The 288358-nt window shown below is 45.3% G+C and overlaps 5 protein-coding genes and 1 long non-coding RNA gene across 7 annotated transcripts; all 6 read right to left on the bottom strand.

Moving 5' to 3' along the window:
• Window positions 1–18583: 18583 nt before the first annotated feature.
• LOC136628213 (uncharacterized) lies at window positions 18584–25706 on the bottom strand. Its single transcript, XR_010792860.1, has 5 exons — window positions 25604–25706; window positions 22412–22672; window positions 21034–21090; window positions 20252–20368; window positions 18584–19131 (listed from the first exon to the last, which is right to left on the bottom strand). It is a non-coding gene; the product is annotated as an uncharacterized lncRNA (long non-coding RNA).
• A 34484-nt stretch (window positions 25707–60190) lies between these two features.
• On the bottom strand, window positions 60191–207872 carry LOC136628212 (immunoglobulin gamma-1 heavy chain-like). Of its 2 annotated transcripts, none has more exons than XM_066603940.1 (7): window positions 207791–207872; window positions 176039–176348; window positions 75373–75437; window positions 73990–74238; window positions 71892–71960; window positions 61665–61781; window positions 60191–60422 (listed from the first exon to the last, which is right to left on the bottom strand). In XM_066603940.1, the coding sequence occupies exons 1-6, from the start codon at window positions 207828–207830 to the stop codon at window positions 61666–61668; spliced, it is 849 nt and encodes a 282-aa protein (XP_066460037.1). In that variant the 5' UTR covers window positions 207831–207872; the 3' UTR covers window positions 60191–60422; window position 61665. The 2 variants fall into 2 exon arrangements, with proteins under 2 accessions (XP_066460037.1, XP_066460036.1); XM_066603939.1 differs by lacking the exon at window positions 207791–207872 and adding an exon at window positions 176441–176575.
• LOC136628211 (uncharacterized) lies at window positions 90661–91949 on the bottom strand. The gene is made up of 2 exons (XM_066603938.1): window positions 90924–91949; window positions 90661–90866 (listed from the first exon to the last, which is right to left on the bottom strand). The coding sequence occupies exon 1, from the start codon at window positions 91909–91911 to the stop codon at window positions 90952–90954; it is 960 nt and encodes a 319-aa protein (XP_066460035.1). The 5' UTR covers window positions 91912–91949; the 3' UTR covers window positions 90661–90866; window positions 90924–90951.
• An 8115-nt stretch (window positions 207873–215987) lies between the features above and the next one.
• On the bottom strand, window positions 215988–224215 carry LOC136627027 (olfactory receptor 10G4-like; the record flags this gene model as incomplete). Its single annotated transcript, XM_066601982.1, has 2 exons — window positions 223312–224215; window positions 215988–216010 (listed from the first exon to the last, which is right to left on the bottom strand). Coding segments are annotated over exons 1-2 (927 nt in total), but the record flags the coding sequence as incomplete, so codon positions are not given.
• Window positions 224216–243018: 18803 nt separating this feature from the next.
• On the bottom strand, window positions 243019–243951 carry LOC136628892 (olfactory receptor 10G7-like). Its single transcript, XM_066604984.1, has one exon. The coding sequence runs from the start codon at window positions 243949–243951 to the stop codon at window positions 243019–243021; it is 933 nt and encodes a 310-aa protein (XP_066461081.1).
• A 32243-nt stretch (window positions 243952–276194) lies between these two features.
• On the bottom strand, window positions 276195–277112 carry LOC136627028 (olfactory receptor 4E2-like). Its single transcript, XM_066601983.1, has one exon. The coding sequence runs from the start codon at window positions 277110–277112 to the stop codon at window positions 276195–276197; it is 918 nt and encodes a 305-aa protein (XP_066458080.1).
• Between the last annotated feature and the right edge of the window lie 11246 nt (window positions 277113–288358).

Consider the following 288358-nt stretch of genomic DNA (forward strand, 5'->3'; position numbering starts at 1 on the left):
GGCCTTATGGGCCCCCTAAGGCTCTTGGGCCTGGGTGCAACCGCATCCCCTGCATCCTCTATAGTTACGCCTCTGCCTGGACTGTATCAACCCAGAGGTGTCCCTGGAAGGCAAGATCACCAGACAGAGACAGACTTTGAACAAGTGATGGGGGCGAATTTGCTGGAAAAAGAGATGCTACTTGGAATGGTCAGCGGTGAAAGGAAACAGGGAAGACAAAAGACATGTTGGCCAGACACCATCAAGAAGGACATGGGAATGGACATCAGGAAACTGAAAGCTTCCATAGAGAATAGAGAAGCATGGAGAGGACTGGCCTACAGAGTATCCAAGAGACGGACACGACTGAGCAAATAGAATTATTGGAATACAGTACAATATAATTTCCTGTATATATATATATATATACACACACACAGAAAAGTACAGTAGAATGTGTAGAGACGTGCGTGATAGCCCCCGATAACGGTCCCTTCACAGTGCATATACATCATGCTATCATGAGCATATCTACACCTACGCTTGTCTGCAGAAGCCCTAACAGTACAGAATGGAACGAATGTATGAAACTGTCTAAGGCTGGCTCCACACGGACAAGAAAATCACGTGATTTTCGCCTGCTGCGATAGTAAAAAAGCAGAACATGAAACCATTAATTTACAATGGTTTCCTTCCCATCTGCAATGTTTTCACTGATGTGATGTTGAGAAGATAAAAAAATCTTGGCTTGCCCTATCTGCGATTTTTTATTTATTTTTTTAAAATCTTCCATGTATTCGCATGTAAGTGTATTTTTTATCGCATTACAACACTACACACACGCGTTGCAATGCGATGCGATTTTAACATCTCCAAGTCCTATCGACTTTTGGGATTAAAAATCGCACAATTTTATCGTGGGCTGCAGCAATGCTGTGCGAGATTATTCTCACAAATCGCAGTGAATAAAGATGTGATTTTTGCCATGATTTATTCATGGCAAAATCGCAATCGCCCGTGTAGAATTAGCCTAAGAGACCTTTCAGACGAGACAGAATTACACTGCAGAGCTCAGCCAAATCCAGGTCTTACTGCGGATTTTGATGCAGAATTCCAGGCAGGTTTTAAGCCATTGTCAATTCCGCATCAAAATCCGCAGGTAGTCTGTGTTTTGTTACGGAATTTACTGCAGCTTGCGGTGCGTCATGGGGCCTATTCCGTCACGTATGAAAGGTCCCTGAGGGTCCTTTTACATGAGATTGAATAAATCTGCACAGACATTTCTGCATCCCAATATTATCCCTATGGGGCAGCAAAATCCACACTAGTTGACCAAATCTGCATCCGTGCTGTTTCCTGCGGACCAATTCCATCTTGCGTGAAAGGTCCCTGAGGGTATATTTACATATAGTGGAATTAGTGCTGATTTTCTGCAGTGGAAAATCCACACCAAAGCCACAAAAAATAAAGGGTCATAGGCATTGGTGCAGATTATGACATGGATTTTGACTCTCATCTTCAGCAGACCTCGCTCCTTCAATTGAAAGGGTGAAATTTGTTGCGGATCTGCGGTAAAATCCACTATAGGAACAGACTCTAAAAGAAATCTCTCAATGTAGCAGGCTAGAAAACATCGCTCATATGAAAGAACCCATTGGAAAGCATGGACTTCACAGACATGCAATTTGTAGCAATGTCCCATTGCAAGAAAATCGTGCTATTTTGCGTGAAACCGGCCTGAAACCCATGCTTTCCAGTGGGTTCCTTTGCATTAGCTATGTTTTGTCTGATGCTATGTTGCTAAAAAAAAGTGACATACTCAATACAGCTGCTATTTGCAATGTTTTGTAGCCTATGTTTCCCTATGGAGCCTCCTTGTTTCTCGCATCGCATAGCACGCACTTGCGATTTTCATGCTATGCAATACATTTTTAACATTAGAAACTCCTTTAAACCTTCCAGGATAAAATTGCACGATTTTATCATGCGAGAGGATTGCGGGTGACAGCGACGCAATGCGAGATTTTTCACAAGAAAAAGCATCAATGACGCTACAAAATCGCGTCTACAAAGCTGCAATATCACAATTTTGTAGCGCCAATATCGCTATTGCCTGTGTGAAAGAGCCTTAAAGCACAGCAAACCTTGCTGGGGCCTGGATTGGTGAGTAATGCACTGCTGGACACCAGATATATCACAGGTCACCCTTCATATTTTCCAGAAGAGTAAAAATACTCCTTCCAACATTTCTGAGTCGTACTTCTAGCCAAGGGGAAGTAGAAAATTTGCAACAATTCAAATCAGCAACACATAAGCATATGTAGTGTTAAAGACTTCCTATTTCTGCAACTTCTAACAATGTATTCTTGTAAAAATAAAAAAATTTACATACAGAATAGGGTGTAACATTGCACATTCTATTGAATAGAAATCACATAGGTGACTGTGGCATTTATACAAATGCATAGAGAAGCAGTTGCCATAGTTAGTTGGGCATTGCCACCAATCAGATAGCAACTTTCACTAAGTAATCTGCATTAGAAAAATGCACACAGTAATAATGCCCCCTGTACTGCCTCCACACAGTAATAATGCCCCCTGTACTGCCTCCACACAGTAATAATGCCCCCTGTACTGCCTCCACACAGTAATAATGCCCCCTGTACTGCCTCCACACAGTAATAATGCCCCCTGTACTGCCTCCACACAGTAATAATGACGCTTTTCCGGCCCCATCAGTAATAATGCCTTCTTATGCCCAATTAGTATAAATTCCCCTTTAAGAGCTTCTACCCACTAGCGTTTTTTAACGCTGCGATATCGCTGTGATTTTTTCAATAGGACTTTCTAATGTTAAAATAGCATTGCACAAAAATCGCAAGTTTGTGCGATGCAATTTTAACATAATAAAGTGCTATTGACAGTTGCATTAAAAAAACGCTGCAATATCGCAGTGTTAAAAAAACGCTAGTGGGTAAAAGCCCTAACACTGTAAAAAAACAATATACTCACCTCTTTCACTCACACTGGTGCAACAATCCTTCGTTCCCTTTGGGTAGCCTGGTCAAGACACAGGACCACTGTGGCCTCAGACACGGAGTTCAGGGATTAGCCGCAGCGATCACGTGTCATTTAGCATGTGATCACACTAACCAGAAGGAGGAAGGACCAGAGAGGAGCATCAGAGGGAGTGAAAGAGACCAGTATATAGTTTGTTTTTTTATAGTCTTCTCCCACCTAGTAACCCCATTCTCCGGTGAGCCTGGAACTCAGGCCTCAACTGAGACATAGGCCTATGGCTATGACTGCTACGACGGTAGTTACACCCCTGCTGCATTCAGTTTCATGCATAGAAATATGAGTGAGGCTTTTATTAAGTCTAAATTGCCTGTAGAGGTGTCAATGACACTTATACTGATGTTTCTCAACCTCAGTCCTAAATGGCCCCTACAGGTTATGGTTTGGGAGAACACCTGTGACCATTTTGAAAGGCATTGAAAATAATTGCATCACCTGAGCAATACTGAAGAGATGCTAGAAGCATGACCTGTTGGAGGTACTTGATCACTTATGGTGGGCTAATTAGTGGCTAATTACGATTGTTTATCTTTTTTTTGGTTTTTTTGTTCGAGACGCCAGGGCCCTTGGGCATGATTTGTAGTTGTGAGGTGCTGAATAACACACGGAGCCAGATATTCTGCTTAACTTGTAGTAAACACGGTGTTATTATTAAGTCAGACAGGGAGAGGAGCTAGTACTCTTCAACACACAGTGAGTAACAAATGATATCTCCAGCGAGTTACCAGTGAATTATATACAATGTGCAACAATGAAGATACTTGTGTATAACACGTTTATATACTGGGAGCTTACTCTGAATTTCTTTTCTCCATTTCTCTTTATATCAGCATCTCTTTATCTCCCTCTCTTTATCTCTCCTGTTCTCTGCATCTCAGCATCTCCTCACTGCGACAGCTCACTCTCCCTGTGACAGCGGACTCCCCTCTACTCACTGTCACAGCTAACTCTCCTCCTCTGCTTCTCCGCTTCTCTCCTTTCATCTTCCCTTTCTTCTCCCTTTTGCAACCTTTTGTGTCCCCCTACCTATTGCCTCAGTCACCTGACCAGTCTGGCTGCAGCCAATCACAACCTATTTGGTTGCTAGGCTACCTGCATCATCTGAGTGTCTATGCATTTTCTCTATCCTGTGCAACTGAATAAAGACTACCTAACTGGTTGCTAGGTTACCTGCATCACCTGTGCAAAATGACTCTGACTAAACCCCTAAGGCTGGTTATTATATTATGGCTCCCCACAGCTAAACAGCGCTACATACTGATGTTAACCAAAAAACTAGGCACAATTGCTAAACAATGCAAAAATACTCTACTGTATTACTATGGAAACACAAAATGGATCCACACATAGAGCTTAGAATAATTAAAATGGGTAGACTTTTTTACAAAACAAGATAGTAGTTAAAACATATCCTTGCCAACTAAAATAATCAATTCTTAAAACATTTACAACCATGACTAGGGTATTACGGAGTGGCTGGCGACTGTGACCTACCCCCACCTCTCACCTTACCACAATAACTTAAAAAACAACGCAACGCCAATATTGGATTAATTTATGGCCACAGCAGCCACATTTATTTAACACAAAACATAAACATAAATAACCATTTTAACCGCAGATAACCTGGGAAGGGATCCCGTGGAGCCCTACCACCTGACTGTCGCCTCACCAGAAGAACCGGGAAATAGTTGTGCCTGTCACCCGTCGCATTATGGACTCGGGCAACACTATTTCCCTACCAGTGCCCCCGCCGCAAGTTGACAGACACAGGGGCCCGCCACTCACCACCTCGCCTCAGGTCGCCTCATTCGGACCCCGAGGACGGCTAGCCATAACCTGGCTAACCACTCCCACAACCACTGCAAGGCACCGCCCTGCGACTCCCAGAGGCGTCAGTCCTAACCAACCATTTACAGAGGGGAAAGGAAGCTATCCAGCTCCCTGCTACCCCCTCCTACCCCCACTTTGCTGACTCCACGGGACCCCTCCACCCCCCTGCTGCCATGACAATTCGCACCCCCCCACCAACCCCTCTTTTCCAGGGCGGGCGGGGGGGACACTTCCACGTCTCAGCTCCAACTGCTATTCTTTGAATTATAACTCCTCCCCTTCCTCTTTCTTGCCGCTCTTTTCTTTTCCCCCACTAACCCCCTCCTTCTCTTACCCAGAGCTCTGCTTTACTTAACCCCTTCGCTCCCCGTTAACCCTGTCATGCCTGCCTCCCGCCTACAACCTGCATTTTCCGGCTCCGGAAGTTCCTTTTTTCCAAAACTTTTGTGTTGACGTAGTGAACATCTGGTCAATCTAGTATGATAAACACATGATGCTCATATGCTGAACATGTGTCACTCACACACTGGACATGTGCTACATACACTCCACTCACACTTAGGATATATACTGCACATACACCACTCACATACTGGACACATGTGCTACATACTCTCCACTCACACTTAGGATATATTCTGCACATACACCACTCACATACTGGACACGTGTACTACATACGCTCCACTCACCCATCAAATACATGCTGCACATACACCACTCACACACTGGACATGTGCTACATACACTCCACTCACACTTAGGATATATTCTGCACATACACCACTCACATACTGGACACATGTGCTACATACACTCCACTCATCCTTAGGATACATGCTGCACATACACCACTCACATACTGGACACATGTGCTACATACACTCCACTAACACATAGGATACATGCTGCACATACACTACTCACACACTGGACATGTGCTACATACACTCCACTCACACTTAGGATATATTCTCCACATACACCACTCACATACTGGACACATGTGCTACACACACTCCACTCACCCATAGGATACATGCTGCACATACACTACTCCCACACTGGACATGTGCTACATACACTCCACTCACACTTAGGATATATTCTCCACATACACCACTCAAATTATGGACACATGTGCTACACACACTCCACTCACCCATAGGATACATGCTGCACATACACCACTCACATACTGGACACATGTGCTACATACACTCCACTCATCCTTAGGATACATGCTGCACATACGCCACTCACATACTGGACACGTGTGCTACATACACTCCACTCACACTTAGGATATATTCTGCACATACACCACTCACATACTGGACACATGTGCTACATACACTCCACTCACACATAGGATATATTCTGCACATACGCTACTCACATACTGGACACGTGTGCTACATATGCTCCACTCACCCTTAGGATACATGCTGCTCATACACCACTCACATACTGGACACATGTGCTACATACACTCCACTCACACATAGGATACATGCTGCACATACGCTACTCACATACTGGACACGTGTGCTACATACGCTCCACTCACCCTTAGGATACATGCTGCTCATACACCACTCACATACTGGACACATGTGCTACATACACTCCACTCACACTTAGGATATATTCTGCACATACACCACTCACATACTGGACACATGTGCTACATACTCTCCACTCACACATAGGATACATGCTGCACATACACTACTCACACACTGGACATGTGCTACATACACTCCACTCACATTTAGGATATATTCTGCACATACACCACTCACATACTGGACACATTTGCTACATACACTCCACTCATCCTTAGGATACATGCTGCACATACACCACTCACATACTGGACACGTGTGCTACATACACTCCACTGACACTTTGGATATATTCTGCACATACACCACTCACATACTGGACACATGTGCTACATACACTCCACTCACACATAGGATACATGCTGCACATACACTACTCATACACTGGACATGTGCTACATACACTCCACTCACACTTAGGATATATTCTCCACATACACCACTCACATACTGGACACATGTGCTAAATACACTCCACTCACACATAGGATATATTCTGCACATACACCACTCACATACTGGACACGTGTGCTACATACACTCCACTCACACTTTGGATATATTCTGCACATACACCACTCACATACTGGACACGTGCTACATACACTCCACTCACACATAGGATACATGCTGCACATACACTACTCATACACTGGACATGTGCTACATACACTCCACTCACACTTAGGATATATTCTCCACATACACCACTCACATATTGGACACGTGTGCTACATACGCTCCACTCACCCTTAGGATACATGCTGCACGTACACCACTAACATACTGGACACATGTGCTACATACACTCCACTCACACATAGGATAAATGCTGCACATACACCACTCACATACTGGACACATGTGCTGCATACACTCCACTCACACATAGGATACATGTTGCACATACACCACTCACATACTGGACACAAGTGCTACATACACTCCACTCACACATAGGATGCATGCTGCACATACACTACTCACATACTGGACACATGTGCTACATACACTCCACTCACACATAGGATACATGCTGCACATACATTACTCACACACTGGACATGTGCTACATACACTCCACTCACACTTAGGATACATTCTCCACATACACCACTCACATACTGGACACATGTGCTACACACACTCCACTCACCCATAGGATACATGCTGCACATACACCACTCACATACTGGACACATGTGCTACATGCACTCCACTCATCCTTAGGATACATGCTGCACATACGCCACTCACATACTGGACACGTGTGCTACATACACTCCACTCACACTTAGGATATATTCTGCACATACACCACTCACATACTGGACAAATGTGCTACATACACTCCACTCACACATAGGATATATTCTGCCCATACACCACTCACATACTGGACACATGTGCTACATACACTCCACTCACACATAGGATACATGCTGCACATACACTACTCACATACTGGACACATGTGCTACATACGCTCCACTCACCCATCAAATACATGCTGCACATACACCACTCACACACTGGACATGTGCTACATACACTCCACTCACACTTAGGATATATTCTGCACATACACCCCTCACATACTGGACACATGTGCTACATACACTCCACTCACACATAGGATATATTCTGCACATACACCACTCACATACTGGACACGTGTACTACATACACTCCACTCACCCATCAAATACATGCTGCACATACACCACTCACATACTGGACACATGTGCTGCATACACTCCACTCACACATAGGATAAATGCTGCACATACACCACTCACATACTGGACACATGTGCTGCATACACTCCACTCACACATAGGATACATGCTGCACATACACCACTCCCATACTGGACACGTGCTACATACACTCCACTCACACATAGGATACATGCTGCACATACGCTACTCACATACTGGACACGTGTGCTGCATACACTCCACTCACACATAGGATACATGCTGCACATACACCACTCACACACTGGACATGTGCTACATACACTCCACTCACACTTAGGATATATTCTGCACATACACCACTCACATACTGGACACATGTGCTACATACACTCCACTCATCCTTAGGATACATGCTGCACATACACCACTCACATACTGGACACGTGTGCTACATACACTCCACTCACACATAGGATATATTCTGCACATACACCACTCACATACTGGACACATGTGCTACATACACTCCACTCACACATAGGATACATGCTGCACATACACTACTCACACACTGGACATGTGCTACATACACTCCACTCACACTTAGGATATATTCTCCACATACACCACTCACATACTGGACACATGTGCTACATACACTGCACTCATCCTTAGGATACATGCTGCACATACGCCACTCACATACTGGACACGTGTGCTACATACACTTCACTTACACTTAGGATATATTCTGCACATACACCACTCACATACTGGACACATGTGCTACATACACTCCACTCACACATAGGATATATTCTGCACATACACCACTCACATACTGGACACGTGTGCTACATACACTCCACTCACACATAGGATACATGCTGCACATACGCTACTCACATACTGGACACGTGTGCTACATACGCTCCACTCACCCTTAGGATACATGCTGCTCATACACCACTCACATACTGGACACATGTGCTACATACACTCCACTCACACTTAGGATATATTCTGCACATACACCACTCACATACTGGACACATGTGCTACATGCACTCCACTCATCCTTAGGATACATGCTGCACATACACCACTCACATACTGGACACGTGTGCTACATACACTCCACTCACACTTAGGATATATTCTGCACATACACCACTCACATACTGGACACATGTGCTACATACACTCCACTCACGCATAGGATACGTGCTGCACATACACTACTCATACACTGGACATGTGCTACATACACTCCACTCACACTTAGGATATATTCTCCACATACACCACTCACATACTGGACACATGTGCTACATACACTCCACTCACACTTAGGATATATTCTCCACATACACCACTCACATACTGGACACATGTGCTACATACACTTCACTCATCCTTAGGATACATGCTGCACATACGCCACTCACATATTGGACACGTGTGCTACATGCACTCCACTCACACTTAGGATATATTCTGCACATACACCACTCACATACTGGACACATGTGCTACATACACTCCACTCACACATAGGATATATTCTGCACATACACCACTCACATACTGGATACGTGTGCTACATACACTCCACTCACACATAGGATACATGCTGCACATACGCTACTCACATACTGGACACGTGTGCTACATACGCTCCACTCACCCTTAGGATACATGCTGCACATACATCACTCACATACTGGACACATGTGCTACATACACTCCACTCACACATAGGATAAATGCTGCACATACACCACTCACATACTGGACACATGTGCTGCATACACTCCACTCACACATAGGATACATGCTGCACATACACCACTCACATACTGGACACATGTGCTACATACACTCCACTCACACATAGGATGCATGCTGCACATACACTACTCACATACTGGACACATGTGCTACATACACTCCACTCACACATAGGATACATGCTGCACATACACTACTCACACACTGGACATGTGCTACATACACTCCACTCACACTTAGGATATATTCTCCACATACACCACTCACATACTGGACACATGTGCTACACACACTCCACTCACCTATAGGATACATGCTGCACATACACCACTCACATACTGGACACATGTGCTACATACACTCCACTCATCCGTAGGATACATGCTGCACATACGCCACTCACATACTGGACACGTGTGCTACATACACTCCACTCACACTTAGGATATATTCTGCACATACACAACTCACATACTGGACACATGTGCTACATACACTCCACTCACACATAGGATACATGCTGCACATACACCACTCACATACTGGACACGTGTGCTACATACACTCCACTCACACATAGGATACATGCTGCACATACACTACTCACATACTGGACACATGTGCTACATACGCTCCACTCACCCTTAGGATACATGCTGCACATACACCACTCACATACTGGACACATGTGCTACATACACTCCACTCACACTTAGGATATATTCTGCACATACACCACTCACATACTGGACACATGTGCTACATACACTCCACTCACACATAGGATATATTCTGCACATACACCACTCACATACTGGACACGTGTACTACATACACTTCACTCACCCATCAAATGCATGCTGCACATACACCACTCACATACTGGACACGTGTGCTGCATACACTCCACTCACACATAGGATAAATGCTGCACATACACCACTCACATACTGGACACATGTGCTGCATACACTCCACTCACACATAGGATACATGCTGCACATACACCACTTCCATACTGGACACGTGCTACATACACTCCACTCACACATAGGATTCATGCTGCACATACACTACTCACATACTGGACACATGTGCTACATACACTCCACTCACACATAGGATACATGCTGCACATAGACCACTCACATACTGGAGACTTGTGCTACATCCACTCACACATAGGATACATGCTGCACATACACCACTCACATACTGGACACATGTGCTACATACACTCCACTCACACATAGGATACATGCTGCACATACACCACTCACACACTGGACATGATGAACACACATGACTTACGTGCTAGGCACATATACTCATATGCTGAACAATTGTTCCACATGTGCCACGCACAGTTCATGCTGTCCCTCACACACTGGACACATACTGTGTGCACAAGACACACACACATGAGACTCTGCTGCACATGCTTCATTCACATGTAAAACACATGATGAACAAGTGTCACTCACACATAGGACATCATCTTTCAGAATGTCGCCACTACTAGAAGATCACTTTTAATGCAATTTTGGGTGGTTTTATAGAGGTTTCGCTGTACATAAGAGATTCCTTTAGGACACCTTCAAATGAGCATAAGTGCAGAAACACTAGTGATAACGTGAGTTTTTGCGCTGTGAAGGTATCGTGAGTGTATCTGCGGTTTTTACTGTACATTCTGCACTGACAGGGACCATTTACATTGGCGCAGGACACACCCACACCATGATTTAAAAGGCTGTGCAGCCTAATTAGTCCCCAGTTTTATTCATTTCCTGCAAAATTGCGCAGTTCATTGCGCACCAAAATAGAGCACGTCGCTTTTTTTTCGCATGTGACCAAAAGTGAAAGTGAGAATGAACACATTAAAAACGATGGAGAAATGCTAACCAGACACCAGCTCTTCTGCAGACGCTCCCATGCAGGGACTGGCTGGAAACCACAACCAGTGCACAGAAAAACGGAGAATGTCCAGCGTTGGGTTAAAAGCTTTCAGTCTTAAGTAAATGATCCAGACAGACATGGAGGAACAAAGGACATGTGCCGTCTTACATGTTTCAGGCAAGCATGTTGTGCTTAGTCATGGCCTATGATTAAGGGTGGTTTCACACGGGTGAAAAAACTGTGCGATTTTCACGTGATGCGATAGTCAGTTAAAAAGTGGAATATGAAACCAATGATTTACAATGGCTTCCTTCCCATCTGCCATGTTTTCACTGATGTGATGTTGAGAGAACAAAAAATCGCGGCATGCTCTATATTTCTGCGATGTGTGATTTTTTTTTTTTTATCTTCCATGTTCCCCTATAGAGCCTCCTTTTTATCGAATCACAACACTACAAATGCTATTGACTTTTGGGATAAAAAATAGCGTGATTTTTGTTGCGGTGCAGTGATGTGATGTGAGATTATTCTAAAAAAAAAAGCCTCGCTGATGCCCGAGAATCATGAGAACAAAGACGCAATGCTGCGGCGATGTTCTTGCGGCAAAATCGCGATCGTCTGTGTGAAACTAGCTTAAGGGCAACATGCTTGCCTGAAACATGTAAGACGGCACATGTCCTTTATTCCTCGATGTCTGCCTGGATCATTTAATAAAGACTGAAAGCTTTTAACCCAACGCTGGAGTTTCTCCATTTTCCTGTGCATTGAAAACAATGGGTTCTATTCTCTGCGCAATGCACTCGTGTGAGTAAGCCCTTAAAATTATCTTCTTTTTACAGCTGCACCATGACAAGCCAGCAGGTGGTGCTGTAATACAAAAAATAAATATATGGCACCATGAGAAAATGTTTATTTATTTAACTTCCATTTGATCTGTCTTTTCAAATAGTAGATCCCACCACCTGGAATATACTGATGTCTTATGTATTCCCCTATATTAGGGCGACATCAGACAAGAGTGTGTGCAAATACACTTGCCTCAGCCAACATATTTGCACAGTGAACGAGGTTTGTTTTCACGCGTGCCTGCATGTTCGCATGGGAAGGGGACACCTTGAATGGTTATAGAGCCTAATGGGGTCCAGATGTGTTCTTCTTCTCCTTGAATTGCGCAGTGTATTGCACATTTGCGCTTGTATTGAGTGCGCATTTACCCACCTCCCATAGATTTCTATGGGCCATTTGACATGCAAATATGCATGAAAATAGAGCATGTTTTATTTTTTTGCATGTGAACAAATTACTCGTGAGAAATTTGTAAACGTGAATGACCCCATTGACATCTATTCTCTGCATATTTTGCGGACAAAAACACACGCAAATATGCCTTTTGAAATCGCCAACCCCTCAGTGCATTTCTGGCGGGATTTTTTTCTGATGACGTTCATTGTAAATAATAGGTAAATAATGCATTATTTTGATAGATTGGACGCGGCGATACCAAATATGTATTTTTGTTATTATTTTATTATAAATATGGCAAAGGGGGTGATTTCCACTTTCTAACTTTTTTTTGTACAATTAGTAAAATTTTATTGATCTTATTTTTACTTTTTTTTTTAGTCCCCCTAGGGGACAACAACTTGCGAAGCTTTGATTACTCCTGCAGTATGATGTAATGCCATAGCATTACATCATACCGCGATCTGACCGGCAGTCTATGAAGCCACCCCACGGGGATGGCTTGACATGCATTCTGCCATGACAGCCCTGGGACATTTCAGAAGGCCCCGACTACCATGACACCCGCACGGCTCTTTGCGATCTCATCATGGGGGGCCGTACGGGACCCCAGAACATTGTTCGGGGCATTTAAAGGGTTAACAGCACCGATAAGCCACGCAGCTCATCGCAGCTGTAGCTGCCGGGTGTCGGCTGTAAGAAACATCACCTTGCGATCTCCCTTCATAGATGTCCTGCATCTGCAGGATGTAAAAGCACTCTAGGGCGCTCACTAAGGAGTTAAGTATGGATTCACATGAGTGTACGCACAAAAACACTCGCCACAGTGCAGCATATTTGTGCATAAACGAGGTTTGTAGAGGTACATAATTTGTGTGTTACGTGTGTGTCTGCGCAGAGTACTGTAACTTTTGCTCATGCAATGCCAGTTCACATACGGTGACACACGCTTTCCTTGGGTTTCTAGGCTAATTAACCCCTTAATGATGCAGCCCCTTTTTTTTCCATTTCCATTTTTCCTCCCCCTTTAAAAAAATCGTAACTCCTTTATTTATCCATCGACGTCGCTGTGTGAAGGCTTGTTTTTTTAGTGGGACGAGTTGTATTTTTCAATGGTGCTATTTAATGTACCATATAATGTACTGAAAAACTTAAAATATTCAAAGTGAAGAAAAAGGAAAAAAAAATGACATTCTGCCATTTTTCAGTGCGTTTTGTTTCTACAGTGCAACAAAAATGACCTGATACCTTTATTCTATGGGTCAATACGATTACTACGATGCCAAACTTGTATAGTTTTTTTACTATACTACTCTTTTTCTTTTTTTCAAAGACATTTAATTTTTTTAAATTATTTCCTGCCGCCATCTTCTGTGCGCAATAACATTTTTATTTTTCCGTCAACGTAGCTGTACAAAGACTCATTTTTTGCAGGATGCCCTGTAGTTTATGTTAGTACTAATTCGGAATACATGCGACTTTTTGATCACTTTTTATTGCATTTTTTTCTGGGAGACAGAGTAACTAAAAAAGTGCATTTCTGGCATGCTTTTTTTTTTCAGCCGACGTTCACTGTGCGGTAAATAATGCACTACTGTGATAGATCAGGCTTTTACGGATGAGGCAATACCAAATATGTATTTTTCTTTTAGGATTTAGATTTTTTATTATAGATATGCCAAAAGGGGGGTGATTTAAACTTTTATTACTTTTTTTTAACAATTAATAAAACTTTATTAATCTTATTTTTACTTTTCTTTTAAGTCCCCCTGGGGGACTACAACATATGATGCTTTGATCGCTCCTGCAGTAAAAGGTAATGCTATAGTGTCATACTGCATTCTGACAGGCAGTCAATCAAGCCACCCCACGGGGTTGGCTTGATAGGAAGTCTCCTAAGGCAGCCCTAGGGCCTTTCAGAAGGTCTGCGGCTTACATGACACGAGCACGGCTCCCCCGATCTCACTGCGGGGGGACCTTACGGGACCCCTGAACATTTTTCGGGGGATTTAAATGCTGCTGTCAGAATTTTCCCTGCGTTTTGCAGTGTCACAACCCTTCCCCTTGTGTCTTTTCCCACCTCCCATAGACTTCTATGGGACTTTTGCTGTGCAAAACACAGAAAACTAAAGCCAGTCCTACTTCTTTACATGCACGGGAAATGCGCTACTGAGAACGAACCCATCAAAATCAATGGGTCCTACTCTCTGTGTTTAGCGCGTGCAGACTTTTTGTGTGCAAATACCTTGCAAAAACGATCCTGTGAAGAAGGACTTTTACAGATGAGTGTGTTTTTGCTTTGGGAAAATACCACCCACAAAATGTGAAGAATTGAACCCACTGATTTCATTGGGTTTATTCACACTTCTTTTTTTGTAAAAACATCGGGAACTAATTAGGCTGCACAGCTCCGGTGTGTCCCGTGTCAATGTGAACGGTCCCTGGCAGTGCAGAAATTACAGTAAAAGCCGCAGATACGCACGTGATAGAGTGATGATCAAAACGCAAAGAGTTGCGCAGTTGTGAGTGTTTCTGAGCTTACACTCTTCTGAAAGAGCCATAAGGTCAGACTCACAAGGGCGTGTTTGCACACCAAATGCCCCATAAAATCTATGGGAGGTGTGCAAATGCGCATTCAAAAAACGCGCGATTGCACAATAGGCTGCACAATTTTGCTGAGAAAAGAACACATCTGGAACTGAATAATCTTTTAAATCGGGGCACAACTATATCCTGTGCTCATGTGAAATGGCCTGCAAGCGCAAAAATGCACGTAAAAGCACGTTGTTCATGGCAAAAATGCGCTGTGCTACCGCTTGTGGTTTTGCTCATACCGTGTAGGTCTGACCTAAACAAAATTAGTAAAAATCTTGTTCACACATATCTTTTATTTTACTACAATCTGTGGCTTTTTAGGATGGTTTCACAGAGATGTATTTGTGTACATTTTGCGAATGCAAAAATTGCATGTGGAATACGTAGTGAATAGAACCCATTAATATCAATGAGTTTTCTCTATATTTTGCTATGTATTTGCACACCAATGGCTGTGACTGGTTCATCAAGCGCTGATTGGCTGAGCCGGCGCTCAAGAACTAATCAGAGGCTCCAGGCACTTGTCAGAGGATCTTTTGCTAGTGACGGTATTTAAAGACCCCACCTCCAGCAAGAGATTGCTCTGATTGGCTGATCCAGCACCAATCACAGCCAACCACAACGAATGAATAGCTTGTGGCTCAGCCAATCAGAGCAATCTCTTACTGGAGGCATGGTCTTGAAGCCCCGTTACCAGCAAGAGATGCTCTGCAGGCACAGGCAAGTGCCTGGAAGCCTGCAGGGACGGCAGATGGCACCTACTAGGGGAGTATTTGATTTTTTTTTTCTGCTTCCATGGCTGCGTTATCAGCTGTGCTGAAAGCTCAGCCAAAACACTGGCATAACGCATGCCAGCACTGCTGAAATCGCAGTAAATGCAGTGTTGAAAAACTCAGCGTTTCTACAAATGTGTGTGTGAGGGAGGCCTAAGAGACTCCAACTCCTGTATAACAAGACCAACATGATATTAAAAGGGTTTCAAAGTCCGTCATGTTTGTGACAACGACTCACAACTTACAGACTGCAGCCTTGGCTTTGTAGCACTTCGCAGTCCATAGAATATAATGTTCTGGTGTTTTGTGGTTTGCTGTAATGTAAAACCCTTAAATAACCAGTTACCCACAAGTTGTTCTAGACAAGTATTTCCTGTATTCTCACAGTGCTGCTCGACCGCAGCTCGATATGTTAGCAGCGGAAAGCATGTAATAACGTCTCTTATACGTGACAGCTTTACATTTAGTTTGGATGGTGATTCCACTGCTTACAACCAGCTGGTTTCCTCTTACAAAGCCTCACTCAGTCACCTCAGATGCTCTTTTTACCCATGAGAATAACTCTGTATTTACTAACATTGTAACAGTTTGGAAGCTAATAATGTTATTATATATCCTAAATGATAGAACATTAGGCAATGTTCACATATTGTCTATATTGTCAGGATTCAGGCGTGGATTCTACTCACATGCTCTGCAAAAAGTCACTTGAAGATTGCATACGTTTAGGGCTCAGAAAGACGGGCGGTTTCTTTTGCGCAAAACACGTGCACAAAAATTTGCGTGACCGAAGCCAGCGTCATGCAAAAAAAAAGCACTTGGCTGTGTTCGAAATTCGCACATAAAGTGCGCTGCCAGCTGTCACAGCCGCAGCAGGGGATTCCTTGGATGGGAAACCCCTGGATGCTATCACCTCCAGGGGTTTCACATGTGGTCATTGGGACGGTTGGCAGCAGTGCCGACCCCATTGAAAACATACAGAGAAACTGCGACAGCTGTGGCAGGGGAATTCTTCATCACCGCTGGGAGTCCCTTGTCACTGGACACTGTGAGAATGCTGACAATTTAGACCATTGTTTCCTATGAATTTTCTTGACTTTATTTTACCAGAAGTTTTGCTTGGTAAAGCATGAATGCGAGCTTCTTGGAACCCTCAAACAGCTGATTGGCTGAATTGAGAGTTGGACCCCTACATTTAATATTGACAGCCTATTCTACGCATAGTCTACCAATTTAAAAGTGTTCGATAACCCAATTATTTTGTCCACCCTCTAATGATAATGAGAAGACTGCTCGCCCCATGTGTAACCTTGGGTAGTGCTTGATGGAAACATAACTTCACAGCAAAAATTGGCAGTTATTGTCAAATCCTAATTTTTAACTTGAAGACCTATCAAAATGTATACATGCTTTTGTTTCTCCATGGCAGGGCTACTGCATCAATCTGATTGTACTAAAAGGGCGGTCGGCAAATTACCTGTAATCAAAGCAGTGCAAAATTCTGCATCTGCTAAAAAATAGACTGACCACAAAGCCTAATATTAGACTGATACTTCCTGATTTATAGAGAAAGCTGTGCAGCACTCATCTCACCAACATCACAGGCAGAATTACACAGACAGGTAACACCTATATGTAGATAACCTAGAATACATCATTCACCATTGGTGATCAGCTGTGACTTTCTAATTTCCTCCCTGCAGAATGACTCTTGAACGGGTCACAGACCATGTCTAGAACGGTCTCCCATACAAAGTCAATGAATCGCCTGCACAGTTCTAAACTCTGTTAAATACAGCTCATGCAAGATGGCCACCCTATAGTGATGTATAGAGAACAGAATAAATAATGCAATAGGCAGAAAATAAAAACAGAATAGAAAAATGTAATGTGTTTCATTATCTGATTTCAATTAATAAATAATATTTGGTTATATAGTCCCTTTAATGAGCAAATTGTCACCTGTGTGTTTGGGGGCATCACAACACACTCACATATTGCTTAATCAGTGCTATCAGCATCCCACTCTGTAGGAACATACCCATTTGTCAAGTTCAGTGGCAACACCTAGTTGTCAATTTATTCAGAAATGTCTAAGAGGAACAACAGAGGAATGGCACAACAAATATTTATAAGAAAAGATGTTGCAGGATTGTTATTTTATTTATTAAAACAGACATATTTAAAAAAAAAAGTTTCTTAAAATTACACAACCTTTTTTAAGGATAAACAGCAGTGCGTGTTAAAAGTCATTTCTACTATTATATATTAAGCAAGCTGGATGATATATTGGGAATCAGGTTAAAGGATTTTCCAGGATTAGAAGAACATGAATCCCTTCTTTCAGAATAAGCACCTATCTATTGATTTTGCATCTTAACTCCATTGATGTGAATAGGGCTGCAGACCGGCATGACACTATCTATGGAAAAAAAGCAGCCAGGTTGTTCGAGTCCAGGAAAACCCTTTCAGTACATTCCTGGATATATTCTATATATTTGATAAAAGGCCAGAAGAGTCCAGAAGAAGCTGCTGATCTGGTTCATAAGATACATATGCGAAGGTTGATAAAGCCTGGGTACGTTAAATCTTCAGTTGTCCACGCATTGGTGTCTGCAAAAAAAAAAAAAAAAGAAACCAGCAGTGATCAAACAGGAGGGGCAGTTTGTGTGAGAGAATAGGGGAAAATTAGGGAACAGTCTGATGGAGAGGCAAAGGGACATGTTGGTAACAGCAGGATTAGGTGAGGTTATGAATATGGTAGATATGTGCTGGGAAGACTTGGGGCAAAAGATGTCTGTGGTTCAAATTCTACAGAGACAAGACATAGCTGGAAGAAGTTGTCATGGCAGCCAGGACCAGATAGAGAAGATAAGAAAACAATATTCCGCAGCATTTACAGTACAATTCAAGTGAATGAGATTTTACTAACCTGCTTTACACGTCGCAGATTTCTTCTGCTACAGAAAAGCACAAATTTGGAAAATGCTGCGGTTTACCAATCTGCAGCATGTTTATTTATGTTATGGAAATTGCGTTTATCTGCAGTAGATTTTTTCCATAAAGACCAATAGGTAACTTAAAAACTGCACTATAATCCGCAAATAGAGTATTGTTGCTTTTATTGCAGCTTTTCTACTGTGGAAATGCACTGAATCAGCTGGAAAATCCTTGTTTGTTAACAATAAAGATTGCCAGAAGCAGGAACTTCCACTACCATATCACAAAAACGGAAGACATTCCAGAGTGGAAAATCCGCACATAAAAACACAATTACATATGCAAATTCCACACAGCTCATTACTGTGCCATCTACAGAAATACAACAGAAATTCTGTGGATTTTCTGCAGTTAAATTGTTCTACTTGAAGGAACTCTTAAGGTGTCCATACCCATTAAATGAAACTCCACCAAATCTGCCGAAGGGGAAGTCCCAATTCTATCCTGATGGCCGACATCGGGAAAGAAGAATTGAACTTATTGAACTTCAACATGCTTGATCCTTTGTTACCACAGAAGATAAGCCACTATCCAAGAAGTCTGTCAGTGTCTTATTCTTCTCTCACCATTGAAATAAACAGGTATGACTGTGGGAGTCAAGTACAGCGACCTTTACTCTTGTCTGACCAGACCGGCATTAAGGCCATATGCATGATCCATCTATTTACTAGGTTTATCTGTACTGCCACTTTTCTATGGACTTTTTATACCTTTGTTAAATGTGTGTTCATACCTCACATTATGAAGATTTTGGCACTCAAGAGCAGATTGAAGGCTAGGGTTTTCGCAAATAATGCCCTCATTCCGAGAACAGTGAAGGAGAGCATATTGATTTGTTCTGTGCTCTGAACTGGAAGATAGCAACGATTTGAAGGAATGTAAAAACAAAATTTATTAAGTTAGTGGATTTAAGGAAAACAGGTAAAACAATGAGAATTTCCTGAACAATCATGAAATATGTCTTCTAAGTATATTAGTCTGTCATCACATGCCACCGTTTCTTGGATAGCATCTATACTGAAGTTGAAAACTGGGGCACCCTGTCAACCAAAAGAATTCTAATCTTATAATTATACACCTTGTGAAGTGGGAGAAACCACTAACTAAATATAGCCCGAATGTCATTCATTTCTAAAACAAGGTGGCTTCGGCTTCTCTCAGCTGTTATTGCCAGGAGAAGTTTCGTCTGGGCATACCTAATTGGAAATGTAGCATGACATAGCAGTCATTGAAAATAATGGCTGTCTATGTAATGTATTAACATGTTGGGTCTACCAGAGTAGGATCCTTCTTTGTAATGTCCATATACTAAAATAGAGCATATGGATGGGTGTTATCTTCCTAAAACACTGAGACAACAGCTTTAACAACCTACAGGGCACTTCCTAAAATCTCACAAAATATCAATATTGAGAGAAACAACACCAAAGCAGTTTAGTAGATACTCACTGTTGGTGTAGAGTAGATAAACAGGACATTATTATCATACGGTACAGTTTAGAATGTATCACTTACGAGATGTTTCTTCTCTACATGTGTTGTTTTTCTCCTCCTCCAATGGATAATCAATCTCTGCATGGACAGGAAGCAGTTTAGTAATTGGCTATTCTAGTGTTTCAATGACTATTGTGGTCTACTTGTAACAATACTGCACATCACACATTTACTGTATATAGTGGTGAGAATTCTAAAATTATTTACAAAGTCTCAATTTTTCAGTCTTTGAATAACTGTATGGAATCTGTTCATGCTTAAAGTAACTCTCCAGTCCCAGACAAACCAAGATAGCTGTACAGCTTCTCTGACTACTTGATATGCAAAAAGGAGATGTTACAATGCCTTAGCAGTGCCATTTATTGGAAGGTAGCTCTTCTCCAAGTCAGTGTCCAATGTTTTAACAGATCTTATTACTCAACTGTACATGGTGTGGTACTGCCGTAGCAAGAATGACCTGTAGGGGATTTCAGAGCGCAGTTACTGTGTTTGCTTAGTTAACCTGCACCTGGCAGGGTGCGGTCACACAGGTTAAAGTTCCCCTCCCTCATGAGCTCAGTGTCTGGTGGAAGTGATAGCTCAGTGGAGCAGAATGGCTGCTAGCCAGAGGTCCAGTGTGGACCAGTGAGAGGCAGTGAAGGAGCCATGTCAGGGACTCGGAGCCTGGGACCCAGGGCGAACTAGCTTGGGCCAATCACCTGTGTGACAAAGGAGGATGCCCGCTGGATGGTGGGGTTGGTGGCTAGGACCATGTGGGCTGTAAACCCTGGACTGTGTACATGAACTGTGATATGCTGTATTGCAGTGACATGAAATAAATAATGGCAGATGGCAGTTTTAAAGAAATCCTGTCTCTGGAGCATCGATCTACATATGTGGTGTCCATTTCCTGTCCGAGAAGTCGGATATCCTCAGGCGAGGAACCCTACATGCCACAATGGTTATCTTCTCTTTCTGATGAAGACTCTGGTTTTTGCATATTTTGCCAGTCATGTTATAAGGCCTGTTAAAAGGCTGGACATTAACTTGAAGGAAAGTTACCTTCCAATCGGTGGTGTCGCCAAGGCATTATAATGTCTGACTACCTGATGTACACTGGATTTACAATGCTTAGTATGTTTTACATTAGTCTAACCTTTCACACTAGTGTGTTGCCTGCACTGAGCCTTTCAATCTCTTTGTTCGATTTTGGAACAGAAAAATGGAATTAGAACTAAAATAAACGTTTAATTTTGATTTCAATTGTTTGTTTAAAAAAAACAACAAAAAAAACCTGTTTTTCTTTTTTACAGTCATATAAAACAGTCATATAAATAGAGCCGGAAAAAAGCAAATAATTAATAATGATTCTAATTACTCTGAGAAACACGCCAGATAAAGCAAGTAAACAAATTTTCACCTTTTGACTTGACAGTCGTGTTTGGCACCAACATTTGAGGTTGTAGAACTTTACATATCAAGTTATTCGACTTTACATTCTGAACACTGACTGCGCTGTAGAATCCCTCATTGGATAATTTTGTACTAATATATTCTTGTTTGATGTCATTAACGAAAATTTCAATATCCTTAGGGTAGAAATCTTTTGCCATACAGGCGGTGGAAGCTTGCTGTTTCGCTTCTAATTGGAACACTTGAGGAGCTTTGGTAGGCTGCTCTTCTGGAATAACAGGAAAATCAAAAATTGGACTGTGGTAATTTTAATAGAATACAAAACAACACAGGCATGACTCTAAGGCCTCATGTCCACTGGACAATTAGAATTAGCAAATCTGCGCGGGTGTCCTGCACGCATGATCCGCGCCCATAGGGATGCATTGGACACCCGTAAGTAAATACCTACGGATGTCAATTTTCCCTGCTGCGTGGATCGCACGTGCAGGAAAACACCCGCAGCATGGTCCATTTTCTGAGGGTTCCCCGCAGGCTTCCCTAGAAGCCTATGGAAGCTGTCCGTATCCGCGGTACACCCACAACTGGATTTCTGGTCTCCGGCGCGGGAGCGCGGGAGAGCAGGAGTTAAAAAAAAAAAAAAAAGAGTGCACGGCGCATGCACATCCGCTGGGCAGAGGGAAAAAAGATCCGACCACGACGGACGGGAACCCGCAGCGTCCAGACAGGTGAGTTAAATCATTTTTCAGGTCTCATGTCTGCGGGAAAGGAGGGACCCGCTGTGGAATTTTGCATGGAGAATCCGCGCGGGCCCGAATTTCCTAGTGGACATGAGACCTAAATCTTGCATAAAAAATCAAAACAATAAGAAATAAGTATAATTGGTATTGCTGTGTCCAGAAAAGTGCATATCATATTATTTATCCTAAATAAAAATTAGCTGCAGCACCAATGGGTTAAAGTAGATTTAGGTTTTAAGCTATAGTCGTTTTAATATAGGATTCTAATAGTTGAGGTTGTTATGGTTTGGGTTGGCAAGAATATTTTGATTATTTGTTTTATAGTATTCATTAAATATCATGTTTTATTACATTTTGGGAAGGGGATGTGGAAACATGATTTTTTTAAAGGCTGCTTACCATACAGTTTAAATTTTTTTTGAACTTCATTCTGTAAGGTCGTTACAATTACTGTGATACCAAATACATGCAACTTTTTATGTTGTAGTACTTTACACAATAAAAGCATGTTTTATGGGAAAAAAAATAAATAATTTTTGGGCTGACACATTTCTAGAGGCATATTTGTAATTTTCCCATTGATGTAGCTTTATGAGGTCTTGTTTTATATAGGATGAGTTTTCATTCGAGCCATTTTGAAGTGCATATAATTCCTTCACTAGGTCTTGTTATTCTTTGTGGGGATGGTAAAATCAACATATTTTGTTGTTCAATTATTTATCCTTTTACTTCTTAGAACAGTACTATGATTTTTAATTAAAAGAAAAGTTTTATTAATTTAAGGTCTGTTAAGCTTTATTTTTTACACTTTTTGTCCCATTAAGAGACTTGATGCTTTGTAGCACTTGCTTGTAGCACTAAAGCATTATTGCCTGTCAGTATATAGTCTCATAGGTATAGCACCAGCCAGAGATGGATATATCATTGATCGTTAAGGGGTTACACTAGATTACATTTCAGATGAATATCACATGAAAATGTATAAATATAGCTATATACCCATCCTTTGTAAATGTATCAGGGAATTATATTTTACAAGCAACATGATAAATCTGTTTTGGGACCATAATATGACCTCTGCGTTCTCCTATTCAAAACTCAGAAACAATGTTTGCCTCAAGTACCCAGCAAACAATAAAACATAAACTTTTTTCTTCTGTTCTGCTACATGATAATAGACTTTATCATGACTTTAACTACACATACGCTTAGTTACTGATATAGTTATGATATACATGTATTATATAGTTACTGATATACATGTAGCATTGATTATAACTATAAAATAGTAAGAATATTAAATATCAGAAACCTAAGCTTGTAACTAATACAAAATATAGTTGATACAATTTAAATATACATGTAAAAATGTATTATTTATAAACTAAAGACATTGGATGCAAAGTAGACAAATTTAATGTAGAAAAGATATGAAAAAATATTGAATAAATGCAAATGATTTTGATTTAATAATAAAGTATGAGATAATGGTCATAGGAAAATATTGCATATGAAATGTCCTAATTAAAAGTTGTTCTTCAATATCCTTAGGAAACAGCCTGTTGGAGTATGTTTCCAAGGGGTGTAAATGCTGCAAATTTACACTGAAGAACTGCAGCATTAACAGTATCAGTGTGATGGATGAGAGTTGAACACATTTCATTAACATATTGTGCAAAAAATCCGTATAAAATCTGCATGGAATTTGACATACGGTACATATTTTAAATCTGTAGCACATCACATATTTTAAATCTGTAGCACATCCCATATTTGCTGCAGATTTTCATTGTGGATTTCACTCTGTGGCAAATCCAAAGCATTTCCACATAGAAATCCATAACATTCATGTAGTTGCAGATTCCAAGCTGAATCATGGAATATTTTTAACTATGTGACCTACACAGCGAGCCTGTCCCATGGAAACATATCATAAAAGTGAGTTAAGACAGTTAGGCTAAAATACTTCATATTAGTTACTGTATAGTGAGCTATGAAAGATTGTACTGTAACCAGATTCATATTTCATTATATTAAATGCCCTAAATTGGAGCTGAACATTTCTTGTGTACTTTTACTGTTTTTCAAGTCAAGTTATAAAAATCAGACATTTATACTATGCCTTGAATATTACTAATACATTTGATTTGTTTTAATTTAAATGTATTTCAGTATGTTTCTAGATCGTATTATATATAGTTAAGATTATTCTAGAATTCTGTACAATAAATAATTTCTTACAAAAGCTGTAAAATTAATAAGGTCTAATAAAGTCTAATAATTTTTAGAACCCTCTCAAGATGATATAGATTTAAACCTTACTTATTACCGGTAATTGCTATTTAACTACTGCCAAACTTTCTGAAGTAAATCAAATCTCCTCAGCTTTTCCAAAAATGTCCTACAAATGTTAGATATAGATATAAATTGAGCTACATTAAGGAGTTTTAGTCACTTACTTGGCCGGACATCAAGCCTTGTTCCAGTTCCAAAAATGAGAGCTTCTGTATCAGACACTGTGTTAGCTCACTGTCACAAAACTTACATTACTTTCAGTTAAAATTATGAAATTAGCTCTTAGAGAATGACGTTTCTCTCTGGCAGAAATGTCTACAATGAGCATGAAGAGAAATGAAAGAGTTAGTTATGACTATTGTAAATATAAAATAGTAAAGAGTAATATTAGTCCCTGAAAATGTAAACTTTACTATGATGTATAGGATATTCTTTATTTTGCTTATTTTTGGCAATACTTATTTCTTTATGAGAGCCACGATATAAATAAGTAATCTTACCAGTTGTCCGTTTTGGGTTTAATCACATTTTACTTCATCTTCAGTCTTTTTGGAGTTCAGGCTTTGTGTACTGGTGAAAGCTGTGTTTAATCACTGTGGTAGCCCAGTACACTGTGAAATAAGCTAATTCAAAATCCTCTTCCTACAGAGCTCATATATATAGCAACTAGCTGATATACCCAGCTTCGCCCGAGTTAATTTGGTACTGGTGTTTATCTGGTGTTCTCATGGAAAATCTTATGAAGTCGTGGTTACTTTAGAGCAGAGGTCCCCAACTCCAGTCCTCAGGGACCACCAACAGGTCATGTTTTCAGGATTTCCTTAGTGTTGCACGGGTGATGTAATTATTGTCAGTGCCTCAGACATTGCCACAGGTGTTCTCTCTATAGGATATCCTGAAAACATGACCTGTTGGTGGTCCCTGAGGACTGGAGTTGGGGACCTCTGCTTTAGAGATACCGGGAAAAAAAATATGTTCACCATTTTGCATGGTTCTTTGTGTTGCCCAGGAAAGACCACATGGAGGTAATCATGCAACGTTTTTTTTATATAAAATGACATCAGGAAGTGAGAGAATTAGATTCCGTACGTAAAATTTGGATGCTAATTCTTTTGCACTTAGAATTGAATAATTCAGTTGGGACCCATTAATTTTTCCTATTTATGACATAATCAATGCCCGTGCCAAATTTCAAATTTCTATGACATCGGGAAGTGAGAGAATTAGATTCCGTACCTAAAATTTGGACGCTAATTCTTTTGCGCTTAGAATTGAATAATCGAGTTGGGACCCATAAGCTTTTCCTATTTATGACATAATCAATGCTTGTGCAAAATTTCAAAATTCTATGACATCAGGAAGTGAGAGAATTAGATTACATACGTAAAATTTGGACGCTAATTCTTTTGCACTTAGAATTGAATAATCGAGTTGGGGCCCATAAGCTTTTCCTATTTATGACATAATCAATGCTTGTGCCAAATTTGTATGTTTCTATGACATCGGGAAGTGAGAGAATTAGATTACATACGTAAAATTTGGACGCTAGTTCTTTTGCACTAGAATTTAATAATCGAGTTGGGACCTCTTTACTTTTCCTATTTTGGACATAATCTATGCTCATGCCAAATTTCTTGTTTCTACGATATCGGGAAGGGAGAGAATTAGATTCCGTACGTAAAACTTGGACGCTAATTATTTTGTGCTAGAATTGAATAATCGAGTTGGGACCCATAAGCTTTTCCTATTTATGACATAATCAATGCTTGTGCCAAATTTTTATGTTTCTATGACATCGGGAAGTTAGAGAATTAGATTACATATTTAAAATTTGGACGCTAGTTCTTTTGCACTAGAATTTAATAATCGAGTTGGGACCTCTTTACTTTTCCTATTTTGGACATAATCTATGCTCTTACCAAATTTCATGTTTCTACGACATCGGGAAGTTGGAGAATTAGTGGCGAGTCAGTGAGTGAGTCAGTGAGGGCTTTCATCTTTATATATATAGATTTGATGTGATCTTTAGTCTTCAGTTTAACCTTTAGATTTATTTTAATGAGAAAGTGAAATGAATTAACTAGAGATGAGCGAGCATACTCGCTAAGGGCAATTGCTCGATCGAGCATTGCCCTTAGCGAGTACCTGCCTGCTCGGGAGCAAAGATTTGGCTGCCGGCGGTGGGTGGGGAGTGGCGGGGGAGAGTGGGGAGGAACGGAGAGGAGATCTCTCTCTCCCTCTCCCTCCTGCTCATGGCCGCAACTCACCTGTCACCCGTGCCGGCAGCCAAACCTTTTCTTCCGAGCGGGGAGATACTCGCTAAGGACAATGCTCGATCGAGCAATTGTCCCTAGTGTGTATGCTCGCTCATCACTAGAATTTACTTAATTGATACTACATATTACATTTTAATATAATATAACACTCATAAAAGTATGAAGGGGTGCATAAAAAGTTAGAACTATTTCACTTTCAGACTAGCGTATTGCCACACTTCCATAATACAGATCTGTAATGCGGATGTGTTACAGATGATGTTTCAACCGTATGCCATCAGTATGTGATCTGTATTCGCTGTCATTGGTTTTATTTTCTAAGCGGCAAATACAGTAAATAATACCAATGAACGCAAATGCGAAGTGAAAAACTGACAAAAATAGGCCATGCTGCATGTAAAGATAGATTTTTATTAGTTCTGTATTATGGTTCACAAAAATGGACCAATTACTGAGTTAAAATATGCTCATCTGAAAGCGTCCATAGCACGTAAATGACTTGGACCCAGCTTCACTATAATATCACCTGCTTATAGCCACAATAAATTAATCTCTGGATTTTCTGTCCATTATGATAGCTGCACTATATTGCCCCTACAGTACATATCCTTAATTGGCATAAAAAGAATAGTTGTTTTGAAACATTGTTACACAACTAATTAGTTACTACCAATATACCACCATGATGAAAGCAAATAATTCAGAGTATAAATATCTTACTTGCAGCAGTGATCCAGCATCTTCTTGAAGTGTATTTCATGCTTCCTTGCAAGCAAATGAATAATTATATAGGTTGTTTGAAACAACGTACACATTAAGTAATATAAAAAAACAGTCCTGCTGCATTAACCATTAAAGGGAATTCTCAGTAAAATCCAGATTCTCACATGTGAATTCTCACAAGTAATCATGATGTGTGATGTCAAAACTGTTGTTATAGCCACATTGTGGCCAGAGTGTGAAAGATTTAGTCTACATAGAATAATTTAGTGCCAGTTTCTTTTCATATAATAATAATATTTATTTATATAGCGCCAACATATTCCACAGAGCTTACAAGACAGGGAAACAGAAAACAAAGCCACTACAAAGGAAGATGACCAAACACTTGATGCCCCTAGGAGTCCACGCACCTAGGCTAAGATGCATACACATGGACAACTGGACAAGATAAGAAGACACACAGAGCCAAAATCATACCATACAGGAGCCAATAATACTAGTAGCAGATGTTAATGCTATAAATGCCAGGTATTTGTTGACATTTTGGCCAAAATATGGAAGCTAGTGTGCCATGTCACGGCTCCCAGCAATATCGCTAGTCCCTACACTAACCAGGTGTCCAGTGACATAACCAAATAAAACCACAAGACACAAACCTTTTTGCAGCCAGCACATGGAACCTGCTCACACAACACAGAGAGAGAAATGAGAACAGAGAAAGCTGACCACACCCGCACCTGGGAAGACAGCTTTATGTGTACTGTACTAGACTGATTGGCTGACTGGAGACACAAACACACCCAGCCAGCACAATTCCTTACAGCTGAGCGGCACAATTCCCTACAGCTGAGCAGGAAAGCTGCAGGAACCTGTAGTACAACAGATCTCAGGAGACAGATGTGACAGTAATCAATTGATGGAAACAGTAGAGGTGGGGGGCCTGCTCCAAAGAGCTTACATACTACAAATAATAGGGTGATACAGAAGGTAAAGGGGCTTTAGATGTGCAAGGTATGGGGAGGTGGAGAGTGTAGGATGCTATACACATAGACAGTGGTCAAATTGAGCCATCTAGTGGCTGAATTGGTATGACTGCAGGGGAAAGTTGATTGCAGCTAGCAGAGATTGCAGTCAGTAGGACAGGGAGCATGTTATCAAGTGGAGTAAAGAAGGGTTTGTTTTAGGAGATATGGTATGCCTCCCTAAAGAGGTGCATTTTTAGAGCACGCTTGAAGTTTTGTGTGTCAGGGATTGCACAGATAGTTTTGGGTAGCGCATTCGAGAGGACTGGTGCTGCTCTGGAGAAGTCTTGGAGGCAGGAATGAGAGTTTCAACTTAAAGGGGCACATTATCTGATTTTGTTAGCAGAATGATAGGGCCCAGAAAGTACAATACTTTGCTCAAATAGGTTACCTCTCTCTGTCTCATTGGCAGGGTTTCACTGGTGACTGCAGCTCTCTTGCCTTCAGCCACCACATATCCATTCTAGCTCCAGCAATATCAGCTTGCTTAAGGCCAGGGGTCTGCTCCCAGCCAGTTTATTCTCAGTCCTTTAATTTGTCACTTGGTTCAAGTTGCTCAACCCTTTGTTTTAACCTCTGTCCCACATACACGGTCTATGTATTTATGTCACTGCCTATTCTTAATATTACATGTTACAATCAAGTATATATCTGTTTTAGGCCACTTTCAGATGAGTGAATTTTAATTTGTATTTGAGCCATGTTTTTTAGTCCATGATATGGAGCTAATTGAAATCTATGAATCTATTACATGGGCAGGTTATTCATGGCCATGTTCTAAAACACAGCATGGGCTACTTTTATCCATTTTTTGATAAAAAATATAGACTGATTATAGTTTATTAAAAGTGATTGAAATACTGATGTACCTCTATATGCATTTGCATCCATAGGTGTAGCTTTCTACATCCATATTTGCCCATTAGAAAATAAAACCAATGAAAGCAAATATGGAAGGACAAACGGGTCAAATAGTGATGCATTTTCCATGAGTGGTGTGAAATTGGGCAAACAGATAGAGAATAATTTATCATATCGTACAATATTTTCCAAGTCAGTTTCGCTGATTCATAAATGGCTCTAAATCCTAAGTAACAAGCCACACCTACTTTTCAATCCACTTTTAAAAACTGATGTTCATGGTGCAGATTGCTCTAATATCTAGAGCAAATGGATAATAAATGTGTCCCACAGCAGATGAGACATTATTTTGGAGTAAAATACACCAGTAAAAAACCCATATACATTGATAAATGTGTGCCAAAGTTTCTAACCTTATTAAAAAGGTTTAAATATGGTAGGAAGTCATAAGAATGTTTCCCAGAAACCTAAAAAAAACATCAACTTTACTTTTCTCTATTGTTAATGAGCAAGTAATGTCCTCTTATCCTGTATTTCAGGAGTGGTTGAAAAAGGATGAAGACCAACCAGAGGAAAATAGTGATCCTAATGCTATGCTTAAAATTATACAGAAGCGTGATTCTAAAAGCTCTTCAGATTGGGACAGTCCATTTAAAGTACATCTGGTGGTTGTTGAAACTGTCAAAGACTTACTGCTTCTGCAGTCGATCCCTAGCAACACTCCTCCTCACCACTCAGTGACCGGACCAAATATGCAACGTCTGTCAGGAACGTGAACCCGCTCGTAGATAGAGTCCGAATGAAAGAATAATGCGGCAGTACACAGGTTGAAAAAAGTAACTTAGGAAACTTTATTATTCCATAACATGAAAACAGCGATGCTTCGACCAGATGGTCTTTTTCAAAATGTCATACAAATACAAATACCCCTTTAAATAGTCCCCACACCTCTTGGGTCCTTAATTGAGAAATCTTGAAAAATATCAGTGAGAACAAAGAGGTATCATTCCTTCAATCCTTTAAAAAAACAGACTCCAGAACTTTTAGGGGAAGATCCAGGAGATATCCTGGATTTCAAGGAAATTTAATTCCTCTACCTGACAGAAAACATTCAGAACAAAGCAGGACTCCAACTGTGGTAAGAAAAAAAAACTAGAATCAGAAAAACTCCTAACTATGACACTAGGCTTTTTAATATTTTGGTTGGCGGTAGACTGACGAATTTCACTTGTTTCTGGTTGCGGTCTCCACAATCCAACCCTGATAGCTCTGGAAAGTTGCTCCATCTGCTATGCTATGAAAGAGTTTGGCCTATTTACATCATTCACTGAAGCCATTCAATTGTCCAAAGCTCAAGTATGTCTCGTCCAAACCAACTTTCTTTCATTGGTTGACCCCTGCTTGTCTGTTCCAGATCAAGTCTCTGGTTTCAGCTTAAATGAAGATATGCTCTGGGTTCAGAAGAAGAGGTCCAAGGAAGACCAAGCTTTCATCCAACTTAAAAGATCTCAATGCCATCATATTGGCTTTTTTCTATTTCCAGCCAATCTCCTAAAGCATCATATTCAAGTCAAGTCAGACAATGTCTCTGCCATTTACTATTTAAACAAAGAAGACTGAACCAGAAGTCCTTCTTTACAAAAAGAATGTTGCCTAATTATGCATTGGTCAGAAATCAACTTGAGTTTCATCCCAGCTGTGCATATTTAGAGGGCTCTGAATTCAAGGATAGATTGGCTGACTCTGGATACTATGCCCACTAGGTTCAGCTCGCTCGCAAAGTCAGACCTATCCTTTGCCATAAATGGCTTTTCAGTGGGCTTAAAAGTGGTATAAGTGTTCCTACTCATTCCATAGTGTAGAAGCCTCAATGATACTTTTTCATTTGACCAGAAGGGCCCTTTTGTCCTCTCCTGTACAATCTTTCAAGAGGAGATTGTGGAGAATATCAACCTCCTCCTAGAGTCCTCTGTTTTACTTCCACATATGTTACATCTGACAACATTAAGATTGAGCTGTGCAGCTTTAAGAACAAGGCACTGTCTACTGTGAAGCTATATATCTTTGGAGAATCTTGTCCTCATTTTGTTTTAACACCCACATACTACATATAGATATTTACACAACCCTACAGGTCCTTCAAGTAAGATACCAAAAAAGCCTCAAGTCTAAGTTTTTTTAGAGCATTGAACTGCCATCAATACACAAATCTTGAAATCAAATGTTTCCAGTTTCCCTATGATTTTCAGATTTTTCAGGACAATTAAGAAATAAAAGCATTTTTTAATGCTCCTGTACCTACAATTGCTTTTCCATTATCTTGAAACACCTTTCTTCATCTCTACTTGAACCACTATTTAAAAGCCCTGCCCTACAAGACCTTGTTCATAGTAGAAATAATTTCTAACAGAAGAAATGTGGAGTCGCAGTCTTTGTCATGTCAAGAGCTATAATTGAGAATTTCTCTAAGTGCAGTGGTTCTAAGGACTATGCCGGGGTTCTTAACAAAAGTTTCTTTTAACTTAAATCAGATCCAAGACATTGTGCTGACTGTTCTTTCTTAGGATTCTATCTCTGATTTCTCTTATTGCACCTACTGGACATTAAGTAGGTCCCTTCTTGCTTTTCTCAGAAGAACCCAGCCATTCAAGTCCTGAAAAACACCTTTCCATCCAGTTTTCTAGCCATAATAGAGGCAAGAAGAACAGTATGGCCAAATTAGCCCAATAGGCCAAAGAGAGTATTACAGTCTGTTGATCTCTAGAAGGACTTGAATACCCATTATCCCTGTGGGCATGCAGCCTCCTGGGCAGAAAAGTGTCAGGTACTGTAGGAGCAGATCTGCACAGAAGCTAATTGGTTGTCATCTTCAACCTACAGTAAATGTTACAAACTCAGCTTAATGCCCACTGAGAGTTCAGTTTTTCTCAAAAAAGTACTGGAAGGTGCATCCAAATCTTAATCTGTTTCTTGCACCTCTGTTTAAGTCCCATTTGTGTGCTGTCTTAGGCCTTAGTCACACGGGCGTTTTTTCCCGCGATTTGCGGATCGCATGATGGATGCGCATCCGCAAATCGCGTGACCGGGGCCGCAAAATCGCCCGAAAAAACTGCTCCTAGCCGCGTTTCAATAGAAACAGTCCGGAGCTGTCCAGCGCATTGAATTCAATGGAGCCGACAATACAGCTGAATGACAGCTGAGAGCTGCCCCTGATTGGTCCCTGCGCTGAGCCAATCAGAGGCAGCACTCACTCACCCATTCATGAATTCATGAATGGGTAAGTGAGAGCTGCCTCTGATTGGTGAGGCTGTGACCAATCAGAGGCAGCTCATTCAGCAGGCGGGGATTTTAAATCCCCAGCTACTGAATACTACTCAGAGCAGTTCAGGAGAACTGCCGGCCGGCCGCGCTGAACTCCGTCTGCCGGGACCAGGTGAGTATATATATTTTTTTTGTTTTTACACATTTCCGGATGAATTTCCGGGAAGGGCTTATATTTTTAAGCCCTTCCCGAAAATTCATCGTGCGATCGCCGGCAGCCCATTGCTTTCAATGGAGCCAGCTGTATTGCCGGCTCCATTGAATTCAAGGGGCAAACATCATTCTTCTCTGCCACAGCTGTTACAGCTGTGGAGAGGAGAATGATTTGTCTAGTATATGTTCTCAATGGGGTCGGCGCTGCTGCCGCCGGCCCCATTGAGCGCATATAGAGAAGAGAACAGGAATTGCAGATCGCAGATAGGTGCGATCTGCGATTTCTGTTCTATAATTTATCGGACGAGCGCATGATAAGCGCTCATGTGTCCGATACCATTGCAAAGCAATGGTTTTATAAAACGCCGGACGCATGCGCATGCGCAAATCGCGCGAAAAAACGCCCGTCTGACTGAGCCCTTAGAACCATCAGGCAGTGGCAAATTTTGCTTACCTGGAATTTTCATTTCCTGGAGTCCATAGACAGCACAATAACCCTAACCTATTACATTTTTTTTCACTGCTAAATGCTATACACATGAAATTCATTCCTTCAGCAAAGGGACTGGCACATGTACACAGAGGCTACAATGCCGGTGGGGCCTGGGGAGACATTCCCCCCCCCCCCCCCTTGCTGGCTCACTTCCCCTTTCCTCCACTCTGGCTGTTTGCAATGGTAGGGGGTGGGATCAGGGTGGAGCTAAGCTTCCTCCCCTCATCCGCAGCCAGCAATAGGAGGGGCGGGGCGGGCAAGGGGGGAAGAAAAGAAGGGAGGGGGGTATAGTAGTCACGCTGCTAAACTCCCTCCCACCTCCTGTCTCGGGCTGCTAACATAGGCTTCCATAGGAATCTATGCAGCTGTTGGCGGCAGCGTGAAAGCACCCGGTCTGGCACTTTCACGCTGTGGAAATACGCCCCTGTGCACTGATGCATTGTAAGCCAATGCATCAGAAGGGCAGCGTATATTAGCTGGGCATGAAAACCCGGCCGATATACGCCTGTGTGAATAAGCCCTAAGGCGGTGTTAGCATATGTTCCAAAGCATTTAGATAGGGGGTGTATCTAGTAATCCTCTTGCTGGGGCCAGTGAAGAACAGATATCTGTTTGATCTTCAAACTGACTGCATCCAAGAGTTCTGCTACCATTCTGAACTAACCTCAACAGGTGATTGTCAAGGCCCCTGAAATTAGCCCCAAGACTTCTGGCCGTACATGAGATGTTTCTCTCTATTTTGTGAAACTGCTGAACAGTCCAGAAGCATTGGCAACTATGGGTGAACATAAATCCCTAGATTGGTTCATGTGAATGATATATGTATTATTTATTATCTGATGACACAGTATACTATTATCTATTGATAGAAAATAAGAGGCAAGACATTTTCATTCCTGTAGTAAGAGTCAATTTTTACCACAGCATAGTAAAATAACTAATGTATTTCTCATTTATTTATTTAATACATCTGGCAGGATTTTTACAGGAAGTCGGTAGAAGTTTACCAATGTGGGCCCAACTGTATACCACAGTGATACATCATACAGCAAAAACTGAATGTTATAAACACATTCTTAGAGGAATCTTAATCACAAACGTAGGCAGAAGCATTAAGATAGCTTATATGAATGTCTACACATACTTTCACCAAAAAGAAACGTGGTTTAATAACAGTATATACAGAATAACAGTAATTTCTGTTCAAAATATTTTTATTCAAGATTTTCAAGCATTACAATTAGCACATGAACTCAGTTAAATTGCAAGAAAAATATACTTAGTTTCCATGAGCTCATGGAATATCTCCATCGGCTATACCGAAAACCATTCACCAAAAGACAAAAAGACGTAGACTAATAATAAAGCAAATACACCTTTAGACAAAGACAAAGGACATTACTAGGGGACACAGTAACACAAGGAGGACAATTTGTGGGAGGCAGGGGTAGTCAGGGTTATTAGGCAACCCATTCCAATGGTTCTTGTGTGACTCTGAGTCAAAACTTACAGCCGACCAGACTCCACCCAGGTCCTAAATTTCTCCATAGACTGGAAAGCAATCCAGGTCTGCTATGTATTGTATATCTCCTCATGAGCGCCACTCTCTCCTACCCTCAGCTTATCAAAACACATAAGGTTGTTTAGTTCCTCCACCCACAGCGCTCTAGATGGAGGAGCAGAGGACTTCTAGAGTGTGGGGGTGATTCTTCTGACAGCAAGAATGAAAAATCTCAGGAGCCCCCTTTTCACTTTTTTGATCGAATCCGGGAGAACTAAGAGTAGGGCCATCTTCATCATCAGTTTCACTTGTGTCCTGCCGATATAATTATAAACTTCCACCGTCTCCCTCCACAATGAAGCTACTGCAGGGCAGCTCTACCAAATGTTGGACATATTCCCTCTGTCTCTGTTACATCTCCAACAGACTGGGGAGGTCTGAGGAAAAATTTTATGTAATTGATCTGGTGTCTTATACCACCGGGATAGGATTTTGAAGTTTAGATCCTGAGCCTTGCAAGCAGGGGAAATTTTATGGCAAAGGATCCAGGCTCTCTCCCAGTCCTCCCGAGGAAGGTTGCGCCCAAGTTCCCCCTCCCAAGCGTTCACGTATGATGGTATCTGGATCTTTATCTCCCGATTCAGCAGCAATCTGTAGAGAATGGACGTGGGCATACAAATTTGCTCAAATAGTGTGAGGGAACTAGAGAGATTCACCTGAGGGGCCAGGGACCCCACAAAACCTTTAAGTTGGAAATATTGTAACCATGAGCCAGGTCTATGTCCCGTGATCTCCACTAGGGACCTTAAGCCAGAGCTTGACACCTCGTCCCGTATACGAGGCAATGGGGAAGGCGACAGCTCCAGAATGGGAGGACCTTGCTTGGAGGCCTCAAATTGAGGATTAGAGACCAGGGGAGTGAGGGGCCCAGACACAGACACCAGACCACTGACCAGCACAAACTCTGACCAGGTTTTAAGTAGTTGACCCAGGAATGGGATCCGGCTTATGCGCCTAGGTGGTATCCAGGCTGCACCCCGCAAGGACCCCCAGGACCAGGGTATGCTCTGCTTCTACCCACAGTTTGGAGCTCTCTCTTTTGAGTAGGTCTAGTATATAGTTGGCAATATTGGCTTTGTAGTAAAGTGCAAAATTGGGCAGCCCCAAGCCTCCCTCTCCTTCCTTCTAGTGAGAAGTGAAAAATGCATGCGCGGCTTCTTCCCTCTCCAGACAAATGTTGTGATAAGGGACTGCAAACGTTTTAGGTATGAACTTGGGAGCTTTAGTGGGACCGTCTGACATAGATATAGGAACTTGGGTAGGGAATCCATTTTGGTTACGTTGACCCTCCCACTCCAAGCGAGTCTGCCAGAAATGGTAGATAATTTAGTTTAAACACCTGAGAGATATCTGCTGGGAATTGTGATCTCTAACTGAGACACCTTGGCCTGTGGCAACAACATGTTTAGCACTTCTGACTTGAATATTGACTTTGTAATTGGTTACTCTACCAAAGCATTGGAACTCCTGTAAGATCACCGGTAGTCCAATGTGTGGGCTGGAAAGATAGTAGGAGATCGTCTGCGAAAAGCGCCATTTTGTGCTCCGTCACCCCTATGCGGAGACCTGTGATAATGTCATTGCGACAAATTGCATTCGCCCCTGCCTCCATTGTTAGGATACATAGGAACGGGGATTAAGGACACCCCTGCCTAGAGCCATTCCTTATTTGAAAGACGTCCAACAGGGTCCAGTTGATTCTAATTCTGATGGAGGGGCTATGATATAAGGACAGGATCCACTCCTTCATTCTTGGGCCAACCGCTATTTTTTCCAGGGTGGCAGAGAGAAAATTCCAACTGACCCTGTCGAATGCCTTTTCAGTGTCTACTGCAAGGAGACAGAGGGAACTATTTGCAAACTTGGCTCTAGCAATCAGTGACAGGGACCTAATAGTGTTGTCCCTAGCTTCTCTGCCTAGGACGAAAGGCCAGGATCAGGTGCGGGATTGTGTCCTGGAGACGTGTGGCGATCAGTTTTGTAAATAGCTTTATGTCTATGTTGAGGAGGGAGATTGGTCTATAGTTGCCCCATACCAAGGCGTCCTTACCCAGTTTGGGGATAACCGTGATGTGTGCCAGCAGGGCCTGAGCCGGGAAGGGGGAACCCCGCCCCACTGCATTAAACACCCTGAGGGCCAGTGGTGAAATCTCTTCCCGGAACACCTTATAGAACCTGGCTGAGAAGCCATCTGGCCCTGGGCTCTTACCCACTTTCAGGTTTTTAATCAGCTCTGAGAGCTCCAGGGAATAGAAGCCCTCCACCTCCTCAGAAGTCATTCTTTTCGGTGTGTTAAGGGCGAGATCGGCCTCTGTCTCCTCCGCTGAGCTCTGAGAGCCTGACTGCGTGGACCCTTCAATATTGTAGAGTTTGGAATAGTATCTCCTGAATTCTTCTAAAGTGCCCGGGGTGGAATGGACCGGGCCCTGCCGACTCAAGTGAATTTTTGGAATATGGGAGAGGGTCTTTCTTGGATGCAACGCCCTAGCTAGCCAGCTCCCACATTTGTCTCCGTACTCAAAGGCACCTCTGCGCAAACTGTCTCTGCACCTTCTCTGCACCTCTGTGTTAAAAATGGGGTTACCACTAAGGACGCCAGTGTCCGGTTGGTGCGGGATGCTTGCCCTAATGCTGGAAGGGCCTGGGCTGGTGGCTCTGTCCGGGGTTCCCCAACTCTGGTGGTTGGTCATGGTGGCTGGCCGTTGGTCGGCCGCGCGGCGCTCGTGCCAGTTCGCGCCGCCGGAGGGAGACGGCTTTATGATTCCCTGCGGTCATCATGTGACTTCACCCTGCTCCTCTGGGCGGGGAGTTCTGCATATATACCTTGCTGAGCCTTACTCTGGTTGCCAGTGTTTGGTTTTGACTTGTCTACCTACACCCGCAATATTTGACCTGACGTTCTGTGTGTTTGACTTGGGCCTTTCGTTTTGACTCTGCCTCTATTTTGCCCTCCTGTACTTCACACGTGTCTTTCAGTTTGACCCTGCTTTTCATGACTACTCTCTGCTCTGCTCACTTTCTGCTTTCAGTCAGCTACGCAATGCTGGTCTCCCTGTCCCTCCTTCTTTGGGGTCACTGTCACTAGTGTAGCACAGGGACCGTTGCCCAGTTGTCGCCCTAGGGCCTAGCCCAGGGGGGGCAAGTAGGTAAGGACATGGGAGAGGGCTGGCGTAGGGATCCCCTGTCCATCTGCCCCCGCCAGTCTTAACAAAAACATTGGCCGATATTGCTGCTGGGTAACTGTTCCGACCTTCCCGCTTTACCCTTCATATGAAGGCTGTGGATGCTCTTGCCAATCTAGTGCAAGTCTTGACAGGTATGGTGCAAGACCTGTCCACCTGGCTCCAGCAACAAGAGCAGACTGCTACCAGTACTTCTGTCACAACTGTTGTAGCCCCGGGGTCAGGGGTCGAACCCAAGATCTCTCTACCTGACTTTTTTTCTGGTGACCGTAGGACATTTTTCTATTTCCGGGAAGCCTGTAGATTGTATTTCGAATTGCGTCCCCACTCGAGGGGTTCTGAATATCAGAGGGTGGGCATTGTTATTTTATGTTTGAGGGGCGACCCTCAAAATTGGGCATTCTCGCTACCTCCCAACTTGCGGTCTCGCCAATTGGTAGATGCCTTTTTACGGCCCTTGGGCAGATTTATGAGGAGCCATATAGGGCAGGGTATGCTGTGAGTAAGCTATTGAGTCTTCAATAGGGAAGACGTCCCGCGGAAGAATTCTGTTCCTAATTTCGTCAGTTTTGTGTAGAATCAAGATGGAATGACCGCGCTCTGAAAGATTTGTTCTTAATTGGGTTGCCTGAGTCCGTAAAAGATCTGTTGTTGTCACACCCAGAACCCGAGATGTTAGAGCAGGCCTTGACTGTCGCGGTAAAGGCCGACCGTTTTCTTAGGGCCCGACGTAAGATGCAGACTGAACTGCCCGTGACCCGGTTCGAGAATCCGATCATGACCTCGACTACCAATGAAGTGGAGTCAATGGAAGTGGGCTCTATGTCCCCACAGGAACGCAAGGAATTCCAGCTCAGGAATTAATTATGCCTTTATTGCGGAGGTCCAGGTCATTGGCTCGCCAACTGCCTCAAGAAACAGCCTCCGGAAAACATCCGCTCCTAGTCAATGTCCAGAGGGATCACCTAGGAGCTCAGGTACTTCCGGAATGTTCCAAATTATTTGTGCCGTTCTCTATTTCCTATAATGCTCATTATCTCAACAGTCTGGCCTTTATTGATTCGGGGGCTGCCGCGAACTTCATTCATTTTGAATTTGTCAAATCTATGTCTGCCTATCATTTACCGTTGAATCCTCTGATCCGGGTCTCTGGGTATTGATTCCACTTTGTTGTCGGCGGGGTTAATCAGTATGAGGACTCCTGAACTAGTTTTTTTCTTTAGAGGCGCTACATTCTGAGGTGTGTTCCTTCCTTGTGATGGAGAGCCTTTCAGCTGATTTAGTCCTTGGGTTACCCTGGCTCCGGCTTCATAATCCCCAGATTGATTGGTCCACCTCTGAACTAGTGCAATAGGGGCAGGACTGCAGGGAGAATTTGGTCTCAGTGCAGGTGGAGTGTAATGAAGGGGGTTACCTCCGTATATTGAGGATTTTTCTGACGTTTTTTCGAAAGAACTTTCGGAGACGTTACCTCCGCACCGTGAATGGGATTGCAAGATCGATCTTATTCCCGGGAGCAAGATCCCCAAGGGGGGAATATATAATGTTACGGTCCCTGAACGGAAGGCAATGAAGGAGTATATTACGGAGAGTCTCGCTAAGGGACAGATACGTCCTTCCGAATCACCCGCAGGAGCAGGGTTATTTTTTGTGGAGAAGAAGGATGTTGACCTTTGGCCCTGTATTGATTTTAGAACCTTGAACAGGATAACCATCAAGAATCAGTACTCTTTACCCCTGATTCCTGACCATCTCAACCAGGTTGTAGGAGCCCTTTGGTTTTCCACGCTTGATCTTTGGGGAGCCTATAATCTCATCCGTATCAGAGAGGGGGATGAATGGAAAACGGCATTTAATACTCCTTTTTGGCATTTTGAATGTCTGGTCATGCCATTCGGGTTATGTAACGCGCCAGCTATTTTTCAAGGTTTTATGAACACCTTTTTCCATGACATCCTGGGCACATTCATGGTTATATAGTTGGATGACATTCTGATATTCTTTTCTGATTGGGAGAGCCATGTCAAGCATTTATGGACAGTTCTTGCCTTCGAGCTCATCATCCGTATGCTAAATGGAGAAATGCCTTTTCGGGGTACAGGAGATTGCTTTTCTTGGATATGTCATTTCTCCATCCGCCATCTGGATGGACTCAGACAAGGTCAAGGCCATCACCGAATGGGTGCAACCCACCAACTTAAAAGCATTACAACGCTTTTTGGAGTTTGCAAACTTTTATCGGAAATGTATTAAGAACTTTTCGGTGGTGGCCAAGCCCTTGACTGACCTGACCAATAAGGAGGCTAGAGTTGATTCCAGGTCACAGGAGGCTGTGAAGGCCTTTAAACTTCTCAAGAGAGCTTTCTCCACAGCACTGGTTTTGGCTCAGCCGGATCTAGATTGCCCGTTCATCATTGAAGTGGATGCCTCTGAGCATGGTGTGGGGGCAGTCCTCTCACAGGAATCTCCCGGCCAACCTGGTCTCCAACCCTGTGCGTTCTTTTCCAGGAACTATAATCAGGCAGAACACAACTATGATATTTGCAACAGGGAATTATTAACCATAAAATGGGCATTTGATGAATGGAGACATTTCTTAGAGGGCCTTGTCATACTATTACGGTCTTCATGTACCATAAGAATTTGGTTTACCAAACACTTGAAGGCTCGGCAGGCAAGGTGGGCATTTTTTTTCTCGCGCTTCAATTTTTTAGTCACATATGTGCCTGGGTCTAAGAATGTCAAAGCTGATGCTTTGTCATGCAGCTTCGGGGTACCCGAGGTAGAGGAGCCTCAGCCGGAGAGTATCCTGGGCCCGGGAGTGGTGGTAGCCTCCCTTATGTCCGACACCTCTGCTTTACTCCTGGCGGCTCAACAGTCCATTCCCAATTGTTATTCGTTCCCTGTGCCTTGCGGCTCCTCATATAGGAGGAAATTCATTTGTCGGTCTTAGCTGGTCATCCAGGAGTCCGAAACCCCCTGGAGCTGTGTGGCCGTATGTATTGGTGGCCACAAATGTCTCGGGCCGTCAGGGAATTTGTCAAGTCCTGCCCTATCTTCGCCCAAGGGAAGAGTGTACAGAGATGGCCTGAAAGTCCGCTTTGTCCTCTTCCCTTTCTGGAGAGACCATGGACTCATCTGTCGATGGATTTTATTACCGACTTGCCCAAGTCCTAGGGGTGCTTGATCATCTGGGTGGTCGTCGACAGATTTTCCAAGATGGTGCATTTTACTGCTCTTAAGAAGCTTCCGTCTGCTCCTGAGTTAGCCACCATATTTATCAAGGAGGTTGTGCGCCTAAATGGGGTCCTTAAGGATATTGTTTCCGAAACGGGAGTCCAATTTGTTGCCCGGTTTTGGAGGGCTTTTTGTAAGAGTATCAGTATTGGGTTGTCGTTTTCCTCTGCCTTCCATCCGGAGTCTAATGGGCAGATGAAACATATGAACCAGAAACTGGTTCAGTACCTCAGAATGTACGTGAGTGATTGTCAGAGTCTCTGGGTCAATTATTTGGCGTTTGCTGAATTTGCTATCAATAACCATACACATTCGGCGTCTGGCGTGTCTCCATTCTTCTGTAATTTTGGTTTTAATCCCAGTTTTGCGGTGTCTTTCCCCTCTTCCTCTAACAATCCTTCTGCAGACACTCAGGTTCAGGATCTGGGGGAGGTGTGGGAGAAGGTGCGGGGCAACTTGGAGCAGTCCAGGGGTGCGGTGCTGAGGAGGAGTAGAGGTACACGTACTATTTCTGAACCTTTTTCTATGGGCCAGTTGTTATGTTAAGTGCTTTCTTTGAAGCTGGCTCCCCAATTTGTGGGCCCTTTTCCAGTCACCAGAGTGATTAATCCTGTGGCATACGAGCTGACACTGCCGGACATGTGAAGATTCCATAGAGTTTTCCACAAGCCGCTCCTTAGGAGGCACGTCCCTCCAGTGGTGCCCACCTCCGAGATAGAATAGGAGATGGATAAAGTTCTGGATTCTAGGAGAGTACAGGGTTCTCTCCAGTACCTTATTTCGTGGAAGAGATTTAGTCCGGAGGAGCGGTCGTGGGTCCCGGCTAGAGATGTGTTCGCCCCACGTTTGGTCCGCTACTTCCACAGGACTCATCCTCTTAAGCCCACTCCGGTTCTATGGGGTCTGGAGCCCCCCATAAGAGGGAGGGGTACTGTTAGAAATGGGGTTACCACTAGGGGCACCGGGGTCCGGTTGGTGCTGGATGCTTGCCCTAGTGCTGCGGGGGCGCGGGCTGGTGACTCTGTCCGGGGTTCCCCACTCTGGTGGTTGGTCGCAGCAGTTGGCGGCACATCCTGCGTCGTGTGCGAGTGCACCTGTCCATTGGTCGGCCGCGCAGAGCTCGGGCCGGTGTGCGCCACCAGGGGGAGGCAGCTTTATGATTCCCTATGGTCATCATGTGACTTCGTCAAGGCCCACTGGGTGGGGAGTTCTGCATATATACCTTGTTGAGCCTGACTCTGGTGCCAGTGTTTGGTTTTGTCTTGTCTGCCTACACCCGCAATATTTGACCTAACGTTTTGTGTGTTTGACTTCGGCCTTTCGATTTGACTCTGGCTCTGTTTTGCCCTCCTGTACTCTGCATGTGTCTTTCAGTTTGACCCTGCTTTTTACGACTTCTCTCTGGTCTGCTCACTTTCTGCTTCCAGTCAGCTACGCGGTGCTCACTTGCTTGTCTCCCTGTCCCTAGTTCTTTGGGGTTACTGTCACTAGTGCAGCACAGGGACCGTCGCCCAGTTGTTGCCCTGGGGCCTAGCCCAGGGGGGCAAGTAGGTAGGGACACGGGAGAAGGCTGGCGTAGGGATCCCCTGTCCTTCTGCCCCCGCCAGTCTTAACACTCTGCCTCTGATCTAGGATTGCTAAGATCTGCTGATGCTGGTTCCAGATCTCTGCCTTGAGCGTGTCTTTTTGGAATCTTTTGTTAGAAGCCTCTTTAGTCTGCAAGTTTAGGATAAGCTTGCACAGCCTCGCAGCATTTTCCTTTTTATTTCTAGCTCCATGTAAAATTAGGATGCCCCTGATAATGCATTTTAGTGCTTCCCACTCGGTGAAAGCTCCCCTAGCATCAGATTATTGGACTTCCATGAAGTCCTCGATTGCATTTTTGATGTCTGTTACGCATATGGGGTCTCTGAGCAAGTTATCATTGAGTCTCTAGGAGAAGCCCCTCGGATGGCCACTCCACTTGGCAAACTCGCCAAAAACTGGTGCTCGGTCAGACCAAATAAAGTCACCCAGGGAGCACCTTGGGCAGCACTCAAGTAGGCTCTGTGAGACCAGGAACAGATCTATTCTGGTATATGAGTTGTGTACAGAGGAATGGAATGTGCAGTCCCTGACCCCCGGGTGAAGGATCCTTCATAAGTCTACTAGGTGCAGGGCATTTAAGATTTTTTTGAGTGAGTGTAGTGCCGATTGGGAAAGGGAGGTCCTACCTGAAGACGCGTCGAGCTCCAGATTTAGCACCAGGTTCAGGTCCCCACCCAGGATAATTTCAGAGCCGTCTGCGAACTCAGCCAATGCCATCAGTATCCCGGAGGCACATGGAACCTGTTCCTGGTTAGGGAGATAAACATTAGCCAGAGTTAAGGAGAAGGCATGGGATTTCGCTTGCTTGGATCGTGGTGTACACCCTGAGGGAAGGGGGGATTTGGGAGGGGGAGGGGGGAACACACTGGAAGGACAAAACACAGACTGGAACATATAACAAATAAAACATAAAATGACTATCACCAAAAGATAGGCTGCAAAGACTAATGATGCCTTCGCTTCTGACCTGGACACTGTAATCCAACTAACACACGAACCACCGCTCCCGCAATCTATTTTCTTTTTGCTTGAACTTTAAACAAATGTTAACCCCAAACAAGTGTGGGACCCCTCTTGGACACAGTCAGACTCCAACCATGGCGTAAGCAAGGGAAAAACAGTACAGTCTTGGTTGGTTCGGTGAGGACACTGGGGTCCCCAGGTTCTTCTGACGTTTAGTGGTAAATTGCATTTTTTGTGCATTGCAATTTTAACATTAGAAAGTTCCATAGACATGTAAAAAAAAAACACTGCGAAATTGCAGCAGGAAAAAAATGGTAGTGAGTAGTCACTCTTAGGCCTAATTCTCATTGGCGGATTTCTGCCGCGTGTGACGCGATAGAAATCCTTGGTGTTGCCTTGCAGCTATTAGGTTCTATTAAACCTAATAGTGCAATGCTCATGGTGTGGAATTCCACCGTTGAATTCCGCCCCGTGAAACCACCCGTAATCACCCGTGGCATGTTCTGTTTGCCACAGGCGTACACTCGGACGACTTCCATTGCAGTCAATGAAAGCCGTCCGTAGCACAGCGGTAGATGCGTCATGTGATGCGGTGGGCGTGTCATATGACGCTGCCAGCACGTCACGTGACACTGCTGTACTGCGCATGCACGCTGGCACGGGATGCGGGATGTCTGCCAGCGGATCCAGAAATAAGTATGGGGTCTTTGGGGGGGCGCCGTGACGGACTCTTCTGCGGAATTCCACTTGCGGAGCCCGTCACGGCCGTGGGCACTAGGCCTAAGTTTGTAGAAGTCCTCTCTGCACTCAATGTCCCTAGGTCTGTTTGAGTCAGAGGATTTGTGACCCAGAAAGTGGTGGATTCTATCAATTTCGATCTCAGAGTTCGGTGGTTTTAGTAGAAGCTGACTCAGTGCTCTAAGCCTGAAAGCCGGTAGCTGTAACCCCCGGAATCTGTCCTGTGGCTGCCATCTCATCTGCTAGCTTCCTCCCGTCCGGTTCTACCTCCACGCGGTCTCTTTCATTCAGCGGCGGTGCCATCTTGGCAGGTAAGTCTGTTCTCCAGCCTCTCCTGTGTTGCGGAGGAAAGCCACAAGGCTCCCTCCTTGGCTGGATGTTGCCTTCTTAGGACCCTCCTGGGTCTTTCTGCGTCCCATCTGGCTGTTTGCTGGGGTTTCCTTCCTGTCCAGGCTCTTTAATACAGCGTCGGGGTCGGGAGCGGTGCAGGGATGTGACTTACTGACTCATCGGCTGGCCACGCCCCTCCAGAATAACAGTAATTTCAAGTTTACAACAATATATGTTGACGTCAACAACTGTAAAGGCGCGGTAACATCAAATACAACTATTATTCGACCTTTTAGAAATTAAGCACAAGGCAATTTACAGACACATAATGCGGATGACCCTTTTATTTTTTTCCATTGTTACATCAATCATGTTGATAAACAAGCAATACAAGTGCTAACGACATTATGAAAAATAGAAAATCCCTTGTGGATTTTAAGGGCTCAACACAGGGAAGAAGTAAGCAATTAAAGCAAACAAAGAAAGGATTCCAAACATTACTTACGAGGCCACAACCACGAAGCATCAGTTGTCGCATATGCATGTACGATTAGAGATGAGCGAGCACCAAAATGCTCGGGTGCTCGTTACTCGAGACGAACTTTTCGCGATGCTCGAGGGTTCGTTTCGAGTAACGAACCCCATTGAAGTCAATGGGCGACCAGAGCATTTTTGTATATCGCCGATGCTCGCTAAGGTTTTCATTTGTGAAAATGTGGGAAATTCAAGAAAGTGATGGGAACGACACAGAAACGGATAGGGCAGGCGAGGGGCTACATGTTGGGCTACATCTCAAGTTCCCAGGTCCCACTATTAAGCCACAATAGCGGCAAGAGTGGGCCCCCCCCCTCCCAACCATTTTTACTTCTGAAAAACCCTCATTAGCAAGGCATACCTTAGCTAAGCACCACACTACCTCCAACAAAGCACAATCACTGCCTGCATGACACTCCGCTGCCACTTCTCCTGGGTTACATGCTGCCCAACCCCCCCCCCCCCCCCCGCACGACCCAGTGTCCACAGCGCACACCAAAGTGTCCCTGCGCAGCCTTCAGCTGCACTCATGCCACACGCTGGCCTCATAGCCACACCACCCTCATGTCTATTTATAAGTGCGTCTGCCATGAGGAGGAACCGCAGGCACACACTGCAGAGGGTTGGCATGGCCAGGCAGCGGCCCTCTTTAAAAGGGGTGGGGCGATAGCCCACAATGCTGTACAGAAGCAATGAGAAATCCAATCCTGTGCCACCTCCATCAGGAGCTGCACACGTGGGCAGAGCAATGGGGAACCCATGTGCCACACACTATTCATTCTGTCAAGGTGTCTGCATGCCCCAGTCAGACCGGGGTTTTTCATAAATAGTCACAGGCAGGTACAACTCCGCAATGGGAATTCCGTGTGCACCCACAGCATGGGTGGTTCTGTGGAACCCACCGGCTGTACATAAATGTATCCCATTGCAGTGCCCTGGACAGCAGAGCTAACATCAGATTAAATGCAAGTGGGCTTCGGCCCACACTGCATGCCCCAGTCACACTTGGGTTTTTTATAAGTAGACACAGGCAGGTACAACTCCTTATTGTGAAGTCCCTGTGGACCGACAGCATGGGTGGCTCCCTGGAACCCACCGGCGGTACATAAATAAATCCCATTGCAGTGCCCAGCACAGCTGAGGTAAAGTCAGGTTTAATGCAGGTGGGCTTCGTCTCACACTGCATGCCCCAGTCAGACTGGGGTTCTTTATAAGTAGACACATGCAGTTACAACTCCGTGTGGACCCACAGCATGGGTAGGTCGCAGGAAGCCACCGGCGGTACATAAATATATACCATTGCACTGCCCATCACAGCTGAGGTAACGTCTGATTAAATGCAGGTGGTCTTCGGCCCACACTGCATGCCCCAGTCTGACCGGGGTTTTTAATAGATAGACACTGGCAGGTACAAATCCCTAATGTGAAGTCCCTGTGGACCCACAGCATGGGTGGGTCCCAGGAAGCCACCGGCGGTACATAAATATATCCCATTGCATTGCCCATCACAGCTGACGTAAAGTCCGATTAAATGCAGGTGGTCTTTGGCCCACACTGCATGCCCCAGTCTGACCGGGGTTTTTAATACATAGACATTGGCAGGTACAAATCCCTAATGTGAAGTCCCTGTGGACCCACAGCATGGGTGGGTCCCAGGAAGCCACCGGCGGTACATAAATATATCCCATTGCATTGCCCATCACAACTGAGGTAACGTCCGATTAAATGCAGGTGGTCTTCGGCCCACACTGTATGCCCCAGTCTGACTGGGGTTTTTAATACATAGACACTAGCAGGTACAAATCCCTAATGTGAAGTCCCTGTGGACCCACAGCATGGGTGGCTCCCTGGAACCCATCGGCGGTACATAAATGTATCCCATTGCAGTGCCCTGCTCAGCAGAGCTAACGTCACATACAATACAGGTGTGCTTCGGCCCACAGTGCATGCCCCAGTCAGAGTGGTAATATGTACCTTAACAGTAATCGCGTTGGTGGGAATGTGGTGGCGACTGCAGACCTAGTAGCGCGGTTTTATTTATTTGGTTTTCGGAATGTGGGCCGTGGCAGGGGGATGGTGGGGGGACTCTCTTGTTGTGTCAGTAAAGGTGAAATTCTTGGACTGCCACCAGACGGACCAATGCATAGGTATTTGTCAAGAATGTTTTCATTGTTGGAGGAGTAGGGGGATGTTTTTGAGGCACTACGTGTCCTCACCACGTATCCGTGGTTATATGCACCTTAACAGTAACCGCGTTGGTGGGAAATGGCCTCGCCACCATCATGTCTTTGGGAAGCCTCCATTTCAACACCCCAGTTACATAGCATTAGCAGCGGTATAGGTAGAGCCCAGAATTAGTAACATTTCAGCGGTAGCATTAGGGACAGGCCCCAGTAACATATCACTAGCAGCATTATAGGGGGAGCACAGTATTAGTTCCATTTCAGTAGTAGTAGCAGTCCAGACAGGCCCCAGTAACAATTCCGAAGCAGCAGTATAGGGGGAGCACAGTATTAGTTCCATTTCAGTAGTAGTAGCAGTCAAGACAGGCCACAGTAACATTCCCGTTGCAGCAGTTTAGGGAGATAACAGTCTCTTTCACATTTCAGTAGTTGCAGTATAGACAAGGCCCCAGTTAAATGTATGTTTATGTAGCAAAAGTGTAGGCCAACCCCACACACCTTGCTGTACCATGAGTGCAGGCGAAGCCCATAAAATTTACTAGGATTACACTGTAGGCGAGGGCTCAAAAAATTGGTGTACCAACAGTACTAATGTACCTCAGAAAAATTGCCCATGCCCAACCAAGAGGGCAGGTGAAACCCATTAATCGCTTTGGTTAATGTGGCTTAATTGGTAACTAGGCCTGTAGGCAGCCCAGTTAAAATAAAAATTGGTTCAGGTGCAAGTTTCAACGCTTTAATGAGAATTGAAACGTATAAACATTGTTTACTAAAGTAATATGACTGAGCCTTGTGGGCCTAAGAAAAATTGCCCGTTCGGCGTGATTACGTGAGGTTTCAGGAGGAGGAGCAGGAGGAGGAGGATGAATATAATACACAGATTGATGAAGCTAAAAGGTCCCTGTTTTTGATGGTGATAGAGAACGATGCTTCCATCCGCGGGTGCAGCCTACGTATTGTTTAGGTATCGCTGCTGTCCGCTGGTGGAGAAGAGAAGTCTGGGGAAATCCAGGCTTTGTTCATCTTTATGAGTGTAAGCCTGTCGGCACTGTTGGTTGACAGGCGGGTACGCTTATCCGTGATGATTCCCCCAGCCGCACTAAACACCCTCTCTGACAAGACTCTAGCCGCAGGACAAGCAAGCACCTCCAGGGCATACAGCGCGAGTTCAGGCCACATGTCCAGCTTCGACACCCAGTAGTTGCAGGGGGAAGAGGTGTCACGGAGGACGGTCGTGCGATCGGCTACGTACTCCCTCACCATCCTTTTACAGTGCTCCCGCCGACTCAACCTTGACTGGGGAGCGGTGACACAGTCTTGCTGGGGAGCCATAAAGCTGTCAAAGGCCTTAGAGAGTGTTCCCCTGCCTGCACTGTACATGCTGCCTGATCTCCGCGCCTCCCCTGCTACCTGGCCCTCGGAACTGCGCCTTCTGCCACTAGCACTGTCGGATGGGAATTTTACCATCAGTTTGTCCGCCAGGGTCCTGTGGTATAGCATCACTCTCGAACCCCTTTCCTCTTCGGGTATGAGAGTGGAAAGGTTCTCCTTATACCGTGGGTCGAGCAGTGTGTACACCCAGTAATCCGTAGTGGCCAGAATGCGTGTAACGCGAGGGTCACGAGAAAGGCATCCTAACATGAAGTCCGCCATGTGTGCCAGGGTACCTGTACGCAACACATGGCTGTCCTCACTAGGAAGATCACTTTCAGGATCCTCCTCCTCCTCAGGCCATACACGCTGAAAGGATGACAGGCAAGCAGCATGGGTACCCTCAGCAGTGGGCCAAGCTGTCTCTTCCCCCTCCTCCTCATGCTCCTCCCCCTCCTCTTCCTCCTCCTCAACGCGCTGAGATATAGACATGAGGGTGCTCTGACTATCCAGCTACATACTGTCTTCCCCGCCTCTGTTTCTGAGCGCAAAGCGCCTGCCTTTATGCTTTGCAGGGAACTTCTCAAGAGGCATAGCAGAGGAATGGTGACGCTAATGATTGCAGTATCCCCGCTCACCATCTGGTTAGACTCCTCAAAGTTTAAGGACCTGGCAGATGTCTGCCAACCAGGCCCACTCTACTGTAAAGAATTGAGGAGGCTGACTCCCACTACGCCGCCCATGCTAGAGTTGGTATTCCACTATAGCTCTATGCTGCTCATAGAGCCTGGCCAACATGTGGAGCGTAGAGTTCCACCGTGTGGGCACGTCGCACAGCAGTCGGTGCACTGGCAGATTAAACCGATGTTGCAGGGTCCGCAGGGTGGCAGCGTCTGTCTTGGACTTGCGGAAATATGCGCTGAGCCGGCACACCTTTCCGAGCAGGTCTGACAAGCGTGGGTAGCTTTTCAGAAAGCGCTGAACCACCAAATTAAAGATGTGGGCCAGGCATGGCACGTGCGTGAGGCTGCCGAGCTGCAGAGCCGCCACCAGGTTACGGCCGTTGTTACACATGACCATGCCCGGTTGGAGGCTGAGCGGCGAAAGCCAGCAGTCGGTCTGCACTGTCAGACCCTGCAGCAGTTCGTGGGCCGTGTGCCTCTTCTCTCCTAAGCTGAGTAGTTTCAGCACGGCCTGCTGACGCTTGCCCACCGCTGTGCTGCCACGCCTCGCGGCACCGACTGCTGGCGACGTGCTGCTGCTGACACATCTTGATTGCGAGACAGAGGTTGCGTAGGAGGAGGAGTAGGAGGAGGGTGGTTTAGTGGAGGAAGCATACACCGCCGAAGATACCAGCACCGAGCTGGAGCCCGCAATTCTGGGGGTGGGTAGGACGTGAGCGGTCCCAGGCTCTGACTTGGTCCCAGCCTCCACTAAATTCACCCAATGTGCCATCAGGGAGATATAGTGGCCCTGCCCGCCTGTGCTTGTCCATGTGTCCATTGTTAAATGGATCTTGGCAGTAACCGCGTTGGTGAGGGCGCGTACAATGTTGCGGGAGACGTGGTCGTGCAGGGCTGGGACGGCACATCGGGAAAAGTAGTGGCGACTGGGAACCGAGCAGCGCGGGGCCGCCGCCGCCATCGTGTTTTTAAAAGCCTCCGTTTCCACAAGCCTATACGGCAGCATCTCCAGGCTGATCAATTTGGCTATGTGCACGTTTAACGCTTGAGCGTGCGGGTGCGTGGCGGCGTACTTGCGCTTGCGCTCAAAGAGTTGCGCTAGCGACGGCTGGATGCTGCGCTGAGAGGCATTGCTGGATGGGGCCGAGGACCACGGAGGTGAGGGTGTGGGTGCAGGCCGGGAGACGGTAGTGCTTGTGTCCTGAGAGGGGGGTTGGATCTCAGTGGCAGGTTGGGGCACAGCGGGAGAGGCAGTGGTGCAAACCGGAGGCGGTGAATGGCCTTCATCCCACCTTGTGGGTTGCTTGGCCATCATATGTCTGCACATGCTGGTGGTGGTGGCTCCACGGCTGATCTTGGCTCGACAAACCTTGCACACCACAGTTCGTCGGTCGTCTGCACTCTCAGTGAAAAACTGCCACACCTTTGAGCACCTTGGCCTCCGCAGGGTGGCATGGTGCGAGGGGGCGCTTTGGGAAACAGTTGGTGGATTATTCGGTCTGGCCCTGCCTCTACCCCTGGCCACTGCACTGCCTCTTCCAACCTGCCCTGCTGCTGCATTTGCCTCCCCCTCTGAAGACCTGTCCTCAGTAGGCTTAGCAAACCAGGTGGGGTCAGTCACCTCATCGTCCAGCTGCTCTTTCTCCGAATCCTGTGTGCGCTCCTCCCTCGGACTTACTGAAATTACTACTTCCTCACTGATAGACAACTGTGTCTCATCGTCATCGTCCTCCTCACCCACTGAAAGCTCTTGAGACAGTTGCCGGAAGTCCCCAGCCTCATCCCCTGGACCCCGGGAACTTTCCAAAGGTTGGGCATCGGTCACGACAAACTCCTCCGGTGGGAGAGGAACCATTGCTGCCCATTCTGGGCAGGAGCCCGAGAACAGTTTCTGGGAGTCTGCCTGCTCCTCAGAATGTGTCATTGTAATGGAGTGAGGAGGCTGGGAGGAAGGAGGAGCAGCAGCCAGAGGATTCAGAGTTGCAGCAGTGGACGGCGTAGAAGTCTGGATGGTCGATAGATTGCTGGATGCACTTTCTGCCATCCACGACAGGACCTGCTCACATTGCTCATTTTCTAATAAAGGTCTACCGCGTGGACCCATTAATTGTGAGATGAATCTGGGGACACCAGAAACGTGCCTCTCTCCTAATCCCACAGCAGTCGGCTGCGATACACCTGGATCAGGAGCTCGGCCTGTGCCCACATGCTGACTTAGGCCTCCGCGTCCTCGCCCGCGTCAACGTCCTCTAGGCCTACCCCTACACCTCAGCATGGTGTATTACGAGTAGAGTAGAAACAGAAGGCTGTAATTAAATGTGTCGCTTATTGGCCTGTGGTTGGAGGTTGACTTCGCTTACGGAACGCACAGCAGAGCCAGGAAACAATGTTGCGCACGCCTGTAGTGAGACGTAGGTGCGTATGACTGAGCTAGTGGAATTCACAGCGCAGAAGCAGTCAAGTGGCCAAAGGGCAGTGGTAGGCCTTAAGTATTTTGCTTCAATTTTTTAAAATGGTGAGCTGAAACACCAGACAGACCCTGTATGCAGCGTATATTATGTATACTGTGTCCCTCTGGCGCTATGACGGCGGTGATGTAACGGGCACAGCAGAGCCAGGAAACAATTTTGCGCACGCCTGTAGTGAGATGTAGGTGCGTATGACTGAGCTAGTGGAATTCACAGCGCAGAAGCAGTCAAGTGGCCAAAGGGCAGTGGTAGGCCTTAAGTATTTTGCTTCAATTTTTTAAAATGGTGAGCTGAAACACCAGACAGATACTGTATGCAGCGTATATATTGTATACTGTTTCCCTCTGGCGCTATGACGGCGGTGATGTAACGGAGACAGCAGAGCCAGGAAACCATTTTGCGCAAGCCTGCTGTAACGCTTAACTGCGTATTAATTAGGACTACTACCCCCAGCAGACACGCAGTACACTGAAGACGGTCAAAGGTAGCCCAAATATAGTATTTTTCCCCAATTTTTTTGAAAAAGCCCACTGCCTATATAGACAGTATATCTCTTTCACCTTTCCCACTGTCCCTGCCTCACCAGTACTGCCCCTATACTCTGTACAATGACTGCAGACTGAGGATGCAATGGTCTGCACGCCCGATATACAAAAAAAAAATAATTGTGCAACACTGCTAAAAGCAGCCTCAACAGTACTGCACACGGTCAGATGTGGCCCTAAGAAGGACCGTTGGGGTTCTTCAAGACGAATATAACACCTAACGCTCTCCCTATAGCAGCTAAAGCAAGACAGCACTTTCCCTGATCTCTGTCAGAATGCATCTGTGGCGAGCCGCGGGCGGGGCAGATTTAAATACTTGGGTGTCACCTGATCTCCCCAGCCACTCACTGCAGGGGGGTGGTATAGGGCTGGAACGTCACAGGAGGAAGTTGTAATGCCTTCTCTGTCTTTCTATTGGCCAGAAAAGCGCGCAAATGTCTCAGAGATGAAAGTGAAAGTAACTCGAACATCGCGTGGTGCTCGTCTCGAGTAACGAGCATCTCGAACACCCTAATACTCGAACGAGCATCAAGCTCGGACGAGTACGCTCGCTCATCTCTATGTACTATCTTTTGGTCTTTTCACCTGCTCCACTTCTTGGTTGTGCCCTGTATTCCCTGCAAAACTCATCATGGGCGCTTCTCCAGATTTGTTAACATTATCCATTGCAATAGAAAAGCAAAAAGCAATGTTTAAATTCAGAGTTTAAAAAAAGAAAATAAAAAAGGGGCAAAACACTTATGCCTTTTGTGAGGTTACAATAAATTGTAACCACAAAGGAACATTAAGACTTGAAAAGGTTATTGCAGAGCAGCGTTCGTTGGGATAAGTATAAAAAAACTGCATGAAATCTGCATAAATTCTTGTGCAAAAGACACCCACATACTGACATGTAATGTTCAGGGTCCAAAGGATCGCACAGCAAACTTCCAGATTGTCTTTGTGCTTTGTGTTGTATTTTGCACCTGAAAAACGCAATGTAAAACTGCTCTCAACAATCAAATATTAATAAGGGACTTCTAAACACTCAGCGAAGTTAAGTAGACTCACAAAAAGGTTTCTGCACATCATTCTCCCACCTCTCCTCAAAACCTGCACTGGCCACCTATTTCCAATATGTGTCCTTCTGAAATCTGTCCTTGTAGGCATCACATGATGTGTGGCACAATGCAGGCCTCTGCTCCACTGTTACAATCAGCATCTCCATACCGACTGCTCATTGCGTCCTCTCAAACTACTCAGCAGAAATGCTTGCTAGGCCACACTTGCTATTTCCATTTTTTTTTCAAAATTGCCTAGCAACATTCAAAAAAAATGCAACATATATGCATGTTTACATGCTCGGTGGCAGGTTGGGCAGAGGGCAATGTGCCCACTGGCCTGGGCCACCAGCATATGTTTGGGGCCACCTGACTTTTCTCTACTGACAGTCGGCATCTGCTATGCTGCAAACAACTTCTGTTGTAGCCACTTTCCTCTAAGAGAAAAGCTGCCGCAGCGCAAGGCAGCAGATGGGAGAGGGACTGGGATTGGGACTTCCAGCATCTCAACGCAGGTGGCGTGGTAAGATCATTCCATCACACTGACTGCATCGGTTCAGTAGAGGACTCTGTGCCCGTCATGCCTAGGTATATATGTATTTTTTTTTTCTTAAAGGGGTTGTCCCGCAACAGCAAGTGCAGTTATACACTTCTGTATGGCCATATTAATGCACTTTGTAATATACATCGTGCATTAAATATTGGCCATACAGAAGTTATATACTTACCCACTCCGTTGCTGGCGTCCCCGTCTACATGGCGACGAACAAACTTCTTCTCTGGTCGAAGGAACAGTCGCGCTTGCTCACAGAGGATTTTTCTCCTAGATGGCACGGGCTCACGAGCTGCGTCCTGGCTCCTCCCCCTTTTCAGCGTCATTGCGTAGCCCCGCCCCCATCACATGGTGCCGATCAGCCAATGAGGTGGCTGGAATCGGCAGTGGAGCGCAGACAGCAGAAGAACATCCACGGTGCACCATGGGAGAAGACCCGCGGTGCACTATGGGAGAAGACCAGCGGCAGCCATCTTGGACAGAAGGTTTTTTAAAGTTGCTGAACGGGGATTCAGGTAAGGGAATTTTTTTTTTTAAATAACACATGTCAGTGGTTTTCCTTTGCAGGTACTGGGGGACTGGGCAAAAAAAAAAAATTATCTTTCGGCGTGGGACAACTCTTTTAAGGGGAAACATGATAGCCCTATTGCTATTCAAGGGCCACTTGAGGTACTCTTACAATTAAACGGCCATATGAGGGAACTATTACTCCGAAAGGGACACTTGGGGGAGCTATTAGTATTCAGGGGCTACAGGGGGACACTGTTGCTATTAATGAGCATTTGGGGGCACAATTACTATTCAGGGGCCACCTGGGGCATTAATAGTACTAAGGGCACCCTGGGAGCAGCACTACTATTCAGAGGCCACTTGAAGATGCTACTACTATTATTAAGGAGACACTTGTGAACACCATTACTATTCAAGTGACACTTGGGGCACTATAACTACTAAGGGGGCTTGTTTACCCTCAAGGGGCACTTTGAGATAATTTTACTATTAAGAAGACACTAGTACTATTCAGAGGCCACTTGGGGATGCTGTTACTATTAATAGGCACTTGGTGGGCTCTATTACTATTCAAAGGACACCTCAGGGCACTATTACTGCTAAGGGTTCAATTAAGGGTACTATTAATATTCAGGGGCCACTTGGGGCACTAACTCTAAGGTGACACTTGGGGGCACCACTACTCTTCAGGGGCCACTTGGAGACTATACTATTATTAAGGGGACACTTGCAGGTATTATTACTATTCAGGAGACACTTAGGGTATGTTTACTATTTAGGAAGGACTTTCAGATAATTTTACTATTAAGGAAACACTTAGGGGTACTATTACTATTGAGAGGCCATTTGGGAACATGGATACTATTAATGGGCACTTGAGGGCAATATTACTATACAGGGGCCACTTGGGGTACTATTAATGTTCAGGATCCCCTTGATGGCACTATTACTACTAAGGGGGCCCTTGGGAACAGTATTACTATTCAGGGTCACTAAGGGATACTATTAATATTCAGGGGCAACTTGTGACACTATTACTACTAGGGGACCCTGAAGGCACCAGTACTATTCAGGGGTCACTTGGAGACACTACTATTATGAGGGGACATCTGCGGGCACTATTACTGTTCAGGGGCCACTTTATGGTACTAGTACTATTAAGGGGGCATGTTTACTCTTAAAGGGGTTGTCTCGAGGAAGCAGTGAAATTTTTTTTTTGCCCAGTCCCCCTTATTAAGCATACATTACTAAGCTCCCCCTGTAAATGACTTTTCTAGCCGGTTTCTACTTACAGTTCCAGCGTTTCAGCAACTTATAAAAAGTTTCCCCAAGATGGCCGCCGGCTCTTTTCCCGTCGCTTGCTGTAGCCCGACGTGCGCGCTCCCGAGACGCTACCAGCTGTGTCTCCCTGACAACCAGACGCCCCGCAGCCACCGACCGGACCCACCGCAGCCGCCGACCAGACCCACCGCAGCCGCCGACCATGGCACACGCTCTTGGGCCACAGTCACCCACCGCCAGGCAGCAGGTAACCGGCGCTAAGCCCCGGCTCCCCCGCGCTAGCCCCCGCCTCCCCCGCGCTAGGCCCCGGCTCCACAGCGCTAGGCCCCGGCTCCCCAGCGCTAGGCCCCGGGGCCCAGCGGTAGGCCCCCGGGCCCAGCGGTAGGCTCCGGGGCACAGCGGTAGGCTCCGTGGCCACAGCGGTAGGCTCCGGGGCCCAGCGGTAGGCTCCGGGGCCACAGCAGTAGGCCCCGGGGCCCAGCGGTAGGCTCCGGGGCCACAGCGGTAAGCTCCGGGGCCACAGCGGTTGGCTCTGGGGCCACAGCGGCAGTCCGTCACTCGTCACCCCCGTCAGTCCGTCACCCATCACTTACCTGGGCGGCTTCTAGGCACTGCTGGGCGGCTTCGCGGCTGGGCTGCTGGGCTGGGCTTCTCGGCTGGGCGGCTCAAGTTTCTGCACCTTCCTCTAACAGAGGATGGTAGCAGAATGGCCGCTCCAGCGCGCTCCCGAGAAGATACAGCCCGTCTGCGCATGCGCAGAAGAGCTGTAGCGGCGAGCACACTGAAGCGGCTCGTGCTCAGAGCAGAAAACCGGACTGCGCAAGCGCGTCTAAAAAAGCAAGCCGCCAGCTAAATTAGACGGAACCATGGAGACGAGAACGCTAGCAACGGAGCAGGTAAGTGAATAACTTCTGTATGGCTCATATTTAATGCACGATGTATATTACAAAGTGCATTAATATGGCCATACAGAAGTGTATAACCCCACTTGATTTCGCGAGACAACCCCTTTAAGGGCTTTTACCCACTAGCATTTTTTTTAACACTGCGAAATCGCTGCGTTTTTTTAAATAGGACTTTCTAATGTTAAAATCGCATCGCACAGAAATCGCAAAAGCACAAACCTGCGATATTTGTACGATTCGATATTAACATTAGAAAGTCCCATTGAAAAAAGGCAGCGATATTGCAGCGTTAAAAAACGTTAGTGGGTGAAAGCCCTTAAGGGTGTAATTTGGGGTAATATTACTTATAAGGAGACACTTGGGGGCACTTTTGTTGGTAATCGGGCACTTGGGAGCACTATTACATTGTAAGAGGCACAATGGTGAGCATTAATAGTATATGGGGGCACAAAGGAGCTATTATTACTGTGTTGGGCTAGTAGCATAGTTTTTGTAGCGAAAAGGTTAGAGGAGTGCTCAAAAAGTGAGAGCTCAAAGATGTCTGTGTTGTAAACTTTACAGAAGCAAGTCATCGGTGGAAGAAATCTTCATGGCGGTCTAGGTCAGATGGAAAAGATGGGAAGATTGAATTCCAGAAAGGAAAGTCACTAAATATAACTTCACTGTAATCACTTATATGATCTGCAGAGCGCTTATGTAGAATTTTTATCTTCCACCATATGGTTACTGTATAGTTGTAATATTGTCTTTGTGTAACCACACTGATTAGGATGTGCTTCTATGATGAGTTCTGGTCAGTAGACTCACAATCGGGTTGGGACACTCGTCTGTTGTATAAGTGTAATAATGCATTTGTCTGAAATTCACCATACAGCAAAGAATTATAATTCTTGGTGCCATATTTATGGTATGAGTTTGGTCTTGTACAGTATTTATATAATGAGTTTGGTTCTGTTACCATATGTTATGAATTTTGTTCTGGTGCTGTATTTGTTATAAGCTTGGTCCTTGAGCTGTATTTGTATCATGAACTTGGTTCTGGTGCTGTATTTATAGTGTGAGCTTAGTTCTGATGCTGTATGTACATATTGAGGATAGTTCTGGTGCTGTATTTATGTTAAATAAATGAATAGGCTTAGGCTAAAAACACATAGTGTGCTGACTGTACACTGCCAAATTATGCCCACCCACAGTCGCTATTGGCTGCACAATAATGGCAATAGTTTGTGCAGCGATTAGTGGGTGGGTATAGTTTGGCTTTGTATGGCCATTGCACCATGTGTTTTCACTTTTAGGTTGGTCCTCTACTTATGGGCCAGTGCTGTGTGCTTGCCCCATCAAAATATGCACAAAAATAGGACATGCAGTGATCTTTTTCACATGACCAAAATATGCATGAAAAATATAATTTAAAAAAAAAAATACCATTAGGAGACTTGAACATACAAAAGCTTGATTTCTCAAATAATAAACTGCAATGCTTATGTATTGCAGTATATAATACTGTTTAACATTAGCCTGGCAGAACTTAAAGGAGTTGTCCAAAGTTGGAAAAACATGTCTGCTTTCTTCCAAACACAGCACTGACCTTGTTTATAGGGTTGTGTGTTATTGCAGCTCAGCTCCATCAAAGTAACAAGGGCAAAGCATATTATTGTTTTTCTGTCATGTTTATCATATGGCCTAACAATTGTTCCTCTTTCCCTGCAGCTCGTATGGAAAATTTAATCACTATTAGAGATGAGCGAACGTGCTCGGCCCCGCCCCTTTTTCGCCCGAATACCGCGATTTTCGAGTACTTCCGTACTCGGGCGAAAAAATTCGGGGGGCGCCGTGGCGGCGCGGGGGGTTGCAGCGGGGAGTGGGGGGAGAGGGAGAGAGAGGGCTCCCCCCTGTTCCCCGCTGCTACCCCCCGCACCGCCGTGCCTCTCCCCGCCCCCCGGCGCCCCCCGAATCTTTACGCGCGAGTACTGAAGTACTCGAAAATGGCGGTACTCGGGTGCGTAAGTACTCATTACGAGTACGTTCGCTCATCTCTAATCACTATCTGTCAAACCACTTTCATTCTGTATGGGTGTTTCCAAACTTTTGAGACACTCTGTATAAGGTTTCTTATAAAAGCCTGTACTATTGATTTATGCAATGTTTATTGAACGCTCCTAACCATTTATAGGATACATAACTGATCTTCATTTATCAAAACCATCATACAGAAATATGGAAATGCAGCATTTATTTTCCCAGAACAGCTTAAGAGATTAAAACGGAACACTGACTGCTTGCTAAGGGTAAGAAGACCAGATTCAATAACTGATTAGCAATGATACAAATATAGCATATAGTATAAGTTAATATTAAGTAGAGTCCAGATGAAGCAGAAGATTTTGTTGCTCCATATGTTGATGGTGTAAAGGTAAATAAAGCCCAAGTACGAAAAATCTTCACTTTGCCAAACACGGATACCTGTAAGAAGAAAGACTAATCAGTGATAAATTGGTTTGTTATAAAATGCCCTATGCCAGACATAGTATATGTAGCACATCCGTATGTCCGTATTAAAAGGACTGTATGAACTACAAGACCAGGCACAATATTTAGACAAGCATGACACTGTGTCTTTAAAAGAACCTTTTTTTTGTTTAGAATCATAAATCTCAATATTAAGGCCTCATGCCCACGGTTGTGACGGGCTCCGCAAGTGGAATACCGCAGCAGAGTCCGTCACGGCGCCCCCCCCCCCAAAGACCCCATACTCTCCTCCGGATCCGCTGCGTAGCACCCGCATGACACTGCCAACGCGCATGCGCAGTACAGCACATGACACGCTGGCAGTGCCATATGACGTGGCCGGCGGTGAGCCAGGCGTCTATTCACGCTATACTTCCGCTGTGCTACAGTGGAAGTATAGTGTGACGGGCGGCTTCCATTGACTACAATGGAAGCCGTCCGCGCTTATTCCTGCGGCAAATAGGGCATGCCACGGGTAATTTCATGCTGCGGAATTCCGCGGTGGAATTCCACAGCATGTACATTGAGCTATTAGGTTCAATAGAGCCTAATAGCTGCAGTGAAATGCCACAGATTTCCTGCCGTGGGCATCAGGCCTAATTACTGCAAGATTGTTTGTTCTAATCTATTTGGTAATTGTATCTATGGCAAACTACGCATGTAAGAATGTGGATTTTAATGCCGATTTGTCTGTGATTGAATCTTATGCCCTGCATGAAAGAACCATGTTAAATAGTTTTGTAATTCCCCATTAGAAATGTGCAGCTTAATGATTGGGTTTATGGTAGTAGTAAAAGTAGAGGTCGTTGTCCTAGAAGTTTCATATGACAACGCCTTTCTCTACAGAAAATGGCTTCATAATCGTTGGCAATCAGCTGTCTTTCCAGGGGAAACTCAGCATAGCCATACAAGAAAGATGTAGTATTTATTAACTGGTGGGCATTCGAAAGAATGACCATCCATGTAACACATAGATGGGGTGGGTCCTCCAGAGAGAAAGCCACTGCCTAGTAAGTCTTGAGCGAAGACCCTCTATATGACATCTGTATGACCTCAAAGGGCAGTGGATAGGAAAACTTACATTATCCCCACCCATCTTCAAAGTTCTTCCGGTTGCTATTTAACAACTCACTATGAACGGCTGTTTATTTATAAAGGCATTTTTTAAAAATTGACGTGCTTGTCACGAGTTCTTACCTTACATGATGAAGATCTTTGCACTCAAAAGCAGGTTGAAGGCCAGAGTTTTGGCAAACAATGTCCTCATCCCAAGAACAGTTAATGAGAGCATATTGAATGGCTCAGCACCGTGAACTGAAAGACACAAAGGTGTTCATTAGAGATGAGCGAGCACCAAAATGCTCGGGTGCTCGTTACTCGGGACGAACTTTTCGCGATGCTCGAGGGTTCGTTTCGAGTAACGAACCCCATTGAAGTCAATGGGCGACCCGAGCATTTTTGTATTTCACCGATGCTCGCTAAGGTTTCCTTGTGTGAAAATCTGGGCAATTCAAGAAAGTGATGGGAACGACACAGCAACGGATAGGGCAGGCGAGGGGCTACAAGTTGGGCTGCATCTCAAGTTCACAGGTCCCACTATTAAGCCACAATAGCGGCAAGAGTGGGCCCCCCCCCTCCCAAAAACTTTTACTTCTGAAAAGCCCTCATTAGCATGGCATGCCTTTGCTAAGCACCACACTACCTCCAACAAAGCACAATCACTGCCTGCATGACACTCCACTGCCACTTCTCCTGGGTTACATGCTGCCCAACCGCCCCCCCTCCCCCCCACAGTGCACACCAAAGTGTCCCTGCGCAGCCTTCAGCTGCCCTCATGCCACACCACCCTCATGTGTATTTAGAAGTGCATCTGCCATGAGGAGGAACCGCAGGCACACACTGCAGAGGGTTGGCATGGCTAGGCAGCGACCCTCTTTAAAAGGGCGGGGCGATAGCCCACAATGCTGTACAGAAGCAATGAGAAATAGAATCCTGTGCCACCGCCATCAGGAGCTGCACACGTGGGCATAGCAATGGGGAACCTATGTGCCACACACTATTCATTCTGTCAAGGTGTCTCTGCATGCCCCAGTCAGACCGGGCTTTTTAATTCATAGACACAGGCAGGTACAACTCCCTATTGTGAAGTCCCTGTCGACCGACAGCATGGGTGGCTCCCTGGAACCCACCGGCGATACACAAAAATATCCCATTGCATTGCCCATCACAGCTGAGGTAGTAATGTCGTGCTTAATGCAGGTGGGCTTCGGCCCACACTGCATGCCCCAGTCAGACTGGGGTTCTTTACAAGTGGAAACAGATGCATTTATAATTCCCTGTGGACCCACAGCATGGGTGGGTGCCAGGAAGCCACCGGCGGTACATAGAAATATCCCATTGCATTGCCCAACACAGCTGAGATAGTAATGTCGTGCTTAATGCAGGTGGGCTTCGGCCCACACTGCATGCCCCAGTCAGACTGGGGTTCTTTACAAGTGGACACATGTAGGTTAAACTCCGTGTGCACCTACAGCATGGGTGGCTCCCTGGAACCCACCGGCGATACACAAAAATATCCCATTGCATTGCCCAACACAGCTGAGGTAGTAATGTCGTGCTTAATGCAGGTGGGCTTCGGCCCACACTGCATGCCCCAGTCTGACTGGGGTTCTTTACAAGTGGAAACAGATGCATTTATAATTCCCTGTGGACCCACAGCATGGGTGGGTGCCAAGAAGCCACCGGCGGTACATAGAAATATCCCATTGCATTGCCCAACACAGCTGAGGTAGTAATGTCGTGCTTAACGCAGGTGGGCTTCGGCCCACACTGCATGCCCCAGTCAGACTGGGGTTCTTTACAAGTGGACACATGTAGGTTAAACTCCGTGTGCACCTACAGCATGGGTGGCTCCCTGGAACCCACCGGCGATACACAAAAATATCCCATTGCATTGCCCAACACAGCTGAGGTAGTAATGTTGTGCTTAATGCAGGTGGGCTTCGGCCCACACTGCATGCCCCAGTCTGACTGGGGTTCTTTACAAGTGGAAACAGATGCATTTATAATTCCCTGTGGACCCACAGCATGGGTGGGTGCCAGGAAGCCACCGGCGGTACATAGAAATATCCCATTGCATTGCCCAACACAGCTGAGGTAGTAATGTTGTGCTTAATGCAGGTGGGCTTCGGCCCACACTGCATGCCCCAGTCAGACTGGGGTTCTTTACAAGTGGACACATGTAGGTTAAACTCCGTGTGCACCTACAGCATGGGTGGCTCCCTGGAACCCACCGGCGATACACAAAAATATCCCATTGCATTGCCCAACACAGCTGAGGTAGTAATGTCGTGCTTAATGCAGGTGGGCTTCGGCCCACACTGCATGCCCCAGTCTGACTGGGGTTCTTTACAAGTGGAAACAGATGCATTTATAATTCCCTGTGGACCCACAGCATGGGTGGGTGCCAGGAAGCCACCGGCGGTACATAGAAATATCCCATTGCATTGCCCAACACAGCTGAGGTAGTAATGTCGTGCTTAATGCAGGTGGGCTCCGGCCAACACTGCATGCCCCAGTCAGACTGGTAATATGTACCTTAACAGTAACCGCGTTGGTGGTAATGTGGTGGTGACTGCGGACCTAGTAGCGCGGTTTTATTTTGTTGGTTTTCGGAATGTGGCCAGGATTAAGTGGGCCGTGGCGGGGGATGTTTTGGAGGCACTACGTGTCCTCTCCACGTGTCCGTGGTTATATGCACCTTAACAGTAACAGCGTTGGTGGGAAATGGCCTCGCCGCCATCATGTCTTTGGGAAGCAGCGGAATAGGCAGAGCCCAGAATTAGTAACATTTCAGCCGTAGCATTAGCGACAGGCCCCACTAACATATCACTAGCAGCATTATAGGAGGAGGACAGTCTTAGTTCCATTTCAGTAATAGTAGCAGCCTACACAGGCCCCAGTAACAATTCCGAAGCAGCAGTATAGTGGGAGCGCAGTCTTCGTTCCATTTCAGTAATAGTAGCAGCCTACACAGGCCCCAGGAACAATTCCGAAGCAGCAGTATAGGAGGAGCATAATCTTAGTTCCATTTAAGTCATTGTAGCAGCCTACACAGGCCCCAGGAACAATTCTGAAGCAGCAGTATAGTGGGAGCGCAGTCTTAGTTCCATTTCAGTAGCTGCAGTATAGCCAAGGCCCAAGTTACATTTATGTAGCTAAAGTGTAGGCCAACCCCACACACACTTCTGTACCATGAGTGCAGGCGAAGAACATACAAATTGCTATGATTACACTGTAGGTGAGGGCCCCAAAACATTGGTGTACCAACAGTACTAATGTACCTCAGTAAAAATTGGCCATGCCCAACCAAGATGGCAGGTGAAACCCATTAATCGCTTTGGTTAATGTGGCTTAAGTGGTAACTAGGCCTGGAGGCAGCCCAGTTTAACGAAAAATTGGTTCAAGTTAAAGTTCCAACGCTTTTAAGAGCATTGAAACATATAAAACATTTTTAGAAAAATTATATGAGTGAGCCTTGTGGCCCTAAGAAAAATTGCCCGTTCAGCGTGATTACGTGAGGTTTCAGGAGGAGGAGCAGGAGGAGGAGGAGGAATATTAGACACAGATTGATGAAGCAGAAATGTCCCTGTTTTGGATGGTGAGAGAGAACGTAGCTTCCATCCGCGGGTGCAGCCTACGTATTGCTTACGTATCGCTGCTGTCCGCTGGTGGAGAAGAGAAGTCTGGGGAAATCCAGGCTTTGTTCATCTTGATGAGTGTTAGCCTGTCGGCACTGTCGGTTGACAGGCGGGTACGCTTATCTGTGATGATTCCCCCAGCCGCACTAAACACCCTTTCCGACAAGACGCTAGCCGCAGGACAAGCAAGCACCTCCAGGGCATACAGCGCTAGTTCAGGCCACGTGTCCAGCTTCGACACCCAGTAGTTGTAGGTGGCAGAGGCGTCACGGAGGACGGTCGTGCGATCGGCTACATACTCCCTCACCATCCTTTTACAGTGCTCCCGCCGACTCAGCCTTGACTGGGGAGCGGTGACACAGTCTTGCTGGGGAGCCATAAAGCTGTCCAGGCCCTTAAAGACTGTTGCACTGCCTGGGCTGTACATGCTGCTCGATCTACGCACCTCCCCTGCTACCTGGCCCTCGGAACTGCGCCTTCTGCCACTAGCGCTGTCGGATGGGAATTTTACCATCAGCTTGTCCGCCAGGGTCCTGTGGTATAGCAACACTCTCGAACCCCTTTCCTCTTCGGGAATGAGAGTGTGAAGATTCTCCTTATAGCGTGGGTCGAGCAGTGTGTACACCCAGTAATCCGTAGAGGCCAGAATGCGTGTAACGCGAGGGTCACGAGAAAGGCATGGGTACCTGTACGCAACACATGGCTGTCCGCACTAGGAAGATCACTTTCAGGATCCTCCTCCTCCTCCTCCTCCTCCTCCTCAGGCCATACACGCTGAAATGATGACAGGCAAGCAGCATGGGTACCGTCAGCAGTGGGCCAAGCTGTCTCTTCCCCCTCCTCCTCATCTTCCTCATGCTCCTCCTCCTCCTCCTCAACGCGCTGAGATATAGACAGGAGGGTGCTCTGACTATCCAGCGACATACTGTCTTCCCCCGGCTCTGTTTCCGAGCGCAAAGCGTCTGCCTTTATGGTTTGCAGGGAACTTCTCAAGGTGCATAGCAGAGGAATGGTGACGCTAATGATTGCAGCATCGCCGCTCACCACCTGGGTAGACTGCTCAAAGTTTCGAAGGACCTGGCAGATGTCTGCCAACCAGGCCCACTCTTCTGAAAAGAATTGAGGAGGCTGACTCCCACTGCGCCGCCCATGTTGGAGTTGGTATTCCACTATAGCTCTACGCTGCTCATAGAGCCTAGCCAACATGTGGAGCATAGAGTTCCACCATGTGGGCACGTCGCACAGCAGTCGGTGCACTGGCAGATTAAACCGATGTTGCAGGGTGCGCAGGGTGGCAGCGTCCGTGTGGGACTTGCGGAAATGTGCGCAGAGCCGGCGCACCTTTACGAGCAGGTCTGACAAGCGTGGGTAGCTTTTCAGAAAGCGCTGAACCACCAAATTAAAGATGTGGGCCAGGCATGGCACGTGCGTGAGGCTGCCGAGCTGCAGAGCCGCCACCAGGTTACGGCCGTTGTCACACACGACCATGCCCGGTTGAAGGCTCAGCGGCACAAGCCAACGGTCGGTCTGCTCTGTCAGACCCTGCAGCAGTTCGTGGGCCGTGTGCCTCCTATCTCCTAAGCTGAGTAGTTTCAGCACGGCCTGCTGACGCTTGCCCACCGCTGTGCTGCCACGCCGCGCGACACCGACTGCTGGCGACGTCCTGCTGCTGCTGACACATCTAGATTGCGAGACAGAGGTTGAGGAGGAGGAGGAGGAGGAGGGTGCTTTAGTGGAAGAAGCATACACCGCCGAACATAACACCACCGAGCTGGGGCCCGCAATTCTGGGGGTGGGTAGGACGTGAGCGGTCCCAGGCTCTGACTTGGTCCCAGCCTCCACTAAATTCACCCAATGTGCCGTCAGGGAGATGTAGTGGCCCTGCCCGCCTGTGCTTGTCCACGTGTCTGTAGTTAAGTGGACCTTGCCACTAACCGCATTGGTGAGGGCACGTACAATGTTGCGGGAGACGTGGTCGTGCAGGACTGGGACGGCACATCGGGAAAAGTAGTGGCGACTGGGAACTGAGTAGCGCGGGGCCGCCGCCGCAATCATAGCTTTGAAAGCCTCCGTTTCCACAACCCTATACGGCAGCATCTCAAGGCTGATAAATTTGGCTATGTGGACGGTTAACGATTGAGCATGCGGGTGCGTGGCGGCGTACTTGCGCTTGCGCTCCAACACTTGCGCTAGCGAAGGCTGGACTGTGCGGTGCGATACATTGGTGGATGGGGCCGAGGACAGCGGAGGTGAGGGTGTGGGTGCAGGCCATGAGACGGTAGTGCCTGTGTCCTGAGAGGGGGGTTGGATCTCAGTGGCAGGTTGGAGCACAGGGGCAGAGGCAGCGGTGCAAACTGGAGGCGGTGAACGGCCTTCGTCCCACCTTGTGGGGTGCTTGGCCATCATATGTCTGCGCATGCTGGTGGTGGTGAGGCTGTTGGTGGTGGCTCCCCGGCTGATCTTGGCGCGACAAAGGTTGCACACCACTGTTCGTCGGTCGTCAGGCGTCTCTCAAAAACTGCCAGACCTTAGAGCACCTCGGCCTCTGCAGGGTGGCATGGCGCGAGGGTGCGCTTTGGGAAACAGTTGGTGGATTATTCGGTCTGGCCCTGCCTCTACCCCTGGCCACCGCACTGCCTCTTGCAACCTGCCCTGCTGCTGCCCTTGCCTGCCCCTCTGAAGACCTGTCCTAAGTAGGCGTTGCACACCAGGTGGGGTCAGTCACCTCATCGTCCTGCTGCTCTTCCTCTGAATCCTCTGTGCGCTCCTTCCTCGGACTTACTGCCCTTACTACTACCTCACTGCAAGACAACTGTGTCTCATCGTCATCGTCCTCCTCACCCACTGAAAGGTCTTGAGACAGTTGCCGGAAGTCCCCAGCCTCATCCCCCGGACCCCGGGAACTTTCCAATGGTTGTGCATTAGTGACGATAAACTCATCTGGTGGGAGAGGAACCACTGCTGCCCAATCTGAGCAGGGGCCCGAGAACAGTTCCTGGGAGTCTTCCCGCTCCTGAGCATGTGTCATTGTAGTGGAGTGAGGAGGCTGGGAGGAAGGAGGAGCAGCAGACAGAGGATTCGGATTTGCAGCACTGGACGGCGCAGAACTCTGGGTGGATGATAGCTTGCTCGAAGCACTTTCTGCCATCCACGACAGGACCTGCTCACACTGCTCATTTTCTAATAAAGGTCTCCCGCGTGGACCCATTAATTGGGCGATGAATGTGGGGACGCCAGAAACGTGCCTCTCTCCTAATCGCGCAGCAGTCGGCTGCGACACACCTGGATCAGGAGCTCGGCCTGTGCCCACACCCTCACTTGGGCCTACGCGTCCTCGGCCGCGTCCACGTCCTCTCGGCCTACCCCTACCCCTCAGCATGCTGTATTACCAGTGATTTCCAAGCCAGGAAAGAAATTGGCGCAAGCCTGCAGCCAAAATAGAATTTTTTCCCTTGTTTTTCAAAGGACAAGCCACACTGCGTGTATTCAATGAATACTACTAAGTTTAATAACTGTGTTGTGGCCCTGCAAATGTGTCAGAGAACTGCAGTGATGCAAAGTTATTCGCTACAGCAGATCAGGGATTTCCCATGCAGGAAAGAAATTGGCGCAAGCCTGCAGTAAAACGTAGCTGGCTGCGTCTGATTTTTTTTAACGTTCTGCACGCAGCACACACGTACCCAGAGCCCTGAGGACTGTCAGAGGCAGGCGAAATAGAATTTTTTCCCTTGTTTTTCAAAGGAAAAGCCACACTGCGTGTATTCAATGAATACTACTAAGTTTAATAACTGTGTTGTGGCCCTGCAAATGTGTCAGAGAACTGCAGTGATGCAAAGTTATTCGCTACAGCAGATCAGGGATTTCCCATGCAGGAAAGAAATTGGCGCAAGCCTGCAGTAAAACGTAGCTGGCTGCGTCTGATTTTTTTTAACGTTCTGCACGCAGCACACACGTACCCAGAGCCCTGAGGACTGTCAGAGGCAGGCGAAATAGAATTTTTTCCCTTGTTTTTCAAAGGAAAAGCCACACTGCGTCTATTCAATGAATAATGTATGTCTTCTGGCCCTGCCTACACAATTCTATCCCTGTAGTAGTAATGCCGGGTGCAATGGTCTGCACAGCCGGTTTTGAGAAAAAAAAAAAGATATGCAACACTGCTAACAGCAGCCTGGACAGTACTGCACACGGATAGATGTGGCCCTAGAAAGGACCGTTGGGGTTCTTGAAGCCTACACTCACTGCTAACACTCTCCCTGCCTAACCACCACTTCTGTCCCTATTGCAGGGCGCAATGCTCTGCAGATCCAATTTTGAAAAAGAAAATAAAAATACAGTGCTAACACAGTACTGCACACTATTAGATGTGGCCCTGAGAAGGACCGTTGGGGTTCTTGAAGCCTACACTAACTCCTAACGCTCTCCCTACAGCAGCTCCAGCACGATACCACTGTCCCTCAGCTAACTCACAAGGCATCTGAGCCGAGCCGCGGGAGGGGCCGATTTTTATACTCGGGTGACATCTGATCGCCCCAGCCACTCACAGCAGGGGGGTGGTATAGGGCTTGAACGTCACAGGGGGAAGTTGTAATGCCTTCCCTGTCTTTCAATTGGCCAGAAAAGCGCGCTAACGTCTCAGAGAGGAAACTGAAAGTAACCGGAACACCGCGTGGTACTCGTTACGAGTAACGAGCATCCCGAACACCCTAATATTCGCACGAATATCAAGCTCGGACGAGTACGTTCGCTCATCTCTAGTGTTCATTAAATATAAGAACCATTTCTCATGAACTACAATGTTAATATTAATCTAAAAAGACATACAAGACAACAGATCTCCTGTATGCTCTATTAAGGAGGACTTATATAAATCAGTTGGAACCAGAAACAATTTAATAATAATAGGATGGCTGAGAACACAATACATTTAATAAGCTATAATTAATAAATATCAGACAACTGAAAGAAGCAGTGCAAAACCGAAAAATATGGAGGGAGCTCGCATTTAGGGTCACTGAAGGTCATGAACAACTAAACGATTAATAACAGCAACAACAATTAGTAAATAACTGCAGATCTTATCAAAGACTTCACTAATATAGTTTTGCAGGCTATATGACTGTATGGAGTTACCTTGACTGTAAATACCTACTGCCACCTACAGGATGCCAAGATATCCAACACACAGTAAACAAACGTGATGTAACTCCGATGTCACTTTGTTATAAAGTGCTGGATGATACCTTTTTAGTTTAGATGTAAAATTCTTAAGTTTGGAATGATTCATAATCATTCATAGTCGCATAATCATTCTAATGAACTAAGGCTAATTTGCCTGTCTCTATTTGCTCTGTTTATGTTGTTATTAGAGATGAGCGAGTATACTCGCTAAACGCAATTGCTCGAGCGAGCATTGCCTTTAGCGAGTATCTCCCCGCTCGAGACAGAAGGTTCGGGTGCCGGCGCGGGGGAGCGGTGAGTAGCGGCAGTCAGCAGGAGGGAGCCGGGGGGAGAGAGAGAGAGATCTCCCCTCCGTTCCGCCCCACTCTCGCCCACAGCTCCCTGCCCGCTGCCGGCACCCGAACCTTCCGCCTCGAGCGGGGAGGTACTCGCTAAATGCAATGCTCGCTCGAGCAATTGCCTTTAGCGAGTATACTCGCTCATCTCTAGTTATACTTTTTGTCAAACTTTGTATAATGCATTTCTAATGTACTTGCTATAATAAACTAGAAAAACTGTAGAATTTCAGCATGTGTCACTGTGAGGTTTTCCATGCTGAAAATGTTTTTTAAAAGAATCTTGCAACCACTTCAATCTAATTTAACCAGTTTAAGTAAAGGGTGAAGTTATGAACTGCACAATAAAAGGCTTTATACACATGAGCGTATCTGTGGGTCCTGGCCCCGGCAGATTCACGGGTGAACAGGAGAAACCACAATCCTTGTTATCTGTGGGTCCTGGTCTCGGCAACACTCTCTCTTCTCTTACACGCTCTACCAGTCAACACTCACATTTGGAAAAAGGGTGTGCTGCATGGCGGCTCCTCATTCTCTCACTCTCTTAGCATTGAAGGGGTACTTTCACATCTTCTGCGTACAGCAAGCCCAGGGCAGACTGTGGACTCCTTTCGGGCTCTTCCATTCTGGGCCACACAGGCTGAAGGTGCCTGCATGGTCCTGTTGCAGAACTCATCAGAACAGAACTCCTCTCTCTTGCAAGCCCACAATGGAACTCAGAACTCTCAACCCCCTCTCATGCACCTTGGATCCACATATATATCACAAGGTCACATGACAAACAAACATACATTTTCCAGACAGTCAGCTCACATACCAGACAGTTAACTCTTTCAGTGCTGCAACTATTCAATACACATCATTCATTCAACACAGAAGACACTGACATTACATAGACACATGCATGCATACAGTTATGAAGGGGCCCTATTGTTCTGAGCCACTACACTAACCACAAATCTTCTGTGGGGGCCATATCATCACCTCCAGGACTGCTAGTATTTCTTTGCGCTGAAGATAGTTGATGACATTGGCTGTATGTTTGGTGTTCTCCTGCTGCAGAATACATTTGGAGTCACTCAAACATCTATTCTTGAAAAAAAATTCTTACTTTGCAGCATTTTTTTTCCACAAAGCTGTTACACAGTACTGTATAATGGAAAAGTATGACAAGTTTATTTACTCAGCTTAACGCATGTAATGTAACTGACCTCCAGAGCCATCTGTTCTCTGACACTTGTTGTCTGCTTCTTGTTCCTTTACATCCAATTTCTTAATGTCTGTTTAATAAATCAGAAAAACAGTTATAGAGACATTTGCCACCTACTTTTAGCCCTATCAGCTAAGCTTATGAGCTGAAATTATGTGACCCGCTAGGTCCGGTGACATACGTGTTATACTTACCTTCCCTGTTATTTACCCGGTGTGAGCACTGAAAGCCACTGCTGAATGTATTGAGCTGCACTGCTAAGTTGACCTCCCATTATAAAATTAGAAGAGAGGACTACTAAGTGGAACCATTCAATGCACTGAGCGGTGGCTTTCAGCACTCATACCAGGGGAGGTAAGTATAACACTTAAATCCCCAGAGTCAGCGAGTCACCTACTTTCAGATTATAAGCTTAACTTTTAGGGCTAAAAGTGTGTGACAGATTCCCTTTAAAACAGATACTGTATCGCAAGTCTCCATTTTTAACAAGCTTGTGTTTCCTTTGTTATTTCTTGACACGTAAATTGTAGTACAGTATTAAGGTAAAGGGACTTGTTATTTGTATAGCGCCAACTTATTCAGCAGCGCTTTCAAGTAATTAACTTATTACCCCCCCCCCCCCCTTCAGGTTGTGAGCGAGAGCTTAACACTCTGCGCCACATGAGGCCCCTTTAATTCTTTATAAGGCTGGTAACATTCTAAAATAAGTTAGAGTCACAGATTTTGCCTATTCCTATAACTCATATAAGCCTATCATGCTCAGTACAAGTAAACACAGTGCTGCATTCTCCTCTATATAATAGTTACTATATTTGGTTGAAAAGTATTTTGAATTTGAAATAATCCCCTTGGCATTGCAGTCATTTTTATATTTAATTTTTCCTCCATGCCTTCCAAGAGGCATAACTTTTTTATTTTTTCCATCAACGTAGGTGTATGAAGGCTTATTTTTTGCAGGATGAGTTGTATATTATAATTGTCCTATTTAAGGTGCCATATAATATATTGAAAAACTTCAAAACATTTTCGGGTGTGTGAAATGGAGGAAAAGCAATTGCACAATTGTTTTTTGGGTTTCATTTGTATGGCTTTCTTGGTGCAGTAAATATGACTTAGTAATATTCATAGTTGCCTACCTCGATTACGTTGGGGGTTTTGACAGGGTGATGGAAGGGCCCCGTCAGCTAACATCTTATATGCCGTGGTCAGCATTGATATATTCTGTAACAAGAAGATTCTGTTGTATCTTGGATGTTCACCTCTGTCTTATGGAACTGATGCTGAACTGAAAAGTTATATCAAGACCTACCTGTATGTATACTCTGCCCACTTAAAGTCATTTTGTAACCATTTAAAAGGAAGAAATTGAGCTTTGGGTGCAATTCGCATTGGACAGCGCAGACCCTGCACAATCCATGTCCTAATCTATAGGGCCTTGTGTGGCACAGAGTGTTAAACTCTTACTCACGATCTGAAGGTTCAATCCCCGCACAGCTCAAGCAGACTCAGCCTTCCATCCTTCCGAGGTCAGTAAAATGAGTACCCAGCTTGCTGGGGGGAAATAAATTACCTGAAAGAGCTGTGGAATAAGTTGGCTTTATACAAATAACAAGTCCCTTTCCCCCTTTCTCTAATCTTGTGTGTAAAAACAGACAAGATTAGAACCTGTATCTATTTTTCTCACATTGGTCCGTGTGCAAAAATCGCTCATGTCCTCATATAATGAGGACTTGTGCTGTCTGTGGAATACACGGATAGGTAAAAAAATAGCCCCATGTGAATTGACCTTAACTTGTAGTATATTCACTTATACAAGGTATCTCTGCGCTTCTTGGGCTTAGGGACTCAGCAGGCTGAACCTGATTGTCATCTGTTGCTGAGTGCTCTATCATACAGAGATAGCTGTCAATTACTGATAGGACCACCAACTGGACCTCTAAGCACAGAAGAGCAGAGAATTAAATTAATGTACTTTACGTTTGGCTAGTTTCACACAAGCTTATTACAGATGCATTTCTGTGTCCATAGTACTGATGTGTGTCCCGACGCAATTGTGGAGTTTAGTGACATGAACTGTCACTGTCATAGATTCCTTTCACCTTTAGAAGTTGTAATCTTGTTCTGGTCTTGCTTCACTTCACATGTAAAGTTATCTGCCTTCACATTCTGAACACTGACCGCGCTGTAAAATCCTTCCTTAGATAAACTTCTACTAATACTTTCTTGTTTGATATTATCAGCATAAATTTGAATATCCTTAGGGAAGAAGTCTTTTGCCAGGCAGGCGGTGACGTTTTCTTCTTTATTTTTCAACTCAAACACTTGAGGAGCTTCGGTAGTATTCATACCTGAAACGACACAAAGACCAAAGATTCGTGACCAACTCATGAATGAAAGTTCTACTTCATTGTTTGTAATCATTTGTAAATGCTTCTTAAAATGAATTTTAAGTTTACTTAAGTAACATTTAGTTTGGTTCAAGACACATAAATAATTGAGATGCAAACAACAGGCGATATCTACATTGAAACCAGCTCTTCTAGAAGTCTATCTCTTATCCAGATCAGATTTCCTCTAACAGCTTTTCATTTCCCCTATATATTATACATACTGGCCATCTTCTTTAAGACCTTCCCCGTAGAAGACTACTTTTCGATGCAATTTTGCATGTTCGTCAAAGAGGTTTCACTTATCTGGTTATAAAACAAAGTTGTTAGAGAATAGTTGCATAACCTAGAAAATAATGGGAAACCATATATTCAAAGGTTTAAAATCACTATTTTCAGATTACTGTTTCCTGAAGTCTAAATAACAACCTACTGAATACATAAATACATGAAGTAGTATAAATTTGACATTTGTTTTTCCAAGGAACTTTAAGGCTTTAAAAGTCCTGACCTGACTGTTGGTTTGGTGAGCTGAACTCCGGGCATCATAGATTCCTATAATAGTCCAGTTTCGGGTCAGCACACCCGCGGTCAGGCCAGGACACTCATCCAAATTAACGACGCATAAATGTAGTTGGAAAATGCTCATGTATCACTGGCGTTATATTGATATAAAGCTAAGAGTTCACTTATTTAATTAGTAACTTGATCATTCACACTATAAAAAAGGTAAAAACACAGTAACATATGGAGTAGTGATTTTAATAGAATTTATTTCTCTTTTCATATCAGACCAATTATCTGGATCTACTGTACGAAAATGTATATCCAGCTTTGTAATATGCATCTTACTGTAACTGCGTAAGCATCCATTCCTCTGCGGAATGTCAGTACACCAAAATGTCAGAATCTAAACAATTAAGGATGATTGGAATGCTGGAGGCAATGCCATAAAGTCTGTAAAAAAAACCTCTCTCTTTGGGCTTCACAGCTACATGATAAAAATGCCCAGCACAAACTGTAAATTGAACATGAATTTGAATACAAAAGGCATATTAAAAACAAAAATTGAATATTAAGATTTCAGTCACTTACTTGGCAGGACATAAAGTTGTGTTCCATTTCCAAATATTAGACCTTCAGTTTCTAGTTCATGGCGAGCACAGTGATACATACTGCAGCAAAAACTGAACTTTTTAACTCGTCACATTACTTAATGCCAGGTGTGGTTGTGGTTTATCACATGAAAGCCTCTAGCGTATCTGTGGGTGATGCTTACGTCTGATATATCTTTGTGGGTGGCTGCTTTTTAGTTCTATAGCATTTGGACACAATAGTAGATTTACTATTCAAACTATAACAGTTTTCTGGTGCAAATTGCACCAAAAAAATGATCCTAAATGCTTAGCGCCACATTTACTGTGTAGTTTTTTAACACTCTCAGACACTTTCTAAATCGCACAAATAGGCAATAAGTCTCTCTGTCTCCATCTTTGCTGCTTTTTTCTGACTTTTACATAATTTATTTTTTTCCTTATATGTTTTAGTGCTTCTTCGCTGTCTTCTTGTTTTAGTAGTTTAAATGCTTTCTTTTTGCTCTTTATTGCCCCCTTTACATCTTTATTGAACCACATTGGTTTTCTCCTATTCATAACCCTTTTATTCCTGTAAGATATGAACCTTTCACAGTAAGTATGCAAGATGATTTTAAACATTTCCCATTTATTGTTTGTACTCTTATTTTTGAGGACATTGTCCCATTCAATATTGTTTAGGGCATCTCTGAGCTGGTCAAACTTTGCCTTCCTAAAGTTCGTTACTTTTGTAGCTCCCCTACTAAACTCTTTCTTGAAAGACAAGTTGAAATTTATTATATTATGGTCATTATTTCCCAGGTTCCCCCAACCTGCACCCCTGTTACTATCAGGTCTCTTGGGTAATATACCTTTATGAGATCCGCAGGTTTCGGCTTCCCAGTTTACATCCTGATAGTTAAAGTTCCCCATAATAATTACCTCATTGAGATTTGCTACTTCATCTATTTGCTCCAGTAATGGACTTTCAGCAGCTTGTGCCATATTTGGTGGTCCATAGAAAAACCCTATGAGGATTTTATTGTTGTTTTCCCTCCATGTATCTCTACTCATAAAGACTCCATATGTTCATCTCCCTCATATATCCTCCCATAGTGTGGGCTTTAAACAGGATTTCACATAATGGCAAATGCCTCCCCCTTCTGTTAATTACGATCTCTTCTGAACAGACTGTAACCCTGTAAGTTTCCCGCCCAGTCACAGCTTTCATCCAACCAGGTTTTCATTATTCCGACTATGTCATAGTTTTCCTGATATTATTACTTCCAGCTCTTCTACTTTATTTGTCAGACTTCTAGCATTTGTCACCATACATTTTAGAAGGTTTTGGTTATTTTTTATTTTAAGTGTATCCCTTTAAACTATTCTGCCAGTTCTAACTGTACTAACCCCTCCCACCACTTCACCCCCATTTCTATTACATAGTCCAAGGACACTGTCTACACTGTCTTCCCCTCTATCTCTGGTTGCCCTTCTTCCCAGTCCCCAGATGAAACACTTCTCCAACCTATTATCCATATTCTGCCCCAGCATAGCTGCAATCTCCCAATTGAGATGCAGCCCATCCTTACAGTAGAACCTGTAGCCAACAGCAAAATCACCCCACTTTTTTGAGAACCCAAACCTGTCCATTCTACACCAACTCTTGAGCCACTTGTTTGCCCCAATCTCCCTTTGCTTTACTGGTACGGCACGTGGTACAGATAGTATTTCAGAAAATACTACTTTGCAGGTTCTTATCCTAAGCTTACATTCTACGGTAGTTCCCTGAAATCATTTTTAAGGACTTTCCATCTACCTCTAACTTTGTCATTGGTGCCAATGTGTACCATGACATATACAGTAGTATGTTAGGCTGAATGAAGCCTATTTCCACCCCCTAGTTGATCCCTAGGAAGGCAAAAACCCCAAGAGACAGAAGCCAATTAGCCCATTTGGGGGAAAATTCCTTCCCAACTCCATAATGGCAATCAGAATAATCCCTGGATCAGCCTTTGATAGTTCCTACTTGACTGTAAGACCCAGAACTACAAACCCGCTGGTCACCTAATGACCTCTAGATCCTCACCAGCCCCTCCCACTAATCTGTCAGCTTGATCCACAATGTTTCAAACTCGAGAGCCATTAAGACAACACAACGTTTGATGATCCCGGGCTTTGTGGCAGATATCCCTGTCTGTCCCCCTAATAATTGAGTCCCCCGCTACCAGTACTTGTCTAGCCTGCCCTGTGCTCCTATTTTCCTTCTTACTGGAGCAGATATTTCCCTGGCAGTCAGAAGCCATGTTGTGCTGCAGCAGTGATAATCCTATAATTGCATCACCCTCATCTGCCAACTTTGTAAACTTGTTGGGATATGCCACTTCAGAATTAACCTCCCTGGATATCTTCCCTCTACCCCTCCTTCTAATTGTCACTCAGCTAGCTGCCTGCTCATCCTGCGTTCCCAAACTACCATCCACCCCCATATCTATCCCAGCAAGTGCCAGTGAGCAGAAAACTCCTTACCCTGTTGTCAATGGATCTCAGAGTTGCAAGTTGCGCATTTAGATTCAGGATCTGGTTTTCCAAATGTGCAACGCACTCACATTTCATACAGTTGATTGGTATGTGTTACCATGTGGTAGTTGCTGGTCCTCCCGGGGCGGTGGTGTATGGGGTCCTGCGGTCAGGCGCGTCCCCCGGCTTGTTGTCCGGCTGCCGGAGGCGCGGGTGCCTGGCTGGCATGGGCTGCGTGCGGCTGGTGGTGCGCACCTGTGAGTGCAGCTGTCGTGCACGAGCTTCCTTTTATTATGCTCTGTTCGGAGTTGTCTGTCTCCCTCTCTCTGCCCCTGGGTGGAGGCTTTTGTTTAAAGGTCGGGCAGAAACTTGCAATCACTGCCAGTTATTGGTTTCCCTCAGTGTGCTAGCTAGTCTGCCTCTGTTGGTCTCCTGCCCTGTCATCTTGTCTAATATACTTTGTTATTGTGCGCCAGGTTTTTCCATCTGCCTCAGTTCTGCTTAGTATTGCTCGCGTTGGTTATTTACATCTGCCTTTTCTGTCAGTATTCTACCCTTTCCATCCAGGTATGCCAGCGTCCCTTTTCAGTCTCTAGCGAAAGTAGAGACCACCGCCCAGTTGCCCGCCTGGGGTTAGCCAGGAGTGGAGGCAAGCAGGCAGGGACAGGGGTTGTGGGTAAGATCTAAGGCACCTGGGCTGGTGTATCAAGGGTAGTATACCGTAACATAATAATTGGCCCTTAAAATTGCCCTCCAGTGGAGGCCATGAGTACCCTCGCAAGTCAGTTGCAGGATTAAGTGGTCGTGATTAGAGATGAGCGAGCACCAAAATGATCGGGTGCTCGTTGCTCGAATCGAGCTTTCCGCGATGCTCGAGGGTTCGTTTCGAGTAACGAAACACATTGAAGTCAATGGGCGACTTGAGCATTTTTGTATATCGCCGATGCTCTCTAAGGTTTTCATTTGTGCAAATCTTCAAAACCAACGAAAGTGATGGAAACGACTGCATCTCAGGTTCCCAGGTCTCCCTATTAAGCCACAATAGCGGCAAGAGTGCCCCCCCCCCCCCCCTAACAATTCTTACTCCGGACAAACCCTCATTAACAAGGCACACCGTAGCTAAGTACCACACTACCTCCAACCAAGCACCAGCACTGACTGCCGGACACACCGCTGCCTCTTCTCCTGGGTTACATGCTGCCCAACCCCCCCCCCCACACACACACACATGCACGACCCTGCGTCTGCAGCGCACACAAAAGTGTCCCTGCGCAGCTTTCAGCTGCCCTCATGCCACACGCTGGCTGCATAGCCACACCACCCTCCTGTCTATTGATAAGTGCGTCTGCCATGAGGAGGAACCGGAGGCACACACTGCAGAGGTTTGGCAGGGCCAGGTAGCGGCCCTCTTTAAAAGGGGCGGGGCGATAGCCCACAATGCTGTAGAGAATCAATGAGAAATTGACGTTCGATCTTCATGCCAATTCTGTGCCACCTCCGTCAGGAGCTGCAAACGTGGGCATAGCAATAGGGAATCCATGTGCCCACACAGTATTCATTCTGTCAAGGTGTCGCATAGCTCAATCAACACCGCAAGGGGAAAGCCATCTGCACTCTTCCCCCTACCCAAGTCAGTCAGTGTCTTTGTGCCAGACAGGTCAAACACCGCGATGGGAACTAAGTGGGCACCAACAGCATAGGTGGGTCCTAGGCAACCCAAGACATGAACAATTAATAAATCTGAGCGGCCAAACATGGCAGACTTGCACCGCGCCGATGACATAAGCCTCGGCCCACAGCTTTAGCAATCGTAGGCAGGAAGCGGACTTTCACTGCACCTAGGACATGCCTCTGCACAAACCCTCAGCAATCGTGGGCCTAGAGCGGACTCCAATGCTAGCGTAGCTGTGGACATCTCATTAGCGCTGTATTGCTCCTCTAGTTTGGCCCAATGCAGTGCCCCGGATAGTTGAGCTAACGTCAGATAAAATACAGGTGGGCTTTGGCCCACACTGCATGCCCCAGTCAGACTGGGGTATTTTATAAATAGTCACAGGCAGGTACAACTCCGCAATGGGAATTCCGTGTGCACCCACAGCATCGGTGGGTCCCTGGAACCCACCGGCGGTCCGTAAATAAATCCCATTGCAGTGCCCTGGACAGTAGAGCTAACGTCAGATAAAAGTATAGGTGGGCTTTGGCCCACTGCATGCCCCAATCAGACTGGTTTTTTTTATAAATAGACACAGGCAGGTACAACTCCGCAATGGGAATTCCGTGTGCACCTACAGCATGGGTGGGTCCCAGGAAGCCACCGGCGATACATAAATAAATCCCATTGCAGTGCCTTGCACAGCTGAGCTAACGTCAGATTAAATACAGATGGGCTTTGGCCCACACTGCATGCCCCAGTCACACTGGGTTTTTTATATAAATAGACACAGGCAGGTACAACTGCACAATGGGAATTCCGTGTGCACCCACAGCATGGGAGGCTCCCTGGAACCCACCGGCGGTACATAAATAATAGAGATGAGCGAGCACCAAAATGCTTGAGTGCTCGTTACTCGAGTCGAACTTTCAGTGATGCTCGAGAGTTCGTTTCGAGTAATGGACCCCATTGAAGTCAATGGGCGACTCGAGCATTTTTGTATATGACTGGTGCTCCGCTAAGGTTTTCATTTGTGAAAATCTTAGCAAATCACCAAAGTCATGTAAAAAACACAGAAATGGATAGGGCAGGCGAGGAGCAACATGCAGGGCTGCATTTCGGGCTCCGAGGTCTCACTATTAAGCCACAATAGTGGCAAGAGTGAGACCCCCCCCCCCCGCACTGTCAGCATAACGATCGTTCTCCTCTGCCACAGCTGTAACAGCTGTGGCAGAGCACAACGATGTTAACCCATTGAATTCAATGGGGCCGTCAATACAGCCGGCTCCATTAAAAGCAATGGGCTGCCGGCGAGCGTGGGAGGAATTTTCGGGAAGGGCTTAAAAATATAAGCCCTTACCTGAAAATCATACTAAAATGTGTAAAAAGTAAAAAAAAAAATATGTTCACCTTGTCTCGACAGGACGATGTTAGCCCATTGAATTCAATGGAGCCGGCAATACAGCCGGCTCCATTGAAAGCAATGGGCTGCCGGCGAGTGTGGGACGAATTTTTGGGAAGGGCTTAAAAATATAAGCCCTTACCTGAAAATCATCCTAAAATGTGTAAAAATAAAAAAAAAATGTATAGTCTGTGTGGGAAGCACATTATAGGCAGACCCCAGTAACATTTCAGTAGTAACACTAGGCAGAGACCCCAGTAACATTTCATTTGCAGCAGTATAGACAGACCCCAGAAACATTTCAGTAGTAACAGTAGGGAGAGACCCCAGTAACATTTCATTTGCAGCAGTATAGACAGACGCCAGTAACATTTCAGAAGTAGTAACAGTATAGACAGACCCCTTTAACATTTCTGTAGTAACACTAGGCAGAGACCCCAGTAACATTTCAGTTCCAGCAGTGCAGACAGACCCTACTAACATTTCAGTAGTAACAGTAGGGAGAGACCCCAGTAACATTGCATTTGCAGCAGTATAGACCGACCCCAGTAACATTTCAGTAGTAACACTAGGCAGAGACCCCAGTAACATTTTATTTGCAGCAGTATAGACAGACCCCAGTAACATTTCAGTAGTAACAGTAGGGAGAGACCCCTTTAGCATTTCATTTGCAGTAGTATAGACAGACCCCAGTAACATTTCAGTAGCAACAGTAGGCAGAGACCCCAGTAACATTTTATTTGCAGCAGTATAGACAGACCCCAGTAACATTTCAGTAGTAACAGTAGGGAGAGACCCCTTTAGCATTTCATTTGCAGCAGTATAGAAAGACCCCAGTAACATTTCAGAAGTAGTAACAGTATAGACAGACCCCTTTAACATTTCCATAGCCGCAGTATAGGCATAGCCCAGTATTAGTAACATTTCATTTGCAGCAGTATAGACAGACCCCAGTAACATTTCAGTAGCAACAGTAGAGACAGACCCCAGTAACATTTCATTTGCAGCAGTATAGACAGACCCCAGTAACATTTCAGTAGTAACAGTAGGGAGAGACCCCAGTAACATTTCATTTGCAGCAGTATAGACAGACCCCAGTAACATTTCAGTAGTAGTAACAGTATAGACAGACCCCTTTAACATTTCCGTAGCAGCAGTACAGGCATAGCCCAGTATTAGTAACATTTCATTTGCAGCAGTATAGACAGACCCCTGTAACATTTCAGTAGTAGTAACAGTATAGACAGACCTCTTTAACATTTCCGTAGTAACACTAGGCAGAGACCGCAGTAACATTTCAGTTCCGTCAGTTCAGACAGACCCCACTAACATTTCAGTAGTAACAGTAGGGAGAGACCCCTGTAACATTTCAGTAGTAGTAACAGTATAGACAGACCCCTTTAACATTTCCGTAGTAACACTAGGCAGAGACCGCAGTAACATTTCAGTTCCAGCAGTTCAGACAGACCCCACTAACATTTCAGTAGTAACAGTAGGGAGAGACCCCAGTAACATTGCATTTGCAGCAGTATAGACGGACCCCAGTAACATTTCAGTAGTAACACTAGGCAGAGACCCCAGTAACATTTCATTTGCAGCAGTATAGACAGACCCCAGTAACATTTCAGTAGTAACAGTAGGGAGAGACCCCTTTAGCATTTCATTTGCAGTAGTATAGACAGACCCCAGTAACATTTCAGTAGCAACAGTAGGCAGAGACCCCAGTAACATTTCATTTGCAGCAGTAAAGACAGACCCCAGTAACATTTCAGTAGTAACAGTACAGAGAGACCCCAGTAACAATGCATTTGCAGCAGTATAGAAAGACCCCAGTAACATTTCCGTAGTAGTAACAGTACAGACAGACCCCTTTAACATTTCCGTAGCAGCAGTATAGGCATAGCCCAGTATTAGTAACATTTCATTTGCAGCAGTATAGACAGACCCCAGTAACATTTCAGTAGCGACAGTAGGACAGACCCCAGTAACTTTTCATTTGCAGCAGCATAGACAGACCCCAGTAACATTTCAGTAGCAACAGTAGGGACAGACCCCAGTAACATTTCATTTGCAGCAGTATAGACAGACCCCAGTAACATTTCAGTAGTAACAGTAGGGAGAGACCCCTTTAACATTTCCGTGCAGTTTACAGCAGACACACAGCGGTGTAAAAAATGTTTGAATTCTTATTAGCGTGCAGTTGGAGTGAGACAGCGCTTATGTAATGCAAACTGTAGCCAGGAAAAAAATTATTCAGAAGACTGCAAGCACGCCTAGCTGTGCAATATGCAATACTGATACACCTGAGCCCACACCAGCCACGCAGTGAAATGCAGAGAGTCACAGCTAGCCGTAAGGATTTTCAGTTTTTTGGGGGTAATTTTTAATAATGCAGGCTATATTGCGCCAATGTGAGTTTCCCTGTATGGGGGTCTGTCACCGTGCGTGCAGTTTACAGCAGACACACAGCGGTGTAAAAAATGTTTGAATTCTTATTGGCCTGCAGTTAGAGTGAGACAGCGCTTATGTAACGCAAACTGCAGCCAGGAAAAAAAATTATTCGGAAGACTGCAAGCACGCCTAGCTGTGCAATAATGAGGTACTACAACTACCAGCAGCCACGGAATTAAATGCACACGGTCACAGATAGCCCTAAACTGGTGCTTTTTTGGGGTACTTGTTGACAGGATTCTACAGTAGCACTGTCCCTGCCTCACCAATACTGCCCCTATACTCTGTATAATTGGCTGCAGACTGAAAACGCAATAGTCTGCAGAGCCCAAGATGAAAGAAAAAATTTGGTGCAAAGCTGCTCCTAGCAGCAACAACGGTAATTCACACGGTAAGATGTGGCCCTAAGAAGGACCGGGGTTCTTCTAGACAGGATTCCACACTACCACTGTCCCTGCCTGACCAATACTGCCCTCATACTACGTAGTACAGACTGCAGCCTGAGAAGGCTATAGCCTGCACGTCCGATTTAAAAAAAAAAAAATTGTGCCAAACTACTCCCTGCAGCCACAACACTAATGCACACGGTGGCCCTAAGAAGGAGCGTTGGGGCTCTTGAAGATGCCAACACTCTAACTATAGCAGCAGCACCCTCTCTAATCTCTGCCAGCGTGTGTCTGAGGCGAGCAGCGGGCGGGAAAGATTTAAATACTCGGCGGTCACCTGATCTCGCCAGCCACTCACTGTAGTGATAGGGCTGGAACCTCACTGGAGGAAGTTGTAATGCCTTCCCTGCATGTCTATTGGCCAGAAAATGGTGCTAACATTTCAGGGAAGTAAATGTTATTGACTCGAGTAACGTGTGGTGCTCATCACGAGTAACGAGCATCTCGAACACCCTAATACTCGAACGAGCATCAAGCTTGGACGAGTATGCTCGCTCATCTCTAGTCGTGATTCAAGACCTGTCCGGTTGTATGGTGGCCCCGGAGCAGTGGGAGTTAGTGCATGTTTCTATTGCCTCTTCTATTCCTGAGCCCAAGTGTCCTCTTCCTGAGGTATTTTCAGGGAAGAGGAGCAAGTTTTTTGTGTTTCAGCAGGCATGCAGATTGTATTTACTGATGTGGCCCCACTCTTCCCGCTCAGAATCCCAGAAAGTTGGATTGATTATGTCCTTACTTCGGGGTACCCCCCAGACATGGGCCTACTCCTTGCCCGAGAGTTCGGCTTGCCTGCAGTCTGTTGCATTGTTTTTTCAGGAACTTGGAGGTATTTTTGATGAGCCGTACCGTGCGGGGTTGGCGGTATCTCATCTCATGTTTCTACGTCAGGGGCAGCAGTGGGTAGAGGACTATTGCTCTAAATTTAGACTGTATGCAGGTGAAACCTCTTGGAATGATAGCACCCTTAAAGATATGTTTTGTTGGGTCTTTCTGACGCTGTCAAGGATCTACTCATTTCTCATCCCGCTCCCGTGACACTCAATGATGCGATGGAATTGGCGGTCAAAGCTGACAGAAGGCTGAGATCTAGAAAAGAGGAACGTCAGGCCCATAAGGCTAGGGAATCCGGCAGACCCGCTCCCCCTTCTTCCATGCCAACTTCTGGTGCAGAGCCTATAGAAGTGGATCAGCTAAGTCCCTAGGAACAGCGACGGTTCCAGATGACACATCACCTCTGGCTCTATTGTGGGAAAGCCGGACATCGTGTAACGACCTGTCCTCAGAAGCGTCTGCAACATCAGTCTGAACCGGTGGAAAACTTCAGATCCTAGGCGATCTTTGGGAGGATCGCCTAGGATCATAGGTACTCCCTAAGTTGTTGGTGCCTTGTCAGATTGGCTTCCGGAATTTCACTCGGTCCGGTCAAGCTTTTATTGATTCGGGTGCTGCCGCCAATTTGATTAGTTTAAGTTTTGTCAGACCTCTGATGACTGAATTTTCAGCCTTAAAAATTCCCATACACTTCACTAGTATTGATTCTACCCCTCTGTCTGCATGGGTTGTTCAAATGGAGGACTCCCATGTTACAGTTCACTGTGGGTGTTCTCCATTCAGAGAATCTGTCGTTCTTGGTAATGGAAAGGATGTCTGTTGAAGTAGTGCTTGGTATGCCTTGGTTGGCACTGCACAATCCTCGATTTGATTGGTCCACTCGGGAATTGACACATTGAGGGTTCTCCTGCAGGGGCAGTTTTCTTCTTTGTAGAGAAGAAGGATGGGACGTTGGGGCCTTGTGTGGATTATCGGGCTTTGAATAATATTACAGTTAAGAACCAGTGCTCCTTGCCCCTGATCCTGATTTATTGAATCAGGTGGTAGGGGCCCACTGGATTTCCAAATTGGACTTAAGGGGGGTTTACAATTTAATTTGCATCCGAAAGGGAGATGAGTGAAAGACCACATTCAACACCTCATTCGGACATTTTGAATGTCTAGTCATGCCCTTTGGACTTTGTAATGCCCCTGCTGTGTTCCAGGAATTTATGAACGCAGTCTTCCACGACTTCCTAGGGGTAATTTTGGTCATATATCTCGATGACATTCTGGTGTACTCCCCAGACTGGGACTCACATGTGCGGCACCTGAGGCTGGTTCTGACCCATTTGCGTGAGTACCAACTTTTTGTTAAGTTAGAGAAATGCATTTTTGGTACTAAACAAGTGTCTTTCCTTGGTTATGTGATTTCACACACGGAGATTCAAATGGAGCCTAATGAAGTGGCAGCAATCTCCCAATGGGTCAGATCAGATAACCTGAAAGCTCTCCAGCGGTTTTTAGGTTTCGCAAATTTCTACCGTAGATTCATTAAGAATTAGGGCGCCCACCCACTGGCGTTTGCGTTTTCCGCGGGAAAAAAACGCAGCGTTTTCGCCGCGTTTGCCGCAATTTTTCCGCGCGCTTTTCGCGGCGCTTTTCGCGGCGTTTTCGCGGCTTTTCCATTAATTTCCATTGACTTTCATGGGTGCATTAGGAGAAAAATAAGGACACATATGCAACTGACAGTTCCTATGTTAAAAACGCAAACACAACGCAAAAAAAACGCCAGTGGACAGGAACACATGTTATCTCTATGCCTGTGCAGGAAAAACGCAAAACGCAAAACGCAGGTAAAAAAACGCCAGTGGGTGGGCGCCCTTATTCTGTTATTGCTCAACCCCTGACTGATCTTACCAAGAAGGGTGCCGACTTGGTAAGATGGTCGCCTCAGGCCCTGGAGGCTTTTAGTCGTCTCAAAAGGGCGTTTACTGCTGCCCCGGTGCTAGTATAGCCTGACGCGCGGCGACCGTTCTTCATTGAGGTTGATGCGTGTAAGGTGGGGGCTGGGGCTGTATTGTCTCAGGAAGTCAGCGGGAGATCTGGGTATAGTCCATGTGCATTCTTCTCGCGGAAGTTCAGTTCGGTGAAACGTAACTACGATGTGGGTAATCGTGAGTTATTGGCAATTAAGTGGTCTCTAGAAGAGTGGTGTCACCATTTTGTCTGTGCACGCGGTAAAAGTCAGTGTCATGGTCCGGAAGGGCCTATGAGACCGTTACCAGTGCCCTTTCATCCGTGGTCGCATTTATCAGTAGATTTAATCACCTATCTACCTGAGTCTCAGAAGTTCACCACTATCCTAGTTGTTGTAGACCGTTTCTCAAAGATGGCACATTTTGTGGCATTAAAGAAGCTACCTTCTGCGATAGAATTTTCCAAGAGTTTTGCAAAAGAAATCATTTGTCTACATGGGGTTCCCGAGAACATTGTATCTGATCGCGGTGTTCAGTTTGTTGCGCAATTTTCGCGAGCCTTTTGTAGAAACCTGGGAACGTCGCTTTTCTTCTCGTCAGCATTCCGCCGCAAACTAATGGTCAGACTGAGTGGAAGAACCAGGATTTAGTGCAATATTTACAGTTGTTTGCTAGCGAAAAGGCTCTTCAGTGGGCAGAATTCTTGCCGTTGGCAGAGTTTGCACTGAACAACCGTACATGTTCTTCCACTGGGGTATCTCCATTCCTTTGCGTATATGGTCCGCATCCTCGCTTCCTTACAGCTATTTCTACTCCGTCTGCCTGTCCTGCAGCTGATGTCGCCACAGACGCACTGGAGGGGATATGGAAAGATCCTGGAAGCAACGGCGGCTCGTATGCAGTTGCGTAGTAGGAGGAGTATGTCAGTATCAGAACCTTACGGGATGGGACAGAAGGTATATTTGTCTTCTAGAAAGCTCAAGTTGAAGGTCCCGTCTTTGAAACTGGCGCTGCGTTACGTAGGTCCCTTTGTCATCATGCGGGTAGTAAATCTGCTTGCTTATGAACTTGATTTACCAGCTACATGGAGGGTTCACAGGGTTTTTCATAAGTCATTATTGAAACCTTTTGTCCCTTCGGTGAGTTAAGGCTAGCAGGCAGAAACAGGGGTTGTGGATTGTTCAAGGACTGTATACATGGCACAAGATGTACACTGGATGGCATTGTTAATGAAGGGTTTCACAGTAGCAGGAAGAACACCTAGGTGTTATGTTAATTATCACAGAGAGGGTTTCGCTTTTGCCTCTAAAACGTAACTTTGCCCTTCACAGATATAGACTAAAAAATAATTATTTATTAAGATCCTTTAAAAAACATATATGGTCTATTTTAAACACACAGAACATAAAGACAAAGGGGTACCACAATATCCCTTCCGTACAACAAATCTCTGATTTTTATCACGAGATTCTTAGGAATCCAGATAGTGATGTATGACTGGATCACCGTATGATGTTTGTAAGTAGTGTATATAGTCACGAATAGATCAGTTGGTATGATCAAAGAGATACAAATAAGCTCATAGGCTCAGGCTCGTATGATGTTTGCAAGTAGTGCATATAGTCACGAATCAGTAGATCAATACACTATCTGTCTAGACCTAACTATCTTTTTTGGATCAGTTTGGAGCATTACGTGGATTTTGCTAGCTTCAGCACCTATTGTCTATATATCAGACAGGAGGCTGATATCTATCACTAGCAATTTGTCCTCTGCTCACAAATCTGATAACCATATAACCCGCGGGGAACACTACCATCTATTACATGACCCTCAGAGCGGGGCAACTCTCTGACCCACTTATTAGATACCACATACTGTCAAAATAATAGACAGATAGTGTATTGATCTACTGATAGTTGTAACAACTAAAAAAGTTGCTCCGGAAATAACCAACTTGGTCTGACGAAAGAGGAGATTTTTATTCTTTCACGCTCTATCTCAAATGAAAAACAAAATTAAGCGAATAATGGTGAACATATTACGCCTCACATGAGAGATCTATTTATCCTCAGTGGTTGATAAAACTTACCTGATCATTACCAAGTGATCTCTGTTTATCACGCAGTATAAAACTGTGTATACTAACACAAGTAGTCAGTTTAGTATATGTTGTGCTCCTGATGAACCACGTATTTGTGGGGAAACGCGTCGAGCCTGAGCCTATGAGCTTATCTGTATCTCTTTGATCATACCAACTGATCTATTCGTGACTATATGCACTACTTGCAAACATCATACGAGCCTGAGCCTATGAGCTTATTTGTATCTCTTTGATCATACCAACTGATCTATTCGTGACTATATACACTACTTACAAACATCATACGGTGATCCAGTCATACATCACTATCTGGATTCCTAAGAATCTCATGATAAAAATCAGAGATTTGTTGTACGGAAGGGATATTGTGGTACCCCTTTGTGTTTATGTTCTGTGTGTTTAAAATAGCCCATATATGTTTTTAAAAGGATCTTAATAAAGAATTATTTTTTAGTCTATATCTGTGAAGGGCATAATTGATGATATTATAGACTTTCCTGCTTCTGTGAACTAAAACGTTACTTTTATTCAAAGAAAAAACTAAAAAGGATTTTTTAGAACAAATCCTAAGGAGACACAGACGAACAAACAAACTATTTAGAACAGATCCCCAGTCCTAAATATGGAGATAACTATGAAAGAGAGGGAGATAGTCGATCCTATCACTAGGTTAGGCTATATCATATAGCCGCCAGCCTACCACAGAGGCTGGTGCTGCTGCTTTATTATTTTGTTCCTGCTATCCTTCTGGGGGGGAAACTGGGTTGGTTTATTTACTCTAGCCTAGTGATAGGATCGACTATCTCCCTCTCTCAGGTGGTTATCTCCATATTTAGGAGTTTATCAGATCAGAGTTTCAACTTGATCGACCTGATTATTATTTATTTCTGGTTCCTGATGAAGCTACTCTATCTGTAGCGGAAACGCGTTGAACCTGTGAACCTGTTTGAACTTGTTGAATTGAATTTCTCTTCTTGTTGACATTGTTCACAAGAAGTCTGCTGATCTTTAGTCACACCGTGATGGCAGTTCTGCTGCTCATTCGCTTGGCATTTACATCCTTACATGAGAAACTCGATCTCAGTTATTTGTACATCTTCACGGTTGGTGACGTACTAGACAGCGGTATCTACAGTGAGAACTGTGCACCGGAAATTAACTTAGGAGCATCTACCTGTCTCCTACTTATCTATTAGCTGTCTTCCTATATAGGAACTCTATGTAAGTGTAAGCCGCCGACCGGGGTGGGCTTTCCAGAATACAGCGAAGTCCTGAACAAAAGACGCGACTCAAAACCAATCCGTAGCAATGAGATTTTACTTAATTTGGCAGAACCCTTAACCAACCCGAACTCCCCCAGAAAGTTACATACACTCAGCGGGGAAGCTGAGACTCTTGTGCCATGCAGCGCTGTGCTCTATAATGTGCGCCTTCAATATCCTCCAAGCTTTTGCCTAGCCGCAGGCCGTCTCTAACCAGCCGCTATTACCTTCTATCACCCTGGAAGTAGGAACAATCAGTGAGGATGCTAGGGAAGCACAAGAGCTTACAATCTTATCAACACACCCGTATTCTCCCCTTACACAACACCACTCAACAGATATAACAATATATATAGCTCACAAGTCAAGGCAAAGTACAGTTGCGTAACGTGTGACTTGTAGATATCCTTAGACAGCTCTACGAGTATAGAGTTCTCTGTGTGTTAGGACTATGTTGGACAGCTCAGTCCCCAGCAGTGCGGCCGGCGGCCATCAGTATGCCTAACTAAACTAACTAACTGCCGGCCTTGTTATTAGTCTCAGTCAGATTGGCGGTGCGTGCACGGTTACACCAGAGGCCTTAGTTCTCTGGCTGACCCGGGTCTGGTGGGTACCTTTAGACTTTGTCCGGAACACAGGAATAGGATTTCATCCAAGAACCATATGAACTCACTGACGCCGCTACTTCTGAGCCCGGTCTGCAATGACCATCTTCTCCGTTAAGATGGTAGTCTGACAAACTCTGGAACAGTCTCTAATGCAGCTCCCCTCACGGAAGCTCCGGTCCTCGTTGGGGTCCTTTTTCCGGTGGATCGCAGTGTCTGTCTCGCTAGCTGCAGTCCTCACCAGCTCATCTCATCTCGCTCACACGCATCTAACCGCTTTCCTCTGCTCCTCTCTATGGTCATGATGCACATCTTTTTTCTCTGTCCCAGTCCAGAGCACAGTGACCTCTTGTGGTCAAAAAACAAAATGACAGTTACAACAGAAACGGACATTCCCAGCAGGAGGACTGTTTCACCATCTTACATGCCACCCCACTAGATGTTGCCGTCCCCGGCAACCTCCCCCACTCAAACTCATCCTGCGCGTAGCGCTGTGGGGGTACACCAGCGGTGGACCTGGCTGTCCTGCGCAGAGTCATAGGACCAGGGACAGTTGGCACACTCGGTGGATGTGGTTCTGCTGGCTGGGCATCTCTCTCCCTGGGTGGCGAGCTTGTCACGACCGGGGACTCCGACATGGCCGGGACAGGAACTACCCACCATTCATCATCTACCAGGGGTTCCCCAATACTAGGGGTAGGGATAAGCATCTCCTTATCAGCCGCAGGTTGCTGAAAGTGACAGTGTCTCAACATGTTACGGTGGAGGTTCCTTGAGGGTCCCCCATTCCCCTCGGGCTCAACCTCATACACGGGGATATCAGGATCTACCTTCTGCTTCACTATGTATGGAACCGCCTCCCACCGCCCATCCAATTTTCCGGTTGGCCTCTTGGCTCTGACTATCACACGATCACCTGGAGCATACTCGTCCATCTGCACTGGCCCCGGGTTGGGGTGCACCACTTGTCTCAGGCGCTCACCCACAACCTTATGTATTGCTCTCAGTCGGCGACGATGATCTTGCACCCAGGCGGTGGTGCTTCTCGGCGGAGGCTGTCTCGGATCCGGCATGTGAAGATCCTCGATCTCCTGGCCTGCTCTCCCAAACATAAGCATGTGTGGAGAGTAACCAGTGGTATTGTGAACCCTATTGTTGTAGGCCCACATCAGCTCAGGTAAGTACTCTGGCCACTGGGCTTTTTGACTTTCCTCTAGAGTCCGCAGCATCTGTATCAAGGTGCGGTTGAACCGCTCACACGCCCCATTCCCTTGTGGATGGTACGGAGTCGTGCGGGAACGTTCGATACCATAGAGCTGATACAGCTCCCTCATCAAAGCACCCTGGAAACATGCCCCCTGATCTGAATGAATTCTCCGCGGACACCCAAACACTTGTATAAAGTGTTTACAGACTGCCTCAGCAGCCGATTCAGCCGTCTGATCTCTGGTGGGTACGGCCACTGCATATTTTGTAAAGTGGTCCGTCATGACCAAACAGTAGGGGCGTCCTGAGGTAGAGTACCCGATCTGTACATAATCAATCAATAAGATTTCCAGGGGGGCGGAAGTGCGGATAGTTTGCACAGGGGCCCGTTGCTCGGGGCTTTTACTCAGCCCGCAGGACCGACATTTCAGACATGCCTCGGTCACCATTTCTCCCAAATCCGGGCAATATACGAAGCGCTGGAGCCATTGGTACGTCTTCGCGCTCCCAAAATGAGCCCCCCTCTCATGGGCTTCTTGAGCGGCAGCTGGTCCCAGTGACATAGGGATGACAACCTGTTGCCGGTGCTGCAGCTCTGACTGTACGTATATGGTCCGGCACAAGAGCCCCTGGTTAATACTCAGCTTATCCCATTGTCTCAGCAACTTCTGACCTTCCTGCGTCAGACTGGCCCGCTCGTCCGGGCGAGACCAAACCTTAGTTCGGACCCACTCTCTCACTTTCCATAGGTCCGAGCAGCTACTTTGGACTCGTTCCCAATCTCCCAACGTCTTCCCCAACACCATCGGCATCCCTGAAGCCACCCCACTTGAATGTGTCAGATTCTGGAATGGTGGTACTCTGCCGAGGTGTGGAATTTCAGTGTCTTCTAAATCCTCTTCTCCCCTCTTGGTCGGCGACCCCACTGGAACTCGGGAGAGGGCATCGGCGTTGCCGTTCTCCCTCCCTGACCGGAACTGGATGCGGTATCGATACTTGGAAAGGCGGGCCATCCATCGCTGCTCAAGGGCGCCTAGCTTAGCGTTCTCCAAGTGCGCTAGCGGGTTATTGTCCGTCATCACAGTCACTTCTGCACCCGTCACATACTCTGCAAACTTCTCAGTCATGGCCCAGACCAGCGCCAAAAGCTCCAACCTAAAGGAGCTATAGTTGTCAGGGTTGCGCTCCGACTCCCTTAACGACCTACTGCCATAGGCAATGACCCTCTCACGCCCGTCTTGAACTTGAGATAACACAGCTCCAAGACCATGTAAACTTCCATCCGTGTACAGCAAGAACGGGCTATCAAACTGTGCATAGGCCAGGATTGGGGCGCTGGTCAGAGTTCTTTTCAATGCCTCGAAGGCTTCTTGCTGTCGTGGCCCCCACTCAATGGGGCGATTCCTGGGCCCTCCAGTTGTGCCTCTCAGCAGCTCGTTTAGTGGACCGGCCAGATGAGAGAACTTGGGTATAAATCTTCTGTAATAACCGGCCAGGCCTAGAAACGCTTGTACTTCCCGTAGGGTTCTTGGCTGGGGCCACTTTTGCACGGCCTCCACCTTGCTAGGGGCCGGTTGTACCCCTTCTGGAGTGACCACATGTCCCAGGAACTCTATGCGCTGTTGAAGCAGTTGACACTTTTTGGGCTTGATTTTCAGACCATGATCTTGTAGTCGTCCCAGGACCTGCCGCAGTTTTTTAAGATGATCTTCGAATGAAGTCCCAGACACCACAATTTCATCCAGATATATCAATACTGATTCAAAGTTTAGGTCACCCAGACAGTGCTCCATCAACTGCTGAAACGTCCCTGGAGCGTTGGTCAGTCCGAACGGCATCCAATTGAACTCATATAGTCCCATGGGCAAGATAAAGGCTGTCTTTGCCTTGTCTTTTTCAGCTACTGGCACTTGCCAATATCCACTAGCCAGGTCGAGCGTGGAAAAGTACTTGGCTCGACCCAAGGAGGATAGTGACTCTTCGATCCGTGGTAGAGGATAAGCATCCCGGATGGTTCGGGCATTCAATTTCCGATAATCTACACAGAACCGAAGACTTCCGTCTTTCTTTCGCACCAGGACCACAGGAGCAGCCCACGGGCTTTTACTTTCCTGTATCACCTGGTTTTCCAGCATGCTGGCCACCATATTTTTCACCTCTTGATACATCTTGGGTGGGATTTGCCTGTACCGTTCTCGAACTGGCGCAGCGTCGCGGGTAGGGATTTCATGCTCGATAGCGGTGGCACACCCGAAGTCTTCATCATGCCTTGAGAACGCTTCCTGGTATTCCCATAGCGTGTCTTCCAGAAGCTTTTGTTGCCCCGGGGTGAGAGAGCGGGGGTCCACTCCCATCAGAGACATGATCACTCGACCGTTCCACTCAGCTGTTGGGGCCTGTTCTTGCTGGACCTTCACAGCAAAGGTCCAAGCTGACCTCCCATCTGGCTGTAGCGTGAAGCTCCTCCGGTGAATGACACCGCCCTCGGGCACATGAACTTCAGCCAGCAGGGTATTCCCAGGAACGATCGACTCACTGTCCCAGACATTGAGGCAGCGTATAGGCACGCACCCATCTTTCACGGTGACGAGTGCTCGGGCTACCAGTGGGCGGTTCTGCAGTTCTCCCCGTGCAGCAGGTTCGATCAGGACCTCCAGTCCATTCAGTGGCCGCCCAGCTCCCACTGGAAGCATCAAAATTTTCTCCTGGCGTGGTGGAATCTTCACTAGAGCTCTCAGCGGTACTCTCACATGCCCAATAGGACACCCTGACATGAGGCTCTTCTGTAAACTGCAGCTCCTCACCATCTGCTGTAGGACCTTTTGAGTTGGCCGGTGCGTGGTGGTCCGCTGCCAGTATTTAGGCCCTTCCTTGGCATAGAGGTGATGATCGAGGTCTCTCAGCACGTTCATGCCCAGCGTTACATCGAGTCCCTTTCGGGACGGATGATCTACCAGCACGATCCCCTTTTTGCCAATGTCCTGCCCAAACAGCCGGATTCGCATCCAGACGATCCCTTGTACATCCATTGCACCATTATTGGCAGCTGTCAACCGGATAACACTTCCATCTTCCGGTTCCATCATATGCCCGAAGTGTCTCTCGAAAAACTCCAACGGCATCAGGGTGCATTCCGATCCGGTATCCACTAGGCAGTGTACCTTTTGGCCCTCCAGCTCAGCTTCCATAATGGGACTGCTAGCATAGAGATCGCGTTCATTGCGTAGTGGGCTTAGCTCTGAGGGAACTGCCGCAGGATGCCCTGTTACTGCGGCAGTCGGAAGTTTAAAGCCAGCTCAGGTTCCGTCTGTTGGTGGCACTCTCGAGCGATATGGCCATACCGTCGGCAGCTCCAGCAAAGAGGTCCCCTTGATCCCCGCACCCCGGATGGGTCTGGATTAATGGATCCTCGCCCCCGGAACACTCTCTGTGGAGGTGGGCAGGACGATGGGGTCAATCCCGGGGCCCTGGATGAGTCCGCCTTCATCTGGGACACTTCCAGGCGGAGTTCTCTCATTTCTGCTCGTAGGGCCTGGACCACATCCTTCAAGGACTCGGAGTCTTCAAGACCTCCCCGGGCCCCTGTCACTTGGGTGCTACTCACTGCCTGCACACACTCACAGCCGTGGGCTCTTCTTCTCTCTCTACAGCAGCCCGGTAAACGTTATAAAATGTCAGGTCAGCATCTGCCCGGGTCATCTCTTGCAGTTTATCCTGTAAAAATCTATTGGATAGTCCTAGAATAAATTGGTCTCGTAGTAGCCGGTCCACTTCCTTGAAAGCTCCCATGGCCCCTGAATCCCGTCGTTGCACTTCATTCAACACTTCCTGTAGGGTGTTAGAGTATTGTATCAACGTTTCACCCTCTCGCTGGGACCGGTTGAAGAAGCTGCTGCGCAACTGCGCTACCCTGGTTCGCCCTCCCTGTGCCCCCTCCAGCAGGGAGAATATTTTCTCCAAAGTGTCTCTTTCTGACTCGGGCCGTACCATCACGGTCCGTCTAGCGTCGCCTTCCAGGGCTCCCAATGCTATCTCTGCACGCAGCGCAGGTATCAAATTACTCAATTTAACTATACTTTGTACCCTTTCGGTCCAGTCCTGCAACCCCATATTTTTACCGTTAAACTTTGGCAAGTGCTGCATTAGTGCTCCAGCCGATAAGTACCCTACTTGGGCTGGCGTGACAGGTACTGGGGCTAGGAAATCTTGTTGCGCCGGGGCACCCTGGGCCGCTGGCGCTAGGGGAATGTTTCCCGCCACGTCTCCGTCCATGACGATCGCTGTATCCTGCCGAACTACGCCAAGTGTAAGCCGCCGACCGGGGTGGGCTTTCCAGAATACAGCGAAGTCCTGAACAAAAGACGCGACTCAAAACCAATCCGTAGCAATGAGATTTTACTTAATTTGGCAGAACCCTTAACCAACCCGAACTCCCCCAGAAAGTTACATACACTCAGCGGGGAAGCTGAGACTCTTGTGCCATGCAGCGCTGTGCTCTATAATGTGCGCCTTCAATATCCTCCAAGCTTTTGCCTAGCCGCAGGCCGTCTCTAACCAGCCGCTATTACCTTCTATCACCCTGGAAGTAGGAACAATCAGTGAGGATGCTAGGGAAGCACCGGCGGCACAGCACAAGAGCTTACAATCTTATCAACACACCCGTATTCTCCCCTTACACAACACCACTCAACAGATATAACAATATATATAGCTCACAAGTCAAGGCAAAGTACAGTTGCGTAACGTGTGACTTGTAGATATCCTTAGACAGCTCTACGAGTATAGAGTTCTCTGTGTGTTAGGACTATGTCGGACAGCTCAGTCCCCAGCAGTGCGGCCGGCGGCCATCAGTATGCCTAACTAAACTAACTAACTGCCGGCCTTGTTATTAGTCTCAGTCAGATTGGCGGTGCGTGCACGGTTACACCAGAGGCCTTAGTTCTCTGGCTGACCCGGGTCTGGTGGGTACCTTTAGACTTTGTCCGGAACACAGGAATAGGATTTCATCCAAGAACCATATGAACTCACTGACGCCGCTACTTCTGAGCCCGGTCTGCAATGACCATCTTCTCCGTTAAGATGGTAGTCTGACAAACTCTGGAACAGTCTCTAATGCAGCTCCCCTCACGGAAGCTCCGGTCCTCGTTGGGGTCCTTTTTCCGGTGGATCGCAGTGTCTGTCTCGCTAGCTGCAGTCCTCACCAGCTCATCTCATCTCGCTCACACGCATCTAACCGCTTTCCTCTGCTCCTCTCTATGGTCATGATGCACTTCTTTTTTCTCTGTCCCAGTCCAGAGCACAGTGACCTCTTGTGGTCAAAAAACAAAATGACAGTTACAACAGAAACGGACATTCCCAGCAGGAGGACTGTTTCACCATCTTACATAAGCTAGGAACATCACTCCTATTGAGCTGACCCCTGTTTTGTCCCCAGTTTTTGACACAATACTGTTGGGCGTTGGGGAATAGGATTTTCTTACCTGATACTGTTGTTTTATGAACCTTGTCTCAGGACTGGTCCCTATTCAGCTCTACATTCCCCGATTTACGACTGGGTATCTGTTCTAAATAGTTTATGTTTGTTCATCTGTGTCTCCTTAGGATTTGTTCTAAAAAAATCCTTTTTAGTTTTTTCTTTGAATAAAAGTTACGTTTTAGAGGCAAAAGCTGAACCCGCATTGTTAATAAAGGAGCACATTCTAAATGGGGATAGATTAGATAGAAATATATATGCAAACATTTCAAATAAATAAGCAGTAATTAAATAAGTTACTCTTCCAAAGTCCCTGAATCCAAAGTCCCTAATACCAAATCACACACTTAAGACACAATACACTGTGAACACAGTACAGTTATGGCCCATTTACACGTAATGATTATCACTCAGAATTCGTTCAAACATGCAGTGTAAATGCAAAAAGATCGCTCACTATTTGTTCGCAAGTTGTTATCACTTTCAGTCAGCATAAAAACAATTGTTGGATCGCGGGCTTCTTGTCACATGTAAATACTTCCCGCACAGTGCTTCACATAGAAGGTGAAGCTCTGAATCAGAGGCCAGCAAGAACTCACAGATCCAGCGGCAAAGTCTTTCTGCCTAAACCTTTTACAACTTTTTCCCGTGTAAAAGAGCCATTAGAATACAGCTCGCACACTCACTCAGCTCACGTATGTTTTTATTTATATAGCACTGATCTGTAGTGCTTCTGTTCCTCCTCTATTTCGAAAGGAGACAGGAAGTTCAACAGATGCAATTTATCTCACCCTGATTGGGTAACCCCACCCCCAATTACTCACCTGTTCAAAACAATGGAAACTGAAACCCACAAGCAGACTATATGTATTTTTTAAATGTAACAATGTTTATCAATATAAGCCCCCAATATACCTCCTTTACACAATGTATTTAACCTCTAGGAAAAAGAAGATAATGTAGCACAATGTATTGTCCAAAAGATTACTGTGACTTGAATTGAAATACAAATAAACAATTGCAAATAACATAAAAAGAGATGCGTTCAGCAATTCCACTAATCCCAAGTCACACACTTAAGACACAATACACTTAGAAGACAGTAGAGTTAGAGTACAGCCACGCGCACTCACTCAGCTTCCACGCTCAATTAGCTTTTGATTTATATAGCTCTCATCTGTAACACTTCTATTTCTTCTCTGTTTGGAATACTGCCCCCTCAAGGAGATTAACCCTCCAAATAGTGTCCCTTCTGTGTCATCAAATTAATAATGACCCTTCAAGATAACTGGGTTACCAAAAAGTGGCTTCTCTGTGCCGCCAAAGTAATAATACAATTCTTAAAGGAATTTATCCCTGAAATCTGTGGATAGTTGGGTGGTTTGAGCATCCAGGGGGCCTCCATGGACCTCAGGCTCAGGATCGCAGAATGTTACTAAATCGTAATCCACTATTATATGTGACAGAGAATTATTGCTATATCTTATCAGGGAATACTCGTTAAAACCTTTTCTTTCACATTAAATATAATATTCATAAGATTACAATCACTTATTTATTTAGGGATTTATTTATTTATTTAATGCACATGGTAGGATTTTTACAGGAAGTCTGTAGATGTTTGTCACTGTGGCTTGTCTAAAACCGTGATGCATAGTGCAGTAAGAACTGAACTTTATAAACTGATCACAGTACTTAAAGTTAGGAGCAGTTGTGCTCTTAAATGAAAGCCTCTAGCCTATCTATAGGTGATGCATACGTCTGATATGTCTTCTTCAGTAGTGGCTGCTTGGATGCTTTTTAGTTCTGCTGCCTTTGGATATCAGTGCTTGTAGTTTAGCTGTATTGCCTAGAGTTCTGCATACTCTGGTAGCAGGGTTTTGGGCTTTACAAGATATGGCTAGTTTCACACAAGCGTTTTATTGTGTCTATTTAGCCACAATGAAACGCCGGCTGAAAATCGTGACCATCTGAAGCATTGGATTCCAATGCATTTATTCAGATGGGCAATATTCCGGTGAGTAAAATCACCCAGCCGGGAAAAATAGAGCATATGGTGTGTCTTCTGGCCAACCGCTTTTACGTGTGACTGGAAAAGATAGGACTTGTCCTATCTTTTGCGGGAATATACATGCCGTTCTCATAGACTCCAATAGGAACCAATGAGATCCATCAGAAAAGGGATGGGAGAGGGAGTTTAACAGTGGCTCGCGTTGCTAAAGTCCCTCCTCCTTCCCTTGCCAGCAGCTCCCATAGGCTGGGACGGAGAGGGAGAGGGAGTTTAGCTCAGTAACTCTGCTAATCTCCTGCCCCCTGCCTTTGTTAAACTCTCTTCCCCCAGTTGACGGTATTCCGGGCTGTGGTGTATATATGCTGCAGCCAGGCCATCTGAATGGGCGAGAAAACAGCAGATGCAGCTACCTCTTTTTCATGCGATTTTCAGCAACGATGCAGGCAACATAAAATCCCAGCGCCCATGTAAAAGAGCCCTAAGTTGGATACATTATGATTAAACATGAGCGAACACCAAAATGTTTGGGTTCGCGTTATTCGAAACAAACTTCCCGCGATGTTCGGGTGTTCGTTTCGAATAACGAACCCCATTGAAGTCAATGGGCGACCGGAACATTTTTGTATTTCGCCGATGCTCGCTAAGGTTTTCATGTGTGAAAATCTTGGCAATTCAAGAAAATGATGGGAACGACACAGCAAGTTCTCCTCTGCCACAGCTGTAACAGCTGTGGCAGAGAAGAACGATGTTAGCCCATTGAATTCAATGGAGCCGTCAATACAGCCGACTCCACTGAATGCAATGGGCTGCCGGCGATCGTGGGATGAATTGTCGGAAAGGGGTTAAATATATAAGCCCTTTCCTGCAATTCATCCAGAAATGTGTAAAAATAAAAAATATATATATACTCACCTGGTGCCGGCAGACGGAGTTCAGCGCGGCAGGCTGCAGTTCTCCTGAACTGCTCTGAACAGCTGTGAGTAGTATTCAGCAGCCGGGGATTTAAAATCCCCGCCTGCTGAATAAGATGCCTCTGAATGGTCACAGCCTGACCAATCAGAGGCCAGCCCTCACTCACACCCATTCATGAATTCTCCTGCCCCTGAGCCAATCAGAGGCAGCCCTCACTCACCCATTCATGAATTCATGAATGGGTGTGAGTGAGGGCTGGCCTCTGATTGGTCAGGCTGTGACCATTCAGAGGCATCTTATTCAGCAGGCGGGGATTTTAAATCCCCGGCTGCTGAATACTACTCACAGCTGTTCAGAGCAGTTCAGGAGAACTGCAGCCTGCCGCGCTGAACTCCGTCTGCCGGCACCAGGTGAGTATATATATATTTTTTATTTTTACACATTTCTGGATGAATTGCAGGAAAGGGCTTATATATTTAACCCCTTTCCGACAATTCATCCCGCGATCGCCGGCAGCCCATTGCATTCAGTGGAGTCGGCTGTATTGCCGGTTCCATTGAATTCAATGGGCAAACATCGTTCTTCTCTGTCACAGCTGTTACAGCTGTGGCAGAGAAGAAGGATTTGTCTTCTATATGTTCTCAATGGGGTTGGCGCTGCTGCCGCCGGCCCCATTGAGCGCATATAGAAAAGATTTCTCAGGGAAGAAAGTTAAAGTAACCCGAACATCCGAACATCGTGTGGTGTTCGTTACGAATAACGAACATCCCGAACACCCTAATATTCGCCTGAGCATCAAGCTCGGACGAGTACGTTCGCTCATCTCTAATTATGATTAAATCTGTTTTCATTTTCCACATTAACTTGTAATAGGTCTGATTGTTTAGATTTGTTTCAAGTGGAAAGGATATTGCAGAATGCTACACTATTCTGATGGAAAAGATCTAAAGGAAGTGTAAGCAGAGCCAACCAAAACTAAAGGAAATACTTTAAAAAAAAAAAATAAATAAAAAAAAATATATATATATATATATATATATATATTTTTTTTTTTTTGTCCCAATTTTATTTATTTATTTTGGAATATTGGAAAACATCTACATATGAGTAAGGAGGAGAAAGCATAAGATATGTAATCAAATCTAGAGAGACTGAAAGCAAAAGAATTAAAAACAAAAACATTAAAAAACATAGAAAACTCAACCTAATTAAAATTTGCACCTGCAAAAGGAATTTGAAGTTAATTACCTTATGAAAGCCAAAAGGTAAGGTAGTTTGTAACACAACAATCCATTCAGTCACTTTATATAAAAGTGCATTCTTAATGTTACCTCCCTTAAACCCAAGGCTCACGTGGTCTATACCATGGACTCTTAAAGCAGAGGGGTTCCTACCATGTCGTTCAAGCAAATGTCTAGGAATTGGTTTCAACGTCTCCACAATAGAAAATTGAGTTGCTGCTCGAATATCTCTAACATGTTCTAAAAATCAAAAACACAGCTCCTGGCTCTCTGTCACCTGCCCTAACAGCACTGTAAGTTAGTTTATGGTGCTTTAGGCAAGTGACAGGTTCCCTTTAAAAAATATGTGTTTTTGTAGCTAGAAAGAGGAAGACTAGCAAATGTTTTGGCTTCAAGTATGTTTAGGAGCATCGCTACAATAAATGCAATGTTTGCAAATATTCACAAAAGTTGCCAGTTTTTAGTGGAAGTGATAATATTGGAACCTACAGATTATGGATTATGCAAACTATGGAATGATTATGTTGGATAGACAGATAGATAGATTCAAATGAGCAGAAGTAAATTGTTGGTGTCCCGTGAAAAAAAGCCTTTATTGAATAAGTGCTTCACATAGAGTCTTAAACAGAGGAAGCATTTTGATTCAAGATTCATCCTTGAATCGAAACAGCAGTTATTTAACTATTATCACAGACAGGATTACACTGAAAGGTAATTCCTATATATAGATAACATAGGATCAACCATAATGACCTCTGCACAGGTCACAGAACATGTCTAGAAAAGTCTCCCATACAATTCAATGAATCCTCTCCTGCCCATTGTGGGCATGGCCCACGAGGCTGCAGTAAAGCATATTTTCTAAATGCTGTTAAATGTGGCTCATGCAAGATAGTCACCCCATAGTCATGTACAGACAACAGAATAAACAAATCTACAATCAGAAAATAAAAACAAATGAAAAAAATGTGATATGTTTCACTATCTAGTTCTAATTAATAGTTTTTTTTGGTGATATAGTCCCTTTAAAGTATGTCGGATGCAGAATATTTAAACTGAAATGTAGACTAGCAGAACACATTGCAGTCATTCTTACTGATCATATTGAGGTGTTTCGAGGGCTACCAAACATTTATTAAAGAGTTTTTCCAGGGCTTAAAAAAAGTTAAAAGGGCTTAAAATCAATAAAATTGCATACTCATCTATCCTAGCTGCTCCTTGTCCAGCTCTGCAACCCCCCTGCCTACTACACGGAATCCAGAAGAAGCAGTGGGCGGTCACATGCCATTCATTGTGCACCTGACCACTCAGCCCCTTTCACAACAGGTTTCAGCAACCATAGAATTATCACTGCTGAAGCCTGTGAGTGGTTGAGCAGTCATATGCACAATGCATGGCATGTGACTGCCCCGCTTTTTCTGTGTAGTTCTCCAATGCAACCGAGTTAAAGAACCAATAATTTTATTAAGAAACAGACATCCACCCAAATCAGCCAATGGCACCTGCCTGCAAATTAATAGTCTGCAGAACAACCTTAGAGAAGCAACTGTTTTTACTGGTTGCAGCACCAGAGGAAAGGTCTTGATACCAAGAATATCGATTATCCCTGCAGAGATTCCATTCCACTTTAAACAGTTGCAATATCCAGTAAAACTTTCTTTTGCAATCACCGTTAACAAAGTGCAGGGACAAATGGTGAAGTGGCAAGCGTGCATTTGCGCACTACGTGCCTGTTTGCACGATCAACTTTTTGTGGCATGATCATGGGTAAACTTTAGCTCCTCCCCCCAGATGGGAAAACAAAAAATTAATGTGGTATATAAAGAAACTCTATAACACAAGCAAAACTGTGAGCACAGCTTTCTATTAAGTTCAGTTTTAATGCAGGTGTAGAGCGGAGCCACGGGTATAATGTATATATATGGTATTCATACCACACAGTAAGATCTTGAAAGCAAGGGCGGTTATTAACCTCAAAATTATATTTGAGACACTGCTGACATCTATCTATTTTCCTCTGAATAGCTCCTAGGTAAATGGCCTTTGTAGCTGTAAAGTTGTCTAACTTAGGGCTCCTGCACACTTGCGTTTTTCTTGCGCGTTTTTCTCATGTGATATCGCTGCATTTTTTTCACGTGATTGTCAATTGGACTTTCGAATGTTAAAAAGTAAAAACACATCTCGAGTTTGTGCTTTGCACTTTTTGTGCGATGTGTTTTTAACATTAGAAAGTTCCATTGACAATCGCGTGAAAAAAACGTGCAAGAAAAACGCAAGTGTGCGGGAGCCCTAATAATGTGGTTTAATTCTAACCCTATATGTGGAAATTCTTCCTCCATGTACATATACTCTGCTACTTTCAGAGTAGTAATTCTCAGGTACTACTGTACTGCTACCGTTACCACTACTACTAGTAGTAACAAGCAAATTTGTCTTAAGAAACTTAAAGGTTATAATAACTTGCCAAAAAGTTGAGCTTTTTAACCCCTTAAAGGGGTTGTCCCGTGGCAGCAAGTGGGCTTAAGCACTTCTCTATGGCCATATTAATGCACTTTGTAATATACATCGTGCATTAAATATGAGCCATACAGAAGTTATTCACTTACCCACTCCGTTGCTGGCGTCCCCGTCTCCATGGCTCCGTCTAATTTCTGCGTCTTCTGGTTGCTTTAGACACGCTTGCGCTGTGCGGTCTTCTGCCTGGTGAATGGGGCCGCTCTGGCGCGCTCGCGCCGGAGAGCTGGTCTGCGCATCGTCATTGTAGCTCCGCCTCTGTCACGTGGTGCCGATCAGCCAATTAGGTGGCTGTATCGGCAGTGCAACGCAAGGAAGGAGAAGACAATCAATGGTGCACCATGGGAGAAGACCCACGGTGCACCATGGGAGAAAACTGCGGTGCATCATGGGGAAAGGACCGGCGGCCATCTTTAAAAGAAGATACTGCGCGAACTGGGAAGGAGGTAAGCGATTTTTTTTTTTAATTACAAACGGTATTGATTTTAATGGGGCAGAATGCGGGGGTAGGTTGAAAAAAAAAATTGCATTTCGCCGCGGGACAACCCCTTTAAAGACGTGGCACTTTTTAAAAAAAGTTTGGTTTTTTCCTACCCACATTCAAAAAATCATAACTCTTTTATTGATCCATCAACATGCCTGTCTGGGGCTTGTCTTTTCCAGAACAATTGTATTTCTCAATGTTGCTATTTAATGTACCATGAAATGACAGTACTGAAAAAGATTTTAAAAATTGAAAAGTGAAAAAAGTGAAATTGAAAGAAACCTACAATTCCACCATCTTTGGGGGGTTTTGTTTATACAGTGTTCACACAGCAGCAAAAATGACATGATAACTTTATTCTATGGGTCAATATGATTACAACGATACCAATGAAATTATTTTCTACGGCCATCTTTGGACAGCCATAACCTTTTTGTTTTTCTGTCGATATAGTTGCGTGAGGGCTTTTTTTTGCAGCATGTCCTATAGTTTCTCATAGTACCACTTTGGAGCACATACAACTTTTGTTTACATACCATTATATTATATTATAGTGAGATCTGACATGCAGTTTATCAAGCCACTCTATAGGCATGGCTTGATAGCCAATCTGCAACACTGTGGGTATTGAGAGCAAGTCCCCCCCCTGAACTCTGATTGGGGTATTTAAATGCTGCTGTTTCACTGCAAAATGACCTCTAAGCAGGTCACAGAGCATGCAAATAATGGTTTTGGAACAAGATCAGGGTCCAGTAATAAGCAGAGGTCAGGAAAAAGCCAAAGTCTGGTGCACACATATCAACAGTGGAGGAATTAGAAATGTACCAGTCAGAGTTTGGTACACAGGTAAACATAGTGTTAGAGTAATCACTAGAGATGAGCGAGCACCAAAATGCTCGGGTGCTCGTTACTCGGGACGAACTTTTCGCGATGCTCGAGGGTTCGTTTCGAGTAACGAACCCCATTGAAGTCAATGGGCGACCCGAGCATTTTTGTATATCGCCGATGCTCGCTAAGGTTTTCATTTGTGAAAATCTGGGCAATTCAAGAAAGTGATGGGAACGACACAGAAACGGATAGGGCAGGCGAGGGGCTACATGTTGGGCTGCATCTCAAGTTCCCAGGTCCCACTATTAAGCCACAATAGCGGCAAGAGTGGCCCTCCCCCCTCCCAACAACTTTTACTTCTGAAAAGCCCTCATTAGCAATGCATACCTTAGCTAAGCACCACACTACCTCCAACAAAGCACAATCACTGCCTGCATGACACTCCGCTGCCACTTCTCCTGGGTTACATGCTGCCCAACCCCCCCCCCCCCTGCACGACCCAGTGTCCACAGCGCACACCAAACTGTCCCTGTCCAGCCTTCAGCTGCCCTCATGCCACGCCACCCTCATGTCTATTTATAAGTGCGTCTGCCAGAGGAAAAGCAGGCACACACTGCAGAGGGTTGGCACGGCTAGGCAGCGACCCTCTTTAAAAGGGGCGGAGCGATAGTCCACAATGCTGTACAGAAGCAATGAGAAATCCAATCCTGTGCCACCTCCATCTGGATCTGCACACGTGGGCATAGCAATGGGGAACCTATGTGCCACACACTATTCATTCTGTCAAGGTGTCTGCATGCCCCAGTCAGACTGTGGTTTTTTATAAATAGTCACAGGCAGGTACAACTCCGCAATGGGAATTCCGTGTGCACCCACAGCATGGGTGGCTCCCTGGAACCCACCGGCTGTACATAAACGTATCCCATTGCAGTGCCCATCACAGCTGAGGTAACGTCCGATTAAATGCAGGTGGACTTCGGCCCACACTGCATGCCCCAACCTGACCAGGGTTTTTAATTCATAGACACAGGCAGGTACAACTCCCTATTGTGAAGTCCCTGTGGACCGACAGCATGGGTGGGTGCCAGGAAGCCACTGGCGGTACATAAATATATCCCATTGCATTGTCCATCACAGCTGAGGTAATGTCGTGCTTAATGCAGGTGGGCTTCGGCCCACACTGCATGCCCCAGTCAGACTGGGGTTCTTTAGAAGAGGACACATGCAGTTACAACTCCCTGTGGACCGACAGCATGGGTGGGTGCCAGGAAGCCACCGGCGGTACATAAATATATCCCATTGCATTGCCCATCACAGCTGAGGTAATGTTGTGCTTAATGCAGGTGGGCTTCGGCCCACACTGCATGCCCCAGTCAGACTGGGGTTCTTTAGAAGTGGACACATGCAGTTACAACTCCCTGTGGACCGACAGCATGGGTGGGTGCCAGGAAGCCACCGGCGGTACATAAATATATCCCATTGCATTGCCCATCACAGCTGAGGTAATGTCGTGCTTAATGCAGGTGGGCTTCGGCCCAGACTGCATGCCCCAGTCAGACTGGGTTCTTTAGAAGTGGACACATGCAGTTACAACTCCCTGTGGACCCACGGCATGGGTGGCTCCCTGGAACCCACCGGCGGTACATAAATATATCCCATTGCAGTGCCCAACACAGCTGATGTAACGTCAGCTGTAATGCAGGTGGGCTAAAAATTCATTTGATTACACTGTAGGCGAGGGCCCCCAAAAATTGGTGTACCAACAGTACTAATGTACCTGAGAAAAATTGCCCATGCCCAACCAAGAGGGCAGGTGAAATCCATTAATCGCTTTGGTTAATGTGGCTTAATTGGTAACTAGGCCTGGAGGCAGCCCAGTTAAAATAAAAATTGGTTGAGGTGAAAGTTTCAACGCTTTAATGAGCATTGAAACGTATAAAAATTGTTTAGAAAAATTATATAACTGAGCCTTGTGGGCCTAAGAAAAATTGCACGTTCGGCGTGATTATGTGAGGTTTCAGGAGGAGGAGCAGGAGGAGGAGGAGGAATATTATACACAGATTGATGAAGCAAAAAGGTCCCCGTTTTTGATGGTGATAGAGAACGATGCTTCCATCCGCGGGTGCAGCCTACGTATTGCTTAGGTATCGCTGCTGTCCGCTGGTGAAGAAGAGAAGTCTGGGGAAATCCAGGCTTTGTTCATCTTGATGAGTGTAAGCCTATCGGCACTGTCGGTTGACAGGTGGGTACGCTCATCTGTGATGATTCCCCCAGCCACACTAAACACACTCTCTGACAAGACGCTAGCCGCAGGACAAGCAAGCACCTCCAGGGCATACAGCGCGAGTTCAGGCCACGTGTCCAGCTTCGACACCCAGTAGTTGTAGGGGGCAGAGGCGTCACAGAGGACGGTCGTGCGATCGGCTACGTACTCCCTCACCATCCTTTTACAGTGCTCCCGCCAAGTCAGCCTTGACTGGGGAGCGGTAACACAGTCTTGCTGGGGAGCCAGAAAGCTGGCAAAGGCCTTGGAGAATGGTCCCCTGCCTGCGCTGTACATGCTGCCTGATCTCTGCGCCTCCCCTGCGACCTGGCCCTCAGAACTGCGCCTTCGGCCACTAGCGCTGTCGGATGGGAAGTTTACCATCAGTTTGTCCACCAGCGCCCTGTGGTATAGCATCATTCTGCAACCCCTTTCCTCTTCGCGAATGAGAGTGGAAAGGTTCTCCTTATACCGTGGGTCGAGCAGTGTGTACACCCAGTAATCCGTAGTGGCCAGAATGCGTGTAACGCGAGGGTCACGAGAAAGGCATCCTAACATGAAGTCAGCCATGTGTGCCGGGGTACCTATACGCAACACATGGCTGTCCTCATTAGGAAGATCACTTTCAGGATCCTCCTCCTCCTCCTCCTCCTCCTCTGGCCATACACGCTGAAAGGATGACAGGCAAGCAGCATGTGTACCCTCAGCAGTGGGCCAAGCTGTCTCTTCCCCCTCCTCCTCATGCTCCTCCCCCTCCTCCTCCTCTGGCCATACACGCTGAAAGGATGACAGGCAAGCAGCATGTGTACCCTCAGCAGTGGGCCAAGCTGTCTCTTCCCCCTCCTCCTCATGCTCCTCCCCCTCCTCCTCGTCCTCAACGCGCTGAGATATAGACATGAGGGTGCTCTGACTATCCAGCGACATACTGTCTTCCCCCGCCTCCGTTTCCGAGTGCAAAGCGTCTGCCTTTATGCTTTGCAGGGAACTTCTCAAGAGGCATAGCAGAGGAATGGTGACGCTAATGATTGCAGCATCCCCGCTCAGCATCTAGGTAGACTCCTCAAAGTTTCCAAGGACCTGGCAGATGTCTGCCAACCAGGCCCACTCTTCTGTAAATAATTGAGGAGGCTGACTCCCACTACGCCGCCCATGTTGGAGTTGGTATTCCGCAATAGCTCTACGCTGCTCAAAGAGTCTGGCCAACATGTGGAGCGTAGAGTTCCACTGTGTGGGCACGTCGCACAGCAATTGGTGCACTGGCAGATGAAACCGATGTTGCAGGGTCCGCAGGGTGGCAGCGTCCGTCTTGGAGTTGCGGAAATGTGTGCTGACCCGGCGCACCTTTCCGAGCAGGTATGACAAGTGCGGGTAGCTTTTCAGAAAGCGCTGAACCACCAAATTAAAGACATGGGCCAGGCATGGCACGTGCGTGAGGCTGCTGAGCTGCAGAGCCGCCACCAGGTTACGGACGTTGTCACACACGACCATGCCCGGTTGGAGGCTCAGCGGCGCAAGCCAGCGGTCGGTCTGCTCTGTCAGACCCTGCAGCAGTTCGTGTGCCGTCTGCCTCTTCTCTCCTAAGCTGAGTAGTTTCAGCACGGCCTGCTGACGCTTGCCCACCACTGTGCTGCCATGCCGCGCGACACCGACTGCTGGCGACATGCTGCTGCTGACACATCTTGATTGCGAGACAGAGGTTGCGTAGGAGGAGGAGGAGGGTGGTTTAGTGGAGGAAGTATACACCGCCGCAGATACCACCACCGAGCTGGGGCACGCAATTCGGGGGGTGGGTAGGACGTGAGCGGTCCCAGGCTCTGACTCTGTCCCAGCCTCCACTAAATTCACCCAATGTGCCGTCAGGGAGATATAGTGGCCCTGCCTGCCTGTGCTTGTCCACGTGTCCGTTGTTAAGTGGACCTTGGCAGTAACCGCGTTGGTGAGGGCGCTTACAATGTTGCGGGAGACGTGGTCGTGCAGGGCTGGGACGGCACATCGGGAAAAGTAGTGGCAACTGGGAACCGAGTAGCGCAGGGCCGCCGCCGCCATCATGCTTTTGAAAGCCTCCGTTTCCACAAGCCTATACGGCAGCATCTCCAGGCTGATCAATTTGGCAATGTGCACGTTTAACGCTTGAGCGTGCAGGTGCGTGGAGGCGTACTTGCGCTTGCGCTCAAACAGTGGCGCTAGCGACGTCTGGACGCTGCGCTGAGAGACATTGCTGGATGGGGCCGAGGACAGCGGAGGTGAGGGTGTGGGTGCAGGCCAGGAGACGGTAGTGCCTGTGTCCTCAGAGGGGGGTTGGATCTCAGTGGCAGGTTGGGGCACAGGAGGAGAGGCAGTGGTGCAAACCGGAGGCGGTGAACGGCCTTCGTCCCACCTTGTGGGGTGCTTGGCCATCATATGCCTGCGCATGCTGGTGGTGGTGGCTCCCCAGCTGATCTTGGCGCGACAAAGGTTGCACACCACTGTTCGTCGGTCGTCAGGCGTCTCTGTGAAAAACTGCCACACCGTTGCGCACCTTGACCTCTGCAGGTTGGCATGGCATGAGGGGGCGCTTTGGGAAACATTTGGTGGATTATTCGGTCTGGCCCTGCCTCTACCCCTGGCCACCGCACTGGCTCGGCCTGTGCCCACACCCTGACTTGGGCCTCCGCGTCCTCGCCCGCGTCCACGTCCTCTAGGCCTACCCCTACCCCTCAGCATGGTGTATTACCAGTAGTGCAGAAACAGAACGCTGTAATTAAATGTGCCGCTTATTGGCCTGTGGTTGGAGGCTGACTTCGCTTACGGAACGCCATGAAATAATTTGGAGGACTACTACACCCAGCTGAGTCCCAGAACACTGAGGACAGTCACAGGCAGCCCAAATAGATTTTTTTCCCCAAATGTTTTTGCAAAGGCCCACTGCCTATATTCAATCAATATGTCTTCTGTCCCTGCCTAACCACCACTTCTGGCCCTGGAGTATGTCAAAGAACTGCAGAGTGTTGCACTGTGGACTGCAATACAGCGGTGATTTAACAGCCCAGACAGAGCCAGGAAATAATTTTGCGCAAGCCTGCTGTAACACTTAGCTGGCTGCATATGAATTTGGAGGACTACTACACCCAGCAGAGACCCAGAACACTGAGGACAGTCACAGGCAGCCCAAATAGATTTTTTTCCCCAAATGTTTTTGCAAAGGCCCACTGCCTATATTCAACCAATATGTCTTCTGTCCCTGCCTAACCACCAGTTCTTGCCCTGGAGTATTACTGCAGGGCGCAATGCTCTGCACGGCCAATATTCCAAAAAAAAAAAAGTGCAACACTGCAAAAAGCAACCTCCACAGTACTGCACACAGTTAGATGTGGCCCTAAGAAGGACCGTTGGGGTTCTTGAAGCCTAAAATACTCCTAACACTCTCCCTATAGCAGCTCCGGCACCAACAGCACTTTCCCTCCTCTATGTCAGAACAAATCTGTGGCGAGCCGCGGGAGGGGCCGATTTTTATACTCAGGTGACACCTGATCTCGCCAGCCACTCACTGCAGGGGGGTGGTATAGGGCTTGAACGTCGCAGGGGGAAGTTGTAATGCCTTCCCTGTTTTTCTATTGGCCAGAAAAGCGCGCTAACGTCTCAGAGATGAAAGTGAAAGTAACCCGAACATCGCGTGGTACTCGTCACGAGTAACGAGCATCTCGAACACGCTAATACTCGAACGAGTATCAAGCTCGGACGAGTACGTTCACTCATCTCTAGTAATCACCTAATTTAGGGGATACTCAACGTGTATCGTAGACTTATCAATCAGGTATGCCTAATTATTATTATACGGCATTGTAGAAGGAATCACGTGACACAGTATGGTGTCTCAGGCCTCTCTTCTGAAGCAAGTTTATTGAATCATATTATAGTAAATATGACGTAGGCTGATCACATTCTCACCCCCTCAGCATCCAATCAAATTACAATAAGTATTTTATAGTGAATAATCGAAAGGTTATTGTGTATATTAATAAGTATTTCATAAATTTTTTTTACCAGTGTTGCAACAATTAAAGTTAGTAATGTAACTTTCAGAAAATATTGTTTTATTCAGTATGTACATACACCGTCTAGGAATAGTGGCAGTACATCTGGGGTGTATGTGTTGCTCTTTGTCTAAAGACAAAGAACAACTCATCCAACCTTGGGCCTATTTATAAGAAGGCACAAATGCAAGGACATCTAGACCCAAAGAATACTATTAGAAATGTACTCTAACTACTGCTGACCCATTTCTTTATTAAAAAGACATAATATGGCTAAGGGAATGAAAAAAGACTTCGGCAGCATCCAGGGTGCAAATTGATATCCAAAGTTTTATTCCCCCATCACAGAAAAACAGGCAACGTTTCGGCCATGTTGGCCTTTGTCAAGCTCGATTGATATCCAAAGTTTTATTCCCCCATCACAGAAAAACAGGCAACGTTTCGGCCATGTTGGCCTTTGTCAAGCTCGAGCTTGACAAAGGCCAACATGGCCGAAATGTTGCCTGTTTTTCTGTGATGGGGAAATAAAACTTTGGGTATCAATTTGCACCCTGGATGCTGCCGAAGTCTTTTTTCATTGCTGCATGTGATTTTGGTGATAAGGATCCATTCACCTGTTTCTTTGGCTACTGCATAATCTATGCCCAGCCCTTGGAGGGATATACAATTTGTGCTGCTGGCGACCTGCTTTCTCTAGATGGCTAAGGGAATGATGTGCTTTTAAACCATGAATTAATTACGTTAACATTTTCCCCTCTTTTGTTTCTATACACTTCATTACTTGACTAAGTATTTCTCTATACTCTATTCCTATAAAGTGGACTTTTTCTTCGCCTTAAAGGACTTTTTTTTACTCATTCCTTAGTCCAATAATGCTTAAAATTGTTGAAAGCTATTGCAAGTGTGGGTGCATGTGATTGGCCCATCATTTGACACATTCCATCCAACGCAGCTGTAAGGTAATCAAGTACTATTGTACAGTATGTTAGTTAGTGAGTACAATTATCTGGGACTGTACGATATTTATCTGGTTTACCAGTCTTAACACAGCAAATATCTGATCATCTACATAATCTGTTGTCACTATCAACTTGTATTCAGGACTATATATCTTCTAATTGTGATACATGAGGGCGCTGTTTTGCGAAGCATAGGCAGCCATAGAGAGGTTGCAGAAGGCTAAAGGCTTGGGGTATCTATTCTCTGCAATATTTCACTAATGCCAGGGAAGTGTGCAATACCCAGGGGGTTCTGGGAAATGCAATAGCTTGTACTGCCTGAATTTTGTCAGCAGTAATGTGTCTACTGCCCTGTGAAATGCAATGTCTTATAACTTGCTCTTTTCTCTCTTTCTCTGTCTTTCTGTTGCACATATTCAGATGTTATGATTGTTACTATCACAGAAATGCAAGGCTGTTTTCCAAGACCATTTACTGAGGTCTCATGAAAAACAGCCTTAATCTGCCTGAGAGAAGTTCTGCCTCTAAAGAGACGTCACTGCACTTGTTAAGTTTTTAATAACCAATGATAATAAATGAATTATAATAAATTATAATTATTAGCAAGTGAGGCGTCTTCTAGCCTTGTTTCAAATGTCTTTGTATAAATACCTCTTCTGTTTGGCTAAAAAATCAGAGGACTTTTTATCACATTCAATGCTGTGATGTTAATTTGTAAGCTTTCTTGAGCTTAAGCATTAACTCTTAATTTGGCCACCTGAAAACATACCAACTAGTGAGTATTTACGCTAACGATTTGGCACCCAGCGTGGGGCATGACCGGAATCTCACTCCAGATTCCAGCAAATAATTCAATGATTTTCTCTTCTCCTGGAAGGACAGACAGAGTGCTCTATAAACAAAAAGGTAAGAAATCTTATTTCTTACAAAATTATCTGTCCTTCCCTGAGGTTGTGATTGCCCCTCTTCGCTGGCCAGGGAGGGCACTACTGTTGTGCATTGAGATCCATGTCAAAGAATCCAGCAGACACTATGTTTTTGGGTAAGAAAGCTGTATGTAAATGGTGAACTACTGTCCAGACTGTGGGTAGTGGGATTCTGTAAAGAAAGAAAGTTTTTGAGTGTTATTGGCAGGACCCTGTAAATGTGCATATTCTTTAGGCTAACACAAAGGAGGAATACAATGGTGAATGGACTGTGCATGTTGCAGAAAGGCTATAGTAGCACTTGAATGAATCTGAGAGTTAGAGATGGAGGTGTTTGGTAAAAACAATTGTGTATATTGCTGTTTTTGAAATTTTGCTGTGTGACCAATAATGTTTATCATGGTTTAATGAGTACAAAATCTATATTATATGTTGCTGTACAAATAGTTTAAATTTTTTTTTGTTTTCTTTGCCCTACAAATGAGGGTGGAAACATCATCTCCCAGGTGGTGGTGGTGGGGTTGTTCTTTGTTCAACCAGGGAGAAAGTGACGTCTCTCTGATTCCCCATTTGACTTTCCTGAGGTGGGGGCCAATGAGTGCACTGAGTTCTGCTAATTTTCTGAAAAGGAATTAGCCATATAGGAGTTGTAGAACTACTCTTTTTTTTACATGAGATGTTGTGCAAATTGTGTGTGTCGCATGGTGATTGCTAGGGGGCTATATGGTTATGTTTATTGATCGAACAAAAAGTTTCCCCACCACACATTTCCCATATTGACTGTGTGTCCACATAAAAGATGCACACACATTTGTTGGCAAGAAATCATAGAATGGTAGAGTTGAAAGGGACCTCCAGGGTCATCTGGCCCACCCCCTGCTCAGTGCTGGATTCACTAAGTCATCCTAAACAGATATTTTTCCAACCTTTGTTTGAACACTTCCATTGAAGGAAAACTCACCACCTCCCGTGGTAATCTGCTCCACTCATTGATCACCCTCACTGTCTAATTTGATCTAATTGGTGTCTCCCCCCTTTCATCCCATTGTTTCTAGTCTTTCCTTGTGCAAATGAGAATAGGGCTGATCCCTCTGCATTGTGAAAGCCCATCAGATATTGTAGACTGCTATTAAGTCTCCTCTCAGCCTTCATTTTTTGCAAGCTAAACATTCCCAGATCCTTTAACAATTCCTTATATGACATAATTTGCAGACCGCTCACCATCTTGGTAACTCTTCTCTGAACTTGCTCCAGTTTAGCTATGTCTTCTTTTAAATTTGAGTGCCCAGAACTGGACACAGTATTCCAGATGACGTCTGACTAAGGAAGAGTAGAGAGGGATACTTACCTCATGTGAGCTAAACTCTATGCTTCTCTTAATACATCCCAGAATTGTGTTTGCCTTTTTGGCTGCTGCATCACATTGTCGACTCATAGTCAGTGTATAATCTATTAGTATACCCTAGTCTTTTTTACATGTGCTGCTGCTTAGCCCAATTCCTCCCATTCTTTATGTACTTTCTTCATTTTTCTTGCCCAGATGTAGGCAACCTTCTTGGACATTTCTGTCTTTAAGAACATCCAGCCACTGGATTCTTCTAACCCTCTTTCTGAGTTCATTAAAAATCTGCCTTTCTGAAATCCAACCTTGAGGTCTGAGTTTTTCCCAGATCTTCCTCCCCTTTTTATCAAAAATTCAATGATACCATGATCACTGCCTCCTAAGGTCCCAGCCAACCTTACTTCCTCAACCATTCTCTTCCTGTTGTTAAGAATTTGGTCCAAGATAGCAGATGCCCTTATTATCTCTTCTACCTTTTGGAAGATAAAGTTGTCAGCATTAGCGGCTAAGAATTTGTTGGATCCATTACTTTTACCTGAGAGATATTCCCAACAAATGTCTGGATAGTTAAAATCTCCCATAATCACTATGTCATGGTTTTTTGAGAACTTGGCCATCTGATGTAGAAAGAATTCATCAGTATCTTCTGCTTGTCCAGGTGGCCTATAGTCAATGCCTACAATAGTGTCCTTTTTGTTGTTCTCTCCTTGTATTCTTACCCAAGCAGTATCTACATAACTACTATTCTCTGAAGCTTGAATCTCTGTGGAGATGAATGTTTTCCTAATATACAATGCAACACTTCCTCTTTTTTAAGTCTGTTTCTTATTAATAAGTTGTATCCCTCAAGCCTTGTATTCCAATCATGTGTATCATTCCGCCAAGTTTCCGTGATGAGTATGACATCATATTTTTCTTTCTCTATTAGGAGCTCCAATTCTCCTTATTTGTTTCCCATGCTTTGTGTATTTTCTCTACTTTCTTTCTGAATTTTTTGTCTTTGTTCTTTCTTTCCACTTCTAATAGCAAGGTTCTCAATTGTATTAATTACCTGTATATTTTTGCCTGGCCTTTCACTTCCCTTCCCATAATCTTCTAGTTTAGATAAAGTGTTCTAGTTGTGGTAGCGTGTTGGCTTAAGAGCTTTTCGCCCCCTTACAGTATGCCAAATGGACTGCTAAATATCTCTTAACCACGACCGTGCCATAAGGGCAGGTCGTGAACTGCTCAAGGATAGTGAGATAAGGGAAACTAGCAGGAAAGCGGTGGCTGGGAAATGGTAATGCCCAAAAGATAACTAGACAAATCGTAACCCCCGTAGATGATGGGTATTGTTCTGACTATTACGGAATGAGATTGGAGCTGAAGATTGTACTGCTGATAACTAAAGTGTTGCTGTTTGTGGTTTTTGTGATCTGTGTAACTTGGAGAGTTATTGCTAGTTTGAGAAAAGGGCACTGAACCGCTCATTTCCTGAAATAAGTACACTGTCAAGGGTACAGTGTGTAAAGCTACCAAGGGTGTAGTGTTGAGGCTTTTTTGAATTGCAACCAGACAGGACTTTGAACCTGAGTCAAAGATAGTGAGATAAGCCTAGGTGAGTTACAATGGGGAACTCACAAAGAAATGGTGGTAAGGGCAGAGCCTGGAAGACTGCTAAGCAGCTGGTTAAGGGGAGAACAGTTAAAATTGCATTGCAAGAATGTCAAGCAATGTTAAAAAGAGCTGGTATGAGTCCAGATGGATGCTTGGACTGTTGTGCAAGTGGGAATTGGGCATGTGTTGTGTTGTCACCACCATCAGATGACCAATAGTGGGCAAACACTTAAAACCATGGTAATACCTTCCTTACCTGTGATTTTGTTTACTATCTGCAGTTTAGCTGATTCTGTTTTCTGATTATGAATTAATTAATCTTCTTGATGATTGTATGGTGTGGATTTGCAGTTTGTAAGGGGGGAGGAAGATTTCTTATATGAAAACTTGATTATAGAGGGTTAAGGGTTTCTTGCTTCTTAGAGACTAATATATAAGGTGAATTCTGAAGGGAGGGGCTGACAGCTTCAGAGAACTGTAGAAAATGGGCCACTGCTGCATAAAATTATGCACAATGAATTAGACGGAGAAATAAGCACGTTATATGGGTGGTTTGAGGAAATGAAACATTGGATAGCAGATCGTGATGGAAAAAAAAGAAATTAAGTGAATTAAAGTGTCTCAGCAAGTGTATGCAGAAGGTTACAAAGAAGTTGAGTTGAACTGAAATTATGTTTATGTACAGATTTAAAAGTTGTCTGAGACAAAGAGAATTTGTAAATTCTTGTGTGTGTGTGAGTGTCAAGGGCCCATGTATAAGTTACATTGTGTTATATATAAGGAGATGTGTACTGTCAGAGTACTTGATATGAAGTGTGAAAGATATGCTTAAACAGAAAGCCAGACTATAAAGGATGGAGGTAGATGATGTAAAAGGAAGGAAGAACAGTATAAAATGGTTTTGCCCCTCCAGTGCCCAATACAGGGCAGTCTAACAAAGAATGAAGTGTGTGATATGCATAACACAAGTACATGGTATATTCAAAATATTGGGTTCTACTTATTTCAATACTATTGATGTATGATGCTAAAATGAGTTAATTACATACTTGACAAACCTGATGAGTCCATTGCCAATAGAATCAAATTAAGAACAAAAGTTTACTTAAAAGTGTACCACATTTCCAATGTGGCTACATTTACGGTGTCAGAGACCTGTCCAGTCAACCTATTAGAGCAGACATACTTACAGTAATGCAAGCAGAAATTGAATATACCCCAAATGGTATTAGGGTTACTAGGCCTTAAACAAATCAGCAGTTAGCCACCATTTGTGCAGTTCTTATGGTTAAAGATTGTAAATTCTTCCCCTATATGCAGAAAGTTTTTGCACAGCTTCCAGAGGTGTTTTGTGCTCCTTACTATCATGGTCCCTTTTGCAGGCATAGAAATTCTGCATTGAGCATAAATTAAATATCCTTCAGTTACCAGATTCACTAAGTATGAGACCGTCCTGCTAACACCCTCGCATCACGATCAAAATAGTTTGAAATACAGCTTCATTCCTACTGCTGAACTTGAAAAGGGGGGAGCTAGAGGTGACAGGGGCAGACCATAACATTAAATTTAAAGCACATGATTGTCTGAAATTAATAGAAGTGAAACTATGGTTCTTGAAAATGTTGTTTAAGCTCCCATTCTTAATGCAGATATCGACTGGGGTCACAAAATTGTTTCCCCCATGCATACGATTCTAACATAATTTCTAGTCAGCAACATTGCAGCTGTAAATCTGTTTGGGGCAGATGTGCTACAAGCCTTGCAAGGCTCTATTCACTTCTCATCCGATGGTGCTGTTACCCTCAGCTCTGAGGTGGATAAACAGTTAATTTGCTTGTTAAAAGGTTTTTGTTTTCTTGGAAAAAGCTAACAGGATCAAGCCCCTTGCAGTTATAGGTCAGCTTACTCGGATACCACAGATGCTATGGGTGACTAGCAAGACAGATATTCCCACCTGTCTTGCTCAAGCTGAAAGAATGGGCTATGCTTCCCCACATGCCTCAGTATGCCTTGAGCTCCGCACCAGAGGCAACCATTGAAGTAACAATTCCTGCCTTACTATAGACCTGGGCCATAAAAGAAACTACGTTGAATTCTACTACATTACTTTCACTTGCATTCAAAGAGGAAGGGTGGGGGGGGTGGGGGGGATGGACACAGTAACCACTGGGCAGCCCGAAAATACTCTGTATTCAAAATCACTAGAGCCCTCAGAAGACCAAGATGTCCTGTGTCAATATGATTGCATTGCCCTTGTGGCGCAGGAAACTGGGATTTGAGTATGCTAAAAATGAACCAATTGCAGACTGAGTTTTTTGTAGATTGTTCCATAAATCATGAAGATGGACAAGCAGAACAGGTTATGCAGTGATAATCATTAGAGATAAGCGAGCACCGAAATGCTTGGGTGCTCGTTGCTCGAGTCAAACTTTTCGTAATGCTCGAGAGCTTGTTTCGAGTAACGAACCCCATTGAAGTCAATGGGCGACTCAAGCATTTTTGTATGGGACTGATGCTTCGCATAGGTCCTGACTTGTCAAACACCAGAAAACATCAGAAAGTGATGGGAACACCACAGAAACGGATAGGGAAGGGCATGGGGAGCAGGCATGGCTGCATCTGAGGCTCCCACGTCCCATTATTAAGCCAAAATGGGGGCAAGAGTCTGGCGTCACCCCCCTAACAATTTGCTTCGGACAAACCCTCAAGAGCAAGGCACACGCGCTTGCACATCTTAGCTAAGCACCACACTACCTGTAACCAAGGACAATTATTGCCTGCGGGTGACAATGCTGCCTCTTATCCTGGGTTACATGCTGGCATTGCTGTCCAACCTCCCCCCACACGACCCTGCGTCCACAGCGAACCCAAAATTTTCCCTGTGCAGTGTTCAGCTGGCCTCATGCCACATGCTCGCTTCATAGCCACACCACTCTCATGTCTATTTATAGGTGCGTAATGGATGAGGAGGAACCAGAGGCACACACTGCAGAGGGTTGGCAGGGCTAGGCAGCGACCCTCTTTGAAAGTGTGAGCTGTTGAGAATTGATGATAAATTGACGTACGATCATCATACCAATCCCGTGCCATCTCCATCACAAAATTGTCAGGAGCTGCAAACCTGGGCATAAAGGGGACTCAGGTGCCAGCACTTCTACACATCTTCACAATGCAGCAATACTCTGTGTGGGAAGCAGGTAAGCAGGCCCAGGGCCAGGCTCGGTCCCAGCCTCTACCTTGTGTGACCCAAGGTGCCCTGAGTTACATAGCAATGGGAAATCCATGTGTCCCCACACAATTCATTCTGTGTAGGTTTCAGATAGCTCAACACTGCTTTGAGTTCCTTGGGCTCACCTATGCTGTCGGTGCACAAAGATGGTATTGCACAGGAAGAAATCAGTGTGCCCAAACATGGCAGAGTTTCACCCCACCAAGGACCTCTGCCTCGGCCCACATTTCTGCCCTAGTCAGTCAGTGTATTTGTGCTAGACAGGTAAAACAACGCAATTGGAAGTCTTTGTGCACCCACAGCATAGGCGAGCCCCTGGAACCCAAGGAAAGTATTACATATAAGGAAATCAGAGCACCTCAACCTCAGCTCACACCCTCAGTAATCATGGGCATAAAGCGGACTCAGATGCTAGTGCAGCTGTGAGCGTCTCATTAATGCAGTAACACTCCTTTTGTTAAGCCCAAACCAGTGTTTCAGATAACTGTAGTAACGTGAGAGAAAATACATGTTGCCCAGTGCTGATCTCTAGACCCCAAGCAGGAGAAGGAGGTGCCGCAAGTTACATAGCAATGGTAAATCCATGTGTCCCCACACAATTCATTCTGAGTAGGTGTCAGATAGCTCAACACTGCAATGGGAAGTTTTTGATTTCCTTGGGCTTGCATATGCTGTCGGTGCACAAAGATGGTATTACACAAGAGGAAATCAGAGTGCCAAAACATGGCAGAGTTTCACCCTGCCAAGGACCTCAGCCTCGGCCCACATTTCTGCCCAAGTCAGATAGGAAAAACACAGTGATGAGAAGTATTTGTGCACCCACAGCATAGGCAGACCCTTGTAACATATCAGTAGCAAAAGTATAGGTGAACCCCTGTAACATTTCTGTAGCAAGAATATAGGCGAACCCCTCAGACCATTCAGTAGAAACTGTATAGGCGGACCCCAGTAACATTTATGTAGCAAGAGTATAGGCGAACCCCAGTAACATTTCTGTAGCAAGAGTATAGGCGAACCCCACAAACCATTCAGTAGAAAAGGTATAGGCAGACCCCAGTAACATTTCTGTAGCCAAAGTATAGGCGGACCCCAGTAACATTTCTGTAGCAAAAGTATAGGCAGACCCCAGAAACATTTCTGTAGCAAAAGTATTAGCAAACCCCTGAAACATTTCCGTAGCAAGAGTATAGGCGAACCCCTCAAACCATTCAGTAGAAAATGTATAGGCAGACCCCACTAACATTTCTGTAGCCAAAGTATGGGCGGACACCAGTAACATTTCTGTAGCAAAAGTATAGGCAGACCCAAGTAACATTTCTGTAGCCAAAGAATAGGCAGACCCTAGTAACATTTCTGTAGCAAAAGAATAGGCGAACCCCTGAAACATTTCCGTAGCAAAAGTGTAGGTGAACCCCTCAAACCATTCAGTAGAAAATGTATAGGCAGACCCCAGTAACATTTCTGTAGCCAAAGTATAGGCGGACCCCAGTAACATTTCTGTAGCAAATGTATAAGCAGGCCCAAGTAACATTTCTGTAGCCAAAGAATAAGCAGACCCCAGTAACATTTCTGTAGCAAAAGTATAGGTGAACCACTGTAACATTTCTGTAGCAAGAGTATAGGCAGACCCCAGTAACATTTCTGTAGCAAAAGTATAGGTGAACCCCTCAAAGCATTCAGTAGAGAAGGTATAGGCAGACCCCTGTAACATTTCTGTAGCCAAAGTATAGGCAGATGCCAGTAGCATTTCTGTAGCAAGAGTATAGGTGAACCCCAGTAACATTTCTGTAGCAATAGTATAGGCGAACCCCTGTAACATTTTATGTAGCAAAAGTATAGGCGAACCCCTCAAACCATTCAGTAGAAAAGGTATAGGCAGACCGCAGTAACATTTCTATAGCAAAAGTACAGGCGGACCCCAGTAACATTTCTGTAGCAAAGGTATTGGCAGACCCCAGTAACATTTCTGTAGCAAAAGTATAGGTGAACCCCAGTAACATTTCTGTAGCAAGAGTATAGGCGAACCCCTGAAACATTTCCGTAGCAAGAGTATAGGCGAACCCCTCAAACCATTCAGTAGAAAATGTATAGGCAGACCCCAGTAACATTTCTGTAGCCAAAGAATAGGCAGACCCCAGTAACATTTCTGTAGCAAAAGTATAAGCGAACCCCTGAAACATTTCCGTAGCAAAAGTGTAGGCGAACCCCTCAAACCATTCAGTAGAAAATGTATAGGCAGACCCCAGTAACATTTCTATAGCAAAAGTACAGGCGGACCCCAGTAACATTTCTGTAGCAAAGGTATTGGCAGACCCCAGTAACATTTCTGTAGCAAAAGTATAGGTGAACCCCAGTAACATTTCTGTAGCAAGAGTATAGGCGAACCCCTGAAACATTTCCGTAGCAAGAGTATAGGCGAACCCCTCAAACCATTCAGTAGAAAATGTATAGGCAGACCCCAGTAACATTTCTGTAGCCAAAGAATAGGCAGACCCCAGTAACATTTCTGTAGCAAAAGTATAAGCGAACCCCTGAAACATTTCCGTAGCAAAAGTGTAGGCGAACCCCTCAAACCATTCAGTAGAAAATGTATAGGCAGACCCCAGTAACATTTCTGTAGCCAAAGTATAGGCGGACCCCAGTAACATTTCTGTAGCAAATGTATAGGCAAGCACAAGTAACATTTATGTAGCCAAAGAATAAGCAGACCCCAGTAACATTTCTGTAGCAAAAGTATAGGCGAACCCCTGTAACGTTTCTGTAGCAAGAGTATAGGCGAACCCCTCAAACCATTCAGTAGAAAAGGTATAGGCAGACCCCAGTAACATTTCTGTAGCAAAAGTATAGGCAGACCCCAGTAACATTTCTGTAGCCACAGTTTAGGCAGACCCCAGTAACATTTCTGTAGCAAAAGTATAGGTGAATTACTCAAACCATTCAGTAGAAGAGGTATAGGCAGACCCCAGTATCATTTCTGTAGCCAAAGTATAGGTGGACCCCAGTAACATTTCTGTAGCAAAAGTTTAGGCGAACCCCAGTAACATTGGTATACCAAGAGTATGATTGAATACCTGTAAAAATTTGCTTATCAAGAGTATATAAGCGAACACCTGTAAAAATTTGCATATCAAGAGTATAGGCGAAGCCTAGAAAAATTACTTTGCTAACAGTATTGGCAATGGCCTGAAAAATTGGTCTACCAAGAGTACAAGTGTACCCCTGAAAAATTGCTCAACCGCAAGGGCAGGTGAAACCCACAAAGATTTTTTGAAGATACAGCTCGTTATTGGTTAATTTGTAACAGAGCCTGGAGGCAGCCCTGCGCAAAAATTAGTTAAAGTTTAACTTTTAAAACTTTAAAAACTGATAAAACTTTTAAAAGTTTTGAACAGAGCATTTTGGGCCACATAGAAATTGGCAGTTCAGTGTGATGATATGCTGTTTTAGGAGATGGAGGAGGAAGAGTAATAATATCCGAGAGGGATACACAAAGCTAATTCTCCCCTTTTTTGGGGTGATAGAGGATGCATTTTTCTCCTGTTGCAGCGAAAAGATTCTTTAGGATCAGCTGCTTTCCACCAGTGGAGAAGAGAAGTCTGGGGAAATCCAGCCTTTGTTCATCTTTATGAGGAAAAGCATGTCGGCCCTGTCAGTTGACAGGCGGGTACGCTTATCCGTGATGATTCCCCCAGCTGGACTAAACACCCTCTCTGACAAGACGCTAGCGGCAGGGCAGGCCAGCACCTCCAGGGTGTACAGCGCAAGTTCGTGCTTTGTGTCCAGCTTTGACACCCAATAGTTGTATGGAGCAAAGGCATCACGGAGGATGGTGGTATGATCAGCTACATACTCCCTCACCTTATTTTTGCAGTGCTCCCTCCGAGTCAGCCTTGATTGGGGAGTGGTGACATTGCCTTGCTGGGGAACCATAAAGCTGGCAAAGGTCTTGAAGAGTGTTCCCCTGCCTGTGCTGTACATGCTGCCTGATCCCCGTGCCTCCCCTGCTAGTTCGCCCTTGGAACTGCGTCTTCTGCCTCTAGTGCTTTCATATAGGAACTTTAGCATCACTTTTTCTACCAGGGCCCTGTGGTATTGCATCACTCTCGTACCCCTTTCCTCTTCAGGAATGAAAGTGGAAAGGTTCTCCTTATACCGTGGGTCTAGAAGTGTGTATATCCAGTAATCCATGTTGGCCAGAATGCGTCTAACGTGAGAGTCACAGGAAAGGCAGCCTAACATGAGGTCAGCCATGAGTGCCAGGGTCCCAGTACGCAACACATCGCTGTCTCTTCCCCCTCCTCCTCCTTCTCCTCCTAATCCAAAATGCGCTGAGATATAGACATGAGGGTGGTCTGGCTATCAAGCGACATACTATCATCCCCGTCTCCTGTTCCAAAGCGTTGGCCTTTATGCTTAGCAGCGAACTCAGCAGGCAAAGCAGCGGAATGGTAACGCTAATGATTGCCGCATTGCCGCTCACCATCTGGGTAGACTCCTCAAAGTTTCTGAGGACCTGGCAGATATCTGTCATCCATGCCCACTCCTCAGTAAAGATTTGCGGAGACTGACTACTACTCCGCCGCCAATGTTGCAGCTGGTATTCCACTATTGCTCTACGGTGCTCGCACAGCCTGGCCAACATGTGCAGCGTAGAATTCCAGTGCATGGGCATGTCACACAGCAGTCGGTACTCTGGCAGCTGAAACCGATGTTGCAGGGTCGTCAGGGTGGCAGCATCCATGGTGGACTTGTGGAAATGTGCGCAGATGCGGCGCACCTTGCCAAGCAGGTAAGACAAGTGGAGGTAGTTTTTCAGAAACCGCTGAACCACGAGATTGAAGACGTGGGCCGGGCATGGCACGTGTGAGGCTACCGAGCTGCAGAGCCACCACCAGGTTACAGCCGTTGTCACACACGACCTTGCCTGGTTGGAGGCTCAGCGGCGAAAGCCAGAGGTTGGTCTGCTCTGTCAGATCCTGCAGCAGCTATGGGGTCGTTGTGTGCCTTTTGTCACCTAAGCTGATTAGTTTCAGCACGGCTTGCTGGTGCTTGCCCACCACTGTGCTGCCGCGCTGCGCGATACTGACTGCTGGCGATGTGCTCACACTTCTTAATTGAGAGGTAGACGTGGCTGAGAGACATTGCGGGATGGAGTGGAGGACGGTGGAGGTGAGGGTGTGGGTGCAGGCTGGGAGGCGCTCATGCCTGTATCTTGGGAGGGGGATTGGATCTGTGTGCCAGGATGTGGCACAGGGGAAGAGGCAGGGGTGTGATCCGGAGGCGGTGAATGGCCTTCGTCTCACTTTGTGGGGTGCTTGGCCATCTTATGCCTGCGCATGCTGGTAGTGGTGGGGCTGGTAATGGTGGCTCCTCAGCTGATCTTGGTGCGACAAAGGTTGCACACCAGTGTTCGTCGGTCGTCCGCGCTCTCACTAAAAAACATCCACACCTTTGAACACCTAGCTCTCTGGACGGAGGCTTGCTGCGAGGGGGTGCTTTGGGAAACAGTTGGGGGATTCTTCGCTCTGGCCCTGCCTCTACCCCTGGCCAATCCACTGCCTCTTCCAACCTGTCCTGCTGCTGCACTTGCCTCCCCCTCTAAAGCCCAGTCCTCAGCAGAGATGCTCTGCACAGTGGCAGAGCTGAAATACTTTGCAGTGGCCCAGGAAATATTAGAGTACAGTTTCGTGGTAAGATCTTTGTCTAATGCACTGCAGACATAGAACGATATAACTGAAATAGTTTGCAGTGGCCCAGGAAATATTACAGTACTGTTTAGCGGTGAGACCTCTGTCTAATGCACTGCAGACACAGAACGGTATAACTGAACTACTTTGCAGTAGGCAAGGAAATGTTAGAGTGCAGTTTCATGGTGAGAGCTGGCTGTACAGCACTGCAGGCTGAGAACTTTATTACGGAAAGGCTGGGAAGAGGCCTAAATGCGTAATACAAAGGTTGGTGCACTACTGCTTCCAGCCAGCCACAACTGTAAAGCACACGGTCAGATGTAGCACTAAGAAGGAGCGTTGGGGTTCGAGTACGGAGCATCAGGACTGTATAACTTTCCTTATAGAAGCAGCTCTGTCCCTAAACTCTGCGTTATGCACTGCAGCGTGAGAACGCTATAACTGCAAGGCTGGGAACAGGCCTAGATGTGTAATACAAAAATTGATGCACTACTGCTCCCAGCCAGCCACAACTGTAAAGCACACGGTCAGATGTAGCCCTAAGAAGGACAGTTGGGGTTCTTGTACAGTGGATCAGGAGTCCTGTAAAACTTTCCCTATATAGGCAGCTCTGTGCCTAAACTCTGCGTAATACACTGCAGACTGTGAACGCTATAGATGAAATGGCCTGCACAGCCCAAGATGCTTAAAAAAACAATAATGGTGCACTACTGCTCCCAGCCAGCAACAACAGCAATGCACACGATGTGGAGTAGCCCTAAGAAGGACCGTTGGGGTTCTTGACGACAGGATCCTACTCTAACACTGTACCTATATCAGCAGCAGCACTTACCCCAAACCTCTGCCAGCATGCGTCTGAGGCGAGCCGCGGGCTGGACCAGGTTAAGTACTCGGTGGTCACCTGATCGGCCCAGCCACTCACTGCTGTTGGCGGGCAGAGGGCTGGCACGTCACAGCAGGAAGTTGTAATGCCTTCCATGCATGTTTATTGGCTAGAAAATGGCGCTAAACATGCGGGGAAGGAAATGCAATTGACTCAAGTACCGCGTGGTGTTCGTCTCGAGCAACGAGCATCTCGATTACCCTAATACTTGAACGAGTATCAAGCTCGGGCGAGTGTGCTCGCTCATCTCTAATAATCATCATTAGTAATTGTAAGAAAATAAATGACTCCCTTCGTGGGGCAGCTGTTCAGGAGGTCGGAGTTGATGGTGCTTGCTGCAATGTGTAAGCTGGCAGAAGGTAAGACTGTTAGTGTCTGCACCAACTCGAGGTTTTTCCTCTCCACTTTTTAAAAAATCATACATTTTAATTTATACATCAATGTAAATGTCTCTTTCTGGTCAGTAAAATGGAAGAATCTCTCCCGCATGTTACATAACAGATATCATGTAGGTGGGTAAACTTCTAGTAACCCCAAACCCATGAAAACGGCACTACATTGGTAAAACATGTTGTGGGGGGTTTCTATGTATCTTTTAGCTCAGACACACAGGCCTGGTGATATTATTTAGGCAGAGTCATTAGTCTGCAGCAGTGACCTGCTTGGTATGTTATATACTAGCTATTTAGGAGAGCTCTATAAAGCACAGTATACAGTATATTGCAGCAGCATTGAATGATATATTATAGGTGGCTTACCTCTGCCAGGTTTGCTAGGCGGGTGTTTGTATTTTTAATTCTAATGTCTCTTAGTATTTTACTTTAGTTTAATAAAAGTTAGCTTTTAATGAGGGTATTCAACCAAATCACAGTAAGATAACTGTAAGCTAAGAAGCACCACCCAGACATACTCGCCAGCGGGCGGTCACATGCCATTCATTATGTATGTGACCGCTGAGCCACTCACAGGCTTTAGCAGTGATTCTTCTATGGCCACAAGAGAACAAGAATTGGCCAGCCAGTATCAAGTATTCACAGAAGTTTCACATGATGTGAGAACAGGTCCTCTGTAGATTTGACTTTCTGTAGATTTGAAGCTCAGTAAAAAATATGAAAAAAAATGTGAAAAAAACGTCCCCGCGCTCCAAGGGTTAAATATTTTTTTTTAAGTCATAAAGGTTTTTTTTTCAGATTTTTAACAGGTTCCTACTAAGCCCTGGTTATCCAGTGGGTTTCACCTACTGGGTCGCCTCTCCAGACGACTGGATACAAAGGGGAAAAGAAGATGATGAGCTTCTTTGGACATTAGGTGCTGGTGGATCCCTGAACCAGGGTGATCCGCTGAGCACCAGGTGAGTGTGTATTCACTTACACCATCTGACAATTGTATATATTCTTTTGGATAAGGCACTGATAACTGTCAACCTTTTATTTTGTGTTGATTCAGTAATATATTGTAAATAGAGATGAGTGAACGTACTCGTCCAAGCTTGATGCTCGTTCAAGTATTAGCGTGTTCGAGATGCTCGTCACTCGAGGCGAGCACCACGCGATGTTCGAGTTACTTTCACTTTCATCTCTGAGACATTAGCGCGCTTTTCTGGCCAATAGAAAGACAGAGAAGGCATTACAACTTCCTCCTGTGATGTTCCAGCCCTATCCCACCCCCCTGCAGTGAGTGGCTGGAGAGATCAGGTGTCACCCAAGTATTTAAATCTGCCCCGCCCACGGCTCATCACAGATGCATTCTGACATAGATCAGGGAAAGTGCTACTGATGCTGCTGCTGCTATAGGGAGAGCGTTATGAGTTATCTTAGGCTTGAAGAACCCCAACGGTCCTTCTTAGGGCCACATCTGACCATGTGCAGTACTGTTGAGGCTGCTTTTAGCAGTGTTGCACATTTTTTTTTTTTGTATATCGGGCGTGCAGAGCATTGCGTCCTGAGTCTGCAGTCATTGTACATAGTATAGGGCCAGTACTGGTGAGGCAGGGACAGTGGGAAAGGTGAAAGAGATATACTGTCTATATAGGCAGTGGGCTTTTTCAAACAAATTTGGGAAAAAAAATATATTTGAGCTGCCTGTGACCATCCTCAGTGTACTGCGTGTCTGCTGGGGGTAGTAGTCCTAATTAATACGCAGCTAAGTGTTACAGCAGGCTTGCGCAAAAGTGTTTCCTGGCTCTGCATTGCCTGTTACATCACCGCCGTCATCCCGTCCAGAGGGAAACAGTCTGCAGTAATTTTACATAGTATAGGGCCAGTACTGGTGAGGCAGGGACAGTGGGAAAGGTGAAAGAGATATACTGTCTATATAGGCAGTGGGCTTTTTCAAACAAATTTGGGAAAAAAAATATATATTTGGGCTGCCTGTGACCGTCCTCAGTGTACTGCGGGTCTGCTGGGGGTAGTAGACCTAATTAATACGCAGCTAAGTGTTACAGCAGGCTTGCGCAAAACTGTTTCCTGGCTCTGCGTTGCCCGTGACATCACCGCCGTCATCCCGTCCACAGTGAAACAGTATACATATATACGCTGCCTACAGTATCTGTCTGCTGTCTCAGCTCAGCCTTTCAAAAAATAGAAGCAAAACACTTAAGGCCTACTAGTGGCGTTTGGCCACTTGACTGCTTGAGCGCTGTGAATTCTAATAGCTCAGTCATACGCACCTACGTCTCACTACAGGCGTGTGCTAAATTGTTTCCTGGCTCTGCGTTGCCCGTTACATCACCGCCGTCATCCCGTCCACAGTGAAACAGTATACATATATACGCTGCCTACAGTATCCGTCTGCTGTCTCAGCTCAGCCTTTCAAAAAATAGAAGCAAAACACTTAAGGCCTACTAGTGGAGTTTGGCCACTTGACTGCCTCAGCGCTGTGAATTCCACTAGCTGAGTCATACGCACCTACGTCTCACTACAGGCGTGCGCTAAATTGTGTCCTGGCTCTGCGTTGCCCGTTACATCACCGCCATCATCCCGTCCACAGTGAAACAGTATACATATATACGCTGCCTACAGTATCCGTCTGCTGTCTCAGCTCAGCCTTTCAAAAAATAGAAGCAAAACACTTAAGGCCTACTAGTGGCATTTGGCCACTTGACTGCTTCAGCGCTGTGAATTCCAGTAGCTGAGTCATACGCACCTACGTCTTACTACAGGCTTGCGCAAAATTCTTTCCTGGCTCTGCTGTGCGTTCCGTAAGCGAAGTCAGCCTCCAACCACAGGCCAATAAGCGGCACATTTAATTACAGCGTTCTGTTTCTGCTCTACTCGTAATACACCATGCCGAGGGGTAGGGATAGGCCTAGAGGACGTGGACACGGGCGAGGACGCGGAAGCCCAAGTCAGGGTGTGGGCACAGGCCGAGCTCCTGATCCAGGTGTATCGCAGCCGACTGCTGTGGGATTAGGAGAGAGGCACGTTTCTGGCGTCCCCACATTCATCTCACAATTAATGCGTCCACGCGGTAGACCTTTATTAGAAAATGAGCAGTGTGAGCAGGTCCTGTCGTGGATGGCAGAAAGTGCATCCAGCAATCTATCGAATACCCAGAGTTCTGCGCCGTCCACTGCTGCAACTCTAAATCCTCTCGCTGCTGCTCCTCCTTCCTCCCAGCCTCCTCACTCCATTACAATGACACATTCTGAGGAGCAGGCAGACTCCCAGGAACTGTTCCCGGGCCCCTGCCCAGAATGGGCAGCAAGGGTTCCGAATCCTCTCCCACTGGAGGAGTTTGTCGTGACCGATGCACAACCTTTGGAAAGTTCCCGGGGTCCGGGGGATGAGGCTGGGGACTTCCGGCAACTGTCTCAAGACCTTTCAGTGGGTGAGGAGGACGATGACGATGAGACACAGTTGTCAATCAGTGAGGTAGTAGTAAGGGCAGTAAGTCTGAGGGAGGAGCGCGCAGAGGATTCGGAGGAAGAGCAGCTGGACGATGAGGTGACTGACCCCACCTGGTTTGCTATGCCTACTCAGGACAGGTCTTCAGAGGGGAAGGCAAGGGCAGCAGCAGGGCAGGTTGCAAGAGGCAGTGCGGTGTCCAGGGGTAGAGGCAGGACCAGACCGAATAATCCACCAACTGTTTCCCAAAGCGCCCCCTCGCGCCATGCCACCCTGGAGAGGCCGAGGTGCTCAAAGGTCTGGCAGTTTTTCACTGAGAGTGCAGACGACCGACGAACAGTGGTGTGCAAACTTTGTCGCGCCAAGATCAGCCGAGGAGCCACCACCACCAGCCTCACCACCACCAGCATGTGCAGACATATGATGGCCAAGCACCCCACAAGGTGGGACGAAGGCCGTTCACCGCCTCCGGTTTGCACCGCTGCCTCTCCCCCTGTGCCCCAACCTGCCACTGAGATCCAATCCCCCTCCCAAGATACAGGCATGAGCGCCTCCCAGCCTGCACCCACACCCTCACCTCCGCTGTCCTCGGCCCCATCCACCAATGTCTCTCAGCACACCGTCCAGCCGTCGCTAGCACAAGTGTTGGAGCGCAAGCGCAAGTACACCGCCACGCACCCGCACGCTCAAGCGTTAAACGTGCACATAGCCAAATTTATCAGCCTGAAGATGCTGCCGTATAGAGTTGTGGAAACGGAGGCTTTCAAAAGCATGATGGCGGCGGCGGCCCCGCGCTACTCAATTCCCAGTCGCCACTACTTTTCCCGATGTGCCGTCCCAGCCCTGCACAACCACGTTTCCCGCAACATTGTACGCGCCCTCACCAACGCGGTTACTGCCAAGGTCCACTTAACAACAGACACGTGGACAAGCACAGGCGGGCAGGGCCACTATATCTCCCTGACGGCACATTGGGTGAATTTAGTGGAGGCTGGGACAGAGTCAGAGCCTGGGACCACTCACGTCCTACCCACCCCCAGAATTGCGGGCCCCAGCTCGGTGATGGTATCTGCGGCGGTGTATGCTTCCTCCACTAAACCACCCTCCTCCTCCTCTGCAACCTCTGTCTCGCAATCAAGATGTGTTAGCAGCAGCACGTCGGCAGCAGTCGGTGTCGCGCGGCGTGGCAGCACAGCGGTGGGCAAGCGTCAGCAGGCCGTGCTGAAACTACTCAGCTTAGGAGATAAGAGGCACACGGCCCACGAACTGCTGCAGGGTCTGACAGAGCAGACCGACCGCTGGCTTGCGCCGCTGAGCCTCAACCGGGCATGGTCGTGTGTGACAACGGTCGTAACCTGGTGGCGGCTCTGCAGCTCAGCAGCCTCACGCACGTGCCATGCCTGGCCCACGTCTTTAATTTGGTGGTTCAGCGCTTTCTGAAAAGCTACCCACGCTTGTCAGACCTGCTCGGAAAGGTGCGCTGGCTCAGGGCACATTTCCGCAAGTCCCACACGGACGCTGCCACCCTGCGCACCCTGCAACGTCGGTTTCATCTGCCAGTGCACCGACTGCTGTGCGACGTGCCCACACGGTGGAACTCTACGCTCCACATGTTGGCCAGGCTCTATGAGCAGCGTAGAGCTATAGTGGAATACCAACTCCAACATGGGCGGCGCAGTGGGAGTCAGCCTCCTCAATTCTTTACAGAAGAGTGGGCCTGGTTGGCAGACATCTGCCAGGTCCTTGGAAACTTTGAGGAGTCTACCCAGATGTTGAGCGGCGATACTGCAATCAATAGCGTCACCATTCCTCTGCTATGCCTCTTGAGAAGTTCCCTGCAAAGCATAAAGGCAGACGCTTTGCGCTCGGAAACAGAGGCGGGGGAAGACAGTATGTCGCTGGATAGTCAGAGCACCCTCCTGTCTATATCTCAGCGCATTGAGGAGGAGGAGGAGCATGAGGAGGATGAGGAGGAGGGGGAAGAGACAGCTTGGCCCACTGCTGAGGGTACCCATGCTGCTTGCCTGTCATCCTTTCAGCGTGTATGGCCTGAGGAGGAGGAGGAGGAGGAGGATCCTGAAAGTGATCTTCTTAGTGAGGACAGCCATGTGTTGCGTACAGGTACCCTGGCACACATGGCTGACTTCATGTTAGGATGCCTTTCTCATGACCCTTGCGTTACACGCATTCTGGCCACTACGGATTACTGGGTGTACAAACTGCTCGACCCACGGTATAAGGAGACCCTTTCCACTCTCATACCCGAAGAGGAAAGGGGTTCGAGAGTGATGCTATACCACAGGACCCTGGCGGACAAACTGATGGTAAAATTCCCATCCGACAGCGCTAGTGGCCGAAGGCGCAGTTCCGAGGGCCAGGTAGCAGGGGAGACGCAGAGATCAGGCAGCATGTACAGAACAGGCAGGGGAACACTCTCTAAGGCCTTTGACAGCTTTATGGCTCCCCAGCAAGACTGTGTCACCGCTCCCCAGTCAAGGCTGAGTCGGCGGGAGCACTGTAAAAGGATGGTGAGGGAGTACGTAGCCGATCGCACGACAGTCCTCCGTGACGCCTCTGCCCCCTACAACTACTGGGTGTCGAAGCTGGACACGTGGCCTGAACTAGCACTGTATGCCCTGGAGGTGCTTGCTTGTCCTGCGGCTAGCGTCTTGTCAGAGAGGGTGTTTAGTGCGGCTGGGGGAATCATCACAGATAAGAGTACCCGCCTGTCAACCGACAGTGCCTATAGGCTTACACTCATCAAGATGAACAAAGCCTGGATTTCCCCAGACTTCTCTTCTCCACCAGCGGATAGCAGCGATACCTAAACAATACGTAGGCTGCACCCGCGGATGGAAGCATTGTTCTCTATCACCATCAAAAACGTGGACCTTTTAGCTTCATCAATCTGTGTATAATATTCATCCTCCTCCTCCTGCTCCTCCTCCTGAAACCTGACGTAATCATGCCGAACGGGCAATTTTTCTTAGGCCCACAAGGCTCAGTCATATAATTTTTGTAAACAATTTCTATACGTTTCAATGCTCATTAAAGCGTTGAAACTTTCACCTGAACCAATTTTTATTTTAACTGGGCTGCCTCCAGGCCTAGTTACAAATTAAGCCACATTAACCAAAGCGATAAATGGGTTTCACCTGCCCTCTTGGTTGGGCATGGGCAATTTTTCTGACGTACATTAGTACTGTTGGTACACCAATTTTTTGGGGCCCTCGCCTACAGTGTAATCCAATTAATTTTTTGCCCACCTGCATAAAAGCTGACGTTACATCAGCTGTGTTGGGCACTGCAATGGGATATATTTATGTACCGCCGGTGGGTTCCAGGGAGCCACCCATGCCGTGGGTCCAGACGGAATTCCCATTGCGGAGTTGTACCTGCCTGTGACTATTTATAAAAAAACGCGGTCTGACTGGGGCATGCAGACACCTTGACAGAATGAATAGTGTGTGGCACATAGGTTCCCCATTGCTATGCCCACGTGTGCAGCTCCTGATGGCGGTGGCACAGGATTATATTTCTCATTGCTTCTGTACAGCATTGTGGGCTATTGCCCCGCCCCTTTTAAAGAGGGTCGCTGGCTAGCCGTGCCAACCCTCTGCAGTGTGTGCCTGCGGTTCCTCCACCACCCAGGAGAAGTGGCAGCGGAGTGTCATTCAGGCAGTGATTGTGCTTTGTTGGAGGTAGTGTGGTGCTTAGCTAAGGTATGCATTGCTAATGAGGGCTTTTCAGAAGTAAAAATTGTTGGGAGGGGGGGCCCACTCTTGCCGGTATTGTGGCTAAATAGTGGGACCTGGGAACTTGAGATGCAGCCCAACATGTAGCCCCTCGCCTGCCCTATCCGTTGCTGTGTCGTTCTCATCACTTTCTTGAATTGCCCAGATTTTCACAAATGGAAACCTTAGCGAGCATCGGCGAAATGCAAAAATGCTCGAGTCACCCATTGACTTCAATGGGGTTCGTTACTCGAAACGAACCCTCGAGCATCGCGAAAATTTCGTCTCGAGTAACGAGCACCCGAGCATTTTGGTGCTCGCTCATCTCTAATCGTAAATGACTCCTGGAGGCAAAAAGTCTAATGCATAATTTTGAGGTACATGTGGTGGTGTCAGATGTTACTTGGATTTTAGTTGATGTCATATCTCTGCCTCACCAAAGCACAGGAATGTAAAAAAAATCAGTTAACAGAAGCATGTATATTGTTCACCCAGATGTTTCCTCTTTTTTTAAAATAAAATCTTGAAATGCGCAGTGACATACATTTTTAATAAAACTGAAATAACTTAAGTAGAGCCAACTACCGGTCATAAGCAATTGTCAACATAAGACAGTAAAGTCACAGAATAAGTCCAGTACTAGTGTGGGGAGGTAAAGCAGAATGTAGTGTACTATACTATGGGAAAGTATGAAGTTCTGTCCCCTGAATAAAAGAATGCCAGTATATGATGTTTGCAGTGATTAATTTATGTGATACATTACTAAAATTTACATTGTCACAGGTAAATGGCTCTATTTAAGTCATTTCTGAAGCAGACTCATGGAGGCAAAAACCTTGGCAAAACAGGTACAAATTTACAATAATATCACTATCATCAGCTTAAAATGTGATTTTCTGATTTAATCACCATTTACACGTTCTGATGATTAACCCAACACATTTTGGGGGCCTCAAATAGAAACCTTGACTCTTATGGTTCAAAAAAATGTTTTCTTGAAGCTATTACAGCAGGTGTGAAATATGAGATTTACGGTAAATAAGAAAAAGTAGAGGAATGCGTAATAACTCACATTATCCCTTCATTATTGTTTGATGCATAGCTTCATATTTAAATTGATAAAATGAATCTCAGACCAAACTGGAAAACAAACAGTCAACCCACATGCTAGGGAGGGGAAAGGGAAAAAGTGGGGAAGATGGAGGGACAAGGTGATGGAATCACCTGACAAGTACCTAGTGGAGTGTATTATGATGTGAAGCAAGCATAGCTTTGTGTGTAAGGGAGTGTGGCTTCTGACGCGCGGCCACATTAAAAATCCGAAAATTTAGATCAGTGAAAGAATAAAACAGTAGCCAAGGACACCAAGTAACATAAAAGGTATCATAACTATTGTAATTCTGTGCTTTAATTTCTTCCATATGCATTATGAAGTTCAAAGCCTCTGTCTACAATGACCTCAAAAAGCAGGTGGGTGACTTCCATAAACTGTAGCCATGAGTCAGCACAAAAGACATAATACAAATGTGTAATGAGTCAGGGCAAGAGGCTAGTATCATTATGGCTGATATGTCAAACTCCCACTTGGCTGCACTACAGTGAATGTTGGGGGACAGGATGGTATGTGCTAGTCTCTACTCCTCTGGATGATGTTACAGTGTAGCATGGTGCAGGTTCCCCAGTGGAAAGGAGCTCCAGGAGTCAGGAAGGGGTTATTAGCAAAACATACATTTATTGTAGCTTTAGGTGGCAAACAGGGTGATATTTTTTACAGTCAGTTTCCAACATTCAAGTTTAGAGGTGGTGACCGGAGATACTGTTGTCTACAACAAAATCCTGTACTGCTTACTGGTATCTAGATTTTAGACAATGGCCCTGGGAAGACTTAGGACATTGTATCTGGTGCCTTGCTCCTTTCTCAGACTCAGGAATAAGTCTGTAGATGATTTTCCCTTAACCAGCTATCTGCACTGTTTGCTACACCTCATGTTATCTCCTTTCTGAAGATTCTTGAACTGTATAGTTAATGTTCTTATCCTTTGGGTCCTCCCAGCAGCATAAAACCAAGGGGCTAGGAGGTGGGACAAATACAGTAAATAATGCTGAGTAACTGAAGCTGGGCTATCCTTCTATAATAAACTTTCTGATTCTCCAGTCACCACCTCCAATATATAGACATCAATTCAGCCCATTCAAAGAGGATACTAAAAGATATTAAACCATCATAACATGTAAAATGCTTAAGGGCTCAGTCAGACGAGTGGATATACACCCATTTTTCCGCGCGGAAAAAAACGCAATGTGTGTGCGGGAAAAATTCTGCATGACCACATCCATTGCCATCCATATATTCTATCTTTGGTAGGTGCGGATTTTCGCCCGCTCATGCGGTATTTTTTTTTTACACGCAGAAAAACGCTCGTATATCCGCTCATCTGACTGAGCCCTACCATATATTTCATTCTATCTTATTTTCCCATGAAAGGGAGATATGTCTCCAATGCTTTAGGTTAATTTTCCAGCGTGGCTATCACGGCCTTTTAATTCAACTCATATGTCTGAGCAGGGTCAGTGAGAAGAATACCAAAATATTTTCTCGATGTCTGACACCAAAAGGGGAATACCTTGCTAAGATGTTGTACCTCATTGGCAAGTAGGGTAATGTAAAGGATCTCAGATCTCTTAAAATTGACCCTAAACTTACCAACATGTTAACACTTCTCAAATTCATGCATTATTGCAGGAAGGCCCATTCTGGAGGAGGTCACATAGACTAGGTCGTCATTGGCAAAAAATGAACGTTTATGTTTCACTGTTCTAATCTTCATCTTCTGTAAAGCAGTATTACACCTGAGTGCATTGGATAGGGATTCCATGACCAAGATGTTTAAAGAAGGAGAGAGGGCAATCCTGTTGAACCCCTGACTCTTAGGCCCAATGTCCACGGGCGGATGTGATTTGTGGGTGACCCATGTGAAAGACCTGCAAATCAGGCCACCCATAGAGAAGCATAGGCGTCCACACATAAATTAAAACATGCAGATTTGTTTTGTGGACCTTTTGGTGTGGAAAAGAAATCACAGCATGCTCCATTTCAGTATGGTTATAATTATTCTATTCTAATGTTATATTGCCATGTTTCCCAGAAAATAGGTCCTACCCCGAAAGTAAGACCCTATCGGGTTTTAGGGGAAGCTTGAAATATAAGGCCTCCCCTAAAAATAGGACCTAGCTAAAGTGTCCCCCCCCCAAAAAAAACCCCCAATACTTATCTGGTCTGCGGCATCCTGATGGTCTTCGGCGGTGCTGCGGTAAACTGAATGGCTGTGATTGGCTCATCGAGCGCCGGCTGTGATTGGCTGCTGGCGCTCAATAAGCCAATCAAGGCACTCGCTTTGCTGGAGGCAGGGTATTCAAAGCCCTGTCATGAGCAGAAGCTCAGCTGTGAGACAAGGAAGACGCAGTTTACTGCAGTGTCACCAAAGACAATAGGGAGGCATCGGACGCCGCAGACCAGGTGAGCATAAGGCTTCCCCCCAAAATAAGACACTGTGCCCTTTTTGGGGCAAAAATGAATATAATACAGTGTCTTATTTTCAGAGAAACACGGTACAAAGCATCACTGAATAGTGAAAATTGAACTTATTGTACATAAAAATTATACTAAGTCATAATTGATACCAAAGGACAATGATTTCTGGAAACCAAACTGGGCATCATCCCTGGTAACTGCAAACAAAGTTCACGAGAAGTTGGGCAGCATCATCTGACATCTGCTCTGTATATTGTGCCCCATGCCAGCTGTCTGTACCCGTTTCTGTGGCAGTGATATTGTACAACGTGTACAGGATATTAGAGTATGAGATGATGATAACATGATCACTGTGGATCTCTCGAGCACAGTAATAAACAGCAGCATCTTCCAACCGAACGTTACGTATATCCAGGTAAGCCATGTTCATACTATTATCTCTTCTTAGATGAAATCTTCCTTGAAATGATGGTGTGAAAAATGTATTGATACCTCCAGAATTTATATAACCCATGTACACAGGTTGATGTCTTGGTACTTGTTTGAGCCAAGCAATCCCATAGTTAGTAAACTGATATCCAGAAGCATTACATGATAACTGGACTTCTCCCCCGTATTGTACAGACACTGATTGTGGCTGACGGAGCTGAACCTGAGCTCTGACGCCTGAAAAATACAGAGAAATAGAGAAGTAATGATTATATTGGTGACACAATTACCATCATATCTCCCCACATCACATGTTCTCCTACCCAAGTAAAGGAGCAGAAGAAAGCTGATGAGAGTAAGCTTCATCTATTCTGTTACAATATATCCTCTATATATATATATGGAACTCCTAGGGGTCGTACAGGGTCAGATCAGGACTGACTTTAAGTCACATGGCTCCCTGTGCAAAATTTTCTTTTGGTGCCCCCTTCCCCAATATTAGGCACTAAATTGTTATCATTAGGGCACTTCTATTCCAGATGAGTTAAAGAAATTTAAGCTGTGTTTACATTATTCCTGAAAACCTCTATGTTTTAGCCATTTGTAACAAGAATCTTAAAATATTTTCAAAATCAGATTTGGGAAGGGGCCAAAAAACTTTAGTCTGTTGTGTGGATGCTGGGTGCTTCCCAATAGCCGGAGAACCACAGGCTGAAGATGACGGGTCTACAGTCATGATGGATTTGATTTTATAGATTCCTAATGCTGGCTTTCCAATAGCTTCAATATCAATGAAAAAAACTATTTTTTTTTAAATTCCTATTGCAACAACTATTATACTGCATTTGTGATACCTCATCAGATCTCCTGTGAGGAGGATCCGTCATGTATGTATTTTATAACATCTTCTCTTCCTTATATTTCACATTTGATATAAAAGGAAGCTGAAGAACTTTCATTTGACCTCTTTAGTCCTATTTTTTCTTTTTGCTTTTTCATAATTAAATCTAGCATGTTATAAAGACCACAGACAGATCTGTAAAGTATTTGTATGACTCCACACTAGCACCATGAACACTGTGGTCCGACGAGCGCAGTAATACTCAGCTGCGTCTTCATACCGAACATTCGTTATTTTCATGTATCCCATGTTTTTTGTATTATTTGTTTGTAACTGGAATCTTAGACTAAATGAATCTGTGATGTGTGTGTAGTCATTAGATGGATTAATATGTCCTATATACACAAGTTCTCTCCCAGGAACATGTTTCAGCCAGGCCAACCAGTATCCAGTAAAGTCATACCCAGAGGCTTCACATGATATGACAACAGGTTCTCCATAGACCTGACTTTCAGAGCTGCTTTGATTCAGTAATACATTGTAAGTGACCCCTGGAGGCAAAAAGTTATATAATAGTGAGTTATAAGTGGTGATGGAAGAGTTTACCTGGATTTTACTTGATCTCATATTTATTTAAGTCTTACCAATGCAGAGGAATAGAAGAAAAGCAGTTGTCAGAAGCATGGTGTATATAACGATGATCCAGTATCTTCCTTACTACAAGTACATGAGGTCTTACTGTAGATACAGATATGAGCCGCATCATCCCTCCCACATGTTTCCTCTTTCACACAAAATCTGGAAATGACCAAATAGTGAAATATGTTTTATGCAAACCCAAATTAGATTAAACAGAGCCATCTACCGGTCATATGAATTATAAATATGAAGCATAAAGTAACAGGATGAGTACAGTAATAGTGTAGAGATGATGCTGGAGGTAGCATATTATATTACTAAAAACTACAAGATTGTCACCTAAATACAAGTAAACCTGTATATATTGTAGAAGTGATTCATTCATATTAAGTCACACAATCACATTACACTGCTTAAGAATAGAGTGGCTATCATTTCTGAGATAACTTGAGGACGTGAGAAGAGAATTAAAACATAAAATGTTCTCAATATGTTTGGTTAAGAAAAAAATGTGAATTTACCTTTGTATCATATGGACATAAACTGCCCACCGCTGAAATGAAAGTAAGGCTAAAGACCCTTTTACTTAGAATAATATTCAGGGATCAATGTTTGCCCAAACGTTCATTAACGCAATCATTGCCCCATTTGAAGGTGCCAGTGATCAGTTAGCAAACGAAAAATGCTTGCTTGTTGGGTGATATAATCTCTTATGCATGTAAACAGCCATGTGCTTATGACAGTAATGGAACTATATAGGGCTGAATGATCGCACTAACAATTGGTAGGGTACATCATACATTCCTGCTAATTGCTCCAAGCGGTTGGCTATGTATTAAAGTGCAAAATTTTCAATTTCTTAGTTATATATTTGAGAAATTATTTATTTTAGGGTCTTCTACCACCCCTTATTATTCCTTAAGATCCATTTAGACACAACAATTTTCTCTCAAAATTCGCTCAAAGCCATCTTTTGAGCGATAATCGTTGTGTCTAAAGCTGCCATCAGGCACTGTTCGTGCACTATTCATTCATCATTAATTTCTAGCAAGCTAAAAAACACTGATGACTGTTATTAGCGCCGCACGCTGATTTTCTAAGTGGGCAGCGCTGATAGCATTCTTTCAGCCGGTATCCTGCTGGGACTTCCCTGCGGGATACCAGCTGAAACCTTTGAGAACAAAGGAGCTGTCAGCGCTCCAGCTGTTTCTCAGAGCAAGCAGCTCAGCGGGACACCACTGATAACTGCGGGAACAAAACAGCTGTTTCCAAATTCAAAACAGCTGCTGTTCTCTGAATTATCAGGGGTACCCTCTCCGCCTGAAATATAAGCCCTTCCCTGAAAATCTATGCAAAAACGTGTAAAAAAAATATATATTCTCACCTTTCTGAAGCTACCAGGGCTGAGCCGCGTCCAGCTGGCTCTTCTCCTGCACTGCTCTGAGTAGTATTTAGCAGGCAGGGATTTGAAATCCCCGCCTGCTGAATGGGCTACCCCTGATTGGCTGTGCTCTTTGACCAATCAGAGGCAGCTCTTAGCTATTGAATGACAGCTGAGAGCTGCCTCTGATTGGTCCCTGCGCTTAGCCAATCAGAGGCAGCCCTCACCCATTCATGAATATGTATAAGATATTAGAGTATGATTTGATGAGTAATGTGATCACTGTGGACCTCGAGTACAGTAATAATTTGGAACAAGTTCCAAATCAACATTACTGATTTCAAGTTAAGTCATTCCCTCATTATTATCTGTCCTTATATTAAATCTTCCTTTAAATGATCCTGTGAAATAACTATCCCTATATGTATATAAACTCAACATAGAGTTCCATCTCAGGCAGATATGCAAACGATTAGAGTTGCGGCATGATTAGATGAACGATCTTGCCACCTGAGGCCCTAAAGTTGCAGAAATAGACATGTAGTATCAAATTAAAATCTGCAGTATTTCATTATAGCACCAGATTTTTAGTGTGGATTACATTTATTCAAATGGTGGAGTGAATTCAGCACCAAATTCCGGATCTGCTGAGAAATGTCCGCTACGGCCATTCTGCAGCAAATTCCACCCCGAGTGGACATACCCTAACAGTGATACCAAACAAATAGCTCTTGATGTGTTTTGCTACTTTTACAAACTAAAAAACGTAAAAAAAATTGCTTTGTGTCGTCATATTTTAAGACCCATAACGTTTTACATTTTTTGTAACAGGAGCTATCCGGGCTTGTTTTTCGAGGTGAAAGCTCAAGCTTTTATTAGTACCATTTTAGCATACATACAACCTTTGATCACTTTTTCTTCCATTTTTTTGAAAAGGCCAAGTGACCAAAAAACAGCCAATGGTGCCAGAGGATTAAGAGAGTCTCTCAGAACATTTCACTCCTCTAAACTGCACCTATACTATAGGGAATTCGTTTTCTAGACATATCCCTATGTGTATTCTCTGCTGCCGCATTATTTAGAAGAAAAGTTTGAACACAGTATGCACTGAATACAAATTACTACTGAAAAGTCATCATGGAAGTGTTACTGCTCACTTGGAGAATCACGAAGGATGATCCTGAAACCCACCCTTTATAGCTTAATTGACATCTCACATGCTGGGATAAAGAACGTCACAAGAATACAGCTCTGGTGGCATCCAGCTGATGTACAGCACAGCAAGGTGTAGTGTCCTTGGCTTTGTCTGCCTAGATGCCACTGGAGCTGGTTTATCATGACTTATCCAAGGAACCAGCTAGCATGACTCTTCAGGTGAGTCTACCTGTGCATGCTGCATTCAAACTTCTTTTTTAGCTAATATAGCACCAAAGAATAGATATGTGGACCTACTTCCCTTCAATATGTGACAGTGGTGGCAATTAGGGCTTATTTACAAGTGTGATTGGGCAATTATGTAGTCTACTCATGGCCCATGTAACCCCAGCTTATTATGTTCAATTTCTCAATGAACCAAATTACACTGTGTTCTGTGCAGGTCCAAATGATAAAAATGTAATTGAAGAATCTGATCCACAACAATATATGCTGGGTCCATTCCTCATGCCTCCAATCAAAGACAACTGTCCCATCAGGTACAGATTAGCATAAAAAACATCCTTTCTTTATATTTCTCATTTCTTTTGAATCCGCCTCTGGCTTTGGCTCAAAAAACTGCCACAAAAACTGCCATGTTAAAAAAATACACTGTAGAAACTACACTAAAGAATGCCATAGAAGTTTGTACTATGTTGATCTACAGAGTGATTAAGGCTCTATTCACATTTCTGTTTAAATGTTCCAATAGGAAACATAAGAGCAAAAAAAAAACAGCCGCAAATCTGCCAAAATGACTGAATCCGATGGTGCCTGACAGAACCCCTTAACCTCAATGGGTTCCATTTAGTATCGTCCAGCGGGTCTGTCGTTTTACTGGAGAAAATAGTGCAGTAAGTAGCGTTATTTCCTTTTAGCATATATGACAGAAACCCGAGATGGAACAAGTTGATGCAAATCTGAACATAGCCTAACTTCTATAATAAATTGCTAGAAATCACACTGTCGTATTGACACTCTGTTTGAAAATGCCTCTGGGAGTTCAGATTGTTATTAATTTATACTAATGTTTAAATCATCAAAAAATAGATCATTCCTATTACCTTAAGTTAGTTTTACTTTTTTTGTTTAATCCTCATTTATATTTCACAATCAACTACCACATTATTGAGGCCTTTGAATGTGAGATGCGTCTTTAAAATATATAGTCAAGACTGGATTCTATGTCTTGTGTCCTCTCTTCACAGCATTGAGTTGGCTGCACATACACAGTCACACTTCATTATAGACTTTGGAGGTATGAAAACAGACAAGTTAGTTTTCTCAGCAGTTTGAATATATCCACTTCATTATACTGGTGGGTCATTGTGTCAATTTAGTCATCATTCAGCTACAAATGCGGTGGTTGAGGACATCCCTCATGGGCCATACTGTAGTTTGATCCTTATGGCCACATAATGACCATTGACACCTTTCATAGAGTAGATCTTCCTAAGAACCAGGATGTAAGAACATATTTAGTATTTATATTGTTTTAGTTATCAATCAGGATTTTTCAGTGACACTCTATGGGATCATTTCTATTCTGGCCTTTCAAAGATGTAAATAAACATTCTAATATAAAGCAGAAACTTGGCTATAACGTGTACTGAGGTACATTCTGAGACAACAGTATTGGTACATTGCAGTTTTGGGACCCCTTTATAGATTTTACATTTGGGTCAAAGAGCTTAAAGTTACGTTTTTTGTTATAATGGTGTTAGTGAAATGAATATGACTCCATTTTCCCTTCACTCTTTTGGTATGCTCCTTCCATTTTATAAAAATTGGGATATTCCTTTTAAGCTGCAGCTCTTTAAGGTTTTGGATGAAGTAGAAGACATTGTTAAAGATCTTTTTGTAAAGTCTACCTGGCTTCAGGGTGCGGGCGGGGCACTGAGTACTCCGCCTAGCACCAGGTAAGTGGAAACTGGTTTTCTATTTACATCCGTTTATCATGTGTGAGGCGCTCTCCTTGATTTATTTTTTCTCTTCCATTTTATATGATATTGTCTGTGTCAATCTTTTGTACTTTTCCTTTAACAAGATTTGCTCAAATGTATAGAAGAATAAAAAGGGACCTCAATGATTAAAATATTCCAAGGTTCTAGATTGAATGTCTCAGATCCTTGTACCCTGTTCTCCTGTCTTTCTCTAAAGGGCCATTTAGACGCAACAATTATCACTCAAAATTCGTTTAAAGTGTTGAAAGCGAATGATAATCGTTACGTGTAAACGAGCGCCCATCGTGCACTTTTTGTCAGTAATTCATTCATCGTTGTCTTTCAGTCTGCTTAAAATCCATCGTTTGGCAGTTTGCTTTTTGTTAGGTTTCAATTTCATTCGTTTAGTCTAACAATTTTTTACCTCATTTTTTTACCTTCACTGATGCACATACCTTTCAAACAAACTGTCGTTCAATTATTGTTAAATATAAATGGTACATGATGATAAAAGAACAACTGAAATTCCCGGCCGCTTTGTCCATTTTCCAACGGTAATCGTTAAGTTTAAATGGTCGTCTTTAAAAGCAAAACCAAACCATTCCTCACTTTTAACTGCTTAAACGAATTTTGAGCGATAATCGTTGTGTCTAAATGGACCTTAAAGCCTCCTGCACACGGGCGGACTTGCATTGCAGAGTCTGCGGTGGGCATCTGCCTCTGGACTCTGCAGCAAATACCGCCCCATAGCATGCTATGGCAAATCGCGATTTCATATCCATGAGGGAAAACCGATTGCGATTTTCTGCTTGCAGAAAAGAAATTGCAGCATGCTGTGATTTTGTGCAGGGTACGCACAGACAGCTTTGAAGTCAATGGAAGCCGTCCATCCTGCAGCACTTCCGCAGTGAGCATTGCGGAAGTATCGTGCTATCCACGTCATTGTCTAGCACCAGCAGCTACTGCGCATGCATGACAGAACGCTGGCTGTCACATTCGCAGTGCTCACAGAAGACACCGAACTGGTATGCAGGGGTCACCAGCCAGTCACCGGGTCGAACTCCGCTGCGGGAGTCCCGCATGCGGGATCCGACCTGCCCGTGTGCAGAAGGCCTAAACAACTTATTGTTAAGAATTACTGTACTTTTGTGTTTGGAGAAGTTAATCATGTATGATTTTGCATATTCATATTGTGTATGTGTTTTATTGACCAATGGTAATAAATGAGTTATAATAGATTTGAATTATTGTAATCGAAGCATGTGCCCCTATGAAAACTGCTGCCTGTCAATCATTAAATAGATAACTTTGGATCACATCCATGCGTGTGTGGTTTGACATTATTTTTCTGAGCACGGCTTATCCTCAGACTGAATTTGGACCCCAGAAGCATATCGTATAGCAAATAGTTTTGTTTACACTAACAATGGTAACTCTGGATAGTGGAAAATGCATTTAATAGGTTTAGAATTCTAAGTTAGTTATAAATTTTACTAAAGGGCAACAGTATCGAGTAGCAAAACTCTGAACCGTCCCTGGTACCTGCGAAAAAGCTTATCGGTAGGTGGGCAGCAGCAGCTCACATCTGCTCTGTATATCATGCCCTATCCCAGGTGTCTGTACCCGTGGATGTGGCAGTGTTATAGTGCAATGTGTACAGGATATTAGAGTATGAGATGATGATATCATGATCACTGTGGATCTCGAGCACAGTAATAAACAGCAGCATCTTCCAGCTGAACACCACTTATATCCAGGTAAGCCATGCTCATACTACTATTTGTCCACATATTAAATCTTCCTTCAAATGATTTACCTCTACTGCCAGGATTTATATAACCCTTATACACAGGTTGATTTCTTGGTACTTGTTTGAGCCATGCTATTAAATAGTTAGTAAAATCATATCCAGAAGCATTACATGATAACTGGACTTCTCCCCCGTATTGTACCGATACTGACTGTGGCTGATGGAGATGAACCTGAGCTCTGATGCCTGAAAAATACAGAAAAATAGAGAAGTAATTACTATATTGATGACACAATTACCATTAAATCTCCCCCACATCACATGTTCTCCTACCCAAGTAAAGGAGCAGAAGAAAGCTGATGAGAGTAAGCTTCATCTCTTTTGTTACCACACAATAGTTCCTTTATATACTGTATGTGTATATATGTGTGTGTGTGTATATATATATATATCTATATATATATATATCTATATATATATATATATATATAGATATATATATATATATATGTATATATGTATATATATATATATATATATATATATATATAGATATATATATATTACACGTGACCTCTACAGGTTGTACCTGTACAGGGTCACATGAACATAATCAGCGTCTTCTGTACTTTTTAAGAGTGATCAATTTCACACAATGAATAGGAAGCTTTGTTACCATTATTCACTGTTTATGGAGAAAGCCACCAATGTTGAGCACTAAATTGTTATCATTATGGCACGTTCTTTTCAAGTGGGGTTAATGAAATTTAAGCTGTGTTTACATTATTCCTGAAAACCTCTATGTTTTAGCTATTTGTAACAAGGATCTTACAATATTTTCAAAATCAGATTTGGGAAGTGGCAAAACTTAGTATAGAGTAATGGTCACCAATCTGTCTCTCCAGTTGTTGTGGATGCTAGGTGCTGCCCAACAACCGGAGAACCGCAGGTTAAAGATGATGGGGCTACAGTCATAATGGATTTTCTTTTATATATTCCTAGTGCTGACTTTCCAATAGCTTCAATATGAATGAAACAAGAAAAAAGATTTTTTTTATTTTATATTCCTATTGCAACAACTATTATACTGCATTTGTGATACCTCACCAGATCTCTTGAGAGGAGGATCAGTCATGTAGGTATTTTATAACTTCTCTTCCTTGCGTTTCACATTTGTTATCAAAAGAAACCTGAAGAATTTTCATTTGACCTCTTTAGTCCTATTTTTTCTTTTTCATAATTAAATCTAGCATGTTATAAAGACCACAGACAGCTCTGGAAAGTATTTGTATGACTCCACACTAGCACCATGAACACTGTGCTCCAACGAGCACAGAAATACACCGCAGCGTCTTCATACTGAACATTCGTTATTTTCATGTATCCCGTGTTTTTTGTATTATTTGTTTGTAACTGGAATCTTACACTAAATGAATCTATGATTCTGGTGTAGCCATCAGATGGGTTAATACGTCCTATATACACAAGTTCTCTCCCAGGAACATGTTTCAGCCAGGCCAACCAGTATCTGGTATACTCATACCCAGAAGCTTCACATGATATGGAAACAGGTTCCCCATAGACCTGACTTTCAGAGCTGCTTTGACTCAGTAATACATTGTAAGTGACCCCTGGAGGCAAAAAGTTATATAATAGTGAGTTATAAGCGGTGATGGAAGAGTTAACCTGGATTTTACTTGATTTAAGTCTTACCAATGCAGAGGAATAGAAGAATAGCAGTTGTCATAAGCATGATGTATATAACGATGATCCAGTATCTCCCCTACTACAAGTACATGAGGTCTTACTGTAGATACAGATATGAGCCGCATCATCCCTCCCACTTGTTTCCTCTTCCACATAAAATCTGGCTAATGACCAAATAGTGAAATAAGTTTTATGCAAACCCAAATTAGATTAAACAGAGCCATCTACAGGTCATAAGCAGTTATCAGTATGAAGCATAAAGTAACAGGATTAGAGATGAGCGAGCACCAAAATGCTCGGGTGCTCGTTACTCGAGACGAACTTTTCGCGATGCTCGAGGGTTTGTTTCGAGTAACGAACCCCATTGAAGTCAATGGGCGACCCGAGCATTTTTGTATATCGCCGATGCTCGCTAAGGTTTTCGCTTGTGAAAATCTGGGCAATTCAAGAAAGTGATGGGAACGACACAGCAACGGATAGGGCAGGCGAGGGGCTACATATTGGGCTGCATCTCAAGTTCCCAGGTCCCACTATTAGGCCACAATAGCGGCAAGAGTGCCCCCCCCCAACACCTTTTACTTCTGAAAAGCCCTCATTAGCAATGCAAACCTTAGCTAAGCACCACACTACCTCCAACAAAGCACAATCACTGCCTGCATGACATTCCGCTGCCACTTCTCCTGGGTTACATGCTGCCCAACCCCCCACCCACGACCCAGTGTCCACAGCGCACACCAAACTGTCCCTGCCCAGCCTTCAGCTGCCCTCATGCCACGCCACCCTCATGTCTATTTATAAGTGCGTCTGCCATGAGGAGGAACCGCAGGCACACACTGCAGAGGGTTGGCACGGCTAGGCAGCGACCCTCTTTAAAAGGGGCGGGGCGATAGCCCACAATGTTGTACAGAAGCAATGAGAAATATAATCCTGTGCCACCGCCATCAGGAGCTGCACATGTGGGCATAGCAATGGGGAACCTATGTGCAACACACTATTCATTCTATCAAGGTGTCTGCATGCCCCAGTCAGACCGCGGTTTTTTATAAATAGTCACAGGCAGGTACAACTCTGCAATGGGAATTCCGTGTGCACCCACAGCATGGGTGGCTCCCTGGAACCCACCGGCTGTACATAAATGTATCCCATTGCAGTGCCCATCACAGCTGAGCTAACGTCAGATTAAATGCAGGTGGGCTTCGGCCCACACTGCATGCCCCAACCTGACTGGGGTTTTTAATTCATAGACACAGGCAGGTACAACTCCCTATTGTGAAGTCCCTGTGGACCGACAGCATGGGTGGGTGCCAGGAAGCCACTGGCGGTACATAAATATATCCCATTGCATTGCCCATCACAGCTGAGGTAATGTCATGTTTAATGCCGGTGGGCTTCGGCCCACACTGCATGCCCCAGTCAGACTGGGGTTCTTTAGAAGTGGACACATGTAGTTACAACTCCCTGTGGACCCACAGCATGGGTGGCTCCCTGGAACCCACCGGCGGTACATAAATATATCCCATTGCATTTTCCATCACAGCTGAGGTAATGTCATGTTTAATGCAGGTGGGCTTCGGCCCACACTGCATGCCCCAGTCAGACTGGGGTTCTTTAGAAGTGGACACATGTAGTTACAACTCCCTGTGGACCCACAGCATGGGTGGCTCCCTGGAACCCACCGGTGGTACATAAATATATCCCATTGCATTGCCCATCACAGCTGAGGTAATGTGATGTTTAATGCAGGTGGGCTTCGGCCCACACTGCATGCCCCAGTCAGACTGGGGTTCTTTAGAAGTGGACACATGTAGTTACAACTCCCTATGGACCTACAGCATGGGTGGGTGCCAGGAAGCCACTGGCGGTACATAAATATATCCCATTGCATTGCCCATCACAGCTGAGGTAATGTCATGTTTAATGCAGGTGGGCTTCGGCCCACACTGCATGCCCCAGTCAGACTGGGGTTCTTTAGAAGTGGACACATGTAGTTACAACTCCCTGTGGACCCACAGCATGGGTGGGTGCCAGGAAGCCACCGGCGGTACATAAATATATCCCATTGCATTGCCCATCACAGCTGAGGTAATGTCATGTTTAATGCAGGTGGGCTTCGGCCCACACTGCATGCCCCAGTCAGACTGGGGTTCTTTAGAAGTGGACACATGTAGTTACAACTCCCTGTGGACCCACAGCATGGGTGGCTCCCTGGAACCCACCGGCGGTACATAAATATATCCCATTGCAGTGCCCAACACAGCTGATGTAACGTCAGCTGTAATGCAGGTGGGCTAAAAATTAATTGGATTACACTGTAGGCGAGGGCCGCCAAAAATTGGTGTACCAACAGTACTAATGTACCTGAGAAAAATTGCCCATGCCCAACTAAGAGGGCAGGTGAAACCCATTAATCGCTTTGGTTAATGTGGCTTAATTGGTAACTAGGCCTGGAGGCAGCCCAGTAAAACTAAAAATTGGTTGAGGTGAAAATTTCAACGCTTTAATGAGCATTAAAACGTATAAAAATTGTTTAGAAAAATTATATGACTGAGCCTTGTGGGCCTAAGAAAAATTGCCCGTTCGGCGTGATTATGTGAGGTTTCAGGAGGAGGAGCAGGAGGAGGAGGAGGAATATTATACACAGATTGATGAAGCAAAAAGGTCCCCGTTTTGGATGGTGATAGAGAACGATGCTTCCATCTGCGGGTGCAGCCTACGTTTTGTTTAGGTATCGCTGCTGTCCGCTGGTGGAGAAGTCTGGGGAAATCCAGGCTTTGTTCAGCTTGATGAGTGTAAGCCTGTCGGCACTGTCGGTTGACAGGTGGGTACGCTTATCCGTGATGATTCCCCCAGCCACACTAAACACACTCTCTGACAAGACGCTAGCCGCAGGACAAGCAAGCACCTCCAGGGCATACAGTGCGAGTTCAGGCCACGTGTCCAGCTTCGACACCCAGTAGTTGTAGGGGGCAGAGGCGTCACCGAGGACGGTCGTGCGATTGGCTATGTACTCCCTCACCATCCTTCTACAGTGCTCCCGCCAACTCAGCCTTGACTGGGGACCGGTGACACAGTCTTGCTGGGGAGCCATAAAGCTGGCAAAGGCCTTGGATAATGGTCCCCTTCCTGCGCTGTACATGCTGCCTGATCTCTGCGCCTCCCCTGCTACCTGGGCCGTGGAAATGCGCCTTCGGCCACTAGCGCTGTCGGATGGGAAGTTTACCATCAGTTTGTCCACCAGCGCCCTGTGATATAGCATCATTCTCGAACCCCTTTCCTCTTCGGGAATGAGAGTGGAAAGGCTCTCCTTATACCGTGGGTCGAGCAGTGTGTACACCCAGTAATCCGTAGTGGCCAGAATGCGTGTAACGCGAGGGTCACGAGAAAGGCATCCTAACATGAAGTCAGCCATGTGTGCCAGGGTACCTGTACGCAACACATGGCTGTCCTCACTCGGAAGATCACTTTCAGGATCCTCCTCCTTCTCCTCAGGCCATACACGCTGAAAGGATGACAGGCAAGCAGCATCTGTACCCTCAGCAGTGGGCTAAGCTTTCTCTTCCCCCTCCTCCTCATGTTCCTCCCCCTCCTCCTCCTCCTCCTCCTCTGGCCATACACGCTGAAAGGATGACAGGCAAGCAGCATCTGTACCCTCAGCAGTGGGCCAAGCTGTCTCTTCCCCCTCCTCCTCATGCTCCTCCCCCTCCTCCTCCTCCTCAACGCGCTGAGATATAGACATGAGGGTGCTCTGGTTATCCAGCGACATACTGTCTTCCCCCGCCTCCGTTTCCGAGCGCAAAGCGTCTGCCTTTATGCTTTGCAGGGAACTTCTCAAGAGGCATAGCAGAGGAATGGTGACGCTAATGATTGGAGCATCCCCGCTCAGCATCTGGGTAGACTCCTCAAAGTTTCCAAGGACCTGGCAGATGGCTGCCAACCAGGCCCACTCTTCTGTAAAGAATTGAGGAGGCTCACTCCCACTACGCCGCCCATGTTGGAGTTGGTATTCCGCAATAGCTCTACGCTGCTCATAGAGCCTGGCCAACATGTGGAGCGTAGAGTTCCACTGTGTGGGCACGTCGTACAGCAATCGGTGCACTGGCAGATTAAACCGATGTTGCAGGGTCCGCAGGGTGGCAGCATCCGTCTTGGAGTTGCGGAAATGTGCGCTGACCCGGCGCACCTTTCCGAGTAGGCATGACAAGTGTGGGTAGCTTTTCAGAAAGCGCTGAACCACCAAATTAAAGACATGGGCCAGGCATGGCACGTGCGTGAGGCTGCCGAGCTGCAGAGCCGCCGCCAGGTTACGGCCGTTGTCACACACGACCATGCCCGGTTGGAGGCTCAGCGGCGCAAGCCAGCGGTCGGTCTGCTCTGTCAGACCCTGCAGCAGTTCGTGGGTCGTCTGACTCTTCACTCCTAAGCTGAGTAGTTTCAGCACGGCCTGCTGACGCTTGGCCACCGCTGTGCTGCCACGCCGCGCGACACCGACTGCTGGCGACGTGCTGCTGCTGACACATCTTGATTGCGAGACAGAGGTTGCGTAGGAGGAGGAGGGTGGTTTAGTGGAGGAAGCATACACCGCCGCAGATACCACCACCGAGCTGGGGCACGCAATTCGGGGGGTGGGTAGGACGTGAGCGGTCCCAGGCTCTGACTCTGTCCCAGCCTCCACTAAATTCACCCAATGTGCCGTCAGGGAGATATAGTGGCCCTGCCCGCCTCTGCTTGTCCACTTGTCTGTTGTTAAGTGGACCTTGGCAGTAACCGCGTTGGTGAGGGCGCGTACAATGTTGCGGGAGACGTGGTCGTGCAGGGCTGGGACGGCACATCGGGAAAAGTAGTGGCGACTGGGAACCGAGTAGCGCGGGGCCGCCGCCGCCGCCATAATGCTTTTGAAAGCCTCCGTTTCCACAAGCCTATACGGCAGCATCTCCAGGCTGATCAATTTGGCAATGTGCACGTTTAACGCTTGAGCGTGCGGGTGCGTGGCAGCGTACTTGCGCTTGCGCTCAAACAGTGGCGCTAGCGACGTCTGGACACTGCGCTGAGAGACATTGGTGGATGGGGCCGAGGACAGCAGAGGTGAGGGTGTGGGTGCAGGCCAGGAGACGGTAGTGCCTGTGTCCTCAGAGGGGGGTTGGATCTCAGTGGCAGGTTGGGGCACAGGGGGAGAGGCAGTGGTGCAAACCGGAGGCGGTGAACGGGCATCGTCCCACCTTGTGGGGTACTTGGCCATCATATGCCTGCGCATGCTGGTGGTGGTGCCTCCCCAGCTGATCTTGGCGCGACAAAGGTTGCACACCACTGTTCGTCGGTCGTCAGGCGTCTCTGTGAAAAACTGCCACACCGTAGAGCACCTTGACCTCTGCAGGGTGGCATTGCGCGAGGGGGCGCTTTGGGAAACAGTTGGTGGATTATTCGGTCTGGCCCTGCCTCTACCCCTGGCCACCGCACTGGCTCGGCCTGTGCCCACACCCTGACTTGGGCCTCCGCGTCCTCGCCCGCGTCCACGTCCTCTAGGCCTACCCCTACCCCTCAGCATGCTGTATTACCAGTAGTGCAGAAACAGAACGCTGTAATTAAATGTGCCGCTTATTGGCCCGTGGTTGGAGGCTGACTTCGCTTACGTAACGCCAGGAAATAATTTTGCGCAAGCCTGCTGTAACACTTAGCTAGCTGCGTATGAATTTGTAGAACTACTACACCCAGCACAGACCCAGAACACTGAGGACGGTCACAGGCAGCCCAAAAAGATTTTTTCCCACAAATTTTTTTGCAAAGGCCCACTGCCTACATTCAATCAATAATATGTCTTCTGTCCCTTCCTAAGCGCTTCTGGCCCTGGAGTATGTCACAGAACTGCAGAGTGTTGCACTGTGAACTGCAATACAGCGGTGATTTCAGAGCCCAGACAGAACCAGGAAATAATTTTGCGCAAGCCTGCTGTAACACTTAGCTAGCTGCGTATGAATTTGTAGAACTACTACACCCAGCACCGACCCAGTACACTGAGGACGGTCACAGGCAGCCCAAAAAGATTTTTTCCCACAAATTTTTTTGCAAAGGCCCACTGCCTATATTCAATCAATAATATGTCTTCTGTCCCTGCCTAAGCGCTTCTGGCCCTAGGGTATGTCACAGAACTGCAGAGTGTTGCACTGTGAACTGCAATACAGCGGTGATTTCAGAGCCCAGACAGAGCCAGGAAATAATTTTGCGCAAGCCTGCTGTAACACTTAGCTAGCTGCATATGAATTTGTAGAACTACTACACCCAGCACAGACCCAGTACACTGAGGACGGTCACAGGCAGCCCAAAAAGATTTTTTTCCACAAATTTTTTTGCAAAGGCCCACTGCCTATATTCAATCAATACTATGTCTTCTGTCCCTGCCTCACAATATATGTCTTCTGTCCCTGTCTCACAATATATGTCTTCTGTCCCTGCCTCACAATATATGTCTTCTGTCCCTGCCTCACCACTACTGGCCCTGCACTATGGCTAATTACTGCAGGGCGCAATGCTCTGCACGGCCGATATACCAAAAAAAAAAAAAGTGCAACACTGCAAAAAGCAGCCTCCACACTACTGCACACGGTCAGATGTGGCCCTAAGAAGGACCGTTGGGGTTCTTGAAGCCTACAATAACTCCTAACACTCTCCCTATAGCAGCTCCAACACGATAGCACTTTCCCTCAGCTATGTCAGAACGCATCTGTGGCGAGCCGCGGGAGGGGCCGATTTTTATACTCGGGTGACACTTGATCTCGCCAGCCACTCACTGCAGGGGGGTGGTATAGGGCTTGAACGTCGCAGGGGGAAGTTGTAATGCCTTCCCTGTCTTTCTATTGGCCAGAAAAGCGCGCTAACGTCTCAGAGATGAAAGTGAAAGTAACCCGAACATCGCGTGGTACTCGTTACGAGTAACGAGCATCTCGAGCACGCTAATACTCGAACGAGTATCAAGCTCGGACGAGTACGTTCGCTCATCTCTAAACAGGATGAGTACAGTAATAGTGTAGAGATGATACTGGAGGTAGCGTATTATATTACTAAAAACTACAACATTGTCACGTAATTACAAGTATACCTGTATATAATGCAGAAGTGATTCATTCATATGATAAAGTCACACAATCACATTACACTGCTTGAAAAAGAGTGCCTATTAGAGATGAGCGAGCACCAAAATGCTTGGGTGCTCGTTACTTGAGTCGAACTTTTCGCGATGCTCGAGGGTTCGTTTCGAGTAACGAACCCCATTGAAGTCAATGGGCGACTCGAGCATTTTTGTATATCGCCGATGCTCGCTAAGGTTTTCATTTGTGAAAATCTGGGAAATTCAAGAAAGTGATGGGAACGACACAAAAACGGATAGGGTAGGCGAGGGGCTACATGTTGGGCTGCATCTCAAGTTCACAGGTCCCACTATTAAGCCACAATAGCGGCAAGAGTGGGTCACCCCCCTCCCAACAATTTTTCCTTCTGAAAAACCCTCATTAGCAAGGCATACCTTAGCTAAGCACCACACTACCTCCAACAAAGCACAATCACTGCCTGCATGACACTCCGCTGCCACTTCTCCTGGGTTACATGCTGCCCAACCCCCCCCCCCTCGCACAACCCAGTGTCCACAGCGCACACCAAGGTGTCCCTGCGCAGCCTTCAGCTGCCCTCATGCCACACGCTGGCCTCATAGCCACACCACCCTCATGTCTATTTATAAGTGCGTCTGCCATGAGGAGGAACTGGAGGCACACACTGCAGAGGGTTGGCAGGGCCAGGCAGCGACCCTCTTTAAAAGGGGCGGGGCGATAGCCCACAATGCTGTACAGAAGCAATGAGAAATCCAATCCTGTGCCACCTCCATCAAGAGATGCACACATGGGCATAGCAATGAGGAACCCATGTGCAACACACTATTCATTCTGTCAAGGTGTCTGCATGCCCCAGTCAGACCGTGGTTTTTTATAAATAGTCACAGGCAGGTACAACTCTGCAATGGGAATTCCGTGTGCACCCACAGCATGGGTGGCTCCCTGGAACCCACCGGCTGTACATAAATGTATCCCATTGCAGTGCCCATCACAGCTGAGCTAACGTCAGATTAAATGCAGGTGGGCTTCGGCCCACACTGCATGTCCCAACCTGACCGGGGTTTTTAATTCATAGACACAGGCAGGTACAACTCCCTATTGTGAAGTCCCTGTGGACCGACAGCATGGGTGGGTGCCAGGAAGCCACTGGCGGTACATAAATATATCCCATTGCATTGCCCATCACAGCTGAGGAAATGTCATGTTTAATGCCGGTGGGCTTCGGCCCACACTGCATACCCCAGTCAGACTGGGATTCTTTAGAAGTGGACACATGTAGTTACAACTCCCTGTGGACCCACAGCATGGGTGGGTGCCAGGAAGCCACCGGCGGTACATAAATATATCCCATTGCATTGCCCATCACAGCTGAGGTAATGTCATGTTTAACCCTTTCCAATCCACTGTCTGACGTCTGAAGACATTCTGATTGAAGGCTGTACAGCTTCGATGTCGGAAGACGTCCGGCAGGGTATTCTTACTGTATATTACTGGCCGCTCTGTTGTCAGGGGCCTCTCCAGCATGTCCCATACTGCAGTACTGGCTCTAGCCAGCAGATGGCGCCATTGTAAAAATGGCAGAAAGAGAAAGCCCCCTAGGAAACCCTGAATCCAAAATTGGATTCCAGAGGGTTAATGCAGGTGGGCTTCAGCCCACACTGCATGCCCCAGTCAGACTGGGGTTCTTTAGAAGTGGACACATGTAGTTACAACTCCCTGTGGACCCACAGCATGGGTGGCTCCCTGGAACCCACCAGCGGTACATAAATATATCCCATTGCATTTTCCATCACAGCTGAGGTAATGTCATGTTTAATGCAGGTGGGCTTCAGCCCACACTGCATGCCCCAGTCAGACTGGGGTTCTTTAGAAGTGGACACATGTAGTTACAACTCCCTGTGGACCCACAGCATGGGTGGGTCCCAGGAAGCCACCGGCGGTACATAAATATATCCCATTGCATTTTCCATCACAGCTGAGGTAATGTCATGTTTAATGCAGGTGGGCTTCGGCCCACACTGCATGCCCCAGTCAGACTGGGGTTCTTTAGAAGTGGACACATGTAGTTACAACTCCCTGTGGACCCACAGCATGGGTGGGTGCCAGGAAGCCACCGGCGGTACATAAATATATCCCATTGCATTGCCCATCACAGCTGAGGTAATGTCATGTTTAATGCAGGTGGGCTTCGGCCCACACTGCATGCCCCAGTCAGACTGGGGTTCTTTAGAAGTGGACACATGTAGTTACAACTCCCTGTGGACCCACAGCATGGGTGGCTCCCTGGAACCCACCGGCGGTACATAAATATATCCCATTGCAGTGCCCAACACAGCTGATGTAACGTCAGCTGTAATGCAGGTGGGCTAAAAATTAATTGGATTACACTGTAGGCGAGGGCCGCCAAAAATTGGTGTACCAACAGTACTAATGTACCTGAGAAAAATTGCCCATGCCCAACCAAGAGGGCAGGTGAAACCCATTAATCGCTTTGGTTAATGTGGCTTAATTGGTAACTAGGCCTGGAGGCAGCCCAGTTAAAATAAAAATTGGTTGAGGTGAAAGTTTCAACGCTTTAATGAGCATTAAAACGTATAAAAATTGTTTAGAAAAATTATATGACTGAGCCTTGTGGGCCTAAGAAAAATTGCCCGTTCGGCGTGATTATGTGAAGTTGCAGGAGGAGGAGCAGGAGGAGGAGGAGGAATATTATACACAGATTGATGAAGCAAAAAGGTCCCCGTTTTGGATGGTGATAGAGAACGATGCTTCCATCTGCGGGTGCAGCCTGCGTATTGTTTAGGTATCGCTGCTGTCCGCTGGTGGAGAAGAGAAGTCTGGGGAAATCCAGGCTTTGTTCAGCTTGATGAGTGTAAGCCTGTCGGCACTGTCGGTTGACAGGTGGGTACGCTTATCCGTGATGATTCCCCCAGCCACACTAAACACACTCTCTGACAAGACGCTAGCCGCAGGACAAGCAAGCACCTCCAGGGCATACAGTGCGAGTTCAGGCCACGTGTCCAGCTTCGACACCCAGTAGTTGTAGGGGGCAGAGGCGTCACCGAGGACGGTCGTGCGATTGGCTACGTACTCCCTCACCATCCTTCTACAGTGCTCCCGCCAACTCAGCCTTGACTGGGGACCGGTGACACAGTCTTGCTGGGGAGCCATAAAGCTGGCAAAGGCCTTGGATAATGGTCCCCTTCCTGCGCTGTACATGCTGCCTGATCTCTGCGCCTCCCCTGCTACCTGGGCAGCGGAAATGCGCCTTCGGCCACTAGCGCTGTCGGATGGGAAGTTTACCATCAGTTTGTCCACCAGCGCCCTGTGGTATAGCATCATTCTCGAACCCCTTTCCTCTTCGGGAATGAGAGTGGAAAGGCTCTCCTTATACCGTGGGTCGAGCAGTGTGTACACCCAGTAATCCGTAGAGGCCAGAATGCGTGTAACGCGAGGGTCACGAGAAAGGCATCCTAACATGAAGTCAGCCATGTGTGCCAGGGTACCTGTACGCAACACATGGCTGTCCTCACTCGGAAGATCACTTTCAATCCACACTGCAAGAGGAAAGCCGTCTGCGCTCTGCCCCCTACCCAAGTCAGTCAGTGTCTTTGTGCCAGACAGGTCGAACACCGCGATGGGAGCTAAGTTTGCACCAACAGCATAGGTGGGTCCTAGGAAACCCAAGACATGAACCAAAAATTGATCTAACCGGCCAAACATGGCAGACTTGCACCGCGCCCACGACATAGGCCTCGGCCCACAGCTTCAGCAATCCTAGGCAGGAAGCGGACTTTCACTGCACCCAGGACATAGGCCTCTGCACAAACCCTCAGCAATTGCGGGCCTACAGCGGACTTCAATGCTAGCTTAGCTGTGCACGTCTCATTAGCGCTGTATTGTTCCTGTAGTTTGTCCCAATGCAGTGCCCCGGATAGTAGAGCTAACGTCAGATTAAATACAGGTGGGCTTCGGCCCACACTGCATGCCCCAGTCAGACCGGGGTTTTTTATAAATAGTCACAGGCAGGTACAACTCCGCAATGGGAATTCCGTGTGCACGCACAGCATGGGTGGCTCCCTGGAACCCACCGGCGGTACATAAACAAATCCCATTGCAGTGCCCAGCACAGCTGAGGTAACGTCAGATTAAATGCAGGTGGGCTTCGGCCCACACTGCATGCCCCAGTCAGACTGTGGTTCTTCATAAGTAGACACATGCAGTTACAACTCCGTGTGGACCGACAGCATAGGTGGGTCCCAGGAAGCCACCGGCGGTACATAAATAAATCCCATTGCACTGCCCAGCACAGCTGAGGTAACGTCAGATTAAATGCAGGTGGGCTTCGGCCCACACTGCATGCCCCAGACTGACCCGGGGTTTTTATAAATAGTCACAGGCAGGTACAACTCCGCAATGCGAATTCCGTGTGCACCCACAGCATGGGTGGCTCCCTGGAACCCACCGGCAGTGCATAAACAAATCCCATTGCAGTGTCCAGCACAGCTGAGGTAACGTCAGATTAAATGCAGGTGGGCTTCGGCCCACACTGCATGCCCCAGTCAGACTGGGGTTCTTTATAAGTAGACACATGCAGTTACAACTCCGTGTGGACTGACAGCATAGGTGGGTCCCAGGAAGCCACCGGCGGTACGTAAATAAATCCCATTGCATTGCCCAGCACAGCTGAGGTAACGTCAGATTAAATGCAGGTGGGCTTCGGCCCACACTGCATGCCCCAGTCTGACCGGGACTTTTAATGCATAGACACTGGCAGGTACAAATCCCTAATGAGAAGTCCCTGTGGACCCACAGCATGGGTGGCTCCCTGGAACCCATCGGCGGTACATAAATGTATCCCATTGCAGAGCCCTGCTCAGCAGAGCTAACATCCCATACAGTACAGGTGGGCTTCGGCCCACAGTGCATGCCCCAGTCAGACTGGCAATATGTACGTTAACAGTAACCGCGTTGGTGGGAAATGGCCTCGCCACCATCATGTCTTTGGGAAGCCTCCGTTTCCACACCACAGTGACATAGCATTAGCAGCGGTATAGTCAGAGTCCAGAATTAGTAACATTTCAGCGGTAGCATTAGGGACAGGCCCCAGTAAAATATCACTAGCAGCAGTATAGGGGGAGCACAGTATTAATTCCATTTGAGTAGTAGTTGCAGTCTAGACAGGCCCCAGTAACATATCACTAGCAGCAGTATAGGGGGAGCACAGTATTAGTTCCATTTCAGTAATAGTAGCAGTCAAGACAGGCCCCAGTAACAATTCTGAAGCAGCAGTATAGGGGAGCACAGTATTAGTACCATTTCAGTAGTAGTAGCAGTCAAGACAGGCCACAGTAACATTCCCGTTGCAGCAGTTTAGGGAGATAACAGTCTCTTTCACATTTCAGTAGTTGCAGTATAGACAAGGCCCCAGTTACATTTATGTAGCAAAAGTGTAGGCCAACCCCACACACCTTGCTGTAGTATGAGTGCAGGCGAAGCTCATAAAAATTACTAGGATTACACTGTAGGCGAGGGCCCCAAAAAATTGGTGTACCAACAATACTAATTTACCTCAGAAAAATTGCCCATGCCTAACCAAGAGGGCAGGTGAAACCCATTAATCGCTTTGGTTAATGTGGCTTAATTTGTAACTAGGCCTGTAGGCAGCCCAGTTAAAATAAAAATTGGTTCAGGTGCAAGTTTCAACGCTTTAATGAGCATTGAAACGTATAAAAATTGTTTACAAAAATTATATGACTGAGCCTTGTGGGCCTAAGAAAAATTGCCCGTTCGGCGAGATTACGTGAGGTTTCAGGAGGAGGAGCAGGAGGAGGAGGATGAATATTATACACAGATTGATGAAGCTAAAAGGTCCCCGTTTTTTTAATGGTGATAGAGAACGATGCTTCCATCCGCGGGTGCAGCCTACGTATTGTTTAGGTACCGCTGCTGTCCGCTGGTGGAGAAGAGAAGTCTGGGGAAATCCAGACTTTGTTCATCTTTATGAGTGTAAGCCTGTCGGCACTGTCAGTTGACAGGCGGGTACGCTTATCCGTGATGATTCCCCCAGCCGCACTAAACACCCTCTCTGACAAGACACTAGCCGCAGGACAAGCAAGCACCTCCAGGGCATACAGCACGAGTTCAGGCCACGTGTCCAGCTTCGACACCCAGTAGTTGTAGGGAGCAGAGGCATCACGGAGGACGGTCGTGCGATCGGCTACGTACTCCCTCACCATCCTTTTACAGTGCTCCCGCCGACTCAGCCTTGACTGGGGAGCGGTCACACAGTCTTGCTGGGGAGCCATAAAGCTGGCAAAGGCCTTGGAGAGTGTTCCCCCGCCTATGCTGTACATGCTGCCTGATCTCCGTACCTCCTCTGCTACCTGGCCCTCGGAACTGCGCCTTCTGCCACAAGCGCTGTCGGATGGGAATTTTACCATCAGTTTGTCCGCCAGGGTCCTGTGGTATAGCATCACTCTCGAACCCCTTTCCTCTTCGGGTATGAGAGTGGAAAGGTTCTCCTTATACCGTGGATCGAGCAGTGTGTACACCCAGTAATCCGTAGTGGCCAGAATGCGTGTAACGCGAGGGTCACGAGAAAGGCATCCTAACATGAAGTCAGCCATGTGTGCCAGGGTACCTGTACGCAACACATGGCTGTCCTCACTCGGAAGATCACTTTCAGGATCCTCCTCCTCCTCCTCAGGCCATACACGCTGAAAGGATGACAGGCAAGCAGCATCTGTACCCTCAGCAGTGGGCCAAGCTGTCTCTTCCCCCTCCTCCTCATGCTCCTCCCCCTCCTCCTCCTCCTCAACGCGCTGAGATATAGACATGAGGGTGCTCTGGTTATCCAGCAACATACTGTCTTCCCCCGCCTCCGTTTCCGAGTGCAAAGCGTCTGCCTTTATGCTTTGCAGGGAACTTCTCAAGAGGCATAGCAGAGGAATGGTGACGCTAATGATTGGAGCATCCCCGCTCACCATCTGGGTAGACTCCTCAAAGTTTCCAAGGACCTGGCAGATATCTGCCAACCAGGCCCACTCTTCTGTAAAGAATTGAGGAGGCTGACTCCCACTACGCTGCCCATGTTGGAGTTGGTATTCCACTATAGCTCTACGCTGCTCATAGAGCCTGGCCAACATGTGGAGCGTAGAGTTCCACCATGTGGGCACGTTGCACAGCAGTCGGTGCACTGGCAGATTAAACCGATGTTGCAGGGTCCGCAGGGTGGCAGCGTCCGTCTTGGACTTGCGGAAATGTGCGCTGACCCGGCGCACCTTTCCGAGCAGGTCTGACAAGCGTGGGTAGCTTTTAAGAAAGCGCTGAACCACCAAATTAAAGACGTGGGCTAGGCATGGCACGTGCGTGAGGCTGCCGAGCTGCAGAGCCGCCACCATGTTACAGCCGTTGTCACACATGACCATGCCCGGTTGGAGGCTCAGCGGCGCTTTTCTGACCAATAGAAAGACAGGGAAGGCATTACAACTTCCTCCTGTGACATTCCAGCCCTATACCACCCCCCTGCATTCATCCACGCAGTAGACCTTTATTAGAAAATGAGCAGTGTGAGCAGGTCCTGTCGTGGATGGCAGAAAGTGCATCCAGCAATCTATCGACCACCCAGACTTCTACGCCGTCCACTGCTGCAACTCTGAATCCTCTGGCTGCTGCTCCTCCTTCTTCCCAGCCTCCTCACTCCATTAAAATGACACATTCTGAGGAGCAGGCAGACTCCCAGGAACTGTTCTCGGGCCCCTGCCCAGATTGGGCAGCAATGGTTCCTCTCCCACCGGAGGTGTTTGTCGTGACCGATGCCCAACCTTTGGAAAGTTCCCGGGGTCCGGGGAATGAGGCTGGGGACTTCCGGCAACTGTCTCAAGAGCTTTCAGTGGGTGAGGAGGACGATGACGATGAGACACAGTTGTCTATCACTCAGGTAGTAGTAATTTCAGTAAGTCCGAGGGAGGAGCGCACAGAGGATTCGGAGGAAGAGCAGCTGGACGATGAGGTGACTGACCCAACCTGGTTTGCTAAGCGTACTGAGGACAGGTCTTCAGAGGGGGAGGCAAGTGCAGCAGCAGGGCAGGTTGGAAGAGGCAGTGCGGTGGCCAGGGGTAGAGGCAGGGCCAGACCGAATAATCCACCAACTGTTTCCCAAAGCGCCCCCTCGCGCCATGCCACCCTGCAGAGGCCGAGGTGCTCAAAGGTGTGGCAGTTTTTCACTGAGAGTGCAGACGACCGACGAACTGTGGTGTGCAAGGTTTGTCGCGCCAAGATCAGCCGGGGAGCCACCACCACCAGCCTCACTACCACCAGCATGCGCAGGCATATGATGGCCAAGCACCCCACAAGGTGGGACGAACGCCGTTCACCGCCTCCGGTTTGCATCACTGCCTCTCCCCCTGTACCCCAACCTGCCACTGAGATCCAACCCCCCTCTCAGGACACAGGCACGACCGTCTCCCGGCCTGCACCCACACCCTCACGTCCGCTGTCCTCGGCCCCATCCAGCAATGTCTCTCAGCGCAGCGTCCAGCCGTTGCTAGCGCAACTGTTTGAGCGCAAGCGCAAGTACGCCGCCACGCACCCGCACGCTCAAGCGTTAAACGTGCATATAGCCAAATTGATCAGCCTGGAGATTCTGCCATATAGGCTTGTGTAAACGGAGGCTTTCAAAAACATGATGGTGGCGGCCCCGCGCTACTCGGTTCCCAGTCGCCACTACTTTTCCCGATGTGCCGTTCCAGCCCTGCACGACCATGTCTCCAACAACATTGTATGCGCCCTCACCATTGCGGTTACTGCCAAGGTCCACTTAACAATGGACACGTGGACAAGCATAGGCGGGCAGGGCCACTATATCTCCCTGACGGCACATTGGGTGAATTTAGTGGAGGCTGGGACTGAGTCAGAGCCTGGGACCGCTCATGTACTACCCACCCCCAGAATTGCGGGCCCCAGATTGGTGCTGGTATCTGCGGCGGTGTATGCCACCTCCACTAAACCTTCCTCCTCTTCCAACACAGCCTCTACCTCGCAATCAAGATGTGTTAGCAGCAGCACGTCGCCAGCAGTCAGTGTCGCGCGGCGTGGCCGCACAGCGGTGGGCAAGCGTCAGCAGGCCGTGCTGAAACTACTCAGCTTAGGAGAGAAGAGGCACATGGCCCACGAACTGCTGCAGGGTCTGACAGAGCAGACCGACCGCTGGCTTTCGCCGCTGAGCCTCCAACCGGGAATGGTCATGTGTGACAAAGGCCGTAACCTGGTGGCGGCTCTGCAGCTCGGCAGCCTCACGCACGTGCCATGCCTGGCCCACGTCTTTAATTTGGTGGTTCAGCGCTTTCTGAAAAGCTACCCACGCTTGTCAGACCTGCTCGGAAAGGTGCGCCGGCTCAGCGCACCTTTCCGCAAGTCCAAGACGGACGCTGCCACCCTGCGGACCCTGCAACATCGGTTTAATCTGCCAGTGCACCGACTTCTGTGCGACGTGCCCACACGGTGGAACTCTACGCTCCACATGTTGGCCAGGCTCTATGAGCAGCGTAGAGCTATAGTGGAATACCAACTCCAACATGGGCGGTGTAGTGGGAGTCAGCCTCCTCAATTCTTTACAGAAGAGTGGGCCTGGTTGGCAGACATCTGCCAGGTCCTTTGAAACTTTGAGGAGTCTACCCAGATGGTGAGCAGGGATGCTGCAATCATTAGCGTCACCATTCCTCTGCTATGCCTCTTGAGAAGCTCCCTGCAAAGCATAAAGGCAGTCGCTTTGCACTCGGAAACAGAGGCGGGGGAAGACAGTATGTCGCTGGATAGTCAGAGCACCCTCATGTCTATATCTCAGCGCGTTGAGGAGGAAGAAGAGGAGGGGGAGGAGCATGAGGAGGAGGGGGAAGAGACAGCTTGGCCCACTGCTGAGGGTACCCATGCTGCTTGCCTGTCATCCTTTCAGCGTGTTTGGCCTGAGGAGGAGGAGGAGGATCCTGAAAGTGATCTTCCTAGTGAGGACAGCCATGTGTTGCGTACAGGTACCCTGGCACACATGGCTGACTTCATGTTAGGATGCCTTTCTCGTGACCCTCGTGTTACACGCATTCTGGCCACTACGGATTACTGGGTGTACACACTGCTCGACCCACGGTATAAGGAGAACCTTTCCACTCTCATTCCCGAAGAGGAAAGGGGTTCGAGAGTGATGCTATACCACAGGACCCTGGTAAAATTCCCATCCGACAGCGCTAGTGGCAGAAGGCGCAGATCCGAGGGCCAGGTAGCAGGGGAGGCGCAGAGATCAGGCAGCATGTACAGTGCAGGCAGGGGAGCACTCTCCAAGGCCTTTGCCAGCTGTATGGCTCCCCAGCAAGACTGTGTGACCGCTCCCCAGTCAAGGCTGAGTCTGCGGGAGCACTGTAAAAGGATGGTGAGGGAGTACGTAGCCGATCGCACGACCGTCCTCCGTGATGCCTCTGCTCCCTACAACTACTGGGTGTCGAAGCTGGACACGTGGCCTGAACTCGCGCTGTATGCCCTGGAGGTGCTTGCTTGTCCTGCGGCTAGCGTCTTGTCAGAGAGGGTGTTTAGTGCGGCTGGGGGAATCATCACGGATAAGCGTACCCGCCTGTCAACTGACAGTGCCGACAGGCTTACACTCATAAAGATGAACAAAGCCTGGATTTCCCTAGACTTCTCTTCTCCACCAGCGGACAGCAGCGGTACCTAAACAATACGTAGGCTGCACCCGCAGATGGAAGCATCGATCTCTATCACCATAAAAAACGGGGACCTTTTAGCTTCATCAATCTGTGTCTAATATTCATCCTCCTCCTCCTGATCCTCCTGAAACCTCAAGTAATCACGCCGAACGGGCAATTTTTCTTAGGCCCACAAGGCTCAGTCATATTACTTTTGTAAACAATGTTTATACGTTTCAATTCTCATTAAAGCGTTGAAACTTGCACCTGAACCAATTTTTATTTTAACTGGGCTGCCTCCAGGCCTAGTTACAAATTAAGCCACAGTAACCAAAGCGATTAATGGGTTTCACCTGCCCTCTTGGTTGGGCATGGGCAATTTTTCTGAGGTAAATTAGTACTGTTGGTACACCAATTTTTTGGGGCCCTCACCTACAGTGTAATCCTAGTAATTTTTATGAGCTTCGCCTGCACTCACACTACAGCAAGGTGTGTGGGGTTGGCCTACACTTTTGCTACATAAATGTAACTGGGGCCTTGTCTATACTGCCACTACTGAAATGTGAAAGAGACTGTTATCTCCCTAAACTGCTGCAACGGGAATGTTACTGGGGCCTGTCTTGATTGCTACTACTACTGAAATGGAACTAATACTGTGTTCCCCCTATACTGCTGCTAGTGATATGTTACTGGGGCCTGTCTAGACTGCAACTACTACTGAAATGGAACTAATACTGTGCTCCCCCTATACTGCTGCTAGTGATATTTTACTGGGGCCTGTGCCTAATCCTACCGCTGAAATGTTACTAATTCTGGGCTCTGACTATACCGCTGCTAATGCTATGTCACTGTGGTGTGTGGAAACGGAGGCTTCCCAAAGACATGATGGTGGCGAGGCCATTTCCCACCAACGCGGTTACTGTTAACATACATATTACCAGTCTGACTGGGGCATGCACTGTGGGCCGAAGCCCACCTGTACTGTATGGGACGTTAGCTCTGCTGAGCAGGGCTCTGCAATGGGATACATTTATGTACCGCCAATGGGTTCCAGGGAGCCACCCATGCTGTGGGTCCACAGGGACTTCTCATTAGGGATTTGTACCTGCCAGTGTCTATGTATTAAAAGTCCCGGTCAGACTGGGGCATGCAGTGTGGGCCGAAGCCCACCTGCATTTAATCTGACGTTATCTCAGCTGTGCTGGGCAGTGCAATGGGATTTATTTATGTACCGCCGGTGGCTTCCTGGGACCCACCTATGCTGTCGGTCCACACGGAGTTGTAACTGCATGTGTCTACTTATAAAGAACCCCAGTCTGACTGGGGCATGCAGTGTGGGCCGAAGCCCACCTGCATTTAATCTGACGTTACCTCAGCTGTGCTGGGCACTGCAATGGGATTTGTTTATGTACCGCCGGTGGGTTCCAGGGAGCCACCCATGCTGTGCGTGCACACGGAATTCCCATTGCGGAGTTGTACCTGCCTGTGACTATTTATAAAAAACCCCGGTCTGACTGGGGCATGCAGTGTGGGCCGAAGCCCACCTGTATTTAATCTGATGTTAGCTCTACTATCCGGGGCACTGCATTGGGACAAACTACAGGAGCAATACAGCGCTAATGAGATGTGCACAGCTACGCTAGCATAGGAGTCCGCTGTAGGCTTGCGATTGCTGAGGGTTTGTGCAGAGGCCTATGTCCTGGGTGCAGTGAAAGTCCGCTTCCTGCCTAGGATTGCTGAAGCTGTGGGCCGAGGCCTATGTCGTGGGCGAGGTGCAAGTCTGCCATGTTTGGCCGGTCAGATCAATTTTTGGTTCATGTCTTGGGTTTCCTAGGACCCACCTATGCTGTTGGTGCAAACTTAGCTCCCATCGCGGTGTTTGACCTGTCTGGCACAAAGACACTGACTGACTTGGGTAGGGGGCAGAGCGCAGATGGCTTTCCCCTTGCAGTGTGGATTGAGCTATGCGACACCTTGACAGAATGAATAGTGTGTGGCACATGGGTTCCCCATTGCTATGCCCACGCGTGCAGCTCCTGATGGAGGTGGCACAGGATTGGATTTCTCATTGCTTCTGTACAGCATTGTGGGCTATCACCCCGCCCCTGTTAAAGAGGGTCGCTGCCTGGCCCTGCCAACCCTCTGCAGTGTGTGCCTCCGGTTCCTCCTCATGGCAGACGCACTTATAAATAGACATGAGGGTGGTGTGGCTATGAGGCCAGCGTGTGGCATGAGGGCAGCTGAAGGCTGCGCAGGGACACTTTGGTGTGCACTGTGAACACTGGGTCGTGCGGGGGGGGGGGGGGGGGGGGTTGGGCAGCATGTAACCCAGGAGAAGTGACAGTGGAGTGTCATGCAGGCAGTGATTGTGCTTTGTTGGAGTTAGTGTGGTGCTTAGCTAAGGTATGCCTTGCTAATGAGGGTTTTTCAGAAGTAAAAATTTTTTGGGGGGGGCCCACTCTTGCCGCTATTGTGGCTTAATAGTGGGACCTGGGAACTTGAGATGCAGCCCAACATGTAGCCCCTCGCCTGCCCTATCCGTTTCTGTGTCGTTCCCATCACTTTCTTGAATTTCCCAGATTTTCACAAATGAAAACCTTAGCGAGCATCGGCGATATAGAAAAATGCTCGAGTCGCCCATTGAATTCAATGGGGTTCGTTACTCGAAACGAACCCTCGAGCATCGCGGAAATTTCGTCTCGAGTAACGAGCACCCGAGCATTTTGGTGCTCGCTCATCTCTAATCACTATGTTTCTCTCTAAGAGAATCTACATGAAGACATATGTGAAGAGTCACCTGATATTGGTCCAACCTTCTTTTATATAACTGTTTTTTAACATTTATAAAGTTGGCAACTCTGCGCATACTTTCCAAAGGTGTCCCTATGTTCCTCTCCTCCAGTGGATTAGTAATAAATATAAGGACCTACTCCTGTGATATATTGAATCCTATCACCAATTCTTGATAATAACCATATATGCTCTCTGACAGATAACCTCCTAGAATCACTTTATGGAGGCCTCAAGTACAAACCTCCACTTCACCTTTCTTTTCCAAACTTTGGCTTCTCCTCATAACTCTGTTATTTTTCAGTCAATGTAGATATCTGAAGGCTTTTTTCTTTTTGCAGGACAAGTAGCATTTTTGTCCTCTCCTGTTTTAATTTCTTTACATAGTTTTGTATCATATGCAAATATTGCTATTTTACTGTGCAATCATTCTACCAGGTCATTAATAAATATATTAAAAAAATACGGCCCAATACTGACCCTTGTGGTACTCCACTAGTAACGGTGGACCAATCAGAATATGTACCATTGATAACCACCCTCTGCCTTTTAGCACTGACCAATCCAGTGGAACAGACCCTGTCCCTATTGAGTCCTTAAAAAAAGAAACAACGGTCCGTCTATCACATTACTTAATTCCCTAATTGCCCAGGGGTGTGTGCCATCGGAACCTTTTTATTTGTCTATTTTAGTAACAAGTGCAGACAGCTGGTTAAGGAAATGTTATCTACAGCCTTATTCCTGAGTCTGAGAAAGGAGCAAGGTGGCAGTTACAATGTTGTAAAAGTCTTCCCAGGGCTCCAGTGTAAAACCTGGATAAGCAGTACAGCAGCTCCAGTCACCATCTCCTGAACTTGAATATTGGAAACTGACTGTAAGGAATATCCCACTGTACGCCACCTGAAGCTTCAATAAATGTAAGTTTTGCTATTAACCCTTTCCTGACTCCTGAAGCTCCTATCCACTGGCGAACCAGCACATACCATCTTGTCCCCCATCATTCACCATAGTGCAGCCGAGTGGTAGTTATAGATACTAACCACCGTAATACTTGCCTCCTGCTCTGGCTCATTGTACATGTGGGTTAAGTTTTTTTGTGCTAACTTAAGGGCTCTCTGTTTCTTGTAAATTACAGGTTATGGAAGTTACCTACCTTCCCTTTCTCCTTCCCTATCCTGACATGTGGGTTGACTCTTTGTTTCCCAATTTGGTCTGAGAATTGATTTACAATTTAAATATGAAGCTATGCATCAAACAGAAGAGATAATGTGAGTTATTACGCATTCCTCTATTTTTTCTTGTTTACTGTAAATCTCATATTTCACCCCTGCTGTAATAGCTTAAATAAAACATTTTTTGAACCATAGCAGTCAAGGTTTCTATTTGAGGCCCCCAAAATGTGTTGGGTTAATCATCAGAACGTGTAAATGGTGATTAAATCAGAAAATCACATTTTAAGATATTAATGTACATTTGTATCTGTCCTAGCAAAGTTTTTGCTCCCATGAGACTGTTTTAGAAAATACAATGTGACAATGTAATTTATAGTAATGTATCTCATGAATTAATCACTGCATACATTATATATTGGCATTCTCTAATTTAGGGGACAAAACTTCATACATTCCCATTGTAGACCTCCTGCATGGCCTCCCCACACTAGTACTGGACTTATCCTCTGATTTTACTGTTTTAGATTGACAAATGCTTATGACCGGTAGATGGCTCTATTTACGTTAATTCAGTTTAATAAAAAATTATGTCACTGTTCATTTCCAGATTTTAGAAAAAAAGAGGAAACATCTGGGGGAACAATGTACATGCTTGTGATAACTGATTTTTTTTATTCCTCTACTTGGGTAATGCCTAGATATGACATCAAGTAAAATCCAAGTAACATTTCACACCACCACATGCATTAAACGTTTTGCCTCCAGGAGTCACTTACGGAGTCAACACAGCTCTAAAGTTCAAGTCTACAGAGAACCTATTCTCGCATCATGTGACACCTCTGTGAATAAGTTTACTTGATACTGGTTGGCTTGACTAATATTTGTTCTCCTGTGGCCATAGATGAATCATAGTATTCTATTTTTCTTGATTTTAAGGTCGTATGACTAGTATTCCATGTCCCGGAAGACACCTTTAATTCTGGGACTCACTGTACAGCTATATGCAAATATTACCTGATCCCCTTTCACAAATTCTTGACTGTTGCATTTTCCATATACTGTAGTAGAAAAGTGGCTTCAATTTGTGTGCGGCCCTGTACCCATTTAGGTGTATAGAGCAGGAACTGGTAGACTACTGGTCAACTAATAGGTGCAGACTGGTTAGAAAGTTACATTGATTTGAAGGAATGCTGCCATCCAATAGGTAATGCTGTAGAGGTATTTTTCCATCCTCCTTATTTGCATAAATTACCCAGGGCAGCTAGCATGGCCTTATAAGTCTCCTCACTCACCTTCTAGGTGTCCCCACACCCCTCTTGGATGCTCTCCTTGGGTAAAGAATATACAATCCCCCGACCCACTCACCCCCTACATGTCTCCACACACTTTTTGGGTGCTCTTCTTAGGGAGGCATGACAGCCCTCCTGAACCAAGGAGAATAATGTGATGCTCCACATTTTCAGGATAAATTTGGTTCTACATGGTTTTATGATACAAATAAATACTGTTCCTCTTCAGAATCTGATGCACTTTGGATTTTGGAAGACCGTTGTGTCATGCTGCTGGACAAAAAAAATTACAGTCATCCTTTTTAAAAATGTCACAGAGGTTATTTCTCCTATGTAATATAGGCAGATATCTTTTAATTGTTTGCACCATTTGACTGTAACCCCTACTATAACTAGTGCTAAATGTGACACCGTGGAAAGTGTTTCTCTGTACTGTATTCGATTCTGAAAACAGTCATGACTCCCTAGATCTGTTACTAACAATAGTTCTAGCTTTAGTAAAAGAAGAAAGACTATAACCTCTACATGCCAACCTTCGGTTAACTCTGCAACATTCCTGTGCAAAAACTTTTGGATCACTGTAAATATGCTTAGCCCTGGAACTTTCCTCCACAGGTAGAGTTTTAACCCTTTCCAATCCAATTTGTATTCTTGTTTTCCTAGGGGGCTTACTCTTTTTCTACTGTTATAGAATGGCGCTATATGCTGGCTAAAGACAGTACTGCATGAGTTGCCACATTGAATAGGTTCTGACAGCAGAGAGGCTGGCAATATACAGTAAGAGAACCCCGCCGGACGTCTTCCAACACCGGAGCTGTACAGCCTTAAATCATAATGTCTTTAGATGTCAGACAGTGGATTGGAGAGGGTTAATATTATGATGAGGATGACAATTCTCAGCATATAGGAAAGTATTCCTGGACACAGACTTCAAATGTTAACTAGTAATAACTGAATGACTCACTAGTTTACCACATAGCTGAATATCTAAAAACAGAATAGAAAATCTTTGGTACTTAACGTGAAACAAATGAATAGCTAAGAGCTATGTGTGATTGGCTGAGCGCTCAGCCAATAGCTAAGCAGTAGCTGCTATTGGCTGAGCCCTCAGCCAATCTGCACAGCCCTTTCAGGAGGCGGGGATTTTTATATCCCTGACTGCTGAAAGAGCTTCATAGCAGTGCCGGGGAGCCAGCAGGAGGACGCGGCTCAGCGCAGGAGAGGTGAGTAATAAATGTTTTTATTTTTTCACCACTTATTGATGATTATCGGGGAAGGGCTTATATTTCAAGCCCTTCCCCGATAATCATTCTGCGGGGCTTGGCTGAAACCATTGATTTCAATGGGATTGGCAGCAGTGCCGATCCCATTAAAAGCAATAGAATAGAATGCCGCGGACTTCTGCCACAGCTGTGACAGTTGTGACAGCTGTGGCAGAGGATTCCTTAATCCCCGCGGTCCCCGCAGGGATGAAGGAAACTCCTGCCACAGCTTTCACAGCTGTCGCAGCTGTGGCAGAAGTCCACCGCATTCTCCCTATGCTTTCAATGGGGCTAGCGCTGCTGTCGCTGGCCCCATTGAAACCACTTGCGATATGCTGGTTCTATACCGGCCTCTTTCTTGTGCTGCGATGCGAGAGTTTTCTCGTGCTCTCGCGGCGCAAGAAAGAAAATATCGCCAGTGGGTGGGAGCCCTTAACCCCTTCCCGCTCCAGGACGTACCGGTACGTCCTGGGAGCCCGGTACTTCCCGCAACAGGACGCACCGGTACGTCCTGGGGATAGCGCGAGATCACATATGATCCCGCGCTATCCCGCAGCGGGAGCCGGCTGTCAGTTACAGCCGGCGTTCCGCTACAACAGCGGGGGGACATCGGAGATGCGTCCCGCGCTGTTAACCCCTTCCCTGCCGCGATCTAAGTAGATCGCGGCAGGGAAAGAGTTCACAGAGGGAGCGCGCTCCCTCTGTGTCTCCGGCCGGCTCTCGCGATGTCATCGCGAGAGCCCGGCCTGTCGCCATGGCAACAGAATGCCAGACACTGGCGTCCTGTATTGCCTATGCCTATGATCGCTGTATAAGCGATAAGGCATGGCAGAGCAGTAGCTCTGCCATACCTTATGACAACGATCATAGGCATAGTGCTGCAAGTCCCTCAGAGGGACTCAAATAGTGTAAAAATAAGAAAAGAAAAATGTAAAAAAAAAAAAAATGTAAAAAAACCCCTTTTTTATGCTTTTTCTAATATTAGCATAAAAAAAAAATTAAAACCCCACATATTGGGTATTGACGCGTCCGTAACGATGTGGACAAAAAGTTAAACACTCTTCTTATTTTGTACGGCAAAAATCGTAACAAAAAACGCTAAAAAACTGAGGCAAAATGCTAATTTTTAGCATTTTGCCTCCCAAAAAATGCAATAAAAGTGATCAAAAAAGCCATACATTCCCCCAAATGGTACGAATAAAAATTACAGCTTGTCTTGCAAAAAATAAGCCCTTATAGAGCTCCGTACATAGAAAAATAAAAAAGTTACAGGACTTTGAATGCAGCTATAGAGAAAAAGAAAAAGATTTCCAAAAAAAAGGGTTTTTATTGCAAAAAAAGTGTAAAAACCTAAAACAAAATAAGAATTTTGGTATCGTCGTAACCGTACCGACCCGCAGAAAAAATTTAGTGTGTCATTTATGCTGCTTGATTAACGCTGTAAAAAAAAAAAAATCTATGGCAGAATTGATGCGTTTTCTCTCCCTGTTATCATAAAAAAAATAATAAAAGTTTTACGATATAGCCTATGTACCCCAAAACTACAGCTCGCCACGCAAAAAACAAGCCCTTATACGGCTGCGTCGACGGAAAAATAAAAAAGTTATGGCTTTTGAAAAATGGAGATGGAAAAATACCAAAAATAGCTTGGTCCTCAACGCCAAAATAGGCCATGTCATTAAGGGGTTAAGCAGATATCTCAGTGACTTCTTCACTCAGGTAGCTGCACCAAATCCTCTACCTCTCTCTCCAGCGCACACCTCGCACAGATCTCAGGCTAACTCTCCACTTCCTGCTTAAATTCTGAATGTGAAGGAGAATTTGCACTGTGTTTCGAATATTGCCTTGTTTTTGCAGTTATCTCCTAATAAACGTAATTTTAACTGTTTTACTGTTATCCTCATCTTCTGGAGCTCATTCCCACTAGTAACACTCGCACTAAGCTACACTACACCACCCTCCAGGGACAGGTAATACAACCATTATCATCTTTATTTGTAGCATGACCAGATGGTAGTGCAACCAAAAAGCTGCCCCTCACTTCAGCCTGCTGCAGACTAGCATCATGAACTATAACCACTATTATCCACCATACAGTCACATGTAGCATAGAAGATGGGAGTCAGAGTATATAGGTACTGGTGTATCTTAACACCACTGGACACCAGTACCGAGTATATAGTCACTATACTTCTACTACTGCTCGCTACACTTCTTTGAAATGAGTTACCTCTAGAGATGAGCGAGCATGCTCAGTTAAGGCAGTTACTCGAGCAAGCATCGCTCTTCTCAAGTAACTGCATACTGGTACGAGCAGATTTGGGGGGCGGCGGGTGGGATGGGGAGTAGCAGGGGGCAGAGTGAGAGATCTCTCTCTCCCCCCAGCTACCACCCGCCGCCCCCCGAATCTGCTCGCACCAGTATGCAGTTACTTGAGAAGAGCGATGCTTGCTCGAGTAACTGCCTTAACCGAGCGAGCTCGCTCATCTCTAGTTACCTCCACTGCAAGGACTTAAGAGTATATAACCAATGTACACAGGTGATTTCTTGGTACTTGTTTCAGCCAAGCAATTCAATAGCTAGTAAACACATACCCAGAAGCATTACATGATAACTTGACTTCTCCCCCATATTGTACAGATACTGACTGTGGCTGATGGAGATGAACCTGAGCTCTGAAAAATACAGAGAAATAGAGAAGTAATGATTATATTGGTGACACAATTACAATCATATCTCCCTCACATAACGTTCTCCTACAAGTAAGGGCTCATTTACATGGGGCGTCAATATCGCACAGAAGATAGCCCCACAAAAAAATCACGGCTAAGTCACGTGAAAATCACGTGAATGATCAGCTTTTACGCACTGAAGTCCTGAGCTGTATTAGCGTTGAAACAATGCTGATGAGCAACGGGAAAATTGCACTGCTGTCCGCGGGATTGGGAACGAGACAGAGATCGTAGCAGCAGCCCCAAAGTCCCTCTGAACGCCAAGTTTTCCTTTTTTTAATGGTCTGCTGTAAGCTCCTGTTAGTTCCCAGCGGGGTAAAGAGATTTCCAGGCAGTGTTGAAGGGCACTCCTGCTAGAGACTTCCTTCATCCCTACTGGGGCTTCCCTTCTTCTCCCGGGAGTTCCCTTCATTGCAGGGATGAGGGAGTTAACTCCCTGCTGCTTCGCTTCATCTCCACATGGAGAGTCCCCTCCATCCCCCTTGCGGGAGAATTCCATCATCTCCCTTTGCCAGCCGGCTCACATAGTTTCCCATAGGAGTCTATGGACACTCCTGCGATTTGCGCAAAAAAGATAGGTCAGGATCCATATTTTAGCGCAGCAGGAAATTTCAGTCGCTGATACCCTATCTTTTTATTAGTGATTTTTTTAATGCAGCTAAAATCCCTTCATCTGAACATTTTCATAGGAAACCATTGGTTTTTTGCACGTGTAGGTTAGCTGCACAAATTTCCGCATGTAAATGAGCCCTAGAGGAGCAGAAGAAAGCTGCTGAGAATAAACTGCATCTCTTCCATTACCACACAGTATTTCCTCCATATACTATATATATATATATATATATATATATATATATATATATATATATATATATATATATATATATATATATATATATATATTCGACCTCTAGAGGTGATATCTGTACGATGTCACATGACCAGAATCAGCATCTTCTTTACTCTTCAGAGAGCAATGCATTTCACACAAAAAATAAGAAACTTTGGTACCTTTAATCACTTTTCCTGGACAAATCCTCTAATGCTGAGTAATACATTGTCCTATACTAGGGTAGTTTTATTCCAGTGAAGGGTTATTCCAATTGATTATCTCCTTTTGGCTCCATCCAGACAACGATATTTTGTTCAGTATTTTACATCATTATTATTTTTAAGCCAAAATTAGAAGTTATTCCAAAATATGGAAGAAGTGCAAACTCTTCATTATACTTTTTCTCTGGTTTTGTGGTTTTGCCGTACAAATACTGATGTGGTAAGGAGGAGGAAGTGTGCTACTCTTCTCATTCAATGTTTTTTTCATCTCTTAATTCATGTAATACCCACTATGAGTACAGATATTATAAACTTACTATAGCAGCAATCTCACAATACTTTCAAAATCAGATTTGGTCTAGAGCAATTGTCTCGATCCTTGATCTCTCCAGCTGTTGAACATGCAGAAAAAAAAAAATATATATAATCCGAGACTACAAATTACATATCAAAAGGTCCGAAACAAAATGACGATCCCATTCCTGTACTTTGTTATATCCTATTTATAAATGTGTTCCTATTTATAAAAAGACACAATATATTTATTTTATTCCTATTGCAGCAACTATTATACTGCATTTGTGATACCTCATCAGAGCTGCTGAGAGAAGGATCCGTCATGTAGATATTTTATAAAACTTTTTCTTCTTTATAATTCGCATTTTATCTAAAATTCTTAAGAATAACTTATATTTAAGCTTTGCAATCCTATTTTGTTTTCCTGCTTTTTAGTTATTAAACCTAAAATGAAGACCCCAAGCAGCTCTGTAAAGTATTTGTATGACCCACACTAGCATCATGAACACTGTGGTCCTTCTAGCACAGTAATACACAGCTGCGTCTTCATACTCAACATTCTTTATTTTCATGTATCCCGTGTTTTTTGTATTATTTGTTTGTAATTGGAATCTTACACTAAATGAATCTGGAATTCGTGTTTCACTATTAGTTGGGTCAATATCTCCTATATACACAAATTGTCTTCCAGGAACTTGTTTCAGCCAGGCCAGCAAGAATCCAGTAAACTCATACTCAGAGGCTTCACATGATATGATAACAGGTTCTCCATAGACCTGACTTTCAGGGCTACTTTGTCTCAGTAGTACATTGTAAGTGACCCCTAGAGGTAAAAAATTACATAATAGTGAGTTATAAGTGGTGATGGAAGAGTTTACCTGGATTTTAATTGATCTTCTATTTTCTAAGTCTTACCTATACAGAGGAATAGAAGAAAAGCAGTTGTCAGAAGCATGGTGTATATAACGATGATCCAGTATCTTCCTTACTACAAGTACATGAGGTCTAACTGCAGATACAGATATGAGCCGCATCATCCCTTCCACATGTTTCCTCTTTTACACAAAATCTGGAAATGACCAAATAGTGTTTTTTTGCAAAACCAAATTAAGTTACACAGAGCCATCTACTGGTCACAAGCAACTATCAATGGGAGTAGAGTAATAGTATAGAGATGATGCTGAGGTATTGTACTATACTACTAGAAACTACATTTTGTCACCTAGATACAAGACTACTTGTATATCATGTAGAAGTCTAATGATAAAGCACTAAAGTCACATTATTATAGTGACACTACTATAAAAATAATCTTTAGGCAGCTGGTGTCTCAAATTATGCTTTGACAGATCAACAGGTGGGTTTTGGCTTCCGTAGAGAAAGTCAAGGGATTTGATTCAACAGTACTACATATTCATGCTCCACACGGTTTAGTATTGGTGAATATTTTACCAAAATGATCTCTATCTCATAAACATCTGATGTCTTCTGTTCTTATGAACAGTATTGGCTCTTCATACTTTAGCCTGGGAAGGAGGACTGGTCATGTGTTCCTCCTTTCCCTACTGCTGTCCGGTATTTCCAGAGAGCTTTGACTATCGTACTGACAAGACCACATTTATGGGGCTATGTGGATTGAATATATAGAAGACATTCAGTTTATATGCAGATGATCTTATTCTGTTCGTGTCATCATATTGAGGACTTTTTACTCTTCTGGTCCACAAGTTAACAAGTCCAAGTAATTTCTAATGCCCTTTTGAATATGGAGTAGGTTACTCTATCGTATAGCCTTCTGGTGGTCACCAGTTCCAAATATACGGCAATCATTATTGTCAGAGGCTCTGCAGAACCTGACCGACCCAATGTATACACCTACTAAATTATTTTTAAAGTAAATTTAGTAAGGGGAGTAAGCTCCGATTACTGGTTGTGTGTGGGATCAGTTTGATCAGTTTAATTTAACCCCTTAATGACGGCCCCATTGCCTTTTTATGTCCTCACTAAGTGGGCTTTAATCCTAGAGCACGTAAACACATACATCCTCTTAGGATTAAAGCCCTCTTAGCTGAGGACATGACAGCTCCATGCTGTCGGCGCCCGCAGGTAGCCGACAGCATGGAGCTGTCATCCTGGGCAGCAGGCAGTCCCCCCCGGAAATGCGATCGGCAATGGATAGCGCCGATCGCAATAAAGTAAATAAAAAAGTGAAAAAAGTTAAAGATTCAGCTGCCCTGATGGATCGGATCCATCAGGGCAGCTGAAATTATTTACCTGGCTTGTCAGAGGTGTCCCGCGGTGAATAGGTCCTCCGGGACCCGGCGGAGCTGTTCTGCGCATGCGCGCCAGACATATGACGTCACGCGCATGCGCAGAAGGCCGGGAGCCCTGGCAAATTCAAAATCTCCTGGCTCCCGGCTGCCTTCAGGAGATGTCACCGGGGACCGCGGTAGGCGATTGCGAAAATGTTAGAAAAAGTTTTTAAAAAGTGCAGTTTCACCTCCCCTAATGGATCTGATCCATGAGGGGAGGTGAAAATACTAACCTCTGGTCCTCCGCGATGTCCTGGTCTCCCCGAACCCGAAGTCCTCTTCTGCACATGCACGCCCGATGTCAATCTTCGGGCGCGTGCACAAAGGGGCTTGAGCCCTGGGAAATTAAAAATCCCTCTGCTCATGGCTGCCATGTGTAGCCAGGAGCAGAGGGATGTCCAATGGATAACAGTGATCATTTAAAGGTGAAAAAAAAAGTTTTAAAAAGTAAAAAAAAAGTTAAAAAAGCTTAAGTTTCATCTCCCCCCATGGATCATATCCATGAGGGAGGATGAAATGACGTACCTAAGGCCCCCGGATTTATCCACGGCCAAAATGGCAGATGCATGCGCAAAAGCTGTGGATTGCCAGGGTAATTTAAAATCTCACTGCTCCTGGCTACAAAACTTAGCCAAGAGCCTGGAGATTTCACAGGGGGCTGCGGTGAGCGGTTCCTGATCACGTGTTCGCCGTTATCCAATGGATAATGGCGATCACATAAGAGTAAAAAAAAGGTGAAGCTTCATCTCCCCTCACCGATGTGATCGGTGAGAGGAGATGAAACTTTTTACTGGAAGCCTCCGTATTTGCACCCTGATGCGATCTTCCTCCGTGAACTTTCCCGGATTCTGCACATGCGACCGTTGGCAAAACATCGGACACATGCACAGGAGACGGGGAGCCCAGGAAATTTAAAATCTCCTTGCTCCCAGCAACGAATGGTCGCCAAGAGCCTGGAGCAGTGACCTTGTTGAGCAATTGCCGGTCACGTGATAAAAAGGTAGCGATCTACCTTTGGCCGGTCTCACATGACCAGATAGGAATTAAGGATTCCGCATGCGTCTGATCTGCGGTAATATGCAGATCAATCGCATTGGATTCCACTCACATTAGTGGGTCGGAATTGTGTAATCCACTCGCAGAAAAGAGAACGCAGCAGGTTCTATTTTACGGTGGATATCCGCAACATAGAGCCCATTGTGTTCCATGGTCGTGGATATACCCGCAGCCCATTCGCTACTACATTGTGTAAGGGCTGCGGGTACCCGCGTCATTGCTAAGCGACAGAGCGGGAAATACAAACAAAAAAAAAGTGTACTGTGAATGACCGCCTGTGTGAGTAGGCAGTTATGCGCAGTACATTACGCGGCCGTACGCAGGGCCACTGCCGAGCTCACAGCTGGGATCTGCTGTGGGCCTCCGCAAGCGGATTCCACATCCGGCCGTGTGAGCCCGCATTATTCAGATTTCTACCTGTAATACGTAATTTACAAGAAGCCCCGGGAACGCTTGCCTTCATGCAGTTCCAGGAGCAGCTTGTTGAGCGCCTTCTGTGTGAGACCGCTGCACCTCGGCAAGCTTACGAAGACTCACAGAGCGCCACTTTTTACACCCCATACCTGCCGCTGAGGTCACGAAATACCCCTCAAAAAGCATGAGAGGAGGGGGGAAACCCCGTTTTATTGCCCCATGTACCCATCTCAACCAGCCTCCGTAATTACCCTGTCTTCGGAAATACCACACAGTTCACATTATTACTTTTATCTAAGATTTGGGGAACGCCGAAAAGGGTGCAGAGTGGTGAAGGGGGGGTCAATTTTTATTCCGTACAAGTGAGCAATGAGGCCTGGAATTTATTCAGTTGTGTCCTGCAATCCAACGGGTGTTTCCTGTATTATAGGCCTTGCCATGTGTCCTATAAATAGATTAGGGCCCCAACGGTAATGTTTTTGAACACGGGACAAATGGGGGGATCCATTTTGCGGTGAATGTCTTTATTTCTATGTACACTGTACAAAAAAACAGTTTTTAAATTGACAAAATTGCCAAAAAATGAATATCGTAAGTTTTTCCTTCTGCTTTGCTTAGATTCATTCAAATACTGTGGGGTCAAAATATGAAGTACACCCCTAGATGAATTCATTAAGGGGTCTAGTTTTCAAAATGGGGTCATTTGTGGGGGTTCTTTATCGTTTTGGATGCTCAATGGCTCTACAAGTGGGCAATGGGGCCTGGAATTTATTCCATTGTACCCTGAAATCCAACGGGTGCTCCTTTCATTATAGGCCTAGCCATGTGTCCTTTAAGTAGATTAGGGCCACAAGGGGTATGTTTCTGAACACGGGACAAACAGGGGTATCCATTTTGGGGTGAAAGTCTTCATTCATTAGTGTGCTGTACAAAGAAAAACAGTTTTTAAATTGATACAACTGCCAAAAAAAATGAAAATTGTAATTTTTTCCTACTGCTTTGCTTAGATTCATTCAAAAATTGTAGGGTAAAAATACACAGTACACCCCTAGGTGAATTCGTTAAGGAGTCTAGTTTTCAAAATGGGATCATTTGTTGGGGTTATCTGTTGCTTTGGCTGCTCAACGGCTCTACAAGTGGGCAATGGGGCCTAAATCACCTTCATGCTAACTTTCTGTTCTGAAAGCCACCGATTACTCCTTACATTTTGAGCCCCGTTGTGCATCCAGACATAAGATTAGGGCCACAATGGGTATGTCTCTCAACACAGGACAAACAGGGGTATCCATTTGGGGGTGCAAGTCTTCATTCCTGTGTGTGTTGTACAAAAAAAGCTGTTTTTAAAATGACAGAATTGCCAAAAAAACAAAAATCACAATTTTTTCCTTTTGCTTTGCTTCAATTCATTCAAAACTGGGGGTGTCAAAATGGGCAGTACACCCCTAGATAAGTTCGATAAGGGGTCTAGTTTTCAAAATGGGGTCACTTGTGGGGGTTCTCTATAGTTTTGGACGCTCAAGAGCTCTACAAGTGTGCTATGGGGCCTAAAAGGCCTTCAAGCAAAATTTATGTTCTCAAAGACACTGTCTACTGCTTTCATTTTGGGCCCCGTTGTGCATCCAGACATAAGATTAGGGCCACAATGGGTATATTTCTGAACGCGGGAGAAACAGGGGTATCCATTTTGGAGTGTCAATCCTCATTTTCATGTGCACTATAGGAAAAAATAAGTCTTTAAAATGACATATTTGCAAAAATATGAAATTTTATTTTTTCTCCTCTAAATTGAATTAATTCCTGAAAAAAAACTGTGGGGTAAAAATACTCATGACACCCCTCAGTGGATACATTAAGGGGTGTAGTTTTATAATGGGGTCATTTGCTGTGGGGGTATCTATCATTCTGACACTCATGAGCCTTTGCAAACTTGGCTTGCTGTAAGAAAACAGTGTTCCCTTAAAATGCTGAAAAGTAATGTTAAATTTGTACGTCATCTAAATAGTTAAAAAAAAAACACAAACGTTTTTTAAATGTGCATCCAGAATAAAGTAAGCAGATGGAAATATATATCCTATCAAAAATTTGTACTGTATGTAGATATTACAGTTGAAAATATGAAAAAATGAAAATGTTTTCAAAATTTTTCCAATATTGGTACTTTTAATAAATCTATACAAATTATATCGGTCTATTTTTACAACCTAAATGAAGTACAACATGTGGTGAAAAAACAATGTCAGAATCACTTGGATATGCAAAACCTTTACGGAGTTATGCTACGTTGAACGACACGTCAGTTTTCCAAAATTTGGCTCCGTCACTAAGGCGCAAACAGGCTTTGTCACTAAGGGGTTAAAGGGGTGCAGTGGACCAAACGTCATCATCAGTTGTCAAAGTCAGAAGTGGAATAGATGGCTTCACTCTAACTGAAATCAATGGCAGCAATGCCTACTATTACATTTCCGTATCTGACCACAGTGAGGAGCCAGAAGTGTAATAGTCAGCATCTTTATAATTTATTTCAATGGGAGTGAAGTCGTCTCTTACACTTCTGGCCCTGATCACCGATGATGACATCCAGCCAGCTGCATTGACAGTGAGCTCAAAGACCAGCTTACCAGTGGGGATCCTGAGAAGCGGACCCCAGAAATCAACTATTGATGGCCTACACTGGTCATTAGTAGTAAAAGTCCCAGAATACCCACTTGACGTCATAAATTAAAAACAAGAAATGTATAGAGCTCCCTGTATCCAAACATTCTATTGAAATGATACACGCTGACAAGCACCTTAGTTTTTATCATGATCCCGTGATGGGGAGCTGATCAGCTAGCAGAGGAGCCTTATCCCTCTGTCTGACAACTTAGTGAATCGATAAAGAAAATTGATCGGGTGCTTGTAAAGTAAGCTGCAAATAAGTGTTGGGTAGAAAACACTTATGGTGTAGGAGGTCTCACTTCTGGAGCCCTTTCAGGGGATTCCTAAGAAGAGTACTTGTCTTAAAGGTTCAATAAAAATTTAATAGTCCAAAAGACAAGGTACAGAAATTGATAAGGTTTGCAACACGTTTCGGAGCTTTTTCTGCTCCTTTATCAAGCAATTCTTAAAGGTTTTCTGTTCACACGATAATCCGAGAAAGTGATAGTGAATAAAAACATTAGACTCTTTCTAAATATGTTTAACAAATATGGGCTTTGTTAGTTATGCAGTCATTCCCTCAGCTCCCTCACTTACCTTCCACTCCTTTGAAGTCCACACCCTGTGACTCTTCCGCCCACTGCCCCTGCGTGTCGCAGTTATTTACCAGCCCCCAGGTCCCACCTGCCTGTTCCTAGACCACTTCATTGCCTGGCTCCCCCACTCCGTATCCTGTGAAATCCCAACCCTCATCCTTCGTGATTTCAACATCCCTATTAACGACCCCAGCTCCTCATCTGCCTCCCGGCTTTTAATGCTTACCTCCTCTCTTGGCTTGTCACTAATCTCAGACTCCCCCACTCACAGAGATGGCAACACTCTATTTAGTTTTCCTCCATCTCTGCTCTGCCTCTCACTTTACTAACTACCCCCTTCCACTCTCAGATCACAACCTTCTCTCTTTCTCCATCAGGCACCCTAGCATCTCCCCTGACCCTCCTATCTATCACACCTCTAGGATCCTCCAGTCCGTTCGCACTAAACAGTTTGCTGAGACCATTCAGTCCTCCCTGTCCCCTATCTCTCTCCTCCCCTGCCCTAACCTGGCAGCCGAACACTACCACACCACCCTCAGCCATGCTCTGGATGAAGCGGCACCGCCCGTGACTCGGGTCGTTAAACGCAGACCACGGCAACCTTGGCTCACGTTCCAAACGCGCTTCATCTGGCGTTGCTCTAGGTGTGCCAAGTGGCTGTGGAGAAAGTCAAAGCTGCCAGCAAACTTCCTCCACTTCAAATTCATGCTTAAAACTTATAACCTAGCCCTTCACCATGCAAAACAAGTTTATTTCACCTCCCTTGTCTCCTCACTATCCCACAACCCCAAACAACTCTTTGAGACCTTCCACTCCCTCCTCAGCCCCAAAGAACAGGCCCCTGCGACAGACCTGACTGCTGGAGAACTAGCTGACTATTTCAAAGTAAAAATTGACAACATTTGAAAAGAAATCTCTGAAAACTGCATGGCTAATCCTGATTCCAGTTTCCTCAGCACTGCTTCCAGAACTTACTCACTTTCTACGTTAGAACCAACAAGGAAGAAGTCTTCAGGCTCCTTTCCGCTGCTTGCCCCACCACCTGTGCTAGCGACCCTCTCACCTCCTCTGGTCCCTTTCCTCAGCTCTCATTACGCACCTCACCACAATCTGAAACCTCTCCCTAACCTCTGGCACTTTCCACTCCTCATTTAAACACTCCATCATATCCCCTCTGCTTAAAAAATCAACCCTGGACCCCACTGATGCTGCCAACTACCGATCCGTCTCAAACCTCCCCTTCATCTCCAAATTACTAGAACGCCTGGTCTACTCCCACCTTACATGCTTTCTCTCTGACAACTCACTCCTCGCCCCCCTCCAGTCTTGTTTCTGCTCTCTCCACTCGACTGAAACTGCCCTCACAAAAGTAACAAATGACCTGATGACTGCAAATTCAAGAGGTGACTACTCCCTACTAATCCTCCTTGACCTGTCTGCTGCATTTAACACTGCCGAACATAACCTCCTTCTCACTATGCTCCTCTCTATTGGTCTAAATGACACTGCTCTCTCTTGTTTTTCTTCCTACCTCTCTGACCGCTCTTTCTGTGTCTCCTTTGTTGGTTCTATCTCCTCTCCATTTCCTCTCGCTGTTGGGGTACCCCAGGGTTGGTCTTTGGTCCCCTTCTCTTCTCTATCTATACTGCCCCAATTGGACAATCCATTCACAAATTCGGCCTCCAATACCATCTCTACGCTGACGACACTCAACTGTACACCTCCTCTTGTGAGATCTCTGAACCATTCCTCCAAAATATCACCGACTGTCTGTCCACTGTCTCTAACACTATGTCCTCCCTTTTTCTCAAACTAAACCTTTCTAAAATTGACCTCCTTGTCTTTTCACCTTCCAACCGACCTCCCCTTAACATCTCAAGTACAGTCTCTGGCACCATCATAACCCCCAGATGGCATGCCCGCTACCTTGGGGTCATACTAGACTCTGACCTCTCCTTTACCCCCCATATTTCATCTCTGGCCCAAACATGCCACATTCACCGCAGAAATATTGCTAAAATACAGCCTTTCATCACCACGGACACGCTAAAGACACTCGTGGTCACCCTCATCCACTCCCGGCTTGACTACTGCAACTCACTACTCATCGGCCTCCTCCGCACTAGACTCGCTCCACTCCAATCCATACTAAATGCGGCAGATAGGCTCATTTTTCTATCCAGCCATTACTCAGATGCCTCTGCACTATGCCCGTCGCTGCATTGGCTGCTCATCCACTGCAGAACTAAATTTAAACTTCTCTACCTCACCCACAAAACTCTGCATGGCGCCGCGCCAGCATACTTAGCCTTCCTCCTGTCAGTACACCACCAAACCCGCTCACTCCGATTCGCTAACACACTCAGACTAAACACCCCTGTAATACGAACCTCACATGCTCACCTACAGGACTTTACCAGAGCAGCACCCATCCTCTGGAATGCTCTACCCCAAGGCATCCGGACAATTCCCGATGCACTAAATTTTAGACGTGCCTTAAAAACGCACCTCTTCAGGGAAGCATACCAAATCTCCTGACCTCTCTATGGCGCCCCACCCTGTTTGCCTTCTAATAACTGATTTCCACATGAAATCCCCTATTGCCTGTGTTCCCCATGTCTTTCTCCTCCCCCACCCCTTGCACCTCCTGTACCACCCCCAACCTATTTGTTTCAAACCGAATGTACCTCACATTGTAATTGTTGTATTGTTTTGCATTTATCCATGCCTGAAAGCGTTGCGGAATATGTTGGTGCTATACAAATAAAGATTATTATTATTATTATTATATGGGGAGGCTGTATTACTACTGGGGCTACTGTGGAGGGTCACTATTATTACTGGGGTCGATATAAGAGACACTATTAGTAATAGTGTCCTCTATATCAGCCCCAGTAGCAATAGTATTACTACTGAGGCCACTGTAGAGGTCATGATAACTACTGGGTCTAATATAGGGGTCACTAATACTACTGGAGCTACTGAAGGGGGTCACTATTACTACAGGGGCTAACATAGGGGTCACTATTACTACTGAGGGCCATTGCAGGGGTTGCTATTACTACTGAGGGCCACTGTGGGGTCAGTATTTCTAGTGAGACCACTGTGAGGGTCACTATTACTACTGAGGCCACTCTGGGGGACACTGTTATTACTGAGGCCACTCTGGGGGACACTATTACTACTGAGGCCACTGTGGAGGACACTATTACTACTGAGGCCACTGTGGGGCTCTATTACTACTGGGGCCAATATAGGGGACACTATTACTACTGAGGCCACTGTGGGGTCAGTATTTCTAGTGAGACCACTGTGAGGGTCACTATTACTACTGAGGCCACTCTGGGGGACACTGTTATTACTGAGGCCACTCTGGGGGACACTATTACTACTGAGGCCACTGTGGAGGACACTATTACTACTGAGGCCACTGTGGGGCTCTATTACTACTGGGACCAATATAGGAGACACTATTACTACTGAGGCCACTGTAGGGGTCACTATTACTACTGAAGCCACTGTGGGGGTCACTATTACTACTGGGGCCAATATAGGGGGCACTATTACTACTAAAGCTGATATAGGAGTCACAATTACTACTGGGGCCACTGTGGGAGGGTCACTATTACTACTGAGGCCACTGTGGGGGTCACTATTACTACTCGGGCTGATGTAGAGGACACTGTTACTACTGAAGCCACTGTGGGGGTCACTATTACTACTAAAGACACTGTGGGGAGACACTATTACTACTAAAGACACTGTGGGGGGCACTATTACTACTGGGGCCACTCTAGTATGTTTACACATGGCAGAAATGCTGTGGAATGTCAGAAGCAGAAATTTCCGCTGCAAATTCCACAGCATATCCATATCCAAAAAAAAGTCAAAGTCTGTACCATTGGTGCAGATTTTGACTGGAAATCAGCCGCGCACATACATCTGATTTCATACTATGCAGTGCTCCCCTTTGTTCCTCTGAAGGCTTCCCGCTGTCAGTGCTCCTCAGCTTCTGGTTCCCAGCGGCCTGGTCAGGTGCGGCCACCACAGGCTGCTGTGAACTGTTAGCCAGGGAGTGCTGACAGCAGGAAGCCATCGGAGGAGATGAGGGGGAGCGATGCATAGTAGGAAATCAGCTACGGCTATGCGGCTCATTTCCAGTCAAAGTCTGCACCAATGGTACAGATTTTTTTTTTTGAAATCTAAGTTTTTTATTAAAGTTTTTCCAAGTTTTACATTACATATCATATCATGCAACATTAGATCTTGATAAGTGCACAATAGACAATGGATAATGCTTTTGTTTCATCCTTAAACTTAGCCATACAATTAACTATTTAACTTTAAACTAAGGTCTCTGCTTAGCGATTTAAGCATCTGTCCTCGCGTAATTACAGTCAATGTGAAGCAGGGACTTTCCAAGGTATACAAAACATCTTAATGAAAGAAAGAAAAAGGAGAAGGGGGGATTGGGGGTTGTATGGAAGGGTTGACGTACAGAAGGGGGAAGGGGCGGATAGGGGTTATGGGGAGAGAGGGGTGGGAAGAGGTATCTTACATATCTGACCTCATGCTTTAATGTCATTCTTACTCGTTCACTAACCGAGGCCCTACCACACCGACACTCACCAGGTAGTACATCGGCACCAGACTCCCCCCTCCCCGGACGACTCAGGCCATCCCCTCCAGGGGCTCCACATTTCCACAAATCCATCCCGAACGTTCTTGGCCCTGCTCACCAGTTCCTCTAAGTTGCAGATTGAGTCTACTTTTTACTTCCACTGATTCAAGGTGGGCGAGATTTTTTGGAGCCATAATAGAGGAATCAGCGCTTTTGCTGCATCTATCAATATTGCTATCAGTTTGTTTTTTAATGGGTGAAAGGTACTGGATGGCCTCCAGAGGAATATGATACCAACTGTTAGTGATAGATTCGGTGAAATGATTTGTAGAACTTTCTCTACTTCTTTCCAGTAGGGCGCTATGATCGGGCATTCCCACCAGATGTGCAGGAAGGAGCCCACCCCAGTCTCGCATCTCCAGCATTTATTATGAGGTGCTAATTTGTATGCGTGTAGCCATTGTGGGGTTCTGTACCACCTTACTAATAGCTTATAATGATTTTCCTGTATTAACACGCATGGGGAGAGCCCGAAGGCCATTTTCATAATCACCCTAACTTCCTCCGAGGTGAGAGTAATGTTCAATTCTTTTTCCCATGACAAAAGGAAGGCAGTTTTTGTGGGAGAGGCTGGAGCGACAAAGCGCTTCTTCAACTTAGCTAACTTCCTTTTTCCAGGTGTTATCTCCTCTAAGACACCCTCAAAGGCAGTCCCAGGTCTCGTGGATTTAAATGTTTTGTGAAATTTTTCAAAGGTTTTTGTGATGTGGGTTTTTTGTAGATCGGAGAAAGCATGCTGAGGGAGGAGGGCCTGCAATATTTTAGGTGGTTTTTTGTGTGCTTGGGTTTGGAGATCTCTCACCGTGACTCCCTTGAATTTCTTCCATATGTTAGAAGTCGATGAATCTGAGGGTATGTCTAATAATTTGCATATTATGCGTAGGGGCATTACGGGGGAGGGGGCTGGAGCCAGCGAATTCCGGAGTCCCTCCCAGATCTCGATGGGGCCTCGTAAGAGAGGCTCGCGTCTGCTTCTCTTGGATCTGAACCCAGGGGGGATCCAGAGATCTTCCATTAGGGAGTCCCCGTATGCTCCTTCTGCTAATAAGGAAAGAAATGGATCCTTTACGGGTTGGCTGAGTTCTATCCAGTATCCTAATTGTACTGCCTTGTAAAAATCTTCGATACAGGGAAGGTCCATTCCCCCCCTCATATCGCTTTTTTTATCATTAGGCTGTGGGCCAGACGTGGTCTTTTGTGCCTACAGACATAATCTGAAAAGGCTTTTTTAATGGCTTTAAAGAAGGATTTTGGAAGGGAGATTGGGAGCATGCGTATTTTGTAGAGAATTATTGGGAGTACGTAGGATTTAAGGATGTTTTTCCTGCCAAACCAGGAAATGAGGGGCAAGTTGTAAGAGTGGAGCATGTCGTTGGTTTTGGTAATTACGGGGAGGAAGTTATGGGTGTATAAATCTTCGGCTTTCCTAGTGAGTTTGATACCCAGATAGTCAATGTGGGAATTGGACCATTTGAAGGGTGAGCTGGACTGTAGGAGGCTATGCTGTTGCCTGGGAATAGAGATGTTTAGGATTGTGGATTTTGAGAAATTCACCTTAAAGTTTGATAGCGATCCGAACTCCTTTAGGAGAGAGACCAGCTTGGGTATCCCCTTCGCTGGCTCCGTGACAATGAACATGACATCGTCAGCGAAAGCAGCGGTGGATATGGAGTTGGTACCTATCTCCAAGCCTCTAATGGTCTTGTCCTGCCTCACTCTCTGGAGCAAAGGTTCCAATGCAAGGATGAAAAGGGAGGGTGAAAGCGGGCATCCTTGGCGGGTTCCGTTACGTATATCGAACGGAGGGGACAAAGTTTCATTAATTTTTAGCCTAGTGTACGGTTTAGAATAAAGCGAAAAGATTGAAGTGATGAAAGGGGGAGGTAAGTTGAAGTGTCTGAGTGTTGCCTCTAAGTAAGTCCAGCTCACCCTATCAAACGCCTTTTCAGCGTCGGTCCCCAGGAAGGCCAAGGGAATATTTCGGGATTGGGCATATCTTGCTACATGAAGCAATCGGTGGCAGTTGTCCTTTCCTTCTCTTCCCTTGACGAATCCTGCTTGTTCCTTGTTAATCAGTTTGGGGATAAAGTCTTCTAGTCGTTTGGCCAGCACCTTAGCCCATATCTTTACATCTACATTGATGAGCGAGATAGGTCTATAGCTGCCGCATAATTCAGTGTTTTTCCCCTCCTTATGTAACAACGTAATATGCGCTTCTAAAGATTGTTTGGGTAGGGATTTCCCCTGGAGCAGCGCATTGCATAGATTTTTAAGTCGGGGTATCAGTATTTCCTTAAAGGATTTATAATAGGCTAAGGATAGGCCGTCAGGGCCTGGACTCTTCCCCGATTCTATTTCTGCACTGGTGACTGGAATCGTTAAGGTGCTAGCTTCTGTATCGTTCAGTTTGGGTAGATTTAGGGTGTTCAAGAAACTGTCTATTTCATCTTTAGTTTTTTGTGGGATAGGTGTTTCCCCCCGACCATGTAAATCATACAGCTCAGAGTAATATTTCTGAAATTCTTTGGCTATATCCGGGGTGGTGGAGACTACCCTACCCGTTTGTGTCTGTATGGCAGATATGTGGTTTCTGGCTCGAGCTTTTTTAATTAGTGCTGTCATAAACCTACTGCCTTTATTGCCGTGTACATATACTGTGTGTTTGAAGAATAGATGTTGTCTGTTGAACCTAGCCTCTAGTTGGTTTTTTAATTCCCGTCGCAGTGTAATTAGTTCCTCTAGGTCTTTTTTGGCCTGGGAGATTTTTGCTTTTTGCTCCAAATTTGCTATTTGGTTAAGTTTGTTGTCAACGACTCTTTGTTGTTGCTTTTTCACTCTCGTCCCTAGTGCTATTAGGAGGCCTCTTGTATAAGCCTTGTGAGCTTCCCAAATTATTGGTATTTCTGCTTCGTCTTCCGTGTTTAATTAAAAAAATTCCTCTATTAATTCGGGCAGTCGTGTCCTTTCATCGTCTGAGTCTAATAGCGACTCGTTGAGTCGCCACCTCCACTCTCTTGGTTCTATTTTGCAGGGTCTGATGTCTATGTGTAGCGGGGCATGGTCTGAAATGGTCATCGCGTCTATATGGGCTTTTCCTACTTGTTGAATTAGGGAGTAAGATACGAATAAATAGTCAAGCCTCTGGAAAGAGGAGTGTACAGAGGAATAGTATGTGTAGTTCTTTGTAGATGGATGTAGGTATCTCCACGCATCTGTGACCTCTAATTTCTGGAGGGTTTGGTGCAAAGCCCCGAGTTTCCTTTTTGAGACCTGGGAGCGACCCGTTGACACGTCCAGCAATGGGTTCAAAGTTAAATTCCAATCCCCTCCCACAAAAATCTGGCCCACAGCAAATTGCTTGAGAATGTCTAATTGCTTCACTAACCATGGTACCTGGTCGGAATTGGGGGCATATAAGTTTGCGAAAGTTACTTTCATGTTATTTATTGTTCCTTTTACGAAAAGGGCTCTCCCTTCTCCATCTGGCATATTGGGCTTCGAATTTAAAAGGGATGGATCTGTGGAAAAGGATAGAGACCCCCTTCGAAGCTGATGTAGGGTGTGTGTTGTGGAACTCCTGTGAGAAAAATTTCCCCGGGAGAGACACATGCTTGTTGCCCTTAAAGTGAGTCTCGTGGAGGAAAAGAATCTTCGTGCCATACCTCCTTAGCAGGTGTGCAAGGTTGTGTCTTTTAAGCGGTGTATTCAGGCCCCGGGCATTGAACGTGGTGATACGGGTGGCTTCCATTCCCGGTCTTCGAGAACAAATGTAGAAGGGATCTTCAACTTTCTTACAGAACACTGAAAATAGAGATTAGAGTGAGAATTTGTTGTATTCCAGATATACTTTTGGTATACTTAGGAGGTACCTTCTGGTTTAGTGATCGGGGATGGGAGGGCAGGAGGGGGGAGATGGGGGGGGTTCAGGAGAACACAAATAGGAGAGTGAGATGAAGGGGGGGGAGTAGAGAGAGGGAGAAGAAGAAAAAAAAAAAAGTTAAATTGACAGTCAATCAGTCAGTACTATGAGCTACGACACTCTCTTTAGGTCTTTGTGCACGTAGGGTGTGTAGAAAATTTTCTTTCGGCTCCTCTAGGAGCTCATGAAAGTACGTAGTCGTACGTGAATGTGGGGAGGTAGAGAAAATACAGTAATCTGTACTATATGTTCTAAACGGGCTTAGCCTGATCGGTACAGGCACTGCGGGGGCCCAATTTAACTGTTCTTACTCCACTAGTGAGTAAGTTAACTATGATCAAGTGGAAAACTGACACAATACAAGTGTGGTCAAACTGTAATTCTAGCATAGAAAAAACATGTTAACTAACATGACCGCCTGTAAAACTTTAAAGGGTTAGTTACCACTTAACAAGTAACTGGTTATAGTGGTTATAGTGTTCAGATCAAATGGTCAAGTTTGGGTCAATAGGACCCTTGGTGGACAGGTTTCAGGTGTCACTCAGTGTTACTTCCTCTCTGCTCTTCTTCTTTTTGCATCTGGGGGACTTTTGGCTTCTGGCCAGCTGCCAAGTCTCCTGTGTGGAGAGGTGCGTGAAGGTTGGAAAGTCCGGCAAGGGCAGCCAGCCTGGTAAATCTATTGGCTCGATTCCTAAATGTTGCCAGCAGTTTTGCAGTTCGTCTGGTGAGCGAATGTTGAAGCGTCTGCCTTTGTGGCTGAAGCCTAATCCAAAAGGAAATAGCCACGCATATTTTATATTTTTCAGTCTCAGCGCTTCTAGCAAGGGGCGCAATGCCCGTCTTTTTATCAAGGTGGATGGAGCCAGAACTTGGTATATTTGAATAGGGACTCCTCCGTATTGTAGGTCTTGGTTATTTCTCGCTGCTCTAAGGACCGCCAGAGCGTCTGGAAAGGACAATAGTTTGCAGATTATGTCCCTGGGAGGTTCAGCACTGGTCGGGGTCGGTCTTAATGCTCTGTGAACTCGTTCCACAACAATAGTGGTCGCTCTTTCTGGACCCAGAAGGGAGGAGATGATTTCTGATGTGACTTTGTCCAGAGCCTCTGTAGCCCAAGTTTCTGGCAGGCCTTTTATGCACACATTATTGCGTCTGTTGCGATTCTCTAAGTCCTCTTGTAAGATAAGAACTTTATTCAGATGGTTATGTTGATCTTTTAATACTTGAGATAGTTCCAGTGAGTGAGCTGTAATGGAGGATGTGGAGGATTCAAGATCATCTATTCTCCTTCCCATGCTTTTAACTTCCTCCTTGATTTCATTAAGATCCGCCATTACAGGGCGAAGGGCTGATGATAATAGCTCTTTCATAAAGCCCTTAGAAATTCTTTCTCCATCCTCTCCTTCGGAAGAGTCCTCAGTTTCTCTATCTGTTACCCTCATTGCTGCAGTCTGTTGGGACGATGCTGTCTTGTTTATTGCGTGAGGGGAGCGAGAGGACCTGTCTTTCAGGAACTTTTGTAGGTCTGATTGCCCTCTGACTGGGCGAGGTGTTCCCTGGAGGTCTCCCCCTTTTTCTTTGGTTGTCTTGACCATTTTTTTTGCTCAGGATCGCTGCTGGTATGGGCACCGGATTGTGCCGTTGTAACGGAACTCTAAATTCAGAGCCATTACTCTCCGCAGTCAGGCACCCCCTCGGGGATAGACTTTCTTATGTGAGAGTCTTTATGTTATAAAATATTGTTAGTGTTCAGAACTTATTCTGCAAGTTCCATAAAAAATTGAGGGGAAAAAATTGAGGCAATGCACTTGTTTACTCTGTTAAGCAAGTTGAAAAATTTTTTAGTTTTCTGTTCGGGTGTTAGGAAGTGCTCCCCGTTTCTTGTTTCTTGTAAAAAATTGTTGTTTATTTATTGGAGCTGGATTTACCAGCTCCGAAAAAATTTGAGCAGAGCTCTTCTTCTATTATACATTGTGATAAGCCCCGACCCTGACCGCACCCTTTTGTCTTATTTTAAGGCCGCATCCACATGGGCAATTTTCTTGCACGATTTTGTAGCAATGTGACAGTATGTAGAGCCCATGCTTTCCTATGGGTTCTTCCATATGAGCAATGTTTTGTAGGCTGCTACATTGCGAGACTACAAAATCGTGACATGCACTATACAGCTGGGATTTTCTATGTTTTGTAGCCAATATTTTCCAATAGACCCTGCCTATTTACTGCATCGCATAGCACAAACCTGTGATTTTCATGCTATGTGATGCCATTTTAACATTAGAAAGTCCTATTAACCTTTTCGCTACAAAATTGTACGAGAAAATCACGTGTAGCAGCAACTCAATGCTACATTTTTTCCAAGAAAAAAGCATCACTGACGCTACAAAATCACGTGTACACAGCAGCGATATCACTGTCACTCATGTGGATGCAATGAAACCTGTTCTTTCGCTTCATTTATATCCTAAATAACTAAGCCCCTTGATAGCTTTCTTATTCCCCTGAAATCTCGTGCCGATATGATTTCACCCTTGTGAACCATTACAAATCTTCATATAAACCGTATCTCTCAAAATCAGATTTGCCCAACATCTATAAAAGTCTCCGCAATGTGGCGACACTACTCAGATGAATTGGGTTCATTTAGTTACCTTCATCCCGTCCCTACGGCCACTGTTGTATAAAGTGCTGGATGGATTATTCCATACAGGTCATCAATGTCTGAGGCCACCTGCAGACGGGCGGGTCAGATCCGGCGGCGAGGATTCTCGCCGCGGGACCCGACCCGAGCGCCTGCAGGGACCAGCGCATACTCATCCGCGCCCGCGGCTCCGGCTGTTTGATGTGCCGGCGCATGCGCAGACCGGAGCCGGCGGCGGGTGAGTGGCGTTTCTGTGCGGGGCTTTTCGCGCGGCCAAACCGCGGCTGTCTGCATAGGATTGCGTTTGTTAACGCAATCCTATGCAGGCTTCCAGCGGCGGAAATCGCGCCGCGGAATTTCCGCTCGTGTGCAGGCGCCCTGAAGGCAGTATAATAATCTTTATTGCTGTATCATTTCTGCTCAGCATGTGGTTGCATTATTATTATGTTAGGGATAATTCATTCTATACATAAATAAAGCTTTGTATATTATTACTTATACATTATGGTTTAGTTAGAATGGCTGACTCTGGAGTGCTATATATTCCTTAAAAGTTATATAATATTACCATTCGTGGCATGTATTATTAGCTCTTCCTGTGCATTGCAAAGCATAAGTGCAGAATTCTGGATTTTCCAACATGGCGGGTACTGGTATAACATGTGGTGTATGTTGATCACATGACATAATGTGGATCATGTGATCTATGATACTGTCAGGAGATATCAACAACATTTTTTTTTTTAGGAGGTGTCGACAGCCATTCTAATGAGTAACTCTTGATTGGAGGAGAGTGACAACCCCCCAGTGAATGTGGGCGGCGGCTTGGAGTATATATAGCTGCACTGGGCCAGTGTTACTCACTCTGCTTTCAGTCCACCATCAGGGCTGTATCTTATCTGATTAGCCTATAGACTGAGATAGTTTTCTTGCTGCTTTAGAAAGCTCCTGATGAAACATCTACCGTTATGATGTGAAAACACGTAGAGTATTACAGCAAGCAGAGATATTTACCTTTGCTGTAGCTTGCTCAGTATAGTATAACCAGTATTATCCAACCAACTTAGCTGAGCAACATGTTTATTATCATCTATGCTGCATAGTTTGGTTGTGGTTTTACAGCAAGCAGAGATACTGACCTTTACTACAGCTCGCTCAGTGTTGCCTAACCTGTATTATCTAGATAATCTAGCTGTGCGGCATGGCAGTATCATCTATGTGACTTAGCTAGGTTGGGGTATTACAGCAAGCAGAAATACTGACTTTCATTATAGCTAGCGCAGTACAATTTAGCCATGATTATTTAGTCAATGTGGTTTAATGTGGCCGAAGAAAGAAGATCCGGCCGCGACGGAGAGAAGGTGAAGCCGTGGTGAAGGCAAGATCCGGAGCGGGCGAGAGGTAAGTTAATTCTTATTTTCAGCGCTCATGTCTGCGGGGCAGGAGGGACCCGCTACGGATTCTCCATGGAGAATCCGGAGCGGGCCTGATTTTCCCCGTGGACATGAGGCCTAATCCAGAGACCACTCATTCTATGAGGTAGAGACTGTACTTACCCTTTAATCTTTCTATCCCTTCCTGTGAAGTTCAATCGCACTGGTTTTGAGAGAGAGAGAGAGGGGTACAGTGGGGGGAATTATTCTGTCTCGACTGACGATAGGTTCGTTCACAATGTTTGCTCTTCCTACTTCTAAAGTTTCTCGGTATGGCCATTTCTTTTGTACCCAGTGTTTTTTTAGAGCTCTGCTATCCCACATACATATGTAGCATGGATACTTGGTAAAACCTTTTTGCTGCCCAAGAAGAAAGTTAACCATTTTCAGATCCACACAAATGATCCAGTTGTGCTCATGATATTTCAGTATATCAATTACTCTCCTGACATCATTGTACTCTTCTCGCAAATTCACAGAGTGTCCAACTGGAAGTGAACCGTAGACGTTACCATTGTGCAAGAGAACACACTTTAAGTTACGCTTGGAGCTATCAAGAAACAATGGCCATTCTGTTGCACTGTACGGGTTTATCCCTAATTCATGGAGAAGGCCTGGAATATCGTGACAAAAAGCAAAATCCTTTTCCTCTGAAAAGAATCTAATAAAATCTTGCTCTCTCTTTCGGAAGTAAGAAACTGTTGCTGAGCGATGTAGCAAATGTTTCTCCTGGAGTCTTGAGGCTAACAGCTCTGACGATTGCTTAGAGAGGCCCAAATCACGCACTCAGTCACTCAGTTCAGTTCTTCTTTTTTCCTCACAAAAACTGATGACAGATTTGAAATCAGCATTGAAAATGCACCTAGAAACAGTTAAAAAATCTCATGCAACAGAAAATTCAAAAAAATTTGTTTGCCTGTGATCGTTACATGTAAAAACGGACATCGTGCCCTTTTCGTTTGAATGATGATTTTAATGTTAACTTCAAATCCATCATTCAGCCACTGAAAGATAAAGCAAACACATTTATCCTTCAATAGACTGCACGCTGTTCTCCTCACAGCATGTTTACAGTAGCCGGCGGGGAAGAGGGGGGGGGGGGGACAATGCAATTTGCTGGCAGCCACGAGAGAACAATGCAATGTGTCGGCAGCTGTTTGCATAGCTGGTCGTGCGTTTAAACAAATGCTGGGCTCTGCAAACAGCTTCCGGAAGACCTTTTACATGCAAATAAAGATGATAAAGTGTTAATGGCCATTAATGGCCATTAACACTTTATGCAAATAGATCGCTAAATCTTTCAATCCTTCAGTCATTTGAAAAATTATCTTTGCGTGCAAAAGGGCCTGTAGAGAGATCGAGGAAGTCAATAGTAGTGGCATGCATTTCCGAAGTGAAATGCATGTCATTGTCATTGTTGTTTATCATGGTAATAAATTCCAAAAATAGGGTACTACTACCATCCCATAGGATATGTATGTCATCTATAAAGCATCCACAGAAAAGAATGTGATTCGTGTATAAATTAAGAGTATCTAAGAAAACGATAGTAAATTTTGACCACCCAAGAAAAAGATTTGCATATGTCGGTGCACATGCCGTTCCCATGGCTACGCCACATATCTGATGAAAAAAGTGTCCTCGAACAAAACACTATTTTAAGGACAAAATCAAGACGGGAAAAAACAAAGTCATTGTGTATAGAGAATTGTTTACCTGGAGTGTTCAGGAAGTGTGTGACACCTTGTAAGCCCAAGAGGTGATAAATGTTACTATATATGCTTTCACCATCTATACTTGTTAAGAGGACACCAGGTAAAATGTGTATTTCATGGATTTTTGTAATAGTATCCCTAGCTTCATGAAGGTAGGATGGAAGAGATTCCACAAATGGTCAAAGTATATAGTCCAGATTAATACTTGCATTTTGTGTAAGATAGTTGTTACCAGATACTATGGGGTGGCCTGGTATTACCTTTTAATGTGTTTTCAGAAGAGCATAAAATGACGCAATCATAGAGTTAGGGTCAAATATAAATTTTAATTCGTCCAATCGTAAGACTAGATTATCAACAGCTTCCTGCAAGTTGGTATGTCATTCATCCAGATGTGCGGTCGGATTGCAAGTCAAGACCTTGTATACATCTCAGTCATCCAAAAGATATCTAGTCATAATTTCATAATCCAAACGATCTATATTCAGTATATTATTACCATTGCCTGAGGGTTTGATGATAGTTTTGTGGTTATGTTGTAGCTGTTTAAGGGCTTGCTTTTCATTTGATGTTAAATTAGAGTGTACATATATTTTGCTGGGTTTGATTTTAGCTATAGCCTTACATACCATTTTTGTAAATGTGTCAATGATTGTATACTGGGAAAGTGTGTGTGTGTGTGTGGGGGGGGGGGGGGGTTGTGGTTGAGGTTGATCTTGGTTTTAGTGTGGTAAATAGGGCTGTATCTTTAACCAGATGTAAATCTTCAATTTTTTAAAAAGTTATATATAAGAGAAATTACTTATGACTTATATTATAATCTTATATCACTTCCTAAGGATTCTTCAGAAGTGATAGGCTCTCTTTAATCTCTTCCTTCTCAGTTTAGGTTGGTATTTTATTATTTTCCATGTAAATAAGTCATGGAAAAATCCTCCACAGCATCACATATTGCAATGGTAGATAGCAAATGCATCAATATCCAGACTTTTTGTTTCAGACATTCTGATGTGGATATGCCAGTGTGCTTGGGTTCATTGTCCTATTGCATGACCTAGCTTCAGCAAAGCTTTAGCTTTTGGATAGATGGCCTCACATTTGACTTCGTCATACAGAGGAGTTCATGGTAGAATCAATGACTGGTAGAATCAATGACAGTCCTATGGCAGCAAAACAAGTCCAAATCATTAACCCTTCCCTACCGTGCTTGGCAGTTAGTATGAGGTGTTTGGGGTGATAAGCTATGTTTGGTTTTCGCCAAACTAAATTTGTCATATTAGTTTGTCATCTTTTTTAGACCTTGTAAGGATATATGCAGATCTTATTTTGCGCATGTCTCAGACTATGCATCATATTCAGAAATTGAGTCTTTTGGATTTGCAGATCAACTAGTCCAAGCCAAGGCTTTGGAATATGGAGTGGGTTACTTTTGTCTACAGCCTTCTGGTGATCATCAGTTCCAAATATCTGTAATTCATCAGGGACTGTGTATCCCACTGCTGGATTATTTTTAAGATAAACTTAGTTCATGGAGTTCATTCCCATTACCAGATATGTGCAGGATCAGTTTGACCAGCTTAATTTGAAAACATAAATTAATAGCCATTATTACACCCTAAACCCCTTTTTTTAAATTGCACAAGGCCACAACATAAAATGTAAAAAAAGTGAAAAGGGTCCGAATATCTTTCGCACCCGCTGTAAATGTATGACTTAGCTATTATGATATTTCTGAGTGACATGGATAATAAACATACTGATCATTATTTTTCTCTCCGTAAGACAATCCACAAAAATAGATGTGAAGACTCACCTGATGTTGGTTCAATACTCTTTTGTATAACTGTTTTATAATGTTGGTAATTGCACACATAATTTCCAGAGATGCCCTCGAACTTCTGCTCTCCATTAGACAAGCAATATGTGTAAGGACCTATATGTGGGGTATATTGAGTCCAACCACTAATTCTTGATCACCACTTATACTCTGATACTTATCCACTTAGTACCACGGTTTGGTGGACTCCTCTTGCACAAATCTCGTCTTCATCGTAAAGATGCATCTTATTTTCAATGTCCTGTGTCTGCTGTTTTTGCAACAGTTAGGTCGCTGTACATGGTCACACTTCATTATAGTGGTTTATGAGGGTTAAAATTCTAAGTACAGCACCAATCCGGCCCACCCCACTTGCCCCGTTGCCGGCCGTAAGAAGAGACACCACACACAGGAGTCTGGTCTAGCTCCTCACACGGGAGAAAAAACTGCGCACTTTATTACAGATTACATGAGATCTTATACCCTCTGCCCTCTCACCACTAAGGGGTGATGGGCTTATAACCATATATGGGCAGTCCGGATTTGCGGACTGAGACAGTGAAAATCATATAACAATCATGTACATTTGAACATCTTGATATGGGCTTCTGGGAAAACAGCCAAGTACATGCGTCCTTGCGTCTGGTTCGGTGGTTTTCTCTGAATTTCTAGGACATCTCTTGCAAAGCTTTGGCATATCTGATGTAAGGCGAAGTATTAAAGTTTTTTCTCATTTGGAATTGAATAAAACTTGCATATAGGTATAAAAGTATAAAGAACATATGGCAATATATATATATATATATATATATATATATATATATATATATATATACCCTCACAAACCCCCCTAAAAAACTTAATATGGAGATCAAGCATCAGACCTTGCACTCTTCCTCGGTCGTCTCTCCCTTACGTCAGGGTTTCTCCACTGCCCGTAAGTCCCTATTCCTAAAAGGGAGGGATCCCTACCTAACCTCAGAAGGAGGCCATGGATTCCCTGGGCTTATTTCCGGGCCTCCATACCCTCTATCTGTACAAGTTAACACCCCACAGGGTGTGCCCTCGCCGGAACCTAAGGTCTTCTGCACTTTCCCTAGGCAAATGGGAAGTCCACTGACAGTCCATCTTATGAGACTGAGGCAGACACAGTACTAGTCCATCTCTCCATTCTTCTGGTAACGTACGTGGTTGGCATTATCGGAACTGGCTCTTCATCTTTTTCAAACAAGGGAAACGTTGGTGTCACATTATCCAGTCCCTTACTCATATTCTTTTTGATCAAAGGGATAATACACATACAAGAAATTACATACCCCACCTCTTTCTGCTAAAATCATATCCAGGGCCACTCTAGGGCCATGGATGCAGTGGGCCCTAATTGGTCCGCTAACCCTTTCAAAGCATCTCTGGTGTAGTTTACAAACCTCTGCTGATTGTAATAGATATAATTCATCTAATCTACATTATTATTAACAGTGATAAAAGCAAATAAGGACTCAAAACCTACTTTAACCTGATCTCTAGAATTAAATTCATCTGGCACCCCCCTTGGCACTCCTATTGCATCTATGTGTACATGTGGATCAAAGTTACCACCTTGAGTGTCAACGTCTCTCTTAGCACGATGCGGTGTTGGATTCCCACCCTCAGTGTAGGCTTCATATTGCACATTTCATTGTATTAATTTTTTCTGAAACAGGGGGCTAGTGTACAGTAGTCAAAGGTGTGTTAGAGGAATTGTACCACATTATAGCATGTAAAGGATATGCAGGATCATTAGTTTTTTTCAGTGCGAAGTGTGGATCCAAGTGGGTTTTCCTTCGAGCTTTACTGCAGTTGGGATGGTGAACAACATCTGGTAAGGACATTCAAACAGGGTTTCTCTCTCAAACTTTTTCACATAGACCCTGTCACCTGGTTTCAGATTGTGACACTCATCTGTCGGACCTGGGAGAAAAGCAGAGACTACAGAATGCATTACTAACAATTCCTTGGAGAGGCCTATGACAACATTAACAAGAAAATCATTCCCCAAACTCTGCTACTGTGGCATGTATCCTCCTGGAAAAAAGAAAAACTAATAGAAAGACACTCAATTCAAAATTTACCCATTTTCTTCATTACCTTTTGTATCTACTTTCCCCCTACTCCGCGGATGGTAGGGTGTGTGAAAAGCCTGGGATATACCCAAAACAGACATGATGTGTTGCATTATTTCACCTGTGCAGTGTGTACCTTTGTTTGACTCAATCACTTCCGGTACCCCATATCTGCGGATTACCTCATTCATGAGCTTCTGTGCGATTACCTGCTTATTTACTTTGGTAACAGAGTAGGTCTCCAACCTGAAAAGAAATCAACAACAAGCACATTTTCATGCTTCCCAACAGGTGGGAGCTGAGTGTAGCCAATTTGCAATCCCTGAAATGGGTAGAGTGGTCTAGGCAAGTGTGATGTGGCAAATTTACTTCTGCCCTGTTGCTTTACGGCAAAGATCATGCAAAATTGGACAAATGATGCAGCAGCTACAGAAAACCAAGGAGCTACCCGTCCTTTTTCAAGCATCGACATCATTACTGCTTTAAGAGGTGCGTCTTTTCGTGCATCAGCTGGGCCATCATGAGGCACAGGGACTATGGTAAGCAAGTTCTGTTGACTGTTCACCATACGCTGTCCCTTTTTAGTCCATTTGTAGTTTTAGTCAAAGTCCAAAGTTATAATCAAAGTCCAAGATTTTTATCAAAGTCCAAGATTTTTATCAAAGTCCAAGATTTTTATCAAAGTCCAAGTTTAGTCAAATTCTTCTTTTCTTCTGTCTTCCACGGCTTGAGGGCCGCTGCTTTTGCTGTGTGGTCTGTGATGGCGTTGCCTTTCGCTTCTCCGGTGTAGGAATTGGTGTGAGCTTTCCACCTTGTCAGGTAGAAGTAGGGTCTCCATGAGACTGCACCGCTGCATCATTCTTAATTGGCTGTCCTGCTGAGGTAAAAAACTGTCTGGCCTTCCATGTTGGGCCGTAATCATGAGCTATGCCAAATGCATACCGGGAGTCAGTGTAAATGTTTGTCGTCTTACCTGTGGCCACTCCACACGCCTCCGTGAGTGCTTTTAGATCCGCTTCTTGTACTGCGACATGCGGAGACATTCTGCTTTTTAGGACATCTTGTTGTGTAACCACCGTATATCCAGTGTGGAGTCGTCAATCACCCTGGTACCATCTATAAAAAACAACTCAAAATATGCATTATTAACAAGGGCTTTGAGTAACTTTTTAAAACTTAAATTTTCTTCTTGCATCAATGCTAGACAATCAGGCTGGTATTCTATTTGAAAAAGATTAGAACCTTGTTGCAAAAAAAATTTAAAAAATGTAAAAATGACTTGCAAAAAAATTTAAAAATGGCTGATTTGCAATACCTAAAATGGCTGACTTGCAATACCTAGATCACCTATGCCTTTTCCTCCCCCCCTTTAAACCAGGGTACTCAATTGGAAGAATAGTAGCCGGGTTTAAGTTATTATAACATTGTAAAAAGATTTGATGGAAGCAGATAAGGCCTGTAAGATGTTAACACCAATAGCAGAAACATGAGTTACACCGGGACAGAAAAATCTACAAAACATCTACTAATATTTGAAATGTGATATCCCTTTAAGTGAATTCATTATTAGTCTGGTCCTGCCTGCAATATCTTTATCAAATTTCAGACAGGAGAAAAAAAAACAAAACAAAACAAAAAACCTAGCTGCTCAAAATTCTCCCCCCTCCCTTGTGCAGGAGGGATGAAACATTACTACGTACTATTACATCATCTAGCTCCACCCCCTCGATATTGGCACATTGCGTCCGTCTTCTCAACTTAATTTCAGCTTAACCGTCCACACGTCCACATCTCAACCAAGCAAACTCCCATGCATGGGGAGGACTTTTACCCCCAGTCAATTTCCACATCACACATTCCACCACAGCTCAAACACGGGTCACTAACTCACATCCATCCATGCGCTCAAGTCTGCTCCGTCGCCCCCCTTTAAAGGTGTACCAGTCCATACAGATACACAGACAAAAAAAGTTTGGCAAACATACATACATCAGTTGAAAAACACCGAGGTGAGTGCTATAATTTTTATAAAGTACATGATTCTATTGAGATGAGATTGTGAATGAGCGCTATCTTTGACAAATTATGTGAAAAAGTTTGCTGAGACATTCTATATTTCTTATCTACTGAAGCTATTATATGCTGTATTAAATGCTGAAGTATTTAGTTTCTGTGACCCTGAATTTGGAGTGAGTTCTGAAAGCCCCCACCATTTCAAAACAAATCTCTTATCTCTCCGCGACTATGAAACACAAACTGATTTGTTTTAGCTTAAACTATTGAAAAACATTTTGAAATCATAATTAACACATATGCTGGGACCTTGCAACATTCATTTTCAACCCCTGTATAAGTAAGAATATACATTAGAAATTACTATATTTCCCTGCCTACTAAGACAGTATAACTACTAATTAAATTCATTTCAATTCATTGCAAGCAAGCCAAGATATTAACCAAGGATGTTATTGTATCTTCTCACTCGCTGTTATCTTCCTGACCTTGGAAGGCTACACAGACTTTGCAGCTACATGTCAACAGACTCTTCTCCCCTACTAGCAATCTCAGTTAACTATTTGCACTATTTGCAAATACAGTATATATATATACACATATATATCCACCTAGTATGGATTATACATATTATCTATTATCTATCTTGTATTATACACATCTTCATCTCTTTGCCAAAAAATCACGTGCATTGTAACTTACTTATCGACTTGCTTCTTACTTCATCACTTTTCTCCCCTACCTAACTGCCAATATAACCTTCAATAGACACTCTCCTGACGCCCTCTTGATCACTTACTGTACTTTTCAACATTTCACTTACGGACACTTTCTTAAACAAATAATGTGTACATACGTAACTTTCTCTGACTGTCTCTCTGCTTCTAGCAAACCTTGGTCTTCCAAGGCACCTCTCGGTCCTAAAGACCTCCTCCCAGACACCATTTTGTAATCTGCCATGCGGGTCGGTGTCACACATTTTCATTAGAGTTTTCTTACATTCTACAGATTCATCCACACGGCGGCAGCCCTTGAGGGGCTCTATCTTCTTTAATAAGATCTTACGCATATTACAACAACAAAAATAATAATAATAATAACACGCTCCATAGAATGCATCCCTCTTAATTTTCAAATTGTCAGCCCCTTATATACCGGCAGACAACCGAGGGTCCCTTCTCCTTATGGAACCAGTCCCATAAAAATGCATCTCTCTGAAATCAAATCGCTAGCCCCATATATAAGGCAAACCGACCGAGAGTCCCTTCTTTCTATGAGACATCTCACAAAATGCATCCCTCTCTGCTAAACCATTAACAACTAACTAAACTAACCTGAGGGTCCCTTCTCTTGTGAGATCAAATGAAAAGTAAGAGAAAAAAATTCTGCAGATATAACAAACAATCTCCACTATCGCTAAAACGCTACGGACTTCAAAGTACAAATAAACTACAGACTAGTTTCTGGGTGAGCCATTGGTGCGCATATCACGGTCAGTGGTCCATGACGGCAAACCCGGAGCCCACACGAGTTACCGTGTAGAACTCTTAACCCAACCCGTCCGGTCACAAACCACAGATAGTCAGTCCTGCTGCAAGACTCTCAGCGTAAAACACAACATAAATATATGTTTGTCTTACCTGGAGTTCTAAGTGAGTTGATCAGGCTCGGTTTGCAGTAGGACGGTTTCTCAGTAGCGTGGATCCGGGTGAATTGCGCTGTAAGCTCCGATTTTACCGCCGCACGTTCGGGCGCCATTTATGAGGGTTAAAATTCTAAGTACAGCACCAATCCGGCCCACCCCACTTGCCCCGTTGCCGGCCGTAAGAAGAGACACCACACACAGGAGTCTGGTCTAGCTCCTCACACGGGAGAAAAAACTGCGCACTTTATTACAGATTACATGAGATCTTATACCCTCTGCCCTCTCACCACTAAGGGGTGATGGGCTTATAACCATATATGGGCAGTCCGGATTTGCGGACTGAGACAGTGAAAATCATATAACAGTCATGTACATTTGAACATCTTGATATGGGCTTCTGGGAAAACAGGCAAGTACATGCGTCCTTGCGTCTGGTTCGGTGGTTTTCTCTGAATTTCTAGGACATCTCTTGCAAAGCTTTGGCATATCTGATGTAAGGCGAAGTATTAAAGTTTTTTCTCATTTGGAATTGAATAAAACTTGCATATAGGTATAAAAGTATAAAGAACATATGGCAATATATATATATATATATATATATATATATATATATATACCCTCACAGGATGACAAGTGTGAAAATATGATGGCACAAGTTAAGACACCAGTAAACTGCAAATAGAAGATACAGGACAGCTCTCATGGGTCATACTTTAATTCTTATTGGAGCATAATTACTGTTGACACCTTTTATTGACCAGATCCTCCTAAGAACCAACAAACATATAAGAACATATTTGACATTTTTGTGTTTCTGTTACAATCAGGATTTGTCTGACTTACTTTATGGTATAAATTCTGTTTTGTAATTTCAAATATCCTATGTTTTATATGTTCTATTAGAAAGCAGGGACATACGTATATGGAGTACAGCGGTAGCAGTTCCACTTGGGCCCTGATGTCAGAAGGCACCCGAAGGTCACTCTTTCACATGCATAGACACCAGTATTATACATGGTACACATGTTAGTTGGGGGGCTTGTTACACATTTTACATTGTGGTGCAGGAGCTTCATGTCACACCTCTATTAAAAAGAGAAATGTGAATAGTTAAAAAGGATATATTTCATGTACTTAAAAATTATATTTAGTTATAAATGATAGCAAAGGACGATATCAAGGAGCAAAATTAGACACCGTCCTTAACTACTAACAAAGTTCATGAGAAGTTGGGCAGCATCATCTCACATCTGTTCTGTCTATTGTGCCCCATGCCAGGTGTCTGTACCCGTGTCTATGATACAGTGATATAGTACAATGTGTACAGGATATTAGAGTATGAGATGATGATAACATGATCACTGTGGATCTCGCGCACAGTAATAAACAGCATCATCTTCCAACTGAACATCACGAATATCTAGGTAAGCCATTCTCATTCTATCATTTGTCCTCATATTAAATCTTCCTATAAATGATGGTGTGAAATAAGTATATCCACTAGAAGGATGCATACAACCCATGTACACCAGTTCTTTGCTTGGAATTTGCTTGAGCCAAGCAATCCAATAGTTTGTAAACTCATATCCAGAAGCATTACATGATAACTGGACTTCTCCCCTGTATTGTACAGATACTGATTGTGGCTGACGGAGCTGAACCTGAGCTCTGATGCCTGAAAAATACAGAGAAATAGAGAAGTAATGACTGTATTGGTGATACAATGACCATCATATCTCCCCACATCACATGTTCTCCTACCAAAGTAAGGGAGCAGAAGAAAGCTGATGAGAAGAAGCTTCATCTCTTCTGTTACTGCACAATATTTTCTTCATATACTGTATATTTGGGACTTCTAGGGGTCGTAACTGTACAGGGTCACATGACTAGAATCAACGTTTCCGGATCTTCATGACTAAAGGTAATGTATTTCACCAATGAAAAGGAAAATTTGAGCGATTATTTGTGTCTTTCATGAACAAAACTGCCATGTTGAGTAGTAAATTATCACTGTCCAGTTTCAGTCCAGAGAGGGGTTAAATAAATTGGGGATCTCCTTTAAACTGTATTTACAATAACTTGGAAAACCTCTAGGTTTTACTAAATTTGTACATATATTGTTCTGTAACCCTAAACAAATTTCTAGACTTTATGGAGCATATATGAGACCTCAGTCCGATAATGAGGTACTGTTCTTTAAGTTTTATTTGATATAGTGAGACCTCAGAGGCAGCAAAATAACTTGCAGTAACTTTATGGGGGAGAATGAAGAGGAAGAATCTGCTCTATTCATGCATTCAATGTTTTTCCATTTTTTACTTCATACAATACCCATTATAAATTCAGATATTATAAACCTGTGTACAGTAACAACAATCTTACAATATTTTCAAAATTAGATTCGGGAAGGGTCAAGACTTAGCCTAGAGCAATGGTCTCCAAGCTCTGTCTCTCCACCTGTTGTGCATGCTGGGAGTTTCTCAATAGCCAGAGAACCACAGGTTGAAGATGACTTGTCTACAGCACTAATGACCACACAATGGGTTTACTTTTGTAGATTCTTGGTGCTGACTTTCCAATTTCTCCAAAATCAATTAAGAAAACATCAAATTAATCATTATATGCTCCTGTCGCTTCAACTCGTATTTCTTATACCTCATCAGACATGCTGAGAGGAGGAGCAGTCATGTAGGTATTTTAAAACTCTTTTTCTTCTTTATAATACACACCCACACCCACACCCACACCCACACACTTCTGTTCGAGCTTTTTAGCCCTAATTTGTCTTCTTGCTTTTTCATAGTGAAATCTAAAATTCTATAAAGACCACAAACAGCTGTAAAGTATTTGTATGACTCCACACTAGCACCATGAGCACTGTGCTCCAACGAGCGCAGTAATACACAGCAGCGTCTTCATACTGAACATTCGCTATTTTCATGTATCCCATGTTTTTTGTATTATTTGTTTGTAACTGGAATCTTAGACTAAATGAATCTGTGATTCTGGTGTAGCCATTAGATGGATAAATATGTCCTATATACACAAGTTCTCTCCCAGGAACATGCTTCAGCCAGGCCAACCAGTATCCAGCAAAGTCATACCCAGAGGCTTCACATGATATGACAACAGGTTCTCCATAGACCTGACTTTCAGAGCTGCTTTGACTCAGTAATACATTGTAAGTGACCCCTGGAGGCAGAAAGTTATATAATAGTGAGTTATAAGCGGTGATGGAAGAGTTAACCTGGATTTTACATGATTTCATATTTATTTAAGTCTTACCAATGCAGAGGAATAGAAGAAAAGCAGTTGTCAGAAGCATGATGTATATAACGATGATCCAGTATCTTCCTTACTACAAGTATATGAGGTCTTATTGTAGATACAGACATGAGCCGCATCATCCCTTCCAGATGTTTCCTCTTTCACACAAAATCTGGAAATGACCAAATAGTGAAATAAGTTTTATGTAAATCCAAATTAAGTTACACAGAGCCATCTACCGGTCATAAGCAGTTATCAATATGAAAGCAAAGCGTATAGGCCCCTCTTAAACTGTAATTCGCCATTACCTTGTCCTTAGGCAGAGAGTTCCATAGTCTCACTGCGTATACACTCCCCTTCTACGTAGGTGTTGAAACCTTCTTTCCTCTAGATGTAGAGGGCACCCCCGTGTTACAGTCACAGTCCTGAGTATAAATAGATGATGGGAAAGATCTCTGTATTGACATACATTTCCCTGCCCATGTGCATAACCTTACATTTATCAGTGTCAGGGCGGACACCCACTGGCGTTTTTTTCTCCACTGCGCTGCGAGAGTAAGTGAAAACTCTCGCAGCGCAGTGCGAGAAAAAAAAACGGTATCATGCCGGGATATCACAAGTCTTTCCAATGGGGCCAGCGGCAGCAGCGCTAGCCCCATTGAAAAGATATGGATAATGCCGTGGACTTCTGCCACAGCTGTCACAGCTGTGGCAGGAGTTTCCTTCATCCCCGCAATTAAAAAACAATTACATTTTTTTACAATTAAAAAAACTTTATTGATTTTTTTTTTTACTCTACTTTAAAGTCCCCTTGGGGGATTACAACCAGCGATGCTTTGATCGCTCCTACAGTATGACGTAATGCTATAGCATTACGTCATACTGCCATTTGACAGGCAGTCTATCAAGCCACCCCATGGGGATAGCTTGATAGGCAGTCTGCTAAGGCAGCCCTGGGGCCTTTCTAAAGGCCCCCGGCTGCCATGACACCTGCACGGTTCCCCTGATCACACCGCGGGTGAGCCATGCAGGACCCAAGAACATTGTTCGGGGGATTTAAATGGAATATGGAATTTAAAGGGTTAATAGCTGCGATCGGCCGAACAGCCAATCGTGGCTATTGCCCGCGGGTGTCAACTGTATTAAACAGCTGACGCCCGCGCTGTATGAAGAGAAGTCGCCCCGCCTGGCTTGATAAAGGTGCCTCAGAGCACTGAAACGCATTGCCCCTGCACTGTCCACCACAACTTAGAATGAAGGTGGATTTCTTAAGTTGATGTGGTTGAGATGTGGTTTGCTGATACTAAGGAGCTGACACTTCAAGAAGGGGGATTTTTGGATTTCATACCCCCCCTTCTCTCGAGTAAGTGCCATTCCTTTTTTGATCTTGTGACAATATTGGTTGCTGAACGTTGTAGCTCAAGAGCGCAGATTTCTTTTATTAATAGCTTTTTCCTATAAATTTTCTATTTTGGGGGAGGTTCTCTGGTAAGAGAAACCCCCAATGTTTCTGCAGCTCTCCCCATGTCTGGAGGATAAGAACTGGTCTGTCTAAGCAACCAACTAACGATCCTGAGGCGCTTTCTGAATACCATTAATAAGAATTCAGGTTTACGTGTCAACTAGTCCAAGTCATCTCTAATGCCCTTTGAAGTATGGAGTGGGTTACTCTATTGTATGGCCTTCTGGTGGTCAACAGTTCCAAATAGCTGGGAATCATTATTATGAGAGGCTCTGCAGAACCTGACCGACCCAATGTATATCCCTGCTATATTATTAAGATAAATTTAGTAAATTAAGTAAACTGCCTCTACCGGTTGTGCGCAGGATCAGTTTGATCAGCTAAATTTGAAAACAAAGATTAACCCCTTAATTCCTTACCACTAGAGATGAGCGAACGCGTTCGTCCGAGCTTGATATTCGTGCGAATATTAGGGTGTTCGGGATGTTCGTTATTCGTAACGAACACCATGCGGTGTTCTGGTTACTTTCACTTCCTTCCCTGAGACGTTAGCGCGCTTTTCTGGCCAATTGAAAGACAGGGAAGGCATTACAACTTCCCCCTGCAACGTTTAAGCCCTATACCACCCCCCTGCTGTGAGTGGCTGGCGAGATCAGGTGTTCGCCTAATATAAAAGTCGGCCCCTCCCGCGGCTCGCCTCAGATGCGGTGTGAGTTAGATGAGGGACAGTGCTGTTTATACCGGAGCTGCTGTAGGGAAAGAATTGGTAGTTAGTGTAGGCTTCAAGACCCCCAAAGGTCCTTATTAGGGCCACTGATAGCTGTGTGTTGGCTGCTGTTAGCAGTGGCATTTTTTTTTTCTCAAAATCGGCTCTGCAGAGCGTTGCACCTGGCATTAGGGACAGAAGTGCTGCATAGGCAGGGAGAGTGTTAGGAGTGAGTGTAGCCTTCAAGAACCTCAACGGTCCTTTCTAGGGCCATATTTATCCGTGTGCAGTACTGTCCAGGCTGCTGTTAGCTGTGCTGCATTTTTTTTGGGCTTCTCAAAATCGCCTCTGCAGAGCATTCCACCCTCCATTGATACTGCAGGGAAAGAATTGTATAGGCAGGGCGACAACACAGTTATTATTCATAGAATATACGCAGTGCTGCCTTTTGGTGGAAAAACAAGTGAAAACAAATCTATTTGTCCAGCCTCTGTCCGTCCTTACGGGCGGTGGACACGTGTGAGCTGCGTGAAAAACATTGCTAAATCATACGCACCCAGCTACGCTTTACTGCTGGCTTCGCCATTTGCTTTCCTTAATTGGGAAAAAAAATACCTGCTCTGCCAGAGTTATAATAACTCTGCTACCCTCACGTTCTGTGACACATTAGCAGGGACACAGCACAGTTATTAAACTTCTCATGTTCATTGAATATACGCAGTGCTGCCTTTTGGTGGAAAAACAAGTGAAAACAAATCTATTTGTCCAGCCTCTGTCCGTCCTTACGGGCGGTGGACACGTGTGAGCTGCGTGAAAAACATTGCTAAATCATACGCACCCAGCTACGCTTTACTGCTGGCTTCGCCATTTGCTTTCCTTAATTGGGAAAAAAAATACCTGCTCTGCCAGAGTTATAATAACTCTGCTACCCTCACGTTCTGTGACACATTAGCAGGGACACAGCACAGTTATTAAACTTCTCATGTTCATTGAATATACGCAGTGCTGCCTTTTGGTGGAAAAACAAGTGAAAACAAATCTATTTGTCCAGCCTCTGTCCGTCCTTACGGGCGGTGGACACGTGTGAGCTGCGTGAAAAGCATTGCTAAATCATACGCACCCAGCTACGCTTTACTGCTGGCTTCGCCATTTGCTTTCCTTAATTGGGAAAAAAAATACCTGCTCTGCCAGAGTTATAATAACTCTGCTACCCTCACGTTCTGTGACACATTAGCAGGGACACAGCACAGTTATTAAACTTAGATTATTCATTCACTAGAGGCAGTGGGGCCTTTCGTTTTCCAAAAAGGGAAAAAATTATATTTGGCCTGCAGTCTTGCGCCAATTTATTTCCTGCCTGTGAAATCAAATCACTGGTAATACAGCATGCTGAGGGGTAGGGGTAGGCCTAGAGGACGTGGACGCGGCCGAGGACGCGGAGGGCCAAGTCAGGGTGTGGGCACAGGCCGAGCTCCTGATCCAGGTGTGTCGCAGCCGACTGCTGCGCGATTAGGAGAGAGGCACGTTTCTGGCGTCCCCACATTCATCGCCCAATTAATGGGTCCACGCGGGAGACGTTTATTAGAAAATGAGCAGTGTGAGCAGGTCCTGTCCTGGATGGCAGAAAGTGCTTCGAGCAACCTATCGTCAACACGCAGTTCTGCGCCGTCCACTGCTGCAAATCCGAATCCTCTGTCTGCTGCTCCTCCTTCCTCCCAGCCTCCTCACTCCACTACAATGACACCTGCTCAGGAGCGGGAACACTCCCAGGAACTGTTCTCGGGCCCCTGCTTAGATTGGGCAGCAGCGGTTCCTCTCCCACCAGAGGAGTTTATCGTCACTGATGCCCAACCATTCGAAAGTTCCCGGGGTCCGAGGGAAGAGGCTGGGGACTTCCGCCAACTGTCTCAACAACTTTCTGTGGGTGAGGAGGATGATGACGATCAGACACAGTTGTCTTGCAGTGAGGTAGTAGTAAGGGCAGTAAGTCCAAGGGAGCAGCGCACAGAGGATTCGGAGGAAGAGCAGCAGGACGATGAGGTGACTGACCCCACCTGGTGTGCAACGCTTACTCAGGAGGACAGGTCTTCAGAGGGGGAGTCAAGGGCATCAGCAGGGCAGGTTGCAAGAGGCAGTGCGGTGGCCAGGGCCAGGGGTAGAGGCAGGGCCAGACCGAATAATCCACCAAGTGTTTCCCAAAGCGCCCCCTCGCGCCATGCCACCCTGCAGAGGCCGAGGTGCTCTAAGGTCTGGCAGTTTTTCACAGAGACGCCTGACGACCGACGAACAGTGGTGTGCAACCTTTGTTGCGCAAAGCTCAGCCGGGGAGCCAACACCAACAGCCTCACCACCACCACCATGCGCAGACATATGATGGCCAAGTACCCCACAAGGTGGGACGAAGGCCGTTCACCGCCTCCGGTTTGCACCCCTGCCTCTCCCCCTGTGCCCCAACCTGCCACTGAGATGCAACCCCCCTCTCAGGACACAGGCACTACCGCCTCATGGCCTGCACCCATACCCTCATCTCCGCTGTCCTCGGCCCCATCCAGCAGTGTAGTTCAGCGTACCGTTCAGCCGTCGCTTGCGCAAGTGTTCGAGCGCAAGCGCAAGTACGCCGCCACGCACCCGCACGCTCAAACGTTAACCGTCCGCATAGCAAAATTCATCAGCCTTGAGATGCTGCCGTATAGGGTTGTGGAAACTGAGTCCTTCAAAAGTATCATGGAGGCGGCGGCCCCGCGCTACTCAGTTCCCAGTCGCCACTACTTTTCCCGATGTGCCGTCCCAGCCCTGCACGACCACGTCTCCCGCAACATTGTGCGCGCCCTCACCAACGCGGTTACTGCCACGGTCCACTTAACTACGGACACGTGGACAAGCACAGGCGGGCAGGGCCACTACATCTCCCTGACGGCACATTGGGTGAATTTAGTGGAGGCTGGGACAGAGTCAGAGCCCGGGACCGCTCACGTCCTACCCACCCCCAGAATTGCGGGCCCCAGCTCGGTGGTGGTATCTGCGGAGGTGTATGCTTCCTCCACTAAAGCACCCTCCTCCTCCTCCTCCTCTGTCTCGCAATCAAGATGTGTTAGCAGCAGCATGTCGCCAGCAGTCGGTGTCGCGCGGTGTGGCAGCACAGCGGTGGGCAAGCGTCAGCAGGCCGTGCTGAAACTACTCAGCTTAGGCGATAAGAGGCACACGGCCCACGAACTGCTGCAGGGTCTGACACAGCAGACCGACCGCTGGCTTGCGCCGCTGAGCCTCCAACCGGGCATGGTCGTGTGTGACAACGGCCGTAACCTGGTGGCGGCTCTGCAGCTCGGCAGCCTCACGCACGTGCCATGCCTGGCCCACGTCTTTAATTTGGTGGTTCAGCGCTTTCTGAAAAGCTACCCACGCTTGTCAGACCTGCTCGTAAAGGCGCGCCGGCTCTGCGCACATTTCCGCAAGTCCCACACGGACGCTGCCACCCTGCGCACCCTGCAACATCACTTTAAGCTGCCAGTGCACCGACTGCTGTGCGACGTGCCCACACGGTGGAACTCTACGCTCCACATGTTGGCCAGGCTCTATGAACAACGTAGAGCTATAGTCGAATACCAACTCCAACATGGGCGGCGCAGTGGGAGTCAGCCTCCTCAATTCCTTTCAGAAGAGTGGGCCTGGTTGGCAGACATCTGCCATGTCCTTGGTAATTTTGAGGAGTCTACCCAGGTGGTGAGCGGCGATGCTACAATCATTAGCGTCACCATTCCTCTGCTATGCATCTTGAGAAATTCCCTGCAAACCATAAAGGCAGCTGCTTTGCGCTCGGAAACGGGGGCGGGGGAAGACAGTATGCCGCTGGATAGTCAGGGCACCCTCCTGTCTATTTCTCAGCGCGTACAGGAGGAGGAGGAGCAGCATGAGGAGGATGAGGAGGAGGGGGAAGAGACAGCTTGGCCCGCTGCTGACGGTACACCGGCTGATTGCCTGTCATCCTTTCAGCGTGTATGGCCTGAGGAGGAGGAGGAGGAGGAGGAGGATCCTGAAAGTGATCTTCCTAGTGAAGACAGCCATGTGTTGCGTACAGGTACCCTGGCACACATGGCTGACTTCATGTTAGGATGCCTTTCTCGTGACCCTCGCGTTGCACGCATTCTGGCCACTACGGATTACTGGGTGTACACACTGCTCGATCCACGGTATAAGGAGAACCTGCCCACTCTGATTCCCGAAGAGGAAAGGGGTTCGAGAGTGTTGCTATACCACAGGACCCTTGCGGACAAGCTGATGGTAAAATTCCCAGCCGACAGCGCTAGTGGCAGAAGGCGCAGTACCGAGGGCAAGGTAGCAGGGGATGTGCGTAGATCGAGCAGCATGTACATCCCAGGCAGTGCAACAGTCTTTAAGGGCCTGGCCAGCTTTATGGCTCCCCACCAAGACTGTGTCACCGCTCCCCAGTCACGGCTGAGTCGGCGGGAGCACTGTAAAAGGATGGTGAGGGAGTACGTAGCGGATCGCACGACCATCCTTGGTGACGCCTCTGCCCCCTACAACTACTGGGTGTCGAAGCTGGACATGTGGCCTGAACTAGCGCTGTATGCCCTGGAGGTGCTTGCTTGTCCTGCGGCTAGCGTGTTGTCGGAGAGGGTGTTTAGTGCGGCTGGGGGAATCATCACAGATAAGCGTAGCCGCTTGTCAACCGACAGTGCCGACAGGCTAACACTCATCAAGATGAACAAAGGCTGGATTTCCCCAGACTTCTGTTCTCCACCAGCGGACAGCAGCGATACGTAAGCAATACGTAGGCTGCACCCGCGGATGGAAGCTACGTTCTCTCTCACCATCCAAAACGGGGACATTTCTGCTTCATCAATCTGTGTCTAATATTCCTCCTCCTCCTCCTCCTGCTCCTCCTCCTGAAACCTCACGTAATCACGCTGAACGGGCAATTTTTCTTAGGGCCACAAGGCTCACTCAAATAATTTTTCAGAACAATTTTTATAAGTTTCAATGCGCTTAAAAGCATTGGAACTTTAACTTGAACCAATTTTTCGTTACACTGGGCTGCCTCCAGGCCTAGTTACCACTTAAGCCACATTAACCAAAGCGATTAATGGGTTTCACCTGCCCTGTTGGCTGGCCATGGCCAATTTTTGGGATGTACATTAGTACTGTTGATACAGCAATTTTTGTGGGCCCTCGCCTACAGTGTAATCAAATTAATTTTTAGGCCACCTGCATTACAGCTGACGTTACCTCAGCTGTGTTGGGCAATGCAATGGGATATTTTTGTGTACCGCCGGTGGGTTCCAGGGAGCCACCCATGCTGTAGGTGCACACTGAGTTTTTAATACATCTGTACACTTCTAAAGAACCCGTCTGACTGGGGCATGCAGTGTGGGCCAAAGCCCACCTGTATTACGCACGACATTACTACCTCAGCTGTGTTGGGCAATGCAATGGGATATTTCTATGTACCGCCGGTGGCTTCCTGGCACCCACCCAGGCAGTGGGTCCACAGGGAGTTTAACCTACATGTGTCCACTTGTAAAGAACCCCAGTCTGACTGGGGCATGCAGTGTGGGCCGAAGCCCACCTGCATTAAGCACGACATTACTACCTCAGCTGTGTTGGGCAATGCAATGGGATATTTTTGTGTACCGCCGGTGGGTTCCAGGGAGCCACCCATGCTGTAGGTGCACACTGAGTTTTTAATACATCTGTACACTTCTAAAGAACCTGTCTGACTGGGGCATGCAGTGTGGGCCGAAGCCCACCTGTATTACGCACGACATTACTACCTCAGCTGTGTTGGGCAATGCAATGGGATATTTCTATGTACCGCCGGTGGCTTCCTGGCACCCACCCAGGCAGTGGGTCCACAGGGAGTTTAACCTACATGTGTCCACTTGTAAAGAACCCCAGTCTGACTGGGGCATGCAGTGTGGGCCGAAACCCACCTGCATTAACCCTTTCCAATCCACTGTGTGACCTGTGAAGACATTAGGGTTTAAGGCTGTACAGCTCCGTTGTTGGTAGACGTCCGTCGGGGTTCTCTTACTGTATTTTGCCAGCCTCTCTGCTGTCGGAGCCTATCCTATGTGTCAGCTCATGCAGTACTGGCTTTAGCCAGCATATAGCGCCGTTGTATAACAGCAGAAAAAGAGTAAGCCCCCTAGGAAAACCATATACAAATTGGATTGGAAAGGGTTAAGCACAACATTACTACCTCAGCTGTGTTGGGCAATGCAATGGGATATTTCTATGTACCGCCGGTGGCTTCCTGGCACCCACCCATGCTGTAGGTGCACACGGAGTTTTTACTACATCTGTACACTTATAAAGAACCCCAGTCAGACTGGGGCATGCAGTGTGGGCCGAAGCCCACCTGCATTAAGCACGACATTACTACCTCAGCTGTGTTGGGCAATGCAATGGGATATTTCTGTGTACCGCCGGTGGGTTCCAGGGAGCCACCCATGCTGTGGGTCGACAGGGACTTCACAATAGGGAGTTGTACCTGCCTGTGTCTATGAATTAAAAAGCCCGGTCTGACTGGGGCATGCAGACACCTTGACAGAATGAATAGTGTGTGGCACATAGGTTCCCCATTGCTATGCCCACGTGTGCAGCTCCTGATGGCGGTGGCACAGGATTCTATTTCTCATTGCTTCTGTACAGCATTGTGGGCTATCGCTCCGCCACTTTTAAAGAGGGTCGCTGCCTAGCCGTGCCAACCTCTGCAGTGTGTGCCTGCGGTCCCTCGTCATGGCAGACGCAATTCTAAATAGACATGAGCGTGGTGTGGCATGAGGGCAGCTGAAGGCTGCCCAGGGACACTTTGGTGTGCGCTGTGGGGGGGGAGGGGGGGCGGTTGGGCAGCATGTAACCCAGGAGAAGTGTCAGTGGAGTGTCATGCAGGCAGTGATTGTGCTTTGTTGGAGGTAGTGTGGTGCTTAGCAAAGGTATGCCATGCTAATGAGGGCTTTTCAGAAGTAAAAGTTGTTGGGAGGGGGGGGCCCACTCTTGCCGGTATTGTGGCTTAATAGTGGGACCTGTGAACTTGAGATGCAGCCCAACACGTAGCCCCTCGCCTGCCCTATCCGTCACTGTGTCATTCCCATCACTTTCCTGAATTGCCCAGATTTTCACACATGAAAACCTTAGCGAGCATCGGCGAAATACAAAAATGTTCTGGTCGCCCATTGACTTCAATGGGGTTCGTTGTTCGAAACGAACCCTCGAGCATCACGGGAAGTTTGTTCCGAATAACGAACACCCGAACATTTTGGTGTTCGCTCATCTCTACTTACCACATGTCTATCTTGGTGTCTATTATGCGTGCAAACACGCCAAGATAGTCCATGGCCATTAGCGGAATGCAGCAAGAACCTAATGTCATTTGGGTACTTGCTGCATGTTGTGTGTATCTCTCATGTGAGCCCACCCAAAGTACTACTTCTGTTAACTCCTGTTCTCCCACATATCTGCAGCACAAAAACAGTTGCAGGTGTGCCGCAGGTACAGACAGCTTCTATTGGCTTCAGGGTGCCTACCCACTAGCGGTTTTTAATGCTGCGATGTTGCTGCGTTTTTTTTTAACGCAAATGTCAATGGGACTTTCTAATGTTAAAAACGCATTGCACAAAAATCGCAAGTTTGTGCTTTGTGATTTTTGTGCAATGCGTTTTTAACATTAGAAAGTCCCATTGGCATTTGCATTAAAAAAAACGCAGAAATATTGCAGCGTTAAAAAAAACGCTAGTGGGTAGGCACCTTTAATGGAAGCCGCGGGAGCCGTCCATGTGGGAGATCCGCAGAAAAATGGAGCATGCTGCGGTTTCTTCCTGTGCTTGCGACGCGCACACCGGGAAAAAAATCACTTTAGCATAGTTTTAGCTGCCCTACAGATGCTAATGCCTCCCTATGGGCAGTAGGACGCGCGGATCTCCCGTGCGGGGGCCATGTGCAGATTTTATAAATAAAATTTGCCCGTGGACATTGGGCCTTATACACAGCACATGGTAGTTGGGGGCTTGTTACACACATTTATACCAAAAGAAAATATCAAAGAGCAAAATTAGACATCATCCCTGATAACTACTAAAAAAGTTCATGAGAAGTTGGGCAGCATCATCTCACATCTGTTCTGCATATTGTGCCCCATGCCAGGTGTCTGTACCCGTGTCTATGATATAGTGATATAGTGCAATGTGTACAGGATATTAGAGTATGAGATGATGATAACATGATCACTGTGGATCTCGAGCACAGTAATAAACAGCAGCATCTTCCAACCGAACGTTACGCATATCCAGGTAAGCCATGTTCATACTATTATCTGTATTTATATTAAATCTTCCTATAAATGATTGTGTGACATAAATATATTCAATAGAAGGAACTATATAACCCATGTACACTGGTTCTTTGCTTGGAATTTGCCTGAGCCAAGCAATCCCATAGTTAGTAAACTGATATCCAGAAGCATTACATGATAACCGGACTTCTCTCCCGTATTGTACAGATACTGATTGTGGCTGACGGAGCTGAACCTGAGCTCTGACGCCTGAAAAATACAGAGAAATAGAGAAGTAATGATTATATTGGTGACACAATTAACATCATATCTCCCCACATCACATGTTCTCCTACCAAAGTAAGGGAGCAGAAGAAAGCTGATGAGAGTAAGCTTCATCTCTTCTGTTACAATATTTCCTACATATACTCTCTATATATGTGACTTCTCGAGGTCGTAACTGTACGGGGTCACATGACCAGAATCAGTATCTTCTGTATCTTTATAAATCACATGGTGTTTCAAAGCGAAGAAAGCAAGGCTATAGCAGCACAATGCTAAGAGATGTAGGAAAATGTAACGACTATGATAACTTTTAGTGACAAGTTATCTTAAAGTATTTTATGCTACTAAATGCTCTTGTAATCTTCTTTTAATACAGCAAAACCCATTTTAAAGCAATTGAAAATGAAACTTTGTTCCTCCTGTATATATAGCATGTTGATATTTTATATATAAAAGTGATGATGCAAAACATATTTTACATATATTAAAGGGTGATATGTATGTGGACATTAAAGCGACCCTACGGTCCTGAACAAACAAAGATGGTACACCGCTTTTCTGAAAACTTGAAGCACACTGTGCACTAGTACGCATCATTAGTCTAAGACACTACATGCTGCTTTGATTGGCCAGTGCTGCCCATGTGAGCAGGACTGGCCAGTCAGCACAGCATTAAGTGTCACACGGGCGCCGATCCGCCTGTGCTCCTGCACGATGAGACGGCCGCACAGCGTGCGGACGACTCTCTGCATGACAGGCTCCATTGATGGCCAAGTGTTCTTTCCTCCGGTGGTGCGGAGTGTCGTCCGCACCTGCAGTGCGGTCGTCTTATCGTGCAGGAACATGGGCAGATCGGCGCCCATGTGACTGAGCCCCAATGATGCATGCTAGTGCATCAGGTAGTCCGAGAAGCGGTGTGGCCATTTATTTTTGTCCAAGACCAGAGAGTCACTTTAAGCATTGGTTGGAAATTTTATGCTGCATATTCTATGACCAGATGTTAGTTAGTAATTGCAGTTTATGCTGAACAAATTTAGTATTGTATATATAATGTTTAACTAACTGTGCCATCTACTGGGCTATTTATCACTATAGTACTTTTTAACTTCAAGAATGAATGAATATGTAATGGGAATCATTATTTTTGTCACTGGGGTCTATTTGACTTCCTCAGTCTATTCATTATCAAGAGCTTTAACGCATACCTAACTTTTCAGATGCCTTTTTAGAGTAAGCTGCCACGTGTCTATATGAGGTCTGGTCATTATATGACTTTTACAGTATATGACATTGTCAACTTGCTCTGTAGGTTGTTTATCCAGTTCTCAGCTGTTTCTGAGGTACTGGGAGGAGCTTGCAATTATACTATATTCTATACACGGCAGATTCCGCTCTCTGTAGCATAGAAACATAAAATAACTGCATGAGGGAGGACACTAGAGAAGTACTGAGCAGTAGAGATGTGATTTCAGTAGCTGTAATATAGAAAATAACTAACTAGATTCAACAGCGTGTTTGCTTCTCTATCCCTCCAACAGCTCCCTCCATCTCTTCTTCATGGGATTATATGAGTAGCATGAGTCAGCATCTTCCTGTCGGGCTGCTGCTGCTGTAAACTGACAGTGGCTAAAGGACCATCTTCCAAAGTCTGCAATGCAGAGTGGAAGAGGTCAGGGGTCACTGTGTCTGTTTATAGCAGCAGCCTGATGGGAGCTAGAGAGAGAGTGAGTGAAATATTTGAGGGTGTGGGGTTGCTCTCCGGCTGCTCTCATCTAATTACTTTTTACAGGCCATTATTATGGCCAATAAAAATAGATACTGGCACCGGCCTTTGGATTTAACATTTTGCATTTCCTTAACTATACTTTGGTATGACACTTGAAATTTAGCTCTCAGGGCTTCCTATTTTCTTGGTCACCTTTGAGATGTTTCTTCACCTTGACTGGAGTCCTTCTGTGGTAAATTCAGTTCATTCGACATCATTTTAAAAGACACACTTCTGTCTATATAAGGTCTCACAGCTCACAATGCATATCAGAGCCAAAACTAAGCCATTAGGGGGAAACAGTTCAGAGACAGGGCAGAGGACATAAAAGCTCAATGCTGTCGGTTACCGGAGGTAGCAGACAACCTGGAGCTGTCATGGGGGGGCCATGGGGAGCCCCTCCTGGTCACCCAATCACCGTATTCAATGGATACCGGCGATTACATTAAAGTGAATGCAAAGTTTTAAAAAGTTGAAGTTTCAGCTCCCCTTACAGATTGGATTCGTGAGGGTAGCTGAAAATACTCACCCCCATACTCCTTGATGTCCCGATGTGTTCTGGTTCTCATTACGTCATTACGTCACGCACACACGCAGAGGGCCAAGAGGCCTGGGAAATGTAAAAATTCTTTGCTACCAGCTAGTATGAGTAGTCGAGAGTACGGAGCTGTCACCGGGAGCCGTTGTATGCGGTTTCCGGTCACATGATCGCTGTTATTCAATGAATAACAGTAATCATGTAAAAGTTTAAAAAAGTATAAAGAAAAAAAGTTTGTTTCATCTCTCATCATGGATTATATCCATGAGGGGAGATGAAATTTTGTACCTAAGGCCCCTGGATTTATCCATGGAATTTACACCGGCTTCTGTACACATGCCCGTCGCCAAAATAGTGGATGCATGCATAAAAGCCGCGGATTGCTTGTGTAATTTAAAATCTCCACACTCCTGGCTAGCAAACATAGCCAAGAGACTGGAGATTTCATGGGTGGGCCACAGTACATGGTCCTTGGTCACTTGATCGCTGCTATTCAATAGATAATGGCGATCATGTAAAAGTAAAACTAAAGTTAAAGTTTCCCCTCCCATCACTGAAATGATCCATGGGAGGAGGTGAAATTACTTACCTAAGGCCTCCGGAGATGTCCCTTGATAGGATCCTTATCCGCTAACCTCTTTTCAGCTTCGCCAAAATGGTCGACGCAAGTGCAGAAGCTTGGGAGGGCCCGGAAAAACCTAAAATCTCCTGGACCCTGGCTATTAAAGGTAGTCAAAAGCCTGGAGCAGTGACAAAGGGATGCGGTGAGCAGTCCCTGGTCACGTGATCGCCATTATCCACGTAAAAGTTAAAAAAACTGTTGAAGTTTGATGCTCCTTTCGGTTTGGGCCCCGTTGAGCATACAGACATAAGATTAGGGCCACAATGTTTCTGAACACAGGACAAACAGGGGTATCTATTTTGGGTTGAAAGGCTCTATTCATATGTGTGCTGTACAAAAAAAAGATGAATGGGTCATTTGTGGGGGTTCTCAAGGGCTCTACAAGTGGGCAATGGGGCCTAAAACACCTTTAAGCAAAATGTCTGTTCTTAAAGCCACCAGCCACTGCTTTTGGTTTGGGCCCTGTTGTGCATACAGACAGAAGATTAGGGCCACAATGGATATGTTTCTGAACGCCGGACAAAGAGAGGTATCCACTTTGTGGTGTAAATTTTTATGTGCACTATAGAAAAAAATCTGTCTTTAAAATGACATATTTGCAAAAATATGAAATTATATTTTTCTCCTTTAAATTGCTTTAACTCTTGAAAAGAAACGGTGGGGTCAAAATACTCCTGACCCCTCTCAGTGAATACATTAAGATGTGTATTTTTTTAAAATGGGGTCATTCTGACATCTATGAGCCTTTGCAATCTTATTTTGGTGTAGGAAAACAAAGTGTTCTTCAAAATGTTGATAATTGATGTTAAATTTGTATGTCTCCTAAATGGTTAAAAACCTAAAGTTTTTTCAATGTGCTTCCAGAACAAAGTAAAATATGGAACTATATATCTTATCAGAAATTTGTACAGTATGTTTGCACATAGTTGACATATTGCAGTTGAAAATGTGAAAAAATTACAATTCTTTCAAAATTTTCCTAATTTTGGTGCTTTTAATAAATATACACAAATTCTATCAGTCTGTTTTTACCAATATGTGGTGAAAAAACAATGTCAGAATCACTTGGATATGCAAAACCTTTACAGAGTTATTCTATGTTAAATTGACACATGTCAGATTTCCAAAATTTGGCCTGGTCATTAAGGCGCAAACAGGCTTGGTCATCAAAGAATTAAGAAAAAATAATTATTTTGAACAACTTTAAATATTAAAATTTAATATTAGGATTTTCCTTTTTTGTATCAGAAACCTTTATAGTCTTAATTATGTTAATGAAAGTCTTCATAAATACATGGAATTTTATTTTCTTTATGTAAAAAGGTCATTTTATTTTTTGATAGAGTTGCCTGGTTAGCTTTTTCTATTTCCTTGATAAGGTTTTGCATTTTAGCAACCATACTAAAGTTCGAAATGCTGAATCATGTAAAGAATATGTGCACGTTTGCAATATTTTTATTACAATTATTGTCTTGATTAGAAATCTCATACAATTCTGCTATGCAGAACTATGTATCTCCATTGTTACAAACTACTAACAAATCCTGCCTGTAGACTGGTCCTACCATCATGTGTTCCCTCTGCCTCTAAAGTTCATGGAGAAGTTGAGGCAGAGTGAGTGGAGTAACTAATGACTGCAGGATCAGAATGTACATGACTTGTTTGCCATCTGTAACCATGGAGGCACATAAGTCTGCATGGGATCTGTATATGCAAAATGTTCATATGTTAATGAAGACTATTTACAAAGTTCACTCCTATTCAATTTTCACTATAATATGGCTGACAATTGTTCATAGCCTATAACTATAATAATAAAGAACAGTATTAAATAAAATACAAATAATTGTAAATTTTGGGACAGTCTTAATGGCATATTTTTTTCAGAGCTTCCTTCACGTCTTTGTTCCTCAGACTGTAGACGATGGGGTTTAGGGAAGGAGTGAGTAATGTATAAAACACTGCTGCAGCCTTGTCAATGGAAGAACCTGAATCTAGACGCATGTAATTGAACACACAAGGAATATAGAACAATGCCACTACGGTAACATGAGATACACAGGTCGAAAAGGCTTTGTTCCTCCCATCTGCAGTTTTGATTTTCATTATAGCTACAATGATGTGTATATAGGAAATCATGATTAAAATAAAGCAGCTTAGGGAGATGGAGGCAATGTTGGCCAGTATCATCGTTTTATTCAGTGTTGTGTCGGCACATGCAAGTTTTAGCACTGGGATAATGTCACAAAAGAAGTAATCTATTTCATTAGAATGACAGAATGGAAGGTGAAAAGTTAGCACTGTATGGGTAATGGAATGAAGGGAACCAGCTAACCAGGACCCAAATGCAAGACACATGGACACCTTCCAGCTCATGAGGCGCCTGTAATGTAAGGGCTGGCATATAGCTGCATACCTATCATATGCCATGACTGTATATAGGAAACACTCAGCACTTGCTAGGAAATGGAAAAAGTATAACTGTGCTACACATTCACCAAAGGGGATCCTCTTCATAGATAAAACATTTCCAAGTAATCTGGGTAAAGTCACGGAAGACAAGCATACATCCAGGAAGGAAAGGTTAATGAGAAAGAAATACATGGGGGTATGAAGAGATGGGGTGCCTTTAACCACTCCAATAATGAGAACATTTCCCACCAATGTGCAGATGTAGATGATAGAGAGGATCAGAAACACAGGAACTTGTACGTTATCTATGTGCGGAAGTCCTTTTAGTACGAAGTCCACAAACAATGATGAATTCCTTCCATCCATTTACTCCTGAACATCATAATCTGATGATCCAGAAAGGGGATTAAGATATGATCAGTATTGCTATTACCATAAAGAGATTAGGCTTTAAGACACTATGGATTATTGTGTGTTTCCCCCATTGGTATAATTGGCTTCACCCAATAGATCCAAAGGATAGTCTACAGCAATAGTCAGTTCATTCATTTTTTCTAATTCTATCATCTGAATGTTACGTGAGGATTTATAGTCTAAAATAATCCAGGGAGAAAATGTATTCAGTTTTAGCAAGGGACTATTTCCCACTCTACAAGTCTAATTTGTTCTAAGGGATGATTTGGCTTACTGCTTCGTATAGTGATTTAACCTTTTACATACCATTTCCCAAATGGGATTATTACTTTTCAATTTTTTTAGTGGCCTACATTTTACCACTTTTGGTAAAAATAATTCAGCAAATTTTTGTAAAAACCAATTTGGCCTGTAAATGGTTAAAAATGACAAATATATAAACTATCTAGTCTTAATAACTATACTATAGTGGAAGACCCTATTCTTGGATCCGATAATGAGTTGTGACATTGACTGCAGCTTCAAAATACAATAAAATACAAGATTAGTACAAGGTAAATAATGCCATGCATTCACTAAGTTAACTATGTATATATATATATATATATATATATATATATATATATATATATATATATATATATATATATACATTAGAGAATCTCGAGTTAATGGAGAGAGCTCTAATATTCTGGTGTAATGTCTTTTGACATTTACAGACATATACCACATAAAGTAGATGCAATGGGTATATAAGAACTGTGCAAAAAATAGAGGAGGTAGTAGTAATCATGTCCCAGCAATTAAGTAGTAAGTAAAGTGATCATAGAGATACTGGGTTTCATGGTCAGGCCTCACAGGAAGCTTGAATCTACTGTGTCGCTGCTAGATATAGCAAAGGCTAACCAGGAGAGGAGCAGAGACTAAAGTCTTAATATGCCTTTGAAGGGAGTATGAACTTTGTGCAGGGACTCCTGGGGCACATCCCTGGTGTAGTATCTGACAGTTTGCAGATGGTATTTCCAAAGTGAGATAAACAGAAGCAGGTTGTATAATTCGAGGTCAGGGCTGACAGAGTTACTGCAACTAGAGATGAGCGAGCACCAAAATGCTCGGGTGCTCAGTGCTCGAGTCGAACTTTTCGTAATGCTCGATAGCTCATTTCGAGTAACGAACCCCATTGAAGTCAATGGGCGACTCGAGCATTTTTGTATGGGACCGACGCTCTGCATTAGTCATGACTTGTCAAACACTAGAAAACAGAAAGTCATGGAAACACCACAGAAACGGATAGTGAAGGGCAGGGGCAGTATGCATGGCTGCATCTGAGGCTCCCAGGTCCCACTATTAAGCCACAATGGGGGCAAGAGTCTGGCGGTCACCCCCCTAACAATTTACTTCAGACAAACCCTCATTAGCAAGGCACATGCACTGGCACATCTTAGCTAAGCACCACACTACCTGCAACCATTGACAATCACTGCCTGCGGGTGACACCGCTGCCTCTTCTCCTAGGTTACATACTGGCATTGCTGTCCAACCCCCCCACACAACCCTGCGTCTACAGTGCACACAAAATTTTTCCTGCGCAGCGTTCAGCTGCCCTCATGCCACACGCTCGCTTTATAGCCACACCACCCTCATGTCTATTTATAAGTGCATAATGGATGAGGAGGAAACGGAGGCACACACTGCAGAGGGTTGGCAGGGCCAGGCAGCGACCCTCTTTGAAAGTGTGGGCGATAGCCCACAATGCTCTTGAGAATGGATGATAAATTGACGAACAATCATCATTCCAATCTCGTGCCACCTCCATCACAAAATTGTCAGGAGCCGCAAACGTGGGCATAAAGGGGACTCAGGTGCCAGCCCTTCTACACATCTCCACAATGCAGCAATACTCTGTGTGAGAAGCACGTGAGCGGGCCCAGCGTCAGGCTCGGTCCCAGCCTCCACCTTGTGTGACCCAAGGTGCCGCGAGTTACATAGCAATGGGAAATCCATGTGTCCCCACACAATTCATTCTGTGTAGGTGTCAGATAGCTCAACACCGCAATGGGAAGTCTTTGAGTTCCTTGGGCTCGTCTATGCTGTCGGTGCACAAAGATGGTATTACACAGGAAGAAATCAGAGCGCCCAAATATGGCAGAGTTTCACCCCGCCAAGGACCTTGGCCCACATTTCTACCCTAGTCAGTCAGTGTATTTGTGCCAGACAGGTAAAACACCACAATGGGAAGTCTTTGTGCACCCAAAAGTATAGGCAGACTCCTATAACATTTCTGTACCAAGAATATAGGCGGGCCCCAGTGACATTTCTGTAGCAAAAGTATAGGCAGACCCTAGTGACATTTCTGTAGCAAAAGTATAGGCAAACCCCTCAAACCATTCAGTAAAAACTGCACAGATGGACCCTAGTAACATTTCTGTAGCAAATGTATAGGCAGACCCCTGTAACATTTCTGTAGCAAGAGTATAGGTGGACCCCTGTAACATTTCTGTAGCAAAAGTATAGGCAGACTCCTGTAACATTTCTGTACCAAGAATATAGGCGGACCCCAGTAACATTTCTGTTGCAAAAGTATAGGCAGACCCCTGTAATATTTCTGTAGCAAGAGTATAGGCGGACCCCAGTGACATTTCTTTAGCAAAAGTATAGGCAGACCCCTGTAACATTTCTGTAGCAAAAGTATAGACAGACCCTTGTAACATTTCTGTAGCAAGAGTGTAGGCGAACCCCTGAAACATTGGTGTACCAAGAGTATAGGTGAACACCTGAAAAAATTTGGTTACCGAGAGTGTAGGTGAAGGCTGGAAAAATTAGTTAGATAACAGTATAGGCGAGGGCCAGAAAAATTGGTGTACCAAGAGTACAAGTGCACCCCTGAAAAAGTGCTTAATTTGTAACAGAGCCTGGAGGCAGCCCCGTGAAAAAATTGGTTACTGTTAAAGTATCAATACTTTTGAAACTTTGAAAAATTGTAAAAAACTTTTAAACAGAGCATTTTGAGCCTCAGAAAAATTGGCAGTTCAGAGTGATGACATGCTGTTTTAGGAGTAGGAGGTAGAGTAATAATAATAATATCCGAAAAAGTGATTGACAAAGCTAATTCCACTTTTTTTGTGGAAATAGAGGATGCATTTTTCTCCTGTTGCAGCAAAAAAAATCATTAGGTTCCGCTTCTTTCCGTCGGTGGAGAAGAGAAGTCTGGGGAAATCCAGCCTTTGTTCATCTTTATGAGTGTAAGCATGTCGGCACTGGCAGTTGACAGGCGGGTACGCTTATACGTGATGATTCCCCCAGCTGCACTAAACACCTTCTCTGACAAGACGCTAGCGGCAGGGCAAGCCAGCACCTCCAGGGTATACAGCGCAAATTCGTGCCATGTGTCCAGCTTTGACACCCAATAGTTGTATAGAGCAGAGGGATCACGGAGGATGGTGGTACGATCGGCGCTACATACTCCCTCACCATCTTTTTTACAGTGCTCCCTCCGACTCAGCCTTGACTGGGGAGTGGTGACGCAGTCTTGCTGGGGAGCTATAAAGCTGGCAAAGGCCTTGGAGAGTGTTCCCCTGCCTGCACTGAACAAGCTGCCTGATCTCCGTGCCTCCCTTGCTACTTGGCCCTCGAAACTGCGCCTTCTGCCACTAACGCTGTCAGATGGGAAGTTTAGCATCACTTTGTCCACCAGGGCCCTGTGGTATTGCATCACTCTTGTACCCCTTTCCTCTTCTGGAATGAGAGTGGAAATGTTCTCCTTGTAACGTGGGTCAAGAAGGGTGTACACCCAGTAATCCGTGTTGGCCAGAATGCGTCTAACGCAAGGGTCACGGGAAAGGCAGCCTAACATTAAGTCAGCCATGTGTGCCAGGGTGCCAGTACGCAAGACATGGCTGTCCTCGCTAGCAAGACGACTTTCAGGATTCTCCTCCTCCTCCTCTTCCTCCACAGCCCATACATGCTGAACAGATGAGAGGCAAGCAGCATGGGTACCCTCTGAAGTGTGCCCAGCTGTCTCTTCCCCCTCCTCCTCCCCTCCCCCTCCTCCTTCTCCAAAAAGCGCTGAGATATAGCCATGAGGGTGGTCTGGCTATCAAGCGCCATACTGTCATCCTCCGTCTCCTGTTCCAACTGCAAAGCGTCGGCCTTTATGCTTAGCAGCGAACTCAGCAGGCAAAGCAACAAGATGGTAACGCTAATGATTGCTGCATCGCCGCTGACCATCTGGGTAGACTCCTCAAAGTTTCCAAGGACCTTGAAGCTGGGAGTATTTTGCACTGATCGACAAGCCCGCGATCAAGTGATGGTTTTTATGCTGACTGAAAGTCAGCGATAGAAAACTGTGAACAAATAGTGAGCAATGTATTTGCATTTATACTGCAGGATTATTATAGCTCAAATTCGATGAACGACTTTTGAGTGATAATCGTCCCGTGTAAAAAGTCCATTTTTCCATGTTAATTTTTATGTTTACTTTTTCACTATGCAACGTCACAAAGCCGAAACAGATGTCTAGGCTGATTACTATTATTTTAAATATTTTCTTGAACATAAAAGTTTTCTACTGAAGTTTAAACAGTACAGAGCCCTGTGATATTACATTTGTCAAATCGGGTTCATATGTGGCTTTATAAAAACTTCCCAGCATAATGGGACACTGGGCACTATACACACCACTGTGGCTGACATCTCTCTGCCTATCTTACTGCCGCCGGCTTAAATATAGTGGCAGACATGAGCGCTGCTACAACAATCTTGATTGATCATGTTTGCTTAAAGCATCTCTGAACTGACATACCAGACTGAGTAATATGGTTCTTTGGATCATGTGCATTTGTGGAAATGTTTGCTGTGTTGAATTTGACTTGGGCATTTTTCTTACTTTGCTTTTAGATTACTGGCTGACCTAATTTACACTATATCTGTTTTATTGTGTTGCAGTTAGAGAGAGCACACTCGTCTGAGCTTGATGCTCGTTCGAGTATTAGGATACTCGAGATGCTCGTTACTCGAGACGAACACCATGCGGTACTCGAGTCAATTGCATTTCCTTCACCGCATGTTAAGCGCCATTTGCTAGCCAATAGACATGCAGGGAAGGACTTACCACTTCCTGCCGTGACGTGCCATCCCCCCCCCCCCCACACACACACACACAGTAGTGAGTGGCTGGCGAGATCAGGTGACTGCTGATTACTTAAAGTGGTCCCGCCCGCGGCTCGCCTCAGACGCGTGCTGGCAGAGGTTTGGGGAAGTGCTGCTGCTTATACAGGGATAGTGTTAGCATAGGATCCAGTCTTCAAGAACCCCAACGGTCCTTCTTAGGGCTACTCTTTGTAGTGTGCATTACTGTTGTGGCTGGCTGGGAGCAGTAGTGCACTAATTTCTTTTTTAAGCATCTCGGACTGTGCAGCTTTACTGTTCTGTGTCTGCAGTAAATAACACAGAGTGTTGGGACACAGCAACTTATATAGGGAAAGTTATACAGTCTTCCTGATTCTCTGTACAAGAAACCCAACGGTCCTTCTTGGGGCTACATCTGACTGTGTGCATTATAGTTGTGGCTGGCTGGAAGCAGTAGTGCATCAATTTTTGTATTACGCATCTAGGCCTGTTCCCAGCCTTTCAGTAATAGCGTTCTCAGCCTGCAGTGCCGTACAACCAGCTCTCACTGTGAAACTGCACTCTAGCATTTCCTAGGCTACTGCAAACTACTTCAGTTATACCGTTCTGTGTCTGCAGTGCATAACACAGAGTGTAGGGACACAGCTACTTATATAGGGAAAGTTATGCAGTCCTCCTCTGTACAAGAACCCCAATGCTCCTTCCTAGGCCTACATCTGACCGTGTGCATTATAGTTGTGGCTGGCTGGGAGCAGTAGTGCATCAATTTTTTTTATTACGCATCTAGGCCTGTTCCCAGCCTTTCAGTAATTGCGTTCTCAGCCTGTAGTGCCGTACAAGCAGCTCTCACCGTGAAATTGCACTCTAACATTTCCTAGCCTACTGCAAACGATTTCAGTTATACCGTTCTGTGTCTGCAGTGCATTAGAGACAGGTCTCACTGCTAAACAGTACTGTAATAATTCCTGGGCCATTGCAAAGTATTTCAGCTCTGCCGCTGTGCAGAGCGTCTCAAAATACCCTTTCTTTGGCTTTAGAGTCTTCTCCCACTCCATACAGCCTCTATTATCTACAAGTCTCTGCGAGTTGTAAATTACCCCTAGGTATCAGCGCAAGACAGCGGGTTAATTTTTTCAAGTCACAGCATAGAGCCTCCGTTATCTACAAGTCTCTGTGTGCGGTGAATTAAGCCACAGTTGTCAGTGCTGTACAGTGGGGTAATTTATTTGGGCCCCGCTTTATTCCTAATCCGCCATGATGAGGAGTAGGGGTAAGGGTCGAGGCGCAGATGTCCAAGTGAGGGTGTGGGCACAGGCCGAGTTCCTTGGTGCGGTGAATCACAGCCGGCTGCTGCGGGATTAGGAGAGAGGCATGTTTCTGGGCTCCCCAGCTTCATATCACAATTTACGGGTCCGCATGGTAGACCTTTATTACAAACAGAGCAGTGTGAGCAGGTCCTGTTGTGGATGGCAGAAAACGCGTCCAGCAATGTATCGACCACCCAGTCTTCTACGCAGTCCACTACTCCCAACCTAGAGACTGCAACTCTGAATCCTCTGGCTGCTGCTCCTCCTTCCTCCCAGCCTCCTCACTCCATGAAAATGACATATTTTGAGCAGTCAGACTCCAAGTAACTGTTCTCGGGTCCCTGCCATGAGTGGGAAAAAACAGTTCCTCTCTCACCTGAGGAGTTGTCATGACCGATGCCCAACCTTTGGAAAGTTCCCGGAGTCCGGGTGTGAGGCTGGGGACTTTCAGCAACTGTCTCAAGAGCTTTTTGTGGATGAGGATGATGAGACACAGTTGTCTGTCAGTGAGGTAGTAGTTAGAGATGAGCGAACGCGTTCGTCCGAGCTTGATATTCGTGCGAATATTAGGGTGTTCGGGATGTTCGTTATTCGTGACGAACACCATGCGGTGTTCTGGTTACTTTCACTTCCTTCCCTGAGACGTTAGCGCGCTTTTCTGGCCAATTGAAAGACAGGGAAGGCATTACAACTTCCCCCTGCAACGTTTAAGCCCTATACCACCCCCCTGCTGTGAGTGGCTGGCGAGATCAGGTGTTCGCCTAATATAAAAGTCGGCCCCTCCCGCGGCTCGCCTCAGATGCGGTGTGAGTTAGATGAGGGACAGTGCTGTTTATACCGGAGCTGCTGTAGGGAAAGAATTGGTAGTTAGTGTAGGCTTCAAGACCCCCCAAAGGTCCTTATTAGGGCCACTGATAGCTGTGTGTTGGCTGCTGTTAGCAGTGGGATTTTTTTTTTTCTCAAAGTCGCCTCTGCAGACCGTTGCACCTGGCATTAGGGACAGAAGTGCTGCATAGGCAGGGAGAGTGTTAGGAGTGAGTGTAGCCTTCAAGAACCTCAACGGTCCTTTCTAGGGCCATATTTATCCGTGTGCAGTACTGTCCAGGCTGCTGTTGGCTGTGCTGCATTTTTTTTGGGCTTCTCAAAATCGCCTCTGCAGAGCATTCCACCCTCCATTGATACTGCAGGGAAAGAATTGTATAGGCAGGGCCACAACACAGTTATTATTCATAGAATATACGCAGTGCTGCCTGTTGGTGGGAAAAACCTGAAAACAAATCTATTTGTCCAGCCTCTGTCCGTCCTAACGCCTGTGGACACGTGTGAGCTGCGTGAAAAACATTGCTAAATCATACGCACCCAGCTACGCTTTACTGCTGGCTTCGCCATTTGCTTTCCTTAATTGGGAAAAAAAATACCTGCTCTGCCACAGTTAATAACTCTGCTACCCTCACGTTCTGTGACACATAAGCAGGGACACAGCGCAGTTATTAAACTTCTCAGGTTCATTGAATATACGCAGTGCTGCCTGTTGGTGGGAAAAAACTGAAAAGAAATCTATTTGTCCAGCCTGTGTCCGTCCTTACGCCTGTGGAGACGTGTGAGCTGCGTGAAAAACATTGCTAAATCATACGCAGCCAGCTACGGTTTACTGCTGGGTTCGCCATTTGCTTTCCTTAATTGGGAAAAAAAATACCTGCTCTCCAAGAGTTATAATAACTCTGCTACCCTCACGTTCTGTGACACATAAGCAGGGACACAGCGCAGTTATTAAACTTCGCAGGTTCATTGAATATACGCAGTGCTGCCTGTTGGTGGGAAAAAACTGAAAAGAAATCTATTTGTCCAGCCTGTGTCCGTCCTTACGCCTGTGGAGACGTGTGAGCTGCGTGAAAAACATTGCTAAATCATACGCAGCCAGCTACGCTTTACTGCTGGCTTCGCCATTTGCTTTCCTTAATTGGGAAAAAAAATACCTGCTCTCCAAGAGTTATAATAACTCTGCTACCCTCACGTTCTGTGACACATAAGCAGGGACACAGCGCAGTTATTAAACTTCGCAGGTTCATTGAATATACGCAGTGCTGCCTGTTGGTGGGAAAAAACTGAAAAGAAATCTATTTGTCCAGCCTGTGTCCGTCCTTACGCCTGTGGAGACGTGTGAGCTGCGTGAAAAACATTGCTAAATCATACGCAGCCAGCTACGGTTTACTGCTGGGTTCGCCATTTGCTTTCCTTAATTGGGAAAAAAAATACCTGCTCTCCAAGAGTTATAATAACTCTGCTACCCTCACGTTCTGTGACACATAAGCAGGGACACAGCGCAGTTATTAAACTTCGCAGGTTCATTGAATATACGCAGTGCTGCCTGTTGGTGGGAAAAAACTGAAAAGAAATCTATTTGTCCAGCCTGTGTCCGTCCTTACGCCTGTGGAGACGTGTGAGCTGCGTGAAAAACATTGCTAAATCATACGCAGCCAGCTACGCTTTACTGCTGGGTTCGCCATTTGCTTTCCTTAATTGGGAAAAAAAATACCTGCTCTCCAAGAGTTATAATAACTCTGCTACCCTCACGTTCTGTGACACATAAGCAGGGACACAGCGCAGTTATTAAACTTCGCAGGTTCATTGAATATACGCAGTGCTGCCTGTTGGTGGGAAAAAACTGAAAAGAAATCTATTTGTCCAGCCTGTGTCCGTCCTTACGCCTGTGGAGACGTGTGAGCTGCGTGAAAAACATTGCTAAATCATACGCAGCCAGCTACGCTTTACTGCTGGCTTCGCCATTTGCTTTCCTTAATTGGGAAAAAAAATACCTGCTCTGCCACAGTTAATAACTCTGCTACCCTCACGTTCTGTGACACATAAGCAGGGACACAGCGCAGTTATTAAACTTAGATAATTCATTCACTAGAGGCAGTGGGGCCTTTCGTTTTCCAAAAAGGGCAAAAATTATATTTGGCCTGCAGTCTTGCGCCAATTTATTTCCTGCCTGGGAAATCTAATCACTGGTAATACAGCATGCTGAGGGGTAGGGGTAAGCCTAGAGGACGTGGACGTGGACGTGGCCGAGGACGCGGAGGGCCAAGTGAGGGTGTGGGCACAGGCCAAGCTCCTGATCCAGGTGTGTCGCAGCTGTCTGCTGCGCGATTAGGAGAGAGGCACGTTTCTGGCGTCCCCACATTCATCGCCCAATTAATGGGTCCACGCGGGAGACGGTTATTAGAAAATGAGCAGTGTGAGCAGGTCCTGTCCTGGATGGCAGAAAGTGCTTCGAGCAACCTATCGTCTACCCGCAGTTCTGCGCCGTCCACTGCTGCCAATCCGAATCCTCTGTCTGCTGCTCCTCCTTCCTCCCAGCCTCCTCACTCCACTACAATGACACCTGCTCAGGAGCGGGAACACTCCCAGGAACTGTTCTCGGGCCCCTGCTTAGATTGGGCAGCAGCGGTTCCTCTCCCACCAGAGGAGTTTATCGTCACTGATGCCCAACCATTCGAAAGTTCCCGGGGTCCGGGGGAAGAGGCTGGGGACTTCCGCCAACTGTCTCAACAACTTTCTGTGGGTGAGGAGGACGATGACGATCAGACACAGTTGTCTTGCAGTGAGGTAGTAGTAAGGGCAGTAAGTCCCAGGGAGCAGCGCACAGAGGATTCGGAGGAAGAGCAGCAGGACGATGAGGTGACTGACCCCACCTGGTGTGCAACGCTTACTCAGGAGGACAGGTCTTCAGAGGGGGAGTCAAGGGCATCAGCAGGGCAGGTTGCAAGAGGCAGTGCGGTGGCCAGGGCCAGGGGTAGAGGCAGGGCCAGACCGAATAATCCACCAAGTGTTTCCCAAAGCGCCCCCCCGCGCCATGCCACCCTGCAGAGGCCGAGGTGCTCTAAGGTCTGGCAGTTTTTCACAGAGACGCCTGACGACCGACGAACAGTGGTGTGCAACCTTTGTTGCGCAAAGCTCAGCCGGGGAGCCAACACCAACAGCCTCACCACCACCACCATGCGCAGACATATGATGGCCAAGCACCCCACAAGGTGGGACGAAGGCCGTTCACCGCCTCCGGTTTGCACCCCTGCCTCTCCCCCTGTGCCCCAACCTGCCACTGAGATGCAACCCCCCTCTCAGGACACAGGCACTACCGCCTCATGGCCTGCACCCACACCCTCATCTCCGCTGTCCTCGGCCCCATCCAGCAGTGTAGTTCAGCGCACCGTTCAGCCGTCGCTTGCGCAAGTGTTCGAGCGCAAGCGCAAGTACGCCGCCACGCACCCGCACGCTCAAACGTTAACCGTCCGCATCGCAAAATTCATCAGCCTTGAGATGCTGCCGTATAGGGTTGTGGAAACGGAGTCCTTCAAAAGTATCATGGAGGCGGCGGCCCCGCGCTACTCAGTTCCCAGTCGCCACTACTTTTCCCGATGTGCCGTCCCAGCCCTGCACGACCACGTCTCCCGCAACATTGTGCGCGCCCTCACCAACGCGGTTACTGCCACGGTCCACTTAACTACGGACACGTGGACAAGCACAGGCGGGCAGGGCCACTACATCTCCCTGACGGCACATTGGGTGAATTTAGTGGAGGCTGGGACAGAGTCAGAGCCTGGGACCGCTCACGTCCTACCCACCCCCAGAATTGCGGGCCCCAGCTCGGTGGTGGTATCTGCGGAGGTGTATGCTTCCTCCACTAAAGCACCCTCCTCCTCCTCCTCCTCCTCTGTCTCACAATCAAGATGTGTTAGCAGCAGCATGTCGCCAGCAGTCGGTGTCGCGCGGTGTGGCAGCACAGCGGTGGGCAAGCGTCAGCAGGCCGTGCTGAAACTACTCAGCTTAGGCGATAAGAGGCACACGGCCCACGAACTGCTGCAGGGTCTGACACAGCAGACCGACCGCTGGCTTGCGCCGCTGAGCCTCCAACCGGGCATGGTCGTGTGTGACAACGGCCGTAACCTGGTGGCGGCTCTGCAGCTCGGCAGCCTCACGCACGTGCCATGCCTGGCCCACGTCTTTAATTTGGTGGTTCAGCGGTTTCTGAAAAGCTACCCACGCTTGTCAGACCTGCTCGTAAAGGCGCGCCGGCTCTGCGCACATTTCCGCAAGTCCCACACGGACGCTGCCACCCTGCGCACCCTGCAACATCACTTTAAGCTGCCAGTGCACCGACTGCTGTGCGACGTGCCCACACGGTGGAACTCTACGCTCCACATGTTGGCCAGGCTCTATGAACAGCGTAGAGCTATAGTCGAATACCAACTCCAACATGGGCGGCGCAGTGGGAGTCAGCCTCCTCAATTCCTTTCAGAAGAGTGGGCCTGGTTGGCAGACATCTGCCATGTCCTTGGTAATTTTGAGGAGTCTACCCAGGTGGTGAGCGGCGATGCTACAATCATTAGCGTCACCATTCCTCTGCTATGCATCTTGAGAAATTCCCTGCAAACCATAAAGGCAGCTGCTTTGCGCTCGGAAACGGGGGCGGGGGAAGACAGTATGCCGCTGGATAGTCAGGGCACCCTCCTGTCTATTTCACAGCGCGTACAGGAGGAGGAGGAGGATGAGGAGGAGGGGGAAGAGACAGCTTGGCCCGCTGCTGACGGTACACCGGCTGATTGCCTGTCATCGTTTCAGCGTGTATGGCCTGAGGAGGAGGAGGAGGAGGAGGATCCTGAAAGTGATCTTCCTAGTGAAGACAGCCATGTGTTGCGTACAGGTACCCTGGCACACATGGCTGACTTCATGTTAGGATGCCTTTCTCGTGACCCTCGCGTTGCACGCATTCTGGCCACTACGGATTACTGGGTGTACACACTGCTCGATCCACGGTATAAGGAGAACCTGCCCACTCTGATTCCCGAAGAGGAAAGGGGTTCGAGAGTGTTGCTATACCACAGGACCCTTGCGGACAAGCTGATGGTAAAATTCCCAGCCGACAGCGCTAGTGGCAGAAGGCGCAGTTCCGAGGGCCATGTTGCAGGGGATGTGCGTAGATCGAGCAGCATGTACATCCCAGGCAGTGCAACAGTCTTTAAGGGCCTGGCCAGCTTTATGGCTCCCCACCAAGACTGTGTCACCGCTCCCCAGTCACGGCTGAGTCGGCGGGAGCACTGCAAAAGGATGGTGAGGGAGTACGTAGCGGATCGCACGACCATCCTTGGTGACGCCTCTGCCCCCTACAACTACTGGGTGTCGAAGCTGGACACGTGGCCTGAACTAGCCCTGTATGCCCTTGAGGTGCTTGCTTGTCCTGCGGCTAGCGTGTTGTCGGAGAGGGTGTTTAGTGCGGCTGGGGGAATCATCACCGATAAGCGTAGCCGCTTGTCAACCGACAGTGCCGACAGGCTAACACTCATCAAGATGAACAAAGGCTGGATTTCGCCAGACTTCTGTTCTCCACCAGCGGACAGCAGCGATACGTAAGCAATACGTAGGCTGCACCCGCGGATGGAAGCTACGTTCTCTCTCACCATCCAAAACGGGGACATTTGTGCTTCATCAATCTGTGTCTAATATTCCTCCTCCTCCTCCTCCTGCTCCTCCTCCTGAAACCTCACGTAATCACGCTGAACGGGCAATTTTTCTTAGGGCCACAAGGCTCACTCAAATAATTTTTCAGAACAATTTTTATAAGTTTCAATTAGCTTAAAAGCGTTGGAACTTTAACTTGAACCAATTTTTCGTTACACTGGGCTGCCTCCAGGCCTAGTTACCACTTAAGCCACATTAACCAAAGCGATTAATGGGTTTCACCTGCCCTCTTGGCTGGCCATGGCCAATTTTTGGGATGTACATTAGTACTGTTGATACAGCAATTTTTGTGGGCCCTCGCCTACAGTGTAATCAAATTAATTTTTAGCCCACCTGCATTACAGCTGACGTTACCTCAGCTGTGTTGGGCAATGCAATGGGATATTTCTATGTACCGCCGGTGGCTTCCTGGCACCCACCCAGGCAGTGGGTCCACAGGGAGTTAAACCTACATGTGTCCACTTGTAAAGAACCCCAGTCTGACTGGGGCATGCAGTGTGGGCCGAAGCCCACCTGCATTAAGCACGACATTACTACCTCAGCTGTGTTGGGCAATGCAATGGGATATTTCTGTGTACCGCCGGTGGGTTCCAGGGAGCCACCCATGCTGTGGGTCGACAGGGACTTCACAATAGGGAGTTGTACCTGCCTGTGTCTATGAATTAAAAAGCCCGGTCTGACTGGGGCATGCAGACACCTTGACAGAATGAATAGTGTGTGGCACATAGGTTCCCCATTGCTATGCCCACGTGTGCAGCTCCTGATGGCGGTGGCACAGGATTCTATTTCTCATTGCTTCTGTACAGCATTGTGGGCTATCGCTCCGCCACTTTTAAAGAGGGTCGCTGCCTAGCCGTGCCAACCTCTGCAGTGTATGCCTGAGGTCCCTCGTCATGGCAGACGCAATTCTAAATAGACATGAGCGTGGTGTGGCATGAGGGCAGCTGAAGGCTGCGCAGGGACACTTTGGTGTGCGCTGTGGGGGGGAGGGGGTGCGGTTGGGCAGCATGTAACTCAGGAGAAGTGGCAGTGGAGTGTCATGCAGGCAGTGATTGTGCTTTGTTGGAGGTAGTGTGGTGCTTAGCAAAGGTATGCCATGCTAATGAGGGCTTTTCAGAAGTAAAAGTTGTTGGGAGGGGGGGGGGCCCACTCTTGCCGCTATTGTGGCTTAATAGTGGGACCTGTGAACTTAGGATGCAGCCCAACATGTAGCCCCTCGCCTGCCCTATCCGTCACTGTGTCATTCCCATCACTTTCCTGAATTGCCCAGATTTTCACACATGAAAACCTTAGCGAGCATCGGCGAAATACAAAAATGTTCTGGTCGCCCATTGACTTCAATGGGGTTCGTTGTTCGAAACGAACCCTCGAGCATCACGGGAAGTTCGTTACGAATAACGAACACCCGAACATTTTGGTGTTCGCTCATCTCTAGTAGTAGTAAGGGCAGTAAGTCAGAGGGAGGAGCGCACAGAGGATTCTGAGGAAGAGCAGCTGGATGATGAGGTGACTGACCCCACCTAGTTTGCTAAGCCTACTGAGGACAGGGCTTCAGAGGGGGAGGCAAGTGCAGCAGCAGGACAGGTTGGAAGAGACAGTGGAGTGGCCAGGGGTAGAGGCAGGACCAGAGTAAAGAATCCCCCAACTGTTTCCCAAAGCACCCCGTCGCAGCAGGCCTCCATGCAGAGGGCTAGGTGTTCAAAGGTGTGGATGTTTTTTCAGTGAGAGCGCGGATGACCGACGAACAGTGGTGTGCAACCTGTGTCACACCAAGATCTGCTGGGGAGCCACCACTACCAGCCTCACCACCACTAGCATGCACAGGCATATGATGGCCAAGCACCCCACAAGGTGGGACGAAGGCCATTCACCACCTCCGGGTCACACCACTGCCTCTTCCCCTGTGCCCCAACCTGCCACACAAATCCAATCCCCCTCCCAGGACACAGGCATGAGCGCCACCCAGTCTGCACCCACACCCTCACCTCCACCGTCCACCACTCCATCAAGCAATGTCTATCAGCGCAGCGTTCAGCTGTCGCTAACACAAGCGTTGGAGCGAAAGCGCAAATACGCCGCCACCCACCCGGATGCACAAGCTTTAAACGTGCACGTTGCCAAAATAATCAGCCTGGAGATGCTGCCGTACAGGCTTGTGGAAACGGAGGCTTCCAAAAACATGATGGCGGTGGCGGTCCCGCGCTACTCGGTCCCCAGTCGCCACTATTTTTCCCGGTGTGCCGTCCCAGCCCTAAACCAGCACGTCTCCCGCAACATAAACCGTGCCCTCACCAACACGGTTACTGGGAAGGTCCACTTAACCACGGACATGTGGACAAGTACTGGCCGGCAGGGCCACTATATCTCCCTGATGGCACATTTGGTGAACTTGGTGGAGACTGGGACCGAGTCAGAGCCTGGGACCGCTCATGTTCTACCCACACCCAGAATATTGGGTCCTACCTTGGTGCTGGTATCTGCGGCGTTTTATGCCACCTCCTCCAAACCCTCCCCCTCCTTCTCTTCCGCAACCTTTTCCTCTCAATTAAGAAGTGTGAGCACGTCGCCAGCAGTCGGTAGCACGGAGTGCCCCAGCACAGTGGTGGGCACGCGTCAGCAAGCCGTGCTGAAACTAATCAGCTTAGTTGACAAGAGGCACACGGCCCCTGAGCTGCTGCAGGGTCTGACAGAGCAGACCGACCTCTGGCTTTTGCCTCTGAGCCTCCAACCGGGCATGGTTGTGTGTGACAACGGCCGTAACCTGGTGGCGGCTCTGCAGCTCGGCAGCCTCACACACATGCCATGCCTGGCCCACGTCTTCAATCTGGTGGTTCAGCGGTTTCTAAAAAACTACCCCCACTTGTCTGACCTGCTCGACAAGGTGTGCCTCGTCTGCGCACATTTCCGCAAGCCCACCACGGACACTGCAATCGCTTGATAAAGACCACAGTAAGTTGGTCGAAACGTCGCTTGCGAACATGTCTGACATTTGACAATAAACATATGGGATTTTCTTCAACCTCTATTGGAATGATTTGCTGATTCCCTGGTGCTGGCGGTTCCTCTTTTTGTTGGACTGTATTGTTGGGATCCTTGTGGTGTCCGGATCCAGGATGAGGCGTGCACAAGTTAAGTACTCCCACACTTGGTCAGTGTTTGCCAGTTTTTGTGCTGCTGAAATTCTTCACTTTGTGGACTACAGCTGTACAAGAGTCCCTATAATACAGTATGAAGAGTTGCAATCACATTAAAGAGGTTGCCCGATTTCTTCTTGTTTTGCCCCTTCTGATCCCCTTGTATACACATTTCTATTTTACTTAAATTTTCTAAATCGCACCCATTACACATTGACTTGTGATGTTATGGGCTCTTCTGACCACAGTAACATCCTGTATACAAGTCACAGAAGTCATCATACAGGATGCCATTGGTGACATTCGATTTTGGGGCAGGGTATTTCGTCAACAAAACAAGACTGGCTTCAGCGGTCACACAGATACAGTATATTGGTGTAAACATGTGCACTGTTTTGCATTAAACTCTTCCTCACACTCTGACTGTTTTTAGCCAGTGTTAGGCCTCATGCTACTAAGCCTATTTGGAACACTCCGTGTGCCACCGCATGGTGCTACTGTATTGCACTTTATTGATACTGTCCAGAAGACATGTTAATTTGGATATCAAAATTTAAGCTGCAGTTATTACTAGAGATGAGCGAGCATACTCGTCCGAGCTTGATGCTCGTTCGAGTATTAGGGTGCTCGAGATGCTCGTTACTCGAGACGAGCACCACGCGGTACTCGTCTCGATTAAACGAGCACTGACCATTGAATTCAATGGAGCCGGCAATACAGCCGGCTCCATTGAAAGCAATGGGCTGCCGGCGATTGCAGGATGAATTGTCGGGAAGGGCTTAAATATATAAGCCCTTCCCTGCAATACATCCAGAAATGTGTAAAAATAAAAAAAATATATACTCACCTTGTCCCGGCAGAACGATGTTAGCCCATTGAATTCAATGGAGCCGGCAATACAGCCGGCTCCATTGAAAGCAATGGGCTGCCGGCGATCGCGGGATGAATTGTCTGGAAGGGCTTAAATATATAAGCCCTTCCCTGCAATTCATCCAGAAATGTGTAAAAATAAAAAAATAAAAAATATACTCACCTGGTCCCGGCAGACGGAGTTCAGCGCGGCCGGCTGCAGTCTTCTGAACTGCTCTGAACAACTGTGAGTAGTATTCAGCTGCCAGGGATTTAAAATCCCCGCCTGCTGAATGAGCTGCCTCTGATTGGTCACAGCCTGACCAATCAGAGGCAGCCCTCACTCACACCCATTCATGAATTCATGAATGGGTGTGAGTGAGGGCTGCCTCTGATTGGTCAGGCTGTGACCAATCAGAGGCAGCTCATTCAGAGAATGGGTGTGAGTGAGGGCTGCCTCTGTATTGCCGGCTCCATTGAATTCAATGGGCTAACATCGTTCTTCTCTGCCACAGCTGTTACAGCTGTGGCAGAGGAGAACGATCTTTATGCTGACAGTGCGGGGGGGAGGGGGGGGGTCTCGCTCTTGTCACTATTGTGGCTTAATAGTGGGACCTGGGAGCTTGAGATGCAGCCCAAAATGTAGCTCCTCGCCTGCCCTATCCGTTTTTTGTGTCGTTTCCATCACTTTCTTGGGTTTTGCAGATTTTCACAAATGAAAACCTTAGCGAGCATTGGTCATGTACAAAAATGCTTGAGTCACCCATTGACTTCAATGGGGTTCGTTACTCGAAACGAACCCTCGAGCAACACTGAAAGTTCGACTCGAGTAACGAGCACCCGAGCATTTTGGTGCTCGCTCATCTCTAGTTATTACCTGTCAATAAAATATTGATCTTTGTTATTCATTGTTTTTACATAAAACATCTATACACCATCAAAATAAATAATGCTGAGCAAACTTTTGAAAAGTTCAATTTAGTTTGTAATTGACATTATTGCTCGTGCTGAGTTTTAATAATCAATGATAATTTTTCCGGGATACCCCTTTAAATATAATATTAGAAGAAACATCCTGCATGGCCCTTGACACCAAATTCAAACCTTCTATAAGTCTGTTTCTGATCTCTGCGAGCTATGGGAAATCTATTACCTCATACTACTCTATAAGAGTATTAGTTAAAGGGTTTTCTCGATGTCATATACCAGATGTGTACTTCCTTTCCGTGTTTCGACATATCTTGAGATAATTGGGATGAGATGACCAGTTTTGAAAGAAAAATCTTGTGTCTGAAAGAATAATGCAGTTTTTTGATTTAAAGCTGGCTATTTTATGACACTCACAGTTTCTTGGGATATCGTAAACAGGAGAGAGGTAATGAAAGACCATCTGTAAAGAAAGCTGAATTGCTATAGAAATTAAAACTTTTCCAACCTTTCATTGCACTTTGTGTTTCAATCCCTCACCATTTTTCAAACATTAGGTCTTTATCAGTGAAAGAAAAAACATTCAGAGGCACACCGCCCTGCTCTCAGCTGAGGACTCAATACAACTTAACACAGTCTATCCTGTCAATCCTTGAAATACAGGCATTAAATTCTACAGCTGATCCACAATTAAAAACATGGCCAAGTCCATACCAAAATGGTGTGCATTTGGCCAGCGTGGATTTCCTGCAGATTTGCTACGGGTATTACATTGCAGAATGCCCACAGCGATTCTGCCCTGTGAGAAGGTGCCCCTATTGTTATCTGATCACAATACATAGTTGGCAGCTGTAAAATATGGGCTAATTAATTGTGCAATCACAATTGTCAATTATTTATCCAGCTTGTCACATTTCATTCTTCTTAGCGAAGCCTTCACGTCACTGTTTCTCAAAGAGTAAATGATTGGATTTAACATTGGGGTTACAAGAGTATAGAATACAGCAATTGATTCTTCCATTACATAGTCCATAGAGTTGGGACTCAAATAAATAAAGACAGGAGGTCCATAGTAGAAAAACACAGAAATCATGTGTGACGCACATGTGGAGAATGTTTTATGTCTGCCTTCCAAACTTTTGATCTTTAAGATCTTGCTTACTATAAAGGCATAGGATATTAAAATCATGAGAAAGCAAATCAGAGCAACGGCCCCAATGTTAGTAATTATTACTGCTTTGTTTACTGTGGTGTCTGTGCATGCAAGTTTCAACATTGGGATTACATCACAAAAAAAATAGTCAATTCTATTTGGTCCACAAAATGGAAGGCGGAAGGTTAATGTAGTGTGTATCATCGAGTGAAGAGAGCCAGAAAACCAAAACACAACAGCAAGCTTCCTGCACACCGTCAAGTTCATGAAAATGGGGTAATGTAACGGCCGACAAATGGCCAAAAAGCGATCGTATGCCATGACTGTATAAAGAAAACACTCTGTGCTTGCAAAAAAGTGAAAGAAATACAACTGGCTAGTACATTCCTGAAAAGAGATAGTTGTTACATTTTGTACAAAGTTTGTCAACATTTTGGGCAAGGTAACGGTAGACAACCAAATGTCTAAGAATGAAAGATTGACAAGAAAAAAGTACATAGGTTTGTGGAGGTCGGAACTTTCTATTACAGCTACAATGAGGAGAACATTCCCTAATAGAGTGCACATGTAAATAAAGGAAAACAGGATGAAGAGTGGAATTTTCATCTTTTCAGGATGTGGAAGACCAACGAGGACAAACTCCGTCACCGAGGAATGATTTAGGTGCTCCATGTCTTTATCTAAAGATGATTAACTACATTACATAAGGAATGCTGTAGAAATTGTTTTATTAACTTCATTGTGTTGGTCACTATCGTATAGTCAGATATTTATAACATTACATAGACCCGTCCATCTGATGTTCTAAAGAGGCTCAGGAGTCTCTGACCTCTATTTCTTGGTCTCAACCTCTTTGAAAGCTCCACAGACTCTCCTGATACATATTTTAACTAATAATTAGTCTATAGGTGAGTATTAAGTCTATAATTCTTAAAAAACCAAGGCAGATGTGAAAGGTTGTCCAATATGTACTAGAAATTATACAGGCTTTACATTTACTGGAATTAAAAAGCTATGTAGAATATGTAACCTATAACATGGCCAAGAAAAAACTAGACAGTCATCTGCACAAAACCGATCATAAAAACTGATTTGGTCTATTACATTTTCAATAAAGTAATGAAAATCTGTGCATTACTTGCTTTTTCCTGGCATACTTACCATGGGAGGATTAATCTGGTATACTGTTCATTTTAATGGTCCCCTCAAACATTCTTTTTTCATCTTAAAGCATTCATTCTAGGTAAATATGTTGGTTATGTTATATCACTACTGTATACCCATATAATCATGTGTGTATTACTGGATATTAATACAAATAATGTGCAGTAAAGTGATGATATATATAGATAGTGCCAAGTACTGTACATCACTACATAGGATGATGTGGTGAAATTGTTGCCTTATATGTGCTTCCCCTGCCTGCATCATATACCTCTGCTGGTGTATTTATATTATTGATCCCCGGAAGAAAGGTATTCCCTCTGCTGTTATTTTCCTACAACTATGGTGATTTGTTTATAATTTGCTTTCATATGAGAGACGTGTATACATACATATTTATTCTATACTGCATTTTTATAAGAACTGATACTTTGTTATATTTCTCATCTGTTTCAATATTTACAAGGACAATTCTGAAATGGTCCATAAAGACCAGAAAACTCCCAGCTGTGGCCCTTCTACTCCAAGCCTACTCAACCACGATCATAGCCACTCCGCTATAAAACAGAGCGGGGAATTAAAAAAGACAGTGTCACATTGTGCATGGCTGTGTACATGAGATACACAGGCATGTGCACTCTACTAGCTGCCATTGGCGGTCTCTGCCAGAATCACAAACCCTGGTAAAACGCTGTGTCTAGAGATGAGCGAGCTCGTTTAAGGCTGATGCTCGAGCAAGCATCGGTCTTTTCAAGTAACTGATTAGTCGTCCGAACACCATGTGGGGAGTGGCGGGGAGTGGGGGTGGGGGGGGGGGGGGGAGAAGAGAGAGAGAAAGATCTTGGAAAATCTGTATCTGACAGATCTTATCAATTTGGCAACAGGTCTTTCAGTAAATTTCTAAGATATAAGGACAATTCAACCACATATTTAGATAGTTACTATCTATTGAACCACACTTCCAGCAGAATTTGGAGAAATGAGGGATCCATCTATACAAAACTGCTGGAGTGAAATACCATCTAAATAAGATCTTTCAAGAGTTTTCCAGATGGTTTGAACATAGAAACTGTTACAAAGGCATTATGCCATTGATCGTCAGATAGTGACTGTTTCCTGGGTTTTTATTAGCTGAGATCAGTGCATCAGATGAGGGAAAGTTCAAAATTTGATAACCTGTTGACAATTCTTTTCTAGAACTTTGAGTGGAGGACAACCAGACATCGAGTTTAGAGGGTATATTAATTCTCCCTGGTGGGGAGTAAGGGCTCAGCAAACGCCTAATCTGTAGATCTTTATAAAAGTCTGTTCAGGGAACATTGTAATTTGCCTTTAAATCAGAAAAATACAAAAAGGTACTGTCTTCCCAGAGGTGACCTATCTGGGATATACCCTGTCCCTTACAGCCAGAAGGACTGAGGCCTTCTATTGCTACTTCCAAGACGTTAAATTCAGATTTTATGTAGAGGGAAAGAGAACAACGTTTTCTTCTTAGATTATATATTCCAGACATGATATACAGATGACAACATGACTGAAGAGGCAGAAATCTTTGAGTTAAAAAACAGATGCGCCAATAAGTGAGTTTTTAAAGAATATTTTCCTAATTTAAGTCTTTAAACTGAAACCCAAAACTTAAAAGGTAATTTAGCCATAGGGACCTAAGCTAATCCAAGATAGTAGATCTATAGTACTGCACAATTGAGGGAGAACTAAGTCCTCAGTCTCTTTAATACATATATAGGATGTTCCCTTTAACCCCTGTTTTTTTTCTTATTTCAGATAAAGACATGGTCCTGAATCAAGGATTAAATGTTTTTGAGAAAAGACATGGATAGTACAATATGTACATTTTAATCATAATAAGTATGATTATTTTAACAGGGGAAATTCTTTCCAGCTATGAGATCCCAGATGTTCTCAATTGGTTTAATTCTGATTTTAGTGACTCTACTAGGGGTTTATAATTAACTGAGAATAAAACGGAAGAGGGAAATGTTAACAAAATCCCCAATTAGGTATTAGATTTTTTGTCCACTTGAACTTGGTTTAGTAGGGCCACAATAGATTTTTTAATGCCTAGCTTGAGAATTTGCGATTTATCTGAGTTGATTTTGTAGTAGGAAACCTCTGAGAATCTATTATTACATCATTAACAGCCAATAAAGAGACCGCTGGGTCAGTCAGAGCCAGAATTACATCATCAGCAAATAATCCAGTTTTGTGTTCTCTATTGCGTAAATATCCTTCCTTAGGGCTCTTTCACACGAGCGTATATCAGCCGGCCGATATAAGTTACGATGTGAGTAGTAAAAACTCGTGAACGGGCACGCAAATCTAACGTTTGTGCCCCCATTCAGACAGCATGGAGCCCAGCGCATATACGCCGAGGCTGCCACGCCGTTTCCCCTTTCCCCTTCCCTCCCCTCCAACTTGCTGGCTCACCTCCTCTCTCCTACCCTCTGGCTGATTGCAATGGGAGGGGGCGTGATGGGGCGGAGCTAAGTGCCACCCATATTGCCTCCTCCTATTGCTGGTTCCTCCCATTGTTGGCTTTGCCTCTTCCCACCTCCTCCCATTGCAATCAGCTGGAGGGGAGGAGAGAAGAGGAAGGGAGTTTAGCAGTCATGCTGCTAAACTCCCTCCCACCTCCCTTTTTCTGGCTGCTGTCATTGTCTCCCATGGGAGCAGCCGACATATTCTGGCCCAAAAGATAGTTCCAAGACTATCTTTTGGGCCCGACGTAAAAAAGCCCAGTGCTATATTGGCTGGCAGGGCGCTTTTACATCGCGGTTATACGGCCATGTGATCTGATGCATTGGAATCCAATGCATCAGATCACAGCGTATATCGGACGACCAAGAAAACGGCAGGCCGATATACGCTTGTGTAAAGGGGCCTTAATAAGATGAGACAATCTTATGTGTTCTGCAAAAGGTTCCATTAATAAAGCAAATATCAGTGGCGACATAGGGCACCCCTGTCTAGTACCATTGTTGATCCTAAAAGATTTAAACAAAAAGCCAGAGGAGTAAACTGAGGCATTGTGATTAGAGTACAGAGACATTGTCACCAGTAAGACGTTTCCCTCAAATACAAAGTTCTGCAAAACTGCACGTAAGTAACCCCAATTTACTCTGTAAAAGGCTTTCTCTGCATCCAAAGATATAAGCAGAGAAGGCCTCCAACTAAGTTCCACCCTCTCAATCAGGCCAATAAAATGTCTGGTTGCATCGGAGGACTGTCCGTTTTTTACAAACCCCATCTGGTCATTTAGCACAATTTCCGGCAGAATATCTGACAGTCTTGTGGCAAGGATTTTAACAAAAAAATTTTATGTCAGTATTTAAAAGCAAGATGGGTCAAAAAATTGCCAGTTTGGGGAGAGTAATTATTATCAGAGCATGCAACATCTCTGGGGGAAAGGGATTGTTTTGTATTGCAAAGTTATAAATTTTAAGGAGATTAGGAGCTAAAGAATTAAAAAAATTGGTAAGACCATCTGGGCCAGGAGATGTATTCATTTTTAAAGATTTAATCGTATCTGTGATTTACTGTACAATAAAATCTTTGCTTAAAAGATTAACTTGAGTCTTAGACAGGGTAGGTAAGGAAATTGCATTCAAAAAGTCAATCCCTGTGTGTAGCGGCGCTGACAGCAGGCACCTGCTCAGCTAATCATCCGGAATCCCGACCGGTGGACCACGGTTGATCAACTATTGATGATATATCTTGAAGATAGGTCATTATAACAGTATTTTACCAGGAAACCCCCTTTAAAGTTTGAAAACAGTTTCCCATATTAATGCAAATATGGCTTTCTAATGTAACAGAACTATGAAAGCCTTTGCCCCGTGGAGCTGTTACTGAAGCTCTGGGAACAAGATCATGCACACACGATATTCTACTGAGACTTCTATAATTGGTGTCATAATAACAACTAAAAGAATGAAAATAGTCTGATTGACTCTCACGAGGTTCTATTCAGCAAGGGTTTATTTTATTTTACAGGATTTCCAGTAAATCTAAATTGGTGGCATAAGCAAATTAACTTTGTACTTTTTCTATTATCACTTAATCGAGATCCATTTAAAGGGAATGTATCACCAATATTTTTTTCTACAAATTAAAACCAGATACATAAAAATTCATTTTCTAATCAGTTTTAATGTTATTTTTAGTCAGTTAGAGGGGCAGCCTTCTTGCCAGAAAGTTGCTTTAGAGAAGCCACATTGACCTAAGAACGTTGTGTCTGGGGATCATTCACTTACTTGTATGGGAGAGTGTTGTAGGCATGTACTGTGATCTGTACAGAGGTTACTGTGCATCAAAGGGGAGGAGATAATCTATGTCAATTACCTACTGTAAATGATGGATCCTGTGTTATCGGTTTTATGATCAAAGAGTTCCCTTTTATAGTAATACTGCATGTGATGATAAAGAGATGCCTTCGGAAAAAAAACAGGATGTGTTAGCATATTGTAAGGCTCCGTGATCAGACCCATTTTCTAACAATACACTCCTTTTCAGGGAGTGTTATAAGTGGGCATAAGTGGTCAAACAAGTACTTCCTGTATGAAATTTCGTTTTAGCAATGAGATGACATAAGGGTTATTCTCCATAAGGGTCCAGCTCCTAAAATCCACCGTGATCAGCTGATATTGCTGAGAAAAATTGTAGGGCGCAATACTGATCCCCTGCAGGTTACTGCAGGGAAAATATATTATGCTTAAAGGGGTTGTCCCGCGCCGAAACGTTTTTTTTTTTTTTTTTTCAATAGGCCCCCCGTTCGGCGCGAGACAAACACAAGGGATGGGTTTTAAAAAAAAAAAGTTTAGTACTTACCCGAATCCCCGCTCTGCGGCGACTTCTTACTTACCTTACCAAGATGGCCGCCGGGATCTTCACCCACGATGCACCGCGGGTCTTCTCCCATGGTGCACCGTGGGCTCTGTGCGGTCCATTGCCGATTCCTGCCTCCTGATTGGCTGGAATCGGCACACGTGACGGGGCGGAGCTACGCGATGACGTGGAGCTACGCGATGACGCGTAGAAGGGGGTGGAGCCAGAACACCGCTTGTGCGGAGACCCAAGAGAAGGGAAAAGACCCTTCTGCGCAAGCGTGTCTAATCGGGAGATTAGACGCTGAAATTAGACGGCACCATGGAGACGGGGACACTAGCAACGGAGCAGGTAAGTGAATAACTTCTGTATGGCTCATATTTAATGCACGATGTATATTACAAGGTGCATTAATATGGCCATACAGAAGTGCTTACCCCCACTTGCTTTCTCAGGACAACCCCTTTAATCAGTTTTTATTGAAGCATTTTAGTTTTTAGATAACCGTAAATAAACATTTTCAATCATCATCATTGCATGTATCTTTCATTAAACCACCTAATACCTCTGAACACAATCTGGTAGTTAAAGAACAACAGGAATAAATTCCTAATTATGCTAATGTAGTGCCTCAGTACAAGGGGACCCCTTCTTTAATGATGTTTATGCTCAGTCTTGTGTTGGCAATGTCTTTCATGTTGCAAGATTGGTGTGCATTGCATATATGCAGCACTGAATGAGTTAAAGGGGTTGTCCCGCGGCAGCAAGTGGGTCTATACACTTCTGTATGGCCATAATAATGCACTTTGTAATATACATTGTGCATTAATTATGAGCCATACAGAAGTTATAAAAAGTTTTATACTTACCTGCTCCGTTGCTGGCGTCCTCGTCTCCATGGTGCCGACTAATTTTCGCCCTCCGATGGCCAAATTAGCCGCGCTTGCGCAGTCCGGGTCTTCTGCAGTCTTCTATGGAGCCGCTCGTGCAGAATGCAGGCTCCGTGTAGCTCCGCCCCGTCACGTGCCGATTCCAGCCAATCAGGAGGCTGGAATCGGCAATGGACCGCACAGAAGAGCTGCGGTCCACGGAGACAGAGGATCCCGGCGGCCATCTTCAGCGGTAAGTATTGAAGTCACCGGAGCGCGGGGATTAAGGTAAGCGCTCCGGTAAGCTTTCTTTACCTCCCTGCATCGGGGTTGTCTCGCGCCGACCGGGGGGGGGGGGGTTGAAAAAAAAAAAAACCCGTTTCGGCGCGGGACAACCCCTTTAAGTGTCTGGTGTGTGGAGGACTGTCTGGGTTTTTATCATTTTATCTGTCACATGATGGTGGTTGGTATATGTGTTCTGAGTAGAGATGAGCGAGCACCAAAATGCTCAGGTGCTCATTACTCAAGTCGAACTTCCCGCGATGCTCGAGGGTTCGTTTTGAGTAACCAACCCCATTGAAGTCAATGGGTGACCCGAGCATTTTTGTATATCGCCGATGCTCGCTAAGGTTTTCATTTGTGAAAATCTGGGAAATTCAAGAAAGTGATGGGAACGACACAGAAAAGGATAGGGCAGACAAGGGGCTACATGTTGGGCTGCATCTCAAGTTCCCAGGTCCCACTATTAAGCCACAATAGCGGCAAGAGTGGGCCCCCCCCCAACAATTTTTACTTCTGAAAAACCCTCATTAGCAAGGCATACCTTAGCTAAGCACCACACTACCTCCAACAAAGCACAATCACTGCCTGCATAACACTCCGCTGCCACTTCTCCTGGGTAACATGCTGCCCAACCGCCCATTTCAGTAATAGTAGCAGTCAAGACAGGCCCCAGTAACAATTCCAAAGCAGCAGTATAGGGGGAGTACAGTATTAGTTCGATTTCGGTAGTAGTTGCAGTCTAGACAGGCCCCAGTAACATATCACTAGCAGCAGTATAGGGGGAGGACAGCATTAGTTCCATTTCAGTAGTAGTAGCAGTCAAGACAGGCCACAGTAACATTCCCGTTGCAGCAGTTTAGGGAGATAACAGTCTCTTTCACATTTCAGTAGTTGCAGTATAGACAAGGCCCCAGTTACATTTATGTAGCAAAAGTGTAGGCGAACCCCACACACCTTGCTGTACCATGAGTGCAGGCGAAGCCCATAAAAATTACTAGGATTACACTGTAGGCGAAGGCCCGAAAAAATTGGTGTACCAACAGTACTAATGTACCTCAGAAAAATTGCCCATGCCCAACAAAGAGGGCAGGTGAAACCCATTAATCGCTTAGCATACTGTGGCTTAATTGGTAACTAGGCCTGGAGGCAGCCCAGTTAAAATAAAAATTGGTTCAGGTGCAAGTTTCAACACTTTAATGAGAATTGAAACGTATAAACATTGTTTACAAAAGTAATATGACTGAGCCTTGTGGGCCTAAGAAAAATTGCCCGTTCGGCGTGATTACGTGAGGTTTCAGGAGGAGGAGCAGGATGAGGAGGATGAATATAATACACAGATTGATGAAGCAAAAAGGTCCCCATTTTTTATGGTGATAGAGAACGATGCTTCCATCCGCGGGTGCAGCCTACGTATTGTTTAGGTATCGCTGCTGTCCGCTGGTGGAGAAGAGAAGTCTGGGGAAATCCAGGCTTTGTTCATCTTTATGAGTGTAAGCCTTTCGGCACTGTCGGTTGACAGGCGGGTAAGCTTATCCGTGATGATTCCCCCAGCCGCACTAAACACCCTCTCTGACAAGACGCTAGCCGCAGGTCAAGCAAGCACCTCCAGGGCATACAGCGCAAGTTCAGGCCATGTGTCCAGCTTCGACACCCAGTAGTTGTACAGAGCAGAGGCGTCACGGAGGACGGTCGTGCGATCAGCTACGTACTCCCTCACCATCCTTTTACGGTGCTCCCACCGACTCAGCCTTGACTGGGGAGCGGTGACACAGACTTGCTGGGGAGCCATAAAGCTGGCAAAGGCCTTGGAGAGTGTTCCCCTGCCTGCGCTGTACATGCTGCTTGATCTCCGCGCCTCCCCTGCTACTTGGCCCTCGGAACTGCGCCTTCTGCCACTAGCGCTGTCGGATGGGAATTTTACCATCAGTTTGTCCGCCAGGGTCCTGTGGTATAGCATCACTCTTGAACCCCATTCCTCTTCGGGTATGAGAGTGGAAAGGTTCTCCTTATACCGTGGGTCGAGCAGTGTATACACCCAGTAATCCGTAGTGGCCAGAATGCATGTAACGCATGGGTCACGAGAAAGGCATCCTAACATGAAGTCAGCCATGTGTGCCAGGGTACCTGTATGCAACACATGGCTGTCTTCACTAGGAAGATCACTTTCAGGATCCTCCTCCTCCTCCTCCTCAGGCCATACATGCTGAAAGGATGGCAGGCAAGCAGCATGGGTACCCTCAGCAGTTGGCCTGGCTGTCTCTTCCGCCTCCTCCTCATGCTCCTCCCCCTCCTCCTCCTCCTCCTACAAAAGACGCTGAGATATAGACTTGAGGGTGCTCTGACTATCCAGCGACATACTATCTTCCCTTTATGCTTTGCAGGGAACTTCTCAAGAGGCATAGCAGAGGAATGGTGACGCTAATGATTGCAGCATCGCCGCTCACCATCTGGGTAGACTCCTCAAAGTTTCCAAGGACCTGGCAGATGTCTGCCAACCAGGCCCACTCTTCTGTAAGGAATTGAGGAGGCTGACTCCCACTACGCCACCCATGTTGGAGTTGGTATTCCACTATAGCTCTACGCTGCTCATAGAGCCTGGCCAACATGTGGAGCGTAGAGTTCCACCGTGTGGGCACGTCGCACAGCAGTCGGTGCACTGGCAGATTAAACCGATGTTGCAGGGTCCGCAGGGTGGCAGCGTCCGTGTTGGACTTGCAGAAATGTGCACCTTTCTGAGCAGGTCGGACAAGCGTGGGTAGCTTTTCAGAAAGCACTGAACCACCAAATTAAAGACGTGGGCCAGGCATGGCACGTGCGTGAGGCTGCCGAGCTGCAGAGCCACCACCAGGTTACGACGGTTGTCACACACGACCATGCCCGGTTGGAGGCTCAGTGGTGAAAGCCAGCGATCGGTCTGCTCTGTCAGACCCTGCAGCAGTTCGTGGGTCGTGTGCCTCTTCTCTCCTAAGCTGAGTAGTTTGGCCACCGCTGTGCTGCCACGCCGCGCGACATCGCCTGCTGACACATCTTGATTGCGAGACAGAGGTTGCGTAGGAGGAGGAGGAGGGTGGTTTAGTGGAGGAAGCATACACTGCCGCAGATACCAGCACCGAGCTGGGGCCCACAATTCTGGGGGTGGGTAGGACGTGAGCGGTCCCAGGCTCTGACTCGGTCCCAGCCTCCACTAAATTCACCCAATGTGCCGTCAGGGAGATATAGTGGCCCTGCCCGCCTGTGCTTGTCCACGTGTCCGTTGTTAAGTGGACCTTGGCAGTAACCGCGTTGGTGAGGGCGCGTACAATGTTGCGGGACGTGGTCGTGAGGGGCTGGGACGGCACATCGGGAAAAGTAGTGGCGACTGGGAACCGAGTAGCGCGGGGCCGCCGCCATCATGTTTTTGAAAGCCTCCGTTTCCACAAGCCTATACGGCAGCATCTCCAGGCTGATAAATTTGGCTATGTGCACATTTAACGCTTGAGCGTGTGGGTGCGTGGAGGCGTACTTGCGCTTGCGCTCAAACAGTTGCGCTAGCGACAGCTGGATGCTGCGCTGAGAGACATTGCTGGATGGGGCCGAGGACAGCGGAGGTGAGCGTGTGGGTGCAGGCCAGGAGATGGTCGTGTCTGTGTCCTGAGAGGGGGGTTGGATCTCAGTGGCAGGTTGGGGCATAGGGGAAGAGGCAGTGGTGCAAACCGGAGGCGGTGAACGGCCTTCGTCCCACCTTGTGGGGTGCTTGGCCATCATATGCCTGCGCATGCTGGTGGTGAGGCTGGTGGTGGTGGCTCTCCGGCTGATCTTGGCGCGACAAACCTTGCACACCACAGTTTGTCGGTCATCTGCACTTTCAGTGAAAAACTGCCACCTTTTGAGCACCTCGGCCTCTGCAGGGTATATGAGGCGCTTTGGGAAACAGTTGGTGGATTATTCAGTCTGGCCCTGCCTCTACCCCTGGCCACCGCACTGCCTCTTCCAACCTGCCCTGCTGCTGCACTTGCCTCCCCCTCTGAAGACCTGTCCTCAGTAGGCTTAGCAAACCAGGTGGGGTCAGTCACCTCATCGTCCTGCTGCTCTTCCTCCGAATCCTCTGTTCGCTCCTTCCTCGGACTTACTGAAATTACTACTACCTCACTGATAGACAACTGTGTCTCATCGTCATCGTCCTCTTCACCCACTGAAAGCTCTTGAGACAGTTGCCTAAAGTCCCCAGCCTCATCCCCCGGACCCCTGGGAACTTTCCAAAGGTTGGGCATCGGTCACGACAAACTCCTCCGGTGGGAGAGGAACCATTGCTGCCCATTCTGGGCAGGGGCCCGAGAACAGTTCCTGGGAGTCTGCCTGCTCCTCAGAATTTGTCATTTTCATGGAGTGAGGAGGCTGGGAGGAAGGAGGAGCAGCAGCCAGAGTATTCAGAGTTGCAGCTGTGGACGGCGTAGAAGACTGTGTGGTGATGGTGGATAGTTTGCTGGATGCACTTTCTGCCATCCACGACAGGACCTGCTCACACTGTTCAGTTTCTAATAAAGGTCTACCGCGTAGACCCATTAATTGTGAGCTGAATCTGGGGACCCCAGAAACTTGCCTCTCTCCTAATCCCGCAGCAGTCGGCTGCGATACACCTGGACCAGGAGCTCGGCCTGTGCCCACACCCTGACTTGGGCCTCCACGTCCTCGCCCCTGTCCACGTCCTCTAGGCCTACCCCTACGCCTCAGCATGGTGTATTACGAGTAGAGTAGAAACAGAACGCTGTAATTAAATGTGCCGCTTATTGGCCTGTGGTTGGAGGCTGACTTCGCTTACGGAACGCACAGCAAAGCCAGGAAACAATTATGCGCAAGGCTGGGTATTAATCACCGACTACTCCCCCCAGCAGACACGTAGTAAACTGAAGACAGTCGCAGGCAGGCCAAATATAGTATTTTTTTCCACTTTTTGGGAAAAAGCCCACTGCCTCTGATGTACACTGTATTTGGATTTCCCTGTTGGAGGATGACTGTGGTTACTGAAAGCCCAGTGCAGCCAGGAAACAATTATGCGCAAGGCTGGGTATTAATCACCGACTACTCCCCCCAGCAGACACGCAGTAAACTGAAGACAGTCACAGGCAGGCCAAATATAGTATTTTTTTCCACTTTTTGGGAAAAAGCCCACTGCCTCTGATATACACTGTATTTGGATTTCCCTGTTGGAGGATGACTGTGGTTACTGAAAGCCCAGTGCAGCCAGGAAACAATTATGCGCAAGGCTGGGTATTAATCACCGACTACTCCCCCCAGCAGGCACGCAGTAAACTGAAGACAGTCACAGGCAAGCCAAATATAGTATTTTTTTCCACTTTTGGGGAAAAAGCCCACTGCCTATATAGCCAGTATACCTCTTACCCTGCCTCACCTGTACTCCCCCTATATTCTGTAAAATGACTGCAGACTGAGGACGCTATGGTCTGCACGCCCGATATACAAAAAAAAATAAATTGTGCAACACTGCTAAAAGCAGCCTCAACAGTACTGCACAGGGTCAGATGTGGCCCTAAGAAGGACCGTTGGGGTTCTTGAAGACGAATATAACACCTAATACTCTCCCTATAGCAGCTACAGCAAGACAGCACTTTCCCTGATGTCTCTCAGCGTGCATCTGTGGCAAGCCGCGGGCGGGGCAGATTTAAATACTCGGGTGTCATCTGATCTCCCCAGCCACTCACTGCAGGGGGGTGGGATAGGGCTGGAATGTCACAGGAGGAAGTTGTAATGCCTTCCCTGTGTTTCTATTGGCCAGAAAAGCGCGCAAATTTCTCAGGGAAGGAAATGTAATGTAGTCGAGCACCGCGTGGTGCTTGTCTCGAGTAACGAGCATCTCGAACACCCTAATACTCGAACAAGTATCAAGCTCGGATGAGTACGCTCACTCATCTCTAGTTCTGAGTCTGAGCGGGAAAGAGGATTCCGTTCTATTCCTGGCTGAGAGAGGAGTGCAGGGCAGCTGTCTCGGGTACCTTTAACCCACAGACACAGAATGGAGGAGGCTGAGAGGAAGACCTAGCAAGTGTGAGGACTACTAAACCCCAGCGGTTCGGCAACATGTTATAAACTGTGTATGTGAGCTGGTAGAGTCTGAGAGAGAAAGAAGAAAGTGTCGTACTGTTGTACGAGGACTTATAAGCTATTGTTTCTCTGTTACCAGCCCAAAAGGCTGAAGCATATTAAACATATATTGTTCGGTTACACATAAGTAGAAACGTAATTATAAATATCTAACAAATGAAATATAGCTACTGTATACTAACTTCATATAATATTTCAGTTCCCTAACCATGAACATGGGAATGCAATCTCCTTTTCTCAAGAATGTAAACTTTTGCTGTGTGATGTAAGTGGTAGTCAGGGAGACCATGCAATGTTGTACTAGGAGCAGGCACAGGAATTCACAACTTTGTACATATGAAGAGCAGAGTGTAAACTGGATGTTGGGATGCAGCGATGATCCCCCTTGCTGCCCCCCTTAGCTAAGACTACCACTTACTTCCTGTACTTGTAACGGCTTTAAGAGATAAAATGAGCCAATAGGTGTTAGATTCCAATAGGACTGCCTATCTAGTATTTAAGGCTATGTCTATGATGTAATAAACTAGATTGAGAGTTGAGAGAATTAACTCTCCTCATTCTATCTGTGCCGGCACAATTCATTAATTCACTTCCTATACACTCTGGGTGTCACAGGTAATCCCATCATATATCAGTACCAAGTCAGGACCTACAGATAATTGTGCCTGTGGTTTCTCCTGATGTCGCGTGAGTCCTTCCTTCCTCATCACCTGTCAAATAATTACTTAACTGTTCTATTTGTGAATTTGAGTAAAACGACCAGTCGCCAATCTGTTTCCGGAGGCTGTGTCTTAAACAGTACCCGTGTGTAGAGATTTACTCTGTCACCCAGGAATCCCCCCATGGAAGCTGCATGGGATAGGATTTACTCCACCCTCCAGGAATCCCCCACTGTGGAAGAAATGGTGGTGTCACGAGACAAAATGGGACTCAAGGTAATCCATCACTTGGGTTCCCCTTTCATTAACCTGCCCTTGGCCCTGGGACAAGTCACCAGTTACCCTCTGGGTGAGAGACGGTGGAGCCACCGTGACAAGGCCAAACTCTACCTCGCTGTCTCCTAGGCCGCTCCTTGGTCACTGCACTAATAGCCCTAAATTAGTATCACTGTCTATCAAATGACCCAAAAGTTGCATTTATCTAAGCCCTATCATAGCTCATAGTGCAGCTACCAGAATTTGATTGAAGAAAAAAAAATGGAGGGTGGGGAGGAACCCTCATCCATATACCATACACACATTACTGGGAAAGGAAAAATATGCAGTACAATAATATATGGGAAAAAAAATGTGTTTGTACCCATGCAAAGTTATTACTTCTCGTTTGACATATAAAAAGAAAAATAAAGATCAATCCTATAGTGCTGTCTGTGAGTTTCCAATCAGTCTCCTGCATAGGAAAATATATTATGACTAGAGATGAACAAAGTTTTCAAAAGTTTGGTTCGGCTGATTAGACAAATTTTGTCAGAGTTTTGTTCAGTCCGAATTAGTTTGAACTGAATTGGAAGCTCATAAAAACTCCTAAAACAAGTACTGAACACTTTCTAAGAACCCTGAACCAACAGTGGTGGTATGCTGTCTCTTCAATGGATGTAGCTCCATTGTTGCCTTGCAGTGCTGGGTTTCTAGGTTAAAATCTGACCAAGGACAGGGGGGGCGGAGCCTAGCTTCAGAGGAGAGCGGACGTGCGGGTCCTGTACTCCGAGATTCCAGTAATATATTTAGACTTTGAGGAGCTCTCTCTGTTCCATTACACCCCCCTGACTACCTCTGTTGCCTTCCCCTACCTGAGGTGCCTCTTCCGGCTGTCTGCAGTCCCCCTCCAGTGGCAGTGGAGAGCGGAGCCTGCTGAGGCCTACTGACTCCAGCGCACCGCTAGCCTGAACTGCCTTGCTCAGCCACCCCTACAGAGGATAAGCGCGGGCTCTGTCAGCTGTTCCAGCGTATGTGCTGCTTGCCGCCGTCGGGCTGAGGATCGCCGCGGTGGCTACCCGCTTGGCAGTGCCACACAGGAGTGCATCAAAGACCTCATTAAAGAATTCACTTAAACAGTAAAGGAGGAGATCTCTGATTTAAGGAAAGATGTCATGGAAGTGCATGCTAGAATCAACACCCTTGAGGACTCTTGTACAAAGATGATCAACCATGCAGAAAGAGTTAAAGATATTTTAATTTACAAACATAAATAACTATATCTCCAACTAATCCACATAGACGACCTGGAGAACCGCTCTAGACAACATTTGTGTACGTAGAATCCCAGAAAATGTCCCTGATAAAGAGATCTCTACCACTCTCTACCGGATCTTCAATAGCCTCTTGGAGAGAGATGAGGATGCAGATCTTGGCCTGGAACGAGTCCATAGGGTTTTCAGGCCGTGAAATCAGACAAACCTCAAGACATCCTCTGCTGTCTACAAAGCTTCAAAATCAAAGAAGAAATTCTTAACAAGGCCAGATCAGCAAAAAAAATAGAATACGACAGCAGCAAAATTCAAATTTACCAGGATCTCTCCAAACTCACACTAGACCTGAGGATACAACTACAACCTCTTACAAGAGAACTGAGAGAGAAAAATATACCCTACAAATGGCTTTCCCCATTTGGATTAGCAATCTCAAGTCCAAACAGAACCTGGGTTATTAAAACTCTGGAGGACCATTCCCCTGGGTCTAAATAAGCTAAACCTCTCTCATATTCAAATCTCGGACTGGACATCAGCAGAGGACTCACTGGCTCTTCCCGCTCTTCCCAAAATAGATTATTGGATCCAAGTTACCCCAAACAAGCCCAGAAAGGCGAGAAGAATGGAGCAGGACCATACCAGGTCCCCCAGAAGAGGCCTTTCACCAGATGCTACCTGATCAGATGGGACACTTCATGCTGCTTTAACTTCCTATTCTCCTCTGAGGAGATAAGTATGGGTCTCTTGTTACTTTTCAACTGCAATTTGCCTGTTTATTTTCATGCTTTCCCGAGTTATTTTTGGTTACATTGGGAGATCTGATGGGAACAAATCCAATTTGGTCCAGTCCGTTCTTCTCACCGGCTCTGGTTAGTACAGGATCCTATTTGATCCTCCTTTGTTTGCGCCCCCCCCCCCCCCCAAACTTTGATTGATTGCTTGCTTTTAAACCTGAGCGTTAGTGGACATTGTCCATATACTCCCATCCAGCTGCAAATCATTACTAATTGTTTATTTCTTGATTTCATCTTTATATTGATGATGAAACACTATTTTGTTTACTCCCATGTTACCCCTTTTACTCTAAACAACTTTGCTAATCCTATTATACTTTATATATCATCCTTTATAAGAACTAATGCCTAAACTACAAATTTCAATGTCAAAGGCATTAATGTTCCCCATAAGAGATCCCAAATTCTTCATTATTTAGAAAAAAACAAAACTGATACAGCCTTTTTTCAAGAAACGCACTTCAAGAAGGGCTGTTCACCACTGTCCAAAAATAAAATATTCACTAAATGGTATAATGCTTCTTCTCCACTTAAAAGACACAGAGATGTGGCATTTGTCCTAAATAAAAATCTGCCATTCCAACTCATCAATGTTCAACTAGACCCAGAGGGAAGATATATTTTTCTCAAGGGCACACTGTATGATAAAATGTATACATTGGCCAATAAGTCTGCCTATGAAGTAATCCTTTTTTCAGACCATGCCCCCCTCTCACTTGAATTATCTCTTACAACAAAAAAAAGATGTCAAACCAACTGGATATTAAAGGGGTTGTCCCGCGCCGAAACGGGTTTTTTTTTTTTTTAAACCCCCCCCCCCCGTTCGGTGCGATACAACCCCGACGCAGGGGTTAAAAAAACCACCCGCACAGCGCTTACCTGAATCCCGGCGGTCCGGCGTCTTCATACTCACCTGCTGAAGATGGCCGCCGGGATCCTCTGTCTTCATGGACCGCAGGGCTTCTGTGCGGTCCATTGCCGATTCCAGCCTCCTGATTGGCTGGAATCGGCACGTGACGGGGCGGAGCTACACGGAGCTACACGGAGCCCCATAGAGAACAGGAGAAGACCCGGACTGCGCAAGCGCGGCTAATCTGGCCATCGGAGGGCGAAAATTAGTCGGCACCATGGAGACGAGGACGCCAGCAACGGAGCAGGTAAGTATAAAACTTTTTATAACTTCTGCATGGCTCATAATTAATGCACAATGTACATTACAAAGTGCATTATTATGGCCATGCAGAAGTGTATAGACCCACTTGCTGCCTCGGGACAACCCCTTTAAACAACAGCCTCCTTCTTAACAAGGACGATGTTGCTTCTATTAATCAGAATATCCAGTTATACTTTAACCCCTTCATGACATGGCCTATTTTGGCGTTGAGGACCAAGTGATTTTTTGGTATTTTTCCATCTCCATTTTTCAAAAGCCATAACTTTTTTATTTTTCCGTGGACGCGGCCGTATAAGGGCTTGTTTTTTGCGTGGCGAACTGTAGTTTTTATCGATGCCAATTTTGGGTACATAGACTATATTGTAAATTTTTTATTTTTTTTTTTTAATGATAGCAGAGAGAGAAAACGCATCAATTCTGCCATAGATTTTTTTATTTTTTTTTATACCGTTAATCATGCAGCATAAATGAGACTTTCCATTTTTTCTGCGGACCGGTACGGTTACAACGATACCAAAATTCTAACATTTTTTTTAGGTTTTCCCACTTTTCTGCAATAAAAACCCTTTTTTTGGAAATCTTTTTTTCTATTCTAAATTGCTGCATTCAAAGTCCTGTAACTTTTTTATTTTTTGATGTACAGAGCTCTATGAGGGCTTATTTTTTGCGAGACGAGCTGTAGATTTTATTGGTACCATTTTGGCGTACATACGACTTTTTTGATCACTTTTATTGCGTTTTTAGTGAGGCAAAATGCTAAAAATGAGCATTTTGCCTCAGTTTTTTAGCTTTTTTTTTAGCGTTTTTTTCGGTGCACAGTCAAAAGCATGTGCAACTTATTGTACGCATCGTTACGGACGCGACAATACCAAATATGTGGGGTTTTATTTTTTTTTTACCTTTTTTTATGCTAATCTGAGAAAAAGCATAAAAAATGTTTTTTTTACTCTTTTTTTTTACTTTTTTTTTATTCATTTTTTAAATCTTTCTTTTTTTTACACTATTTGAGTCCCTCTGAGGGACTTTAATCACTGCCCTGATGATCGCTGTCATAAGGCATGGCAGAGCTACTGCTCTCCCATGCCTTATCGCTCATACAGCGATCTCAGGCATAGGCAATACAGGACGCCAGTGTCTGGCGTCCTGTTGCCATGGTGACAGGCCGGGCTCTCGCGATGACATCGCGAGTTCCGGCCGGAGACACAGAGGGAGCCGCGCTCCCGCTGTGAACTCTTCCCCTGCCGCGATCTACTTAGATCGCGGCAGGGAAGGGGTTAAAAGTGGCGGGCGCATCTCCGATGTCCCCCCGCTGCTGCAGCGAGACGCCGGCTGTGACTGACAGCCGGCTCCCGCTGCGGGATAGCGCTGGATCACATATGATCCAGCGCTATCTCCAGGACGTAAGTTTACGCCCTGTTGTGGGAAGTACCCCGCTCCCAGGACGTAAACTTACGCCCTGCAGCGGGAATGGGTTAAAGATAACGCTCACTACTCCACAAAACCGGCAATTTTGTGGGAAGCTCACAAAACAGTAATTTGAGACCTTCTCATACAAATAGGCTCTAGAAGGAAAAAGGAAAGGGAGAAAGAGAAAGTCGATCTCATTGAACAAATTAAAAAACTAGAATTACAACACAAAAAAACAGTCTCACGTCTTTTGGAGAAAGACCTCTTCGACCTACGTACCAAGTGAAGGCAACTGCTTAACCTAAAAACTGATAAATACCTTTATTACGCTAAATTCAAACACTATGCTTCAGGAGACAAATGCGGAAAAAGATTAGCCTCCTTGACTAAAAAACAAAACTCATCTTTCATCACCAAAATCAAAGATAAAAACGACCAACTTCATCATACAACAGATACCATAGCAAAAATCTTCCGATCCTACTATTCTGATCTGTATAATATAGATAATCAAGAGAGTCCAGACACACAGAAAACTGAGCGGATTCAAAAAATTTTAAACTGAATCACTCTCCCACAGGTTTCAGACTCCCAGAAACTAGCATTGAACAGCCCAATCTCCTTAGAAGAAGTAGAGGACGTCATCAAGGGCCTCCCCAAAGACAAAAGCCCATGCCCAGACGGGTTCAGTTCCACTTATTACAAAACATTCAAAGATATCCTAACTCCAGCTTTGCACAAGTACTTTAACCACATTAATGCCACAAACGAATTCCCAAAAGAAGTGCTTACTGCTCACATTTCCCTAATTCCTAAGGAAGGGAACGATAGTACCCTCTTTAGCAGCTACAGACCAATTTCACTAAGTAACAACAACATCAAACTTTATGCTAAAATTCTCGCCAACAGAATTAAAGCCTCTTCTCCCAAACCTTATCAATTCGGAACAAGTGGGTTTCACTCCCTTTAGGGAAGCAAAGGACAACACTACCAGACTTATCAACACGTTACACCACGCTAAGCATACTAAAACCCCTCTAGCAATCCTTACAACTGACGCAGAAAAAGCCTTTGAGAGGGTTAACTGGCTATTTCTTAAATCAATCCTACAAAAATTTAGCCTCTCTGACAATGTTATTGATAAAATCATGGCACTATATAAAAAAAACCCTCGGCCAAAATTAAAATTAATGGAAATCTCTTCCCCGTTTTCAACATTAGGAATGGTACGAGACAAGGCTGTCCACTCTCCCCCCCTTCTATTAAATTTGTCAATGGAGGTGTTCCTAGAAAGATTAAGGCAAAACGTGCAAATTATGGGTGTTAAATGCGGGCAAGCCTTAAATGCGGACAAGTAGAACATAAGACAGCATCTTTTGCTGATGATATCTTGTCATTTATATCTAACCCCCAACACTCCCTCAAACCACTCCTGAGGGAATTTGACCTTTTTGGCCAAATTTCAAATTTTAAGCTCAACTTTTCAAAATCTGAACTCCTTAACATAAATTTAGAGAAAAGAATCTGGTCCCGAATATCCAAAACATCCCCATTTAGAAACACATGCTCTCACATAACATATCTGGGAACGAATATTTCACCCACATTATCAGACCTATACAAACTAAACTTTTTGCCGCTGCTAGACAAAATTGAAAAATATCTAACTACCTGGATATCTCTCCAGACGTCATGGTGGGGAAGGAAGAACCTAATTAAAATGATAGTTCTGCCCAAAGTTCTATATCTGATGCAAGTGCTCCCTATAGAAATTTCGCAGTCTTTCTTTATTAAACTGAAACGCCTAATCTCCAGATTTATCTGGCAAAATAAAAGCCACAGAGTAAAGTACTCAACTCTAACTAAGCGTAAAAAATCTGGCGTAATTGGTCTACCAGATTTTGAACACTATTACAATGCAGTACAGCTAGCCCGTATATTCGAACTTATACACCCTTCTAATAATAAATTGTGGGCTCAATTAGAATGCCATTCGCTAGAGACTGAACTCCACTCACTACCCTGGATAACTCCGTTCAATAAACCTTCACTAAAAGGAATTACCAATCCTCTCACTGCAATCTCTTTCAAAATCTGGCACAAACTTAACAAAAAACGGAGCTTTTTACCCTATATTAGCGGGTACACTCTATTCCTAAACCTATTGCCAAACAAGCTGAAGCGTCTTAGAAATTATCTCTTACAACACTCAAATCTCCATAATGTGCCCGCCCTGAAATTATTGCATAATGATTCGTTCATCTCGCATCAGGATCTCTAAGACTCACTCTGCCTCCCACAACTCCATCTTAAGGACTACAATGCAATCAGAGACGCACTATTCCTTTTTTAATAAGACATTCTTAGCACTAACCATAACCTACTCCCCCATAAACTCCTCAGGACATATCACCCCTTCAAGGGGATCATCTCTAAAATATATAATACACTTATCCATAACAAAGAAAACCCCTCTTATATCGCCAGTTGGGAGAAAGATCTCAGTATTACATTCTCTCAAGAGGAAATTCAGAACATCTTAAGAAACTCACACTCAAGCTCAATTTCAGTAAAATACCAAGAATTGAACAATAAAATAATCTCTAGGGGGTTCAAAACCCCAGAGCTGCTCCACAGAATAGACCCAAAATATCCCTTGACCTGTTGGAGATGTTCAAAAGCAGAGGGTTCTCTCTCGCATATTTTGTTTTCATGCCCATCTCTGGTCCCCTTCTGGCACCAAATACAAAAGATTCTAAAATTAATTCTTGGTTTTGAAGTAATACTTACACCCAAGATGCTTTTGCTAAACATAATCCCCCAGAGGACATCCGAAAAAAGAAACCCATTACTTCCATAGCTCCTAGATGCAGCAAAAATACTAATCCCGAGACATTGGAAAGACGTAGACCCCCCCTAACATCCATGAATGGTTTAATGAGGTTTGCATAATAAACAGCTTTGAAAAAACTAGATGTCTGCAAGAAGGAGAGCCAGAAAAATATTTCAAAACTTGGAAAAAATGGATTTCTTACAGAAACAAATAACCCTCCATTTAGGAATGTGTTAGCAAACCGATTTACCCCTTCAATATAACAATCTTTATTTTATTCCTTTTGTATGACCCTCAATTTGGATATTAAAGCAAAGTTACCCGAAAACTGATCCTGTTTCCCCCTCTTTACCCCCGCTCTCTCCCGTTACACTCCTTCCACAATTTTCTTCTCTCCATCTTATTATTTTCATTAGTGGTACTATAATTGCTATTTCCAACTGTATGTTAGGATAAATTTCAGTGCTTTGTAATTTATGCATTCCCCCTCCTTTTTTCCTTTCTGTACCCAAGTTAAAAATATAAATAAAGCATTAAAAAAAATAAAAATCTGACCAAGGACAACATCTGCACCTCGTTTATAATATCATGAGTGCATCCTTGGGGTACCAGAGGCATATTTCCAGGTACCACATATCTCCCCTTTTTGTCTCAAAATATTTTGTTGAAAATTTGCAATATAGCATACTGAAAAGCTTTAGTAAATTCCCCATGCAGGGGGCATCTGGATATCAATAAAGATGAAAAAAAACTACATCAAAACAAAAACAAAAATCAACAAACTTTGTTGAGATATACTAAGATAGCCGGAAGACTTTTAGACCCCACTTTCCCCGTCCTTCTTTCCTTCTCTTCTTACATTCAGTATGTGTTATGTGTGCCAATCGTCCCACCTTACCCCTCTCTCCCCTGCCCCCCAGTGAGCCCCATTCCAAGGCAACACCCTTCTCAACTCCTCTGTTACTTTATTTACTTAGATCCCTTGCCTTCCTTTCCCTCTTTAAATGTTCAGGGCGATATGACAATCATTCCTGGTCTGGTGCCTCAGGTGCTGAGAAGATTATTTAGGCCAGGTATGTGTAGGAAATCTGCCCATGGTTTCCAGGTTTTGAGGAATAATTCCACACCATCTTCACTCATAGCTGACAATTTTTCGTATAACATCATTCTCAAGACTCTTGCAGTTACTGGATTCAGAGAAAGAGTGGGTGATAGCTACTGGGAGGCAATGTAGATTCTAGTGGCCATGCATATATGCTGTGAAAGCTTATGTTGTTGGTTATTAAAGCCCAGGGGTTTGTCCGCTAGGAGGCAAGCTGAAGGAGAAAGGGGGAATGTTTTACCCAGGGCTTTAGTAATAAGTCTAGTCACCCGTCTCCAGAGTGACTCCACCAACGGGCAGGCCCACCATGTATGGGTTATCCAGCCCAAGCTATCACATCCCCTAAAACGGTTTGGAGCTATGGATGGAGAGTATTTATGGATGGTTAAAGGGACTAGGTAAGACCTATGCAAAATTTTAAGCAAGGATTCAGCAAGTGCTATATATCACCCCTTTTTAACTGTGGCATCCCTGACATATGCAGAAACCTGAAACGGGAGGGAAAACAGGCAACGCATCATTCACATATTGTTTTCAGTGCAGTTTGGGGAATCTGGTCCCCTTAGGATACTTTAAATGTCCCTGTAAATAAAACATTTAAAGATATGCATTATAACATGAGACAGTCTGTTTAAACAGAAGCAACAAGGCATGTTGCATTAAAATTCCATTAATATAGAACAGTCTATTCTTATCGAGGTTCCTGACATGCGCATTAGCTTCAATCATTCTCCTTGTCACTGTATGTGGGTGCAGCAAGTCTGCAATAACAAGAGGGGGCATGGGGCCCTCATTATCACAATTGCTGGGGGATTATTGCTGTCTTATTGCTCCAGAACTAAGCTGGTTCCACTGGTAGATACCTGGCTTGACATCTTCTCCATTTTTGCTCCAAATAGCAGCAGGTATGTCCTCCTTTCTCTGAAAATTCCAGCTGCACACATTGGTTGTAGACTTGGTATGAAAATAGAAAAGATATGCCTCCTGCCAGAGTCTCACCCCTTTTACCCTATGTAAAGTCCTCTGAGGTACAAACTGGTACTAAATCCTCCTCTAAACTTTGCTAAGCTGCAGCACTGTTTTAATTTAACAGTGGCGCAGTGTCATTTTGTGCTGGGGCGCATCAACAATTTATTTAGTAAAGTCTCTTTTACATAACAGAGTCCTGAAGCACTTTCCATTAAGAATTCAATCTCTCAAAGTGCACAGTCTCTTAATTTCTTGCACCTGATTATCTGTAGCACAGCAACAAATTGCCTATTCATTATTTTAAGGCACTGCAGATGACCATGTTTGTGATGTGAGTTCAAACAAGGGTATTGGGTTTAAGGAAAATTAAGAGACAAGTCAGTAGTCGAGCAGAAGACTGGAACAGCTTCAGAAAATAGTAACTATAGAGAAGAATAGATTAATGTATAAGGAAACAGAAAAGAAATATAACAGAGAAAGAAGTAGGGCAAAGCATTGATGAACGAAATAGACGCCAGTGCTTTTAATTTATTGTAGTGCCCTAGTCTACAGAAGAGATTTCGGTACTTAAGGCCTGCATATGAATGGAAGCATATATATACCTCAATCAACGCAATAATGCTGAATGTATGAAATGTATTAAAGGCTCTTCTCCTGTATAAATTGTTCCACTGACTTAAAGTTTAAATCCTGCCCACTGAAGTCCCCTCTCACCACACTACTCTTCAGGAAAACTGACAATTTCCCCTTTATTTTATTCTCCCCATTTTTATTATCATTTTGTCCAGCATTGGTCTTAGCCTTTATACAGACTGGCATCATCAACTTGACAAATTTACCATCTTATCCTATCTGACTTTACGGGTAGCATCACTCCAACAGAACCTGCCACACCAGAGAAATATTTATGCTACTGCCGCCTGTACAGTTGCCGTCATTTAGGGTCATAATAGAGCCACCATGACAGAACTATTGCATGAACCCCCTCTGTGCTCTGGCTGGCACGTTGCACTAGGTTTACTTGAATATAGTTTGGCGGTTACATAATCAGTAAAGATGGAGGAATAATTCACTGTATATGAGTCTTTTTACTCATGGTAGTGTTGTTATTCTTGTTGCTGACTGATGTTCCTTCCCTTTCTTTTATACCTCTCTGGTTTTTGTGAGTACCCTTCTCTGGCTCACATTGCGGATACTAAAATTCCTGCTTTCTACTTATATGCCTTCTCCCTGTCTCCGATGGTTTACTGTAGTTTCTACTCTGACCTTGAGTAGTTCCTGCTTGCACAGTCTTTGGAGATCTATTGTTGCCTGTCCTGATGGTCATCTTTACAAGCTGTATCACTGTTTGTACTGCCATCTGTGGGTATCTGTCTCTCTACCCTGGAGTTGTCATCTTACCTCTGTCCATGGACCTCTCATCATTGGACCTTTTCAACCATCTGTACTCCCAGGCAATAGGATCTACAGGTTGTTTGCCTCTCTAAGTAGTGGCCCTCAAATTCTCTGCCTTCTAACAGTGATATGGATAGATGCTGTTACTTTTGTGAGTATAATGCCCTCTGAGAATGTGGCTAACCTTTACTTCTCCCTCAGCCTAACTCTTGGCAGGTGTACTCCCCTGATAAGGTTGCATGATGGAAATATACGTGGGGTTGGATCTTTGAACGCACAGGGGATGGAAACACCTATGAAATGCATGGGATTTTAATTATTAGCACTGAGCTGCCCTTTTGACCCCTGGTTGGCTGAGAGCTTTCCTACCAAATTTGTGTTTAGTTAACCTCTTGCCCTGCTCTGGTTGGGTTTGGGAGACAGCTGGTAAAAGCAGCTGAGTGGCTCAAACTCCTGACCAATAGAACCTTGTTCGTCGGGCAGATATTCACTTCTGCCCCGCAGTGTGTCATATTACCTCCACTTAAAATCAATCTTATTGAAATATGATTTATAATCCCATGTAATTTAAGGCATGCATTTGATATGGTGTTTCCATATTTTTGCCCACCCCATGTAAGTTTTTGTCATCTCCTTACTTTTGCAGTCCAGATTTATATAATGTTCTTTATGGGATGAGTATTGATCCATAGATTATTTATTGATCCATAGAGTATTTATATATTCCACATCTTTAGGCCTCGGTCAGACGGGCGTTTTTTCACGCGATTTGCGCATGCGCATGCGTCCGGCGATTTTATAAAACCATTGCTTTGCAATGGTATCAGACACATGAGCGCTTTTTATGCGCTCGTCCGATAAATTATAGAACAGAAATCGCAGATCGCACCTATCTGCAATCTGCGATTCCTGTTCTCTTCTCTATATGCGCTCAATGGGACCGGCGGCAGCAACGCCGACCCCATTGAGAACATATAGTAGACAAATCATTCTCCTCTGCCACAGCTGTAACAGCTGTGGCAGAGAAGAATGATGTTTGCCCATTGAATTTAATGGAGCCGGCAATACAGCCGGCTCCATTGAAAGCAATGGGCTGCCAGCGATCTCACGATGAATTTTCGGGAAGGGCTTAAAAATATAAGCCCTTCCCTGAAATTCATCCAGAAATGTGTAAAAACAAACAAAAAATATATACTCACCTGGTCTCGGCAGATGGAGTTCAGCCGTGGCCGGCCGGCAGTTCTCCTGAACTGCTCTGAGTAGTATTCAGCAGCGGGGATTTAAAATCCCCGGCTGCTGAATGAGCTGCCTCTGATTGGTCACAGCCTCACCAATCAGAGGCAGCACTCACTCACCCATTCATGAATTCTTCCTAAGGGTGGACACCCACTGGCAAGTGAAAACACTCACCTCACAGCGCAAGAAAAACGCTGTAAAATCGCTGGAACATCGCCAGTGTTTTCAATGGGGCCAGCGCCAGCGGCACTAGCCTCATTGAAGACATAGGGAGCATACCACGGACGTCTGCCACAGCTGTGACAGCTGTGGCAGAAGTGCAGCATGCTATCCCAATATATGCCCTTCCCTGAAAATCATCATTAACTGGTTAAAAGAAGAAAAAAAAATTAACTCACCTCTCCGCCGCTCAGACGTGTCCTCCGGCTAGCTCCCCGACACTGCTGTCCAGCACTTTTAGCAGGCGGGGATTTAAAAATCCCCGCCTCCTGAAAGGACTTTGCTGATTGGCTGAGCGCTCAGCCAATTACAGCCAGTGCTTAGCTATTGGCTGAGCGCTCAGCCAATTACAGCTAGTGCTTAGCTATTCACTTTTTCTAACCAGTTAATGATGATTTTCAGGGAAGGGGTTATATTTCAAGCCCTTTCACGAAAATCATACTGCGGGGCTTGCCAGAAACCACTGCTTTCAATGGGATCAGCAGCAGTGCAGATCCCATTGAAAGCAATGGGATAGCATGCTGCACTTCTGCCACAGCTGTCACAGCTGTGACAGGTGTGGCAGAGGATTCTTTCATCCCTGCGGTCCCCGCGGGGATGAAGGAAACTCCTGCCACAGCTGTCACAGCTGTGACAGCTGTGGCACAAGTCCATGGTATTCTCCCTATGTTTTCAATAGGGGTAGCGCTGCTGCCGCTGGCCCCATTGAAAACACTGGCGATGTTCCAGTGATTTTCCAACGTTTTTCTTACACTGCTAGGTGAGTGTTTTCACTTGCTCTCGCAGCGCAAGATAGAAAAAAATGACAGTGGGTGTCCACCCTAAAGGCAATAACAAATATTATACAAGTTGGTATCATAGCGTGCATCCTGAAAATAGGGTTTGTGGGGTATCCATAGCAATTCCTAAGAGCCTACCACAGAAATATATTCCTAAAACGTGAGCTGGGTTGTCCTATACTAACAGTGGCTAACATTTATTTGCTCAACACAGGACAGGCCTCATTTGCATGCCACACATTAGGAGATCTTGCACAATTCGCCTCGGGTTCCAGCGTTGTCCTTGGAGGGGATTTCAACCTTGACCTGGGTCCTGACCTGAATACCTCCTCGAGTAAGTCCATGTCTTCCCTGGTGGCCCTGCGTAGACTAAGGAGACGACTGACAGAGCTGCAACTCGTTGACCTTTGGAGGATACTTCATCTGGGGGTAAGGGACCAATACCGGATTTCCTTTTTTATTAACCTGCCCTCGGCCCTTGGACGTGTCACCGGTTACCATCTGGGTGGGAGACCGTAGAGCCAACATGACAAGGCCCAAACTCTACCCCGCTGTCTCCTAGGCCATGGTCTGCTACTCGAACGCTGCACCAGGACTTTGTCACTTTATCTCAGCTACCTAGAGTTCTCCATTGGAAACTAGCTCCAGTTCTTTACTATGCTATACCAGGAACCGCATGTGGATCCTTGATGGCCCCCCTGTTTTATACCCTTTGTTATCCCCTCTCAATACGCCATACTAGGAGTAAGATGTTATATTAAAAACTAGTGTACGTTGAAATAGCAATAATTAGACTCCTGCATGGGGATGTAAGAATGTTATGCACCTGTATCACATTTGAAAATATCTTAATAAAATTCATTGAAATTAAAATTAGTATAGTTATGCTAAATTAAAGTATGGGAATGAGTTCCTAATTTTGTTTTGGACATTTTGATGTATAATTTATATTGTTTTGGATTACAGGATACATATGGTTTGGGTTGGCGTCGGTGATGGGTCATTCATTTTCTTCTTTCTATATATATTTTTATTTTATTCTGTAATTTTTTAAAACTTATTCTTGTAACTATTTTTTTAACATCCATGTCCCCCATGATACCATAAAAGACCTCTGGGGGTTATTTACATAACCTTTAAAAAAAAAAATATATATATATATATATATATATATACATAATTTCACACTTTTCCATTGTAGTTGGGGCATCCATAGGAGCCTCAGTTACAGGGTAAACATCCCCCTGTATGAACATCAATCACTAACAGAGCTGATCAGGGTCTGCTAGGACCATGCAGCTCTCCTGTGACAGAGGGAACCATGCGGTCATGTGGTTGCTGGGTCGCATAGCGAAACTAACAATACAGCTATGTAGCCTGGAAAGGAGAAGACAAAAGCCTGATTGCAGGAGAAGAGGCTTTAATCCCCGCTGTAATTTTTGCTATCAGCCAGGATTAAAGCCCAGGACCAATCACTGTAACCTTACGATGCTTGGTCCTTAAGGGATTAATAAAAGGATGCATGACAGCATAAATATGCAAAATTAGCAGGAGTTGGGTTTATTCCTTTATCACCATTCTCAAACATTCCCTGAATGTTCCTGCCTCATTTCAAACACTTGCTGCGGATGATCACTGTTCTATCGTGTGCAGTTTTCAAGGGATGCCCAGCTGCACAAGTACAGCCTTTTTGTTTTTCTGGGACACCCTACTTGCTGTGTTGGGAGGGTGCTGCCCTGCAAGATCTGCTTTTTCTCCTCCCCATCTGACCTGCTACGGTATGATGACGCTCCTTGCTTTCACAACATGTTGGGTCAATTACCCCATCATCTTCCATCTCCTGGTCCTCCACCTGATAAGTTTTCATGAACACAGTCCACACCACTAAATACCAGGATCTGGCTGTCTGCTAGGCAGCAATGCCTTGAGCAAATGTCGCTAAGCAGCCTTTACATTTATACATTTATAGATCATGCCATCGATAGCATTTATTTTTCTAGCATCACAATTGATGATAAATAATAATTTTATTATTGATCCCCTTTGTTAACACTGACCATTTATAATATCATTTGAACAGAAACAAGCATTTCAGTAGTATTTAAGACTGAATGGTCAGTGCAAGAGACAAGGGGGCATGTGAAGTTAAAACAACATCGTGTGTTAAAAGATTGAATGAAACAATAAAAAAATCAAAGTTGTCTAAACAATTAGTACATTTATTACAATGAAATAAAGGCCGGTTTCACATGAGTTTAAGCACATTCCCGCTCGGTGCATGCATCCTGGGTATTTTACTGTATGCTTTGTACCCGTAAGGCATGTTTAATTGCGCACTGCAAACAAAGGTGCACCCATTTGAAATGACTAATTAGTAGAGATGAGCGAACCTACTTGTTTCGAGTAATTACTCGATCGAGCACCGCGATTTTCAAGTACTTCAGTACTCGGGTGAAAAGATTCGGGGGGCGCCGGGGGGCGGGGGGAGGCGTGGCGGCGCGGGGGGTAGCAGCGGGGAACAGGGGGGAACCCTCTCTCTCTCCCTCTCCCCCCCCCCCCACTCCCCGCTGCAACCCCCCACTCACCCACGGCGCACCCCGAATCTTTTCGCCCGAGTATGGAAGTACTCGAAAATCACGGTGCTCGGGTTAAAAAGGGGCGTGGCCGAGTAGGTTCGCTCATCTCTACTAATTAGTTCCAGATGTGTTCTCTTTCCAGTGAAATTACGCAGTGTTTCATATATCGCCTTGCGTATTGCACATGCATTTGTGCACCCCCCCATTGACTTCTATGGGGACCTTACTTGCGCAAATACACAGAAAAATAGAGTATGCTCTACTTTTTTTTTTTGCGTGACTGAAATGCACACTCAAAATACAAAAATGTGAACGAACCCATTGAAGTCAATGGATTCTATTATAAGCATATTGTGAAGCAAATACGCCCATGTAAAGCCAGCCAAAAGCAATATTGTCCGCCAACCTACAATGAAATCATTTCTGATATGTTTATTTTTCACAAAATCGAATAATGCCCTTTTGCTTCTTATATAAATTAAAAACAAGTTTTTGTTCTCTGTTATCTACATTGAAGCCTACACCGCATATATTAATTTGGTAAATCTCAACTTTTTCATTAGACAATATAAAAGTATTTTAATCTGCAAAAACTACTTTTGGTAATGCAACGTTTAACCCATTAAGTCTGTGTGGCATTAATGTACATCACGAACTAGCTTTAATTAAGCTTGCATTAAATACATTTACATCATGTTGGTAACAAGAGCAACGGAACTATGCTGGCATGATCACTACAGGAGCCAAGCGTTTACACCTATTGTAATGGCTGGGATTGCCGATCACTCTAGCTGTTTAACTGTCCAGATGTCAAGGTCAATAGAGATTATGGCATCTAGGTGGTTAGACGGAGGCAGCGGTCTTCCTCTGTTCCCATCATCCCCCTGAACAATCAATTGTGGGACACACAATTAGTTGCCATAGCAGCCAGAGAACTAGGTAAAGCCTACAAGCCTGCAATGGCTGTATGCCTCTTAAGCTCTATTTAGATGGGACGAGTGTCGGGCAAACAATGCCCGACACTCGTCCCCGCACATACCAGCTCCTGTGCACCTGCACAGGAGCTAGTATCGCTGTCTAACAGCGGGGCGGCTGGAGGGGATTTCTCTCCTAGCGCTCCCCTTCCCCTCTCCATTGACTTAACATAGCAACCGTTCAATACTGAAATCTCCTGCAGCCTCCCTGCTGTGAGCCAACGATACTAACTCCTGTGCAGCAGCACGAGAGTGAGTATGTGCAGTGACGAGTGTCAGGCATCATTTGCCCAACATTCGTCCCATCTAAATGGGCCTTTAGGCCATGCCAATTACATTTCACTTTTTCAGTAAAATATTACTTTGGTATACTCAGTACATCAGTATATCAAAGCATGATAAAAGTGATCACATTGTGACATTCCCTAGTGAGACTAAATACATAAATAATTCAATAAATTAATAAAATTTAAACTAGTACAAAGGAAAAAAAAAACTTAAAGGGGTTGTCTCGCGGCAGCAAGTGGGGTTATACACTTCTGTATGGCCATATTAATGCACTTTGTAATGTACATCGTGCATTACATATGAGCCATACAGAAGTTATTCACTTACCTGCTCCGTTGCTAGCGTCCCCATCGCCATGGATCCGTCTAATTTAGCTTTCTTCTGGCGTTTTTAGACGCGCTTGCGCTGTGCGGTCTTCTGCCTGGTGAATGGGGCCACTCGTGCCGGAGAGCTGGTCATCGTAGCTCCGCCCCGTCACGTGTGCCGATTCCAGCCAATCAGGAGGCTGGAATCGGCAATGGACCGCACAGAGCCCACGGTGCACCATGGGAGAAGACCCGCGGTGTATCGTGGGTGAAGATCCCGGGGGCCATCTTGGTGAAGGAAGAAGTAGGAAGAAGGAAGACGTCGCAGAGCGGGGATTCGGGTAAGTAATATATATATATTTTTTTTTTTTAACACATCCCTTGGGGTTGTCCTGCGCCGAACGGGGGGCCTATGGAAAAAAAACAAAACGTTTTGGCGCGAGACAACCCCTTTAATACCGCACACACACACAGTTTCCAAAATCATCAGTCTTCTTATAATAAAGTTAGCATAATATGTTATCTGCACAGTGACCAACGTTAAAAACAAAACACAAAAACAGCAGCATAATTGCTTTCTTAACCCATCCCCCTACAAAAAATTGAGTGTCATTCAATAAGTCACATGGGCCTCAAAATGATACCAATAAAAATTACATCTCACCCTGCAAAAAACAAGCTCTTGAATGGCTACATTGATGGAAAAATAAAAAGGCTATGGTTTTTAGAATGTAACTTCATTTTTTTTCATGAGATCTTCTATTTTGCGCAAAAGTAGTAAAACATAAACTACACATATTTGGTATCACCATAATGGTACTACTGACCCATCGAATAAAAGTAACAGTAGTCATGTCTGCAATTTCAAGTGGAAAATCAATTTACTGAAATTTCTGTTGTACTTTTTATTCTCCCCCAGTAAGAGTTATTGGAAGTTAATCAAAAAGTTATATGTACCCCAAAATGGTGCTATTGAAAATATGACTACTCCTGCAAAAACAAGCCCTTACATGGCTACCTCAACACAAAGATAAAACAAGTTATCGCTCTCTGAATGCAGTGACACAGAACGAAAAAATTTCTATTCCCCTTAAAGTGACCCTCCAGTCCGGAAGAAACAAAGATGGCTGCACTGCTTTTCTGATTTCTAATTACTATGCATCGGTAGTCTAAGACACTACATACTGTCCTTACTGTGCAGTGTTGCTCATATGGGCAGCCCTGGCCAATCATGCCAATGCATGCTAGAGGACAGTATAGATCAGACAGTCAGAGAAGCAGTGCAGCCATCTTTACTTCTCCAGTAACGGAGGGTTGTTTTAATGCCAAAATAAGTTTGGTTCTTAAACGGTAGTTTACTTGGTGCCTTAATGTGAACAATAAGACTCTTCAGTAAAAGCACACATCTGCCATAGACAGTTCATTTGTTTTTTCTCCCCCACATTTTTTTCATAGAAGTCTTCACCTCCTGGTTCCTTAAGGTATAGATGACTGGGTTCAGCATTGGGGATATGACTGTGTAGAAGACACTGACCACTTTATCAGCCTTATAAGTCCGGGATGGTCTCATGTAAATAAAGACACAAGGTCCAAAGAAAAAGGTTACCACCATAAGATGGGAAGCACAGGTTGAAAAGGCTTTGCGTCGTCCTTCAACTGTTCGTATTTTAAAGATTGCCTTAGCAATGCCAATATATGATATTAAAACAGCCAAAAAGCAGCCCAGTGATACAATTCCACTGTTGGCCACTATCATAGCATCAATCATAGTTGTATCAGTGCATGCAAGCCTAATCAAGGGTGGAATGTCACAAAAAAAGCTGTTAATTTCATTAGGGCCACAGAATGGCAACCCCATTGTTAGTGTTGTCTGGATGTTGGAATGAACAAAACCAATAGCCCAGGTTGCTGCTACCATCCACACACAAAGCCGTTTACTCATAATGGTGGAATACTGCAAGGGTTTGCATATAGCTACATAGCGATCATATGCCATAGTTGTAAAAAGAAAACATTCTGCACAAGCAAAGAAGTGGAAGAAGTAAAGTTGAGCGATGCAAGAATTGAATGAAATAGCTTTTCTGTCAGAAAGAAAATCAACCAACATCTTGGGCACAGTTACACTCGAATAGCAGAGATCAATGAAGGAGAGTTTACCAAGGAAGAAGTACATTGGATTATGAAGACGATAATCTGCACTGATGGTCAACATGATCAAAACATTTCCACTCAGAAGCAAAACATACACTAGCACAAACACAGAAAAGATGACGTGCTGGAGAATTGGATTAAAGGTAAAAACCACAAAAAGAAATTCTGTTACGTTATTTGTGTCCATTGTGGACCTTAAAAGACTGGATTTCTGAGAGTTCACGTGATAATCTGACATATTATGAAATTAGTCTATTGTCCCAAAGCTTATTAGCAAGTGTTGTAGTGTACATCTGTGCCACATAAATGCAAAGAAAATATTAAACTTTAATGCATTATCATGTAAACGCGTTCTCCATACATGCCCATGAAAATATTTTTTTACAACTCTTAACAGTAAGAAAAGTAAGATAAAGAAAAGGAATTAGTTAAATACATAAACATCATATGAACATAAAAAGAAAAAAACATGCAAAGGCAATAATGTACAAACGGTGCGCTAAACTTAATGAATGTGCCTATATTAGTACAACCAAGAAAAGAGGCATATAAACCACACCAGGATGGAGTACAAAAGGCAATATAGCAATATTAAGAAATACAAGAGGAAAGTGTCAGTAAAGATAAAAACAACAATATATCAATGTAAAAACCCTGTTCACCTGAGGAAGAGACCAGTGTTTAGGTCTTCATACGTATCAAGGCCTAAACACTGGTCTCTTCCTCAGGTAAACTGCCACTTTTTTTACTCCATCCTGCTGCAGTTTATATGTCTCTTTTCTTGGTTGTACTAATATAGGCACATTCATCACGTTTAGCGCATTGTTTGTACTTCATTGCTTTTGCATTTCATTTATTCTGGTAGGCCGGGGAAGTGGCCTACTTACAGTTGCAGCTACTTGTTATATACAGAACATGTAAAACAATGTGTATGTGAAAAGGATGTTTTACTTCTGATTAAAATGTACCTTACAATAAGCTGCTGTATGTGAAGAATTACACTAATCTGGCCATTATATGAAAAATGTAAGATACAAGCAAGGCACAAAAATAAAGGATTATTAGGATTATTCTGATTGCTTTACGACAATGAAAAAAAAAAATAAAAACAAATGTTATAATATGTAATTTCCAGCTTACTTTAACCTTGATGATAAGTAAGTTTCTTATTTCATTTTTTTCTTGCAATGCGATTTGTACTGCTTGAAATAATAGCAATTTCTATTGATAGTAAGAATCATTAAAATTCTGGATAGAATATATATGTGCACATTTTTGCATAGCTTTAGGGCTCAGTCACACAGGTGCTGATCCGCACTGCAGGTGCGGATGACTCTCCACACCGGCCGGAAAAAAGAACATATGGCTGGCAATGGAGATGGTCATGCTGAGATTCGTCCACATGTGGTGCGGCCATCTTATCGTCCAGAAACACGGGCGGATCGGCGCCCGCGTGACTGAGCCCTAAAGGGGTTGTCTCATCTCAGCAAGTTAGGATAAGGGTTCAGTAGTGGCTCAACCATTGGAAATCACACCAATCTTGAGAACTGACTTTCAGTGCATCATGCAATTTTGACAGCGGAGGTCATATATGTGCGCCACGGCTCAATTAACTTCAGTGAGACCGCTGGAGAGAGCCGACTGCTAGAAATCAGCTATCTTCAGCTTTCTCATTGAAGTGAATGAAGCTTTACACAGCATGTGCAGTGTCAGAACCACAGGATGCACTGGGGGTGATATCAAAATTATTTTCAACACAAAATACATTTGTTTGAGTCAGAAAAAAATTGCCTCAATTGCCCCCAAAGGTGTCCAAAGCCATTAAATGGATTTTTTTTAATGATATAGGGATACACTGTTGTGGGACTAATGCATATCCCTACACCAATAACACATCAATGTATGTAACCTGATTATTGCTTATACATGTAACAGCTTGTACTCAGTGATATAAGTATGGTTAGAAATAAACAAACATACTACTAGAAGTAATATAAAACAATATAAACATTGGTCAAAAGCACACAATATCAAAAGCAATGATAAATATATATTTTTTGTTAATTTGGATCTATATAATCTTTTTAATAGATTATTAATTGGTAACATATTTAGCGTTCCTTTGAGTAGGCTTCTTGCATTTATATTACCAATGCTTATCTTAATAGTATAAACTTATACTATTACAAATATGATACAGGGTGAAGAATAATTGCATAATGCATAGTTTAAATGGGGAACTTTAAATTCTGTAAATATGGGTCATACAAATCAAGGGTTCTGGCCTTACTTGTTCTCATCCATATAACAGTGCAGTCAGATATACATGTAAGTTATTCTGCTTGGTGTCATTAATCAGCACTGCAGACACTCTCCTCCATTTTTCTCAGTGAATTCAGTACAGGAGTGTATGCCACCTTCATATGAAATATATGTCCTTTGGGAGAAACAATCCCTGGAAATAATCCAATAAATTCCAACTGATTACTGTTCACAGCAGCTCCCAGGAGTCTTCTTTTTTTCAACATGCTTTACATACACTATCTTACGTTGCTCCATTCATGTTAGTCACTCTTGGGAACCTTACAGTTTAGCAGTTAATTAAAAGTTTGGATTAATTTTTCAGAGGTATATGAAATGTTTTGGAGACATTAACCTTAGCTAGGTAAATGTACTTTATCTTGGAAACTTCTTACAAAAGCTTTCTAATGTATAACAAGCAATAAAAAGTGTCAAATTCTTCCAAAATGAATTGAAGAGGTGATTTATATCCATTTTCCGAAGAAACTGAGGCAAAAGTAGTTACATACTTTTCATGATGCCTACCGTATCACTAGGATCACTAGGACCATACTGTAGCCAAACTAACTCAAATACTTACAAAGCATTCACTGCAAAATCACATATTATTCCAAACTGTCCAAATCTCATCACTGAAAATCCTCTTTTGTCGAAAATGGCATTTGTTGGATTTAAGTCACTTTAGAAAGCACCTCCAATTGGGATTGGACAAATTCTGATACATGATGCACATTTTGTACAGGAGTCTGTGGATGATTTGAATAATTGAGCCAAAAAGTCAAGCTGAGTCTTTGTAAACATCAGATTTAAACGGACATTAACTTTTCAAGCAATTTATGCTCATCTAACAGCCTGTGTGTGTTGTTTTTTTTTGTTTTACTACTAAAAATGAAGTTTGCAGTGACTGCCACTAGGTGTCTCCTCTCCAGCAACTTTGTAATCCACTACTTGTTGTTGGGCATTTGGCTTCTCTAGTAAACGGGACATTCGGACACTGATAGTTACTACATATAACAATGGGGTGGGAATTCAGATGATGCTTTGCAGATGATTGGAGTCCTGGTCAGCACAGCACTGGCTTAGGACATGCCCACACCTGTAAGTGGATTGCAAACAGCAAGGCAGCAGAAAAATAGGAAAACCTACATGAAAACTGAATTGATATTATTTAAACTGTGTGCAAACTGCCACAAACTAGCGGCCAATGAAGGCCTAAGCTGCTTTTGAAGACTCAGGTATGCTTTAAGTACAAAGATACCAAGGTCTAAGAGTCCATGCCCATGGTCATATTACAGTTCCATTCTGTATGGAGCCATGATATACCTCCAATTTTACACTGAGTTATACTCTGTCTAACTAAAACAAAAAGAAAGTATTTCATGCTCCATTGCCTGTCCCATATACAAACGTAATCTCCCTTAAATGCTTTGTTTCTAGGAGAGAATATGTCTGTACATATCACACCAAACAAAGCCTGTAAGGCTGCATACAAATGGCATGTGGATCCATTCTGAGGGCTCAATCACACTCGCTTTTTGACGTGCGTTTTTCCGCTGCAGGGGGTGGGGGGAGAGAGATCATCGTCACTCTCCCCCCTGGGCTCACCCCCGCTGCCCCCTCGCTCGAGTAACTGCCTTATCCGAGCATGCTCACTCATCTCTAATCATATTACAGCTGCATAGTGAAGGGTAGCATTTCCAAACATGTCAATATATTGTGTATACAGGGTGATTCTAAAGTCAGGGCCACCCAGCATATCTTCAGAACAAAAAGAGGTACAAGTAGGAAACTTTGTAGAACACTTATATCAGTAAAGTAAAACTTTTTGTCACTATGGTGGTGCCTGTTAGCCATCTTGGTGGCAGCCATCTTGTATTTATCCCATGAAACTTCAATAGAAAGGGGCTATGGGATACAGTGTAGATCACTGTAATATGTTGTTTGCATAACTCCCATTGACTTCTATTGGAATTACAGAAACAGAGCAGCCATGTTCGCTCAGCTGTTTCTATAACTAGCAACTACCACTGGTTACTGCTTTCAGCAGGGGCATTGGAGGCAGAACTTGAGATCAACCTACTAATGACCACTTGTCAATGAGTATGTATGTGAATGCTTCTCATGCTCTTCCACCAGTGATGTCATGGCTCCACCCCCTGGTGACTTCATTGAAGGTCCTACAACATATATCAAACACAGAGCCTAAGCGACAGAAGAACAACACAGTTAGGGCTCTTGAAAAGGGGAGGACAAAAATAACTAAATAAGAATACAACTAAGCTGTTATAATGTCAGACACAACTCAACGGTCCTGACAGAAGACACCGACCTACCTTCACCACAGAAATCCAGTGGGCTGGACCTATGGTGATGTCACTGCTGTGGGAGGAGCCAAGCTATGTTTGTCTTGTGTGGGAATCAGAATGCATGTAGTAAAGCTGTGTGTGTGATGTGTCGCATCATAATGGATGAAGCATGTAGCACAGCTGAAACACTGGTAATATAATCAAACTACTAATGACCACTTGTACAGTTCATATGGGTCACAGAGGTGGAATCTTATTCTGCATCTATTAGACTTTCATGGCATGTCCTGTAGATATGTTATGAAAGTCTAGGATAGAAACACCCCTTTAAGTTGGACAGGGTGTTTTTGGAAGAAAATGCCAGCCCTCTTTTCTTTATCAAGACAAAAATATTTCAATAACCAATATTCTTCCATCATTATATACTGAACAGACATTTCCTGTAAATGTGCAATATACTGAGAAACTACAGAGCTGCACCTGGTCTGATATTACGTAGCATACAAGAGATTGGCCCTGATCTCTTGCATCTTTTGATACTCCTCCTCCTCCTCTTCTGAAGTAGTGTTCTATTCATTGTGCTTTCCACGCAGTCCTACCAGAAAACACATGACAGCTACGATGATTTGGTTCTATCTGGTTTTATGCATTGCATTTCCAGGTAAGAACACCTACATTAATGTTATTACTATTTACCTTGTTTGCCTTAAATTCACTGTTGATTTTCTTTTGCACAGTGAGTATTTGCAGAGCTGACTTTGTAAAACAGCCAAAACTTGAAGAAACTGCACAGGAAGGGGACCATGTCACTCTTGATTGTGAATATGAAACAACAAGTACATCTCCTTATCTATTCTGGTATGTTCAGTATCCTAGAAAAAAGCCTCAGGCTATCTTAAAGAAGGCAGGATTTAAGGAAGACGATGAGCCATCCAAGGGAAAATTCTCAGCAAGACTTGTAGATAAAAAGTTTATTCCCTTGCTGATTTCTGATCTCAACCCATCGGATACTGGAGTGTATTTCTGTGCTGTCAGTGACACAGTGTGTCACTACAGATACATTACAATGCAAGAAACTGTTAATGGCCCTGAAGTCAGTGAAGACACTGGGGCATATTTACTAGTATCGTCTAAAAGACAGTGCAAAATAAGACAGACAGGTCATCACAATGACTCATGCTCGATGGTAAATCTGTTGAATATTAAGACCGTCTAGTCTAAGCTCATGTCACCCATTAGTTGGTTTAATTTATGCCAAAAATTGCACCCAAACTTTGGCACAATTTGGTGTAATTTTTTACACAATTTAGACCATGACCCTTTTCACAAGAGTCGGAAAACGTGTCCAGAATTGCCTAAAAACAGAAAATGTTGTGTAAAACATTGTTATATTTTGGAGGACAATGATGTCACTTCAAACATGTATTTTGTAGGTTAGTCCTCTCTCAGTTTTCATTAGCAGAACAAGTTCAAAGTTAAAATGTTCTCATACAACACATTAAAGGGGTTATCCGGTTTCTGGACAACCCCTTTTCAATAGGACCTCCTGTGTGAAAACAATAAATACAGTAGAGATATACATACTTCTTTGCAGTGGCTGGGATCCAGCGCTGCAGCTCGCTATGGTAATGATGATTTCTGTGACAGATGAAGATGTGACACAGTAAATCCGGGGACCACTGTAGCTAATGAGAGGCTGCAGCATCACCCCCTATTCTCCTGGCACTAGCGTTCACATTCTGAACGCCATAATAGCAGGAGTTCAAGAACATGATGCTGCCATCAGTGGATCGTCAACACAAGCAATAGTTCCCCAAACTCCCTAAGTCTCTCTCCTTAAGGAATATTTTTTGTACTTGGGCCCAGTTCTTATTCAGACCAGGAGCAGGCTACCATGGCAACACTCTTGCCTTCCACACCATGCCAACTGTCATCACCAGAGCAGCTGTGCGCAGTCTCCTTCCCTGTCAGCACCAAGATTAGCCCCTCTAAATCCCTGTGTTCTGGATCTTTATTTTATTCTGGGCTGTCTAGACATGCTCAGTACACTCTGTTATAGGTCCCACTATTAAGCCAAAATGGTGGCAAGAGTCTGGCGTCACCCCCCTAACAATTTACTTCGGACAAACACTCATTATTAAGGCACACACGTTGGCACATCTTAGCCAAGCACCACACTACCTGCAACCAAGGACAATCACTGCCTGCGGGTGACACCGCTGCCTGTTCTCCTGGGTTACATGCTGGCATTGCAGTCCAACCCCCCCGCACGACCCTGCGTCCACAGCGCACACAAAAGTTTCCCTGCGCAGTGTTCAGCTGCCCTCATGCCAACACACTCGCTTCATAGCCACACCACCCTCATGTCTATTTATAAGTGCGTACTGGATAAGGAGGAACCGGAGGCACACACTGCAGAGGGTTGGCAGGGCCAGGCAGCGACCCTCCTTGAAAGTGTGGGCAATAGCCCACAATGCTGTTGAGAATTGATGATAAATTGACGATTATCATTCCAATCCCGTGCCACCTCCATCACAAAATTGTAAGGAGCCGCAAACATGGGCATAAAGGGGACTCAGGTGCCAGCACTTTTACACATCTCCACAATGCAGGAATACTCTGTGTGGGAAGCACGTGAGCGGGCCCAGGGTCAGGCTCGGTCCCAGCCTCCACCTTGTGTGACCCAAGGTGCAGCGAGTTACATAGCAATGGGAAATCCATGTGTCCCTACACAATTCATTCTGTGTAGGTGTCAGATAGCTCAACACCGCAATGGGAAGTCTTTGAGTTCCTGGGCTCACCTATGCTGTCGGTGCACTAGGATGGCATTATGCAGGAAGAAATCAGAGTGCCCAAACATGGCCGAGTTTCACCCCACCAAGGATCTCGGCCCACATTTCTACCCTAGTCAGTCAGTGTATTTGTGCCAGACAGGTAAAACACCGCAATGGGAAGTCTTTGTGCACCCACAACATAGGTGAGCCCAAGGAACTCAAACATGGTATTACACATGAGGAAATCAGAGTGTCCAAACATGGCCGAGTTTCACCCCGCCAAGGACCTCGGTCCACATTTCTACCCTAGTCAGTCAGTGTATTTGTGCCAGACAGGTAAAACACCGCAATGGGAAGTCTTTGTGCACCCACAGCATAGGCAAGCCCAAAGAAGTCAAGGAAAGTATTACACATAAAGAAATCAGAGCGCCCAAACATAGCAGTTTCACCCTGCCAAGGACCTCGGCCTCGGCTCACACCCTTATTAATCAAGGGCATAAAGTAGACTCATATGCTAGTGCAGCTGTGAATGTCTCATTAATGCAGTAACACTCCTTTTGTTTGGCCCAAACCAGTGTCTCAGATAACTGTGGTAACACGAGAGAAAATACATGTTGCCCAACGCTGATCCCCAGACCCCAAGCAGGAGGTGGAGGTGGCATATTAAGGCCAAGAAACCATGACTGAGGTAGGACCCGCAATACTCTGTGTGGGAAGTACGTGAGTGGGCCCTGGGTCAGGCTCGATCCCAGCATCCATCTTGTGTGACCCAAGGTGCCGTGAGTTAAATAGCTATAGGAAATCCATGGGTCCCCACACACTTCATTTTGTGCAGGTGTCAGATAGCTCAACACCGCAATGGAAAGTCTTTGAGTTCCTTGGGCTCGTCTATGCTGTGGGTGCACAAAGATGGTATTACACAGGAAGAAATCAAAGTGCCCAAACATGGCAGAGTTTCACCCAGCCAAGGACCTCAGCCTTGGCCCACATTTCTGAACAAGTCAGTCAGTCTATTTGTTCCAGATAGGTAAAACACCACAATGGGAAGTCTTTGTGCACCCACAGCATAGGCAGGCCCTAGTAACATTTCTATAGCAAGAGAATAGGCAGACCCCAGTAACATTTCTATAGCAAGAGTATAGGCGGGCCAAAGTAACATTTCTATAGCAAAAGTATAGGGAGACCCCAGTAACATTTCTGTATCAAGAGTATAGGTGGCCCCCAGTAACATTTCTGTAGCAAAAGTATAGGCAAACCCCTCAAACCATTCAGTAGAAACTGCATAGGCGGACCCCAGTAACATTGCTGTAGCAAACGTATAGGCAGACCCCTGTAACATTTCTATAGTAAGAGTATAGGCGGAACCCTGTAACATTTCTGTAGCAAAAGTATAGGGAGACCCCAGTAGCATTTCTGTAGCAAAAATATAGGGAGACCCCAGTACCATTTCTGTAGCAAAAGTATAGGCAAACCCCTCAAACCATTCAGTAGAAACTGCATAGGCGGACCCCAGTAACATTTCTGTAGCAAAAGTATAGAGAGACCTCAGTAGCATTTCTGTAGCAAAAATATAGGGAGACCCCAGTACCATTTCTGTAGCAAAAGTATAGGCAAACCCCTCAAACCATTCAGTAGAAACTGCATAGGCGGACCCCAGTAACATTTCTGTAGCAAAAGTATAGAGAGACCTCAGTAGTATTTCTGTAGCAAAAATATAGGGAGACCCCAGTAACATTTCTATTGCAAGAGTATAGGCGGACCCCAGTAACTTTTCTGTAGCAAAAGTATAGGCCAACCCCATTTAACATTTCCGTACCAAGAGTATAGGCGAACCCATAAAACCATTCAGTAGAAAATGTATAGGCAGACCCAAGTAACATTTCTGTAGCAAGAGTATAGATGGACCCCAGTAACATTTCTGTAGCAAATGTATAGGCAGACCCCTGTTACATTTCTGTAGCAAGAGTATAGGTGGACCCCTGTAACATTTCTGTAGCAAAAGTATAGGCGAACCCCTCAAACCATTCAGTAGAAACTGCATACACAGACCCCAGTAACATTTCTGTAGCAAGAGTATAGGCAGAGCCGAGTAACATTTCTGTAGCAAAAGTATAGGGAGACCCCAATAACATTTCCGTAGCAAGAGTATAGGCGGACCACAGTAACATTTCTGTAGCAAAAGTATAGGCAGACCCATGTAACATTTCTGTAGCAAGAGTATAGGTGGACACTAGTAACATTTCTATAGCAAGACTATAGGCGGACCCCAGTAATATTTCTGTAACAGAAGTATAGGCAGATCCCAGTAACATTTCTATAGCAAGAGTATAGGCGGACACCAGTAATATTTCTGTAGCAAAAGTATAGGGAGACCCCAGTAGCATTTCTGTAGCAAAAGTATAGGCAGACCCCAGTAACATTTCTGTAGCAAGAGTATATGCAGACCCCTGTAACATTTCTGTAGGAAAAGTATAGGCAGACCCCAGTAACATTTCTGTAGCAAAAGTATAAGGAGACCCCATTAACATGTCTGTAGCAGGAGTATAGGTGGACGCCAGTAATATTTCTGTAGCAAGAGTTTAGGCGAACCCCTCAAACCATTCAGTAGAAACTACATAGGCGAACCCCAGTAACATTTCTGTAGCAAGAGTATAGGCGGACCCTTGTAACATTTCTGTAGCAAGAGTATAGGCGGACCCCAGTAACATTTCTATAGCAAGAGTATAGGCGTACCCCAGTAACAATTCTGTAGCAAAGGTATAGGGGGACCCCTCAAACCATTCAGTAGAAACTGCATAGGCAGATCCCAGTAACATTTCTGTAGCAAAAGTATAGACAGACCCTTGTAACATTTCTGTAGCAAGAGTGTAGGCGAACCCCTGAAACATTGGTGTACCAAGAGTATAGGCGAACACCTGAAAAAATTTGGTTACCAAGAGTGTAGGCGAAGGCTGGAAAAATCAGTTAAATAACAGTATAGGCGAGGGCCAGAAAAATTGGTGTACCAAGAGTACAAGTGCACCCCTGAAAAATTGCTTAACTGCGAGGGCAGATGAAACCCATAAACATTTTTTAAATATACAGCTCGCTGTTGCTTAATTTGTAACAGAGCCTGGGGCAGACCTGTGAAATTGGTTTCTATTAAAGTATCAATACTTTTGAAACTTTGAAAAATTGTAAAAAACTTTTAAACAGAGCCTTTTGGGCTGCAGAAAAATTGGCAGTTCAGCATGATGCATACTGTTTTAGGAGGAGGCGGAGTAATAATATCTGAGAGTGATTAACAAAGCTAATTAACCATTTTTTGTGGTGATAGAGGATGCATTTTTCTCCTGTTGCAGTGAAAAGACTCATTAGGTTCCACTTTTTTCCACCGGTGGAGAAGAGAAGTCTGGGGAAATCCAGCCTTTGTTCATCTTTATGAGTGTAAGCATGTCGGCACTGGCAGTTGACAGGTGGGTACGCTTATCCGTGATGATTCCCCTAAACACCCTCTCTGACAAGACACTAGCAGCAGGGCAGGCCAGCACCTCCAGGGTGTACAGCGCAAGTTTGTGCCACATGTCCAGCTTTGACACCCAATAGTTGTATGGAGCAGAGGCATCACGGAGGACGGTGGTACGATCGGCTACGTACTCCCTCACCATCTTTTTACAGTGCTCCCTCCGACTCAGCCTTGACTGGGTAGTGGTGACACAGTCTTGCTGGGGAGCCATAAAGCTGGCAAAGGCCTTGGAGAGTGTTCCCCTGCCTGAGCTGGACATGCTGCCCGATCCCCACTCCTTCCATGCTACTTGGCCCTCTGAACTGCATTTTCTGCCACTAGCACTGTCAGATGGGAACTTTAGGATCACTTTTTCCACCAGGGCCCTGTGGTATTGCATCACTCTCATACCCCTTTCCTCTTTGGGAATGAGAGTGGAAAGGTTTTCCTTATACCGTGGGTCAAGAAGGGTGTACACCCAATAATCCATGTTGGCCAGAATGCATCTAACGCGCGGGTCACGGGAAAGGCAGCCTAACATGAAGTCAGACATGTGTGCCAGGGTGCC

The sequence above is a fragment of the Eleutherodactylus coqui genome, chromosome 5 (genome assembly GCF_035609145.1).
Source record: "Eleutherodactylus coqui strain aEleCoq1 chromosome 5, aEleCoq1.hap1, whole genome shotgun sequence".
NCBI classification, from domain to species: Eukaryota; Metazoa; Chordata; class Amphibia; order Anura; family Eleutherodactylidae; genus Eleutherodactylus; species Eleutherodactylus coqui.

Bases quoted from the DNA above. Each gene is read 5' to 3' on its own strand.
- LOC136628211 (XM_066603938.1), bottom strand. From the start codon at position 91,911: ATGAGGGAGCTGTATCAGCTCTATGGTATCGAACGTTCCCGCACGACT.
- LOC136628212 (XM_066603940.1), bottom strand. From the start codon at position 207,830: ATGCTTCTGACAACTGCTTTTCTTCTATTCCTCTGCATTG. The intron at 176,349-207,790 runs GTAAGACTTAAA...TTTTACCTCTAG, and splicing joins TCTTCTATTCCTCTGCATTG to GGGTCACTTACAATGTACTA. The intron at 61,782-71,891 runs GTCAGTTACATT...TGTGTCTTTCAG, and splicing joins GAGAACAGATGGCTCTGGAG to TTCACGGTGCTGAGCCATTC.
- LOC136628892 (XM_066604984.1), bottom strand. From the start codon at position 243,951: ATGGAGCACCTAAATCATTCCTCGGTGACGGAGTTTGTCCTCGTTGGT.
- LOC136627028 (XM_066601983.1), bottom strand. From the start codon at position 277,112: ATGGACACAAATAACGTAACAGAATTTCTTTTTGTGGTTTTTACCTTT.